The sequence below is a fragment of the Phoenix dactylifera genome, chromosome 18, assembly GCF_051530095.1.
Source record: "Phoenix dactylifera cultivar Ajwa chromosome 18, Ajwa_hap1_PhDact_Kaust_v1.1, whole genome shotgun sequence".
In the NCBI taxonomy this organism is placed as follows: Eukaryota; Viridiplantae; Streptophyta; class Magnoliopsida; order Arecales; family Arecaceae; genus Phoenix; species Phoenix dactylifera.
Window position 1 is genome coordinate 16,712,151 of NC_143207.1, and position 284,877 is coordinate 16,997,027.

The window sequence follows — 284,877 nt, forward strand, 5'->3', positions numbered from 1 at the left end:
TTAGTTCCACTAAATTTATTTTTCATTTTCTTGAGTTATATCTATGTTTTTTTATTTTTTTCTCATATTGATATTGATATAACTAATATGAAAGTCACGATCACGGGGCTAATAGGTGCCCGGAAAGGGGTAGGGATAGCGATCCATTTCAAGAGTGTTGTGGTGTATTTTTTTTCCACACATAATGAAAAGAATAAGGATGATTATGTTGCAATTACAGTTATTTTTACCCATCTATCATGTCTAAATATAATTGGAGAGGAACTTTATAGCTTGATAAAAAGAAAAACTTAATGATATAAACTGTAAGAATTTGCATGAGGTAAACATGTGCCACCTTAAAGAATGCAACTTAGACTTGCAAATAGACTCGCATAGACCCTAAACATAACTTGTGGTCGCGACGACCATTTGTCGTGTTTAACCATAAACAAAGAGGCCAATATAATTGTCTAAGTATGATATGTGAAGCCACTAAGTCACAATTAGTTGTTTATAGGCTATATTAATGCCCCCTATTGTTGGTAAGTAACCCACTTGTGTCTGTCCCCATCCAAAAATTGTCGTGTTACTAGAAAGAAGACTGAGAATTGTGGATCTTCTTTTTTTTTTTTCTCCCCTTTTTGCATTATTTTAACATCACCATGTTATTCTTGAGGGAAGACTATGTTAGTTCCAATTGACCATAATGGTTTAAATATCAGTTGAACTGCAGCATAATGCAAAGGATAGCAGTGTTTGTGTTGAAATTCTCTTCCTGGTTCTCAAAATATGATGCTTTAACTAATTTTATGAGCAAGCAATACCCAAAACATTTTATGTTTTATGTTAACATTACACCATTGCAAATATAATATTTGTATGAGATAATGAAATTTGCCTATTTTCAATAACGGAAGCGATTAGGCTAGACTTATCTTTCTGCAGAAAAGAATATGCCAACTTTTAAGTTGCAGATAGGAGAAACAAAATTATTTTTTACCAGAAGAAATCACAATGTTTGCAATTATTACTAACTTAATCATCTGCAACAATTAAAGTTTTGGCTAAATTGTATCTTTAAAGCCATCTGTTTATTCGGCATTCTTTTGCAAAATGCTTGACTAAAACATGTTCTGCTCTAGCTATATTGTCCCCTATTTTGGTTATGGATATGCTTAATGACATTATAATTGAAACAAATTCTTCTTTATTATCAATAAAAATCTCATTTGAATTAAAGTTCATAAAAACTAGCTAGAAACCATCAATGGCTGTTGTTAGCTATTAGTGGGATTAGTTTATAAATCACCAAATCTCTCTTCCCTGAGATTTCGTGAATCAGCTTGGTGCAACCTATGCTTATTATTTGCATATTTTAATATGTTCGAGCACCATCTCAGTTAAATCTAAATCATAGTTCTTAAGCAAACTCATCCTCACAGCTCTAATTGAGCAGACCATGATTTTAAAGCTCTTTGTTGAACCAAGCAACAGCTACTATGTCCAAGATCAATGTTTCATCAAGTCATTTTGTGCCATGATGTGGTCCATGAGATGGTTGATATTTATTTAATTTTTGAGAGTAGGGGTGGTTGGTTATTTAAAATATAGCGACAAGATATGGTTATCGATTCCTTTGGTTTAGGGCATAAGAGCCCAAATAACAACTTGTTTAGATAAAAAACGTAAACTAATCGAGATTTATATAATTTAGAACAAATAAACAATTTTTTCTTATGTAACCATGCAAGATAGACATGAGAAAAATTCATCTTCACAATTGATGTAGGGGTAATTCTACTTGATCATCGATCCCTCTCTCTCAAAGGATATGATATGCTGAGCAAGCAATTTATTATATAATACATAAAATTCAAGCTATCTGCATCACTTTGTCCATTAAACTTTTCACTAATTTACATTTTTTGAACGAAGAAAAGATTGCAGCATTTTATGTCTAACTTGCTTAGATTATTAAGTTTCTTCTTTTACACATCATGCATTAAGCTTTTCCTTTGTCAACCATACATGAGTAGTATGAGAACTTCATGTTGCACTTTAATTGCAGCACAGGAAAACGTTGAGTGGGGGTAGAAGAAGAGTGCCATCAAAATGTGAACTAGTTAGAATGGTAGAACTTAATATTGTCAAAAATGACTTCCCTTGAAGTCAATCTACATGCACTCTTGAACGATGTCTATGAACAACTACACGCCGATCACGCTTAAGTTGACTACGACGACATTACCGACTTGGAATTAATAAAAGAGAGATCCAGAGGGAGGGTAAAATAATCAGTTTGTAGTCACTGATCATCTTAGAGGTGAAAGAAAAATTTCAGACATTATGCAATGCATGCAAAGATTAAATTGCCCCGGTGCTCAAATGCACGAATTGTTTCCCTTAAATATATCTAGGAATTTCATGTAAAATTTCCCAATATCGAAGGAAATAATGAAATAAATGTTACATGCATGTGGAGCTTAAATTAATGTTTCCTGGTATGATCAACATAATTCTAAAATGTGTGGTTAGTCTTTTTTCTTTTTTCTTTTTCTCTTGTAAGTGTTCTCCTTTCTGTTTTAGGTCCTTCAGGATCTTCTTCATGATGTTGGAATTCATTCATTTTGTAAAACATCTGGTAAACTAATCAAATTGGCCAACTTTTTTTTGACATCATAGGAGAAAATTAGTTCATATTATTTGAATTCTGAATAACATCGTCTCGTAGCCCTCCAGCTTGATGAGCTCCAAATGATCGAGGAGGAGTTTAAATTCAAAACTCATACATTCATGCCACTAGTTTGGTGCAATTTCTTTGGCTGCGAATTATGTGTTTTCTTGCATGCTGCTAATAGATGGTGGTTAATCCCAGCATCTTAGTCCTAGTGTTCTGAAATTTTGTCAGAAACTCTTAGACCACTGTCATGTAAGAAGAGGAAGAAGAGGAAAAGAGTAAGGTATGGAAGTTCTAAAAATTGAAGGGCCAAGAGCTTAAACAAGATGGACCTTTTTCCATTGCCACCATACCTGCAAACATGTCTCCCAAACAAACAGCCATGGAAACATACACTAGATGCTGAATGGAAGCTCTGGCTCAAATTGTTCCTTTCTTTAATCGGCATCTGGAATTAGACAGAAAGGAAGATATAGCTCCTGCTGCTGCTCTCAATCAAGACTTCCTACTTGATAAATCTTCGAAGTCAGGACTTCAATTATTTGTGAATTGTGACACAGCTCCTTCCAAGGTCCATTAGGCTATTTGTTGGAACTCAATTAATGCGACATGTTTCCTCTCAGAATGGAGGTCGAAATTTATTACATAATATAATATAAAATTATTCTTAAATATAATATAATATAATATATAAAATTGATGCAGTTCACCGACCTAGGAAACTTTTCCAAGTCACGTTGGTACGTAAATATTTGAGACTTGGAGAACATACTAAATGGCTCTTCTTACCAGCTTTTCTATGAATCACGGAGCTACACTTTTTGCCAGTTCCACCAAGTTTTCAAACTGCAGAGATCAAATCATACTTTTCGAGCAAAAATGTGGTCAATAAAAAAATAAATAAATATTTTTTTGATTAGTTAGAATTTTCAAAAAAAAGAGATAAAAAATAATATTTTTTAAAAAATAAAATTTTTATATTTTATAGAAAAGAAAAATCTATGGAGGATATGGAAAAGCTTCTCTCCCATCGGTTAGAAATTGTGACCCCTTTTTTTCTAAGAGTACCCTTAAGTCATCAAAATTCATGGATAAGATTTTTTTCTTTATTAAGGTTATAATAAGTATTTCATACAACTTTTCCAAAAAAGTAGATACTCGACCAAACAGAAGCTACTCTGTAATATGTCACTTTCTCATGATCAACCAAATATGCTAAAAGTATTTTTCTAGGCATCATATTTCCGAAAATCATCTTCTCAGGAAAAACATTCCAATGAGGAAAAATTCTTTCCGCGAACCAAATGAGTCTCATTTGATTCGTGGAAGGAGGAGGACGGAAAGTATGGTCAACAAAAAATTAGAGAAATTCCTCATATTTGGTTATAGTTTTCAAAGAAGAAAGATGGAAAAGTAGCTTTTCTATAAGAATAAGATTTATATATTTCATAGGAAAGAAAAACTTATATGCGATATGAAAAAGTTCAATCCTCATAGGCTGAAAATTCGATAATTTTTTTTCAAAAATACCCTTAAGCTTTTAGATAGAATGAGGTAAGACCTTTCTCTTTATTAAAAGTATGACACGTATTTTACATAATTTTTCTAAGAAAGTAGACGCTCAACCAAACATAAGCCACTCTAAAATATGTCACTTTTTCATGGTCAACCAAACATGCAAAAACGACATTCCCAAGTGTCATATACCTCGGTACCAGCTTCTCAGAAAGAACATCCAATAAGAAAAAAAATTTCCTATAAAGTCCTAAGAGTTCTGTGCTGTCTAAATAATCTTGCAAAGCAAAAGCTCATTGATGCAGGAAAGCTTGGGCCAAGAGGGACACTCAAACCCCCAAACCAACATCAATGAATTTATTTTGGGGCCACAGAAACAAAGTTTTGCAGCTTGCCAGGGGGGTATATACTGTACCCAACTACTGATGAGAGCACAGCGAGTGGGAGTCATGGTAGGGTCATGGAGGAATAACTAGCAGGTGAAAATGGGGGCTTTCTAAGTATTAGCATAGCATACACTGTGAATTGGTTGCTCCTCACCATCTTTATACTTCTTTGCTTTGGTGCTAGAGATGTCCTATTGGCCTTAGTCTTCACACTCAATACTTCTTCCACCAGTTGTTTCTTAGCTCTCACCTTAAAGTTGGCTGAATGGGCTAATTTGGAGTCCAACTTATATTTTGCCCACAAGATAATTAAAGACTAGACCAAAAGGTCATCTAATCACCAGGTTGGCATTAAGGATTGCTTGATTTCGAAGTTAGGTTAAGGAGCTTTTTGGTTGCTTATAAATTCTTTTAAGATACATGATTATAAAATAATTATTTGTAAAAGGGCTTTTTGGAAAAAATTGGAGTCTCATTTTTTATGTATGTTTTACGAGGCCAGGCGAAAAAAAAAGTTTTAAGAAAAGCAACCAAATGTACATTTACATAAGATTAATTCATTTTGGATGTTGTATAAACACATGTTAGCACAATTCATCAATTAAACATAAGTATAGCTACATTATGTCAAATATGTCAGATAACTGTTGAATTTATATCAAGAACTGGATTTTGACCTTTAATTACCTATATTAAATCTTTATCAACTCATGAACATGGGCACCTATATTGCATCTTAGAATTAATTATCTTTTGAGGATAACCTAAGCCCTATGTCCAAAGAATCTCCACCCTATGTCTAAACTAAGCCTATGTCGAACAAGTTAAAGATGAATTATCTGAAATCAATAGGTAAATGTAGGCTGACTTGAATGAAGAGATTGTGAGTTTTTTTTTTCTTTTCTTTCTTTTTTTTTTTGATGACTAGAGAGATTGAGAGATAAGATCAGCAAGGCTTTAATTGTTTCTTAACCTGAGCGGCTAAGGATATGGTTGAATGAATATTATTATTTAACTGCATCAATTTAGAGAGCATCCTGGAGATAAGCCTTAGAACGGTTGGGCTGAGAGCCTTCTTTTTTAAAGACTAGTGTACAGATGTTCTTCTAAAAGAAGCATCAAAAACCAAGCCTTGACTTCTAACATTCACTAGTGCTTTGGTAACTCAGAAAATGTACCTTAAAAAACCTCTCAGATGGCGTGGTATATTCTTATTGCTCCCTTTGTATTTGCACTGTGAACTGTGCGTCATGATGAAACAACGTGAATGGTGGAAGAGAGCTGGGTGATTTTTCTGAGTGGTTTTTCTCAGTTGCCATAGCATTGCCCTTAAAACAGTAGGTTGATTAATTAGTCCTTACAAAGTTCTACAGAATTCTTAAGCAACCGGTTCGATGAATCGTTTCAATAATTTCTGGCATTGTATGACTACACCTGCCACAACGACGCATTTATCCCTAGATTAATCTGGCTAAGAGCCATCCCTCCTCCCGAGGCCTCGATCATTTGACCTAAGATTAGGCTATGCAATCTCCTATATCAAGCATAAGTGGATGATGGTCACCGAACATACCACACACGCCATCCTCGCACGTGTTCTATTGATTGCCATTGCTGTTAAGGGTATAATAGTTTACGCTTAAGCAAATTTAATGTAAGGTCAATGTTGATCTTGTTCTAAAATATGGATCCATGGGTTAGGTCTGGGTCTTAAGTCAGGTCAGACCAGATACGGGTTAGATCGAATTTAGGATTAGATTCAAAATTTATTGATCGAAATCTGACCATTTTATTAAACAGAAAATCTAGTTCAACCATCCAACTAATGACTCTTGGCCATCGAAACGATGGGTTTGGTCCATTTTTAGAATCGAAACTAGTCATGTGCTCCTCCTGGACCCAACATGCTCATTTGCTTCCCGAGTGCTATGACAAACCAAGCTTGCATTTTATAAATGGTGGCAGGGTCTTCAACCCAGCTGCCAAATTAAGACAAACTCCAACTCATGCCTCCTGTGAGCCTTCAAAAATTAATGTGGCATAGGTGTTCTTTTTTTTTTTTAATTTAGCTGGTTCATCATACAATACGTGTACGAATATACCTAATAAACTCAAAAAACACAAGCTCACGGATTACTCGTGGCAGCTCCCCCTCTTCTGACCATAGGATGCGCCCTGAGTGGTGAGCCGCATAGGTAGCCACCCAGTCAGCCATCTCGTTGGCCTCTCTAAATACATGCTTGGCCTGGAAGGCTACCCCATCCCTCGTCATCATCCCAATATTCCGGATCAAGGGGTGGTCTGGGATATTGGGATAGGTATTTGGTAGTGGATACCAAGTGGACTGGTGTTTCTGAGGGCTAGTCCTTTTATTCCACCAGCCAAGCCAATGTTTCCAGCAAATTTCAAGAGTTCTGGAATGGCACATGCAAGGCCTGCTTTGATGCTCAGCTTTTGTAAAAGGGATGAGAGCACTCCATCACAATTATTGGATTGACCTCAAACACCTTTTGTGAGACATGTTGCTGCGATTTATTGCAATAAAGAGTGTGGAGGATGATGGAGAGTGGCAGGTACGTAGGAAAGTTTTGATGAACTACAGGTGGGAGTGCATGCTATGCTCTCTCTCTCTCTCTCTCCCTCTCTTCTCAGCTTGGGTGACTTGACTTCAGGGTTGCTAAAGGGATCTAATTAGACTCTTAGTGGAGCTGAGCTGGATAAAGTGTACCATCTTAATGTTGATCCCCTTCTCAGAAAGATTTAGATCTTCTAAGACTGCCAGCATCATTGATCCCAAGGATAGGAATCACAACTCAAAGATCATAATATATACCATGCAGAGTCATCATCCAAGGACTTTGCAGACCAGTGTCAGACAAGCACATGAAGTCATGCTTGTGAAAGCTGCAACTTGTTTAACTTCATACTTTACATCCAAATTCTATTCATTTTTCTTTCAGAAAAGTATTCTAGACCACTGAATTGATGACTTCATATATACTCAACTAACCCGTTCTTGGCAACAACCAATGCGAGTTGCATCAATCCCCTCTTACTACATTGCGAAAAAATTGTTTGCGCGAATTTTCTATAAATTTTTCGTCGTATTTTTTGTAGCAACATCAGGTCTGCAAGTCATCTTTAGTCATCTTTACCACTCTGTTAAACTGGTTTCGACTTCCTTGATGATATAAACCACTGTATTTTTAAAAAAATTAAATGGTAGCTAGATATATAGAGAGAGATAGATACATACTAGGAATAAAGCGTTAGTTCTAGAAAATCTTGAATCATCTCTATCTATTGCACTCGCACATAAATATAATCAAAATTTTAGCACATTGATATCACCGTTCTACAACTTGCACGCTAGGCAATTTCTGATGGTTTTGGCCAAGAAGTTCATTCCAATTGTTATTTATAGTGCACACTACCAAAAAAAAAAGGGCGCTTTTTAGAGCCTGCACTGACACTTATAAGAGTCAGTAAATTAATTTGGCGCCGATACTTTTAAAAGCGTCGGATCGGTAGGAGTCGAAGCATCGGCAAAAACCGAAGCTACAAAGGGACAGAGTTGTAGTTCCAAGTGACCATATCAATATGTATATCAAGAGGAAGCAAGTGACCAAGGGTGTGTATTTTTCATGAAAAAAGGGACGGATTCACGTTATCATGAAAGTTCTACTAGTCTACAAATCTAGCTTATCCACAAAATAATATGCATGCAACGGGGGTGGTAGGCCCAGCATGTAATTCATTTGAAAACTGTGGGCAGATTCCTTGTCCTTTGAGATTATAAACCCAGCATGCCCATTCCCAGTGTTCACACACTCTAGCTTGGGCAAGTAAAGCAACCAAAACCAAGCAGCGACCATCATGGCCACCCTCCTCCCACACCACCACCTTCTCCTTCTCCTCTCTCTCGCCGTCGCCGCCTTCTCCGCCGCCACCCCTCCGTCCTCCCTCGTCATCTCCGCCTGCGCCCACGCCCGCTACCCCTCCCTCTGCGTCAGCACCCTCGTCCCCACCTCCCCCCGCTCCCCCACCGACCTCGCCCGCGCTGCCACCGCCGCCGCCCACTCCGCCTCCTGCAACGCCTCCTCCGCCGTCCGCAGCATCCCCCTCCCGGCCGCCACCCCCCGCGGCCGCGCCGCCCTCCGCGACTGCGCCTCCCTCCTCTCCAACGCCGCCGGCCAGCTGGCACGCGCGGAGGCCGAGCTCCGCCGCCTCCGCCCCGACACGCTCCGGGGGCAGCTGGACAACGCCCAGACCTGGGCCAGCGCCGCCATGACCTGCCAGGACACGTGTCTCGACTCCTTTCGTGGGATTGCGGGGCCCACCCGGGATGCCGTCGCCGGCCGGGTGGTCCAGCTCTCCCAGCTGACCAGCAACGCGCTCTACCTCATTGCTCGCCTCGCCTCCCCCCAGGGCCGGGGCCGTTGACCCTTAGTTTGACCGGCGTCCAGAATCTAGCTGCCGAGATGCTACGTACCGTGTCATGTTGTTAATTATGTAATGTGGAATCTTGTGGTGTATGCAGGGGAATAACTAGTAAGTGGGTTTTCTTTTCTTCCCATAAAAAGTTGTATGATACTGCTGTGTGTAACGTCTGAATCTTGGTAAAAGTAAAGCTTCAACGAGTGTTTCTGTACACTTGTTTTGCCCTTCATGTTATTTTTTTTCAGTTTTTATTTTGATAATTTTAAGATAGTTTAGAGATTGACAGACTTAGAGTACTAGTGTGGCAAATAGAATGGCAAGTTTTTGATTTGATTTTACAAATATGTGCAGATTTTTAAGCAACTGGCTGCCTAGTTTATTTGAGTTTTTTTTTTCTAAAATAGCTGGTTCAGATAATTCTAATACATATACATCCAAATAGATCAAAATACAGTATCTTTCGAAGCGATCTAGATAGCTTCCTCTGTCCAACCCATAAGACATCTCAAGAGTGATTGGCCATATACAAGGTCACTCAATCCGTAGTCCCGTTAGCCTCTCTGTATATATGTTTAGCCTGGACAACCACATCATCCCATACACACTGCCAATACATCTCTGGACCCAGCCAATTATAATAGCTGAGTCATCCTCAAATATAACTATTCTAACCTATGGAGGGTCATGCTGCATGAGCAAGTGGGGCATCATAATTTATTTATCAGAAAAATGATGGGGATAATGTCATCTGGTTTCAAAATCCAGAACTTCAAAAGTGGAGAGGGATGCGAGCCAATTAAGATTGGTTGGCAGTGTAGTGACATTAATTGACAATGCTTGGTTTGGAACATGTCAAATAATGCTAGTCATGTATAGCTACATGGAATGCTCTCAATGATGAAGAGGGGATGCCAACGATGGACCGTTGCCTCGTTGGCAATCTCAATGATCTACATTGCTTTGGTTGAAACTTGAAACAGCCAAGCAACACCTATCATTCTCACAATAAGTCACAACTCAGAGCTACCTTGTCATGCGGCCTTTGCAGGCTTAGGTTCGTATTATGTAACAAGATTGCGTACACATTGCTCACTAATTTCATACTTCATTTCGATAACAAATCTACAAGAAATTCTAGTTCGAAGCTTAGATGAGGGTACTCTATAATTCTAGTTCGAAGCTTAAAAGATATGTTCAGCTTATATTTTCTAAAATCTCAAGTAACGGGGAAATAGAAGCCATGCATGCATTTATGTTCTCTAAAAGAGTCAAAAGCTTCCCCCCCCCTATATCTTGTCCTTTTGATCCATGAATAGGAAAAATGTCTAAAGGTTAAGGTAATGCTGCCACATGTTGACACTTGAGCAGTAAAACTAATGGAACACACAAAGGTTTTGAGAAAGCTTGCTTGAAACATAGACTCATCATCTAAAACGATCATTATTACCATGTTAATTTTCTAGAGAGAAGGTTTACTCTTTCTAATCATGTTTCATGCTGCTGAAATAGAATGAGAATACTGCATACCGGAAGGCTACCATCGACGCTTATCAAATCAAAGCAGACATTATCAAATTGCAGTCTGCTGATAGCTCTCATTCACAACATTCTCTTACCAATTAAAAATCCCTGCATTTTATCAAACAAATTCAGAAACCACAGCCATGAGTACAGGTCCAAATTGTGCAAAAATACACGCTGGCATATCCAAAGAAAAAGCACAGCAGGTGATAACGTAGAACCAGGCAAATTTCTCTGCACAGTGGGTAATTTCTTCTGACCTTTGCATCATTCAGCTAGAAGTAAGACAACAGAGTTATGATATTGTTGCAAGGAGCATAAACTTACCAAAAACAAATGAGCCCTGCACAACAATCAGGGCCCTAGTTGCAAGCTAAGCAAAACTATGGCTTGGAATTTTTCAGATGATCTTGGAAACCAACAAAGAAGCTGGGCTTAATGCTATCCCTGCAACATCTGAAGTTCTTTCCATGACTATTTGTAAGGTGCAAACAAGATAGACGAGTTGTGGCCACCAAAACCGAATGAGTTTGATAGTGCCACCTTCACGTCCAACCTTTCCCTTCTTGAGCCCACCAGCACATTCATATCCTGAATGCATGTCTTGAAGTCAGATAAACTCCAGAAGGCTCAAACATAATAGTTTGAGAGGTCAAAAAGAAAAAGAGAGAAAAAAGCAAAGAAAACAAAGAGAATGCAAAGCTTAATAACTTGAATAAATAAATTGAAGACATTTTAGTGAAATTCTTGCAAGTTGCACAACCAGAAACAGTATATGAAGCGTTCTTGGATTCATAAATGTGTGAACATTGTTTTCCACAGCCATCATATCTTTAGATTGCATAGTTTGCAAACGAGACCCGAAACTAGAATGAGAATCTGTGGAATCATATGGAGTCATTGCAACATATGTATCAAAAATTGAGGAGAACATACCACACTTTTTTCTGGGTTTTCGAGATTGATATTTGGATGGACCCACCCTGTTCGAATTGCCTACATGGAAGATACTTGGCTCAGAAAATATTCAGAACGAGTAGCAATAACAGAAATCATATATTGCTCAGGAAGTGAACAAGGTCAAGAAGTCATGCTGCATGTAAATATACATAAAGTTCCGTTTTTGAGAAAGCCAGCAGTCTAGTTTCAAAATTATGCACAGCAAGGCAATACAGACATACAGAGTTACAGATGCTGCAGAAAAAGAACACACGAGCTTTCTAACTAGTAAGAGATTGAAATGGATATGTACTAAGATTTAACTCATCATAGTCAAAAAGTCAAAGTTTGAAACTTATACAGCAAATGCAAAATATTGTAATACAAGACATCATAAGAAAATGAAGAGTGAGTACATATTAGGATAAGTATTGATTTTATTCATAATCACCATGAAGCACAGATCTTCCACAACATAGAACTCTCTGCAAAAGCAAATTAGGCACTTTGAAGTTCTCCCGTTTGAGATTGAACTATTCCACAAAATACTAAGTTTCCATCAAGGCCCTAACTCTCTTCCTTTATCTCCTTGCAAGAATTGCTGCTCTTATTATCCACAAACCAAGTCAGACTTTTTAAATGGAAATGACGTATTTTACCAGTGATGCGATATGATGTTAGAAAATTTGGAAGAAATGTTTAGATAAAGAGAACCAAAATTTCTAAAACACTATTTGCTAGTGTACATTGCAAATCAACATAAAACAAGTCTACAAACTTTTTGCACTAATCCTTCCGTTTAAGGGGTAGGCAAAATACATCTATTGCTTGAAGAAGATTGCAAGGCACAAGAAAACAAGGAAGCAAAAGCCACTAGTCCTAACGACTTCATAGAAATACAAAGTATCTATTGAAGCTACCAAAAAAGACCAAATCGTAAGACCGGTTCATCACAGAAATTGTAGTTCTTTCCATATAAAAACTCTAGACTATTCATAAAGATGCTAGCAAATCATGCTTTCCAAAAGATATCCTTCTTGACTGATCAAACGAGAATCAAATAAAAAATTCACTTGCCATTGGACAACCTATCCTTGCAATCCTTCCAAAGAGCTCAACAAAGACATGGAGTTGCAAGTTTCTAGTGCAGCCATCCCTTCATCAAAACATAAAAGCCCAATAGCCCCCAAGAAATAGTGTAGCATGAACCACTCAAGAAACACCTAAGAATTCAAAGAATTAATTCTAAACTCCCCAAGCATGACAACAATTTAAGAAGATGGGCTGAACCATCTTCGTTCAAGTAAGGCAGAAAGGCCATCTATATTAGCATGCCCAATAACACAGATTTGCCTCTTTTCATTATCAAGCAGCTTTTCCCTAATACCAAGAAAAGTAAATCAAGAATATATGTTGGTAGCTAACCCCAAAGTTCCAGACAAATAAAATTTAATTATGCCACAAAATTTAGCTAACTCATCAGAAAAGTCAACATGACTCAATATTAAAGACCTGACCAATGTGCCTTATTCTATCTATACTCCTCCATCTGTTCCACTAGGAAAGCCCAAGCAAACCGGATGAACATGGTATATAGGAAAATGTTGAAATGGACACATCATAAAACTAAGGACAGAGTGAGAAACCATTATATTGAAGGAGCAATAGAAGTCGTGCCACTTCAGATCAAAATGATGGTAAGCTGATTGTGATGGCATGGGAATGTGCAACAAAAATTTTATGATGAGCTGATAATAAAGGGTGCTTAAATTTGTGGAGAATGTTCAGAAGAGAGGAAAAGAATACCGAATCTAACATGGATGGAAACTGTGTAAATGGATTTGAAAAGTTAGCAGGGACACTAGCAACGGACTTGCTAAGAGCTTGATCAAATTAGACTCTAAAAGTTGAACCCAAATACTATGAATAAGGTTTAATGATTGTAGACCAGCAATTATTGACATGAATATTAAAATAATAGTAAAACCAATTACAACATGGGAGATATTGCAGTATGAATCAAATGAATATTAATGAAAAAAACTGTCTTTAAAGCACATCGAAGAGAAGGAACAATGGTTTCTATCAGTAATAATTATAACAACGGGGTATTAGTTAAAAATTTCTCCAAAACTATATTATAAAAGCTAGAAAGTTTCACCTGAATTGCAGCAACAGCTTCCACCGCACCAGAAGCTCCTAGTAGGTGACCAATCATGGATTTCGTAGAGTTCACTCTCAGCTGTCATACAATTTTAGTTAGCGGTCAAATGACAGCAAAACCCACTTATATAATTTACTTCTCTTACCTCAGGATTCTGGCCAAAACAACGAACGATAGCTTGATACTCTTTTAGATCACCAACAGGTGTTGAAGTTGCATGAGCATTTACATAATTAACATCTTCTTTGGCTACCCCTGCTTGTACTAATGCATTCTCAATGCAAAGAGCAATGCCTGCCCCTTTTCCCAAGATATCAAGTAATAGAATTGTGATTCAACAATATCAACAAAAAAGATACGGAGGGAAGAAGGGAAGAATCACATATTAAATGAATAGCAATTTGATTCTTTACCCTCAGGATGTGGCTCAGTCATGTGGTAAGCATCACACGTGAAGCTTCCTCCAAGAAATTCAGCATAGATATTTGCTCCTCTTTGCTGTAAACAGAAGAAAATGAATAAGACAAGTACAAATTAACATAAAGACATATTCCTAAAACCTTTTTCATTATATTTATTCATGAAAAACTGCAAATTCTTAAACCTTAGCATGCTCTAATTCTTCCAGTAGAAGCACACCAGCCCCTTCACCCATCACAAATCCATCACGATCCTGTCACATGGTGTCAGCACAAAAGACAATAAACAGACCGAACTCATAATAAAAAATAAATCCACTAATGATGATCACTGCAGTCCATGTAAAAGAGAAACCTTCACTCTTAACTGCCAAAAAATGTCATCTTCTATCCTTAATCAAAATCGTATCAACATATCTAATAGAAAAGAACCTTTAGATTAGCTTACCAATTTGTTGGCATGTTGGCGCATTGCATAATTCTTTTGAACAAATTAAAATGTGCTTGGTCGCACCAGCAATCATGATATTGCTGTAATTTTGCATGGTCTAAAAATAGCACATTATGATAACACAGATATGTGTTTGTAACCGTTTGAGATGCATCAGTTGGCACAGTGTTAAAAATTACAATTCACAGTAGAATTCACATGTTGTTTCAAAATTATTTTCTTCCTCTCACCTTACAATTCTTCCTATTTGCAAACAAGCAACTAACATATCCAAATTTAAAATTTCACAATATACAAAACAACATGATAATTTAGGAGGCCAGAGGTTTCAAAACTCTCAGGAAACATGCAAGCCCAAAATACAAAGTCCAGCTAATTCACAATAAGACCAAAGCATCAGATTGTTCATCAAGAGCTTAAATCTAAAATGTGGAGACATAATTTTCTATGCTTACAACGTCCCAAGGCCGTGATGCTTTAGTCGGATCACTATTTCTCTGCGAAAGTGCTCTGCAAGCAACAAAACCTCCCAATCCTGCAGTATATCCAGATAGATACAACTGATCATCAACTCAAAAAAAAAAAAGAGTACAGGGCTTGTGCCAAACTAATAATGGATATATACCAATGGGTATAATTGCAGCATCTGATCCACCACAAAGCATCACATCCTGCAAGATCATATAAATTGAGTAAAAGAAAAGCATATTAGAGGTAGAAGTGTATAAAGACTTATGAACGCAGGTAGCCAAGGCATAGAAAGTAACTTACAGCTTCCCCTCTTATTATATGGTTTGCTGCATTCAGGATACAGAAATTGCTTGTAGCACAAGCAGTTGAAATAGAGTAATTTGGGCCCATCCAACCCTGCAATTAACAGAAAGAATGATACATATCACAAGTATTCCAGAAAATCTCACTAATAAGCTGTATTTCCTACAACAGGTGTATTGGCTTACCAGATCCATAGCAAGGATTGCAGAACCCATGTTTGTCGTTGCAAATGGAACACAAAATGGATTCATCTTCTTGTATGAGACCCTTAAAGCTTCGATGGCATCATTAAAAACCTGTTAAAAAAAATACCAGCAATTTTCATAAATATTGCTTAAGAAATTCAAATGAGGTAGATGTGACGACTTCCTCAAAGTACAACATGAACCGATAAACCCTTGACAGAAGCCATCTCACCATCCTAATGCAATGCTTTCAGTTTACCATTTTCTTTTACCCATTCATATCCAGCATTTAGATATCAAGGGTCCAATATCGAAACTATACCTTCATTCCACCCATTGCAGAGCCTATGAGCACTCCGCATTTTGCCTTGTCAAACTGACTCATAACCTCTTCTGTAACCGCACCATCGGCTAAAGCTTTCTTTCCAGCAATAAGTAAATAGAGCATGAATTTGTCCATTCGTTTAGATAATTTAGGTGCCACCAATCCATCTGTTGAGAAAGATTTAATTTCTCCTGCAATTCTCTACAGAAAATTGCCTGTATCAAGAACTTAAGAAAGGGTTTTGAAACTGAGATTTAATCTCCATAAGTCTATATTGCAAATGCTCCAGATATGATATAAATAATAATAGATATTGATTTAACTATTGCTTCAAACTATTAAAACATGCATGGGTTCTGAAGAAAACCTACTGTTGGATAGTTTGTACAGTCAAATGTTTCAATTTGACTTATACCACTGACACCCTCAAGAAGGTTATTGTAGAAGATATCAGGATTATCGCCCAGTGGAGTCACCACACCCATCCCTGTTACGACCACCCTCCTCTTCTTTGTATGGATTCTCTTCTTTTCTGCAATTTCCTTAGCAGGCTGCACAGCTACTGCCATTGCTTTGCCTGAAACCATGTAAACTGAATTAAAACCCGGCAAAAATTGATACATAATCAGAAGTTATACTTAGCCATTGTTCCACAGGTGTCAGCAAACAAAATGTTTAGCAGGTTTATCTACATAGAATGGCTAGTACCATGTAGGAGTATGTCTTCATGGCCTTGAATAAAGAGAGCAAATTATGAAAATCATGGTACTCTAACCCAGCAAGCTATGGGACCACATAAGTTGCAGTTCACAATTCATTTTATTACTTGGATCCAGCAAAAGTTTTTTACAACTAATCTCAGCATTCCTTTTAAGGTTCAATCAAAGTCAAATGTGAGAAACATTTCTAGCTGGGATCTCTTTTCAAGTTTTTGGTCGATCAAGAATGAAATACGAACAATCCAATATCATATAGCAAATTTTACAGATGATACATCCCATAAATCATTTCTCTACTAAATTAATAATATCCTTTACTACATTAAAAAAACTGCAAAAAAGATAAATACAAAAATTCTACTGACATAAGAAATAGGGATTTGGATACCCATAAAAAATAAAATCTGCCTTTCAGCAGAAGAGTAAATGTTATATTTTATTGTCTGGATGACTTCACTAAGTTATAAGTCTAATTTAATAGGACAACTGAAAGAGTTCTATTTGCTCACTCAAAAAACATGGTAAAAGGTAGCCGACATTCTAAAAGACTAAAAAGCTCCCCTACAAACAGTTTCATCGTTGATCAAAGAAAAGAAAATAATCCCAGGGGCATCAAGTTTGCTATGACCCAGGATTTTAAAACAGTAGGTTCAAAATATAAATATTTTCTTTATAAGTAAATTCAAGTTTATTCGCCGTAATTTTATTACATTGGCATATGATAAGAGTGAATATTTCTCGACCCAACATCACTCTCAGAATCCGTGACAGCAGCATATCACAATTAAAACTCAAAGGTTACAAAATATCAGCAAATTGTATCCTAAAAAACAAGATACCCATCTAATTTCAATATTCCAGCTGCGATCTCCTTAACAAAATGGACAGGCGAGATCCAAAGATATCAAATCTACTAATCTATTAGCTTTCACAAGATAATCTAAATTGTTGTACGAAACCACTTCTGCGACAAATGACAAATTATACCGAGGAAGATTAATTCAAAGTTATCGAACAAGAAAAAAGGCATCTTTTTTTTTCTTGAAAAAGGGAAAGAAACAAATTTTTTTTTCCTGAAACAAGTTAAAGAAAAAGTGAATCAATGGAGTACCTGAGACGCAAGAGGCGCGCCCGGCCCTTCGCTGCCTTCTCGTAGTCTCCGCCTTCCACGGCCCAAATAGGGAGAAGCCACCCTCTCCGAAGAACGACGACGCGCCCTTAGAGCCGTAGAACTCCGGGCAGGGCTCGAAGGCGAGGCAGGAGCTCATCAGCCCCTGGATCCCCGATCCACAAAGCGCCGACATCAGCCCCCTGGAGGAATCCCGGGCGTCGAGGCGGAGCGCCGCCGCCCTCCGCCTCCTCGCTGACCGGCTCCGCAGCCTCGCCTCCCCGGCCGCCGGCGCCGCCAAAGTCCCCTCCTTTCCGCGCGGCACCGTCACGCACGCCGCCACCAACCACGTGCATAGCGGCGCCGCCACCGAGTATCCCGCCATCGGAGGAGAATAGAAGGGTTTATAAGAGAGGGGAGCCGAGAGGGTTTAAGAGGTCAAGGATTTGGGGTTACAAGGACAGCATTTAGTGAAGGAATGAGAGACGGAGGGGGAACCGGCTATTTATATTCTTCTCCTCAGTGTAAAGGGGAGGACAGGTGCTGAATCTGATAAGGAACTAGCCATTGCCAAATGCTTTTAGAGACAGAGAAAGAGAGAGGGAGAGAGAGAGAGAGAGATGACAAAAAGATGTGGAAAAAAAAAAAAAAAGTAGATCAGAGATGGAAAGAAAAAAACAAGTGAATCCATGTCCATGCCCTTGGGGACGTGTCATTTTCTGATTTTTTTTTTTGGGTTGGATGCATTCATGTCACTGTAGTATGAAATGCTTGTCTAAGAGGTAAAAAAAAAAAAAAAATCAGTTAAATAAACCCAAAAACATGTACAGCTAATCATATTGGATTTACCTGATGGATGATTTTGACAAATATTCTTACTCAATCTTTAGATATTTTATTCTCTGATTCTCACAAATATATTTATTCTGGATTGATTTAATAAATAATAAATAATTATTACCATAGGTAACTAAGGGAAGAAATTTTTGGAGTAGGAAATATTATTGATACCAACTAGATATGACACACACATTTATCACTTAACTAGGGCTGCAAATCGGCTTTGTCTAAGTTTTTCTTGCAGATTAGTTTGGAGAACTAGATGATAAATAATCTAAACTTAAAACAATAATTAGCTAGTAAAAATAAATAAGTTCGGCCCTCGATTTCAAGAATCGCTAATTTAAAGTGGCGATCAAAATAAAATTATAAATTTTTGACATGTATAATTAAGTTGGCCTTGAGATTGAGTCTTACTTCAACTCTCTTTTTTTGTTATTATTATTTTTGGGTATAACTTAGCCAGGCATAATGGCCTAGATGTTTGCTAAATTTGATTCTTTCATGATTTTTTTTTTTTTTAATGACAATTCTACTAAACCCTAGGCAAGACCATGCTTCAAGATTTCTTCCAAGAGATCGCTTTTGTCAAAATCAAGTTATTTTTCGTTTAAGCTATAATGCTAGTTATGATAAATGACTTATCTTGCTCGATTTTGTCTTTTATTTTATGAGTCAAGGTGGTGACTTCTCATGGGCTTTTTCCAAAGCTTCAAAAGAATAAAAAAGAAAAATAAAAATAAAATAATTTAAAAGCCCAAGGTTCTTATTCTAATTTCAACCTGACCAGAAGAAATATAGGAATGCTGTTTTTAATCTTCTTGCAGTAAGAACAGATCGATGAACAGAAAAAAAAACAAAAAAAACAAAAAAAGTGTTAATACACCACCATCATAACCCTAATGCAGTTGAAATGCACCAACTACTGACAAAAACCAGTCCTTGTCTACTTATGTGAGAGAAACCCCACAATTTATTAATCTCTTCTACTCATGTGGAGCCCTCTTGTGGAGAACGACTGGAACTGCATTTACTGAGGCTCCAAAGGGGTTAGTATTATTATGAAACTGTCCTTTTGCAACCTATTTCAACCCATGTCCCTGTGAGAAATAATTGCATCTAAATGAAGGAGACTGTAGATTGAGACATGAGCAACAGCCTTTGATCATTTTTATATGCATTTATTATATCTCATTCTTCTTATAAAATGTCCATCCTATAGATCCTCCTTAGTGTCCATTTCACAGGTGCCAAGCTATGTGTTCCGCAAATCTGATCAAAAAATGGAATTGCCAAGAGAATCTATCATCCACCTAAGGAATGTACCCTGTTTGAGTTAAAAAGTTCTAAATTTTTTTTAGAAGGTGAAGGAGGCGAGATTACAAAGAGAATAATTTGATCTTTTCTGGCTCATAGAGAAAGGATAGCAGTGTCATTGGCTCGAGAGTGACTGCTTGAATCTTGATCACCAATGCTTTAGAAGATGATGGGCAAAAAACTTCAGAAGATCACCAATGCTTGAATCTTGATTAGCTGCAGCATGATTTAAAGATTATGGTCCTAACAAGTCTTGTGCACAGGTGGCCACTGCACCATGCCAACCAAAAGCTCATGCAGGTCGTAAACTTTAATGGAAATGAGCCAAGAACTGCCATGGAAATAGAAGGCAACAACCAGGGTGTAGAATAACGCAGCAGAGTTCACTTAATGGCATTGAAGGACAGTGGGTAGAAGTACACCAACCCTGACCCCATAGCCATTAAAACCCAACCGTAGACTAACCTGGCCGAAGGGCCAGGTGGTCAGGTGATTGGATTGCAAGTAAAAATATTTAAAATTAAAATGTAAGAAAAAAAAGTATAATTATTTATAATTTTTTTATTGTAAATACTAAACACATTGATTTGCTTTTTACAGCACATTTGTATTACAGCTAAATAGGAATAAAAAGGCATGAGTTATCTAAATCTTAAAATATAAGTAAAGTTATATAGAACATAGGAAAAAATGGGAATATTATTATTATTGGTAAATAGTAAAGTTTTAAACATATCCAAATATATAAATAAAGTAAATGTTTTTTTTATTTTGCAATGAAGAGAAATGAATTGATTATGTTATATTTTTGTATTGGTAAAATTAATTATGAAAAATTTGAGCAAATAACTTCCTTGGAACATTATAGGTTTAATCATTATTATTTTGAAAATTGATCAATACTCTTCATGGTGGTTGAGAGGTTTTCGACCAAAATAGTCGATCCGGTTTCTATGGAATTGAAAAGGTGGCACAATGATGATCCAAATGATATTGCTCCTTGTCCAAAATGCAAGGGACAAGGATATGATTCCAAATTAGAGTTAGCATTCAATCCATGAGAGAGCTATGGGATAGAAAAGGTGGGATTAGTCTTTGCTAATCTCAAAGAGGGATGAGAGAGAGAGGACAAGTTTGGTACCCAGAAACAAGTTGGCTCGAGACAAATATTAGGAGTTTTCCTGAAAAAAATAAGATAATTAAATAGCATGAAACAAAATCTTGCATATCTATATATTTATTAGGTGAAAAAAGAATGGAGAATACGAAATATCATCACAAAAACACCATGTAAATAACAACATTGACAACACAAACATATACCCTCCAAGTGTTTCTTTGACGAGTCACGAATAATTTGTGAATATATTACAAAATTCATGATCCATTAAGTGATTCTTAGATTACTCAATTGCTCGAGTTTCATCCAAATAAATATTCTTATCAATATAAAATCACAAAGAGCTCATTTCTTTTTTAATTCAAAACATTAAATCTATTGTATTGGGGGCACAGAAAGTGGGGAGAGAGAGAGAGAGAGACTCACATCATGGTTTTGAATCATTCGAAGGCATGGGAGCTCTAAAGAGTTGATGGAGTCTTTTGAGGTGCATTAAGAGGATTATGAGAATGTTAGAAATGTTCTCTAAAGGCCAAAGTTATAGGTATCTACAGCTCTCAACTTTGATGTTAGTTTAATGCCCCACTCAGTGATTAAGCACCACCAAACAGGTAATATTCCTAAGAGGAGCTTGGCATCTAATCCTCGGAGCTGGGAGGCGAGCCTCGACATTCTCGCTGCTTTAGATTCCAGTAATCTTATATATTAGATCCCAACACGCCACATAGCAACCCAGGCCTGATAAATTGGTGGATCAGCTGGGTGCCATCCCCAGAAGACAGCAAATCCCAGCAAATAAGAGGTCAACAAGTACCCTTCCCAAAGTTCCAAGTTTGATTCTGGCCGGAGGCTCTACCGGCCCAGTCCGCCGGCGTCCGCTTTTAAACTAATGAAGAAGTTGGCCATGAAGTCAACTTTTCAATAAATTATGTGGCTGCGATCTGCTCTGTTGAAAAATGAGAAGAAACTTTATGACTGGTCTACCAAAGCTCTGTCAATTGATGGGAGACTACTGAATCATATATTTGCTTTCAAATTTACCTATATTCCTACTTACTTTCTGTTCTTTCTTCTTTGGGTGCCAAATTGGGTTCAATCAAAAGAATGGATTGCATAAGAAAATATTTCTTGTTGAATTGCTCTATAAGAAGAGTAATGTTTGCAAGGACAGGTCTCAAAATGGTCTAAGCACAAAGGATTTAAGAAATTTGAATACTGCTTTGTTATGAGAATGGTGGTGGAGGTATTTGAACTCTCATGATCATGAATGGAAAAAAAAAGTGGTTCAGAATCTGAATCACAAAAGAAGTTATCAAGTTGCTGGCTGCTTTCCATATTCCTTTCAAGGAATGTCCTGTATTGCACCTCATTAGGATTTCTTAATGGGAATTCTTCTTTCCAGATTCATTGGCATGTTCAGTTTGGAGTATGCTAAACTTTGTGAAATTTTGAAGCGAAATCAATGAGTTCCTTAAATTATGGGGTAAGCTTCAGATATGCCCTTCAGTTATCTAAGAATTATAAATTTATGTATACCATCTGAAAGCCAAAGTTTAGACCTAGCTTGCTTTCAGAGAGCAGGATTTCGCTGCAGATAAATGATATTAATGGTCAGGAATCAGCTTCTCAACTTCTTTCTGGGATGCCCCTACTTTCGAAGAATTTTCGATTTGTCATGGCTAAGGTCAGCTGTTTTAATGAGCTATTTCTCTTGTATCATAGGGCTCTGTGGAGATCCAAAATAGCCAAGAATTGGAGCTGGTTGTTTTACGAGCTAATTCTCTTGTTCTAAGGATCGCATATTTAAGAAAAACAAAATGATCGAAATGTCGTATAGAGGGAAATTAGTCCACAGCATAATCATGACAGTTTTTAGTGAAACATGCATCTCAGAGATTAGAAGGTAACATGTTAAATGCAATACATTCAGCATCGAGGATTTGAAGGACCGATGACATAAATAAGGACGAGCTTAGAGATGCCGGTCTTCAGAATACATTCTCCACAGTGCACACATCTAACAAAAAGAACAAATAGGAATCACCACAAGAATATGTGCAAGCAGCTATCATCTACATCGAAGGTTAAGAGGTCTTGTCATTAATATTATCATGACCCTGACTTTTTAAAAGAAGAGCTATTCTTGATCAAATGAAACACCAGAGCCAATCTTGATTTTTTCAAATTCACAATGCAATTGTACATACATCCCTAGTAAAAATGGTAAGATTATAGGTGCCTAGTTATGTACCCCTTGAAGAGCCCACAGTTGCAGATCATCTAGGCTGTCTGTAAATATTTAGTTACCTACCTATCCCAGTTAATGTAGCAGATTAGGATGAATCTTTTGAAGAGTTAGTAGAAGACGATCATGCTGATTAAAATTTTCATATTCGCATCCAGGATAGCATCACAGCAAAGCAGCAAGTGAAGCAGCAGGTGAAGCAGCATGGCCATTTAGAAGTGATGGTATGGTTCAAGAGAACGTAATAAAAAATGAACCTCATTTAGGATATCCTCAGCAGGACTTTAGAGTATCTCGTCAAACTATAAAGCATATACCTGAACATAATAAAGGACAATTTAAGCAAAGGATAACAATAACAATAACAAGAAGTTGTTTGGTACCTTATGAAACCAGCCTGCATGTTATATAAAATTATGCCGTATTCAACTTATCATCCTCATTTAATCAAGAATCTAGGAATAAGTGTTTAGAAACAAACTTCTAAATCCTCATTTAATGATCTAGCTAAACCAAAGAAGTGTTTGTGGTTAAAACCTTTATGTAGAGTATAACTACTATAGCCAATGGCAAAGCTGGTGATTGCATTACATTATTCAGTATTCACTGTATTGATAAATATTAGATATTGAGTTTCTTGCTGCAAATGTAATCCTTTCACATATACTGAGCATTGACTGCATAAAAGTTTTACAAGCAACTTGCGCGATCTCAAGCCAACTAACCATGTCCAGCAACAATCATAAAAAAAGCCCAGGTTGCACAGAAACAAGCATGTATGTCAAGTGAATAGTCCAAGTTACACATGCTATGTTACCATCCATTTCCAACAGTAAAACATGAGGTATTACCATCTTTCACCAATCGGCATATCATTTAGTTTTGTACTGTTGTCAAGTGAAGAGATGAGAGAGTTTGACCTTTATCCATGCAGAACCTGATATTTTCAAGAATGAGTGCAATTCAAGCAATTCCCATCGGACTTACAAGTCCAATTCAAATTGTCCAACACATAGATGCCTCTTTGCAAATATCATAGAGTGCAGAATGGCATTACACTGCATGCCAGACCATGTTGCAGTCACGACTTATGTACCATATCGCTTTTATTTGAGCCTCATGAATGATGAAATGTTAAAGAGCAATCATGCTGTATAAAATGTGCATGTCAATCTCTTGCATATGCTAGTGTCATGCAAATGCACATTTAGAAACAAAACATTCGAGAGCGTTCTAAAATTTGAATTGGTTTGGAAGCATAGAGTTTGGAAAGATAAGAGATCAAATTGATGAGAGATAAATATTGAAGAGGTGGTTGAGCTTGAAAATCACTTTTTTAAATACTTCGTCATTGAAATAATTTTTTTTGAATAATGTTTTACTTTAAAAAACTAATGTCAGAAACAGTAGAAAAAATGGACAAGACCGATGGGATCAACTCGCAAAGAGGAGTAGGTTCAATAGAAAGTTAACTAAGACATTGTCTGTCACTGATTGCATGGGGAGGAAGGAGATAACAAGAACCAAGTTGGTGGTATCCGGGAAGGGGCTTCACATTCATGCCCATGAAAAGCAAGAGACCTCCAATAACCGGGAAGTCCAGCAGGAGGATGCTCCTGAGAGAGAGGTGGAACCTCCAGTTGAAGAAGAGCGTGCGGTAGTTCCTGAAACAGTCAGAAGAGTTACCCCTTCATGATACTGTATAGGACAGTGATTAAGAGGATGTCGACGAAGAAATACAAACGGAAGGAATAAATAAACAAAATGCTTGTTCTAAAATGGCTAGTCCTCAGTCTTCTTTCGGTTTTCGTATCACGGATCTTGGTTTGCGCTTTATGGCGAAAAATCCAATCCCATATAAAAATACGACCCATTTTCACACCATCTATCTATTCATTTCTTTCCTAACAGCTGTGTTGGTTCAATCGGGAAATCGCCGATCATGCTTGTTAGGGTTGAATGCGCCAGTTTCAGATTCAAGCAGCTCGTTGCTACACGATCAGTCAAGCTAAACGAAGAGAGAAAAGCGGCAGTCCTTCCAATCAAGCAAGCGACCAACCAATTCATATAGACAAATTGGTTACAGCCCCCACATATGATGCATCATATTCAATCCACCTGATTATGGTAATCAGAAATCTATGCTAACACATGAAGGTGCATATGCACAATTCTACAGTATGCTCAACATGTGCATTTAAATTGACATTACCTTGCATCAGAAATATATTAGTGAAAACTAAGAAACATGAATTGGTGTTTCGATAACACAAAATCAGGGGACCCCTCTTATGATTTTCACAAGTGAGGGTTTAAATTTCCCCAACCCTGCCTCCCCCCCACCACCCCCAACCCAAAACCATTACCATCACAATAATCATAATGTAATCAAGTGAGTGATGGAACAAACCGAGTGCATAATCATACTTTTACAAGGTAAGAGTGTGGCAATTAGTTTCTGCTATCACAACAAGGAGTCAAGGGCTCAATTGGGAAAGAGCATGACAGCTGGAATGCATGTTAATTTAAAAACCTGTACAGGGGTTTGGATTTAAAATAGTGTGCATGCATATAAATTCACCTAATTTGTTGAAATTACTCAGTTGTGTAACAATTCACAGGTAAAACTACAAAAGAAGCACTAACATTTTGACATATGGATTAAAACAGATTAGGTACACGCGCCAAAAAAATAACACAGATTCTTTATGCTCTAGATTAAGTTGTCCATATCTAATGGCTCAGTCAATTAACAAGTTTTAGGGAAAAGGAAGAAATAATTTGGATAAGAGAATACCTAACAGTGGAATTCTCTCTCCAGAAAGAAAAGATACTAGAAAGAATTGAAGAGATTGGAGAAGCTTTTTGGGTTGTCTTTCTTTCCCATCTTCTTACAATATTTTCCACACAAACCCATACTAACAGTAATGCAGTGGTGATCTTAACCAGAGCCAGAATAGTGTCAGTACAAGAAGCCACAGGAAAATTGTAATTAAAATGTTGCCAATATAAGAAGCAGAAAGAAGATAGTGACATTAAAACCCAGAGTCAATTCAGAAAAGCTCCAGAATTAGAATCGAGATTATATAGAAGAGCAATTAAATCTGCTAATGAGATACATACACCTAAAAGTTGGATGATAGCTAGGAATGAGCTCAGATTTGGCAACTACCCAAAATTGACATTGGATGGAGATTACCAAGTCTTCAAGTTTAACGTGCAGAAGGATTCATAGACTAGTCACTTTGATTGGATGGACTGGCACTGTTTCACAGTATGCTTAATACACCCACTTCAGGCAACAAGCGAAACTCATGACCTCTTACCAACAAGCCAACTCCACCCCTCCTGAGCACCACATGTCTGAGAGGGTGTGGCCCGTGTGGGTTTCAGTGTCAGCAGAAAGAGGGGCATCAAGCATTGCTCGGATCAGAGCTCAAAAACATAATTATATTTGTGAAGAAAAGATTTCCTCTTTTTTCCTTTGCAATTTTGTGGAAGCCATCAATGACTCTACCAGAAGGCAGAGAAAAAAGACCACTGCCCTTGAATCATGAAATACCTCAAAAGATGGTAGTGTTATGGAAATAAAAGTCTGCAAGACTATACAGGAATTATATGCCATAATGATACTCAAAACCAGGAAAACTTATCTCAACTACAGTTTGATACCGAGTCCGCCATCTGTTACTATAAAAGGCCATAGCCGCCATAATGAATGTTACATTCCATGTGCTGCCAAGAATAACACCTTATCAATCCGGGATGAGTCAAATTTGAACTACTATATGATGATACCATGAAGAAGCCATCAATCTATCCGAATTATTTTGTTTATATTCATTTATTCTCTTATTCACTGATAATTTCCTTATTATCCAATAAAACCCACAAAAATACAATTGAGAAATTACGGAAGAGGTATGGCCACTGCACATCACCTTGTTGTGACTGAAAAGTCGAAACCCAATATCAATTAACATTTTAAGCAATAGGAGGTAATAAGATAGAATGACAACTGAATGAGGCGAGAAAGAAGAACTGCATGTCTTATAGAAGACATTTATCTGCAAATCTCAATATTTAGTTTTCAAATTCCCCCTCCATGTAAATGAGAAACTTAAGCTTCTCTTAACATAAGGGAAAGAAAAAGATACCAGTAAAATAGGTATACATATCCAATAAACTTGCACCAAGTAAGGATTTATGCTAGGGACGAAAAGTAACAACTGTCTACATACAGAAAACTTCACAAAAAGCAGTCAGCTCAAAGTTCTAATAAATCAAAGATATATATATATATGTACATATATATACATATATATATATATGTATATATATATATGTATATATATATGTATATACACATGTCGCTACACTCCACAAGCAGTTCTTCCATATTAAATGCAGAAAGCATCTAAACAGTCAGCTGCCTCTTTTATGCTACAGTCAACTTTTTTCTGAGCTATAAGATTGGAATGTCACTTAAAAGACGATTGATGCTGGTCAGCAGTATAGCAGGGAGCCAATGTGGACCTACCAAGAGCTGCATTCCAAAAAGGCAACCAACAGTTATGAAAAATCCATTAGTAAAAGCCATATGGAAAAAAAAAAATCTTGTCCATTCAAAATCCTGAGATGAACAAGACCCTAAAATTCCAGATCTTATGACAAGCATTTCCATATGCTTGTATGAAAAGTTTTGTTGATTCACTGATTACATTCCTCAAAGCACCAGACACAAGCACTTGGGTAATTTTATCACAAAATTTCAAGCTAGATGTAAACCTAGAACAGAGAGCAGGAACAGAGAATCAGTCAACCAAAAAAATAATGAAAAATACCTATTCTCTGGTTACAACTGACTCAACCAAAAAAAAAAAAAATCCAAACAAAATATATAGCTTAGTATAATGTGATTTACCGAATATTTGGTTCCCTTTAAGCTAAAAGGTGCAGTACTTGCAGTGCAAGTAAAATAGTCAAAAATGACTGCAGCCGCAGGCAAGAAATTCAAATTGTACCTCAAGGTGACAGTTCTACAACATCATTCTTTCTCTTCTTCTTTTTCTTGGGACCGGGAAGTGCCACTGGGTTTTGAGTTTTCTGCATAACATCAATCATTACTATGAAATATGAATATGATGACTGTCAATTACTAGAATTAGATAAGAAAGGAACAGGGGGAAACAAAGGTCATGATGCTAACAGTAAAGTCTAAACAGAAATAAGGAGGACAATAAATAAATAAATAAATAACAAACCTCTAGTATTTGCTGAGAGCTCCATGGAATCCCTGAACTGTTGGTAAATCTTGGATCACCAAGTTGATCCTGTAACATGCCAATTGCGCAGCTAGAGATGTTAAATGTAATTTATTATATTTAATTAGGAATACAAGAGCACATGATAGTATAACATATATACCTTATTTAGGAAGAGACCAAACTGTGGGTGGTTCACTGGTGCCGCGGCATAGTAAATTAAGTTAGATGGCTGAACCTGGTTCATGTGCTGAAAGTTCCACTGTGCCCATGATGGATTGGCAAACGGATGTTGGAAGTTCAAATGTAGTGGAGGATGGAGAAAAACTGGTGCATTTGTCTGGTTAACTTGTTCCTTCATTTTCCACAATTAACCAAAAAAAGGAAAAGAATTATGAGAAAGATGGGCAAATTTTAGACATTAAGAGCACTTCAAAAATATGAACGAGAATTGTTAATTGATGCTTCCACATGTCTCAACTGGCTGACCAAATGAAGTGTTATTGGGCAATAAGAAGAATTGCATTTTATTATCAGATTCTGCAGCATTTACTGTGGCATAGCCATTCATAAAGTAAGAAAAAGAAGCTCTTCAGAATTAGTCGGCTCAAAATATATATTCATTTATCGTATACCTTTTCTTTGTTGCTGTTTAATGTCTCTGCAGATTCTTTCATCTTTTTCCGTCCCTTCTTTCTTGCTTCCTTAGGATCACGAATTTCCTCAATCTCTTTACCCATATCATCGTTGTCATTTATTGCAGAGCTATCAACAGTATTGCAATCTATTGTAGGTTCTGTCATCACAATCTTAACCTGCTTACCTTTGCAAGTGAAATTGTCCATGAGAAGCTTCTCCATTGCCTCATTTACTATTTTTAGCACAAACTGATATTTATCATCAGTTATGGTCCCTACCTCCGCAAGTTTGAGGCAATGCTTGTACAGATTTTCATAACGCTCCATTGGCCCATTGGCTACCATTTCATAAGGAGGACAAACCACAGGATGCACACCCTTAAAGTCCTTTTTCCAACGTTCAACAATGTACCGTGATGGGATCTCATCAATATCTTGGAAGTTAAACACAGATAACGCATGCCTACATACAATGCCTCTGTACTGAAATGAATGGCAAATGCATTGCGCCTCCTGGTCATTTGGATTAAACATAACTTCATAATTTTTTTGCTCCATCATTTTACCTTCTTTCCCTCTTATACGTTCTCTAACTTCAAAAATATACATCAAACCATCTTTCCTAATTAGTGAAGGGTGACAGTATACTAAGGCCTTCACCTCATCCTGAAACCTTACAAATATGTCAATTGTATAAATTTTTGAAAGCTGCTCCTCCATGTAGAATTGGGTGAACACTGGTGGGACCTTATGAAATGATTCAAAATCTGCTAGAGCTTCAGTTTCGTATTTACTCTCCATAGCCATCTCATACTCGTCAAGAAACTGCTTTAAAGAAGTATTTGACTCTAAGTGCCCCTCAAAGAAGAAATCCATATTCTCACCACGTTGGGTAGTGGACAGCCCCGCCCAAAATTTATCTTTCACAAAAATAGGAGCCCAATGATACCGATCCTGATATAACAACCTGAGCCATTCATTGTATACAAGATTATGTTTCTCAATCATTTTTCTCCATTCTTGTTCAAACTCATGAGCACTTAAAGAGTCATACACAGTTTTCTTAAATGCCTTCTTTATTTCTTTATATTCCACACATCCTTCCAATTTGTTGGGAATCCTTTTCATAATCTGCCACAGGCATTGACGATGAGGGCAACCTGGGAAAACCTGAGCAACTGCTTCTTGTATGGCTTTGCCCTGGTCAGTGATTATGGCATTTGGAGATTTCCCTGACATACATGATAGCCACGCCTGAAACAACCATATATAGGTTCTTGTGTTCTCATTTGAAAGCAAGCCACAACCCATTAGCAGTGGCTGACCATGATGGTTTATTCCAATGAATGTGGCTAAAGGCACATTATGCTTGCTTCTCAAGCAAGATGTGTCCAATAAGATCACATCACCAAAGTACCGATATGCTGCTCTCGATCTGCCGTCAGCCCAGAAAACATTTTTCAGATGGCCCTCCCCATCTATATCGATCAGATAGAAAAAGTTTGAATTGTTAGCCTGCTTGCGGCGGAAGAACTGATGGAGAGCTTCAGCATCCTCTTTCTCAAGCTTCAACCATTGTATCTCATCAACAGAGCTCATCCACTCCCTTTCAACCATAGCTAAGCTATCTTCCCTCACCGCAGCAACATGTGCTTCACGCTTCTTCACACCAGCCCCGACCATATTCTCATCCCTGTAAAAGTGCATTCGGAGTGGATTGAGTTCATGGTTGTGGTCAAGAACAACTTCTTTAAGGTGGTACATGCCGTCAAAGCGGCACAGACGCACTTTGAGCAATGCCGGGCAACTAGTATATAGAGTTGGTCTTGGTGCAAGCGCATCGGTCCTCCTTATATCCCTCTTGCGGCCCTTCCAACACATGATCTGTATATATGCACGATTCCTGCTTGACCCTTTAATCTTCGTGGCAAATCCGAGATGCTGGGCATACCGGTTATAGAATTCACAGAGCTCTTCTAAGGTTTTAAACTTCATTCCAGTCTTGGGAGCTATGATTTCTCTGCTGCTGCCTGGTTCATCCCCTGCCTACAGAGCATATTGAAATGCACAATGGAAGCAGATCACAGAAATAATCAGATGCTGCAGGATGCAGCAACTTAGAAACAAATATGAACATAAATATATATATATATATATATATATATGTATATGTATATATATATATATATATATATGTATATATATATATATATATATATATATATATATATGTATATATATATATATATATATATATATATATATATGTATATATATATATATATTTGAAGATCAAATACAAAAATAATTGCCTCAGCAACCCGATGGCTCAATGAAAACAATCATTGATGATGATTCAGGAATCAAAAGAAAAAATGCTACACATTTCTGATGAAAAAATTTAAAAATTCAGTTTTTACATTTTTTTAAAAAGAAAAAAAGGGAACTTGGGAATGCCTTACAATAATAAGAACATGACCACATCAGCAACCACATAGGTTAATGAAGCAAGTCAACAGCAACTACCTAATACATACACGTTTTGAATGGAAAAAAGTGGTGAAACCCCATTTTTCATTAAAAAAAGGGAATCTTGTGGATGCTTTTTTCCACAGCACTGATACAAAGAAAAAAAATATGGACCGAAAGCTTTTACATTCAGAAACTGATGAAACGCGAGTTTAATTAGTATTGGACATGCAAGAAAAACAAGGAAGGAAAAGAAAAAACACTTTAATAAGACCTTGGATTCAGCTTATATTTCTTTCAGAAACACTAAAAAAAATTCCTAAAATCTTGTAAATTCATATATTTCTTCACAGGGTTGTTGTAAAGAAGCCATGGATGCTCCAACACTTCGAAAATTCCTAAAGTCTTAGTTAACAGCAACTAAAAAGGGACGATTTTGACGTCGAAAAGACTATCTAATCATTCCAATTTAGGGGATTTATAGAGAATTACTGAGAGCCCCGAAACCCTAGAGGTTGAGGCGAGTTACCGGAGGAGGGTCGGGGATGGAGATGGCCTTCCTCCGGCTCTTCTTCTTGGTCTTCGGCCGCGTGTTGTCGACTTTTCCGTCAGGTTGCGCGGGGGCCGGCCGTCGTCTCATCGGGCCGGCGAGGGGAGAAACGACGCCCGGAGGCGGGCGTGACGACGACTAGTTTGTGAGGTTTCAAGCCTCACCAACGCCAGTATGGCACTCTGCTGCTGTTTGGTGCGGACACAACAGCAGTGGGACCCAGGTTTTCAAAGGTGACGTGTCAAGCTACGCTTGCACAGCTCAGTCCGCCGAAGATACACACCTTCTCATGGACCAACAATTGGACCCTCCAGCCTTAGGCCCATTTAGAACACGGCATTTTATTTTTTTTTATTTAGATAAAATTTAATGGGCAAGAATTTGACAGGAAAAGGGTACCTAAATGATGTGTCATTCTGTTACTTGTTATTCAGTGATAGGTTTTGGTTTGTCAGTGAATGGATCGCACTCTAAGATTTATGTTTGCCGTCACATTTTAAACATAGTTTCTAGCTTGTAGAAGGTCTAACCTTCTACATTTTAGATAAAATCTATGTCGTTGCTAGTATTGTCTGTTCGTCAATGCATGTGATATATGTTGTGTAAGCAGGAAAGAAGTGGTCTGTCCAAATTGGTTCGGTAGATTAGCTAGAGATTATTATTTTACTTGTTTGGTTTATATGAGTAAGCAAGGTCCACAATAGGTCATCTTCAAGGGCATGTTTGGTTGGAGGAGGGGGGGGAGAGGATTGGACTCTAGTGTGGAAATGGGAATGATTGACTCCCATGCCAACTATATGGTCGGAAAGAGTTTCATTCCCATTTTGATTTCAGAAAAGAACAGGAATGTCACCATCTCTCAAAATCAAATTCTTGCTCTTTCCTAGTATTCCAAAATCATTCCAATTCTAATTTTGATCTTGGTTATGAACCAGAAGCTCGGTCACGTAATGTCATCCATGCATGGATGCACCACTGTAGTTGTAAGGTCAATAACAAACACAACTAGGAGATGCATGGTGTACGTAGGTAACTAATAGACAATGGCGGGCTAGGTGTGATTGCAATAGCATTTTTCATAGAGTTACACCTGGCAATATATCCACAAGTACCAAAGTTTAGGGCTTCATGTTATCTATTTCAATTTATGCTGGCCATTTGTAATCAGCTATTAATTTGTTCAAAAGAACCTGTTGTACATACATCCATGAGCATTAGCTTGACCAAACATGCATTGCTTTCAGGTGTGCACCAGTCTCAACAGAAGATGGAGTTCACCGTTTACCTAACCCAAAAAAACAAAAAGAAGAAAAGTTTAGTCATCTGGTTGGATATGGCAGTTTACCCACACCTGACCTAGTTTGAGAATTAGGTTTAGATCCTTGGACCCAGATTAGACTCACAAATGCAGCGTCCAGATTCAGGTGGGCCACCTGAAACACCGATGCTCGTCCTTCTTTATATTTGAGAATAACGGTGGCACCGCTCCCATCAATCAAAAGAAATGAAATGGGAATTAAGAACCTGTGGAGACACTTGGGAAAGCAGTTGGGCTATAACCATTGATACTTGTGTCATCGCCAACAAATTATATTTCCACACATTAATCTCTGACAATTTATTTCTGAAGTAAAGAAGTTATTACCAGACCAACGGTGAAAACCCGTTAAATACATGGAAATAGCAAGCAACTGGTGGAGCGAATCAGCCGTGACGGCATTATTATAATTTGGGTCAGCAATCATATATATATTAACCATCACCATCGCATCTCATCTCCACAAGCTGAGGAAAGACCAATTCAAATGATATCTACCTTAACTTGGACAGGTGATGTAGTTTTCTCGCATGAATACTATCATAGAATGTATGTTGATATCATAGTCATGGTGGTAGGTAGTTAGGCATGGCTCTTCCTACCTCTCTAGCATAAACTACATTCATAAACCAAGACCAAGCAATACAAATTGGCATTTCACGATTGTTTTCTAGAGTATTTTAGTACACACAAGTTGGGTCGCGTCCATCCATCCTCATGCATGGGCTGCCGGTTGTTCTTGGGCTGCCTTCAGGTACATTCTAGGAAGCAAGGGTACCACCCACAAGAGCAGTAGATTAAAGTGGCAATGGCTCACTCGGATCGTGCCAATATAACCAAATTGACCATCTAGTCAGATCAATCTGGTGTCGAGCTGCTCTGGATTATTTCTATTCAGGTTTATTTATCCAGGTTGGGTCAAATTTACTCGCGTCAGATCTAGTTTTGCAACATCCAGTACTAGGTATGGACCAAACAGAGGCTAGGTTATAGCTGCAGATGATCACCATTCCTAACCCCGCTTTTAAGAAACTTGTATGCCTAGGGTTCATATAGAAATAGAAATAGATATATAGATATAAATATATGGTGTAGAACCAGGAATATTCCTGTATCACTCGTTTTAACTGAAATCGGCACTAGTTTTCCACTTGATGACATTAAATTAAGTTATAGCTTGATTCATCCTCCCTTTCAAGAGATTAGATAAGCATCACTCTCGAACCCTCTTAAATCATCAATAGGAATATAATCCAACTTTAATATCCCGTCAGTCCTGCAATCATGTGGAGATCGTAGTAGAATACTGTGTGGGAAGCCTGAGGGATTGGCAACTGGATAGCCACTCCACTGCAGGAAACCTTTACCTTCATGAGTGATCAGCAAGCAATCCCCACAGAAAATAGTGACAGAATCCTTAGCCCATAGTTATCTCATGAAACCAGAAACAACTTAACAAAAAGAAGACATCAAGGATAGCATGAATACTAAGAGATGGAATGATAACTAGAACCGGTGATAGTGCAAGAGAATGCATTTGATGCAAGTGATGAGAACATACAAGCACAATCTCAATCTTGGGGGGATCACCTATTTCTTAAGAAGATAAATGGAAAAAAGGTAGCACTGAAAAAATCCAAGTGCTCAGGTTTTTATGAAACAAATCTTCAGCATCTTCTTTTGACTGCTGACTCCCTAATTTTACTACTATTCAACAACACGCGACCTCACAGCTCCGGTTCCTAACCTAGTTTGAATAGAAAACTACTTTTCCATGTTCAATCATCAATTTAAATATTAAGAATCTGATAACTTGAACTATGTACAAAGAAAAGTTTAATCCAATCTTATTATCCCAAGAAAATCAAAGGAAAATGACTTGACCTTAAAGCTGCAATGATCTTCTTTTTTTCTCTTTAGAGATCAACATGGTTAACACACTCAAAATTCAGGAAATATGCAAAAAATTCTGTGCAAGATAGCTCGGCATTTTGGGAAAACTTTATGTGATTTGATGTTTGCATAATTAAAAATCGAGAACTGATGGATAGAAGCTTATGCTGAAAATAGAAGGCAATTATTTGAAAACATGAGCATATACTAATAAGCGAATTATTCAGGAAAAAAACTCATGAATTAATTGAAAATTTCTCAATAATTCAGAGAAACCGTTGACAGACGGGGATCATTTTCCAGTCAGTCCAAAAGCAAGAGCATCAATTAACAAAGCCATACTAACAAGGAGCACCACCCGATAAGAAGGCAGCTCAAAGCAAATAACTGCAATCTCCTAGATTAATTGTAATCTTCACGTATAAATCTGTCATAAGATGCAGATTTTTTTGCATGCATGATTGAGAAGTTGGAATCAAAACCAGCATCCCAAAATTGGATACAATATAGCGAGCATCAGTTATTGCGATGTCTTCATACCAAGGCTCAGCTTGAAGAAAAAAGGAAGTTAGAAGCAGAAACAGGATCCCACAAAAGGAGACAACATAGCGGGCATCAGTTATTGGTATATCTTCCTACCAAAGTTTAGCTCCAAGAAAAAAGGACTGGTACCAACAAGAAGCCATGCCATAGTGGCAACAAAATATTACTATCTTAAAAATGACTTTTGCTGGTAGGTGAAGCTACATATCACCACCTAAGAAAAGCACAAATATAATGGTGACTAGGTGGCAGAAAAGCCAGAGGCACAAAATAATCTTACTTAAATTATAAACTGAACCTCAATGCTGATGGAAATGACACTAGCTAAAAGACGCACAAAATTTCAAGGCACATCACAGGTGTTTTTGTCAGATGAGATTTGAGTTCAACAAAAACATATCGAAATCAACAAAAAAGATAAGTTGATTTGAAAATGATTTTCTCTGAAACCAAGTGAGGAAAGCAATCCATTACTTTTGTTCTTTTCTCTCTCTGTGTAAGTTACCAAATTTTAACTCAAGACAATTCGGTACTCTCATATACTGATATCATTGTTATCATGTGGAAAACATGCAAATTTAAACCTAGTTAAAGGTGTTAGTGTAAAATGAGGGCATGGCTCTCGGACATCCTAACTACAAAAGCATCTCAACACACTATTTTATAGATGTCAAAAAGGCATAAATGGTTATAATAGTTATATAAGATTATTATGCATGAGATGCAGATGGAATTCATATTCCATAAGATGCAAAGTAGTAAGAAACAAGAATATCAAAATTTTAGCCACAAATACTGCTAGTATGCTAGATTTCTGTTGCATGTCACTGAGAGAATTCAACGCAATGTTCAAATAGAATATATTCCACGTTTGCAATAATAGCATTTTCTTTTGGTAGAGTTGCAATCAGTCAATCATAGCTTTAGCTGATAAGCAATTCACCTAGCCGTGGCTTGACAAATTGTAAGTAGACATGCCATTTGATGATATCAAATGTCACGAGCAGAGTTGTTGATCCTTTCCCATTGCTCCTCAAGTTCTAACTATGGTTTAGAATAATGTTCAATATAATGTATTGACAAACATATAGCAATTTCAGAGGGTCTCCATCAACACTATTCAAATATTTTTCTTATATAAAAGAAAATTTTAGAATAATCCAAAATTCATTTGAACATAAAACAACTTAAAGGGGATAAGGGTTGTTTTGACCTACTTATTGTACTAAACATTGGCAAGAAGCGATCTAAATGGCACAATCCCAATGTGCATGAATCATGAAGCAAACACATTATGCATCGCTTTCTTTCAATGTAACCACATTTAAGTTTATGTAACGCTTATGTGTGGAGGTATCTAAAAGTCATTGTGTCCATGCAATTATCATATGTAAAAAATAAATGTCCCATTTTCTCGATCGAAGTGTAATGCATTTACCTATGTAAAAAATAAATGTCCCATTTTCTCGATCGAAGTGTAATGCATTTACCTGGTACACGATGTCTAACTATAAGTTGGAAGGTGCGCACCTTATATGAGACTCCTTGTCCGCTGCAAATGCTTAACTTTAAATAGCCTTGCCAATTCCACAAAAAGAAAAAGCCTTGCCAATGAATCTCAAGTTGTTCTTTAACAGCCTTCGCTTTAAGGCATTATGCATGATGAGCTTCAGGTGAGCCTTTCTAATAAAGGTCATGGTTATGAAATCAACTTTCTTTTTACCTATAAGCTTAATCATTACTTAGTGCTGTAGTTATCCCTATACATCCATCAAATAATTTTTTGTTCATGATCTTCAGCTAACAGCTTCACAAAAGCTATATGCACTCCCTTCCTACATGAACCTGTTTCACTAAGAGCTTGGTTTGATAAGCCAATTATCACTTTAATTAGGTGCAACTACAGTTCTCTTCAATTGCTTGGAACATCTTGGCCAATCCTTCCCATGTCTCACAAGGTCATAATTAATTTAGAGGGCACAATGCTTCAGTGAAATTTTCGAGTGTTAATAGAATTACCAAAATAAAGAAGTGTACTATGCAATACCAAATACACCAATGTTTTTTTTTCTAAAAAAAAAGAGCATTGCCAAACATGACCCAGTGTTGATATATGGCCCACTTGGTCTGCATGCCGTGTTTTGGGCATAGAGTGGTCCAAAGTGCAGAGCTGCAATCCAAGATTGAACCTAGGTTTCAGAACTGACAAAGGAAAGAACTGTGGTAGGTCCAGATGTTTCAAGTTTATAAGGCTCTTGTTTACTCAGCTTTGGCTTGTTATCGTGTATCCATTTCAGTTTATCGACAACTTTTGGAAAAGCCATTATTCTGCTAAGTTGTCTATATTTAAATTCCTAGACAAAATCACATAAACAAAAGCAACTGAATAAACCTTGACTTAAACCTAGAAAGGCAGTGCAATGAAGGTCCCAACCTTGATAAATCTAGAATGTGATAGACCAGAACAAAGAACTCAACATGAGTTGAGCTCAGGTGAGGTTGAGGTCCTTGCAAGCAGATAAGGACTCGGTCCAGCATGGTGCCGTATGTCTTTCTTTTTATTATTGGTAGGCAACTGCTTTAACCACTCAGATGCAAACAGCATGTACATGAGTCATCATAAGGCAGGTATCGTGCAGGAAAATTTCCAATTTACTAAATTTATATCATCAGCCTATGGCCTTCATTAACAAGCCAAATGGCTGGCAAGAATGAATCAGTGCACCTACAACAAAGAGAAGGGGGAAAAGCACAACATGCAATTACTTTCAACCGGCTCCCAGCATATAAAAATATATCAACAATGACCGTTTCGTAGCCTAAATTATGAAACACAAATGGGAAGCTTAAGGTTTCATGAGATTTAATGCACCAGGTTTTTGGTTAAGGAAATTCAGTCAGTAACAAGGCAAAAAGATGCTTCAGGTTGATTTAAAAAATCATACCCAAGTGATTGCAGTGTAAGAGAGATGATTTTATGTTAGAACCCCGTCTGAAATAAAAGTTTACAATTAAAGATCAATTGCCAAAAAGGAGTTCACAGAGCTCAATAAATGACTCGAAATGTTGGCCGATTATTATACAACAATGGAATGCCTGATTTTGATGATTTTGGATGTTAAAGATCAAAATTGTCTGTGCAGCACAAACTGCAAAACTGTGGTTTGAATGCAATCTTTACACTCAAAAAGTATGAAAACACATTCAGTGTGGTTTTGGTACAAACCCATCAACAGCGAAGTTTCGGGTAGCTGCTGGTAGAGCTAAGCGAATTCCATCAAGCTCAGGCTTTGCAATCACCTGGCAACCAAGGCGAGACCTGCAAAAGTAGTTTCACAACTTATTCCAAATAAAATATGGAGACTATTTAAGCTTTTCACAGGAAGATTCACATACGTTTCAGTAAGCCCAAATGCTAGATCCAACATGTCATTTTCTTCATCTACTGGATCTTCTAATTTGTTGTAGTATTCCATATCCTGATAGCAGCTTCCCAGTCAGAGAATGCATCAAAGTCCTATATATATATAGAGAGAGAGAGAGAGCTGAACTTGGCTCCACTCGAGTGGATCTCCACTCAGATCTGGTCAAGTCTCCATTGAACAATGAAGGTCTCGCATCAACAATCCGAACCATTGTATGTGATCTACTACTTTTAAACTGCTTACATATCAAAAAATTATGTGATTTGGAAACTCCTAGCCTATGCATCAAGTGATCAACAAAATATATAAATTTAGAGTTATTTAGACTGTCCATTTATGGACTACCTGATGCATAGACTAGAAGTCTCCAAATCACATGAGTTTTGGTAATGTAACCGATCTAGATGCAATAGATCACATCTAGTGGCTCGAATCATCGATATGGAACCCCCATTGTCCAATTTAGACTTGACCGAATCTGAGTGAAGATCCACTTGAGTGTAGCACAGTCTATACATACATACATACATATATACACACATGTATGTATATATGTGTGTATATATACATACATACATATGTATGTATGTATATGTGTATACATATATATATGTATATATATATAATCTAGAGTAACCAAGAACATACCATCACAATCACATGGCAGGTAGAACAAGCTAGTGAGCCCTCACATGCTCCTGAGGCCACATCAGAAATATAGGGTAACTGAAACTGAATAATGAACCCCAAATAAAGGTACACCATATTCAACAATTTCTCATCCAACCACTAGTAGATAAAAGGTTTATGATTCACATAAACCTTATCAAAATTCTATATGTAGCATTTGCTAATTGGATATGATCAAGTGAAAGTACATGACTATTCAGAGGTATTTCAATAAATCAATAACTGTTGACTGCAGGCCCAATAAATTCACCTTACATATAAAGCAAATCGTTATAAAAATCTTGTATAGTGTCTAGTGATCACAAGATAAAAACCTTCAAGTTCTATGTCATTTTCATGGGCAGCTTCTAACATTGACATTCCAATAGGAACTTGGATGACCTTTTCCTCACCATCTTTATCAACAAACGTCACAGTTATCCTGCACGGTTTACCAAAAACAATTATGATGAAAGGGCTTCTTGACTTTATAGCAGAAAGTCTGAGTACTCTAAAAGCATAGAAGTACAAAAAAAATCATTTTGTTTCAACATTAAAGCTTGGATAAATAAATAAAGAAGAAAAAAGAGACAGATTAGTGGATTTATGGCCAACAGAAATTGCTGATAGGAAAGCATGCATTTATCAAATATGAGACATTATTGGATGCTTGGCAAAGGTTTATGAGCTGCATCTAATGCAAGAGACATCATAGATATTTTTAATCCAAAAGCTTGAATGAAAAACAAACTCGATAGTGCATAGAAATTTCAGTCAAGAATGTGTGGATACTGAAAAGGGAGATGAAGGCAAACTATCTGCAAAAAACACACCAACATTCAACAATGAAGGTCGTGGTTGGAGATCCTTTACTTGCAAATCATGATTCAATAATTTATATTTCAAAATATTATAAACATGATTGATATCCTTTTGGAAGAGGAATGTGGTTGTTCAAAGGAAATGTTAAAACATAGAAACACAAGTAGATAAATCAGGAAAAGCATGAGTCAAAAACTCCACTGAGATTAGAAAGTTCCCACTCCATGGTTCTCAGAATTTTCTAAATCTCAAAATCAACCCCAAGGACCTACTTGTTGATAATTATATCCTTTTCCCTAAAAGAAAAAGGTATAATATCAGAACACGTTATGGATTTGGTACATCTAAATGCACCCACCCTAGATGCCTCCAAAAAGCTATAGTTTGCCCAATAATTGATGTCTTTGAAAACAGTAATATAATGTCTGAAATGGTATTTGCAGTATAAACAACACATTACCATCAAAAGGAATAAATAAACAAACATAACAGGAAGACAGCAACTTGATTTCAGCACTAATAAACATGAAAACATGAAAGTAAGCATAGGTCATATTTAATACATTTATAAAGAATTGATTATACAAATGTGCATAAGTAGAAGATGTCGACATGGATTCCATGTACATCATGAAATTTAACACCTCATAAAATAAGTGGGCTACGTCATAAGATCACTTAGTATAAAACTAAATGATCAGGAACTTACTTCTCTTTTTTTTCGCTGCTTTCCTCATGAGCAGTAGAAAAGGGAAGATTTTTCTGAAAAAGACATGTCAACAGTCATAAAACATCATGATTCATCTACTTTAAAAATAGGGACATCAAAAAACTCTCAACATATTATCCTGATAAATAAGCCGATCTTGTGAAAATCAATTATTACACGAAAATTCAATTATAATTTGATTCATATATATAAATATGCATACATACATACGCGTGTGTGTGTGTGTATAATATCATGGTACTCATAGCATATGTATATAAGTTTTTTTTTTGTTCAATAAGAATAAGAAGTCCTGGAAGATAAATCATTTCGCGTAATTATATCTAGAAAAACTAAACTAGGAAAAAATAAAATAAAATAGCAACCCAATGATGAGGTAGGGCGAAAATGACAAAACTGCAAACCTCAAGTTGTTACAGAAATCCACAATCTAACTATCTGGCAAAAGTTAAAAATATCTGCATCAGAATTTTTTCTGGATGCTGGTAAGTCCCACTTTAATTTTACTCTTAAAAACGATATTCCCCAAAAAACAACAATGGCAAGGATGTGGAGAAGGATTAAATCTGCATGCATTCTTGTCACCAACATCGTGACAGATTTGATTATATAACACATAATGCATATTAGTTTTAGAAAATAAAACTAACCATGGGGTATAAGTAATGACTGGAAGGCCCTTTTACACATCGTCTTCTAGTTACACAAAACTGACCTGCCAAACAGGAGCTAGCTAGTGTCAACCTAAACCAGTAATAAAACTGACTTCAGGAGGCAGCATGCATACTTGTAGTAAAGAAAACAGTTATTTAATTAATATCATGGAGTAAATAAATCTCATGCAGGAGGTTGACAAAAGGAAAAGAAAGCATATCAAGAATGTAGCCTCAAAAGGATACAGATTGAGGGCTTTTCAAAAGAGGAGTCGCAAATAAGATAAGCCTTCCTTTACAGCAATAAAATATTATCAAAAAACATAAACATCAGTTTGGTAAGTTTTCTGCAATAACCTAGAATGAAGTTGCAATCATGATCAATAAGCCAATCTTGCATTGGAAGCTTCTATTATGGACTATGTTTGAACCTTGTGAATATTTTGCATTATATGGATCAACTGCTGAATTGTCATCGTAAAATCGCTATTTAGAGATTATTATATTTGTAAATATTTCTCACCAAACTATCTTCATTGCTTGCTGGATCTTCATCTAATGAACTGCGGCGTCATATTTCTATCAGACAATTTTCATCATAAAAATTGACACATTGATAATCTTCAGAAATTTTTCAATCACTAGTTATTCTGCAATCAGATCCACAATGGTCATGTTCAACAATCTGGGAGCAATGTGACTTTTAGAAAAATAAGTCCAGAAAAGCATAGCATAATTGGGGACAATCTTGCCTTCTTAAATCAACATGGTCTTAGTGCTAATTAAATTTTTAAAGCTATCCCTTCCTAAAGAGCCCATGATTTTTATTCATTTGGCAGTCAACCACAAATAACATTGACACCATCTAATGAGGGCATCATCGCTAAAAACAAGACAAACTAAATTTAGTTTAAAACATGGTCAGTGGAACTGTCCCGAACCGAGCAGTTCATGGAGTATCAAGTGGTACCCGCGGCGGACCGGAACAGTTCTGGCAACCGAAACAAAAAACCATCAACATAGGGGGAGAAGGAGAAGGAAAGAGAGGAAAAGAGAGAGCGAGCAGGGAAGAAAGGGAGAGGGAGAGGGAGAGGAAGGAAGAGAGAGAGTCGCGGAGGCCGGCGAGCCGCAAGAAGGAGGTGGAAGAGGGGCTCTACCTCCGGGTCCCATGTTCCGTTCGAAACAGGGATCCCGGACGGGGCCCTTTTTTAATTTTGAGATTTTTAAGTGAAGTTGACAAGCTGTCTACTTTCGTCGACCCTTCGCCGGCCTCCGCCACCCTCCCCCTCTCCCCCTCTCTCTCTTTTTCTCTCTCTCTCTATCGTTCTTCCTCTCCCCTACCTCCTCTACTGTGTCGGGCCGGCACGAAACAGTACGGAGGCATACCGACCTGTGCCGCCGGACAACCGATCCGGGCACCGATTCTAGCACAACAAAACTTAGTTTAAAATGAAATAAGAGAAACAGGAGATTTAAGAGGAGAGATTGATCAAGAAGAAAACAAATGAGAAATAAGGGAAAAGAGAAGGAGATTTGATGAGAGACAAGATTTTATTTTCCATTTTAAATTCATGATAAATCATAGATCATGGAATGACAACTCCTAAACATTTAACTGCTATGTAAATTGAGACGCAATAGACATCAAGCAAACATGCAGCACTGAGCTGATCAAACAAGTCTTAAATTTTCTAAAGATAAACGTATTGTAAAATTTTACTGCATTGAGAACTTGTTTGGTTCACAGAAAAAGAAGTGATGAAAGTGTGGTCAACAAAAAATAAAAAAATGGCTCATGTTTGGTTGGAGCTTTTCCATGGAAATAACTTTCCCACATTTCATGAAAAAGAAAAACCCATGTAGGACATAGAAAAGCCAGTTTTCCAGGGGTTGGGATTGTGGTAATTTTTATTTTTTCATAAATGCCCTTAAGCCATCATACTAAAATGGGTCCAACTAAAGTCGATTAAACCCAGTCTCGTCAAACAACTTGGAATGTGTGCGGCCACCTCACATGACTAACTCTGCTTCAAACCCAGAATGCTCTAAAGATAAAGATATTGTAAAATTTTACTGCATTGAGGACTTGTTTGGTTCACAGAAAAAGAAGAGAGAAAAGTGTGGTCAACAGAAAAATAAAAAAATGGCTCATGTTTGGTTGGAGCTTTCCCATGGGAAAAACTTTCCCACATTTCATGGAAAAGAAAAACCATGTAGGACATAGGAAAGCCGATTTCCCACGAGTTGGGAATTGTGGTAATTTTTATTTTTTCATAAATGCCCTTAAGCCATCATACTAAAATGGATCATACTTAAAGTGGATTAAACCTGGTCTCTTCAAACAGTTTGGAATATGTGCAACCACCTCACATGGCTAACTCTGCTTCAAACCCAGAATTCTCTGTTGCCAATTATTATTCTAAAAATAATTATTATGATGTTACGAGAAGGAATGACTATGACGGCAATGACAACGATCTATCTCCTGATTGAAGCATTCTTAGTTTGCAAACTAGGTTGGGTAGTGAAGTTCCAGTCAGACATCCATGTCAACATTCTTCTATTGATACTGACGTTGTTGTTCCAAATATTGTAAGTGGGAGTATTGTATCTAATTCTAAGGGCATAATAAGTATTTTACACAACTTACAAAGGAAAATAGATGCTCAACCAAACATGTCACTATAAAAAGTATACTTCTTATGCCACTTTCCTATGGTCAACGAAACATGCAAAAACCACTTTTCTATGTATCATATACCCATACATTGGCTTCCCAGAAAATGCAATCCAGTGAGGTAAAATGCTTTCCACAAACCAAACGAATCCTGACTTCTATAAATGACCCCATGTTCAGACATATAGATGATTTTTGACACTTGTCCAAACTAATTAGAGCAATTCACAATCAGGAAGTTGTCAAAATAGAGTTTAGCATACTAATGAGTGGTCTTGCATCTTCATCAAATATAATTAACATCTAGATGGCTTAAAAGCCCATAAAACTATTTTAGCTTTCTGTCACATTCTAAGAGTTCCACAATGGCAAACAAAAAGGAAAAGAAAAAAGAAGATTGGGGTGATATTTAATTATTTGCGAGTCCTTTATAGCATATTATTGTCAAAATCAAAGAATCTAGTCATCATGAAAAGCTTATCCATTCAATTAGTTATTTGAAAACCCAACTCCACCTAAGAAGCTATTTATAGAGTAAGGCACTTGATGTTGTCACAATATTTTTTCAAATTGACTACTTTGATGCAATAATATGTCACAAAATATTTACTATAACTATTTTAACTTCCACAATAGTGCTCTAGTTAATGCAGTTAATAATAGTTTTCTTTGACAAGCTCTTCACTAAAGGAAATATGTTCATAAATTCTCTCAACCGACATTCAAAGTGTCAGTGATGACAAGCTAATATCGACATCCAAAACAAGTAGCATGGAACCTGTGGATTCTCTTCTTATAAGCCTTTCTAATAAAAAAGGTGTTGAGTAATTCTTTAATTTTTATATTGGCACATCACAACATGCTTGCCAGGCAGTGATTGACGCCATGGTATACGATACGGGATCAAATGTGGTCAGAACCATACTGATCACAAATCATGATTGTTCGTGGAATTGGTACGAAATGGGCCTGAAGGAGTGCGGACCAATCCTTACCTAGCCAAACTGCTCGAAACCAAGTCGTTCCGTGCACTTCGGTCTAATAAAGGCTTGGTTCACGCCCAATTAACCTTTCCCCTCGGCAATTGAGGGAGAAAAAAATACCATACCCTTTTCTCCCTTCATGTCACACATGAGCAACATAAAAGAGGAGAAGGAAAGGAGAGGAGAAAGAGAGGGAGAGAGCGGAAAGGTGAGCAAGGAGGGCAAATCCTCGATTCGCCGAGGTATTTTCCTACATTCCCTCTTCAATTTTTCTTTTTTTTAATCCCATAAAGCAACAAAGCTGAATATTAGAAAAGCATGCCAAAATTTCGTATTTTGGCATGATTTCATAATATGTCGTAGATCTTAGTCATACGCAATGATACAACTTTTTTTTAGTTTTTATTTTATTTTATATATTTGGATAAAAAATTAAAAAAATAAAGGGGAAATTAGATTCTTAGACACCATAAAGGACCCAGAGGGTTGCAGATGAAGTACTAATCTGGCTGATGAGGCAATGCATCGAGTAAGAATCCTAAACATATTAGGATCGTCGGACATTCAGGATCATCATCCTATACCAGATCATATTCTCTCATTTTGCGTGATGACCCATATGTATACACACTCTCTGAATTTCCATGTTCAAGTTAGTATCATTCCTCCCCAGCCTTCATCAAACCAAGGATCATACCATGATGTTTAAGGTTGTATTTTCCCTAGTTATCAAAACCCTTAAATAAGGAAAGAATCATCCACTCTTAGCCCCTTAAAAATAGTTCTTGGATCCATTGTCGTGGCTACCCCTACATATAGAGCCACTTGAATAAGTCCAAACCAACTAACTTGCTTGTAAAACATTTTTACCATCTCAGGTAACCTAACTAGGACTATGCATAGAAGTTCTAGCTAAAAAAACTACTTACATTTTTGTAATAAAATTACCCTTTTAACTAATACCTTGCTTTGGCTAATAGGTTTAAGTATATACTATGCTTAAACCATCACAATAGCCAACTAATATAAAATATGAACCAAAAGCTGTGGGACTTCAAAGCAACTATTTAGAATCCAAAACCATGGTTTGCCAAACCATGTTGAACCAACTGGTTTGGGGCACACCAAGCCAGACCAGTCGGCTACCAACATGATTTGACATATAAATTTGGTTCACCCCAATTATAGTGGTTCAATTGCAACTTCACCCCTTCCCCATACTTGAAACCCTAATCTTCCATCCTCGGTGCTCGACAACAACACCGAACGATGCCACCGCTGCTACCGATGAGCTCCAAAAGCCCTATGTACGTCTATCACTCTCTCTCTCAACGATGGCCCCTTCCTCTCTCTCTCTCTCAACGAGAGCCCCTCCCTCTCTTTATCAACCCCTCTCACTCCCCCCCCCCTCAATGATGACGACCTCTTGGCCCTCTCCCTCTCCATCGGCCTCTCTCTCCCTTCCTCCTCCCTTCCTCCCTCTCTTTTTCCCTCTCCTCCCTCTCCAACTCTCCCTATTTTAGTATATCCCGAAATGGCATGGTACAAACCCATTGCATGCTAAACTGATCACTCGTTGGTACATCCTATAGTACCAGTTCGGCAAACCATGCCTAAAACCATACAATTATACATCAACTTCTGCTTCTGAAATGGCAACTAAATAGTTAATGTTAAGAATTGAATTCCAAACTACATTATTAGCCCTAAAAGATCTTTTAATGCAAGAAAACATTATAAATAAAACAACTCCATGAATTAAAATAAATTTAACAAAGAAAAATTAAACCTTATATTTTTTTTGGAATCACATCAAGTTGTTCCCCTTGCAATATCCTCCTCGTGAGATAATGAAATTGGGGAACTAACACATGACCTCAAGATTACCCAAAAAAAGTAGGGAAACATTTCTTTGCTTTTTACCTTATTTCAGCCTCTTTCATGATGTAATTCTAAATAAAAAATTTAAGTGCCAACACGTGTCGGTCCATATTGTAAAGCATATACCATGTCGGTCCATATTGTAAATCACATTCCATGCTAGTGTGATGCCAGCATGTAGCATGATTTGTGCCCCGCCAAAAGCTGGGCATCAACATGGCCTCGTACCAACAGAAACCAAACAAAAAGACATAATTTATCTTCTACAATTATGTGACATGTGAGGGAGATGGTTTGTTCCTAAAATCAAAGAGCATCAAACCACCATGAATATGATATAACTAATATTAAGCTATAGTATGACTATAAGTTGTATAATAGCTATGTTATAACTATGATACGAGTATATTGTAATTATAGTATGGTTGTAATATAACTATAGTACGATTACCATATAAGCTATTAGATATGTTATAGATGTAATATAAATGCGGTATAGCAATAATATAACTTTACTATAACTATGGTATAATTATAGTTTACCACGTTATAACTAGAGTATAATTATATTAAAATTGCAGAACATTGTAACCATAGAATAATACAAGCATTTTGTAGATATAACATATACAATATTATATAGAGCCACTATAGCTTTAGTGTAAAAACCAAATCACATTTATATCGCGATTACAGCATCATTGCAGCACATCTATAGTATAATTGTAATCTCATTATATTAAACTAAAGTAACTATGGTCTAATTGTGGTATACCTATACAAAACTATAATATGGATAGTATAACTAGAATCGAGCCATACAGCTAAAGAAAAGCTTCTCATTATATTACGTCTTTTCGTAATAACTATTGCTCATTTGATGCATTTTCTGATGCTTATATGTCACTAGGGTGTCATGCTATGTTATAATTCTAAACAATACATGGCACAATAATCAGCACATGTGCATCTATTAATTTTTGATTCATCAACTGCCCCATTCCTTTGGCAGTCTGGCAATATCTCTCTAGCATGTTACCACAAGGTCATCTTTGAGTGTAGGATACCATTTCAGCCTCCAAATATCCGTATCTCACCATGCCTATGAAACTGGTTTATGCCCACAGCACACCAATCAACATGACATCTAGCAGAAACCATGCAAGTTCAGCAATAGACCAGAACAAATCACTCAAATCATTGTTCTAACAAACCCCACAATGAGACTACCACTAAATACCATTCTCAGTTCATATTTTGGAATACTAAAAGGTGAAAATCCAACACTAATGATACATAAAATAAAGACAAATACATTAAGAAAAAAATAAAATAAAGATACCTATTCCAGACTCTTTCAAGAATCGGGCCCCAAGCTGTGAGAGCCGAGAGAGGACCATAATCGGACCTGATGCATTAATATAAGTTAGCAACACAAATCCAGGAAGCACAAGCAAATTCTTCGGATAAGTGGAAAGCTAAACCCTAGATAGAGCTTGAAGGAATATAATCTATCAATAAAGATCACATTCGCTAAATCCCGTACACAATTGTACTTTAAACAAATAAGCATGTGCATGGTTCAGGTTGGATCGGTTAAGGGGTATTTTTGAAACCAAACCAACTTAAATCGGTTTCTAAAACTGAAACTGAACCGACCATACATGAAAACCGGTTCAAACAGACCCAAAAAAATCAGTTCGGTCCAGTTTATCAGATCAAATGAGCTAAATGGGCTTCCTACAGATAGGCAGTATAAGATAATCGTTGGGCTAAGTGGGCTTCCAGCAAGTTGCAGTGCACTTTCCTTTTTAAAAAAATCCAATCATAAACGTAAGCACCGCCTCAAAAAAATAAAAATTAAATAAAAATTAATCAACCTGATTAAGCCCCCAAAATAACATTTTCTTGGGAAACAAATTCATCCTAAGAATCTATAGATGTAGAGCGTTCTTGATGTAACTTTCCAAACCAAGAAATCAAATTACAATAGGAAACTAAGAAAACTATCGAGAAATTAAACAATATCAGATATCTGAACCGTTTCATCTCGGCGAAAGAAACACAAAAAAAAGAAAGAAAAGAGAAATCATTAGCAGAAAAAAGAAATCAAAGAAATCGTTTCAAGCAAAGCCGGTAAAGCAACATCATTCCGGCACTTGGAGATCACGTCGGTGGCGGAGGATTTGGAGGATTCGCTGAATCCAGCGTAGGCGCCGGCGGTGTAGAACCACTCGAGAGACGCGGGGCCGGAGCTCGCCCTCGCCATCGCCATCCCACCGACAAGGAGACCGAGAGCCGGCGGCAAGATCTCGTACGACGACAAGAAGCCAAGAATGAAAAAAAACAAAACCGAGAAGCGAAAAAAAAAACGAAGTTGAGAACAAGTATTTATAGAGCTAGGCGCCAGAAGAAGGCTTCTCCACTCTCTCGCTCTCTCCCTCTCCTCTCTGGCGAAGGGGCGCGAAAGAAGAAAGCCATGACTCGATCTCTCGAAGGGATCTCACCTCAACCGCAGAGCGAGAGGTTGGAGGAGGACGGCGGCGAGGGAGAGTGGCGGACCTGGCTCTGCACCGGCGAGGAAAGCGGCACACGGGCTGAGTCGGAGGACACTCAGCGGAGGCGAGAGCGTGAAAGGATTGGGCGCGGCTAGGGTTGCTGAAATGGATGAACGGAGCTCACCGCCTTGGCGCCTTCTATTTATTTGCCCGACCGGTTCAGACCGTTGGGACTAAGACCTCGGACCGCATCGAGCCGGTGTTTGATTTCCTTGTGAAACCCGGTCGGTAAATCAAACGGATGAACCAAGCGGAATCGAAATTTGGGCTGCCCGGGCTTTCAAGACAAATCATGCCGGCTCTTGAATTTGCCAAGTCGAACTAAATGTAAGAAATTCGCAAGGTGATTGTTTTTTTTTTTCTCTTGTTTTGAGGAAGATAATTGTTTGAATTGAAAGTGATTTGTTTTTAGTTTAGGCTAATTCTAAGAAATGGATTATGTATGACTTTTTTAACCGGAAGAGAAACAAAATTTTAAAAAATTGATGTATTGACTTGTGACTTGGTCATGTCAAGTTATTTTTTTGAGTCAAGGTTTAGTACTTTTAAAGGAAAATTTTTATGACCTTCATAAATCTAATTACATTTTTATGACCATATGGCTAGTAAGAGGAATCATAATTTACCCTTCCTTTTGTGCATGCTTTGGGTCGAGTGTACCTCACGGTAAGCAGCTCATTGAGATGTAATGGTTGCTGCATGGCCGACCAGACTAATGTCCCAAGATAGGCTGGCTGTTTTGAGCCCTCCTTTAAACCCCTCTTCATCAAACTATCTCCATCTATTGTGCGTTGTTCCACTAGCTTGTTCTCGTACTTATTTCATTATTTTTCTTTTTTTTGTGCTACACCAGGCGACTCATATTAGTTTAATATGAATACATCCAAAAAAGTCAAAATACAATAAGTCACAAAGTGTTTGTGGCAACTCCTTCTCGCCAGTCCAAAGAACTCCCCCAAAGTGATTGCAACAAAGGAGGCCACCCAATCCAAGCGTTGTTGGCCTTCCTTAAAAAAAATGATCTACCCTAAAGATAATGTCACCACTAACCATGCCCCAGATGTCCCAAAGTAGGAGGTGGTGTCCCTTAGCTACACCAAGATATTTTCAGATCTGGCCGATCATAATGGCCAAGTCACCTTCGAGCAAGATGGCACTGGCCCGTAGAGCATGCCGAGCATGACACAAGCCAACCCAAGATGCTCTCACCTCTGCCCCAGGACCGATATGTCGAAGATCGAGCTCCCTCTAGTTGCCACCACTCTAGAGTCTGGGCCTCTGATCACGAAGCCTGCACCACCCCTCTTGCCGCCATTTAAAACACATCCATCGAAGTTGACCTTGAGAAAGCATTGGGGGTGGGGGCTCTGAAGTGATGTACACCATCTAAGATGCTGCATGAGCAAAATAAGAGTCCCGGGTATCCCAAGCTATCAACGACTAGTACGACGGATCAGCATGGGTAATCTCCACAGCCTGCACTTAGGCCCTCTCCATGACGAGCCTAGGTGTCGAACTACTCTTCCTGAATATCTAAGCATTCATAGCCAACTAAATGTGACAAGCAACATAAGTCGCCCTAATGGCCACATACTGAGTCTGAGACATACCAGACCACCTCCTAAGTGCTTAGGTAAAGAAACTAGTCTGGCATAGTGCCTTTGGCGGGATATCAGACAGCCTCCACACCCTCACAACTCAATCACACCAGAATAATATATGATCCACGGACTTCTCTGCCTCACACCCAGGGCAGATCAGCAAAATACTCAGGACGACCCTAGTTGGTGAACGTCCCCAAGCCCCCTTTCACAAGAATAATGCAACTCTTGGATGAAAACCAAACCTCCAAATCTAGACACAGTCCAATCTCTGACTCTGCTCACTTTAGAATAGGTCGTAGATTTCCCTGACACTGATCCTCGGACTACAAATAGCACTCCGGACTTGCACATCCAGAAATCGCCAGTGAATGCACTCTTTATAAGGTGCTCTCTAAATAGATGACCAGACTGGTTAGAGCCAACCAGTCTTATATGGGTGGAGGAGATCACAAACTTGCAAACCACCCACGACCTCAATGTTGACCATGGTCGGCCAGAGTCTCACCAAGAGGGTGTCCATCCAGGGGTCCTCCACTAGATCCATATTGTGCTAGTCTTCGATCAACCATCTGATATGGCCAAAACCATAAGAACATGTCTACAAATCTTTCTCCAAATGAAGGAGCACCTTCGACCCCTCTAGAAAACCCCATCGGCGGTCCCAAGGTCGTATCGGGTTGTCATCATCTGACTCCATAGGCTATGTAGCTCAAAGAATATTCTTGCGGCATGTCTGGCGACCAATGCCTCTCTCTTGAGCAAAGATTGAACACCTAGCCCATCCTCCTGAGTCGACTAGCAAATGACACCCCAAGCAAGTAGGTGAATCCCGTGTGTGCCATCATACGAGCCCCACAAGAAGCTTCGGAGCATCTACTCAATCCTCAGCAGCATCGACTTCGGAACAATCGTATTAGGTATGAGATAGATCGGTATGGAGCTGGGGACTCATCTCACAACAATCAGCTTGCCCATTATGGATAACGAAATAGCTTTCCAACTCTCCAGCTGCTGCTTCTAGATGCGCTATTCCATCAGTCGGTTAGCTCCCTCTCTAGCCATTTGGTCCTTCCGGGGTGAATGCCAGTGCGCTACCTTCGCCGACTTTTACCGACCATCTGAGTCCCACAGCGATCTAGTGGAGTTCGAGTGGTTAAAGGGGTGAACTCAGTGACGACCCCTTCACTACCCTCGGCAACCGGATCTTTTTTTTTTCTTTTTTTTTTTTTTTTTTGCTAAAACAGGTGATTCATATTAGTCGGGTACGAATACACCCAGAAGCGTCTGCAAACAAAATGTCCCGGAAAGCACCGGGTAAATCATCCTCACCAACCCATAGGGTATCTCCCGAGTGGTGAGCCACATATGCCGCCACCCAGTCCGCGGCCCCGTTGGCCTCCCGATATATATGCATAGCCCGAAAGGTGATCCCCTCCCCTACTATCGACCCTATATCACGAAGCAGAGGATGCACCCCTCCTCCGTCCCTGTGAGGGCCCTGCTGGGCCCATCTGATCACCGTGGACGAGTCGCCCTCCAGAAGGATAGCGCTCGCCCGAAGCACACGCCGCGCATGTCGCAATCCCAGCCAAGCCGCTCGCAGCTCTGCCCCTGGGACCGAGGTATCAAAGATCTGACACCCCCTGCTGCCACCATGGTAGAGCTCGGTCCTCTGATAACATAACCTGCCCCTCCTCTCTTGCCTCCATCCAGGACCGAACCGTCAAAGTTGACCTTGAGGAAACTCGGGGGTGGGGGCTCCCAGGTGAAAAACACCGTGTGAGAAGCTGCCGTAGCAGTATGGGGGCCCCAGATGTCCCGAGCTATCAAAGGTCTATCATCCAACCCTGCAGAGAGAAGCTCTGCTGCCTGTGTCCGAGCCCGCTCCATCACGAATCGTGGGGACGGGCGGAGCTCGCCAAATACTCGAGCGTTCCTGGACAGCCAGATCTGGTACGCTGTGCAGGACGCTCGAATAGCCACAAGGCACATCTGAGGGGAGCTAGACCACTGCCGAACCTCCTCCAAAAAACAATCCCTCCGGCTCCAGGCACTCTCCGGGATCTCGGACAGCCTCCAAGTCTGCCTCGCCCAAACGCACTGGAATGGAGCATGATCCACTGACTCGTCCACCTCACAAGATAGGCACACAGGTGGAATGCTGACCCCACGTCGGCTCAAAATCCAGCTCGTCGGCAGACGATCCCAGGCCACCTTCCAGAGAAAAAGTGCAACTCTCTGGTGTAGCCCAAATCTCCAGACCCAGCCACAGTCCCTGCCCAGCTCTGATCTCTGCTGAAGGACCCGAGCAACATCGCCCACCCTGACTCTGACACTGCCGGTGGTGCTCCATACCCTGACATCTGGCCCTGCTGATCCCGGAACAGGAAGGGCCTGTACTCGCTCGGCTAGGTGCTCCCCAAATAACTGGCCCAGCCTGTCCACATCCCACTCTGCCTCCCCCGGCATCATAAGGTCGCAGACCCGTAGTCCCTCCGCCCCCTCACCGCTGATCATCGTCGGCCACAAACTCAACGGAAGTGCATCCACCCATGGCTCCTCCATCACGTCAATGCTCCGACCGTCACCAATCAACCATCTAGTGTGCGCCAGGGCCATAGGCAGGTACCTCCCAACCTCCCGCCACATAACAGAGGTCCTACGTCTCCCCACCGCCGGGCCAGCAGGGCCTGCCCGGCCATATCTCGCTATCATAACCTGACTCCACAGTCCCTGGGGCTCCAAAACAATCTGCACTGCCCGCCGCGCCAGGAGCGCCTCCCGCCTCACCAGCAGTGACTGCACCCCCAAGCCACCCTCGCCCAGAGGCGAACAAACTCTCCCCCAGGCCACCAAATGTACCCCGTGGCCTCTCCCCAAGGAGCCCCACAGGAAGCCATGCATAAGCCGCTCTATCCCCATCAAAATCGTCTTCGGCACAACAGTATGGGCCATAAGGTAAATAGGCATGGAAGAGAGAACAGACCTGACCAGCGTCAGCCTACCCATCATAGAAAGTGATGAGGCCCTCCAGCCCTCAAGTCTGCTCTGCATCCTCTGCACCAAAGTAGAGCACTCCGCCACTCGCAATCTCCTCCCAGTGATGGGAACCCCAAGGTAGTCCAGAGCTCCCTCCTGCTCCTGCATCCCCAATATCACCCTGATCTCTCGGCGCACCCTCCGCTCCGTGCGTGGGCTGAAATGTATAGATGACTTCCGGAGATTGATCCTCTGTCCGGAAGCCCCACAGTACTCAGTCAACACTCTCTGGAGAGCTCGTGCATCCCTCACCCTCGCCCTGGCAAGTAGCAGGCAATCATCTGCAAAAAGCAAGTGAGAAATGGGGCGAGCAGCCGGGGCTGGACTATAGGCATCCAACTCCCGGTTCTCGCAAGCTACACGTAGTGCACGGGAAAGGGCATCAGAGCATAGGATAAAAAGATATGGGGACAAAGGGCATCCCTGGCGGAGCCCCATAGTGGCTCGAAAAAAAGGCGAAGGCGTACCATTGACCAATATGGAGAAACTAGGTCCCTGCACAACGCCAGAAACCCAGTCAATCCAGGTCGGGTGGAAGCCAAAACTCTCCAGTGCCCATCTAAGGAAGGCCCAGCGGATCCGGTCATAGGCACGCTCCATGTCCACTTTCACTGCCATCAAACCCCTCCTCCTCGGGGCTCTCTGTAGGTCACCCATCATCTCCTGCGCTAACAAGATGTTATCTGATATGCTTCTCCCTCCCACAAACGCTCCCTGCTCCTGACTAATAATGCTAGGCAGCACAGTCTTCATTCTCCCAACCATAAGCCTCGTCACTATCTTATACAAAGTGGTGCACAAGCTAATGGGCCTGTAGTGGCCCGGTTCCGATGCATCCTGACGCTTCGGTATCAGAGTGATAAAAGTCGCCTGCCAGTCATCTGTCATCACCGCCGACTGAAAAATAGCTGCACTGCCTCTGCCACCGACCTCCGTATAATACTCCAATATCTCCGAAAAAAGAAGGGTGGAAACCCGTCCGGACCTGGGGCCTTGTCCTCTGCTAGAGCCCATACCACCTCTTGTACTTCTTTATCAGACACAGGTCGAATCAATGCTTCATTTTCTGCCTCCTCAACTCTGACCGCCGGCCTGGGAAGCCGGCCAAGCTCCAAGGGCTCCTCTACCTCCGTCCATCTAGTCCTGAAGAAATCAAACAACAACCGTCTCACTGCAGAATCCTCCTCCACCCGCTGTCCCACTCCCACTCTCAGTGATCGTATCATATTCCTTTGCCTCCTGATGACCGTCGATCGGTGGAAAAAGCTGGTGTTTCGATCTCCCTCCTTGACCCACTGAACTCTCGATTTCTGCCTCCAAAAAATCTCCTGCTGATGCAACAATGAGTGATGGGAGGACAGATGTCGTCGTAAGTCTGCCATCTCCTCCTCCTCCAGCTCCCCCTCACGGTCCTCCCTTCCTTGGAGATTCACAATCAACCCCTCCACCTCCTCCAATCTCCGGAACACATTACCCACAACATCCCGATTCCATCTGCGAAGGCGACGCTTAGTAAGCTCCAGACTACGCGACACCCTCTGCATAGCATTTTCCTGTACTGGCACTCCCCAAGCCCCCCTGACCACTTCCCAAGATTGTGGGTATGACAACCACAGCTTCTCAAAGCAGAAAGGGCTATAATGACTGGAGGTCGAAGCTGTAGAAATCAAAAGAGGGCAGTGATCTGAGGCAATACGAGCAAGATGACTAACCTGGTAAGATGGGAAACGCTGAATCCAATCCGGGGATGCAATAACTCTGTCAAGCCGCTCCCACACTCTCCCTCCTCCAGACTGATTGTTGCACCAAGTGAACCGCGATCCGGTGAAGCCGAGGTCCACCAATCCATTTACATCCAGAAACTCCCGAAACTCCCTCCTATCCACTGAGTCAGAGTAGGTCCTCCCACCTCGTTTCTCATTAGGGCCTAGTACACAGTTAAAATCACCCACTACCATTGTCGGCACCCCCTGAGTCAGTAAACATGACAACTCACCCCAAAGGACTCTCCTAGTCCGGTAATCAGTGCTGGCATAGACCCCACACAAGACCCACGGGGGTTCATTTGGTTCCGAAATGACCATCACCACCTGCTGAGTACAATGGCGGAAAACATCGATAGAGGCAACACCTCGCTTCCACAACATCAAAATTCCTCCAAACAAGCCCTGGGATTCAACTTCAAATGAATCCCAATCAGCTGCTAAACGTCGCTGCACCCGACGTAGACCATCTCCGGACACCCGTGTCTCACATAGGAAACAAATATCGGGGCAATGAAGCTGAGCTAGTCTTTTGAAGGACGGCAAAAAAGAAGGCTTGGCCGCCCCCCTGCAATTCCATGCTATTATCTTCATTTAACACTATCAGTTAAAGGCCCAGGCATCGTGGGCTGCTCGCTAGCCACTGCCCCTAGCTTCTCCACCCCTTCCTGAATCACAGCCCGCAACAGACTCACAACCTGCCCATGATCCTGAATAGGGGAATTAGGACCCTGTCCCGAGCCCCCATGAACTCCTCTCATCACCATAGGGGAGTTTCTGGTAGTCGCTGGCAGGGAACCTCCCCCCATTTCCGATTTCCCCAACCTTCTCAGGCCTGATAAGGGGTCCTCCACATGTGCCAAAGCCACCTCCCGCGGTTGAGAGGTAGCCGTCTGCGCCTCCTTCGGTCCCTTTCCCTTGGCCAGAGCCGGCTCGCCGCCAGTGGCCACGGCCACCCCCGACCGCTGGGTCACGCCCTCCGTCACCAGCCTGCACGGCCTGTCTGCACCGCCCTCAGCAAGCGGAACCCCGGCCGTCCGGTCAGCAACATGAGCACGGCCTGCCCCGAGCCGAGTGGGGGCTCTCGCCGGGGCTCTCGCCGGCGGCAAGGAGGCACTTCGGAAGTGCCGTCGTCCCTCCTCTCGCCGGCGTAGGTGCGAATCCTCGAGTGAAGCCGACGACGCCGAACAGGGGAGCTGAGTCGGCTCAGTCACCCCCGAGCCCCGTCTCGCCTTGGCCGGGCTTCTGGCCCTCTTCATCGGGCTAGATCCCAGTCCGTGGGCCGGCCCCTTGGCCCCAGTCAGGCCCGTTCCCTCTTGGCCCGGCCCTCCTTGGGATATAAGGTTCGGGCTTGGGCCCGGATCCATTCCCACCGTCTTGGCCCGCCCTGGCACGGCCCGACCCAGCTGGCCCACCTGCGCTGTCTGGCCCATTCCCTCAGCAGACACCGAGTCCGACCCGGCGTCTGCTCCGAGTTGAGCCTTCCCGACGTTCACCGCCGTTGAAGCTTGCTCCGGTGACCGCCTCCTTGCCAACTTGGTTGGCTTCTGCCATCCATCCGTGTCTGACGGCGACACGGAAGGATTCGGTGAAGCCTTGGGGGATCGCGGCCCCGACCCGCCAGGCTCCCGCACCGGTGTGTGATCCGCCTTCAGCTCGACCGGCTTCTTCACCGGTTTGTTGACCTTGGGAGGCCGAAGCTTGGTAGTCGACAGCCATGGACCAAAAGGGAGTCGGCACCCCGACTCATTCCCCTCCTCCGACTCAGAGATCGGTGCCTGGGAAGACGCATCCCCTTCGGTCCGCTGGACTTCGGGCATCGCCGGAGTCGTGGGATAGGGACAGGTCCCCTCCCCGTGCCCCAGCCGAGCACATTTGAAGCAAAACCCAGGTAGGTTTTCGTAGCGGAATATTTGCCAGTGGAGTTCAGAACTTACTTGGATGAAGGTCCCAGGTCTGATCGGGCTGCCGACATCCAGCTCCACCTTGACGCGAGCAAATCCCAGCTTCCGGCCCTGGTCGGTGACCCTGTCCAGAGCCAGAGGTCGTCCGGCTTTTGCTGCTATCTCCCAAATTAGTTCCTTTGTCCAGTATTCCGTCGGAAGATTGGGCAGCCTTAACCACACAACAGCTCGGCGTAGTTGGTTAGTCCCCGGAACAAAATTCGGCCGCTAGCGCTCCATGGCTAGGAGCTGGCCAGCCACCAGCAATGGACCAGCCTCCATTACAGCCTCCCGATCCCTCTCACTCTGGAATCGAAACACAACCGTCTCCTCTGCCATCAGGAAATCCTCAGCATCGTATTCAAGTTTCCCAGCCACCCGCAGCTCCTTCTTGATCCAGTCCACCGGCACGCGGCGGCCCAAACTACGCATGATAACTGCCGTATCTCGCCACGCCGCCCTGGCCACTTCCATCTTCTCCGGCGAGAACTCCACCACGTCCGTGAACCGCCGCTTCAGGGCATCGAGCTCCGCCGCCGAGATCTGGTGATTTGTCCAGGACGGCACCCTCGACGGGCCCTTTGCCACATCCGCCCATGTCCGGACCTTCTCGGCCACCTTCAGGTGAGGTTGCATCCCTTTCTCCCCCATCCCCGCCTCCGTCTTCTCCGATTTAGCAGGGCCCCGTGCCGCCATACTCCACTGTCACCAAGGTTAACCAGTAACAAAACCTCCCTCCTCACCACCCCAGGTGTTTGGGGAAAAAGCCCCACCCACCGCACGAGATTTGGCGCACCTAGGCAAATTTTCTCCTTCCCGAGACGGTCTCCGGGCCATCCAAGGCCGAAAACCGGTCTCCGGGCCAACTCATCCGAGTTGGAGTCAAGCTCACCACCGACCCCCGGGTCTCCGATTGCCTCCACCACCATGGGAGTCGAAGATCTCGCCTGCTCCTGCGGACCTCCACCGCCGGCACCGACACCGGAAACTTGCACTCATCGCCTGCATGCCTGATCCGCTCGCAGTGGAAGCAGAAGTCAGGGATATTCTCGAATACGAATGGCTACCACAAAATCCTATTTCTTCCTTTGATTTGAATGCCTGACGTCAACGGCTTAGTGGCATCGATGGCCACCTTGACCCTCACGAAGCCCATCTTCCTCTGCTGGTCGGTGATATCGTCCACGGCTAACAGGCAACCAGCAGTTCTCCTAATATTCTACCGGAAGCTTTGGCATCTGAAGCCAAACCACCGCCAAGCTAACGACGTCAAGGGTCGGGACGAAATCGAGAGCCCAAAGCTCCATCGCTAGCAGCTGCTCCACCACTACCTAGGGGCCGCTGGAGAGGGCATTGTCTTGATCGGCCTCCAATTTGTACCTCACCGCCATGTGATCATCAACAAGAGAGAAAACCTCCACCTTGTATTGAAGCTTTCCGTGCATCGCCACCTCCCAAGCCACCCATTTCGCCGAAACCTGACGGCCTAAGCTCCAAATAACGGCTGCCACATTCTTCCACGATCGTCAAGAAGCCTCGATTCTATCCTCCAACAGTTCAAGGACTGCCTTGAAGTGCTGCCGGGGATTCTCCATCTTCTCCTCCAAGATTCAGTGGGACATCCACCCCCGGCTCTCTCCAGGGGAGGGGCCCTTCTTCTTGCTCTGTCTATCTGCAGTTACCGCACGCCCAAGGTGTTCGCCGAAAAGTCCTATGAAGATTAAAGCAAGCGCTCTCCAAGGTTTTTGGCATGGTAGGTACTTATACATAAATAATATATAAGCTCACCATACAAAAAACAAAAAGCCCGGTCGGGCGACCGCAAATACCCGGTCACAGATGGCTTCCACCGACCGAGCCGGTGGCGGACCCCGGCATCTAAAAAACCCAATAGGGGGCTGTCATTGGAGCGGAAGTAGTCGAGGGTTAGGGTTTTTCGTCCCGCCGATACGGTACGCTTCCTCTCTCTTGTCGAATCCCTTCTTGTTTCAGGGTTTTGGAAGTTTCGCCGTTCGTTCCTTTCTCTGGGGCTTCTCCAGATCCAGGGCTTTTGCTAGGGTTAGGTTCTTGCGCCGTTGATGAACAGGGATGGGATTTTGCCTTCACTAGTTTCGGGCATGGAATATCGCCGGAGAAATAATGGGATCAATTTTTGTTCTTTTGCGATCCCCTATATCTCTGTATATTTGGATCCCTTCGTCGCATTCCCATTTGTTTTCCTGATTTTGTGATATGATCTATATGCTGTTCGTACCAAATCAATTGCTATCAACTGTTATGGGTGATATAGTTTAGTTAGAGACGCATTCTTTGGTTCTTACCTTGTTTGTGTTCTGTATGTTCATCTATTACTACGCATTAGTTTGTTGCTGTCTTGTCTGCTTCCGAGAAAATCTGTTATTATGGTCGCAACAGTTTGTATTTGTGATTATCTTCTTCTCAGTTCTCTGATATGTTTCGGATTTTTTTTAGTTGATTCTTGTTATGAGCTTCTGTTACATGTTTATTGATTCTTCTCTCCATTGTTATAGCCCTTGTCGGTAGTATCTAATTGGATGTGGTTTTAGTTATTTTATTATTTTTTATCCATCTGATAATAATGGAAAATTTGCTAGTGTTATAGCAGAGAAGTAAATGGATTTCGGCATGTGCAATGCTCATGATTGTTGAAATGAATGTCTACTGCCAAATATGACCTGAGCAACACGCAGAGGATTTCAAGTTATAACAAAGATGAAAAGTCTTGGGGGGCACTCGATTGAGCATAGGGTCATGCATGGCATATTGAAAACAGAAGTGGAAAAATAAAACAAACAACACACTCACATTCTCTAAAATGAGGGGATCAGAAATCTGAGACCCAACTTTTGTCTTTAAAGGGTTATGGGAAGAGCAGCTGTAATTCCATAGATCGTAATCATTTGTAGTAAATTTGATAATGCAAACCTTAATTTTATTTATATATTTCTTTCTCTTTCTGGGACATTTATTAGAGAGTAAAAATGGAGAGGATTGTTTACTGAAAAAATTATATTTATACAAGGAAAACAAGAGGCACGGGCAGTACAAATTATCCATCTCATTATCCCTTTCTCTTGTCGCATTCCAAAGCTAGCAGTAAGGGAGTCAGGAAAAAATTTCTGCCGTTAAACGGTGAGCTGGTGGGCCCTGTGATGTTATAAATAGGAGTTAAAGGAAGTCTTCATTGCGGCTTCATGTTTCCAGACAGAAAAGCATTATATACATCAAGGGAAGAACTAATGTCAACATGGTTAATTACACAATTTCATTTCACGTCGAATAGTTTTGGCCACCGAGTTGGTTATCATTTCTCAAACGTCTCAAAAGCAATTAAAGACATGCTGGAAGACTTCAATTTGAAATTGCAATTGGGTTAAAGCACAGAAGTGCAGCTGCCATATATTTTATATACTTCATTTTTCTGTTTTCAAATTTTCAAATTTTACCTTGCCATGGTCCATGTCCATCAGGCAGGTAGCATGCCTTTAGTTCTGATTGGTGCCCAATGAACTATGTTGTGGAAGTAATTCAACGAGTTCCTGCTACATCTGTGAAATTTACTGTAGGCAGCTCAATCTATAAAATTTACTGTTGGCAGCTCAATCTATAAAATTACTCTAGGCAGCTAAATCTCTAAAATTTATTGTAGGCTATAATCTGTTAGTGTCTTTTCTTTGATCTTCTTATAGAACTGTCTGCCAGTTTAATGTAGGATTTAATGCTCATTCTCAGTTTCAGTTTGCTGGTTTTATGATGTTATTTAGGTGGTTGTCTCATGCAGGACCGCTTTATGTATGCCAAATACATTGATGAAGTATCTTCATGGTGCTTGTATTGCATTTTTTAGTATGTATCTTATTGGTCTACCAATGTGATGTTTTCTCAGCTGTAACAGGTTCATATCTTTAACTGAATCATGGTGGAGACTGGGAAACGATCGCGCCAGCAGAGGGATGATGACAATGATGGGAAACAGTGGAACAAGCGACCAGGTAACATGGAGCGATCTGGTGATGGTGAATTGGTTGTCTATCGCATACTTTGTCCTGCTGGTGTTATTGGGAGTGTCATTGGTAAGAGTGGTAAAGTCATAAATTCCATAAGACAAGAGACATATGCTAAAATTAAGGTTGTCGATCCTTTTCCTGGTGCGGACATGAGGGTTATTACCATATATTGCTATGTTAAAGACAAGGATCCTATGGATGCTGATGAGGACAGCATGGAACCTCTTTGCCCTGCTCAGGATGCTCTGCTTAAGGTGCATGATGCAATTGTCAATGCCCTGGCTAATGCTAGTGATTCTGATAAGAGGAACAAGGAGGAAGCCCAGATACTTGTGCCCGCTAGTCAAGCTGCAAATATAATTGGCAAATCTGGGGCCACCATAAAGAGATTGAGATCAAAGACCAGGGCAAACATAAAAGTAAACCCAAAGGATGCCAACAATGCTACTCATTCCTGTGCAATGAGCTATGATAACTTTGTTCAGGTAAATGCTCTTAGTGCTTTACTTAATCCTAAATTAGGATCCTAGGAGCTACTATAAGTTGAATTATGGGACTAGATCTCGTGGCAATATATTATGTAGAAATCTACGTGCTTTACTCGTTATATGATGATCTATCAGAAGTTATTTATCATGGGTTCGGCAAGTCTAAGATAATTTTATCCAAATTAGTGTTTTTGGTTTTTATAAGTAGGATTTGCCAATAATCTTCCTGCCTACAGTTTTTTTTTACAAGCATGTCGGTAATCTTTTTGTCTGCTTCATTTGATCAGTCAGATGTTCATCGTAATAAGGTTCAGTGGTCAACCTGCTCTCGTTCCCTGCAATATCTATGATATAATAGAAAAACCCTGGCCGGGAGCCTGCTACCTGTGAGCTCAGGTGATATTGCATGGTGTTAAGTTAAGGAGTGCATGGATAAATGCTCTTCTTATTTTTATAGATTTAACCCCCATGGGCTTGCTTTATCTTAAAGTGGTTAGAGATAGATGCAAGAAAGCCTCTATTAAAAAAAGTTATATTTGGATCCCCTTAATGGAAATTTTCAAAGTTACCTTTTTTTCGCTAAGATTTACCACTTAAAAAACCATGCTTTGGATCCTTTCTTTGGAAAGTGGTTTACAATTTCTTGTTACCATTTAAGTTTTATCAACTAGTCGGTGTTCTTTTGAAGCTCTCTAGATGTGGTTCAAGCTATGTGGCTAATGCATATATTGTAGTCTGTCCTCTTGTTTTTTCTATGGATCGTCCGAGGATCATGTCTTAATATGCTTTCCTTCTGTAAAGTCGCAGCCTACAGCCTAAGCGGAATTACGGCTCATCAAAAATAGCTGAACCAGCTTCCCCTATTTAGCCAACTAGTTTAAGCGAGGAAGTGACTTTTATTCCACGTGCTTTTAAAATTTTTGATGCTTATTGGATTTCTGTATTTGATTATGGCATCGATTTTGCCAAACTTAATTTGGACAAGTCCTAGATATTTACCTTATCTGGAACAGATTTCATGTGACTTTTGCAAGTCTAGATATTTACCTCGTGGAACAAAATTTCATGCAACTCATCTCTATGGTTGTACTCTATTTGCTGTTGTTTATCTTACTGCCAGCTGTATTAATTTTTCTTATATGCTTATACAGATAACCGGTGATGCTGAAGCAGTTAAGAAAGCATTATTTGCGGTTTCTTGTATTATGTACAAGTTTTCACCAAAAGAAGAGATCTCCCTTGATACTTCTGTTCCAGAGCTTCCACCAATTATCATTCCTTCAGATGTTACTGTCTATTCAGCTGGTAGCTTCTTTCCTGCTGCAAATGCTATTGTTTCCCCTTCTCGATCTGTGCCATCAGTCATAGGCGCAACACCGCATGTACCAGAGCTTCATGGATATACTGATACAACTAGTGCATGGCCAGTTTATCCATCTGCTCTTCCTGTTGTTTCTGGATATGGTGGTCCATCACGCTCAGAGGATTTAGTAGTACGAGTCTTGTGTCCATCTGACAAGATTGGACGTGTTATTGGTAAGGGAGGGAGTACCATAAAGAGTATAAGGCAAAACAGTGGTGCTCGCATTGATGTTGATGATACGAAGGACGAGACTGAAGAATGTCTTATTACTGTCACATCTACAGAGGTTAGATTTATTCATGTGTTTTGCATTTTTTCCTGGTTATCAAATTTTGGCTAATGGTATGATGCATGATCTGCGCGTGCAGTCCACAGATGATATTAGATCTGCTGCAATTGAAGCTATTTTGCTGCTTCAAGGAAAGATCAATGATGAGGATGCTGAGAAAGTGAATATCCGTCTTCTTGTTCCCTCAAAGGTGATTGGCTGTCTCATTGGCAAGAGTGGCTCGATTATAAGCGACATGCGCAAAAAGACAAAGGCTGAAATTCGGATCTCAAAAGGTGAAAAGCCTAAACGTGCTGCTTCCAATGATGAGCTTGTGCAGGTTTGCCTATTTCCTTGAATCCTGATTTCCTTCTGTTGTCCCTGGACAGGTTCTAATATGTATTTTCCTTTCACTTTTGATCTGGATCCAGGTGACTGGAGAGGTAGGTAATTTGCGTGATGCGCTTGTTCAGATTATTTTGAGGCTTAGGGAAGATGCTTTGAGAGATAGGAATGGCAGCCAGAATGCTCATAAGGATGGTAGTCAGAGCGCTCCTCCAGTTGATCCTCTTTACACGAGTAGTCTGTCTGTCCCTCCAGTATTACCTAGCATTCCATCAGTTGCACCTTTGAGCTATGACCAGAGAGTAGAAACTGAAAGGGGTTTTGGAGTATTTCCTGGAAGCAGTTTATATGGATACAGCTCTCTGCAGGTATATTGCCTGCTCCAAATTATTTGCTGTTTGGAATTTTTGGAAAATTCATAGAAGCTTTTGATTAACATTGCTATTTTTCTCTTTGTCGAGGCTGGGGAGAATGGCTATGGTTCCCTTTCCCAGTATTCATCAAAGTCATATGGAGGGTATGTTTTTTCCTATGCACTATTTATATTGACTTAGATGTTGTTCCTGTGGTCCAAGTGAAATAATAGTCCAAACTGCTGCTTTCCTTGGATCTCCTTGTGCCCTCTATGAAACATTTAGACCATGTATTTTCACAAGGATGCAATTGATAATTTATTTTCTCGTCATCATATTCACAAGACCTTGTCAATGTTTTAAGAAGCCTTTTTTAAATTGAGACTAGATACTCTATTATGCATTAGAAGTCATTATAATGATCTAACTATGTTTTGGTTTTCTGTTGCTCTAACTTTGGGCAGATTGCCCCCATATATTGAGATGGTGATTCCTGCAAATGCTTTAGCTAAAGTTATGGGAAAAGGTGGCACAAACATGGAAAATATAAGAAAGGTGGGTGTCCAAAATGGGGTGACATTTATCCTCATAATATATTTGCTTTTTTCTCATATGCTTTACATGTTTGTAACAAATGCATGTATACTTATTTAGACTGGAATTAGGTTTTTGCATTTTATAGCATGCCCTAAGTGCATCTAGTTTTAAATATGAGTGGTCTAGAATTCAGACATGGTTTAGTTTGGACATGATTTAGTATTTTGGCGGTGGTTTTTCCTCTTGTTTGCATGTTTTTTTTATTTTTTTGAACTTCAGCTTCAAAATCTGGATTCCTATTTGCCATATATACAGAATCACCCAAATCTAGCGCACCATACTGATAACATGGAACTGTCTCTGGTTTCAATGGTCTAGTTTCTTGCTATCCACAAGGGAAAACTGAAAATTTCCCTCACCTGACCTTTAGCCATATATCTGACTTTTGCAATTGATTCTCGTTAAAGGGTGCTGCTGAAGATCTCCTGTCAAAAGGAGAACGCAAAATCCATGTCTCAATTTTAGAGCAACCATGACCTATAAACTTATCTAATTTCACTTTTTTTCTGTAGACCCAAAGATTATTAGTATGGGTTTGAAAATATGAAACATTCTGAACAATGTATAACAACATAGTGACCAGACAGTTGAGCTGTTCATTGATCCTAAGAATTGAGATTGATGAAATTCAGTGCCCTGGAAAATTGAATTATGTGTTACAAATGCAAAGAGTTTCAATCAGAAGATCACTAAAACCACTCCAGAATATTTTGAACTTCAGATATTCAGGTAATGGACATACTGAAAATCATGTCATAGACGGGCTATGGAATATTAGATACACATTCAACCATATGTCGTACACCAGTGACCTTCCTTAGCATTACCGACCAAAATCCAGGCTTCTTGCCCTGCTATTTTTCCAGTTCTTCATCTAGTTAGCCTTCTAATTAAATTTTATTTGGTTTAGTTTAACTAGTTTCTTATCTGTTTTATGCTGTTGCAGATATCTGGAGCTCATATTGAAATTGTTGATTCAAAATCATCCCGTTATGAGCGAATTGCTCAGATATCTGGAACCCCTGAACAGAAGCGTGCTGCAGAGAACCTAATTCAGGCTTTTATGATGTCAACTTAAGGTGATGGATATGCTTTCAAGCTTTAATAGGCGATGTTTCGTTCTGTTGTTGCGGTGCACTTCCTTTTGGTTTTCCATAGTTCCCTTAGGTTTCTATTCCGGAAAGGAAATGCATATCTCCTAAAATCCTTCTGGTGTTTTCTGCCTCCTCAGAATCAATTCATGTTCCCGAAGAATCTGCTGCTATGTTGTTGAGGAAAATGTTCTCTATGTCAGTGAAACTGTCTTATCTGATTACCCAAGAAATCTTAGGTCCTTGTTTTCCTCTTTGATGTTATTTCTTGTGCATCTTTGATGTTATTCCTTAACAGTACCTACCCATATATCCTGGTTTTAGCAACTCTTGAACGAATGATTCACTGCTCGATATATTGATGTTTAATTATCCTGTCTTGACCATCACTTCCTCAGCTGCATGGATAGGATCTATCCTTAAACAGGGTGGACTCTGACTGCTGAACTGAGTTGTGTATGTGATCGTTATTGAAGCTAAAAATTGTGTATGGAAATGAAATCATCGAGCCCTAGAACTCCATTCTTCTTTCCTCATGCTTGTATATATTGAAGTTTGATTTTGTTCTCAGGCCTTGATCTGAGTCAATGACTGCATGTTGTGTAGTGCTTGTACTTTTTGTTTCTTCCGTTGAATTGTATCATGAGTTTATTTGCTCCCAAGTTTCTCTTACGACGTGTTTCGATTTTAACTCTGTTTGCTGTTGATTTTCCTGGACATCCATATTCCTGCGTCGTGTATGTTTATGTTTCCCTTGTTGTTTTTCTCATTGCATTCATCTAAGGTCAATTCAATTTTTGCTCAATCATTGGCCCCTCAAATTCACTGTTTTAAAACGTTGCTCCGTCTCTTGGTCATCTATATTGGATTTTGAGCATTGAATAATTTTGCTTGCTCATCCTTTTCTGCCACGCCCAAAACAAAAGAATTTTGTAGGAAAAAGTGTATATTCTTATTTTCTGCTCCACAAAAGCTACCAACTTCTGACCCACTAAGAGACTGATGCTCAGAATGAGCAATATTCTTTTGCGACTTAGTAGCACCTTTCCATTCTGCATGCTTCAGAGAAGGGTTAGCTGTAGGTTTCAATGTACAGGAGGTGCATACAGCAGGTACAGGTGTGCTTTTGTCAACTCTGCAAGATTTCAGTGTTACCAACACAGACCACGTAAATTGTGTACATATGTGCTGATGAGCTTTTATAAGTGGTCGCATTGTGTGTGGCTTGCTGTTTTTATTTTTCAGCCCACTGAAAGTAGTTTTGCATTTTGACAATACTGAAGTATTGATAGTATTGATCATAAAATTATTTTTTTGAGTCATGTCTCTCGATTCGTTTGTTGGGAAGGAAAATAGTCTCGAGTGCTGATTATTTCTGCGATGCATGCTTGATTATCCTATGGATTCAGACCTGTAGATGTAGCTCAAAGTTTTGAAAATAGCCTGCAGCGATTCGCATCTCTACGAATGTTGCTTGCTTGGATGATTGTCCATTTAGGGTGATCAAGTACCTGAAAAGGTAATAGATTTCAGTAAGAATCCTTTGCTTTGATCTATAGTGGTGGTGGCTGCAGCTCCTTGCATTGCGTTGTAGCAGCTGAAGGAACCGTGCAGCAGTGCCCCGGGTGGACTTTCAGAAATAACATCTAGTATTTGTGATCATTTTTGGGCAAGGCGGATGGGAAGAAAAACAAATGTGTGGGTTGATGCATGGGAAGTGAGAGCCAATGAGCTAGTCTCTCATGAATTTTGCACTTAAAAATTATTTTATCCGACTAATATTTGTCGAGTCATAACATTACATGGGATAAAATTGTTTACTGACATGATGATCATTCTAGTGGAGGCTGTATGTGTTGCTGCTGTAGCTTAAATGGGTAGCATAAGGGCACCATAAATTGCATAGAGGATTGCCTGATCTGAGTGTGTTCCTAATGAAGTAAACAAGAACTCCCCCAGGTAATTCTTTTAGACCGGCAATGTTAAGGTTCTGTTTGGAGGAATTGTTGGCAGTAAAGTAAGTTTTTTTTGAAGTAGAGCTTTTATAAAAAGTTGTTTGCTTTTTGGTAACTACATTTTTAAAGTGCTGTAACGTTTTAATATGTGTTGGTAAACAAAATGAGAAAGTACTTTTGGTATGACAAAATGATCATAAAGAACATTATATAGTATTATACAATAGAGCATAATAAAATATAATATGTATTAATTTATAAATATATGATATAGTAAAATATTTTTGTAATGTAATATAATATCATTATAATATAGTAATATAATATTGTATACTATAGCATAATAATTTAATATAATATTAAATTATTTAATATAACATATCAGTGTATTATGATATAATGTAATATAATATAATATTTATAGTATAATAAAATAAGAAATATATAAAATATAATAATTATTAGCGTAAATTAATTTTTTATAATATAACATAATATTAAATTATTTAACATAACATGTTAATGTATTAAGATATAATGTAATATAATATTATATTTATAGTATAATTATTAGTATAAATTAATTTTTCACCTTTCTGATGGCAATTTATCTTTGTAACAAATTTTCTAACATATTTTTAGGATTTTAAAGAGACATTTTGTGTAATTGTTATATTTTATCATAAATTTTTTGGTCAAAAAATAGCTTTCTGACTAGGCCAGAAAGTGCTTTTCTGGAAAGCTCCAAAATGAAGTTTGTTTCAAAAAGCTGTTTTTAACTTTTAGAAAAGCTAAAACAACTTTTCAAAATTTTTATTAAATATTTTTATTTCAACTAAAAGTATTTTTGGAGAACCAGAAAGTATTTTTTGATCCTCTAAAAGTTCTTCCATATGGAGCTAAGTCATCTTACAAATTATAGGCATGCAGAGCGCATGCGAGTGCGAGAGCGAGAGAGAGAGAGAGAGAGAGAGAGAGAGAGAGAGAGAGATATGATGATGATGATGTAACATCCATACTTGTCAACGGTGGCACGAGGACGTGCAACAAAGTTTACCATTTTTTTTTTTTTAGGGTTGGGCTTACAAATTATAATATCATGACTTCTGAATAAAAGAAATGCATGTCTTCTTAAAGACAAGGAAGCGGAGGCCTATCGGTACCGGTGGTGAATATTTGATGGCGATGGATTTGAGTTACCTGTTCTCATTACCCATGGAATAAATTCTGACCACCTGATCTCTTCCACCGCCTGATGCCATCTGGCCTACTTCACGTTTGACTTTTGTGTTGTTAAGCCCGCTCGTGGCCCATTTCTTAGTTAGAAACGGGCCAGAGTTTATCTATTGGGCTTCTTGTAAGTATGGACTTTGTTGTTTGGGCTCTCAAGTTTGCCTGATCCCTACCTTTCTTTTTTTTTTTTTTTTGTTTTTTCTTCTCTCTTTTCTGTTTTTTTTTCTCTCCTCCTTTTGTCCTTATTTCATTTATAATTAATTGTGTGGTGGCCTTTCCCACCATTTTCTTTAAAAAAACCACTAAAGTCCATCTTTATTTTTTCTTTTTTATTTTAGCATGTAAGGGAATGGTAATTTAGGTAGTTAACTAAGTTTCAATTAAATGAAAACTTGGCTAAAATTGTACGTTGACTTACCATTTACCAATTCCAATCTTTTGGAGACTTGCTTCTATTTCCTGTTGACTCTTTTAATTGGTCAATCTTCTTTTACAAATAGCAATTGTACTATTCTTGATAGTAGACAATCTATATAATCTGGGTACGTGGCAGGTTGTAGTTGAGATGAAACATAACTAGCTATGAATATATAACCACGTTTTCCATACAATTTCCATCAACTTAAAGCCCTTATTTTGCACGCTCTTGTTAAATAACCATAGCTAGACTTGAGATGCAGAGGATCGAATCATGCAGGCTCATCAAAATATTCTCCTATGCTTTCTTTTATTTATCTTCATAAATTTTCCCACACTAATATGTCTATGATTTTTGGAAAAAGATGCTTCTTATCCGAATTCTTTAAGCAAGACAAACAATTTCATTACACCATATTATTTCCATGAAAGGCCATAGCAATAATGCTCAGATCAAACAGCATGAATGCGCCAACCTATTGATTACATCCATTGTATTGAGCCAAGAGCCATATATTAAACTATATAGGGCAATACAACTTATATAAAGATGAAGCCATTGATGTCGGCCTTGAAACTAGCTTGATTACCATTACAAGAAGATCTTGATTTTCCAAACCCAACTCTGGAAGACCTCACACGTACTCTTGGATGAGTTGAAAAGTAAATCCATAAGGTAACGTTTTATAACATACCTCACCCATGAAAGTTAGTATTAGAATCGATTACAGAGATTAATAAAATGAACATTCAGTTATATAGAATTTAATTTTATCGCAACCGCCACAAACATATCTTATCACCATATCAAAGGTCGTACAGATCAAACAACTAAAATAGATTCCGATGTATGTTAGTGTAAGCTACATCTGGCTGGGCTCATTCGGATAAATTCCACAACCATATTCAATTTACATGGCAAAACACCAAGCGGGGGCAAGAGAAACACTCCTGCTTCACAAAACTTTCTTATGCCTATCCTACCACAAATATATACAGACTTTATAAACACCAGCTTCCACCGCACTGAAGTGGACTGTAATCCTTTTTCCTTCTGTTTAACTCAGTATCATCTATCCAGAGAACTTATCAACACCCTGCAACCAAGTCAAACAAAAAACATGAAAAATTAACAAAATTAAAAAAGGCTTCTTTTCTTTTGCTTTTTTCTTTTTATTTGGTGAGAAACAAAAAGAATCTCCTATTTTAAGTTGACCAAAAAATCATCATCTCAATCCATCTTTGATAGACTTTGGTAATTATCATGTAGGTTTTTTTTACCTTTCAACAAGCAATTCTTGCGCATAAAGCCCTAGGAACTAGGCAAAGGACAGGCAAAAAACGAAAAAGATAACACATAGTAATAAATCTCACTCGTGAGCTTTTTATTTATTTATTTTTTTTTTAGGTGCAGTACTCGTGTCCTTGAGCTTTTGCTGACAAAGAACATTCTCAAGAGATTTAAGATACTTTGGCCTTTCATTTTTGTACAAGAAAAACCAAAATGACATAAATGCTTTATGTTCATCATGTAAAGATAGTTGATAGACGTTGTTTAATATATTAATACATTCATATACTTCATCATAACATATCATGATAATTCAGCAAAAATTCTATCTACGGTTCCAATAGAATAATATGTTTATGCTGAAAAAATACTTGTATATTCCCATAAAAAAAATCATTCTGGTTCATCCCAAATAAGCTGAATCTCGCACAGACTATTGGCAAAAAAAAAAACGTTCCTCTTGTGAATCAATATGATTTTTCTTAACAAATTTTCTCATCCGATCTCACAAAACTCTAATTTGTTACTATAAAAAAAGCACGAGTCATGAAGCTGAAACAAAGCAAACAAACCCACGAAAGCAGGTGGCTTTGGTGTATTACAACTATATTTATCACAAGAAGTTATACTACACGGTCGAGGAGTTTATTTATAATTATAGGTGCTCTTCTGGGCTAAATTGAAAGAAATGGAAAAAAAAAAGAACTAACCAGTCGTAAACGTCCGGGTTCCGGGGTTCGGCGGTCTCCATACCCTCCGCCGCTGGCGTCGGCTTCTTCCTAAGCCTCCACCATTCTCCTCTCGGCCCCGTAGCTACAAATAAAAATAACCCGAAAAACAAAAGGAGATTAAACTTCTAGAACGTTCTAGAAGCTTCTGGAAGGGGATACGGGAACGGACTCACGTGTGAGGGGCGAGTCGGGGACGCTGGCCGGCGAGGAGGGGGACGAGGAGGCGGAGTCGAGGGCGCTGCGGGGGAAGGAGGTGGTGCGGAGGATGGTGATGCTCCGGGTGACGAGGGAGCTTCCGGGCGCCGTGGCGGCGGAGGCGGCGGAGGAGGCGGAGGAGGAGGAGGAGGAGGTGGAGGAGAAGGAGGAGTACTTGCGGAGCTTGCCGAGGCCGGAGTCCGGCCGGGGACCGGCCACCGTCTCGTCCCACAGATGATCGAGAAGGCCCATTATCTCCTCTTTTTCTTGTAATCTCTCCAACTCTTGTAAGCTTTTCTAGGTGGAGGGGGTGGGGTTTTGCAGGGAGAAAGAGAGAGAGAGAGAGGAGAAGAGGAGGGGAAGGAGGATCTCAGGGGATTCTTATGGATGAGGTCATCTTTAACCCACGGCTGGCTTGAATTGGCTTGGCTCTGGCTTGGTGGTACTTGGGCCTCTAGAGCCCATCCCTGTTGTTTTCAGACCATATTCACAAGTTTGGTAATCAGGAATAATTCAACTAGATGTAATGATTTCGGATTTGATCCGAAAAAATTATCAAAAGTTTGGAAAGAATTGGGATAACACAAAATTAGGAAAAATAATAAAACTAAAAAGGTTTTCTAAAATGTTTTATTTATTTAAAAATGCATAAGCGACATCGTCACTGGCAACAATATATGGCATCATTTAATTTGTAATTATAAAAATTTATTAAATTAGTCATATATAATTCATGGATAAATCATATTTTAATGATCTGGAGAATAATGTAACTATGGTTTGTATTATCCTTTGGCTTAGTTTGAGATTTGGGTTTAAGAGGCTAGTTGCATCATTTAGTTACTCTTTACTGCACTTGATTATCCTTGTTTCAGTTTTATTTAATGATTTATGAAGTAAGCAATCGGAGGCTGATATGAATACATCATAATCGTATATAACCCACTTCCCCTTCTTATTGTATGATGCAGCCCTTAATGTAAATCAATGATTAGTACTTGAGAGAAAATGTGAGGGCAAAAAGAATTGACAAGAAAATGACTACAAAGTTTGTTTTTTATATATAATGTGGATAAACTTGCTCAAGAATATTTGTAACTATTAATTTTCATGTTTTCTTGCGCGCGCGCGCGCACATATATATATCCAAATATTTTAGCAATTATTTTATACCTTTTCAGATATTTCTTGTATGCATGTTTGAATAAGCATTTTCTTTTTAAAATATAGATAAGTAAAATATTCATGGACGAAATCTACTGCCAATCTTGCATGTTGTTTCTTTATTTTTGGATGCAAAACTTATATGCATGTTTTTTATTTATTTTTTCTTTATTTTTGTCTGCAAAACTAAGTAGAAATGACCGGTGAAACTCTCTTAGCTTACAAATCTATGACCAAAAATATTAAACATCCATAGATGAAAACCATGCTAGGATGTTGCAATTATTGAATAATCTTCTATGTAGAGTAAGTGCTAGAAAAATAAAATAGAATAACTTCTCGAGATATAATCCACTCAAATGATAAAAGAAAGTAATTATCTTCACATAATCCATTTGGAAAACTGATGAGACTAATTCATAGATGTATGCATGAATAGAGAAGCCTATATGTTGTGAGAAAGTTCGATCTTATATTAATTAAATGGTGAATCAACATTTACTCTTTAGTCGTATGCTGCTTTCACTAATTTTCTCACTTCAGTAATAACTCTATTACTAGTACATATAAACAATAGACCAAACTTAGCTCCATCGAATACAATCCCTCTCTCTATTCTACAATCAATTATCCATGTTATATATATCATAAAAGTTTGAAGGTAACAATACATACCCTCAAATAACCACCAAAGTCTGAACTGTAATCGATTTGCCTAAAAAGAGTAGAAATTATGTCATCCAAGATAAGGATGTCTTGCAATTGCTTATAGACTCACGCAGCTGATATCTATATCTTTCCATATCACATGATTAAAAAGTAAAAACCGACGAGTCGAATTGAATTCTATTTTTTCTCTATCTACGCTCCTACCAATTATCAATAGTATGCATACCTTCAAATAACCATTGAAGTCTGAAGTGTAATCCATTAGAGAATAGAAATGTTGCCATCAAAGATTAGGATATCTTGCAATTGCTCATGGACACAAGCAACTGGTATCTCTAATATTTCCACATCACATGATTAAAAAGTCAACGAGGTTGGAGTGGGTTGGGCTTTTCTGAAGCCCAATTAAAGTCTCCCGGAAAGCTGAGCCGGCTCGAGCCGCGTCAGCTTTGACAGAGCCGAAGCTTGCAAGAGGAGGGCGCCGGGAAGGCCGGAGGGCCGTTGACTGGGCAACCCATGGGGGTGGGCCCCGCCATTCCCATTTCCACGTAATGGATAAGATCGGTATCTAAGCCTTGTGACTCGGCGTCAATGTGGCAAGGGTTTAAGATTTAGATACCGTTCATATTATTACCCAAATATGAAGTACCTTGTAAATATATATATATATATATATATATATATATATATATATATATAGTAAAGAAACCAAGAAGGATTGGATTGGCTATTCCTTCTATTGATGTCTGGTGTCAAAAATTACCAAAACAATACACAACGTATGATGGGCATGGAGAGGCTACCAAGTTAGAATTTATCATTTTAGTAAACAAGAAACTAACTAAAACGGTATTAAGATGAAAACCTTTGCTTTTGGCAAATAAATGTTCTATTACGAGAAAGAAAAAGCTAATAAGTGAATAATCTCAGAAAAGCTAATAGGGCTGCGGATTGGATGATCTCATATGTGGCTGATCATTCTAAAAGTACTCTGTGGGTCGGAGAAAGAAAGTTGTCTAGTGCACATTGTGATGCATTATTTTTTAATTTTTTTGAATATATTCGTATCGGATATAGATGAGCAGATAAAAAAATATATATAACAGTTTTTGGTCTTCTGTTCAATTATATATATATTTATATATATTAGCTTACTGGAAAGTTTGTTCCTTTTTTTTTGGGTGGTGGATGTGACTGTGAGAATCTTGCTCCTGTTCAGTTAGAATATAAAGCTAAGATTACCATCTTGTAAATAACTGGGTTTAGGGTCCTTCAGGCAATCAATGGCAGTCCACATCACTTGGACGCTGGCAAAAGACTTCCAATGGGCATGGCATGCACATCACTGTCTCTTTAGCCAGCAGTCCATTTTCTGCGCCACTTGTCCAAGAGAGTATTAGTTTTCTATTGCTATCATTATTGGTGATAAGGTATAAGAAAGCTACAGTATGGTTGGAGTCATTATAAGGCCAGCTGTGGTTGATAGTAATGTTGCAAGGGGATGGGAAAAATAGGACAGAATGCAAAACAACTTATTAGGTGAATTGGTGTTTGCCACATACTCCAAATGCAAATCTTAATGTAATGTAGAAAATACTCTACAAAATAAGTTGATGCTAGGCCAAAGCCCAAATGGGTATATTTTATTCTGATTCATTGCCCAGACTTGGTGCAATCTAATTCAACCCTATATTATAATTAGAACCATAGGTGGGTTGGGTCGACCCACATCTTCGTATTACTTACTATTATTTTATTGCTGATATGTTTATAGTATAATTAAATAATCTATTTATGTGTAGTTCTGATTTGTGTTTGGGTTATCTTGGCCCCAATTTCATTGGAAAAATTTGAAGGATTGGTAAGATTAGTATTACATCGGATGCAATACCCAAGTTGAAAGAATTAGATCGGGCTTGGGATTAATTTTGTGATGAGATTTAAATATGAAGTTGAGTTGGACCGCACCGGTCTTTCTTCGGATTCGACTCACTCACACTTATGGTAATAACATCCTAAACCTGAAAATAATTGAGTTGAATTATTTTGAGTTCCGAGTGGGAAGAAAGTTTCAAATAATTAATATTTATGAAGAGGATAGTCTTCTTGTCATTATGTGTACCGCAATAAAAAACCAATATTAATATGGGCCATTTCGAATACTGAAATATATTTACATAATTTAATAAATAATTTTAATTAATTATACATATATTAAAAATATATTTCTTATTATAAATAAATTTTATTATATTTTTAATATATTAATAAATATTAATATTAATAATCCCATGCTAGATTTATTAGAAATTAACAAATATTTATCAATTATTTGTCAGTAATCAATATTTATTAATTAACATACTATTATCAATATAAAATTATAAGTATAAATAATTAATATAAATATAAAATTATAATATATAAAGTATATATACATATATTATCAATATAATATATTAACAAATAATATATTTAATTATAAATATGAATATAATATATATTTATTATATTATTTTATATAACATAATTAATATAATATTAACATGATATAAGTGGTTTTTTTTTGGCCAAGTAATGATAATTTTGGATTATTTTCACTCGATAATCTGGTGTGAAAAAAAACCAATTATTGGATTATTTCCATATCAAATATGGAAATTATTTTTTCATGCGAGCTTATCTTAAAGCCCTAAAAGTTAATTGAGTCACACCAAAGAAAACAATCTCAAACCATCCGATCAACTACTGGTTTCCCCATTGTACGGCTAAGATGCGCCTGACGAGAAAATCAACTCCCGGCCACCAAATGTAGCCGTTGGCCCGGGGTGATCGGGTCAATTTCCTCGGCGGTAATTTTGTGCGGACTTCTTTCGACATGACACGTGTCCCTATTGACCCGCCCCCATTCTTCTTCTCCACCCTCCCTGGTCTCCCACTTCCCAATTTGCCCTCGTTCTCGATAGGGGATAGAAAAGGAATGACACGAAATCATAGGGGTAAATTAGTAAATTGGATTGCAACGTTTAAATCTTCGCCTGCTCCTCCCTTCCCCTCTCCCCCTCCGCCTCCTCTCCTAATGGCAGCCTCTGCTCTCCCTTTTAGATAACGAAGTCATATCCTTGTTCCTAATTCTCTTTATTTTTTGATGCATTTTTCATTTGTATATCTATCTATTTATATGTCATATTAGATTGATGGATCTGGATTTGTATCCTTTTCATTCCTGGTGATGGTAGATCTCACAGAATCTGTGGTTATTTTTTTTACCTTCCTACTTATCTCGCAACGCTGTTTTCAGATTATAATAATATCTTTTTGGTGTCAGTTGCAAGCAAAATATTCCTTGGTGCATATGGTTATGGCTTTGATTTATATGACAATCCTTTTTTTTAAGAAAAAAATATTGTCAGTAACAACGAGACTTATTTTTCCATTGATTTTTAATATTTTTTATGATATGATTCTGATGTTATTATAAAGTGAAATAATGAATTATGACATGAGTGCATGCGAGGAATGTACAAACTCGTGGAGATCCTAAAAAAGAAAAAGCCAAATCACCCTCTAGCTATGTAATTAGAGATTAAATTAAGTTATCTCAAATCACTTCTATTGGTTGCTTTTTAAAAGAATGCGTTGGAGAGTGATCTCCACCTCCATCTTTAGGACACTTAGGACCAAGAAATGTTAATTCTGAAACCAATGTTATAGAGAGGTTTGCTGCATTGATGCAAGTGTTAATGCCCCCCCCCTGTTTACATTTAATTTGACACCAATAGCTAGGTTACGATCGATTTATCTTCCATGAGGATATCAGTAATGCCAAGAAGAATGCTTCTACCATTGTTGAATCCAAAGGTGCTCTTGCTAATGAACATATTATCACTTGGTTTACATAATTCTTAGTGTTTGATGGAAAGATATCAACACATCCTCAAAAATTTTGATTTGCTTGCAATTTCTGTATCCATGCAATAGAACTAGGTGAAATTGTTCTTCTGACCTTCAGATGTTACAACATCACACATTTATATATTAATCCACTGTCTCGAACCATGCAATCGATTATCCAAGAGGCCATCAATTCCTAACAAACATCATCCTGAAAATTCTTTCAGATTTTTTATTTCTGCGGCTTTAGATCCCCTCAACTGATTCATTCGGGCTACCAAGTTGAATACTATATTGTCTTAATTAATAAGGTTCATCATTGGCAGGTCCCATTTGAATCTCTTTTTATTTGTGCACTGAGGCAAAAGATGAGCAATTAGAATTCTACATCATTAGGCAAAAGATGATCCTACCTCATACGATGCATCACGAATTGTTAAACACATTATGTTGGGACTCTCATTGAAACTAAAATCTCATGTTATTCTTCTGAAATTCTATAAATTCTATTCTGCACATATCATGCACTGCCATGCTAGGACAATCATCTTATTGCCAGATGTTCCTGGTAATAGATCTCAGCTCTTTAAATCTTAATCATTTTTAGGAGATTCCATGATCTTAATTATTGATTTATTTTGAAAACTAAACAATCCTCCATTAATATAATTTTCTTTCATCTGCTGCGATCGAGTCCTTAGCTTGTAGTTTTAGTGATTAAATTACATTCTATTAGCAAATATTGGTTGTTGAGTGTGTCTGCAATTCAATCTCGTCTCCTAAGAATCTCTGCAGTGCATCATGATATATCATACTTGGATTGTCTGTAAAAGTATATAGGAGCTTTACCATGACTGAATTCTTCATCTTGAAGCTCCAAAAGCCATACCAACTCTACTGGAATAGAACTTTAGCATGTTTCAAACTTTGAGAATATGTGAAAGAATTTGATTAAAGTTACAAACTTATTTATTTTTCTTAAACTAATGCTGCATGCAGTCGAGACTATGAGTGCACAGAGATCATTGAGATCTGATGATCCTACCTCGCCGGAATTCTAACACCAAATCTGGTCATCACCATTAAGTCCTCCAGCCATGGGCGAGGAAGGTGGGAAGGTGACCGGAATCCGGCAGATAGTCCGATTTAGAGAGATGCTCCAGAAATGGCATTCAATTGCCCTTGGGCCAAAGGAAAATGAATCCAAGGCTTCCGGCATCCCCCCTGCCGTGGACAAGCGCTTGAGGAATGCATGCATCTCATGCGATTCAGATGAGGAGGGCTGCCGCAGCCCGGAGCCCCCACCGGATGTCCCGAAGGGGTGCATTCCGATCTACGTAGGACCCGAGCATCGGAGGTTCGTCGTGCCGACAAGTTATCTGAGCCACCCAGCATTCAAGCTACTGCTGGAAAAGGCTGAAGAGGAGTTTGGATTTGAGCATGGAGGTGCAATCACAATCCCTTGCGAGATTGAGACGTTCAAGTATATCCTGCAGTGCATGAAACAACACCAGAGGGGCCTCATCAATGGCGTAAGTCCATGGCTTCTCTATTATACCTTCATTCTCCATAAAGATTTGATTTGGTTTTCTTGCCGCTCTAAGGAACAAAAATGCCAATCATCAATGCCTGAAAAATTCTCATTCTCTCTTTTGGGAGTTATTCTTTTCTTGTTTCTGTTTTCATTTACCAGGAGCATTTTTGAATTTGTTTCGCTATGCTTTACAAATTGCTTGAGTCTCTACAAATTTTGACGAATACTCTCTGATGTCATGCAAAAATTCTTTCAGATTTTTACAGAAATGCATCTTTGCTCGTTTAAAACTTTCTTCAAGTTGCTGCTATATTAATCATTCATTAATGTTAATCTAAGTGGTTGTAAATCTTGGAACGTTTTAACCAACAGCAAGGTTCTTTATGGATCTCAGGATTTTCTAGAGGCTTGCCTGATGCTTCTCTTCATCTCTCTGCTTTTGTGGTTTTGCAGAAGGAAATCCTACAGGGCTAGAGCAATGACCACACATGAACTTGTTTGTTTTCAGCTACAGCATTTAAAGTTTTGGTAAGATTACAAATTGCCAAATGGTTGCTTGGCGATCAAAGTGCTAGGATCTACTTTTGTGGCATCTGATGTACTCGAGGTTTCAGGCTCATTCAGTGGGTATAAACTCTTTCTTGCCTCCATTTTTCAGGCTGCAGGGGATCTGCTGAAGTTCATCTGACCCACATTCCCTGTTCTTCTGGATCATGTAAATGATTCTGTTAAACATGTGATGTTTGATGGAGAAATGTCGTTCTGATCGTCTTCTGTCGCCCATTTCATGGCTTATGCATCATCGATTTCTTTCATTAGTTTACTCTTCGGTTATGAGGATTCTATATCATCTCTGGATACTGTGATTAGGAGATGATTAGTTCATTGTTAATGAAATTTAATGGTAAGTACATCTATCTTAAAAAAAGACATCACAAGCAACAGCCATGTGAGCATCTTCTCAGACCGAGAGGTGAGGACTGTGTGGGTCTTTCCTGGTATTGCAGAGGCTTGCGATCATGGAAGCCGATCGGTAATTGGCTTTTGATGGCAGTGAAGGGTGAGTGGGTGGTGATGTTAATTGGATGGCTTTGGGGTCCTACACACACTCATTTCAAACTGTTGCTCTTCTGTTGATACCTTTTAAGAGATGGTAGTCCAACTCACTGTAGAACTGTATGCATTGTAGTAATCTTGGTGCCTGAAGTGGTATTGATATAACGCAGGTAGGGCATTAACTATATCTCTCCATAGATTAGAACACCTTTTACTTGGCCTCTAATTCATAAATAGCTTCACCATTTTATGACAAGTAAAATGCACCTGACTTCTCCAAATGCCTGAATTATTTGTAAGATATCTCCCCTCCCATTTGGCAAGTAAAGTAAATTTGATTAAGTTGATTAATGTCCTTGACACCTAAACCAACCTCTTCCTTTCCAAGACAAACAATGCTCCAATTTACTTTGCATGAGGCTCCTTTACCATTCTTATCACCACTCCATAGGAAGGATCTTCTATATCGTCGATTCTTTTGACAACCCAAACCAGTAATTTAAAGATGAACATGAAATAGGGGGGAAGTGAGAATTAATCTTCTCCTAAAGAAGAGGCATTTACCCTTCCATGTCACTAATCTAGCTTCAGTTCGCTGCAGAACTAACAACCAATCTCTCTTCGCAGGCTTGCCGCCATATGGTAGTAAACCAAGATACTAAAGTGAAAGGTGGAATAGTGAAGCCATTGAGCACAATCATATGCCATGTTATAGTCCAGACCAATAGGATACATCATCTTATTGCTGATGAATAGTTCTAAAATTTTTCAGACAAAAACTTATAATGGATATCTAATTTTTTGACTGGCTTATTCATTAACATATTGACATACTCTACAGTGCTAGAAAACAGACTAGCGATACCTTTTTGGTGAGATTTCTGTACTATTTTTGCATCACTCAGCTCATCAACAATATGTGATAAAATAGATGGTAGAGTCTGATTTTTGTTCCTGCTCTTTCTTCTTCCATTACTCACTGTTGATTAGTAAGCCAACCTTAATGGACTGGAATTAATGCAGTGACTGCATAATCATCCTTTGCTTAACACAAGGGCCATATCTAATATCCAAAGTGAAAGTCCAACTTTTTTTAAAAAAATCTACCAACAGGGGAGAAGTATTAATTGAATGAGAAGAAACAATCACTCCCCCTTATTCTCCATTCCTCCAAGGTCACTCCTTACCTCATTTCCCTCTCTCATCTCCCTTCAAAGTATCAGTGACTGCATGCATGGTCTGAGTCTCTCTCTCTCTCTCTCACACACACACACACACTTATTCTTTGGGACAACAAAGATAAGATTCGAATATTTGATGCACCCCACGAGGGGGTTTCTTGTTAAATCAACTCTCATAAGGACAAAGCTGCCATGAGACATGGCATGTGGTTCTTGTAGCCCCACAGCCACCATCAAACCATGTGCTCTCTCTTTTTCTTGGATGGTTAATACTCATAGACTTGCCCATGCTTGGAGCCACCCTTGCCAAGTAGGTGGCAACTATGAGGTGTCTTGCCTTCTAAACATTTGCTATCATCTCATGATAAATCCAACCATAATTTTTAGCTACAAGATGGCTGGCTCTGTCTTCCAATGCATCAAACAAACAAACAAACAAGTGCTTTTAATCGTAATTACTAAGTATTGTATGCCATTAGAGCTATCGTCGGCTATATATTTACGAGATAATGTAGTTTCATAATGGGAGTTGAGAATAAACGAATAAGAGTAGAGAATTATATTTCTGTCTGTATTTCATAATATACAGGAGCAACCTTTATATAGACTAGGAGGCTGATGAAGTTTAAAAGGCCTACTAAGTTTGGCGCAATATCCTACAATGATTCTAACAATGGGGATTCCTAAGCTTTAAGAATATCAGTACATCTTGTAGAATTTTGCCGAAATGTAATCAAATAACTATGATCTTTTTCTATATCTAAGCCATCGCACCATGTAACCAAAGTTTATGAGAAACAACACTTCTTAATTTTTCATCCAAATGCCAGAAGACTGGCCAATTGCTGTGCATGCTACATAGAGTATCCAGTGGAGAAAGCCATGGCATTGTTCTGTATCTGATTAATTTCTTTCTTATAATGTTTCTATGTGCATTCTTTTCATATGGTTAATTAGTATTGGAGAGAGATTTATATGAGAACCAACAATATTTAGTTAATGTATTCATTTATATGATGAATTCTTTATCAAAATTAGCCATAAGTAACTGGTAGGGAATATGTGGCTGGAGCAACATTAGGCTAAAGAGATTGGTGATAGATGAGAAAACATGTAGGAAAAAGAAAACTTCATCTTATTAGCAATGAAATTAAGTTCGACATTTTACAACACAATCGCTGGACTTATACAACTGACATGAAGCTCAAAGAGCATATACAAAATTGCATTCTTCTCTACGACAAAAAATAGAGTGAAAAAATCAAAAAAAAACATAGCCCGTGGTATTTGAATGTGAGTGGGTAGGTCAGAGGCAATGGCGCTACATATAAGTTTGCCAGTAGTTAAGTAATGATTTAACTTTCCCCATGTAAGTAATATGCAACAAAAGTCCAAATCAAACAATAAAGGACATAAATCGTGACAATTACAACCTATTTCCACCAAAAGATACTGATTTGGCGCAACGTCAATGATAAATAAATGCCGACAAGAATATCCACAAGCAGGTGTGCTTGCTTGTTTGCAATGTCGCAATCCAACAACTCTTTCGCTCATCTAATTAAATAAAAATCATCATGTGTAACACCAAATCTAGCCAACTATCAAAGGAGACAACAAATATAACACAATCGTTCAAATTAAAATTTACATAATTATTTTCATAAAAATATTCGAGCAAGCAGGATTACATCAACAATATAAAATATTTACCACAAGATTTAAAAACGGAACATCATGAGATTAATCTCCAATCATATCCTCCTCCGAGATTGGAAACGGGTTAATGAGTCCTCCTCACTTCATTATTCCTTTTAAGTCCTCATCATTAGGAAAATTTTACAGCACCTACCCCTACAACAGAACAAGCTACTTAGAACTGGCGAGTCCGGTACTCCGCCGAATCATTGCTCCGCCGCCTCAGCAGGCATAGAACTCGACGAGCTCGTCGAGGGACTCGGGCTGGGGGTCCGCGTTCTCCAGCATCCAGAGGAGGTGCTCGAAGAGCACCACCTCGCAGCCCACCACGGTGGCGTCGGCGTCGGCGGCGGCGGCGCCGGACTTCTCGACGAGCACACGGAAGAGGGGGTGGTTGACGAGGTCGGAGCTGACGAGGTACCGTCGGCGAGACTTGCCGACGTACACCGGGTGGAGCCCGGCTGGGACATCGTCGCAGTGGAACGACGCGGACTGCCACGCGTCCTCGTCCTGCGACCTCGACGAAGCTGAGCCCCGGCCTCCGCTGCCGCCCCCCACGGCGATCCTGCTCGACGAGTGCCACCGCTTTATCATGCATTTAAGCTTGCTCAGCTTCCCCTTCCCGCTCTTCGCCATCTCCTCTTGCCGCTGGCTGCCGGCGACGGGACTCCCGAATAGAGAGAAAGAGAGGCGACGGGAAGGAAGGGGAGAAAGCTTCCGGTATATAAAGGTCTTGGGGAGTGGAGCTCACCGGAGTGGGACGACAGCGGAGAGGACGGGAGGCATGGGAATGGGGCCCCGGTGTCGCGGATAATAACAAGGGTGCCACTGGCCGTTTGTCTTGTTATTTCTGTGGGCTGGCAGCCCTAGGAATTTTGATTGATTAGGTGTGACCATGCTGGCACAGCAAATGATCAGTGTACTTTGTGCACGTAAAAAAAAAAAAGAATGCTATAAATTAGATGAGTGTTGCTTGCTATGCACCATGCACGTAAATACTTTATTTAGGGCTCTAATACCTTTTTTTTTTTTAATTTTACTCTTAACTAGGTACTTTATTGTATAATAATGTTATCTTTGTTTGTTTAATTTTTCTAAGTATAGACTTGAACTTATGCTTAGAAATACTTGTTAGCTTAGCTGGTTGGTATCTATCTCTTTTTTTAAATGAGCGATCTTAGATTCAAATGAAAATGCTAGTGAATTATCATTATAATCTTTAGAAATTAAAAAAAATAAATGCGCTAACAAGCGAACTATATATATATATATATATATTCCAACAAAATTTGTTTATTTTTGAGATAAATCTTATGTCATCGTTAGTTAAAGACTGAGTTTTCATACTAAAAGGTAAATATAATTTTGTCGAGCGCACATTCCTCCAAATGAGGGGGAAGGCCTAGATTCAATTTAGCCGATGGAAAGAATTAAACTTTTTATCGTGTCGGTGGAGCTTATAAATTAGTTAGGGTGGTGAGGAAAAATAATGTTTGAGGTCTAAATGTTCTTGGAGGAAAGTATGAGGTCTGGTTTTAGTAGAAACCTACTCTTTGTTATATTTGTCTGACTTCTGGTATTTTCCTCCAAATCCAAGCAATCAGCCTGCAGGAATCAAGGGTGCCCACCTGCAAAAATGGCTAAACAAATGAAGGTACATAGCTTTTTTTTCAGCCTGGGCTGCTTCAACTATTTACTAACATCAGAAAGCAGCCAGTGGAGCCCTCAAGATTCCTCTCAACCTTGCAATCCAACATTTATTTTGGAATATACACATTAATTTATTGGAAAAGGGAAGTTGAAGCTGAGTTTGTCAAAATCAAATAGATGATCTCCTTTGTCAGGTAGTGGTATTTGATTCTCTGAGAGACATGCATCAACTTCGCCAATCATAGAAGAATAAGTAGTGCTTAATTAACATGAAGATAGAGGACTGTTTGCAAAGAAATATAAGATGTTTATGTTGTAAGAGAGCTGGCGCCGAAAGTTCTAAGAAAGAGCTTTTTATTGAGAACAACAGTATATGAAATGATGTGGTAAATCTAGATTGAAGTACAAAGTTGGTGGAGATAAAGGCATAACTCTAGGTGGAGGATTATATTAGCAATAAGAGGATATGTTAATTATTGTTTAACATGGTTCATCCTCATCTAAATAATAATTAATTATACATAGCCTTTTCTCTTTTGCCCTTTTTTTTTGTGGGGTGGGGGGCAGGAAATTAATGTAAAGGAGACAATGTTGGATTAGAGGATTTAGAAAAGAAATTGATAGCAACATCATATATTTTTAGCTAAATTTAAGATACAAAAACTCATTCAGTAAAATGTTTGAAATGCTTGAAGATATCCTACCCTAACCCCCTGCCAAAAAAAAGGCATTTGAAATGCTTGAAGGTAATATTATCTTGCCAAAATTTTAGATACTTTGCCACTAATAACCGGTTCATAGGAGATATATCCAGTAACTAAGTGGATTCTATGACAAATTTAACCATTACCTTCTAAAGATAGAGAAGAACAAGAAATATCATAGCAGTTGTTAAATTATCACATTGTCAAACATTTGAGTTAGCACACAAAATATCTGACTACTAGAAAGAACTATAATAAAACTTCGTTTGTCATCACTTTTTTATTTATTTTAAAATAAAAAATTATTTCTAAATTTTAAAAGTATAAATATATTTGATATGATTAATTATTTTTAAAAATATAAATATAATAATGATGGTTGAGATGGTGATAGTGAAGGCAGAGACAACGGCTGAGAGCACCAATACTGTGGTAACGGCGATGGTGGTGGTGCGACAAAGACTATATGATAGGAGTGGTGTGGCGGAGATGGTAAAGGTGGCTGCAGCAATGGTTGTGGTAGAGACGACATCAATGGCCATGGTCGTAGTTGAAATGACAATGATGCCGATGGTGGGAGCATCAATAATATGATCCTAGTGGTGATGATGGTGGCAGTGGAAACGGTAGCGATAGCAGTAGCGGATATAATGACAATGAAGATAGTAGTGGCGACAGTATAGTGGCAATAATGGTAATAATGGAGATGATGATGGTGGTGGAAATGATAGCAGCAGCTGTAATAGCAATAGTGGTGGTGGTGATAGTGACAACGATGACGATGGTGGTGATGAAAATGATAGCAGCAACTATAACAGCAATGGTGGTAGTGGAGACAGTATGGTAATGATAGTAGCGCTGGCGACGATGTAGAGGTGGTGTAGATGATGGTAAAAGACAATTTTTTTAATTTTTGAAAATAATAAAAATAATTTTTTACTCATATTTTCTCAAAAAAATATTATTTTTAAATATAATATAATATAATATAATACGTTTTAATCCAAATTTTACAATTATGTTTTTTTTAAAAATAAAAATGAAAAAGAAGAGCAGCGCCAAGCAGGTACTATGGTCATCATTTCATGCACCAGTAATAGCTGTTGCTAAAGATTAGGCCCGCCTTGGCATTATGGTATGTACGAGTGTGCATAATAGGAGTAATCTTAAGAGTCCTTCCTCAAGGCTATGGAGTTGTAAAGGTTGGCCGAGGGAGCGTGAATCCAAGCTTTTGTTTGGTTGTTTTCTAGGAATCCCCGGAATGCAGAAAGGTTCTTGCCCTAGAAGGGTCACCTGCAAGCGATACAAAATCGCGGGCAGAAGAATCTTCACGCTCGGAAGAGTTCTGAACTGATGAAACAACCGTTCGTTATCGAGCCAAAACAGTCAGATGGCGTCAGTGCGATGGCATCGATGAACATTATTGCAGTGTACTTCTACTGAGGGTTAGACCTATTAATGGGTTTTCATTTTGTTTTGTTTTTTTTTGAGATAAGGAATGGAGCCTATACCCAATTCAATATCAGGGAATTAAACAATGAGGGTAGCCTGGGCTAACTAGAAAAATTGGCTCTTATTTTTATATTTCTTTTGTAATGAATTAATGGTGCATTTGACTTCGTTTAGAGTCGGAATTAGGTTGGGAAGGATTGGAAAATTTCTATTTTTTTTCTGAAATTCACATAGGATTAATTTCTTTTTTTTGCCCAATCAGCTGGAATGAAAATTACTCATTTTTATTTTTATTTTTATTTTAAAGTCTAATTCTTTTAGATCAAATATGCTACTAAAAAAATTTGTTTCATGGTAGTTTCGGAGAAATTGACGAGAACACCGAGAAGCTAAAGATAGCCCTATCAGCAACACGGTTATGCCAACTTCGGAGGTTCAAACCTCTAAATTCGTTTATCCCGGCGCACGCCCTGTGGGCGACCAGGAACAGAACCAACCTCCATGGGATCCACAGTATGAAGCTACCACACTCCATAAATTTACTAAATTTATTGTGTGAGCATTATGAATGCTCACATAATAAATTTAAAATGTCAAAAGAAGAATTATAAAAACAAAGATTAGGATTGTTTTGGACCGTCCATTCAAGGAGACAGCACAGCGCATATCTCTCTCACGTTCCTCTCCGCCATTTTAGTACTAACTTCCCAACCCCCTTGCCCATTCCTTCGAATCAGAAGACCAATTCTTGGAAAGCTATCTCGGGAGTTCCGTGATATTCTGCTTTCTAATTTTAATTTTATTGGATGCATCCATACACGTGTTGTATGAACCACCCAGTCTAGCAAAACAAAAAAAAAGAAGAAAGAAAGAAGGCGACCAAATCTTCCATCTCTCTCACATTCCTCTCCATCAGTTTAGTACTAACTTTCCAACCCCCTCACTGATTCCTTCGAATCAGAAGACCAATTCTTCCTGTTCTTGTTGTTGTTGGATTGAGAGAGATCGAATCCGGTGGGTGAATTCAGAGAAAGATAAATTCCCCCCCTTTTTTTTTTCTTTTAAAGTTCTCCCTTCTTGTCTTCTAATTACTCGTTTCCATCCTTTCTAGACGGTGACTTGTGCCAATACAGCTTGCTTCCTGCTTAAGAGCATGGTATAGACTCGTCGGCAGAATATATCATCCTGCTTTACATGGGAACATAGCTTGTTTGTAATTCTTAAAAAGATATATATATATATACACACACACACACACAAAAAAAAAAAAAAATCAAAAGACGGTCAACGCCGCCATAAATATTTTCTTTCAAATACATTGTTTGTACATCAAGTTTCCTCTTTCCACTGAACTTGTAAAAGGCCTTCTTCCATTTGCACAATTTTGTTGGTCCACTGGACATACCATAATCTAAAGAGTACAACACAACGAGGGAACTGTACACTCTTCAAGGCATTTGTTGAGCATCTTATTTATTTAACCTATTTTACAAAATATAACACAGTCCATTGCTGTACAATGCATAACTTTACAATTGATAAGTCTCAAACCTACCAAAACTGCATTCATAATGATTATCCATGTTTTGAAGACCAAGGCAGAACTCAATCATGGTGATGCCTCTTTATGGTAAGATGCAAACTGATGGTCCATTCTCCTTCACCTCAATGTTTCTCTTGTGCCAAAATACTATCAATATTCCTCCAGCACGGCTATCTGCTTACCACCGTTGTATTTTGAATCTACAAAAATTTGTGAAGTGCCTTTACATTGCGGGAGCAGCATCATTATGCTGAATCTACTCTTCCTCACTTCTAGCTAAATGTTTGATAGAGCAATGTCCCATGTACTCGCATTCTACTCTGAAACAACTCTTGTGATTTCCCCCTTCAGAGGTTGCTGGGGAAAGAAAAGGATGGCCAGAATTCCGCAAACAGCTAAACCAACAGCTCCATCAAATGGATGCATGGGATGCACACTTGCTAGCCATAAAGGAGTACTAGGCCGGTATTTTATGAAGCCACCAGATTGCAAGGTGAAATTGGTAGCCATTATCCCCACGCGCAATCCAATTGCGACACAGAGCTTGCCATGAGCTCTTTGTTTTATTCCAAATAGCGCCAAAGATAGCAGCAAGAGACCTGGTACTGAAGCCAAGGACCTGCAGATTTATTAACAATAAGGATTGATATTTTGCGACCAACAAAAACAAAAAAACACTATGAAGTCGATAAACCATGACTAATATATCATAGGGGCTGTGTGAACAGAAACATGCGTATGAAGGAGTGTTTTACTATCCAAGAGTAGTGATTTCCATTAGTAGGTGATGACTAGCAACTCCGAGGCCATAAGCCAAAACATTTAGATTTCTGAATTATAGTTTCACATTTTCTTGGATCAGTATTATATCCATTCACAGAAAATCAAATGAACCCAAAACTTCTTTTCTTTTCCTTTTAATATGTAATAATGAATCAAGACCATGCTGAAGCTGCATCATGTAATGAACAAAAAACATTAGTTGAAAAGACCACCGAGCCAGCCAATGGTTTAAAAAAATAAAAATCAAATTCCAGATTGGAATTAAAATGTAAATCCAAGAAATTCATCTGCAGTAAGCTGCACTAAAATTTTCAAAAAAAAGTCATCTGTAAGTAAAACATACCCATGAATCATAGAAAATGCAACTCCAGATATCATGATGGCATGGTAATATCCAAGGTCAACAGCAATTTCCTCCTGTAACCATGATCTGAATAACAATTCTTCCACTAGAGCAATGCCAGTTGCAGTCACAATACCTCGAACAGCATGTGCTAGCATCCTCCCATATGCTTTGAGCAATACAACAGGACCTGCTGAAATTGATGGCAGACCTAATGACCAAGAAACACTTGCAAATCCCAGTAATCCACTCATTGAATGTATGCACAAGACTATCATCATTCCTCCAAGCAAACCCTTGAGGAAATCATGGACCTGCAGGCAAAATAGTTGATTCCAGAAGCTGTTACAGCCTACAGAAAAAATTACTAAACTTTGTTTTTTACAACCAAACCATACTACTAAGTATAAAAGGAAACCTTAACCATAACCATCCAGCCCTGCACCAACTATTGTGTTTGGCTTTATGGATCCTCAGTGGTCAAGCATTCCTATCTAGGATCCCCATTTGCCAAGAATTCCTATTTGGGACCACCTCAAAAGAAAAAAAAAGGGAATCGTGGTAAATAATTAGAATGCCCTCATAAAGGCCTGCTCTGGAACCACAAAATGATAATAAGTGTAATTTTGTACAATTGGGTGCTACAGCTATTCAAACCCCACAACCAAAGACCCAAGCTCAACCCAGTTGGCCAATATCACACAGCTAGAGCCCATGCCAGAATGGACCAGCTCTAAGATCGAAGCTAGGCCAACTTGTCCTGCTGAGATCCCCTCAGAATTGAGAGAATTATGAAGAGTTCCTTTTTTTAGACAAACTAAAACACCTGTTATACAATATCAAGCATTTGATGCAGCAAAGGAAATGTAAAGTTTATACCCTGGATGCCGATGTCAGATCCAGCCCATATTGTTCAAGAGGGTTGTCATATCTCCGAATTCTTTTACCCCATAACACAACAAGAATTGTGATAGAGACATAGAGACCTATAATGCAAGCATATTCAGCAATCCTGTTTGAAGTCTTTGTTGTCCAACTCTGAACAAGTGTTGGGAACAGGGGGATCACCACAGGTGACCATAGAACAAGCACCATGAAAGCAAACCCAAGTATCCTAGAGACAAAATAAAGCCAACATAAAAATCTTCACTAATTTTTTACTATGATAGGAGCAAATTGGAAGAAAATGACAAGAAATATATAAAAACCAATACTATCTATCAAATTTCATTAAAAAAGTTCGTCGAAAATTTGACCATAACTTTTTATGAATCTAAAATATCGACGCTACTGAGCTGAAGTAAAATAAAAGCACGTTTAACCAAGAGCAGACAACATGGAACATAACAAAGCAACATAAGTTAACTAAATAAAAACCACCAGGAAAACATATACCATAAAGGCACATGAGCAACACCTGCATTTGCATGAGGATGATCTCACATTATTACAAATCAAATGCCTTTTATCATGGACACTAATGTACAGGGAAGAAGAAGGTTAATGATCTCATAAACTAGTCTATTTGAAAAGATCATTCATTTAATTAAAAAAGGGTAGCCTAGTGCATGAGGCTCCAACCATTGCAGGGTCAAGGGAGGGTCAATTGTATACAACCTTTCACCCGTGTGTGTAGAAAGGCTGTTTCTGTGTTTCAAACCAATGACCTCCAGATTACTATGGAACAACCTTAACGTTGAACCAAGGCTCACCCTCTACTGATCATTTATTTATATTACTTTTGTAAATTTGTTAACTGTGACTAGAAAGATATCAAAATTGAGATGTTCACAATAGTATCTTTTTCCAACCAAAAAAATATCTTAAAAAGAACTTCCAATATTGCAGCAAATAACAAAAGGATTAGTAAGCAGGTTCTACAATTCCATATCTATGGCATGAATACAAAACATCTGCACTGTTTTACAGCTGCATTATCAGAGAATAGAAACATGGTGATTAGGTATGTGAAGATGGTGACTAGCATAAGAAAACACACTAGTAAGACGAGAAACATCATATATCATGACTCAAGTAGTAAATAATATAAGATACAGTCATAATAAATTCATTCTACACTGATCTATCATGATGCTACATCAAACAATATTTTTTTGGAACTTAGGATGGGAAGAAACCCAGCTGAAATTGGGATGAAGGTGGGACTCAAACCCGGGTCATTGGTATCCAAACAATAATGACTTTACTAACTGCACTAGTTGGCACCCTTTATCATTCTATTTATATTAAGAGAACTATATATCTTAAAACTACTCTTGCTTAAAAATATTTGATTTCATTATGTAAGTTGCATCCAGAGTTGCAAAGCAGCTTCATAAATAGATTAGCATCCACATTGGAAGCAAGAGAGAAGAAAAGGAAATCAAGTTCTTCACTTGCTAATTTCCTTGATGTTTCAGTTGCACCTGCAGTGGTTAGGCTATACTTGTTATCACAGCTTTAATTAGTTCAAGAGCTCTGGATAGTTGTTTACTTCATTTCTTCGTTACTCATCAAGTCTGTAAAGCACCATCGAGAACTAGAAATCCAGCATGAACTAAATTGTTTGTCCTTGTTGCTCATTTATCTGAATATTGTCGTTTAGTATCCATTGATTCTTGTCTACCATAATATGCTCTACCTAGTGCTTTGTCTCTCATTTATCTGAAGGGGTCAGAGTCAGAGCTTGCTTCTTGGATCACGTGCAAGGTGTGACAATCATTAACTCAACGATTTTGATATTGAAACAACATCACTCAATATTAAATGCAGACTCGGGAAACTAAAATTAGTCATTGCAATGTTCTACTAAGAATGCCATGATAACATGAAACATCAAAAAAATTCTTAAAATAGTTAGATGCAGCAGAAAGCTAGTAAAACGAACCTAAAACTAGACAGGTTTTATAAGCTTCATTTTCCTAGGCAAGGGAAAGATGCCCTAAAATTTCTAAATTAGCTGGGGGGGAAGAGGAGAGGGAGGGGGGGGGGGGGGGGGGGAATTAAAAGCAAAACGAACCTCTGAAATAAAGGACGTTCAGCAATCCGCAGGAATGAGATAAGCCTGTCTGTCAAGCTCATAGCACCACGTATGCCACCCCAGAGTAAAGCAATTTTGCCAACTAATCGCAGCATTCCACCCTTTTGTCCCAATTCTGCCAGAATGGCAACCAGTCTTCTCGTACATGTTGAACAAAGCCAAGGTAATCTCAGAAAATAAGGGACATAGGGAATTAAAAAAAGAAGATATGAAAAGCGACAAGAATCAAAAGAATCTGACCTTTCCTGATCCACTTCCCCATCAGTCTTAGTAGGTACTACAGGACCAGCAACAGACATTGCTTTCTCAGCAAGGTTGATCACTAAATTATCCTGATTTTTTTCTCGCATTGCTTCCTCAAGCTCAGCATGCTCCGCATGGGGAAGCCCCTTCTCATCGGATAAGGCAGAAGGATTTTCCATGGTCTCATCATATTTGTAGCCCTTGTTATGCTGAAGGCACAAAGAGAATTCATGAACCGATAAGCAAGAGACATAACATACACATCTCATTAAAATAAGTGCCATTTCCATGATTAGTGAAACCCTGAGAAAATAAGAAATATATCACAGAACCTCAGCAGTTTTGGATGCCAAGATGGCAGGACAAAAGCCCACTCAAATAAGATAAACCCTGCTGGATCAATTTCACTAAAAACGATATTTCAATCACCATTCTGTCAGCAAATTTTTAATATATAGGTATATTAAACTAGGAAGCATAGACATAGATACAGGATACTGATATGACACGATATGAATACACTGATACAACAAATCTTGAAAAGTAGGATATGATGCAGCTAGGAAACAGCATCAAATATATATGTACTTTTTGCATGTGCATAAAAACACCCGTACAACTAGCAGGCCATCAATTCACTCAAATCCATAGATGACAATTCACACTCCATGTTCTTATTATCAATTTCATAAACTTCAAATTTAATGATTCCTCATTAGAAAGTTAAGATCATAAAACGAGAAAGAAAGGAAAAAAGCCCCCCTCATCCTTGGAGGTATCCTAGATGTATCTCAAGTATATCTGGAAAGTAGTTGGAGCATTTTGTTTAATTTTTAAAAATAGGATAACTAACATAAGTATCGGATGCGTATCCTAGAAGTATCTAACAAGTATCAATCCAATACATATCCATTGGCGATGCTCCCTAGGTGTTAAAATTCAGGAAAAAAGATAAAATTACTGAACAAAACACAACATTGCACTAACAATGTATGCTCTACATTGAACTCAAATAAATGTATGATCTACGTTATGGAGGCCATGATTAGAAATACAGAATCTTATAATTTACGAGAAAGTACAATCCCAATACTGATAAGAATACCATGTTGTGAATTGTGTAAAGAATAGACTGCAAGGTAAATATAGAGTATGGAGACATTTATATCTACAAGACATCCCTATCAATCTCCCAGGTAATTATTACATAAAAAGTTCAAAAAATGATGAAGTACTTCACAACGCCACCTTTTTAATAAAGTCACAAAGGTCATAGCCACGTGAGCTGGGAGGGAGCTTCGCTAATATAGAAATGGCGAATGAATTACAATCTTTCTATGTGCTATAAGCGCGATATACAAAATAGCTAATAATACAAATTTAGAAATTAGGAGCATAAGTGAAAAAAGGATACAAGACCAAAAGTCTAAGAAATGAGACATTTCTGTTGTTCCGAGATAATTGTAAAAAATGGAATGGAATGGAACGTCTACTTCTCCACTTGTAAAATGGAGGCCAACATCTGTAAAAGGCAAAAGCTAACCACAAATGAACTGTCAACCATGTCTTGGCAAAACACAAGAAGATCCTCAGAGGAAGAAAGACCCAAAATATTCTACAACCAAATATACTGGTCACCAATGAATTATGGCCACAAAACAGTTAACATTCAATATTCGTTTGAACTTTGAAGTATATTAACATGTCCAAAGCACAACCCAAACCAGAGTCTATGGTATTAAAGGAGGAAGATGTTGAGCCCAAAGAGGATGCAACAGCAGAGAAGGGAGATTTGTATTTCATATGAGACCCAAAGACTACAAATTAGACCCAATCATTTTTCCTTTATGATCATTATGCTTTGTACCAAAGTTGGCAATCTTAGTACCAGGTATCGCACCAGTACATCATCAGTTGGGTACCATACGATCATATGGTATGGCACGCACCCCATACCACGACAGCTCCGAATCCCTTTTTTCTCGCTTTTTATTATGGTACTTCCTGAAATTGGATGGTATGGATCGGTAAAGCACGATACAAATCTGGTTTTAGATGGTACCAGGCGGTTACACTTGGTTCGAACCGCAATGGACCGATTCAACTCATATGCCGAGTTGAAACTCTACCATACTGCTACCTTATTGGTATGGTACGGTACGGTCAGTACAGGCTGATATGGTAGAACTTTCCCTGTACCATAAGGACCAACACATTAACAAACCCAAAAATAGTGGGTTTTTCTTTAAATGTGCTTTGTACTATGATGATTATGCTTTGTACCATTATGCTCTATTTATATTATATTAGTAATTGATAGTTGCATTATAAAATATTTCTCTAAATAAGATTGAGTGGTCTATAATGACTTCATCTTTTTCTTTGCTTCATTCTCCCTTTGTCTTCATAGTACCAATGCGTACAGCCTCATAACTGACATACTATACCTACCAGCACCGAACTAATACTTAGTATAGAGGATGTACAGAGTGTTGATACACCGAAATGACCCTATACCAAGCACACTGACGTTGTGCCAACATAGTACCAGTAGGGGATCTGGTACAAAGATTGTAAACCTCGATACCAACTATAGTCTCAAAAAGTGTGAACATGAAGGGTATAGAAAATTAAAAAATGAGCATTGATGACAGAGAAGGGCATACAAGTTTTTGATGTGAAAACAAAAGGTTAAGAAATATCAATACCGCAAATTTGTGGGGAACAAGCTAATAAAGAAGAATAAATGCAGATGCATTATAAGTCATATAATTAGCAGCATCTAAATCAAGAATCAAAGCATGGCCAAGTATTCAAGAAGAAGCCAACAATAATGGGGTAAAAGCTCAAGTAACATTAGGCAGCACATGAGGTGAATGCAGGCAATGTGCTAGGGACACAAACAAAGAAGACGCACTTGAAATATTTTGCTTCATTCAATCACAACACCCACAAAACAAATGCTAAAAGAGCCTCATTGAAAGAACCAAGAAAACAATTACAGCATATGTAGTAAACATAAAGTGGTGAGGTGATTCAACAGAACAAGCCATAAACGCATCAACGAAAACGGTAATAGCTGACCGCCATTACTGTAGGTTTGAAATGTATTTTATGAATATGTGCAAACAGGAGATTCACAAGCCAAAAAGTAGCATATATTCCAGTTAGAGGTTCATGGGCCAAACAATAGCAACAGAAGAGTTCTATGTTGCTAACGGGATAAAGTGGTGCTCAGCATCACTGCTGCAGTAACCAACTATTAATAGAGTCAAACTAAGTCTCAGAAAGCAAGAAAGTGGCAGGACCATAGAAGCCACTACAAACTCTCATGACAGTGCAAGCAAGGAGATGGTAAGAAAATAACAAGGTGAGTTGCACAAAGTATTAGAGCTCTAGTTAAGGGTCTCAAAGGGAAGTATTTCAGGCCAGCAAGATGTAGTTTGGTCTTCTTGAGTCAATGCAATTCAAAATCAACTTGGAGGAGGAAAGAGCTGATTGACATATCCGAACATTTAAAAGTCAGTATTAGAACCCCAAAACAGTATAAAATATCTCAGTATTTTTTAAAAAAAAACACTGAAAAGCAATGACACGCATGAAATGGGTAGGGGGAGTTGGTAAATCAACAAGTAGGATATAAAAAGAAATTTGGCTAAAGAAGCCTAAGGTACTTAAAAGCTGACTCAAGTAGCTCAGGTTTGAGATAAATAGTACAGGCAAAACTAGAAAGAAGCAAAAAAAGAAGTAAAGGCAAAACTCCAACTCCTAAAACATATGCCCAATAAATTCAACACAAGCAAAAAATGATAAGAACATGGGAAAAATCCTTCAATGGTCATTTCGCTTATAAACAAGGAAACAGATATCATCCAGAGATAAAAGAGTTATATTGAACTCCTGACTTGAATTCGTCGCCTCACTGAAGTAGGACATAATCCAGAGGGTGAAATTTTGAGAGATAGATGCTTCAAAGAGCCCATAATGACTCAAGAACAGTTCATCTTTACTGCAAAGGAAAACAGGCAGAAGAATTGATTCTCGATATGATATGGGAATCCAAATCTATCACGGGACTTGCTTTAGTTCATGGTTCAGGAATCAGGACCATTAATCTTGTTACACGCCGGCAAATTCTATCAGATGTTGATGCTTATATCTTGCTGATAACCCGAGAGGATTTCAGTGATGCTCCAGCATCCAGTGATAACCCGAGAGAAATATAGATTCTCTAATATCTTGCTGATGTCCAGCAAAAATGCTAGTGGCATGAAAGAAAGGTTCAGGATAAGTTGCAACACCAAGTTACTAGAAAAGGTGAACGAGTGATTGGTAAAGGAACGAATCTTATCAGTCCAGGGATGATATTTTACATGAACACAATGGAAGACAAGGTAGTCACTGTAGTGGAAATTATACTTCACTATAATACAAAGGAAATGGGGAGGGCATATATAATGTTGTGCATCTCATTTACATAGATAATAGGGTAATTTACAGACTGTAAAAAAAATTGATTCAGAAAGAAATGGCCATCCAAAAGGAAAGATTGGAATCTAAGAGAGCAAATAAGAAAAGGAACTTTTGCTTATCTTTTCCAATTTTTAGATAAAAATCATAAGACAGTACATGTCATACAAAACTGAAATGAAAAGCAATCTAAAAACAGCAGGAGGACAATGGTAAAAAAGAAAAAAAAAAGTTGTTGCAATAATCTTTGAAACAAAAAGTGTGTTGTTCTTAAAAAATGACCTGATGAAATGTAGAGAAATCATTTTTTCCTAGAAAACTATGCAGTATAGAAAGCATATATAAGGTTCTGGGTTGTTTTGATATAATACCTGGTGCTGTGCCAATAAAGCAGATGCACCCAAGGCAGCTGTAACAGCTCCAACCATGATGCCCTTATTGTTTGAACTGTCTATCTCACGTGTTTCATTCTCACTATTTAATGAGCTATCTGTATCAGCATGTTGATCCCCAGTCCCAATGTGTCTTTCTTGATCAAAAATCTTTTGCCCCATATTTCCTGATTGATGGTTGGCTTTGCTTTGGGCATCACCATGCAGAGAAGCAACCTGAAAGTACTTTCTTAAAGATGCCAAGCTTGAACCAACAATTACACCAACTGGAAGAACTTTTCTCAAATGGTTGGCATCCTGGACTGCAGAATAAATGGCTTGTATTATGTGCTCTCCCTCAACTGCACTAAACTTCACCAAACTAGGATCATCACTTTCTAAAAATGAGTTCGAATAAATCTCATGGTCAGACACAACAGCTCTGGATACTGCATCACTGACTTGTTCCAGATCATAGACCAGACTACTCTCCATTTTCTTCAAGTCAGGCACACCTAATCTGCGAGCAACTTCAACCTTCAAAGTTTCCAGCAAAGCCTTCCTAATTAAGCTAATCAACTCCTCTTTTTTAGCATCAGCTTGTTTGATAGAATCATCTATTTCATTAAACTCTTCGGACTGTTGCTTTTCAAACCTTGACAATTCAGTATCTAATATTATGTAGGATGGTTCGACCACTTTCTCCACATCACCTTGTTCTGATGAGGAATAGATAATATGACTAATTCCATTGATGCTCTGGTTTTCTCCACTTGCACCTACAGTATTGTTAGTATTTCCTTCTTGATCTAGCATTTTCCACCGACCTTCTTGTGGGTCAAGAAATAGATCAGTTGTTGAATTTAGATCTGATGATTTCATTATTGGTGACTGTGCAGAAAGATATCTATGGAGATATGTTGAATATGGTGGGCCCCAATAAGAGTTCATAACTACATTTAATGGAAACTTTTGGACCCAACCAACCATATTAAGGTCCTTGCTATCTACATAATTGCCTCCTGAATTACATTCTTGAGACTGACTTATACTGTTCTCTCCAGGCAATGCAAATAGCTTATCCTCGCCCCACTTATCTTCAAGTAAATTGTTCTCGAGTTGATTACATGGTTGACTTACATTTGATACTTCACCTGGTCTATTGTCACTGTCCTCTATGCTATCAGACTGGGTTCCATTGATGGGAGGGAAGTCATGTGATGCAATTCGAGATTCCTGATCCTCAATTTTATTTACTTCATCACCAATCTGGGATTCTTGATCCTCAATTTTATCTATTTCATCGTCATTCCTCTGGTTGCTCGTTTTCTCTAATTGATCGATCATATTTTCTATAACTCCAAAAACACTATTAACAGCCATTTGTGTAGAGTCATCAAACCCAGTTAAGGCTTCTAATGCCTGAGTGACATTTATTGAGGAAGACTTAGAAGACGGATGTGACAACGGTTCTTCTGATTTAGTGGAAGAGCTTTGTATATTTTGATCTACCATATCCTGAGTATCTTCATTCTTTGCAATTTCATTCCCTGCTTTTTCTGTCACCTGCTGCTCAGAAGCGGATGAGCCACCTGAAGATGCTTCTTCGGTGTTGGTAGATGAAATTGGCTTATTTTGATTTACTGCAGGATCCACTTTTTTTGCTTCATTGTTATGGGCATCATTTGCATCGTTTGCAGCCACTTGATCATATGCAGAGTGCTTCTCAGCTATTTCATGGCTTTGATTGATCTTCTGCTGCTCGCCCATAGTCTCATCTATCCTAGCAATTCCTTTCTCAAATTTGTTAGGCTGGTTTAACTTACCTGCTACTTCTGACCCAGCTTCAATATGTCCAGAAGCTTGGGCAGACTTTTCCTGAGAAGACTCAATGCTCTCCTGAGTGTTGTCAGTTCCTGAAGCCGAATCATCTTCTGTTCTTTCCTCACTGTCGGTACCCCTTTTACTCTGCCCCGATGAGTGAATCTCATTGTGCCCAATTTCACTGATTGAAACTCCCCCGAACTTACCTTGGATCCTTGATTTCAGCTCTGATGTTAAATTAGGAAGCCATCCAATCTTTTTGAGCCCATCAATATTTAAGTTCGTACCCTGAGTTTGCAGAATCTCAGTAACAGCAGATGCAAGCTTTCCACGTACATCTTCAGGCACAGCTCCTTCCAGAGCTTTCATAAGTGTTTCTCCTTGCTCCATGGCAGTAAGAACCTGGAGGAAAAAACAAAAATAATTAAAAAATGCTAGCCAGCACCAAAATTAGCAGAGACAGACATTGTAGAATATAAAAATCTGGTCTACAGAAAGGCAGTAAAATAGCATGGTCGCCCAAAATTTCTCAGGCAACACTAAACAATGCAGTAATAACACCACCATTCTTCTCATAATCACAAAACATGGTAGTACAAATCTTTGGCTTTACTCTCATGAATTGAGAACGACTATTTACTTATGCACCTACATAATGAATAAAGCATGCTTCCTCAGCTCCAGTGAACACAAATGATAAGTATCAACTCCTAGAACAATTAAAAGAATCTAACGCATGGTCTGCCGTACTGATCGATACCGGTTGGTATGGGCCGGTACGTACCGATACCGGACGGAACCGGTACGGTACAGCTATATTTTTCGGTTTCGACTATTAGCAATCCGTACCGGTCGGTACCGGCCAGTACCAATCCGTACCGGTCGGTACCGGCCAGTACCAATCCGTACCGAACCGGTACGGACCGTACCGAACCGGCTTGTACCGACCTCAAATTTTTTTTGACTTTTGGCCCGAACCAGCCGAACCGGTACAGTACCGGTTCGGTTCAGTATGGTACCAGTACCGTACCGGTACCGGTGCCCACCGGTATGTCAATATGGTCGGTACAATGGACCTTAGAGGCTTAGATATACTGAGATGACATATATTGCAAGATTCAACATGCCCTTTTCACATTTTGCACAACTGGGCATAAAATATTCAATTCAATACGAAAGTCATTGTCTTCCAAATAAAAGGGGCATAATAACATTTAAGGTCTATTTGGATATTCCTACATGATTAGGCCGAAAATCCTAAAGGAATCGGTGCTGTTGGCCCATCTAGCTTGCATTTTCTAAAAGCCTATGTAAACCTAGCTCAGATCCTAGGCTTTGGGCAGCAGGAAGGAAAAAAAGACCTATGGAGGTCTTTTTTTTCTTCCCACAGGATTTGGGCAGAATGGTGTTTAGTTGATAGAGGACCTGTCCTCTTCGCTTCCCAATCCACGAATCCTACAGGATTTTCAGCCCAATCCTGTAAGAATAACCAAACAGGACTTTAGTTTCAAACTATTTCCTTGGTGCAAGTTGTTTTCTTCCTTCCTTTGCATAAGTAAATCTATAAGTGGACATTCAGCATATTTCTCAATCTAACTAAATTTTAGAATCATGAATTTGCAAACAATTAGATTATTATTCTGAAACGACAGTGCATGATGATTATGCTCATGTCAGAAAGAGACACTGCAATTATAGCCATACCTTTTTCTTTTGTTCATCATCTAGTGTACCAGACATAGTAACATCAAGCATATTCATGATGGCAGCAGCAGTTTGTAATACTTGGCTATTTTCACTATCCATAAGACCATCTCCTTGTTTGTCCAAACTGGCATTAACCGCACCATTGGGCTGCAACGCTTCAACATTTTTGTCCATACCTGTTCCTGCATCATCATTTTTCAGGATTCCATGCAACTCATTTCTTGATTTCGAGTGACTGTCACTCTTACGGCCTAAAAACAAAGGGGATGGATCACAGCTCTCATGGAAACTATTTCCATCTGAAATACTTCTCTTTGATGCTATGCCATCAACAAATGCTAAGCCTTTTGAAGGATTGATGGTAATATCGACATCTTTTAGAAGAGGATGGCGACCTTTCAAAAGTGCAAGTTCCACTGCTGAAAGCCACTGCACGAGTAACAAGCATAAACATAAGATATTACTAGAATTTTATGCTACAAGTTTCAGAAAGCATGTATGATGTAATCAGGAAACCAGGTATGACAAGGTGAAAGCAGGCAATCATGGTAAGTAACATCACTTGTTCTCAAAATGGGGGATGTAATCTGTGGCAATTTTGAAGTAAGTGACAGCTGCCATTCCATGATAGCTTCCTATAACTGGACATATCAATTGTATTTCCAGCTGAAATTTTATTGAATTTATCAGCACCCTTTGTTTGCGGTTGGCTCGGACGGGAAGAAAGGACCAAGCGAGTAATAGCTAAATAAATAAATCAATCGGTAAACTTTTCATCCTCTCGATTCATTATTACAGAATAAGAGAAGGTCGATTTGGTGGATGATGAGAAAGAAGCAACTACTGCATGGGTAGATTTACATTGTTAAGGACATTTACGAAAAATGACAAGTTTATAAACTTTATAAAGAGAGAACACAGAGATCTCCATGATAGCAGGCCTCCATAGAGTTAGCCTTAACCTTCTGCCTTTTTACACTTTGAGACACCCAAGGAATGATCTGGTCTTAATTTTAGATCAACAAGAGTGCCAAATTGCCATCCTACAAATGGAGGGATTCATTGGTATATATTTTGTATGATTGGAAAAGGGATAATGAAGTAAAGAAAATTATGAAATCATTATAGACCACTTAGCCTTATTTAGAGAAATTTTATAAGGCCATCATCAATCAATAGTATGATATGAACTGGAATGACGGAGATCAACAAGCACAAAGTGATAATAATAGAGAGGACAAGATGCATGTTTAGTAAAACTAGGAGGCTGATAACTGAATCAAGTACAACAGAAGAAGGTTATGAATGAACCCACTGGCCAATAAGGAGCTGAAAGTATTTGACGTACTTTAAATATGTACCCATAGTTATAGATGTCTCAAGTGAAGAAGGGGCCGTAAGTACAGGTCTGAAAGACTGGAAGCAGTACTACTGTTTTCTGATTTTATTGGCTGCATTCACACCCATTGTGTGTGAGCTGCCGTTGTACCAAAACAAAAAAGAAGAAAAGACTGGAAGCAGTTGGGAATGACTACAAAGTCTTGAATGGAAGTAGTGAGGAATGATAGGAAGAAGCATACCATTTTAGAAAAAATAGCCTTGAATTGAAATCAAGGAAGAACTAAGGACAGTATAGTTGATCCCAATTAACAAGTTTGCTATGCTTCTAATGTTTAGCTGCTTAGAACTTTCATGCTTCATGAAGAACCACCTTAATCAACAAAGACCTTCCACGTAATTAAGCAATTTGAGATGATAAAACACCAACAAAGCAAATAGGAAACTAACATCTTGCAAACAATTTTTTTGGGAGTAAAGAGGACGAATTTTTAAGACAACTTGAAATAAAAAACTGGCTAGAAAGCACTTGCATTTGGAAAAATTGGTCAAAGTTTAATACTTGTAACCTGCTACTCAGAGTCTCAAACACAGATTCTCCATGAATCTCTGAAATCATACTTGCAGAACATACAGTCATTTGACAATGAACAAGATGCAGCTGATATTGCAGAGCAGATCTGGAGACTAGATTGAATAAAGCTGACTCTTGATGAAGAGAACTAATATAATAATCAACACTCTTCATTTTTCTCAGTGTCTTCAAAGGATTCTCCTTTTCGTGTATATGTAATATCATATAAACACCTATGCATATAATTTCCATTTTTTCAGAGTGCAAAGCCTTCTCCAACATGAAGAAACCAGGGCATGCGGATTCCAAATTTGAAACATAAAAAATGAACATAATCATTTACCTCAATGGCTAGATTTTGGCACCAAAGAATAGCAGATCTCCCAGTTGTGACAATAGTGGAAGGCAAACAAGAACAAAGAAGAAGGCTTGTAAATGGATTTTCTGCTATTGAACTGCGTGGAACAGAGAAAAGTGGTACAGTCCCATCATCAGTCTGCACAGTAGCAAATTCAATAATTATAAAAAGAAAAAAAGAAATCTGGGCAATACGATATACACATCTTAATTCTTCAGAATTAAGATAAATAACTGATTCAATTATATGAATAACTAATATATGAAAATACACATAATAGAATCAGAAATTTAAACCAATTTTGAGATGAAAAGATGCCCATCATTGTAACAGCCTTACTTTGGAGTTTGGAGAAGCTGAAAATTAACCCGAAGAGAGAGAGAGGAGAGAGAGAGGAGAGAGAGAGAGCCGCTTTGGTAGACGTGCGGTCTCTCGGGAATTTCCTCAAACGGTTGTGGGTGACTCAATGGCTGCTGCTAGTGCTCATGAGAGGGGGACTAGGAAGGAAGGAAGATCCGTTGGGCTGGGGCATCATCCTCTCCGGGCGGAGGCGAAGGTTGCGTCTTGGGCGGGGGTAGCTAGGGGCCCGACGAATCAGGGGAGATGGACTCGTCACCGGATCTCGGAGCAGGAGCGGGGAGCGTTACAGAGCCGCTTCACGGAGGTCCTGGAGGTCCCGGAGGAGACTTTGGAGAGGACTAGGAAGGAGTGGCGGAGCACCTCGGTGTTCATGCAGAGCTTGGGGCGGAAGGTGCCGGCGGAGTGGGTTGGACGGGAGCTGCGACGGATGGGGAACTTGGACTACGCTGTTGAAGTTGTATCCATGGCGGATGAGGTATTGGTGGCGCGCTTTGCTTGCGAGAAGGATCGGGAGGATATGTTGATGAGAGGACCGTGCTTAGTGGCCGGTCAGCTCTTCACAATGGAGCGCTGGAGGCCGAGCTACATCACCGGCAATGGAGGTGCGGGACGGGTGGTAGCGTGGCTGCGCCTCCCTCGTTTGCCTTTGGACTTCTGGGCAAAGGAGACTCTACTCCAAATAGCCGCGACGGCCGGAAAACCTCTGGCGTTGGATGCGGCCACTGATCAAGGGAGGAAGAGGGGCTTTGCAAGGGTTAAAGTGGAGATCGATATCAATGTTCCTCTGAAACCGGGAATTTTTATGAAGGGAGCTAAGGAGGGACTTGAACGGAAGGTCTGGCAGGAGTTCGTGTTTGAAAACTTACCGGAATATTGCTATAGATGTGGTCGCATTGGTCATGGGGAGGCGATCTGTATGTTCGCTTCGCCGGTGACGTCCGAAGTGGAGGTGGGAGAGGGCTGTAGTGCCCGGAATCCAGACAAAGGGAAGGCACCAAAGGAATCGGTGGAGCCTCTGATCTACGGACCTTGGCTCTCCATGAACTGGACTAATGGCTCCGAGGCTCCCGGGGGGGGGAGTGGGAAGATGAAACCGACCGGGACGAGCACCAGCACAGGCTCGGCGCCGGCGGCTGCTTCCGTGGAACCTGGCGATGGAGAGGCAGGGTCGCGGTTGTCAGTGTCCCCAATGGACCTGGAAGGTTGGCAAAAGCCAACCAAGGTTGCTAGGCGGAAGTCGCCGGAGAAGACGGTCGTGGGTGGCTCGACCGTGGAGGTGGACGGTGGGATGAGTCAACCAGCCGAGCAGCCCGAGTCAAATAGTGAATCGGTGAGGGGGCTCGGAGGGGGGAATCGGTTCTCCGCGCTGGGCCAGGGGGATCTGGGTTCGACTGGGCCGGGCCTAAGTCCTCTAAAAAGGGCCCGTAGTCCACCCAAGTCTCATCGGGCCCCGCCAGCGTTTGGGCCGAATAAGGGAGCCGGGCCATCGACTGCCAACGGCCCGCCTGCGACACCGAAGTCGGGTCTCCCTCCCCGGGGAGATGGGTTCCGGCTGGTCGGAGGTGCCCGCAGACGCAGCAAAAGCTCGCCGCCGCCCCTTGCGACGGCGGACACGTCCATGCTGGAGCAGGAGGAGGTTGGAGGTGGCCGGCAGCTCGGGGCAGTTTCCACATCTCGGCGGGGGCTGGCAAGAGCAGCGTCGGTCGCGGCGGAGCTGTTGGCGACGGTGATGGGCGAGCCGGCGGCAGGCGGAGCTGGGCCGATGGCGTCGGCGGAAGCAAAGGTAATCGGCGAACAGAAGGAGGTGAGCCGAGCCGATGAGGGAAGTACCACCATCACGGTGTGCTCAGGGGAAGAAGATGGTGACAAGGCGTGCCGGTTGGCACGCCAAAACAGTAATCCATCCTGTGTTGGGGGCGTTCTCTCATCGAATTCACTTCTAATGGGGAGCGTGGCTGATGGCCCAGGTCGTGATGAGACTGTGCTCTGTGGTGATGGCCATGAGGAGGGTTCCCAGCTTAATCAAGCAGTGAATTCAGAGGAGCCAGTGTGCCATTTGGCACAGTCACAGAGTGGGTCACACAAGGAGGCTTTACAACGGCTCTTGGCTTCGGCTAAGGGGGCGAAGCACAGTGGGTTGGAGAAGGGAGGAGAATTGGGGTGCGGTGAGGAACCGGAACTGGTAGCAAGTAGTGAGAGCGGCCCGAAGGTTGCGGGTTGTGCCGACGCCCCAGGTGCATCATGAGAGCCCTCCTTTGGAACTGCCGGGGTGCAGGGAAGCCTTCCTTTGCCCCGGCTTTTCGTAGGTTGGTGCACTTGCACAAACCTGAGATATGTGTCTTGTTTGAGACCCGGCTATCCGGGCGGAGCCTTCAGAAGGCTAGAGCTGCAGTTCCGAGGTCTTGGGGATTCCATGCAGTGGAATCTCAAGGATTATCTGGTGGTATTATTGTGACTTGGGCACAAGGGGACTATGAACTTGATGTTTTCAATGTATGCAAACAAGAGGTTATCTTAGTGATATCGGAAGCTAATCGGAGCCCATGGGTACTAGCAGCGGTGTATGCCAGTACAGATTATAGAGAGCGAAGGCGGTTGTGGGCGGAGGCGACTCAGCTCATAAATCAGGGATATCCTATGATAGTGGCAGGTGATTTCAATTGTATTGTTGATCCTCAAGAGAAGAGGGGGGGTAGGGCCTTTACTTATAAAAGAGAAATCAGGGAGTTCCAGGAATTCATTATGTCAAATGGACTGATAGATTTGGGGTTCTCCGGCCCACAATTCACTTGGTGCAACAATCAGCAGGGGCAGGCCCGGGTTTGGGAGAGATTGGACAGAGTCTTTGCCACACCCGGGTGGGTTCAGTGCTTCTCTGACTATCAGGTCCGTCATTTGCCGAGGATTGCATCCGATCACTGTCCCTTACTGGTTAGTACTGATGCAGTTGTCTCTTTTCGCTCCCCCTTTAGATTTGAGAAATTTTGGACATGTTATCCACGGTCTTGGGAGATTGTCAGGCCGGCATGGGGCGCACCGGTGAGAGGTGATGCTATGTATCGCGTGTCTCGCCTATTGGAGCTGACGAAGAGAAGGTTGAGGAGGTGGAACCGTGAGGAGGTAGGGAATATTTTCAGGAGGGTTGAGGAGGCTGAGGAGGCCATTGCCAAGCTACAGGCTCAGGAGGCCGGGGAGGGAGGTTTGGCAGAGGAGGAGTTGGGGGAGCTTAGGTCTCTTCTAGCCCTTCATGACTCCCTTTTGAGACAGCAGGAGATCTTGTGGAGACAGAAATCGAGGGTACAGTGGATCCAGGAGGGGGACCGGAATACTAGATTTTTCCACCAGGCGGCAGTGATTAGGAGGCATCGGAACAGGATCAGGGCGATCAGGGATGAGGATGGGCAGCTAGTGGAGGACCCAGATATGATTCGTAGGGTGTTGGAGGGTTTTTTCAGAGCCAGATGGTCTGAGCAGACGGGCCCCGCGGCTTCAGAGGGCCTTGTGCCACCACTGATACGGGTGACGGAGGAGGATACAGCAGCACTGATTAGGCCGGTATCGGCGAGGGAGATTCAGGAGGTGATGTGGTCCCTTGAGGGGGACAAGGCACCCGGCCCGGACGGCTTTCCACCATTTTTCTTTCGGAGGTACTGGATGATTGTGGGACAGACTGTGACAGCGGCCATATAGCAGTATTTCAGTACAGCCGTGATGTCTACAGATTGGCAGAGGACCCTAGTCACCCTCATACCGAAGCGACAGGACGCTGCTGAGCCGAGTCACTTTCGTCCGATCAGTCTGTGTACTACCTTGTACAAGGTGACGGCGAAGCTACTAGCTCTGAGATTGAGAGATATTCTACCGAGACTGATTAGCCCGGAGCAGGGGGCTTTTGTGGGAGGGCGGAGTATTACAGACAATGTCCTTATTGCTCAGGAATTTATGTTTGATCTTGGTAGGGCCTCAAGTAGGAGGAGTTTGATGGGGATCAAGCTTGATATGGAGAGAGCATATGATATGATGAGATGGGATTTTGTGCAGCAGTCCTTGCAGGGATTTGGTTTTCCTGAGGCATGGATCAGATGGGTTATGGGGTGCATCAGAGCCCCCTCTTTTGCTATCTTGGTAAATGGTTCGCCTTCACGGTATTTTGAGTCTTCTGGGGGATTGCGTCAGGGGTGCCCCCTCTCTCCATTGTTGTTTATTATATGCGCAGATGCACTTTCCCGGGCCCTTCGGCATGCAGTGAGTACCCAGGAGATGGAGGTTTATAGGCCGGTGGCGGAGGCCACACCGATTTCGCACCTGCTCTTTGCCGATGATTGCCTCTTGTTAGCTCGGGCGACTAGGCAGGCTGCACTGATTATTTGGAGGATTTTCCGAGATTACTGTTCTATGTCTGGTCAACGGGTTAATTTATCTAAGTCAGCAATCATCTTCAGCCCGAAGACCAAACTGAGTGTGAAGACCTCCATTGTGGAGATTCTGGGAGTGGGTGAGCAGGTGGGCACGATGAGGTATTTGGGAGTACCGATCTCCGGTCAGCGCCTACGCAGCGGCGAGTGCACTTCCCTCGAGCTCAGTATCAAACACAGATTGGAGGGCTGGCAGATACACTCACTATCCATGATGGGCAGGATTACTCTGGTACGGTCAGTTCTTTCCTCTATCCCGGTCTACCTGCTATCTAACTCCCTTATTCCAGTAGCGACAGTGAGGAAAATTGAGCAGATCTATAGGAACTTTATTTGGGGGAGGAACAGTGGAAGGGGGGGTATCCCTCTTATGGCATGGGAGGTTGTATGTCAGCCAACGAGATATGGTGGTTTGGGGGTGCAGTCCTTAGTGGCGAGACGGGAGGTCCTAGCGGCACGGCATGCTGCTAGATTTGTGCTGGAGCCCAGTGGCATGTGGTCTTCACTGATGAGGGCCAAGTATGGCGTCCTAGCGCCTGGGACCCATGCTGGGCGTCGCCATTCACCGGTTTGGAGAGAGATTTGTGCTAGGGCAGGGTTGGTGCTTCCCGCGATTAGATGGGCCATTGGAGATGGACGGTCCATTGATGTGTTGGAGGATTGCTGGGTGACGGAGCAGCCTATTAGCAGATTACCAGTTATGGTGGATACGTCGAGGTTAGCCGGTCTCAGGGTCAGAGATCTGATGGAGCCAGGGGGTGATTGCTGGAGGATGGAGTTGATCAGAGAGACTTTTGGGGAGCAGTTGGCAGAGATGATCCTGGCCCTACATATCCCTGCCCGAGAGGAGTTGGACAGACTAGTATGGATGCCGTCGGGGCGATCTCAGGTGAGGGCCAGGGATATTCACTCTTTTCTGAGCCGAGAGCCAGCCCGGCAGATAGAGGGAGGATGGATCTGGAGGATGCGGGTTCATCCGCGGGTGGCGCTCTTCATCTGGAAGGTGGCATGGGGCTGCCTACCGACCAGGAGCTTGCTAGTGAGGCGGGGCATGAGGATTACTCAGTGTTGTGAGGAGTGCACGGAGACCGAGGAGACGATTGATCACGCTCTTTTGCAGTGTCCCAGAGCTAGGGAGATTTGGCGTCTATCACCATCCGTTTTACCCCACTCAGTCGAGTCGACACAGGACCTGATTCATTGGCTGAGGGTTTCCATGAGGAGGCCTAGCACTGTTGAGGCCGGCATCTGCTGGGTATATCTGGTTTATTCTATTTGGTTGGACAGGAATGCTGGCATCTTTGAGGGTAGGCGATTACCCCCACGGAGGGTGGTGGACAGAGCCATGCTTTATGCCAGGGAGATTACTACAGCTGCCATTAGCTTCACTTCTGAGATAGCCAGGGACATCTGGGGTACTTTTTCAGCTGTCACAGCGCCCAGGTTTGCCCTAGTTTCTTGGGTACCCCCACCCCTTGGTTATCTAAAAGTGAATTTTGATGGTAGTATGTCGGTGGACGGGGTGTCGGGAGGAGCTGGCTTTGTCATTAGAGACTATCTGGGTAGGCTCATTGCTGCTGGTGGGTGCCGTACGCCGGGATTCACCGTAGTTGGGGCAGAGTTGCGGGCAGCCTGGGAGGGCATAGCATATGCGAGGCGGGTACTTCATGCTGAGCATATATGTCTTGAGGGGGATTCCTCTGTGGTGATCGACTGGATACGAGGAGTGGATAGATATGGTGATGGTCATCCCCTCATTCGTGAGACTCGGCGATTGACTCAGGAGATGAGCGATTTTCAGGCATCACATGTCTTTCGGGAGGCGAACAGTGTGGCAGACTGGGTTGCCTCTTTTGTTGCCCGGCACTCTGGGGAGGTCATATGGGCATCTGTAGGAGATATTCCTCCCACCCTTTACCCTTTGCTTTCTTTTGATTTGGCTGGATGTACTCAAGTTAGAGTTATATGAAATGCCGTTTCTACCAAAAAAAAAAAAAAAAAAAAAAAAGAAGCTGAAAATTACATTGTGGCATAAATAATCTCGGTATGCTATAATTAACTGTCAGTTTTACATCACAAATCATGACTTTCTTTTATTTCCATTAACAATATAGTTTAAGCATGTAAAAATGATGATCTGCTAAGGTATATATATAGCTGAAATCAAGCAAAGAGAGAACTGCATATCAACACACATGCCACCAATCATGATCTATACTATATATTAAAAATGACAGTTCAAACATCAGGGATATTCCTTCTTGATTCTGTCCGTCCTTTTTATACAAGAATATCCATCATATTTATCTTAAAAATATGTTAATTACGCCCACTAACTTTCTCTACTCTCTCTCCTCCTTTCCCAATCAAACTGGACACCTTTCATAAAACTCCCAAACAGAGCGTACTCTATTAGTCCCTCTAATTCAACTCGCAAATAGATCGGACTTTTAGATTCGAGTTCTAAGCTATCATTTGCTCTCTCTTATTTCTCCCCTCAAATGTGCAAATGTGCATTGCATGTGCCCTTGTTGATAATATCAATTGAATAGGCTGTTGAGATCAAGCTAAGAGGGCAGGAATAAACACATATGATCCCCATCCATCTAATGATCTTATCAAATGCAAGGACAAACTTGATCAAAATGTAAAGAGAGAGCTTTCACATCTATCTAGACGAGTGTAAGAGTTCTCATTTTAAGTCAGCTAATATTCTTTTTTTTTCTTCCAATTGACAGCAAACTAATGAAGACTAATGCAATCTTGTTACATAATTGATAACTAACATGAGTGCAAACTCTTATCACATCATAGAGATCCATGACAAAATCTATGCCCAGTTGTTTACACTACATTCAAATCGATTGTGATCTAAAGGCTTATACACCAAAAGTGCAGGCCAAATGAATACGGTGTAAACACAAAGGAGTAAAAGTTATCAGCCTATAATGAGGCCTTAGAGGGGCAGAGTCCAAGGATAGGTGGCCAGCAGCTACCACTACCCATATGTGGGAGGAGTGGGAAGTTACACCTATCTTACCACTACCCAGAACATAGTAGAAATGAGGTAGTTATACCCATCTTGCCACTACCAAAACAGGAGAGAAGTGGTGAGCTACTTAGAATATAGGAGTAGCGGGGGAAAGATAGCTACCATGCATGCCAACGGTGGTATGCGTCACGCAAACCAGTAAGAATAAGTATCCAAAATAAGTAGTGGCACCTATCTTACCAGTTAGGACGAGCCACTTATAAATATCAATTGTAATATGAACAGAAGACTTTTGACCCTACCAAAGAAATCAATTTACCCTTATCTTTAGATTATATTTACTTTATCTTTAAATTCCTTACTCTTAGTTTATCTGTAGGACTCTAATTTACCCCCAAGAGTGCAGTAGAATACTTTGATCGTAGCTCTGGCTACATCCTATCCTATCCTTCTTCTTTCACATGAACAATATGATAGTAGTAAAAATCCTTGAAAGTCAAGGCACCTGGACCTACACTACTTTCATCATCATCCTTTGATCATCCTATTTTCTACTAATTCAACACCAGTGGCACACTCACGCATCCACCACAACCTAGCCACCAGACTTGCCACCCCTATCCATCAACCAACGAGTTTCCAGGCATGTTTGTCTCCCTCAGACAATTGAAACGAGAGCCGACATCAACAAGTTTCTTTGGCATGCTCCATGGAACTTGTTGGTCAATATCGGTCTTTTGAACATACAGCCAGTTGTAAATTGTGACTAGCGATTACAATGGCCGATAGCTAGTCACTCGACCTGAGCCCAAACCAAACTCTTGGATTTGGGTCTAGAAAATGGGGCCACTAATTTATAGGGTTGGATTTGGGTTCCAAATTTAAACACAACATTATTGGATAGGGTTTTAATTTAGGATAATACATGCCACAAAAACCCACCAACATATGTATCTATAGGGTACATTTATAATACAAACAAGGTGTAAAACCTGTAAAGAAAACAATTTACGCCCAATGCAAGTTTCAATGAGCCGAGTTGCATTTTCTAAGGTCAATCCCAATCTAGGCCCAGGTCCATGTTGTATGGTACGGACTGAAACAACAATTAACAACAAGAACAAGGGAAAAAAAAAGCAAAATTGAATGAAAAAAATTGGACAAGACATCCCAAATGTCACGATGCAACCGTCTTGGTCTGTCCCAAACAAGATGGACCAAGACCTAGTCTAGAGAGACCTGGGGTCCCGATAATCTCTTAGAACCCGATCTCCATCAGGTCTAGTTTGGTCCCACTATGCCAGATTGGGTCCTTAATCCTACCATGTATAAAAAATCATATGTTTTGGAAATCTCTTCACCATGCATCAAGTCCTCCCAAAAGTACAATTCTAATGTCAGCCAAGAGTTGAGGGGAAAAATCTAGAAAGCGGAATCATTAACCATTGAACCATCTTCCTCCCCTATGTGATGCTTGCTATTTAATATTTCAGGTGCATTTAGAAACTTGGAAAAAACATGATTATGGACTGATACCCAATAATATTTGGGTCAACTATTGGGTATTGCTATAGGGTTGCAGACTGGGAATGGGTTTGGATTTGAGTCATCACATGTACGTTGGATTCGGGTGTGGATATGACCAAATTAGAGATGAATCCAAGTTGTTGCCAACATCTAATTGTAAGGGGAACAGTATTGAATATGTATATGGAGAAAAGTATTTGTCTCGTTTTCTCCAGATGCAAAGAAAAGACTGCATCCCGTGTAAACTTATAACCATAAAATTAAGCTAGACTGACTCAAGTGATCTAGTATGCAGCCAATACTAAGTTCTGCACCTAGCTGATCTAAAGATGACAAAATCCTTATGCAAGTAATGGCCTCAGCTTACTAGGTGGCTCTTTCAAGATTGTTCAATGAGAAAATGAATTAAGCCACAAAACCTAGCTAACAAATCAGCCAAGCACAAACAGGAGTTTATCATCAGCTCGCAATAATAAGAATAGACATGAACATGGCATGAGAATCAGCTCATTTGTATAGTTCATGAGCCACCTGAATATATGTAGCTGAGGTTGGCCCAAGCTTGAGCTAAACTTCTACACACCCTAGACATGACCAAGCCGAACTCAAAAAACCAAAAGCTCAGTTTAGCTTGTTAGCAGCCCTACAAAAACCAGAACCACCAGTCAACAGCATCAGGCCATACACAGATTTCACAGCATATCCACATTCATTTGGTTTCAGTATAATACAGCCACTCAGGAAGAGCCATAAGGTCTGATTAATCTTATCACCCTGTACTTAATCTATGAAAGATCACAATTGTCTGGCAAATAATTTGCTTATGAAAACACAGCACTCGAACCCATGATATCCAGTCACATGCATGCTAAACAACGCATCAGAGGCTTAAGAGTTCAAATACCCACAATAAAATATTACCATTAGGAAATGAGCTTGCAACACAACCTAAGCATATGCATGAGAATCTTAAATGTAAACAGCAAATTCTATCCCTTCCAATTGGATCCTGATCCATCCAGGATTATCTGAGGAAAGATCAGTAATTGTTCATGATGGCACACAGCTCATTTTAACTCTCCTTGAAATAAAAGCGAACAATGCTAGCCAGGAGAAGGATCTCCACTCAGCAAGCTGATGATTCATCTCATTCAATAATGTATGAGTTTAAGAAACATGCCTGTATAAATAGGACAGGGATTTTCAAGCTGCTGACAGCCTGCCTTGTACTGATCTTTGAATAGAAATCCTCAATGGCATGACACCCATAAGAAATCATTGATACGGCTTCATCAAAATCACGAATAGATGTGGCTGATAAAGCTTTTCCAACATCAAAACCTTTAGCTTTTCCTTGGAAGAGCTCCTGAAAATACGGAAGTATCACTTGTATGTGATTGATACCACATTAAAGGTGTTGTACAAATGAATATATTTTCATAAATGTGCTTCAATTACTTCTACTTCATGGAAAGAAATTCCTTTTCCAAATTATAAAAAGGATTTCCTTCATTAGAGTACAATTGACAACATAAATAAAGTCAGTATCTTTATATTTGAAGCAATTAGCAACCTTATTAGCTCGAAGAATATCTATCAATCCACTTGTGAGCTTTTGGTCCAAAGCAATATGATGAGGGAATGACCTTGTGGCTTCTGCTAAGTCAAAAGGATTGTCTATGCAAACAGCAGCTGTAAGAGGAGTTGTCTCTCCCACTTCAGCAAGATACTTTGTCAGCATATTTGCACCATAACCCCAGGCGACACCCATCAATGTTGTCCAGGGCCTTAATCTGTTAACGAATCTGATAGCTGTGCAGATATCATCGCTGTCAGCAGCTGTAAATAACCTACATAAAGCAAGTAGTAGAGAGGTCCTACAATTAGAAAAGCCTAACTCCTACAAACAAGATTATACAGTTAACAAAACAATCGGTTACTTAGCAAGTCGTGGTCACAAGACTGGATGGGGAATTTAACAATCTATGGAATCTGGTAAGTCAAAACACAAAAAACAGACATAAAAGGGGGTGAAGAAAAAGAAACACCATATTGACTACTATTTTACCAAGATATGTAAGTGTAATTGTACAGACAATATATCAGGGAAACGCTAGAAAAGAATTTCTGAAATTTAAGAATGTTCTGAAGCAACAAATGTCAGTGTTAAGTCCAGCACAATGTCTTCTTCATTTGTTAGAAAAGAGATTATGAAATTTTAAGAAAATTCCAAAGTAACAAAATATAGTACTAAGCTGAGAGCATGAAACTGTACAAGGACACCGTTCCAAGAATACCTAAATAGCCCCAAAGAAATGTTTCCTGATCCTAACAGGATTTTCAGCTTATCTATAACAACCCTAGGACTCTTTCAATAGAATTGAATTCAAAGGGCTTTTAAACAACCTAATATGCCATAACATGCAAAACTGCAGTTTACTAAATAGATATGCCTTCAAACTCCTATTAGGGCTCCCTAAAATTTGTCCTATGATAAGATCCAAAAGCACAATAATTTAAAAAATTATTTCAGTAGCTTTTCTCATACCAACAAGCTTGACAAATAAATGCAAGAAGAGAAAAGGTAGCCCACAAAGCCCATATTCTCTTTGCAGTGGGAAAAAAATACTACAGAGTTTTTTGACATCAAGATTTACTTAAATGTTAAATGGGGCTTTTTTATAACTGTCTAGCTAAGGAAGGCTGAACCACTCGATTTCAGTTCAGGCTGTACCAAATGAAACCAGTCACGAACCAAAACTATTCAGTCAATCAGGTCGGTCCATCCCCTTTAAAGCCTTCCAAGCCCTCCCAGCCATCCGAAGTCCTCTCTCTTCCAATCTCTTTCTTCCCTCCTCATTCTGCCATGATCAGAGCTTTGAAGTTCCATCACTCGCATCACTCGCTTGATCACTCTTGCTCGTTCCACTAGCTTGATCACTCATCCCGTTTGCTTGGTCGCTCATTGGGCTCCGCTTTGACGCCGATCAACGCTAATTGATGCCTAGATAAGCCCCTCCGCCTCTCTCCCTCTCTCTCCTCTCCACCCTCTCTCCCTCCCACCCTCCTTGTTCCTCCCCCTCTTTCTCTTCCTCCTTCTGCTTCTCGTACTCCCCCTCCCTCCTCCTGTTTCGGTGGGCTCCAACATAGTACAGTACAGATCCATACTATACTGAATCGATCACTAGCCAATACGACCTTTGATACCAGATCTAACCTTTTCCAACTATTTGGAATCAACTTTGTGAATCTTCATTCACCAAGTATTCTAATCATGGTTCATCGTACCGCCGTGTTACCGTACCAGCCTGAACAGGGTGGTATGGCAGGGTGGTACGGGGTGGTACGGGCATACCGTACCTAACCGGTTCGGTAACGGTACATGGTACGGAAGATGTACCAATACTCGGTATGCCGAAAAAATCTCATACCATATCGATATAGTACTAATGTGATACTAGTAGGAGGTCCGATATCGAAACAACGAACATTGATTCCAATGGTTGCTTTAACATTCTTCATTTGAGTTTTCCTCAGTTATGTTTTTTACTTTACTTTAAATTTAATTGCATTTCTAGTCAAATTAAATTTAATTGCAATAATAAGTAAATTTTCCACAATATCATCCATTGCAACTTATTAACACCCCAAATTGCCGGCACTTCATGGTTATTTAAACTATATATAATGTAAACATGTAGCACGAGGACCAGTGCAACTGAAATACAGCCTGAAATAAAGAAAGAAATTAAAGAAGAGATTGAGAAGCTATTGAAGGTTGGTTTCATAAAGACCATACAACACCCCATTTGGTTGACATAGTCCTTGTCAACAGGAATGGGCAAATCTGCTGCTGAGTTGATTTTTTAGACCTAACTTGGGGCATATGCCCTTTGGCCCAAATGAACATCTCGTCATCTTGGTTACTAATCCCACTTTTGAAATTGGTGGTATCAACATCTGGAAGACCACTAGGAGGCAATATTCCGCAAGCAGTCAAGATAGAAAAGCTCATACGAGTTTGAGATCGACAGCTACATAGTAACCATGGCCCTATTAAATGCAAAACAGTAAACCATCTGAATTTTCTTATTCTTTTAACAACTAGAACATTGCGATATCATCTCTAGCATATCCGCTCTTTTGTGAAAAATCTTCAGCATTTCTCAGAGAAGCTACAGATATCTTCTCAAACTCATTTATTTTAACTTCGAATATTTCAAGGACCAGAACAATGCTAAATTTCTCTGTTCAATTTCTGATAAAATAAAATGTTTTATCAGTGTTACCTACACTCTCAGATCCACTGCAAGGAATCCATGACAAATACATACCAGCAAGCCAGATATGTGTCATACTCTCCAACTTTTAGAGATATGTGGAAAGCTGGTCTTTCAAATAATGAGTCCAGCCCAGCATAATGGCATCAGAAATGAACTTTTATTGTTTCTAGAGCTTGGTTAAGGATGTATGCATAAATTACTTTGCGAAATGTCATGTTTCTTGTATTCTTGAGATAGATAGATTTGGCATTCGGATTAATTAAAACACATCAACAAAGAATAACTTTAAATTTTCTATTATACAATATTTAAAAGCATTGAAGATGCATAGTTTAGTTAGCATATTATTTTCCTATTCATCCCTATATCTCCTCTTTTCCTTTTGCCATCTCAGCCACTTGGATGCATGTCTAAATCCAACCCTCAGGTCTGTCTCCATGCAACGCTAGTATTTTATTGTTAATGAGCTTCCTTTTGAAACTTCTCTTGAATAAGGTATCATTGGATATCATGTTTCTCTGGTGAGAGAATGGCACATTGACCTTTTAAGGATCCACTATTATAAGTCGACAAATACCCAAACACATTTTGAGGTGCAACTCTGCTGACTGCAAGTAGATCAGCTTCTCTTCCTCCAGCAAGTAATACAACAGAAATCACAATACCTGACAGCAACAGCTTCACACAGCTGATAAGCAGCCAAACAACGACATATTATACTGTTTGACTCACATTTCATGGAGGAGCCAACAATAAACCTATTGCTTGCACACGTCTTTTTCTTTTGAGACAGCAAGAAAATATATGTTGAACCTCTGAGTAGGAAGCAATAAATGCAAAAAAAAAATATTTCGTTTTTCTTTCTTTTATTTTGAGGATAGAACAAATGAAGTTACTATAGCTGCCCAAATATTCTCAACCTTTGAAGACATTAGTCCTTTATTGGTGAAAAGTTCTATTTGCTTATGACTTCAGACTTCCATTGAGAAGGCAGATGGGTGATGCCCGTATGGTCTTCGATTATCATATAAAAGCATGTTCTAGTCTATATGACTTGGGTTGATTTTCCATAGCATTACCAAGCTTTCATATATTCTCTTCAATGTATATCTAATAGGAAAGTACAGGATTTCAGTGGTTTTCACTTCATATAATGGATATCATGCCTCAATTAAATCAAAAATTTAGCCAAATCGTTACCTTGCTGTGGTCAATGGGGAACTAGCGCATCCTCTGGGGTTCATAACAATGGGGAAATATCCATGCTTGAGGGCATCAATAACAAACATTCTCACATTTCTATCCATGCTTCCTTCGGTCATCCCCGGCACGATGACCATCGTCGTGTCCAGCCCATGCTCCCTCGTGATGTCCAAATTGTCCGGCCAGTCCAACGAGATCACTCCTCCATCCTCGGTCCCTACGCAGACCCTCTGGTACGAGACCTCCTCCTCCTCGGTCTTTCCATCTTTCCCCAACCTCGCCGCCGGGATCCTCCCCCGGCTAAGATTCACGTAATGCCGCTCCTCCCTCACCAGCCTATCGTTCACGCCCTCCAGCAGCTCGCCGCCGTCCTCGAACGACACCGAGGGACACCGGAGAAGGACGCACCGGTTGAACGGCGTCGGGCTCGTGAACAAAATCCAATCCCCAACAACGGAGTCGGCGACCCCGCCTCCGCCACCATGGCGGTGGCGGGAGGCGAGGTATAAGGCGGTGCCAGAGGCGAAGCCGAGGGCAGGGACGAGCAGGTCGAGGAAGGTGGGGGAGGGGAAGGCGGCGACGAGGTTGTGGAAGAGGTCCTCAAGCTCAGAATGCACCCGGAGCCTCGGCCGCCGTCGGCGGAGCCGAGGGCTCCAGCGGAGAAGGGGCGGGTTCTTGAGAGGGAGGAAAGGGGGTCGCAAATCGGGAGGTGTTGAGATCGATCGGAGGATCATGGGAAGAGAGGTTTGGATAGAGCTAGGGTTTCAAGAAAGCTCCAAGAAACCCGAGAGAGAGATAGGGTGGAGGATGGACGTGGGAGGCTGGGGAAAGAAGAGGGCAGGTCGAGAAGACGAAGGAAGAAATGTGTAAGCCTCGCGGGTGCCAGCGTTCGCAGGTACCTTTATTGGTGCCACGTGTACGGACGAGGTGAACCTAGGTCGCACGCGAGGCGATGCTCCGTCATCCACGATCGGATGGCGCTAAACGCCTCCAGGTGTGAATTGAGGCTCTGTGCGAGCGCAGGATAGCGCGAGGAAGCAGAAGTCGAAGCCAATGAGGCGGGCTAGGCGGCACGTGGAGGAGATGGTGTAAGCAGGCATAAATTAAAAAAATAACAAAAATGCTGCTGGCGTTGACGTGTCATTTTGTTTGACGATATTGCCCTTAACCATTTGTGATATGCTATCGATATCCCTAACAGTTTTCGTAACGGTAAATTGATTTGGAAGCCGGAGGCTGCTTGCCCGGGTCTTCACCCTTGATCTCTAGGTTGGACCACTCGGTCTCATTACTAAAGTTCCATGGCAGGTAATCTAAGTATATACCAGTGATATCATGAGAATAAATTAAGACTGCTTATCTAAAATTAAATGGATGAAGTTCTCTTGATGGGATGACGAAATAAATGTGTATGAAATGTTTACAGACATATATATTAGTAAAATAAAGCTAGATTTGGCAAGGTAAGAATAGGGCTTCATTTGGGGTTGAGTATAGTCATCGGTGGATTTGTTGCGTCAAAAATTGAAGGACCTAAATTTAAAATTCACTTTACTAAATTTTATCATGGTGGTTCTAAATTCTAGATTTCACAAATTTCTATAATGTAAATGCTCACATTTATCCAAGGTGATGTAGTGAAAAAAAGTTCCAATTTAACCTATGGGAGAGTCATGGCAGTTGAGTTGAATTTATTGAATCATTTGGTTGAGTTGAGTAGATTGGACCGCAAGGATAGCATATTTAGGTTAACAATAATCAAAGCGATAAAAATAATAATAATTACTATTTTTCATCACATATAGTAAAGAAGAGAATATTTACACATACACTCCTAGAAATAGGTGGTATTTCATATTTATCCTTCAAAAACTACTCTCTTCTATATATCCCTCGGTCCATCTTATTTTTGCAACGATAGAGCTAACTCTCACTAGATTTTTGGATAACAGTTTTGACAAACATCCATTTTAAATGTAAAATAATTCTATCACCATTTTGCATTAATATTTTTAAAATTTATGCTTAAATAACTCTTTACAATATATATATATATATATTTTTAAAGACAATAATGGAAAAAAAAAGTCTTAGAGTTCTTTTCCACTCATAGAGAGATACCATTGTAAAGATAGAATAAACTAATATATATATATATATATATATATATATATAGAGAGAGAGAGAGAGAGAGAGAGAGAGAGAGAGAGAGAGTAGAGCCTTTGCCAGTGACGCCAAATTCACAGCTTGATAATTTATTGGCAGCAATACTTTTTCAACTTTTAAAATAATTTATTTTATTATTTCAATCTTCTTTTTTCAAGTTTCTTTGAATAAAACAAAATTCTCCGTTTGCACCTTCCAATTTTGTATATTAATTATAAATCCTTTTACCGCACCAATCACACAAGTTTTGATCTTTAATAAGGTACAATTTATATTTAAAATAAAGTTTTTTTATGTATACCGGATTTAGGTCTTTTACTAGTTAGCCCTGGTAAAGTCCCCATACAGCGTATTTTTTTGAAACGAGGTCCTCGATAACGAGACATAAAGACTCTTCTAAATATATGAAATTGCATAAATACCCTCATCAAATTACTATTTGTATATATATATATATTTCTTCTTTTTTATATTTGTACACGTACCATCTAATGCCATTAAAAAATAATCGGCTTAAACTAAAATAACCGAAATACCCTTATGGGTGGATATGCAAAAAAAAAAAAGATATAAGGATATACACATAAATAGCAACTTTATAGGGTATTCATGCACTTTTTCATATTTAGAAGAGTATAGATTTAAACAATTTATTTAAAAAAATCAATTTTTGGCTGAAACTTGTTAAGTCTTTTATGATTCAGTTGATCGATAAGTCAAAAAAAAAGATTAAGCCATATTATCAATTTTTTTTTTAAGATCATGACTCGATCAAGTTGGAATATTACATAATTATTTTGGTAATACTATTCTCCCTTTAATTTTGATATAACTATCATTATTGAATCTATGACATCTATATATTCTTGATTATTTTTAAAAGATTAAAGCATTTCAAATTTAAATTAATTATAGTTGCTTAGACCAGTAAAATATTTTTTAGTGATTTGTAAATATTGAGTTGTTGTTTATTTTTAAGGCGAGATTTTCGTAAAAGTAACATGATTCATTCTATAATAGTTGATATTAACATGAGATCATGTAATATGATACTATTAATCTTTTTTTGTCACCTTTTTTTATTAAGAATACTTGAATTATCTTTACTAAATTTTCATCATTTTAATTAGATTTTTTTAAGTATATACCCTTCTAAATATGCATAATTGCATAAATATCTTTGCTAAGTTGCTATTTATATGTGTATCCTTATAAAATTTTTCTTTTGCACGTCTATCTTAAGGGTGTTTCAGTCATTTTAAATTTAAATCATTTATTTTTTAACGATGTTAGATGGTATGCGTGCGCGCGTGTGTGTATATATATATATATAAGTATTTTATAAGGATATACATGTAAATAATAATTTTATGAAAATATTCATACAATTTTATATATGTTAAAGGGTATACTTGCAACAAAAAAATCTTAAAATAATTATCTTGCATGCACCACCATCTCAATTTTTTTAATTTTTTCAATATGCACCATGGTCTTAGTGCGCATCGTCAAGACTAATAATTTGCACATGAATCATTCCCATTGTTTAATGAGCTTATGTGTCTCTAGTGATTGTAGATCAAGTATGTCCATTTCAACAAGTATAATGACAAGGAAGACTTTTCAATATGAATGGTATTATTAGTGAAAGACTCATTTCTAATTCACATTGCAACTAAAAAAAGTTAAAAAAAATCACTATTTTACAATCAAGTCCATATGGGAGGCAATTATGGAATTTGATATTCTGGGATGGGTTTGGTTGAGCTAAAACCAGAATAACTCGAACTCAGCCCGGTGCAATGTTCCTGAAAAAGAATCGCAGCGCGCGAACTGTAAAAAAAGCCCTCTCCCGGACCTTCCACAGATGACAAAAACCTGTTTTGCCTCCATTTTTTTATACTTTTAAACAAATATTGTATTCTTTTTTTTTAATAAGAATTCACGAGTGTTAAAATGGAAAGGGAAAAAAAGGTGTTTTTTTTTACTCCTCTCTCCTCTAATTCGTTGGGCTTTTGTGGATTGAGGCGTCGCCCACCCTGTGGTTTTCCTTCGCTCTCACGATCACACCCCCCCTTCCCACGATTCTCTCTCTCTCGAAAAAGAAAGGAAAAAAAAAAGGGAGATACCGAGAGAAAACCAAAACAAAACTCGATTTCTCACCTCCTGTTCCTATCTTTTTTTGGATTTCGATCCGGGAGTTCGTCTCCAGAGCTTCTCCTCAGAAGATCGCTAGCTTTTTCGATTCCATTTGGCCTCCATTTTGATGTAAAAATCATTTTTTTTGGGCTGTGAATGGAAGAAAAGGTACTGGGGAGGAGACGGTGAGCACGGCGGAGAGGCGAGAGGAGGAAGAAGGATGCTATATTTGAAGCAGCCGAGGGGGAATCTGGGGGTCTGGCGGCCGGCGACGGCGTCGTGATCTCGGGGGGATTTGGATGTGCGAGTGATCTGGCCCGAGCCTACGGCTCGGGATCCGGACGGGATGGCAGACGGGGAACGGGCTCGGATTGCCGACAAGCCCGATGCCGGGAGCTGCTATCTCCAGAAATTTAGGCTCTACGAGACTCGATCGGTGAGGACTTTTCCTAAAATGGTCCTCTTTTCCTTCTGTCGTACCTCCACTCTGGTTGCTTTTGATTTTTCCGGCCGTTCAATGTCCTAAAGATGCGGACTCTTTTTTTCCCCTTGCTGCTTGAATGCCCTTCTTTTTTTTTTCCAGAAATATTTTAACTCTGTATTCGTCATTGATATGTACATAATCTAGAAAATCTTTTTTTTTTGAAAATTTTGATTTTTGGGGAAAAATTGAGTTTTGTAAATGTCCGGCACATCTGAGTCTGAGTACAATTGAATTTTTATACGAGAGAAATATTGCTAGTATGCTTTTCAAAATCGTTGCAATAAATGTATGATCAGTACCTTATACTTTTAAGGAGAGGTATATATACACCCTACTATCATGCTATTATTTTGTCGTGTCAACAAAATTTTAAAAAAGTGCTTCATATATATCAAAGTAGATGTCCGAGATTCTCCGATTTAGTTTCACAAAAAACGGATTTTTAAACAAATCTTTTAAAATACTAAAGGTTTGCTATGAGTTTCTTTAGCGAATTATGAAATGACTTACAAGTCTTATGTTCGGAGTTGTTTATGATAATTATTTGCTGCACTTGAGATTTATGTATATTGCCTTTTGACAGTTGCAGTGTCATTGAAATAATTTCAGAAGTTTGTCATATCGGTAGTCATTTTGTTGTTTATATGTTTATTTGGGAGAAGATTGGTCAGACATGCACTTGTTTGAAAAAAATAGTTTTTTCAAACGAGTGTTCAAAATAGTATAGTTTACTATTAATTGTCATAAATTTTGTTACTGAATCATGAAATGCCCTGAATCATAAATTTTTGATAATTAATTGCTGCCATAGAGATTTACATATATTGCTTTTTGGTGGTCATGGTGCCATTGAGATTTAGTTTTGGAAGTTTGTTATGTGAGTGCTCATTTTGTCATTTATATGTTTACTTCGGAGAAGATTAGACAGACATGCACTTGTTTGAAAAAAAATAGATTTTCCAAATAAGTATTCTAAAATAGTGTGGGTTTACTATTAATTTCATAAATTTCATTACTGCATTTATGAAATGCCTTAAAAACCCTATTTTGGAGGTCCCTTTGATAATTATTTGCTGCATATATGCTTTTTGGTCGTTGCAATGCGGTTGAAATAGTTTCAGGAATCCGTTATGTTAGTAGTTGTTTTGTCTTTTTTGTGTTTTTGTTTAGGAGAGGATTAGTCTGACATGTAAGCTATATCTCTACTAACAATGTATCCATCAGATTAAGCTGGACTTGAGATTCTACTGCTATGCTACACTATTGCATTTTGGTTGCTTTAATTAAAGTAGTTCACAAGAAAATTTAATATTTCTTGAGCTGCAACAAATTTCATTTATTATTGTCATTTGTATATACTCGTGAACTAAGGTACGCCGTCTCGGTACCGGGCCCCGTACCAGTGCCACCTTATTACTATGTCAAAATGCTTGGTACAGAAGCCGGTTTGGCGTACTGAGTGTTGGTATGCCCTCCATACCGCATACCGGTACTAAACTGATACGGTACGGTACGTCTTATACTGTCTAGTTCGGTATAGTGGCTTACCTTGTTATGAACCTTAAGACATATACGTTGTCTAGCAACAAAATTTTTGATGCTAGAGTTATAAAGATAAAGAAGATTTCTAGGAGGTGATTATTCTTTTTGCATTCCCATATTTATTTTGTCGATATCGTATGCTAATTGTTAACCATGTTATATTTGCTTTAAAAAGATTGACTTTATCATTGCTCTCTTATGTCATAGAAATTTTACATGATCGGAAGAGACAAAAGTAGAACATTGTGGAAAGTGTTGAAGATCGATAGATTGGAGTCTTCAGAGCTGAACATCCGTGAGGACTCCACCACATACTCGGAAAGTGAATGTCAGGACCTATTGAGGCGAGTACATGAAGGAAACAGAGCCACTGGTGGACTAAGATTTGTCACCAATTGCTATGGCATTGTTGGTTAGTTCCTTATATTTTATCCCTTTACAATGCATGCATGTGTATCTGTGTGTTGTATCTCTTATGATTTTTTTTTGATGAAGCACTTTTTCCTTTTCAGGTTTTATTAAATTCCTAGGGCCATATTACATGTTGCTTATTACCAAAAGAAGGCCAATTGGTGTCATATGTGGCCATACAGTGTATGCTGTCACCAAGAGTGAAATGATTGCACTTCCAAATTCTACTGTACGACCCGATATGGATAATTCTAAGATTGAGAACAGGTCATTTTATCTGTTCTGCATTTATTTCAATGAACAATGTGCTCGATACTTTCTGTGGAGAGTGATCATTCCATTTTTATACTAAAGCTTGTTGTTTTTCTGTATTTAAAAAGAATAATGTGTTGGTAATTTTATTGGTTGATGTTTTTGGTACTAATATAGACTCCAGGAACTTGTTTCTTATTTACTAAGAAATAAGAGACTCCAACCTTTTACTTTCCATTTTAAAACCCTACGTTTATTAATCATCCTTGAGTTATACCCTTCTCTAAATGAGTCAACATTCTTCAAATTTGGCTTGTGTTGTAATAGTGTCCCTTATTGCAATTAAGAATCTGCTGTTGTTATTATGGAAACTTTTCAATGAAATGGTTTATAACAGTTAACATTTCTCCTTCTATCTACATGTTGTTAAAGTAACTTGGGCCTAAAATGCTGGATTGCTCATGGCCATGTATTGAGGCAAGATGTTGGATTAACATGTTTATTTGATACAGGATATCAAAGTTATGAAATTCAGGCTTTCTTCTAATTCTTATTGTTGTAGAACCATCATTTTTTCCATTGCAGCTGCTTTCCTGTCGTTCTTTTGATTAAATTTTCTTTGTTGACAATCATATTTGTTTTTGTTGATGATGCAGATACAAGAAGCTCCTATCTGCAGTGGATCTCACAAAAGATTTCTTTTTCAGCTACTCATACCATATTATGTGTAGCCTTCAAAAGAACTTATATGATAGTCAGACAGGGCAGATATTATATGAAACAATGTTTGTTTGGAATGAGTTTTTGACACGCGGAATACGATGCCTTCTCAAAAATACTCGTTGGACAGTTGCGCTGGTCTATGGGTTCTTTAAGCAAGTAAGATTTGGTGAAATGATTTTACTATGCTTAGAGGAAATATTGAATAACTGATTATTTTCTTTTTGTAAAAGAAAACCTCTTGATGTATCTTATAATGTTCTTCATCAGAACAGGGTAGATGTATAATATGTGTGAACAAAGTCGGTCACAGTAGTAACAGATCATGGAATCATTATAATTTTTGAGTCATGCTGAATATATGAAATGATAATATATCGTGCAAAACCATGTTTAGTCACATGAAAATTGAGGAAGCACAAGTTTTTCTATTAATTAACCATGTCAGATGAATGCCGAGCGGTGCCGTTGTTGTGTAGTTAAATAGCTGAAAATAAATACCTGGATTCGAATGGGGCATAAATGCTCTGTTTTACAAATCAAATTAATTTAGGTCAATATATGTGACATATTGATAGTACTATATGTCAACAAATAAATACACATCCAATGTACTGTATTATTCTTGGAGATAAGATGTATGTGAAATTTACATATTACATAAATTTTGACGTTGAAGTGGTAGAAAATACTAGGCAGGGACTTTGAGTTACCTCCAAAACTTCGTAGAGACTGCATGACCTATGAAATGTTCTTGGGAGTTGTGGATTATCGAGAAAAAGAAAAGAAGTGGGGAAACAAATTGAAAAAAGCCTCAAAACAGTGTCAAATAGAAGTTGATTGCTAGCCTTTTCCCTTGTCATTGTCCAGATAAAAATCAACTCAAATTTCCTACGAAAGATTAAAATAACATGCGTAGTTCTTATGCTTGTCAATGGTTGATATAATGTCATGCATGTTGAGTATTGCCATGCACCCACACTAAAAGGCATGATATTGCTAAAAGATACCAACAAAGTCTTCTCCAGATATATTAAGGAAATCCTTTTTGTGTTGTAGCTACTTTTTTTATTATGTTAAACTGTCAAGTAGATCCATGTTCAATATTCAACAGGATTTTTGTTTCTTCAATGCAAAACTTGATTAGTCTGTGTTATTTGGGCAATGCATGTTGATGCTGATGGACATCTTTATTGTTCTATATTAAAGATATTTAACTCTCCAGCTAATGTGACCTAGAAATAATTAGATTAAACAAATAAGGGGATATTATATTAAACAAATAAGAGGAAAAGATGCTGAAATCTTAATATGATTGGATGTAAAACCGGGGAACAGGGTCTATCCACAGCCGTTAATCACCTAAAACAACATATAATGTATATATAGCAAGCTTAATTCAAGAACACAGGGATTTGTGTCCTCAACTTATATTGAATGATGAGGGTTGTAGATATCATTAAATGGTGCTGGTTCCACGTGTTAGGCATCATGGACATAACAATGAAATTGTCCGCAATGCATTTTCTGACGCTCTTTCTCGCTTTACTGCTAAAGGTTATCATATGCTCCGAGGCTTTGTGATTTATATTGATAACAACAGGTACCAAAATAACCATTTGAGATTGTGGATTTTACAATCCTTCTCACCAGTTTGAAATATGAAATTGAATTATCATGTTCTAAGGTTATTCTGCCTCCAAATGCATCATTCAAACCCGTATTCTATGGAGATTGGTGTTTAAGAAGATCTGAGGGAGAGAGGGCAAAATAGCTCTTCTCCAATGAAAACATGGATTTTACTAAGTTCAATTGTTACACGCGCGCGCACACACACTGCTAATTGACTAGCCATAAAAAAATGACTAACTAATTGACTATCTGTAAGAAATTGACTAGCTATAAAAAATTAGAAGAAGTTTTCTGTGTTGACTGATGTTTAGTCTTTTAATCCTTTTATAAGAACTGGAAATTGAAACTGTTAGAAAATTAGAGCAACTGGAAGTACTAAAGAAGCATGAGCAAACTACTATTATACTTGATGGGTCTTCTTAAAGATCGTCAATGTTTGATTTTCTAAGTAATTGATATCTAGGCTCCTAGAGGGAAATAGGATGGATTCATGATAGTAATTCCTGTAATATGAGAGTAAGCGAGCTCGGAAGGCTCTAGAAGCTGTTGTTTTGACCAAGTAGAAACATCTTGCAGTTAAGGTACTCATGGTCATTTGCATGGATGTAGGAAGCATGTGGGAAAAGCAGATCTTGTATTTTGACGTGACTCAGGGAAAGGATTTGAACTGCTCGACCTTTGTTCTTTGCATGGATTCTTAAAGGAGTTGAAGTAGTTTTCTATAGGATATTATGTCTTTTGGTTATAGTCTTGGGCATTTGACACCAAGTTACTTATGGTCAACCTGCAACTTACAAGGGATATGTTCGTAATTTTAAGTATTTTTTGGTTGCACGGTATGCCGAACTGGCCCGCACCGGACCGATCCAGTGGCTTACTGGTACGGTTCCGCTATGAAAACTGGTTCGCGCCGGAGTTGGGGAAGAAAAGGAGAAACAGCGAGCGAGCGGGGGGACAGAGGGAGCAACAGCCGTCGCGGACATGCGGGGGGCGGCGGAGGCCGCGGCTGCAGAAAAAAATTTGAAAATTTTTAAGTGAAGTCGGCAAATTACTTGCCGATTGTACTTAAAAAATTTTAAATTTTTAAAATTTGAAATTTTTAAATGAAGTCGGCAAATGTTTTGCCGACTTTTATTAAAAAATTTCAAATTTTTTTCCGCGGCTGTGGCCTCGTCTCCGCCGCACCCCTGCGGCCTCCGCCACGCCTCCGCAGCTCTCCGCGGGAGTCTGCGGCCTCTCTTTCTCCCTCCCTCCCCCGCTTGCTTGTTGTTTCTCTTCTCTTTCTTCGGCTTCGACTAGGCTCTCTCGGTACGGGCCCGGTACCGAGATGGTACCAAACATGCTAAACCGGTTTGGTCGCCGACCGGTATGGCTTCCGGTATCGGTTCAGCATATCTTGCCTGGTTGCCTTACTATTTTATGTCAGTCTACTTATTTTGCTTCTATTGTGTTTCTTTAACATAGTTCACAACCTTAGAAGTTTATAAATAAGAGCTCACACATTTTGATTTTTAATTTTCTTTTAATTATTTCCCTGAGGTTCCACTTTTTTACTTTATGCTTATGGGTTCTGCATTGAGCTGACTCATGAGGTATATTCAGCCATTCAGGCCCATTGGAAATTGCTTGGCAGTAGTTCTGCATCAGTAATTCATTTCCTAACCTCTATTCATGAACTCAAGTCTCCTTGTTGAGGTGATGGTCAAAAGATGTTAATAACACCAAGATATTGCATTTTCATGTGTCCATGCGGAATGTGTTTATAAATATGTGTCACTATATCCATATTCCTTATATTACAGAGTTAAATTTTTGAGGCTTTTGCTTTAGTTCTTGGTCAACTTGTTATGTTTTACTATTAGATCTTATTTTGCTAGAGAATATTGACAGCTTTGTCTTGTAAATTCAGGCCAAACTCTCAATATCTGGAAAGAATTTCAGGTTGACACTCATTGCTAGGCGTTCACGACATTATGCTGGCACCAGGTTATTATCTGCTATGTGTTCAGATTAGTTTTGTCATTTGTTCAATTTCTGACATGGGCCTGGTTAAGTTGACTCAAGTGTTTATATGAGGCCGGTTTATTATCACATACTCTAAGTACTATTTTCATTGTTATCCATAGATCCACAGTCTTTGTTAACCATCTAACATTTATGTTCCATTTGACCAGGTACCTCAAGCGTGGTGTTAATGAGAAAGGTAGAGTGGCAAATGATGTTGAGACAGAACAAATAGTGTTTGAAGACACTCCTGGAGGAATTCCAACAGAAATCTGTTCTGTTGTCCAGAATAGGGGTTCCATACCCCTTTTTTGGTCCCAGGAAACCTCGCGACTGAACCTTAAGCCTGATATTATCTGTAAGTTTTGAATATGCTGCAGTAAGGTGTCCAAGATAAGATTATGATATCCTATCTGATTTGTTCTTACCTTTTTTTAGTGCACAAAAAGGACAAAAATTATGAAGCTACTCGGCTTCATTTCGAGAATTTGGTAAAACGATATGGAAACCCAATCATTATTTTGAACCTGATCAAGGTAGGCCTCAAGCTAAATGTTTGTAATAATTTCTTACTTTGTAAGATACATGCATTTCAATATGGACCTAATTGTCAAACCCTTATGCCCCCCCGCACCCCCACCCCCACCTGGCAACAAAAAAGAAGAAACTCAATGGTTCTTTCTTTTTTCTTTCGTCACAGTCATGCGAGAAGAGACCTCGAGAATCTATACTTCGAGCAGAATTTGCTAATGCAATTGATGCTATAAATAAAGATCTTGCAGAGGAAAATCGTTTGAGATTCTTACATTGGGATCTTCATAAACATTCTCGGAGGTATCTGTCATCTTCCATTTATCATTTTGTTTAAGATTATAACATAGAACTGGATTCGTTTAAAGAAAATGACTATTTTAAAGATATTGTTTTAACCTAGATTTTTTTTTTTTAGCAGCAAAGCTACAAATGTGCTTGTGTTGTTGGGAAAAGTGGCAGCTTATGCCTTGAATTTAACAGGCTTCTTTTGCTGTCAAGTGACACCAGCTTTAAGGCTTGAGGGTGCTCTAAAATTGCCTATACCTTTGTGAGTATTTTATTCTTATATGTTTTCTCTTTTTCCATGATACCTTCTGTCATGCACTATATATATATATATATATATATATATATATATATATATAACATCTTTCTTTTCAATGAAATTCCGATAATGACTTTGGTTCTTGTTACGTAAAAAGTAGATATGTTATCTATGGTTTAAATTTTTCAATTGAATTTATTCTAATAATAAGCCCTAAATCACACATTGTCCATATTTGAAGAAAAAGAATATCTGTGGACCATAAAGTTTCTCCTTAGATCCCTTAAAACCCTACTTCTCCAGTTTCATCACCAAAATCAAGGCCAAATTTTGAAATTGCAATCATTTTTCTGGATCCACACTCATTCTCTAATGCCACATTTGGATGTTGGAATAAAGGCTGGGTGGAAAACAAATTCTGTCTTTGGCCCCAATCCTGCATTTGGTTTGTGCATCAAGTAATGGAATTACATGTCGAAATCGCCATTTAGTTACATAAATGAGATGTAATTACACTCTTAGATTGGAAGAATATTCATCTCCATTCCTATATTGTTCATGAAATTTTTGGTATGAATTAGTTAGCAGCATCTGTGGTACAAGTTGGGAATCACAGATATCTTGGGTTTGAATTGATTAGCAACAATTATGGTAAAAACTTGAAAGAACAATTTGATTAAGATTTGGATTTAAGAAAAGATATTAAATTTTGATTCCATTCCTTGGTCATTATAAAATACATCTGGCCAAATCAGATATTAGAATGGAATGACTGTTCTTTTCCTGTGGTTTCTCCTTCATTTTGTGCCCAGATAATGGAATAGGAATGCCAATTCCAATTCCTCATTTTCCATGCCAATTCCATTTTGATTAACTAATGATAGGACTCTGACACAACTAACAGGCATCTTCAATTCCTAATAGGCATCTTCTGAAAACGGATCGGATACGGATCGGATATTGATGTATCATATTTGTGTCCATATTTTTCAATAAATATGGATACGGATTTTGATATTAAATGGATATCAAAATTAATATCTATTTTTGTTCTAAACGGATACGGATACGAATCCGATGTTAAACATATGCATAGTTGTTATAAATGGATATGGATACGAATCGGATAGTAAACATATCCATATATTTTATCCGAATATGGATATAAATCGGATACTTTGTCGGATATTAATTAGATTTGAGCAAAATTCAATGATGAAAACTAGCGATGAAGACATGGTCATAAAAGAAAGATTCAATAAAAAAATAATTTTGGTAAACATTTATCCATAATAAAAACTAACAATTTCTTAAAAGATATACCCTCCAAAGTTGTTCGTCACCGAAGTAGACATGATCTATGGTGCCTCCAAAGCGTCTCACGATTGTCGCTGTTTTGCAATCGTTGGGTGAAAACTAGAAAGTAGATGGGATCTTCAAGACCCAAGTTGCTTGAAGACGACGAAGAGGAAAGAGGGGACGAAACGGATGAATGAGAGGTTTGAGCCTTTCAGGCATGTGGGGTGATTTGAAGGATTTTATTCGAATCGAGTATTCTATATTTGGATTACTATCTTAAGTGACGGTTATTCAATATATGAGTTTTTTTTAGTTTAGGTTTGGTTAACTACTTAATTGGTTTCCTGATTTAACTTAACTTAAACTTCTTCTTTCACTTACTCTTGTTATATGGATATCCAAATTCGAAAAAAAATTAGGTGTATTCGCGTCCGTATCTGTATTCGAGAGATTTTTGAATTGGCTATCCGGATCTGTATCCGAATTCGATCGGACCAAAAATACGGCATCCGAATCCGACCCGAGTCGGATACGGAAACGGATACGGTCGGATATAATCCGATCCACTTTCAGCCCTAATTCCTATCACATACATTGCTCTGATTGTCCACATGGTTACTTTCAACTTCAACAAAATGTGCAACCCCTTTTCCCAACCAAAGTCAACTTGGACAACAATTCTGCACCAATTTAGAGGGTTAATGTCAAGTTTAAAGCTGGTCGTGAAATCTTTCTAAACATTGTGAATTATTATTTGATTCGTAAAACCAACTTCATAAGATAAGATAGGGCTTGTTAATTAGGGATAAGTTTTAGCCAGCTCACTAATGAAGAGAATTTTTTCTCCATTTGTGATACACTTTTAGATGTTCTTCCCTTAAAATTATTTTGGTGTCGTATACATAAAGACATGCTGGCATGCTCTTATGGATATTGATCGATAATTTGAACTTAGTAGTCAATGTGGACATGCATCACTTCGAAAAATTATAAACAGTGCAGGGTGTATCTTTCGTACATGTTTAATTGTTTGATCATTTGTTATTTTTTATGGTCAATTCTCATGTTTTACAGGAAGGATGATATTGGTCACTGCTCATGTAATAACCACGATAGCAGCAGCAACAACAACAACAAAAACCATAACAGCAATGGTGCTGGTATCTCGGGAGGTGTATCCCAGGAAATTAATGCCTGTTGCTTTGATACCTCGGGACATTCAACAGCAGAGGATAGAGTTGGAAGTAGTGAAAACTGCTTGGTTAAGCGACCTATGTTTCAAAAAGGTGTCCTACGAACAAATTGCATAGACTGCTTGGATCGCACTAATGTTGCACAATATGCCTGTGGTTTAGCTGCTCTCGGGCATCAACTTCATGCCTTGGGCTTTATAGATGTTCCCAAAATTGATCTAGATGCTCCTCTGGCTGATGATTTAATGAACTTTTATGAGACAATGGGAGACACACTTGCTCTACAATATGGTGGTTCTGCTGCTCACCACAAGGTATAGTTGTAGAATGTTATTTATGGTTGCTTATTCTGTTACTCCTTCAAAAAGCTGTTCATGTCATTGGTTCCAGCTGGATGGTGGATACATGATAGTCTCAAAGGGAATGTTTCTAACCATATATTACATAGACATATATACATATATGTGTTGCATGTTCTCTCCCCTCTTTCTTTTTCTTTGGAGATTTAAGTTACGAATTTTATTCAGAGGTTTGAGGGGAAGATATGACCTTGGATTTCTAGGTCACCAGTGCAATGATTTAGTGCTTTAGTGCTGGGATACGGAGATCTTTTTCCTTATTTTCAAATCTAACTGTATAAGAATATTAAGTTATATTCATTAAACCTGTTCAGGATTTATTTCTTGAGAAGTTGAGTGCATATCGTTTGGAAATGTGAAGATATTTAGATTCCCCATTTTTCAGTATGGGGAGTGATTATGAAAATTATGCAGAAATGAATCTTTGCTAGTTGATATTTGTCAGATGTTTACTCTGAATGATTTAGATTCTGGGCATACAAAAGATATATTGAACAAATCTATATTTTGTAATTTTCGTATTGCATAAGAGGGTCACAATTTTGATTTGAGTTTGAAAGATTTTGGAATCATAGCTTGGTTGAGCCAGAGTGCCAGACAATGTTTTTAATGCAAGCAAAAGATCATTTATCTATGCTTCAAATAATCTGTCTGGCACAACTTTTTTCATCATTTTTATTTTCATCTTTTAATCACTCAAAGTTTCGAACTGTTAGCAATTGTACCTCATGTCATATGGTTGATGTCGGGCTTATGTTTTACCTATAGAAGCCAAAATTGTTGCGGAAATGGAGATTTACTTGAAAAGCAACTATTGATCGTCTGGAAATTTTTTGTGTGACCAAATGTATTAGCAAAACAATTAATACCTGAAAATGGAGCTTCTGTGAAGGTTGCTCCAGATGTCCTTTACATTGTGTTACAACACAGAATAATGCTTTATTGTTAAACTGAACAAAACACTTGAGTCTCTTCTAGCACACTAAATAGACGAGCAATCTTGTCTTGGAAGTGCTTGGGACTGGCTGCTTATGTATTATTTTTATTTTCCACAAGACTTTTTATATATGGATTTTATTCTGTTTGAAGAATTTTATTGATGTTTTGTTACCCAAATATATATATTGAAATAGCAATCTTACTTGTGCGACATTTAACTTATTTTTGACGGAAACACTAGTCCCAGATGCTGGAACAGGCCATTAGTGCCTTGACAGGATATCATGGTTCCAAGTTGAGCCTCCTTTTGGTTGCAACAATGCTAGAAATTGCATAGACTGCAGTATAACCTGATATTTTTTTTAAATATTGCAGTTTCTCAGAAAAAAAAATAATGTTGCTTCTGTTGTTGTGGTTTTCTTCGCATGACTCACTAAACTGGCCATATGCCAACAGGCTGAAAAATGTTGACTGGAGTGGTGTGTACCTTCTATAAGTTACTGAGAAAAAAATGATGTTGCCTTTATTGATGTGGTGTTCTTTGCATGACTCACTAAACCAGCCATATGCCAAAAGACTGAAAAATGTTGACAGGCAAGCGCTGTGTAGCTCCTATAAGTTCTCATCTTTGTCATAGGATTGTTGAAGTGGATCATTGGACCTGATGTTTAGATTAATGATTGGTCTTTGATGCCCTTCCAGATCTCAAAAGGTGTAAAAAGAACCAATTACTGCAGCTGTTGGAAAGTAGCTGGTGCTTTAATTTCTTGATTGTTTAGGAACATAATCAAACCGTTTCAGCTTGGTCCTTAAAAGACCTGTTATTGCTGTTTGTGCTTTTTACCATTAATAAAATCAAAGTTGACTATGTTTTGCCTTAGGTATACTGGTCCCTTTGCTTGTGATGCACTTTATCTCTTATTCTTTTGACAGGTAAGTCCTTAAAAAAGAAAATGCACCACCATTCAATTGCCCTCTACTGATTGCATTTGGTAATGCTTTCTAGATATTCTCTGAGAGAAGAGGTCAATGGAAGGCAGCAACTCAGTCTCAAGAGTTCTTTAGAACACTTCAAAGATATTACAGCAATGCCTATATGGATGCTGAAAAACAAGATGCAATAAACTTGTAGGTTCATGACAAAACTTTGTGCATTTGCCTTAATCTCATGGCTTTTTATTGCTTCGGCAATGAAATTTCGTTTCTCTGTGGACTGCAGTACATATAGTTGATTTGCTATCTAATGATGCAGATTCTTGGGCCACTTCCAACCTCAACAGGGTAAACCAGCACTGTGGGAGCTGGACTCTGATCAGCATTGCAATGTAGGGAAACATAGTTATGCTTTTGCTGAGGAAAATGGAAGGTACTGTTAATAATACAATTCTCATGATTTGGTGCATGATACAGAAATTATCTTGTTGCTTCTGTCAATTTACTATGAGAAAAAAAATCTTCCTTCTCTTTTTTTTTGTTTTGCTTTTTAATGGTGGCATCCAAAGGTTACAGAGTTATTAGTTAACTCCAGTGAGTGTTTTTTCTCTTCTAATTTTGATTTTTTTTGATGTGCTAGCATCTTCATAAGTCCAGAAATTCAATTAGATATTTTTCTTGCCTTTAAAGGCATACATTTGACAATCATCCTGTGGTCAGAATGATGTTAACTTTGCTATAGTCATGGTCGGCGGAATCGTTCCGAACCGGACGGTTCCGTCCGTTTCGAGCCGTACCGGTGGCTCACCGGTACGGTTCGGACTGTAAAAATGGCACGCTGCTGGTGCGGGAGAAAGAGAAGAGAGAGAGAGAGCGGGGGTGGGAAGGAGAAGGAGAGGCGGCATACGCTGGGGGAGGTGCAGCGGAGGCCGTGACAGTTGAGGCTATGATCAGACCTTTATTTTGTTCGAAACAGGGAAACCGGCCTCGGCTGCTGCGACCTCCACTGGCGTCCGCCGCCTCTCCTTCTCCCTCCCTCCCCCGCTCGCTCTCTCTCTCTCTCTGGCTCCGGCAGCATGCTCTCTCTCTCGGTATGGGCTCGGCACGGCTCGTACCGAGTTGTCCCGCCGGAGAACCAGTACAGTGCTCGGTACCGGTTCCTCCGACCTTGGCTATAGTATAAAAATATTCATCTGATGGACTGGGATGCAATAAACATGGGCTTTGAGATTGATGAGGCTGTTTGATATACAATCTAAGAAACATCTGAAATAATCCTTCGTAATCAAGCTTCTTCATAACTTAGTTAATTGACAATAGTGTTTTGTTGTCTTGAGTCATGAGTTGTAATCAAGCTTATCTATCAAAGTTGTGACACCAACACAACATAATTTTTATCTGCTACCTATATGCCTTGTGTCTTCAAAGTTTGAACCTTCTTGATGATTTTCTACTTTGTTGATAACATTTGCATATTGGATTAGAACTTCTATACTTCCATTGAATGCCAATTGCTCCCTGCAGCTACAGTTGTTTTTTTGAGAATATGGTGGTTATGCAGTTACAGTTTTTCCAGTATGAAAAAACCAATCTCAGGCTTGTATGTTCTTTTAGCTGATGTTTTGCATAGTGCTTGGTCTCTTTCATTCATGTTTATAGCTGACCTTTATATCTCTATTGAATTCATTTTTGAGGTAAGAAATTGCATATATTTTCTTAGCTGACATTCATATTTTCTTCCATAGGTCATTTTTCAAACGATCCCTATCAGATGGCAACATTCTGCATGAAAGCAATGCACCCCTCAGCTGTAATGTAGGTAGGAACAAGCTCCCTAACTCAGCTTTGTCTGACAGAAACCATCGACTAGGAGATGCCAAGGATCTGTCTGATTCAACACCAGAAATTTCAACCTCTGAAAGCGATGTATCATATTCCAGGTCAGCTGCCATAGTTTTTGATATTTATTACATTGAGAAGCTCTTGCATTTCATTTAATTTTTGATGTCAGGGGCATATTTTAACCAAACATGGTAGCAAATAAAACAGATGACATTTTGAGATCCTTTTTATTTCAAAAAAGAGAAAATATGAACAAGGACAACCTGTACAACTACTGTTATTGACACTAAACACATTAAAAATCGAGTTGATGCATATCTAAATATATAAGTGATTTATCCTTGTGTTGCTTTTCATTGCTAAAAGAAACTACTCATCTCTAGAATGCCTAAATTTATTACACTGGTCTATGGCCTATGGATAAGGATAGATGTTATCCTTTTCTTTTCTTTTTCTTTTTTCGCGTCATTGTATGACTTCATCTCCAACATCATTGGGTGTATATATTGATAGTTTGTTCATTTATAGTTGGCAGACTAAATATTCTTCCCTATTTGCTGCAGGCACACTCCTACAATGTCTCGCAGACAGCTTTTTGCAGATAGTGAGCATAGTTATTTCTATGAAAATGGGGATTCAAATTTCCTGGACCTTGATTGGCTTTCATCTTCTGGGAATTCATGCGAGGAAGAAATTTATGAAAGGTGATCTTCTAGCTAGAATTTATCAAGTATGTGGTTGTAATTTCAATTTAGATATTATCTCTTGCAAACTTGTTGGGGGTATATCTGAGCTTCTTATAAATTTACTTTGTGCAAAAGCATGGATTGTTTGCTGCGCTTTTGTGGTACAGTATGAAGTAGAAGAGTTTATACAAACTATATATGTAATTTTTGATTTATGAACTCCTTCGTTTTAATTGATACTGTTTTATATTCTTTTGTAGGATTTTATGCTTGCTTAACTGCCGTTAAATATGTATTTTGTCTCTAGGTCTTCATTGTTTCATTCATTCCCCCAGCTTCCCAGATGTGTATTGTATATATGAGACAAGTTAAATTTCTCTTCATCCAACATATGCGTTCTTATGAGCTGTTTGTCCTATTGAACCTTTTTTCTTGTTACAGAAACTTCTGAAATTTGTTAACAGTGCTTTTATGTCCTTACAGGTCCACAGTGATGAACTTTTCAACTGAAAATCTTTCCACTGAAAATGTCATCAATGGCATAGCTTCTGAGACAACACTGCCTTTAAGTGAGTATGGGTCGGGCATAAAGGTCAGTGGTCCTATCCCACAGTTCTTCAATTTCATTTGTTCGCCTTCTGAACAAATGCACTTTGAGGCTTGCATGACTTAACCCAATGATCGAAGGCAAAAATAAATGATTACCGATAGAACTAACTACAGGTCCTGTTTGGATGGCCTTACACTTCATCCTCTGGATGCAGCCTACATGGAGTTTTAAGATGAGAAGGGGCAAGGCATGGGTAGATAGATAGATAGAGAGAGAGAGAGAGAGAACAGTGTTTGATCAGAAGCCTCTGGAGCTCACGATCCCAGTAAAATCAGGATGATATGTTTCTTCCAATAGGTGATTTAGGAAATCCATTTTTTTCGGGTGGGGGGATTATGCTCTCTGATGAATTACCATACTCTAGGTTCTTCTGTTGTTGCTTCCTTCTCACCACAAAACCAATGCATTCTTTATCCGACAACAAAAATTGGACTGGCCAAAGCAAGGTCCGCCGTACCGGTACCGGTCGGCGTACCGGTGGCCGGCCGGACCGGTACGGTACCGGTCCGGTCCGGTCCGTACCGGCCGGTACCGGTGGTTTCAAAAACCACAGCGCGCGGCGCTGTGGTTCTATAAAAAAAAAAAAAAATCGTACCGATGCGAACCGGCCGGTTCGCACCGGTACGAGGCCCGTACCGGCCGGTACGGGCTCCGAACCGGCCGGTACGGGCTCCGAACCGGCCGGTACGGGCTCCGAACCGGCCGGTACGGGCTCCGAACCGGCCGGTACGGGCTCCGAACCGGCCGGTACGGGCCCGAACCGGCCGGTACGCACCCGTACCGGCCGGTTCGGATAAAAAACCGGGAAATACCGGTTTTTTATCCGTTCCGGTACCGGTCTAGGACCGGACCGGTACGGGCCGGTACGGCATTCCATGGGCCAAAGTATCTTCCTATTTTTGTGTGTGTGTGTGTGTGTTTGGGGGGGGGGGGGGGGGGGGTGAGAGAAGCCCGTCACAACAGCGCAAATCCATGACAACCGGTATCAGCATGGACCAGTGAAATTACATGTCATGAAGGTGTCTTTTAAGGTACCAAAATAAGTCAATTGTTACTACTTGTAGACCGCCTTTCACTTGTTCAGATGGTTGGCAGCCACTGGGCAGATAATATTGTGCATGGGGCCCTGCAACGATTTTCTTTTTCCTTCTTGGAAGTTGTGATTACATAAACCACGAGCCGGTGAGATTGGAGTGGCCATAATTTATATAGATCACAATTTCAGTGAATTAATTAGTCTACAACCAATGTGATGAATCTTAAGCATGAAAGTTTTTCTGACATTTGTTTATGTGAATATAAATATATGATTATTTCAAGCATGGCACAAGTTCTCAAGCATAAATAGTTTGATATTTGAAACTTCTGAATTAGATGATTTCCGTGTTATTTGAAATTTGGGAACTTTTAGGAACTCTTGTGCAGTATCATCATAAATTCCTTTAGAATATGCATATTCTTTTTTTTCAAACAGAAGCAGATTTTTTTTCTTAAAAAAGAAGAAGCAGATTCAAGATTTCATTTAATTGTTTTTGTAGGATATTTAATTTTTATTAAAAAAATATGTAATTCGTTTCTGTAAGATATGGCAATTCAGCTAATTCTGGTATGATCATTTGCTTTTTTTGCAGCGAAAGCAGACAACCGAGATGCAAATGGCGTATGAAGCTGGCCAAAATTCTGATATTCTCAGTGAGTTTTCTGAGAGCTTCGTGCAGTGGGTTATTAATGGAGAGGCTCTATGTCATTGATGCAGAAAATTTTAGATAATTCATCGATGCCCCATCTGACCTCAGGTCCAGAGATGTCTGTCCCCCCAAAATTTAACATCATTGAGAAAGAGGAGAAAAATTGCATAATGGTGGGGACAGACATTCATTTGTAACATACCCCCTTCCCTAATACACCCCCCCCCTTCTGCGCCTTGTACAATTGTGTTGATTTGGTTAAAGTGCTATCCTCGGTCATAGTCTGGTAGAAGTATGAGTAGTACATAGATATAATTCTTTTGAATCTCTGTTTCATTTGTTTTAACCTTAAGTTGCCATCATGTAAATATTCACTTACATTTGGCTCCCTTGAGCTCAACATTTACAGCAGCAATTTTTTCCTGTTCTCAATTTTTGTGTTGGTTGATGATTAGTGCAAAGTCCCCTCTATTATACATAATAGCAGGTTTGATGCAAAAATAATGTTCTACTGGCGTGCTTTCCCCCTTCTGAAACCCAAGTCAATTACATTTTCCAACAATTGAGAGAATGAACTGAAGGCAGAGTCTGGAGTTCTAGGTTTCATGATTATGATGTAATGTTTACGTTTTGCTCTCATATCTGAGTGGAGATTAATTCACAATCCCTCCCCCCTCCAAAAAAAATAAAAATAAATCTGGACATGGGTCATCAAAATTGGGTCTATTCGCTCAACACAAAAAAACAATGTTCAACTCATTTAACCCGTTTATTTACGTAATGCCTCTTACCATGGCACCTAGCGTTTAATTTGATGTTCACACTTGATACCAGTCGACTCAGCACTTTAGCAAGGAAAAAGAATAATTATAGAGCCTTTAGATCCCATCCGCCTTTAAATTTGAAGAAGCCATGGGAATGCTGAAACGTTCATCGCTGGAAACATTATTTCCCATGCCAACCATTTGCCTATGCTGCTAAACCATGTTAAAAAGCAAGCTTCTTGCTTCCCAATCTGCATTAGAAATGCATCGATTGAAGATAACCGTTGAAATAGACAAGCATCATTTTTTCTTGATTGTAAGCAAAATAATAACACAATAAAACCTAACTTCTTTCTAAACCTTCGACGACATTTAATTCCAAAGAACAGTTTAACATAAAAGAAAAAATTAAGCCCCAGTCATAATGCCCATGAAGAACTCTTAGTCCACAGTCTGCAATAGAACTCATAGCAGCAACTCAAAATTAAACAAAAAAAAAAGTCATGATCAATAATTTCTCTCTTCTTTTCCTGAGAAAAGATATGTATTCCATTTGAATCCTAGCTCTCCCATCCCGAGGGAGCAGCAGGAGGCTGGCCATCCCAACCAGTAGGGGCAGAAACAGGAGGAACATCCACATCAGGAGGAACATCCACAGTCGGAGGAGCAGCAGCAGCATCCCATCCATCACCAGCTACAGCACCTAAGCATAACAAGAGAACTTCATCAATACATATACACACTCGAACCATCACAAGAAGAATATAGCATTACCACCATCAAATATGTAACAAGAACAAAAGTTTTGAACCAAAATCTCCCTCCTTTGGTCTGTGGGAGGATTGTTAGTGGTACAAATAAATAGGAGAGCCTTTGATGAAAAGAAGGGTATCTGGTAAATAGTAATAATAAGTAGGGTGTTGTGGGAGGGGTCAGGTCCACTTAATGTCATGCCTCAAAGGTGTTTCCCCTGTTAGATATATGCAAGGGTGGACTTGACATACCAGTGCAATAAATTTAATCAATAACAATGGACCAACAAGTTTAACCTATCTCGCTAAAAGTATGATTGGGGATAAAATTTTCAGTTAAAATCATAAAAGCCAGGTTGATGTTCATGATCATTAGTGTTAATCCATCTAATCTTGATAGCACAGTCAGAAATAAAAGCTGGTGGATCGACAGCTAACAATGCTGGAAAGTAGATTCGCTATTTCACAGGAAAAGCAAACAACTAAAACAGGATAAAGAACACTCTAATGAAACTGTCATCCAAAAATTAACTGATAAACCTTAAAAGAGTTAAGAAAAGGAACTAGATTCTGACCTTGAGTAGCAGTCCATTCAACTCCAGGCACTGGAGGAACAACAAGAGGTACAGCTCCTGTATCAGGAACCCACTGTTCAGTAGGCCATTGGTCACTTGGTACCATACCTGTATACTCAGCAACTGCACCATATTCAGGAGCCACAGGAGCCTCCTCTTCCTGCTCCTTGGCCTCCTCAGGATCCCTGTAGAAAAACAGGTCTACCTGCAAGCGTCATGGCATAGAATGTTACTTAATGGAGGCACATAATTGATAGAAGTACTAAGATGACTCTTCATTAGTTCACCAAAGACTGAATGAGAATAGCATCTATAATACAGAGAAAAATAAGGTCTTTCATAAAACCATGGAGCCAAAATGGCTAATGTTGGTCAAGGACTCAAGGAAGAGAGCTAAGTAAACAGGCAAACAATAATTAGTACAATACAGAACAAGAAGTGGGGTTAAGATAAAATTCACTGTATCCTACCATTACTTCCCATTTGTGCCCAGGAGCAATAGTACCACGCATTTGCAGAACCATCCTAGCCAGCAACCAGTAGAGGCAACCGATACTGAGCTTCCCCTTGTTATTAGCCGGAATTCCAATGTCAACATATCGCATCGGTGAATCCGTGTCACAGAAAGCAATAGTAGGAATGTTTCCGAGAGCAGATTCCTTAATTGGCTGCAAATTTTTTTTTCAAAGCACAGATATATAAGAACAAATAACATTCACCCTTTTTTAGCTCACCTATGCTAATGATTGATTCACCTGGTGATCAGTTCTAGGATCAGTGAGAATGAGGAGACGTGGTTCGCTAAAGGATGTTTGAAGCTGATTGGTGAAAGTTCCAGGTGTGTGCCTTCCAGCAATAGCATGAGCACCAGTGTATTGTGCAAATTTCAGGACAGCTCTCTGTCCATAAGGTCTAGCAGATTGAACAATGATGTCTTGGGGGTTTTCAATGGCAACAATAACCCTAGCTGCTAGCTGAAGCTTTTCCCAAGTTTTACCAAGGTTGATGATGAAGATACCTGAACAACAAATGTAAATATAGGAAAAAAGACAAAGTTAGATAGCTTATGTTTTCCATGTATTGCTTATAGTATTAGAGAAAATTTTCTGCATTGTTAGTCATGAGGGGCAAAGTAAAAGTCCACCAACATATAAATACCAAGTACAAAGGAAAAAAAGAGAGAGAAAAAAGGGAAATCATTAATTAGGAGGAATACCACCGCCATGCTATACAGGCACATTGTGCCAATAGCGGCAATCTGTAAAAAGTCATTATGGGTATCCCTGTTCACAAACAGGTTTACCCCAAAGTCAGCTTTAAGTGTCCAGAGATATCTACTAATTGTTTCAATTTCTATAATATTTAGTTGATTATTTGAAAGGATAATACTTTTCTTTTATTTTGCAAGCTAACCCATTCAACAGACCAGGACACATTTAATCAAAAGCTTGCAGGCTATGATCATGATGCCCATCTTGTCAGCGTGGGTCAAAATTGTCAGATCTTAGACTAATATATAGTATATAGGATGAAAGGAAGGTACTGATATCTAGTGGTGTAACCACCAATTATGATTATATTCTTAATAATTTTTGTGAAATAAGCCAATAACATTTGTATTATATATGCTTGGCTTCTATCAAGTTTTGACAATACAAATCCTTCCACAAACAGGTTGCAATGTTCATACTCATCATCGTAGTTTATCCTGAGCTTCTTTTGATCGCACCCAGTTGGAACCTAAGGCTTCATCTCTAGGCGTACAAATAGCATTATTCATCCTTTCATAGCTTTTCATTACAAAATTCCAATTTCTTAAGATTGTATATCTTGAAGCCAGAAATTTAGGCAACAAATAGGGGCAGTGGCTGTGATAAATGTAGTTTGTAAATTGATTATATACATGTGCTGGAATAGAACAGACACTAAGAAGTTGAGGCAGCCTGATAATAATATATTCAAAAAATGATAAATACAAAGAGAACCTTAAAGAATAGTTATAACCTACCAAGTGCATCATTATAAGTCAAATAAAATGCAACAGTCAATGAGAGTATCAACTAGCCAACAAGATGCTAAACCATAAATCAGTCTCATTCTCCATATTAGGTATGACAAACTGAAAAGGAGAGTGCCCATCTTTTAAAACATGGAGACTAGTGGAATAGATCTGCACAACTTTTTCCAAACATTAACTCCTTATCAACAGAATTGAACATCCTTGATCAGCAGGCTATGGGGAATCAAAATCTCATGAAAGCAGGATAGCTCAACCTGCAGATTGACCATGTTCTACAGCAGTCACCTAAACTATCAATTTTCGCTTACAGATCAACATGTATATAGAAACAAGAGTTCCATCCCTTAAAGGGTATCAGAAGCATGTGCAAGTGTTGTAAATGCAACACACCGTTCAAAGCATTATTAATTGGAAAATTTATATAAGACAACATGTTGATGATGGTCACCATTACATAACTTTGAACTTGCGGTGAAATTATTATTTCATCGAAAATGGATACACAGACCGCATCTCATGCATCTACTTTTTTTCACCTAATTGAATGCGGCAGCCTGATGATCGACAAAAAGTGGGTAGCGATCACCATACATCCACATGCAACTATTTTGGATATGAATACCATTCGTTATGGACTAGCATGCTTCAATGTGTAATTGGAGCATATATGAAGATGCTACATTTATTTTTTTTTCATGATGGGATCAGAGGACACTTTAAAGGAGCAGCGTAGGTTATTAATGAAATTACGAGAAACCATGCGACAGCATATGCACACATTCAACAGTCATTATCATCAAACCGGCGAAGTTTTCGAATCCGGAAAAAGATAATTCCAAAGTTTCATAAAGATTACAACCAAGGACTTGATTTACAATTCATGGATCATCTAAATAAAGGCCCAACAATTCGCACTGTTGTTTTGTGAGGTTTTACCAACGCATGCGCGATAACCAAAAAAGAGAAACAACCTCATCAAAAATCTTTCCTTTTACATAATCAACTTATCAAAATCATTACTTTCTACAAATTTAAGGCGATTCAAACCGACTGCTATCCCAAAAAATCATAAAAAAATTTAAAACTGCAAAAGAAAATTACGTAGATGACTGCTTGTTTCTTCGAATTAACAGTAAGATCCACAGATCTAATGCAACACTAGATGAAGAGAAAAAGCAAAGCAATCTCGGTCAGGTGGAGGGCTCCGTTACCGTCAGATCTTCTCTTAAAGACGTAACGCTCCATTTGGAAATCGCAGTTCTTGGTGCCGAGGTGCACGTCGGCAGCGAGCAACATCTGGATGTCCTGCTCCTTCTGCGAGAGAGCCCTCGTCGCCATGGCTTCAACTCCAGTGGCCTTGAGATCTAGGGGCTAGGGTTTCGGTTTGAGGAGGGGCCGAGAGGAAGCCGGGGTTGGGGTTTTTGTACTGCCGTGCCGCAAAACCCTAACGCCTATTTGGTGTAAAATGACCAAAAAGGATCCGGTCCACCCGGATCCGAACTCGATCTCCGTTTTGTTTGTTTTTTTTTAATTTTTATTTACAGGCATACCCTACAAAATATACAAAATTATATAAATTTTTTTAAAATTATTATTTGTATATATACCTTCATAAAATATTATATATATATATATTTATATATGTACCTACATCATCTAATACTGTTAATAAATAAATAATTTTAAATTTAAGATAACAGAAATATTCTTACGGGTAGAAGCGTGAATATAGATTCGATAAAAAAAATAATGAAAAATAGCAACTTTGCAAGAGTATTTGTGCAATTATGCATATTTAGGAGGGTATATACTTAAAAATAATAAAAAATAATCAAAATTTAGTAAAGATAATTTAGTTGTTCTTAATAAAAGTAAGATGACGAAAAAAGATTAATAATATCATGTAATATAATCTCATATTAATATTAACTTTTATAGAATAAATTATGTTGCTTTTACAAAACTTTGGTCTAAAAAAAAGACAACAACTCAACATTTACAATTTACTAAAAAATATTTTACTAATATAAGCATCTATAATTAATTTAAATTCAATATGCTTTAATCTTTTAAAAATAATGAAGAATATATTGATGTCAAAGATTGAATAATAATAATTATATCAAAATCAAATGAAAAATAGTATTACCAAAATGGTTAGTTAATATTTCGACTTGACCGAGTTAAGATCCTGAAAAAAAAATGACAATGTGGCTCGATCTTTTTTTTTTACTCGTCAATCCAACTGAATCATAAAATACGCAGCAAGTTTCAGCTGAGTTTTGATTTATTTTAAGAGAATTTGTTTGAATACATACTTTTCTAAATATTAAAAATTGTATGAATATCCTCGTAAAGTTGTTATTGCATATCTACTCATAAGGATATTTTAGTCATTTAAATTTTAAGTCGTTTAATTTTTAATGACATTATATGTATACAGGTACATATAAAAAAATAAAAAAGGGGTACATGCAAACCATAATTTTACAAAGATATTCATATAATTTTGTATATGTAGAGAGGTATACATGCAAAAAAAAAAAATTCTTTTTTTCTTTTTTTTCTATATCAGATCAGGACATAGGCAGTTGGTTCAAACTACTTCCAATGTAAATGGCCAAGTTTGGTCCAATTATGGTGGGCTCAATCAAGCTCGAATTGGAAGTCAATTAGGTCTAGCTTGCAAGTTGAAACTAAAAATGCTTGCTAGGTGGTCTATGGCTCATGTTCGTGGCATCGGCTTCGACTAAGTATATCCAAGATAGATGAAGTTAAATTTTTGTATAAAAAAAAAGAGTAGATTCTTAAACAAGCTATGTAGTAAGAGGTAGCCCTCCTCCAAATAAAAAATAAATGGGGCATTCCGAGAATTGAACTCGGGACCTCTCGCACCCTAAGCGAGAATCATACCACTAGACCAAATGCCCGCGGCTGCAACGGCAGTCTCCTTATTCTAATATCATCTTTTCGACCTTAGTACCACTAGACCAAATTCCAGTAGTCTCCTTATTCTGGTATCTCCTTGACATGGACCACCTTTGCATGTGAATCATATTTTCATTAGAGCTTTCCAACTTCGAAGAAACCTGGCTTCTGCCCGGGCAAGCCTCTCTAGGCGAGCTCAAGCTTCTGCTTAGTTTTTGTGAGGATCCGTGCGGACGTGTGTTTAGTCCCACATCCGTTATTCGCTGGGTAGATCTTGGATACTTATACAGAATCAAGGACCCAAATAATACCTTCTGGCTAGCCATTTTGGATGAGGTCCTAGGTTGTTACAAATGGTATCAGAGCGGACCCAGCCCATAACCTATGTGGACTAGGGGACACTGCAGCATGGATCTATTGGGGATGACCACGGGCCAATTATGGTGTTTGTGATTAGATTTGAATAGATATGAATCCTTAGCCTGACGAGGACGTCAGGGCTTGAACGGAGGGAGTATGTGAGAATCCGTGCGGGCGTGTGTTTAGTCCCACATCGGTTATTCGCTGGGAAGATCTTGGGTACTTATACAGGATCAAGGAACCCAAATAATTTCTTCTGGCTAGCCAATTTGGGTGAGATCCTGAGTTGCTACAGTTTACAAGCTAGAGTGCTTGGGCTTGGCCAGTTTCTGAGTTGAGCATTAAAATGGGGCTTGAGCTTAGCTTGTTTCCCAATCAGATGAGCTCAAAGAAGCCTGTTGTTAAGCTGAGACTAAGGCCCTGTTTGGGGGAGCTGTTGGCAGTAGAGCTGTTAGAAGTAGAGCTGTTGGAATTAGAGCTGTCTGAAGTAGAGCTGTTATAAAAAGCTGTTTGCTGTTTGGTAACTACATTCGTAAAGTGCTGTGGTACTTTGTTTTGTGTTTGGTAAACAAACTGAGAAAGTACTTTTGTATGACAAAATTACCATAAAGGACATTGCATAGTATTATATAACAAAACATAATAAAACATAACATAAATTAATACAAAAATATATGATATAGTATAATATTATTGTAATATAAAATAATATTATGTTGATATAGCATAATAGTGATATAATTATTAGAGTAAATTAATATTTGGTAATATAACATAATATTAAATTATTTAACATAACATATTAATGTATTATGATATAATGTAATATATATTATATTTATAGTATAATACAATAACAAAAGTATAAACTATTATAATTATTAGTATAAATTAATTTCTCATAATATAACATAATATTAAATTATTTAAAATAACATATTAATGTATTATAATGTAATGCAATATAATACATTAATATGTTATTTTAATATGGACATTTTTGTTAAAAATATAGCTTTTCGAAAAAGCTGAAACAACTTCCTCCCAAAAGCTCCAAATTGGAGTTTCCTCCCAAAAGCTGTTTTCAGCTTTCCGCAAAAGCTGAAACAGCTTTTTGAAAAATTTATCAAACACAGTTTTTCATCTAAAAGTACTTTTGGAGGGCCAGAAAGTGCTTTCTGGCCCTCTAAAAGCTCCCCCAAACAAGGCCTAAGCTGTTTGTGAAGGGCTTGGTTCACTTACGGCCCTATTAATCCTCAAGATAACATATAGAGTGCACGATTTTAATAGCTTCAAGGTTTGAAGGAGAAGAGAATGAGTTTTGAAAGATTGGTGGTCTACTTGCATCTTTTGGACTGTTTCTCCTTTCCTATCTCATTGCCAAGGCAGGGATCACCTAAGATCATTGGGATAGAAGAAAGGAGGAGGGATCTGATAAATTTAAAACGTAAGATAGCTATGGCAGTGGTTAAATTCATTTAACATTTATTCACCTTCACTGGTCATAGCATAACAAGATACCAAGGTTATAAAAGCTTCTCTGCAAAGTCCTAAATCGTTGTGTCTAATGGTCCCTCACTTATGGCTAACCCAAAACTTTCTTTTCTTTTTTGGATTGAAAGGGAGGAGCTCAAACATCTATTTGACACCGAGATCATCCTCTAAATGTTGGAAATATCATCAAGTATAAATGATTTAAAATTAGTTTCAGAAACATATCATAAAACATGTTTTATTTGAGGAGAGGAAAGATGACATTTTGACATAACGGGGGGATTGGATTTGAAAAATGCCAGTGCTTCTCTTGAGTTGAATCCGGTTCAATCCATATGAATTTCTTCACCTCTTTAAGCTTTAATGGAAAACAACATTCTTTTTTAAAAGACTTGTAGGATGTAACTTCTTTTTTGCCCTTTTTTTGGGCTAAATTTCCAGCTAACAACTACTAACAGAAACAAAATAATCAGATAAAGAAATAAAACTAGAAGTCCAGGAGATGAAGAAATGGAGGGATTCTACTTTCTATTTAGTTCCCTCTGTTAAAATATTTGCAGAAGAGAAAAAAAAAGAAAAAAATTTATTTCTCTGTTCTAGTATATTTAGTTACAGAATCTATATAAGAAAAATAATATAGGCCGATTTAGAATAATGCTAATAAATAAAAATAGTTGTGATATTTAAAATTGCTCTAATAAAATAATACTAACAAAAAAAAAACTGGCCGATCATGCTAACAGAAAAAATATTATGGTTTGATATACATTGTTATATGATTTCTAAAATTATTCCAACATCCACTAATGGTTGCATCAAGCTATCACTAGTCTTTTTATTGTCGACTCTTTTACCAGCATTAGCCTTCAAAAACACCAAAATCGCACCCCGGAGGAGAGAATTCCTACGATTGGATGAATAAAAATTCCTCCCCGCTCCAGCATCGAACACATATAAAACAAGAAATTTGGATTCAAATCCATCACATTCCTTCAATTATTCCCAAATATATATATATATATAGAGAGAGAGACTTACCCGGCGGCGGAGCGCGGAAAAGTCGGGCGGGTTCGTTTTCGGATCGAGTCGAAATTAGAGAATCGGGTCCGGTGAGCGTAACAACGGGTTTCTCTTAAACCTACCAGATCCGATGTAGAGGTCTATCTGGAATTCTTGTTTGCCGTGTCTTTTTGGGGTTCCTTCCCTCCGTCGATAAGAACCAAAAACCTCTCCTTTTCTCTCCATCCGTCCCTTGGACCTTCATCCAATATTGAATCTTTTGGAATTCGTTGATCATTTTTGGGCTTCCGAAGCATAAAAAAGGTTAGATTTTCGTAAAAATTCTTCCTTTCCTTTTTCTTTTTCTTTTTTTTCAAATGTAGTGTTGTCTCGATTATATATCTCTCTTTATCAAGGATCCCCCTCTAGTGTTTTAGGGGTTTCATGAATCCTAGGGCCATGTAGAGCTTGAATTTATATGTTATATATTGATACTCTTCATGTTTGGTTAGAGATCGTAAAAAACGAACAAGAAATTATGAAAGCTTGGAGCCTTTTTTGTGTTTTAGATTAGGGTCCTTTCCTCTGATAAAGGGGGGAAGCTGTTAGATGTAGTAAAATTGCGTACTTTGTTGCAATTTTGATGTTTGGCTAGTTCTGCCTTATCTACGGGCTATTCTTATTATTTGGATTAATAGTTTTAATCCTCAGAAAACTGAGGATTGGGAAGATTTGGCATAGATGAAATATGTTATTTTGATGGGGGGTGGATGGGAAATGATTGTTGATGGAACTGAAATATGTTAGGAGAGAGAGAACCATGTAATTTAAATGTGTGACGATCCATGGTTAGCAGAGTTGACCATATACTTGAACTCCGGACATCATGATCTTGAAGTCACTTCTTTTCTGCCACAAGCATGTTCATATCGGACTAAAATAAATAACATTAAAATGACAAGTAATTATTTTATTTTAAGCTCAAATCTTTTTAGATAATATTTAGGAATAACTTAGTGCAGCGGTATAATATTACAAAGGCAAAATAAGTGAAAGAACTATGGGGAAATAATATTTCTTAAAAAATAAAAATGATACGTAAAAATAAAATTTAGTTATTATAATTTTTTTAAAAATCTCTTTTCTAGGTGATGATTAAGTGATTCCAAGCCTCTTAATAATATAGAAGACATCTGTGGTGCATTGATGCAGCTCTCTGTGCCTCATATCTAAGGTTTTTGATAGCAGCCAAGATCTCTCTGGTACTGTATGTAAAATATATCAGTCCTTTTCATCTTGGCCGATATAAACCAACATACCTCAAGAAATCAAGATATACAACATCAATATATCCACTCAGGCTTTCCCATTTTTTTACAGCATTAAAATATTTAAATATTAAAATTAAATCCAATGCCTTAAAATAGTAATCAATTTCGTTTTAAAATATCAACTGATATTCTGATATGTCACTTCTCATGCCTCAGTGAGATCTCGGAATATAAGGGAGCATCGATGGGTTTAATTCTGTAAGAAAATTATCAGCTTTAGGGAAAAAAGAAGGGAGAGAAGCAGTATTCAGGGGTTTGGAAGAGTGGAGGCATGAGTGTTACAATTCAGAAAAGGAGAGGTGGGATTGGAACCTTTTTTCTTTTTTTTTTCGGGAGGGGAGGGGGGGGGAGGGGGGTGCGCGCGGTGGGGGGAGATGGTAAAAGATAATCAGGAGTGGGTTACATACTACAGAGGTAGTACCCCAAAATTCTGCTATCTCTTGACTTAGCACCAACTAAATATGTGGTGGCTTCAAGTTGACACCTGTCTGCTAAAATTTACAAAAATATGATACCAGGCAACCTATAATTTGAGGGGCATCTGTTATCTACTGGAGCCTTCTCACTCCAAAATGAATGCAGTTCATGGGGGGCTAGCATCATGATGGTGCTACCTTGGTATCATGTAAACCTTACCCAATATAATCATGGGATTAGATGATATTTCCATATTCAGCAGATGTTATTTTTTCTTATTGGTGGCCATAATAGGGTACCTTGGGACCAAAAATTGATAGAAGGAATATTCCTAAAGTCCAAACGTTTTTTTTAAAAGTATAAGTTTAACTTCACTTTTCTCTTTTTTCAGCATTTTATTATGATTTTGACTGTGGACACTTAAAATTGCACATTGTTGAGTTGGATGCGACGGTTACATATCTCAGTATTGAAATAAAAATACTTCCATTTTCTTGGGTAAAAGTCACTGAATCTTGTATTGTTTTCCTATTATTTTATCACAAGAAAGTTTTGGTGATAGATTCTTGCGTATTTTTTCAAACCTTGAATTACCTATGCACTTCTTTCTACTTATTCTATTGAATTATCATAATTTGGTTGAAGAATCTTCATCTTAACTGAATCTGTACTCCAGTAATTCTTTTGATTTCTCATTCTCGACTTCTGGAAGCATATTATGTCAGTATGTTGCAGCATAACTGTTTCTGGTGCTTAATATGTTTGGTGCTGCTTAGAAGTTTGTGAATTTTTTTACATTCACTGGCTGCTTTAAGTTTTTTCCTTCCTTGTAATGGCATTTATTCTTTCAGTCCATATAGGTGTTCATTTTAATTATTTGATAAAAATGAATTGTTTTCTGTGAAGGATCAAAAGTGATAGATACACCAATAAGGACATTTATTCTGGCCGGGGTTTTGTTGTTTAAAACTTGTGCAGTATCATGTCATATTGTCATTCTTCACTGAGCTTAGACCAAATAAGGGGACTCTTGAGTCCTAGTCTATCTTCGCATACTTGCATTAATGAATAAATATTATGGTATAACCTGTAGGAGGAGATCAGTCTGTTGAAACTTGAAAGCCTTAAAGTATCAAATAGATGGATGGCAGCATCTAAAGAAATAGTTTCATATCCTTCATTCGCTAAGCTTGATAAAAAAAGCCATTATGAGGAAGACTTCCAATCTGATTTCTGGAGTGCCCCCGAGAAAAAGGCTTGCTCATCAGGGCAAAGATCCTTAAGACAAGGAGCTCGTTATCAGTTAAGGGATGAGAATGACTTTCTTGATGGATATGAGTCAGGTGAAGAGTCTTGCATTTCTCCACTGCCCAAAGCACACCCTGAAGTGAACTTGAAAAATGTCTTGAGTGGGATAGTTGCAATTATCACTGGCAGGATCAAAGGACATGGCATTGTTCAACCACATCAAATTTCTAGTCCAACATTTTTGGGATCTGAAAGCAATGGAGACAGTTTCTTACATCCGTCAGTGTACATACCGAGTGCACCACCATTGCTTGAGGCAGAAGCCATCAACTATAGTGCTTATAGGGAGGTACTAGAAGCAGAACCTCCAGAGTGGCTTCCAGATAGTTATACTACAGTGTGCATGCAGTGCACTTCTCCTTTCACTGCCCTTACCCGTGGAAGGCATCACTGCCGATTTTGTGGGGGTGTTTTCTGTAGAGCATGCACGAAAGGGAGATGTTTGTTACCTGTCAAGTTCCGAGAGCGAGATCCTCAGAGAGTGTGTGATGCCTGTTATGATAGGTTGGATCCCTTGCAAGGAATATTGATTAACTCTAATAGTAATGCCATGCAATCAGCAAAACACGATGTTATGGATTGGACATCCACGAGAGGGTGGTTAAATTTGCCTGTGGGTTTATCAATGGAACATGAGATATATAAAGCAGCAAACACTTTGAGGAGTTATAGCCAGGTACATTTTTCTGCTTCCATTCTTTCTTTTATCATTTTATTTAGGTTTACAAAGGGAACTGATCTTTGGTTAAATCTCAATCTGGATATCATCATTTTGATATCTGCCTGACGGAATTTTGAAGTACAGGTTGCCAGATTGAATCCTGAGAAGTCTATTCCTCTGGCTGTCCTAAAAGGAGCAAAAGGACTTGCTATACTGACAGTTGCCAAGGCTGGTGCGCTTCTTACTTACAAATTAGGTACAGGTCTAGTAGTTGCTCGAAGGTCTGATGGGTCATGGTCTGCACCATCTGCCATACTCTCTGTTGGTCTAGGATGGGGTGCGCAGGTAGGCATGGGATAAGATATACTTGTTATCTTTCTTCCACTTCTCTTTTCCAGTATATTATTCTTAATGGTGTTTATGATCTGCTTCCATATCAATGCATATTGCTGATAAGGTTGTCACAAGATAAAATAGTGGTTAATTTTTTTTAATTAATAAAGCTTCATTTTAGGAAGTTCTGAAAGAAGCAAGAGTGTAAAATTTGATTGGAATCTAAATGAGCAAACAAACAGATGAAAGAAGCTGTGTCTTTATACATAAATCAAGCATATTGCTCCCTTACCTAACCAAACATGTAGCTACCTCATAGTCTTCTACATAAGGTTCTATAGTAGATTGACACATTACATATACATGCTTGAAAGACCTTATTATGTGCTACAAACACTTTCAAAAGTTAATTGACATGTTAAACATAATTGCTTTGCATTATAGCTTCTATATCTGATTTCATATAGACAGATGTGAGAGTTGGAGCATTATCCATGAAAGGTAAAATATTAGAAAACTTTTATAAAGCTAACTTCTGCACTAGGAAACTTTCATGCCTTGAGGCCTTCTACCATCTATATGGGATTGGCATTATTAATGAAACCACTCTCAATGGTTTGTGAGTTGGAATTGATTTGATGGCCACGTCGGCCAAGAGAGTGCCCTGCTACGAAACCTAGATGACTAGTTGGTGGAAAAGGAAATATAAATTACTGATTTTTCTGTTTTATGCTTATGGAACTGAAAGCAAGCCCTGTGGTTAAATTTTTTTGGAAAAAAAAAATATCAATGCAGAATTTGGCTAGCAAGTTTTGATGTTGAGAATTGCTTTCATGTTTGAGGGACAATTTAAATACAATACCAAATGTTTAACAAGTACAGACCCTCTCTAGACCCTGCAATGACAGGATCCTCGTGCACCGGGCTGCCTTTTTTTTTCAGCTCATATATAGTTCTCTTCCTTTATGTATATTTAAGGCAAGAGATGTAAACAGTTTGATCTACGGAGAGTCAAAGTTGCTCGTGAAGTTCCAAATTCATTAGCATGATAGAAGACCTTAGCTTTTTAACATCTATTAAAAGCATGCAAATTGTAAGTTGTTAAGCATATCAGATGACAAGTTTGATTTTGTGGGTGACTGTAAAAAGAACACTACTTGAAGTAATTAATATGATGAAGACGACACTTGGGTCCTTGATGATGGCAATATTTCAGGTTTCTGTGCTTGGAACTTGGCTATCCAAGAGGGAAATCTGAATTCAAGTTTTTGGACTGTTGCTGTGGCTTTAAGATCATACATCTTTTTTTTTTTTTTTTGGTCTAATCTGTTTTACTGTACAGATTGGGGGAGAACTCGTGGACTTCATCATTGTTCTACATGGTTCTAAAGCTGTCAAGACATTTACTAGCCGCATGCATTTTTCCCTTGGAGGAGGTTTGAGTGCAGCAGCAGGACCAGTTGGGAGAGTCTTTGAAGCAGATCTCCGAGCTGGAGACAAAGGATCTGGAATGTGTTACACTTATAGTTGTAGCAAAGGTATTATTTTCAGAAAAAACCTACAGATGTCTGGATGTTCAGTAAGCCAGTGCATTTTCTTCTATATTTACCCAAACATGTGGTGCACCAACATTTTTCCTTCCGATGATCAGTTCACTCTACGCTCCTCTAACCCATCATGTACTTTTATACTCATCATTGACAACTGCTCCCTTTGCTCCTCAAGGATCGCGAAGTCTTTGTATGAAGATCCAACTGCCATGGTCTATACCTTGTGCACTTGCTACTCCATAGTCATGCTTCCCAAGAGATTACTTTATAAGCAACATTCTTCATAACATGACATGATTTCCATTTACTTCTGTTTCTTGCTTCTTCTGACTCATTTTTGTGATAAGTACACATTAAAGAACCTGAGAACATCACCCATGTTTAGATCATCCAACATGCACCAAGTGGGTGTCAATCGGGTTGGGTTAGATATGGATTAGGTTGGATGTTGGTTGGCTCAAATATATATTAATGCGAGCCCAACCCCTTTATAAATGGTTAAAAATCCAAACCAGAACACAACTTTTTTATTAAACTGCAGCCTAACCTAATTTGCATAACCCATTTAATAAATGGGCCAAATGAGGTAAAATGGGTCATAAGCAGGTTAAACATGTCTTAATCGAGTCAGGTCATGACCTAACCCAACTCTTAAATGAGTCAAAATGGGTTAGTGGTTTAGGACAATAAACCTGAACTTGACCCATTTAATAAACAAGTAGGTCGAGTTGAACCCATATATGACCTTGACCCGTTCATGCCAAATCTGAGCATGCTTAAAGCAGGTCGGTTACAGGTCAGGTTAATGAGTCAGGTTGTAAATTGCCACCTTGCATCCAAAAGATTTTGATATGCTTTCTCGTGGAAGATGATTTTAGAAGCGGATGCATGACCTTGATATTGTGCTATGGGATTTACTGGAGTTGGATTTTTGCACGGAAATTGCACCTATGCTTATATATATAATATATATTTGGATTTTGTGGCTACCTGTAAGTTGTATTTTATAACTTGGTTGGCATATGCCGGAGGCTGACTTGAAAGTAGGACTTGTTTTAAACAAAAGAAACTTGAGTCTAGTGCTAGGCTGATTCTGTGACTTTTGAAAAAAAGTATTTAGTTGTTGAATCAAAGGGTTTGACTTCATCTGCAAATGAGGAAATTGTTGTAAAAATTAAGATACTTGGCTTTTCTTGAAATAACCTTCAATTTTCTTGTTTTAATGGTCATGTGGAATTATTTGCTGATGAGGAAAAGAAACAATTTAATACATTTACTCTCTTTTCTTTTCTTACATGACGTGGCTCTTGATCTTTTCTTATTGTTCCTGTTGGAGTTGTTAGTATATAATCTTTGCCAAAATCCCATGGTTCATAGGGCTACAGATGAACCAAGCTATTGACCAGCTGCTTGAGCTCAGCTTGATAAATGGCATGTTTGACTTCGTTTGATGAGGAAACAAGCCAAGGAGGCTCCACGTGAGGCTCACTCATAAATGAAGCAAGACCAAAATAACTGGAAGCTTGGGCTTAGCTCCATAAGAGGCTGCTTCAATCTTGCTTATTAGGCTATTGACCAAGTTTGAACATTTGTAGTTAAGCTTGCATTGAACTAGCTGCAATATCAAATACCCTTTTCATTTAACAAAGGCAAAACCTGAGCAGCCCAAATGCGATATTACAGTTTAACGTAGTTAACATGTTTATATTGTTTTTAACATTTAGTAAATGTGCATGTAGCTGATTGGTACTAGAGTTTCAGTGAATTTTGTCCTTAGATTAGAGAATATCTATAACTTTGCTTTTCCATGTTTAAAGTACTTGTGTAACGAAATGCTTGTAATCTTATTGTTAGTTCAGATTGTAGGAGCACTTTTCTGGCCAAGGTATGTTTAACACCACTTAGTAATATGTGATACATATTTGCCCTTTGAAGTTTGAAATGCTTTGGTTGACTGTTGCAGCTAGAATCAATAAATTGGACAGTTCCTGTTGACCAGGTGATTGTTCTGTTGTGCTTGACATGTTTTCTTATCCACGCATATGTATACACGAGTATGACAAGCAGTTTGGAAGATCATAAAAGAATTCATTTTGGTGTTGAAAGTTTGAAAATGGAAGTTGCTTATATATTTAAAAATTATAATAAGAGTTGCTGGCTCCTGCAGTATTCCACTCCTCGCTACGTCTCCATTTCAAGTATCAGTTGTAAGACATATTCATGCCTTCTGCATATTACGACAGTAAGTATGATGTCTATGTTTCTATTTGATATGATATCAGGTGCTTTTGTTGGAGTCTCACTGGAAGGTAACCTTGTTGCGACGCGGATGGATGCTAATCTGCGCTTCTATGGTGATCCTTATCTGACAACAACTGACATTCTTCTGGGAACAGTAGAGAGACCTAAAGCTGCTGTGCCATTATATTCTGCTCTGAATGAACTCTACTGGAGGCTGATATGTTAAACTTTCAATATGAGGTCTCTTGTAAATATTTCCCAGGGTTTCCATTGTCAATGCTCTGCTTTTTTAGCCATCATAGAGGCCAATTAAAACAACAAAATGATGGTTTCAATCACGAGCCTGGAAAACAGAAGATGGCATGGGCGATCACCGAGCTTGAAAAATATCATAAATATGCAGTCCTTGTTCTGCATTTTTACATTATTGGAATTCCCAAAGACCCTGTATATTTATATCAGAAGATTTGATGCAAATACGCTTGAACATTCTTCAATTATTTTTGGTTATGTTGGTGTCTTTTGTGGGCATCAATTGTATACTATCATTATACTGGAGGCCTTGCTGTGTTTAAGCTTGAAAATTCCTGTTCTATTTGGAAGACTCCATTAATCTTTATATTACTTTGTTCCTCCAAATTCAGAAGGCAAGTTTTTCTTGATGATAAATAATGAACAACTAATATGCAATATATACTTTCATTGAGGAAGAAGAAAGCAAAAGAAGTAAAAAGAAATTAAAGAGGACATGCTTGCTTAAAATTTCAGAGTTCTCATCAAGCAACTCAGGTTGGTATTTTCAGACTATTTCTTGGTTATATACAAAGAACCAAGGAACACTTCTGAGAGAGGTGAGGGAAGTCGGAATGGACGAGAGCCTGCAAGACATCAGGTAGCTCAACTTCAAGAGATTATTGTCATAGCCAATGTTCTTTGTATGGGGAATAGCGCAGGGGTGGTTTTTCCAACCCCATTTTGCAATCGATGCATTGTTAAACTCAAAACTTTTTTTTATTGCAAGTCCTTCCTTCCTCTTAAAGCCTTGCAAACGTTATCCTACTTAAGGAAGCCCTTGTGATCCAACCAATAGATTTGATAACCTATAGCCCATGTTTAGTTGACAGGAATTTTAAGGTTTGGATGGGTATCAGTTTCACATCCAGCAGGAGAGGTGATTTTTATGGAGATTTAAGTTCATTAGATTTTATGGTAAGATTAGAATAAAATATAGTATAATGCAATTAAAATTGTTTATTTTGACACTTGATGATTTCTTTTTTTTGTTTTTTCTTTTTATAGTGTGGAGCATGTTAAACGGTTTGGATCTTGAATTTAGATAGTTTATCATGGACTTTGAATAGTTAACTTCTTTTCTGTAAGAGTTAATCCAGAAAAGATTATCAGACTGACAAAATATTGGCCCAAACCAAACCTAATTCTAAGTTGAGCTAGATTTATAATCAAGCTCATCCAATTCATAAATATATTAGCCCAATCCACTTGTTGTGTGGCCTTTGGTTGGCCTAAGCTCAATGTACATTCCCTAAATAGAAAGAGCAAGTAGTAATGGGTCAGTAGAAACCATTATCTATTCAATTATATATTTCTCTTCTACATGGCAGTTTTTACATTTTTACAACTCTTCCCATCAAGCATTTATTTCTCTTTTCATCTCTATCTCTATTTTTTTTTAATATCTTTTCATCTCTATCTCTCCACGTTATTTAACCTCTCGAATTGTAATTTCACCCTTAAAACCACTCTAGTCTTCTTCTCTTTTTTTTTTTACGTACTTAGTTGTATAAATTTTTAGAGATACATCATCTAAGACTTTGAATCAGAATTCTCAACTATTTCATGTTTCTTTTCTTCTGTTCTTCTTTTTTTTTTCATTTTGTAATAGCAATTTTTCTTTTGTTTTCATTAGATGCATTCTACCCTGGATAAAACGTTCATATGTCACAAGCAATGGAAATTCAAGATTTTAGTGCAAATAACTAGAACTCCATCTTTCTTCGACCTTACTCCAATGCCTCTTGCTTTTCTTATATTAGTAACCAAGATTTTCAAATGCTTGTTCCTCAAGCAACAACTAGAACCCGTGCAAGCAACATCATACAAAACTTGAATATTTGAGAATGAACAACGCCATTTTCATGCTTCCATCTTACAACTTGCTCACCTAGAGCACATACCACAGCCTAATTACTAATAAAATGAAGAAGCTAACTATGATGTTTCAATTAATTTTATCTAAAAAGTTTTAATAAGAAAACTATTTTCCTATAAAATTTACCAATCCATCTTACTTAAGATAAAAGCAAAGTTCATGAAAACATATCTATTCATTCCACCTATTTCCGTAACTCCCCTTCTTACTGCATAAATGTATAAATATTTTTCTTTAAAACAAAAAAATTGATGTCCTGGACACTAATTTTTTACATATTTTATTTATTAAAATGTAGTTTTTTAATGAAAAATCCAGCTCAGCAAAACGGCTAGTTTCTTTTCCCCGGCAACCACGCACCCACGCGCCCATAGGTTGGGCAAAAGCTTAGGCAGGAAGATGCGGTGGTTGCGTAAGCCACCCAATAACGACGACACACGTGTACAGCACTTCAAGTTTTATTGTGATCCTCGACCTCATCGTACGCTGTTAGGTACCTCTCGGCGTCAAGCTGGGTCACAAATTGCCCTAGATACCCATCTTTATTTACGACAGTACCTTCATGGGATCACTCAACTGCCATTTAACTCACCACGTTGCCGCATTTAACACAAATTGCCCTTCGCCTTTCTTTCAGAAAAAAATTATAATTAATCCTAGTTTTTAGAGATAGCAAATATTTCTATAACATGATTTATCTTATTCCTAAAAGTTAGAAATAAGTTGCTTCTCTAATCGCATAATTTTTAGTCTAACCAGATCCATAATTGGTAGACTAGCATGGCTGTTGCTTTCTTTTTTCCGTGCATATTGCTTTGCGGTTGGACTGATGGTAGATCTGATCCGAATAAGAACCACTTCCTTCAATCATTCTTATTTTTTTACCATATTTTTAAAAGAAATATCCTGCCGGAAAATTTTATTGGAACCGTAAAATCTTCCACCATTTAATCGCACCTTTAATCAATGTATGTATAACATGAGAATTGCAGGATGACTAAAAAAACTATATTCATAATCTAATGGCATGGAAATATAAAATCGAAAATTGTTGAGTAATCTTGTAACACTAATTGATCAGAAAAATAATCTCGAGATATTTCTATTGAGACATTGATATGCAAACACATGTATATGTTGTTCTATGTGATGGAGGAGCTGGACTTGTTGGAGCTGGAGGGCAGCAGGAGTGGTAGCTCCTTGCTTACATAATATGCAAGGACTTACTTTTTGATGAAATAAATTTGACCTAGTCATCATCATCTTCATAGAATTTGTTAATTCTCAAAATTTGAACATTAGAATTACCAAGTTGGGGGTCATGGGTTATTGCGTTTTCTAAGTAATTCTCCTCGGCTAATGTTGATGGGTTAGGTCTAAGGTTTGACCAAGCGAACCTTATGCTAGAAAGATAGATGAATAGAGCATCTAGTGGAAGGTGCCACCCTTTTGCATTCCACCTTCCCTTTTATCAAAAAGTAGAAGGTGCCAAGTCAAGCTAGTGGTTCAAATCTAATGGCAAAATCTTTTGACGGTTTTATTAGATATTTAACATTGCATCCCATCTTACAATAAAAAAGTTTTGATATAAAAATTATGTAAAATGCTTGTTATGTTTTTAATAAAGAAAAAGATCTTATCCTATTCCATCTAAAGCTTAAGAGTATTTTTGAAAAAAAAAATCTTAATTTTCAGCTGGTGCAAATTGGACTTTAGTGTGTTCTATATGGAATCTTCCTTCTCTCTCTTCCCACAAACCAAACGAATCCACAGTCTAATAAACAACTTGTATAGAATACTTGGATCACCATGGGCACACTCCACCAACCAAGAAAAATGAAATCCAAAGCAAGCAGTAGTGTCACCATGGGCACACTCCACCAACCAAGAAAAATGAAATCCAAGGCAAGCAGTAGTGTATATAATAAACAAGTTGTACAGAAAACTTGGATCACCATCACTCCACCAACCAAGAAAAATGAAATCCAATGCAAGCAGCAGTGTATGCAATAAACAAAGTTCGGTAGCTTGACCTCAGATTGAGATAAGGATGGAAGGCCAAGTTGGTCGTAAAAATGTGACATGAATCACAGTAAACACCATTGATGGCTCCTCGATAACCTCCAAATGAAGTGGGTACACTGCATCTGGAATCGCCAAGTCTCATGGTCACAACAAACCAATAGTCACGGGCTCATTTGGAATCACAGTAAAAGATAGATTGATCCCCTCACCATAGCTTGAGGGAACTGCTTCAGTATTACGTTCACCAGTTTTTTTTTTTATTATTCCCCAGCTTCCTTTCTTTCTTTCTTTCAAGAGGGAGGATAACCCTTTCACTTTTGAAGAAATAGATCAATTTCATCGACTAGGTATACAGAAAAAATTTATAAAAGCACAACTGGGGAAGATAGGATGATTCTATCATCAACACCAAAATATCCTCGCACTCTATTTTAAATTTTATAGTATATAAGGACAAAAATGATAATTAATACAAATGAAAGAAAAACACCTATTCCGTAGTATAAATCTATTCCACCAAACTTGTGCTTTGGCCATAAGCCCCCAATTCTTTGGTGTTCAGCAAGAATTTACAGGGATATTCCCCACTCGTTCCACAACCAAACACCATCTAAACACATGATCCTGCCATGAATAAGTGCCCAGAATATCCAACCTTAGATATGGTCACAGATTCCATCTTTTATCATTCATTCCACAAACTAGGTAAACAACCTAGCCAACTCATCCTAAATTGACTCATCGATTTGGAACATAGATTATCATCAATCATTAAATTTTCAAAACAATGGTACAGTGCTGACAACCGGTCAAATAGCCAATTCCTTTGATATATTAACCTTCTATATGAGAACCAGTCTTAGTCAAGCTGGTTGTCATCCCTTGCTGCTTCAGAGAGATTCAGGGTTCAAACCCTAGCGGCGATACTTCTACTATATTTGTTAAAAAGCCTTCAACAAAAACTACAAACAACAAAAATATTAAAAATGCATATAAAGATGCGATATTGCAACCAGAAGAAGAAAATATTTCTAGCTATCAGCTACTTTACAATCTCAAACTAACAACAGTTTAGAAAACCCTAGAACAGTGTTTCATATGTTTAAGTTCTTGTGTTGGTGGTTTATTCTAAAACAGAATGCCAACTGATAAAGGTTTTACATAAATCAAATTATGATATTTGAATGGTGGATCATGAGATTCCAATGATTCCACGACCAAGTATTTCCAGAATTCTTTTGGAATAGCTGAAGACTATTTATCAAAAAGGCAAACAAAAAAATCATGATAGGATTCAAGCAAAAGAAGAGAAACACTATGCTCGCACCAAATCCATCACCTTTGATCTGACATAGGTTCGGAATGCCAATATACCTAATAAGATTGCAGCTAATTAGCTCTTCATAATAAACCAGCATAAGGAAATAACCAACGAGAGGAACCAAGCAGACAAAGGTGTTTTCTCCAGTAAAAACATGTCCACAAGCATCTTCCGCAGCAACAACAGACATACAGACATACAATCAGAGCAGAAATTTGATAGGTCTCAACATTATCCCTCATGTCATCAACACAAAAGATCCAAGTCCAGTACTCAAACAGAAACAGTTCGCACGACAACAGAATTAAAACCATCAATTAAGTACCTACAGAGGATAGCATAAACCAAAGTTCCATTAACATTCATCAGCCGACATGTCTGGTTCATCATGTCCTCCATCATGATTGATTCCTGAAACAACAATAAAGGAAGAAGGGAGAGCTCCTTTTTCAAGAAGAGAAAAATGAGAAACATGCTAATGAACATAACAAACCCATCAGTGCGGATGCTTACACTTATTTCTTTATTTACAAAACGCCAGTTGCCAGAACCCGAGATCCCTCAGTAAACGCTGCCTTCCACAGCTGGAAGGTCATCAAAGCTCCAGAGGTCCACATCACTCATATCCTGAGTCATGTCGCTGCTCAGCAGGCAGTCGATCGACTCATCCGAGCTATCCTCGAGGTAAGGTACCTGCAGAAACTGCAGGAACGAATCAAAAGCAGACAGATCTTCAGAGAGTTTCACCGCAGCATCCTCCTCCAAAGGCGGCACCGCCTCGCCAGCATTGTTCTTCAGTTTCTTCTGTGGGCCACCATCTTCCAGGAATGCAGATTGCTCACCTTCAATGATGGAGGGAATGGGAGCAAGAACTGACGTGATCTCAGGAGTCTTTGCCTCATGTTCCCAACCAAAGTCTGAGCAACCAAAAGAGTTACTTCCCTGATCAGAGTATAAATTCATCCCGGGTCCCTCAGCAGGAGGAGCAGGGTTTCTTGCAGGGAATGCAGGGAAAGCACTGAGGTTCTCAGCTTGCTTGATGGGCTGCTTCTCCTCAATGAAGTCGAAGCTGGAGTATAAATCTTGATGTGGTTCATCCAGGTAACTTAAGGGCTGGTTGAACTTAAGAATCCCAGGTTGGTTTGGTTCGGGTGCTTTTGGAGCAGCTGCTTTCTGGCTGCGCTTTTGAGCGCTGGGGCGTACCTCATCAGGGAAGTTCACCTTGGCTTTCTTGCCACGGATCTTACGGGCTTCTGCATCGTAGGCCCTTGCAGCTTCTTCAGCAGTATTAAACGTTCCAAGCCAAACACGAACCCCTTTACGAGGATCTCTGATTTCAGCTGCCCACTTACCCCAAGGACGTTGACGGATTCCCCTGTACTGATTCTTTCTCTTTCTTTTAGCTGACTTAGCCACAGGTCCATCATACTCCTCATGCTTCAGAATAGTTGATCCATCTGCATTCCAAATAGAATAAATGTAGCACATGAACAAGAGACTTGGAGGAAGAAACAAATTACCTTCTAGTACCCGAATATCTTCTTTACCGCGGTAAAAATTAAGAGAAGAAGCCTTCAAAACCTCATTGAGTGCAATAATATGAAATTAAAAAAAAATTCAGCAATAGTCATACAACTCACCCATTGTACAATTTTCTGTATTAGAAAATGAGAATCAAAATATCTGACCCCAGAGAACAAAAATCTCTCTTTTTTATCAGCACAATTATGTCGTGACAGCTCTCCTGTTTAACAATTAATTAAAAAGTCGAAAAGGCAGAACTACATGGTGATGGAGCAAAAATGTCCGCATTTATAGAGGATGGTTGTTTTCCTTCTTATCTTACCAAAAAATGTTTAAATTTTTTTAAAAATAGAGAAAGAAGCACCCTAATGCTACTACTACCAAAAAATAAATTAAACAAAGAAACACCATTGTAAACTTTTCTTTCACTAAAACATCATCTTCATCATCTTGGGCCTTGTCCCATCGAAACAAGATCAGCTGTGAAGCACAAATCTGAATTGAAAGAGCTACATGGAAGAACTGAGCAATGTTTAACAACCAGCTGTCAGTGAGACATTATTTTTTGGTAAGAAACAGTTGCAAAAAGTCTACTTAAAATGGAACCATGGACTGACTCTCTGAGGTTACCCTGCAGTTGAAAAAAGTCTACTTAAAATGGAAGATTTGACATTGAGAACTGCACATATTGTTAAGTTAGAAGTTATGAAACAATTATTGACACTAAGAAACAGTTGCCCACACCTTTACTGTCACCATAACAGCGAAAAGGATATTGGACTAAATTCATCAATGTTAATCGATGCATATCTCTTTTAAGTTTGTTCTCCTCATCACTAAGAATTCATTGGCTACACATTCAGTCTAAAAGTCTAAATAGATCAAAGAAAAAAAAAAGATGACCATCAATCTACAATAAGAATTGCACTTCTTCTCCATTAACACTTGCCATTTTTTAATGTGGACAACTTGCAAATCTCGAAAATTTTTTCTGAATACCATTTCTATGGTCTTAAGATCAACAATATATGGATTGTTTGCATTGATTTATTCTATTGATTCAGCATCATCAACAAATTGGTAGGAGTCCTAAGGTCTTCACAGAACCCTATAACCCATACACTAGACCATCTCACAGTGGACCTAAATTTCCATCTCATGACTCTTCCAAATTTACATTGTCCAAATCTAAGACAATAATTTATGAACAGAAACTGCAACATCATAATGTTGAAAAGGAAAATGGCTTACAAGAACCTACACAATAACAAAAAGCTCAAGGAAACAAAAATTTGTCTAGAAGATGCATCGGATTAGGGCTAAACTTGGATCGGATACTAGAATATCCATATCCATATTTATTTTGTTTCACGAATATAGATATAGATACGGATGTTAGTTGAATATAAAAATTCATATCTATATTTGTTTTAAATGGATACGGATACAAATCGAATACCAAAAGTATGGATATAATTATAGATATAAATCGGATAATTAAACTTTATGACTATAGAATCAAAGATATTACTAAGTGGATGATAAATTAAATTAATAGCATGTCAATGTGGTCATTTATTTTTCTTAAAAGTTCATGAATGCCATATAAAATTAAATAGGATTACAAATAGAATCGGATATTCGGATACAGATTAGATAGTTGTCTATCTATATCCATATTCATTTTTCTTTGACGGATATAGATACGAATACGGATATTAGTCGGATGCTCAAATTTCTATCCATATCCGGATATATTCGGATACAAAAATGAATCCGAACAGATATTATCCGATCCACTTTCACCCCTAAATGCATCATCAGATTTGAGATAATGATCATCAAAATGGAGCACTCAAGAGGTAGGATCTTAAGCCACATCTAAGAAGGAGAAAGGTGAAGAAAAGAACAATGGGAAATTGTAGAACCAGACAATTGTATGTCTGAGAACAATAAAACATAACTAATACAAATGCATCACAGAAAGTTAACATGGTAAATTAAATATTGTTCAGATTTGAAAAGAACAATATCTCAATAATGGAGCAATTGCAAATTCCAGCTATAGCCTAAAAAAATCACTTAATGGAAAAGGAAGAATCATGAAAGCCCTTTGAATATTGTGGAAGATCTGAGAAGAACAAAGTCTAATTATGGCCCTAAATGTTAATTTATTAAATAAATTCTTAAAAGAAATAGCGTGTCACAGAATAAAAATCCTATGTTTATTGAGAGAAGGGGGCAAAACATTTCCCTGCAATTCTTGATGAAGTGTCAAGGGAGAAAGAGTTCCAGAAATCATTTATACGATTGCAAATAAACATGAAAAAAAACAGATGTTTCTAGATCTCTATGAAGAAAATCCATCCGAGGGACTTTTATGGGCAAGTTTCCCCACATGACAGATGAAGGAGTGAGGAAATTTGAGAGGGAATTACAGGAAAAGATGCAGCAAAATAGAGGTAACTATTTAATTAAAAAGCAAAAAGGGATGGAAAAAAACTAATTACAGAGAGAGCAGAACACGACACTTTTTTCTTTTCTTCTTTTTGGCTTTGAAATGAGACCAGAAGAAAATCCTATTAGTAGAATTCACATTTCGCCAATCATGTGGTGTAGAGAAGAAGATGATGATGAAACATAAGAAAATGACTCGAATTCTAAACAGATACCATCTTCTTCTCTAATTTTCATCTTTAATATTTAGAATCCGTGAAAAAGATGGCATCTTTTTTGGAAAAGAAAAATAAAAAACCTATCTTTTTCATCCGGATGCCTCCGGTGGAAGAGAATTAGCTAATCTTTTTTATTCCAATCAACCTCGGCAATAACTCGCACCCAATAACAAAGCCCAAATGGAAGATCTCGCATCACCGACCAAGTAAAACAGCAGAAAGTTAGACAGAATAGACGAATCCAAACCGAAGAAAAATAAACTGGTCATTTGCATTATAAAAATTTTCAGGACTCAATCTCTTAAAATCTCGGGAAAAAAAATCACACTTTCGAAGAAAGGAATAGTAAAAATCCGATATTTTTCGTGTAGGTGCCTCGGGTGGAAGAGATTATTTGATCTGTTCCTTCTGATTAACGCAAGAAATACCCCATCCCAAATAACAAAACCTGATCAGTAGAAATCGCATTCATCAACCAAATAAAGCAGAACAGATTAAATCAAAAGAAAACAAACGATTCAAACGCTACGAAAATAAGCCGATCACCTCCATCTTCGAAACTTCAAGCACTCAATGTGTCAAAATCCAGGAAAAAAATCACAGCTTTCGGAGAAAGCAATGGTAAAAGTCCGATCTTTTTGATCTGGATACCTCGGGAGAAGGGGGTTTTAGGTGGGCAGGCGAAAGGCTTGACGTCGACGAGCTCCGGCTCATCGTCCCCCTCGGACTCCGATGACTCGTCGTGGAACTCCTGGAAGTCAGCTTCGAAGTCGTCGTCCTGGAACTCCTGACGCTTCCCCTTGCTCTTCTTTGCCGCACCGCCCTTCTTCAGATCCGGCCAGAGGTAGTCGGCGGTCACCCGCTGGGACCTCGCCGTCGGTATGTAGTCGGAGATGATCGCTCCTCCACACATCGCCAAGCGCTCGCAATAATCCTCTCTGGAAACGGTATGAGAAAAATGGAGAGCAGACTCAGTTTACAGAGTTTTTAGTAGCCGAGGCTTTTGACAAAGAGAAGGGACAAGGGAAGGGCAGGTGGGGTTTTATAATGATGGGTTTTAGGATTAGGGGATGGGGTGGGGACTTGCTTTTAATGGATATTTGGTGCAAACCTCATGAAATAAATGAGCCTAAATATAGGCGTATCTTGTGGAGATATAGGTAAAAAATTTTGGTGAAAAGTCATTTGGTGCTAGGGTTAGGTCATGGTTGAAAGTTCGGATCCTTGTTTCTAGCTATCATATCATCCATCTTCGAGATTGGTAACTCTCATTCGTTCTTGAAATACAGTAAGGCATCGTTAATGTTATATATGGTGCATCGTGGTGACGAAGGAGATCCATCTATCTCCAAAATAAATAACGTGATGGCTATCTATGATGATACTGTATTCTGTAGTGCAAAAGTAGCATTGCAGAGAATCTTGTTTCTAGAGTTAAGATTTACAGACCCGACCATATATTACTCTTTTAATATTTTGTTTTTTTATGTAAATTATCGTATCTTAGAAACTACGACTATCGAGAATCATAATATTGGCGGATGCTATGATTTGGGGATCCTACAATTGTTGTTGGGTCTAATCAATTGGTCATGTGGAGAGAAAATGGCTATACAAGGTGCAAATGGTGGGACAACCTCCATGACTAGAACTTGGGATGATGGGACTAGGTGTTGAAGGTTAGGTCTAAGTGAGGACTTTCATGTTTTAGATTGTATTGTCATCAACACCTGCTGCCACATAGCCTTTGATCTTTAGAATTATCTCACCTAACTCAATTGACCATCAGGTAGGCTTTGTCTATAACACCCTTTAGGCTACAGAAATTTCAGGTTCATAATATTTTCAAAGTTGATGCATAGATTCTCATGAAGTGCCAAAGAAGTTATGGTGTTAAAATACTATCACTTTAAACATGATTGCTGAGGTATATTTCCAAATACTAAATGACATACGTGAACTAATCGATGTAAAAGTGGTATAGTACTCTCGATGCATGATGCATGATTTATAGCATCATACGTGTGTGCATTTCAGAATTTTTTCTTTCATGTTTCTTCCTTTGTACAACTAGAATTAATTAAAGATTGATCATTATTTTCACATAAAAAAATAATATTTACAATGCTAATCAACTCATCGAGATTTGTACATCTCCCTATCAATTATGTCATGGTCGGAGTCCCACTCACAGTGATTTGGTCGAATTGGGAGAAACCGTAAGTATTATTGCGGACAATCAATTGAGGAACCAGAGACTCAACTTTATACTTCCAACCATACTATGACACTTGGGGTGGCAACCAATAGTGCATACCATAAAGAAGAACTAGCTAGAGCAACACTTGTCACAAACGACCATTTCTCCATTGTTTTTCATTTGTTCTTTGCAATTCGTCCCATCAAAACGCTGCATTATAGATCTTAATATATCTTTTATTCAATCATGTATGACAATAAAATATCCTACACTTGTGTTGGAAAAGAGACTCAATGTTTTCATTAGAGAAGCAATTATGAGATGGAATCTCTTGCAACTTGCAGAGACCACTTTATATTTCAAATCTTCCACCACAATCATTGACATAACATATGGTTAATCTACATCTAAAAGAAAGATGGAGGTAACTCTTGGATGCCGAGATTTATCTTAGATAGCTTAAGAATTCGTTTGGTTCATGAGAATTTTTTTTATTAATTTTTTTTAAAAAAATTAATATCTAAGTATATGATGTTTGAAAAAAAAAATATATTTAATTAATTATGCGAGAGAAAAAAAAAGGAAGAGTGAGGGAAAAAAAATAGGAGTTGCAGGTAAAAAGGAGGTTCATGCATCTAAAAAAGGAGGAGGAGAGCAAGGAGACAAAGGGACTGGGCCCTCCATCAGTTGTCGACAGGTAAGCCAACTTGCTTCCGTGCCCCAAAACTATAGCTTTGCAAAGATCGATGGGCGGCACGAATATCCTGCAATTGGTGACGTGCCATTGGCTAAATATTTAGTTTAATATTCAGTGAATGAAGTTACAATAATACCACTATTTAAATTCGTGTATTACCAACTTTGCCGTTATAATGATATTGTGGAGTGATATCAATGAACCAAATCCGGTCTGATTCACCCGCTAACCAGACCCAAACACATTTGAGCTCAAACTCATTGGTTAGGCTTGGGCTGAAGAAGATGAAACTTGAACCGTTTTGGGTAGGGCCGAGTTTAAAATTCACAATAAATACAACAAAGGTTAATTTTGTGAGCGGTATGTTTTTGTAACTAGTTTTAGTTTGGATTCGATTTAGGGTTTTGATGCATGTCGGCGTGGACTTGAACTAGGCTCGAGTAGGACATTGGCCTCGATTTTGTGATCATTCACTTCAAGCATACGAGAGCATATGAGATGGGTGGCCACATTCAAGATAAGATTGGTTGAAATGGTGACATGGGGGCATGTAATTGTGAGGATCGATGTATGACAAATTTTCGCATCTAAGGTACAATCAAATGCTATTTTATTTTGATATGTGCCGAACACGCTTCTTATTTATTGATATAACCGTTGTTTCTATCTAAACCACTACCAAGGGACTATAGAAGTCCAAAAAAATCAGCAACATTGTAAAGCTAGTTGCTTCTAGAGACAAAAAGATGGCAATTGGTCTCTTTCCATTATTATGTAATCGGAGGGAAGAGCATTATAGGGTAGGATCAACTCCATTGGAACTTGAGTATGTGGATGGATTAGATACTTAGATTAGATTAATCAGCTTGGATAAAATTCTATAGGTAGTTTAAGACTAAAAACTTTTTAGGTTAGCATTTGGATTTATCGGAATATTATCTAGGTGCCTTCAGACAACTCTAAAACTTAATAGGATTGTATAAGAATTTCATGTGAATCATAAATAAATGTTTATTTGTTCAGCAGTTCGAATTATATCGGATCAAGTTTAGACTCGATTTGAATTTATTATCAAGTTGGGTGATACTACCGGAGGAAATCGTTCGGCGGTGTGATATTATTACCATGGTCCATATGAAAAATTTAGGGAGCACATTGTCAGTGTTGAAGTCAATTTTCTGTACATATTGATAGCTCATGCTAACTTCTAATCTCCAACACTTGTATGTACTTGGAGACGAAAAGTTCAAGTTAGACCCTTGACCTAACATACCTATTTTGCTTTCTAAAAAATCTTTGTTGTGATCATTGGACAAAATTCTCAGATGAAAGGGGGTGAAGTTGGTCTTCTAAGACTCCCATCCGTCTTTATCTCAACTTAGGAGCCAACATTTGTGAAAGGGGAAGGAGTGATCCACAAGTTATGGAATAGTCTTGTAGTCAACAAAATGGTAGATTCCGGGAAATGCAAGAGCTCAAGAACTTTTTGTCATGGTCAGGGTTATGGCGTGCTGCCAAGGAGACTTCTTTCTGCATTCAACGCACATGACATCACCCTTTAGAAAGATTATATTCATGAGAAACACAGATTCTAGAGATCGTGGATGAACCGGCATACTAGATCGATCAGGTCGATCAATGAAACGTAAATGATCGACTAAATAGAATCGATACCTGCGAATGATAAAGGATGGAAAATACAATGATGCAAAAAGAAAAAAAAAAGTAAGATTAACTTAAAAATAATTAAAAATATGGGGTCAATTATCTTGAACGGTTGGTGCGGACACTAGTGCTAGGTCAGCCATCACTCGAGTCGATGGTCGCTACAGATTTCAGCCAGTTTAGCCAGTCCAACCAGTTTGATTTTATTTTGTATTGATTTTATGTTATTTTATTTTATGTCGATTGAGGTTATTTGCATATTGTCATTTTTAGAGCTTTTTTGGGATTATTTTATTTGTAGGGGTCTTTTTATTATTTTGTGATCCCATATGTATATGGTCCGTATATTGTTTAGGGTTATATTATGATGAATGAAAATTGATTCTCTTCTTTGAGCTTTGGCGTGTGAAACTCTGAGCGGGGCTAGGTGTGAAGTCTAGTCTTCTTCCTCCTCCTCCCTCTTCGCTCCTTCTTTCCTATTTCTTCTCTCTCCCTTTTCTCTCCTCCTTTTCTCCCTGCTGTCCTGCATTAACGGTGCATGATGTCAATCCATGGAACCACTTGATCATTGTTTTGAATCGTTTTGAACTGATACAAACTGCTCTTAGGATATCATTGTAAAGAACCATTTTTAACTACTTCACCAAATCGATACCATACTTACTTAGTCAAATTGCCATGTCACAGTTGATATGGAAGAAAATTAATTTTTGAGGTAAATATAAAGAACTCAAAAGAAAAAGGAAAAAAAGTTGAGTATCCCAGTGGACCTATGTAGCTAGTATGATCACCAATAAGCATAGTAAAAGATGGATATATTGCTCAATTATGCCTGGGGTCTGCTGTTTGGGAGGGCTATCCATGTCGAGTAACCTATGTTAGCCGGAGCAAATGATAACATTAAAGAAAAAAAAGATGAGAGAGCTTCACAAAATTTAACCGGAGTGACTGATCTAGTGTTGAAATCTACACCTTTCCATTGAAGGCACTGCATCTTGCCTTCATTTCTATAAGCTATTGCCTAGGTGTACATAAACATCCTAAAAATGAATTCTAGTCTTTAGTATAATTAGGGTTACAAATCGGTGGGTCTAAGTGGGGTATGCTTGATCCTAAACCAATCTGATTTCATATTCAGATCAGCCCGATACCCAATCCATTAGTTGATCAGGTCGATTCGGGTCAGATCTATGGAAAGAATTATAGATCTAGGATCAAATATGACCAGAGCCTAAGCCGAAATATTTGGTTTTCAGTTCGGGACCAGCTCGGATCAGGTTTGCATTTCAAATCAAACATCTAGCTATTCTTTTATAGTTAAAACACAAAACCTGATTTGGGAATGAATAAATATAAAATCATTAAAAATTTAAATGAAATCAAAAAAGGGCCGCATTCAACTTTGAATTTCATTCAAAAACTTTTAATTTCAATCATAAACCTTGAGGCAAGATATATTAAGTTTTCGGTTGGAAACAAAGAAAATTATGCTACACAATATTATGTTACACTAAATTACCCTTGTCCAAGTGATGAATTTTAAGCGCCTAATATCTCGGGCAGCTGATACTTTGCTGCACTCACCAAGGAGGTGCAATTAATTTTCTCAGAACATGCAGATAATGTCCTGATTAATTTCTATGTGCTCTGCGGTGCTGCCAACGATCTCTGCTACCTGACATCGTATATGGATCCACATCTCAGACATGATAAAATGAATCATTGATGCTTTCAGTCATCCCTTTGTTTCTTGAAAAAATCTGGATTGATGTGGTTGTTGATGGTAAAAATTTTCATGATGCATGGATATTTCTTCAATCTATTGCCGCCGCAGTTATTGAATTCTGGTGACATAGTTCAGCTATTGTCTGCTAACGTATGCATCTGAGATAGAGTGCAAAGCATGCAGAAACCATGCAAATTAAATGCATGGTAAATTTGAGCATAGAATGTGCTAATTAATCAAGACGTAGATTTCATTTTCTCCTATTAGTGGAATCTACCTTACAAAGAAAAACGACACTAAGAGAGAGAGAGAAAGAGAGAGAGAGAGAGAGTGAATTAATGAGGCACCCATTGGTGGGAGCAGTGTATACTTCATACATGACCTTTGATCATGCAAATATTTAACTGATTGACCAGTAAACTCTTTCACTTTTGTTTAGGTATCACTTCTTCGAGGAATGTTTCTGTCTGGATTCTTGTCATCTTTTGGTCCTTCAGCCACAATGATTTCCAAATGGTGATGCAATGCTTCAGTTTGCTATCTGGAGGTTGTCATCAGCCATTTAAACACTCTCCATTACGTAGTAGTGGTTATAAATATAAAATAGGCTTAGCAAAGGGATTTTTTTCCATCAGCCGGCATCTTGCTCTTTTCTCAACTTTTTTAGTTTAGCATGTTACAGCAGTCTCTAACTTAAAATTAACTGCTTGTTTTTGTCTACACCACTTTACAGCTTAAACATAGATGTTCTAATCACATAGTTCAGAAGGTTGCAGACTCATTACATGATGGATCTGTCTGTCCTTTCACATCTGTCATTAGGTATTACTTCAGATATTTCATTTTAACATTTGAGCTCAGCTTATGTCATTACTTAGCTTGAATTGCTTATATTTTTTTAATCTGTATATCTAACAGGAAAGAATAATCCCACATCTGGAAATGCAATGGTTAGTCTACTTTACAAACTTTCATCTTTAACCTGTGAAACATCTAAGTTTGTTATCAAAATTTTTAAAATGGCTGTCCACCTGATAATTCCTGAATGTTTCGCAAATGGGAACGCATGAACAAAATTTTTGCTCGTAGATTTTCAGAACAAAGCCTGACTGGTGTAAGAATAAAAGAAGACCATGCTTGCTAGCCTTAATTTGCCAACTTGTTCAATCCTCAAGTCTGTCAGGACTGTTTCTTGGGCAAATATATATGCGAACTGTGAGCGAACTTTCTTTGCATAGCCTGCGATCTCTGAGATTACTATTTACCTTTAAGAATCAAACTGATTTACCTATTTATATGAACTTACATATTGCATGTATTGCAGGATGGGGCTGTAAGGTTAACTGAGGCATTATCCGGTGGGCGTCAAGAGTTGGTGAAGTTAGGCCTAACGTATTGCAGGATGACATCTCATGGTTTTGCAAAATTATGTGCAAATTTTGCTGTATTTGGTGGTATACCTGAACCAAACCTTCGAAGAAATTTCACCGGGCAACGGGTTCATCATTCTATCCTTTCTTGAAAAGTAACATGAGAATATGTAACAGATACTTGTTACAACCTTGCTCTTGCATGGATGGCTATGTATAACATGAGAATATTTCATCCAAGAGTTTTGAGAAAATGATCAGTTGGTTATTCGATGTGCAATTTGGTTCTCACTGCTTGAGCCGATTAGTGTTTTGGCCTGCCTTAATTGTTGATGATTACAGGGTCGAATGAAAATTTTGGCCTCAGCCGCATTAATCCGTTTGATATTTTGCTGCTTTGCGAAGACATTTATAAGCTTGACAAAAACTAACTAGATCAATCCAGTGGCAGATCTTTTGCTAATGTTGATATTTCACAACCAAAAAAAAAGAGGAAACTTTCAATATTTGAATTTCCTCTGCAGTAAGACTCATTAGGTTTAGTCATGTTGGAATGAACTCCACTAGCATAGTGTTATGAGTTCAAAACCATGGTTGCAGATATCTCTGAACACTGATGACATATTGCATACTTTCGACATGTTAAACTATGGAGTACTTAATTCTGAGCTTGCAGTTTCTTGTTAGGGTAACTATATGGCTGATGCTCCATTTTTTTAAGTGGATATCCAATCCGAAATCTCATGATATGATGAACAAGGCTTATATAGCATTAGCTTGCCATCTTAGACCAATCTAGTACAATCACTGATGCGAGAGAATATGGATTTATTAATTTTTGTAATTGAAGTTTTGATTATTTCTCCTTTCACCCTATTCATGGAAGCAGGGCTGTGATGCTCTGGGATCAATTCTTGTGGATCCAGCGTGCAGCCTTAAAAGTCCTGTTCCAGAGAAGTGCCATCCTGGGTTGGCAGGAATTATTCAAATAATCCAGGCACTAGCAGGTTATGAAACCTCTGAACCTGTTCCTTCTGAAGCACCAATTATCATCGATTTCCTCGCATTATTTTGTTAACTTGGCTGAGAATTCTGAGGTTGACAGGGAAAGAACCTGGAAGTATGATTCATTGATGTAAAGGAGCTCAACTCCTGCATGCCGAAAGACCAACATTGCTGAAATAGCCAATGCAGTAGGTGCTGTGAGTGTTGGGTGCAAGGAGCTCAAAGTTGCTGATGGCGAAGATGAAATGGTCAAGGAGGAGCTTCAGAAGGAACCTGTATGGTGGTTGTCAGCTGATTCAAGAGCTATCCGAGGTTATTGCTTGGGCAAGGCAATTGCTGCTGCTCAATCTCTCAGTCAAAATGGATTCTCAGAAGCAGCTACAGAGTCATTATTTGCTTCATGGTCAAGTTCTAGATGTGGCTATGGCTTTCAAGCATGTTAGTAAAGTGTTGATCCCCACTTTTTTTTTTAAATTTCCTCTTGATTCTTCCATTATGGATGGGTGAGTGGGAGCTATGTAAATTTAAGCATATGTATTTAGCATTCTTGCAACAACTAAAGCAGAAAATAAAAATAAAATCATCTTATTACAGCATTTTCAGTAATTTCCATCCTGGTGCTTTAGGTGAACTATTTCATCTAGAAAATAATTATATGATTTGTTAATTTGCTATCAAAGTTCTGCATTGATGTTAAAGAACCAGTTTGCAGGAAGACTCAGTTTTCCATGGAGGTCTATTAAAATTAATTTTAACATAGCATCATGTCTCAGGCTCCTCATCTAGGGCTGTTAGCAGGTTAAGTTGGACCCGAGCTAAATTTGGGTTGACCACCTAGATTGTTACACCCAGTTCCAGGCCTTTGTCAAAATCCTAAGTCTGACCCTCTCTGAAACTTACTTGAGCTTCAACTTTGTCCTCCTTTTTTTGACCTGGGTCTGGATATCAATGTCTGCATATCTATTCCTTCTTTTTCGTTCCAAGTCTCCCATAAACTCAAGGATTCATCTGAATCCCCCGCCTATTAACATTAATTTTATCAGAATTCTTCGTAAAAGAGATTTAAACTTTAGAACGGTGTGAATAAAAGACTCATGAAATTGAAAGATACACCACCTCAATGTGCCGGAGGTGGGGGTGAAATCGAAATAAATTATATGAAAATTCGAACGGTCATACTCTCCGATGCATTTGGTTCGCGACTAAAATCAGAATCAGAAATAACATAAAATTTGAGTACTAGATAAAATTCCTCCGAATTAAAGTTTGGAATATTAGGGCATCTCATTCCCGACTGAAATCGAAATGGGAATAACACTTTCCCCAACTAAAGAACAAGAACAAGAGCGGCTAATTCTCATCCTCATTTCAGAACCCAACTCCTCCCGACCAAACATATCCCAAAATAATCCTACCAATTCAAGTAGCAGACACAACCAGCCTGTAGCATGTGGTAGCGGCCAAAATCATCACTCAAATTTTCAGCCCCAGGCTCTCTCTCCACATCAAAACAAGCAACCAAACACAATCCTTTGCAGTCACCAGCCACATGGCTCTAGCTCTGTCAAATGCATCCAAAGCAAGATAAAATACAAAGACACTGTGATAAATAAAACAAATACATGGCACCAAGAAACATAACACCCCACAACCCATCCTCTTTCCCTCTGTCTCTTCTCAAACGCTTGCTTGCTGCATCATTCCCTTCCCAGTTTAAACATCCACAGTGCTCTCATGCTCTCTTCCAAGCCAGAAGCCACAGCTCTCAATATTATTAGTACATATACATACTAAATAACCTTTTTAAAGCCCTACATCTCAACCTCAGCACCAAGGGCATAGGAGGAGGAAGGAACAAAAAAACCTCTAGTTCTTAGAACTTTTCTAAATCCCTGAGCTAGGGGTTTCAACAAAGTTGTGTGCTGCTCTTTGCTTCCGGTGCCATCACATAGGTGCCTGCATTGTGATCACAATTGGGCTCCTAACGACGTGCCTCCCGTCGCTCCACGTCAGCACGCCGGTCCTCACACTTGAGCTCCCCGGCGGCAGCCTCTCCATCGCCGCTGCCTTCACCCTCAGCACGAAGCTGAGCTTCTGCCCTGTCCTCCGAAAAGCGAGCTCCTCCGGCTCCACCGCCACCGTGCTCCCCTCCGGCCCCCTCACCGATGCCCGATACACCGCCCTGCCATTCCCGACGTTCGTCAGCGTTCTTATGAAGTGCGTCGACCTCCTCTTCCCACTCCCGTCATCGACGAACACCGCCGCGAATGATGGGTAGTTCAAATTCCCGGGATGCCCGGTCTTCCTTGCGCGGCTGCAGTCCGCCGCCCGCCTCGTGACCGCCCTGATGTTCTGTCGGGTATAATTCAAGTTACAGAGGAAATTCACGTAATCCATTGTGGAGATGTCGTAGACTAGCCCCGGGTCCAGTGCTCGCTGGGGGTCGACATGGCCGGAACCGAAGTCGAACACATCGGATGAATTCCCGGTGGACTCGTCCAGCATTGTCATCTTCTTGTTATCCTTGGTGTAGGCAGTGGTCATCAACGCTGATTTGATCGCCGCCGGGCTCCACTCCGGGTGCGCCGCCTTGAGCAGCGCGGCGAGACCGGACACGTGGGGGCACGCCATGGACGTACCGGACAGGATGTTGAACTCCGTCCGGCGACGGTCCGATGGGATCCCCGCGGGGCCCACGCTGTCCGGCCACGCTGCCAGGATGTTGAGCCCCGGGGCTATGAGGTCCGGCTTCAGGATCTCGGGCGACTGGGGGTTGGGCCCGCGGGCAGAGAAGGAAGCCACCACCGGCGCCGGCCGGACACCGAGGCGGGTCCCGCGGAAGAGGATGGTCGCGGTGGGCGGCGAGTGGGGGGTAGCGGCGGCGATGTACTTGCGGATCTCGTCGCCGGAGGCGGCGCCGACGGCCGTGGCGGGGAGGACGTGGCAGTCGGCGACGAGGCCCTCGCCATCGAAGACGCCATTGGCGAGGATCATTCCGACGCCGCCGGCCTTGCGGACGACCTCGCCTTTGGCGGCGCGGGAGTTGATGCCACGGTCGCAGACGACCATCTTGCCGCGGACGGCGTTGGGGTCGAGCGAGCCCTCGAGGCAGAGGGAGGAGGAGTACCCGTCTCCGGCTCCCCCTCCGGCGCTGCCGAGAGCGGCGGATGCGTAGATCAGCGGGTAGAGGCGGCCGGGGGCAAGGGCGGGGCCGCCGTAGACGCTGACGCCGGGGAGGATCCGGCCGTTGCCGAGCTTGACGTCGGCGGGGAAGTCGCGGTCCATGGAACCGGCGCCGACGGTGGTGACCCAAGGGGCGACATTGGTGACAGTGAGCCCCCCGGGGCCGCCGTTGCCGGCGGAGGCGGATACGAAGATCCCGGCCTCGGCGGCTGCGAAGGCACCGACGGCGATGGCGTCGAGGTAGTAGGGCACAACCACGCCTCCGACGGAGAGGGACACGACGTCGACGCCGTCGGCGACGGCGGCGTCGAAGGCGGCGAGGATGTCGGAGTCGAAGCAGCCGGCGGCCCAGCAGACCTTGTAGGCGGCGAGTCGGGCCTTGGGCGCCATGCCGGCTGCGACGCCGCGGGCGTAGCCGAGGGTGGAGGCCGGGAAGACGTAGCGGCCGGCGGCGATGGAGGCGGTGTGGGTGCCGTGGCCGTCGGTGTCGCGCGGGGAGCGGAGCTCGGCGGACTCATTCATGTGGCCACTGGTGGCCTCATAGCCGCCGGAGAAGTAGCGCGCACCGACAAGCTTGCGGTTGCAGGCAGTGGCAGGGAAGGCGGCGCCGGCGACGCAGGCGCCCTTCCACTTGGGGGGGACGGGGCCGAGGCCGTGGTCGGAGAAGCTCCGACGCTCGGGCCAGATGCCCGTATCTATCACGCCGACGACGAGGTCGGAGCCGAAGTCGGTCTCGGCGAGGAGGCCGGAGCGGTCTGAGGAGAGGAGGCCAAGGAAGCGAGGGGAGCGGGTGGTGAGGGGGCGGCGGACTTGTTCCGGAAGTACGGCGACGACGCCGCGGATGGAGGAGAGGGAGGTGGCGGCGGCAGGGGAGAGGCGGGCGGAGAAGCCGTGGAAAACGGAGGAGTAGGTGTGGATGATAGGGCCGCCGGGGGTCCAGTCGGCAGCGGCGCCGTCTGCGGAGGCGGAGACGGCGTCGACGGTGGTCTCATACCAGTGGGCGTGGGTGGGGAAGATGGACGGCTTGGCGTCGCGGTCCACGCGGACGATGTACGTCCGCTTGCCGCCGTTGCTGTCGTTGAAATCGACGGCCGAGATGGAAGGAAGGAGGAGACAGAGGAGGAGGGGAAGGAATGGAGATTGGAGCTTTATTTCCATTTTGTTTTGGGTCCTCCACTCGGAAATCTTACAAAGAGGAAGGTAGACGTAAAGGAAGGAGAAGGAAGAAGGAGAGTGGAGTTGGGGTGGGAGAGTACGAGCGAGCCCGTGGGTTTATACGTGGAAAGCAGTGCCGTGTCTCGGTGGGACCGAGCTGGTGTCCTTAGTTCGGTTAGTTTATTATTGTTTTAGCCACTGAATTCGAGAAATACTCATGTATCTCAGGTCCCACAAATAAGGCAACGTGCAACCTTAAGCAGGCTCAAGTGCATATTGCCCTTGAGAAACCCAAGTTTAACACTGCTATAAACATCTACATTCTAATCTTAAAAATTAGATGAGAGTACTAGATCAGGATCTTCTCCCCTTTGGAATTGGATTAGAGAGTCTTCCAACCTTTCAATGGTGGTGGTGGTAGGAGATTAAAGTCGAAAGATTAGTAGTGGCATTCGAATCTTTTGATGGTGATGGAATATAAGAAGTGTTGCTGGAAATTGGACCCGGGGGCGGCTGCGAACTGAGAGGGGAGGAGCTCCGCCGCCGGGACAGTGGGTGGCGGCGCGTCGGCTGGTGGTGTCCTCCTGGAGAATCCTGCAAGAAAGCCGGTGGCCGGATTCTCCGGCGCCGGCCCTCCCTTCTCTCCCCCAGGTTCTCTTTTATAGAAAGATATTATGTTACCTGGGAGGTGACAGGGCAAATTGTCTTTTTCGTGATAATTGGGCACGATCATGCTCATTAATGGCGTTGTGGAGAATAAGACCGGATCAGACCGGAGTCAGCGAACTGTCATGGTTGATCGGACCTGTTGGAGTGGTTGAACCGCCGGCCGTGGTGGGCCTGGGGTTCGTAGATGGCAAGTGCATTGATTGCTGAGTGAACCGGTGATCAGGGAGAGTCATACGCTTTGATGGTCCAGTGATCCGGAGATCATCTTGAGCCGTGTTCATTTAATGGTTGAGTGCATCGGAGGCCCGCAGGGGTCACACGCATTAATGATAGGGCGTGCCGAAGGCCTGCGGAGGTCACGTGCCTTAATGGCTTAAGGATGGTAACAGAGTACGGTGGAGTCGTGTATTTGGTTGTCAGATCCTCTAGAGGATTAGGCGGAGGTTGGATATTTGGCTAAGGCACGGGCTCGGCACGGGTGCCGAGCCGAGCCGGTTGCTTAGCGGAGTGTCTTGTTGTGAGGTCGGGCGCTTCTTGGTCGAGCGCCTTTCTGGTCGGCGCTCCTTGGTCGGGCGCCTTTTGGTCGAGCGCCTTTGGTCGGCGCTCTTTGGTCGAGCGCCTTTTTGGTCGGCGCTCCTTGGTCGAGCGCCTCTCTGGTCGGCGCTCTTTGGTCGGCGTTCTTTGGTCGAGCGCCTCTCTGGTCGGCGCTCTTTGGTCGAGCGCCTCCAAGCTGGCATGACTTGGGTTTTCCTCCAACAAGAAGCTTAGAGCATGCATTTTTGCATCAAATGAGACCAGTTTAAGTTGATTATAGTTTGGAGTTTCGACTTAGACGTCATTCAGCATTTGCATATTTGTTTCCAAGGCATACGAAATCCTGTAAGAGTTTAACCAAGTCTAATTTGGAAATCAATTATGCGTTTTGAATCAACTATGAAATGCGATTTTGATTTTTGCCAATGTTAGAATAAATTAAATCAACACTAGATTTTCAAGACTCATCTATACTATTTTATATAGATATATACATGCATACACACGCACATATAAAAACCTTTTTTTTCGAGATGAAAAATGAACTCTGCTGCCTGCTATCACTAAGAAAGGATTCTATCAGCAAGGAAAGCTGGGACCATCTCTAACTGCTTTGTTTAACTCTAAATATAAATGCTAGACATTTTCATGAGCAAATTCTGTTGAGCTCAACTTATCTTTTGTTTTTTTCTTTCTTCAAATCTTAATTGAAACAATAATAGTCTACAATGTGGCTGACTGAGTGGCCTCATTTACTGCTCACAATTCTGGATGCTTCATATATGGTGATTATGTGTTGGTGTTTCATTCTCTATATTATTTTTTTTTAATTTTATTGGTTGCATCCATATACAGTGGGTCTGTAGTGTTGTTAAAATAAAATAATAATAATAATAATAATAATAATAATAATAATAATAATAATAATAATAATAATAATAAAAAGCAAGTCCTCCCCAAGACCATCCTCCACTATGGAATGGTTGTCGATCAACTTTCCTGCCCGGTAGGAGAGTACTGGAGAGTACAAGAACAGCTTGCACTCGTGATTTCAGAGATCAGGTGCATCGCATTAACGGATGGTCTAAGATGCATCCAGATGTGTTGCATGTCCGGCGGGGATCACGCGTTTGCTTCCTGGGTCGGGAGTTTGGAACGACAAAAGTAGCAGTAGCCTTCCGCGTGGTCCCCCCACGTGCGCCTCGCCCGTGACTCCCGTCGACGCGTTCCGTTTCTGTGCATGCCAGCCGTCCGTTCCCCATCATTTGATTTCCAGATTTTGATTGGATATGCAATAGATCAGGACCGTTTACAGGTGGGCTCGTCAATGGTGATTCGGTTTGGTCTCATTTAAATCAGGATCCTGGAAGGCCGTGCCAAAAATTCCATGGAACCGTGTCCAAAAGTTGTCTTTATTGGGTTCTCTGCTCTTTTGACCGTACAAACTTTTGGATGATGTCCTATAGCAATGGCCATGATTGATGTTTTTTTTTTTTGTTTTGTTTTAATTTTTTCACGAAATAAAAGTACTTAAGAAGCGTTTAAGTTTTACTATAAACAAGATTTCTGTGTAAAACAACCATTTTTCAAATAAATCATTTTTAAGATTTATGATTTGTTAGTTTTCTCAACAAAAAAAAAAAACTTTATAAGAAACAACCAAGCAAATGCTTATTAAGAACTTGTTATTTTGTGCAAACATGTTTCAGTTAAATTTAACGGCTTGAAAAATATTGTAATTTTAAGCTTTCTGTATATTGAGCATTTTTTGCAATCTAATTCTCGAAAATAAAAATTACGAAAGCATCGTGCTAGTAAATTACATGCAAGGAGTTTTTTTTTAATATATATATTTGGTTAACATCAGACAAGCTATTAGATAGCTCGACTTCAATGATACTTTTCTATAAAGCAAACAACAAACATTATGATGGCTGTTGGATTTTGAAATGGTGACACGAAGAGTAAACCTAATAAAGAAGAGGAGGGAAAACTATTTGAAAATAAGATCTACAAGAAATCTAATTTTCTTAATGTCTCGCTATCTAGAGGAAGAAAAAGCTAGGAATGATCTATATTAAGATGGAAGGATTTAATTCTCCATTCCTTCTCTTGTTTGCACTGATGGTGCCGACACCTATTAATGATGTTAATCCTATATTGTTCCACTCATTATAATAGGCTTTGAAATGAGAGAGATATAGGAGCATCGATGGCTAAGAATTGCCCTTGTTATGTTAATTTGTGCATATGTTCACCCTAAATTATGCATGGCTAAGTTGGCTGTTGCAACGTGGAGTATGTTATCGTCCTAGTTCAGTTATGGTTGATATTTTCTTATTAGTCTTAATACATTTGATATATTTTCCTTATTAGCCATATTGTTAGGCTCTATATTGATGTACATATTGCTCTAATGGTGAATATAATATACAGAGATTTCAGCTTTTTCCCTTGTTTTAATATAGCGTATGCAACATGATACATAAAGAAGATGCACATATGCTAAGATGCAAGAAGTTGAGAGGTGTCTCATGGTTCGACCGAATTTGCCATTAATCAGCATTTGAAGGGATGCAGCATCTATGGACAAAAGATGACAATGGATATCTATCTATCTGGTTTTCTATGACATCTCAATCCCTTTATAGGCACCATAGAGATGCAAACTGTTTTCTTAGTTTAGGTATCTCTTAAGGGTCAATATTTTGTCATGCTTCTAGGATTTAGCTTAGATGAGCTCTCAATAAGTTTGTAACAAAGATACTGCAGCCCTCAACCACTCGAGTTTTGCCAATGGAGTGTGTGGAGTTTGTGTCGACCAATTTTGCTAGTTCACAAGTGTCTTGATTTTGATCAAAAGATTGTGTCCATCACCAATTTGCATGCATTCTTCGGCTCGAAAAAGCTATATATCTCTTACGTGTTTCTTTTTTTTGCTTTTCTATTATGTCCCCTTTAAATTGCTTCCTTTGTGCTTTCACCTAAATTGCAAAGTCTTCTTCTTTAAAGCATCAAATCCATGTCACTTAAGCATGATCTACCTACAAGTTACTCTATTGACTTCCACAGACTTTACAGCTTAATAGATAAAATAAAAATTATTCAAATAAATCTTCCTATATCACTTTTTTTTCTTTTAGGGACCTTAGCAAGCCCAAGAGATATCAGGCTTCTTTCTAGGAGGGACCACTGTACATCTGCCAAATTATAGAGCCCACTTGCATCATTCTTTATGAGCATGTTCAAAGCCATATTAATTAAACTTTATATACAAGCAATTTCAATTGCATGACCATGCATTAGGTTCAACCCTGGAGAGACTTTTTTGACTCCTCACTTGTTCTATTCTGAAAGGTGTCCAAGTAGAAGGATACTAAAGAGAAGATGCCCAAGGTGTGGACAAGATAGGTTTTCCAAAAAAAAAGAAGAACAAGAGAGAGGAAAAGCAGAGCACAGGCATGGGTGATGGGCCAGTACTTTACTTCGGGAGAGATGAAACATAGAGAGTGAGGGGTAGGTGTATGCTGCATGCAATTATTAGAACTCCCTTTAATAGCAGGGATGAGTCATAGCTGTGCAAAAGGTTTCATGTTGAAGAATCCACTTAGTTTCCTGTCTGTTCTCCCTATTGCACTCTAACCATGGTCACAAATCATATTCCCAGCATTGACCATGGAATCTTTCAAGAGATTGCAGAAACTTTGGTTTTCATTGTGATTTCAGTGAATTCTCAAATCAGAACTGTATTTTAAGAACTTACCATTGGTTTTTGTGTACTGCAACATGGTACTTTTTTTTTTTCAAAAAAAGTGGTTTGAGTCCATTAAGTTTTTATTTCACAATGAACAAGATATTTTTTAATATCATGAAAAAATTTAAAAAAAATGTAGTGACTCATTACCATGATTGACATGTATGCACTTTGGTACATGAACATTAAAAAAAAAAAAAAAAGAAGCAGACCCTCTGCTTTTCTAGTGAGAGGCAGTGAAGCAAATGGGCAGGGAGAAGATTAGGGGATTCAAATGAAGTGGCGGATGGTAGCTATTAGAAAGTTAAATACATGACTTAAGTTAACAGATCAGGTGGAAAAGGACTGAAGGTGAATTTTTGAAAGTAAAACCTTTTCCTTCTGGTTGTTGTTCATCAACAACTAGCTTTGTCAGACAAACAAACAAACGCTACAATTTGCACCTGTGTGAAGACAAAAGGAGCATTCAGAACCTACTGACTATAAAGCCTAAAAAGTGTCACTCTATGTGATGGGAAGAGGTAATGGGAAAAATAAAAGAAGTCACACTCATGAGTCATCTCTTCTGTAATATATTGGCATCAAGTTGTGAGCCACTTTTTCAGTTAAAACTTTCTTTGATTGTCTGGTTGAACCTATCTCAAGAATGAATTGTGCATACATTCTTCACTATGGATATAAGAACCTTATCGCGCGCGCGCAAATCACTTAGAATCATGACTAGTCAAGCAACAAATGACCGGTTGTTTATGTGCATTAGCATGCGTAGAACGGATAAGAATGCAAATGAGCCCAGCAGCTCGCAAGCTACTTAAAGCTCTGAGTTAAGTCCAAACTCGACTCGATTAGATTATTATTGAGTTCGAGTCGAGTTCAAATAAGTAAAATAGTTTTTCAAAGTTGAGCTCGAGTAACAAAATACTCGACTCGAAGGCTCCAAATCTAATCCAGTATATATTGTTAATTTAATATTGTAAAATATAGTATTTAACTTTTTTTTAAAATCTGACTTAACTTTGAATTTTTTAACTATATTTTTTTAGTTATGACAGAGGCTCAAATTTGAGCTTGTGTACGGTTTGGTCGATATTTAAGTCGGGTCAAGCTGATTTCAAACTTGGATATTAATGCGCGATCAATTTTGAGTTGGGTTTCAAGTTCGAATATTTTGAATCAAATCGAGCTCCAACATTTACCTGCTGGAGGAGCTAGGAATGAATGAAACCGAGGTAAGAGGCCCCACGTTGCCCTTTAAGAGGACTGCTTCTTCCCACTCCCAATTAATAATAATTTCTCTGCCAGGCAGTGTGTGTCCCCTACCTCATTTTTCTCTCAAAATAACAAATCTAGGCTGCTTTCAGAGCCCTGACAATAGTAATAGTGTCCACCTATCTTCACATTTAAGCAGACCCATATGCCCATACTCAAGCAGACTGGTACATGGAGTTGGTGACAGAGCATGGTGTCATCTTTGAATACCATATTAGACACATTCCTTTTCTTGTTTAATTCCCTCTGAGAACACTCCTTTGAGACATCTTTCTTTAGAATACATGGTGATCTCTGTGCTGATAAAGTTGAAAACAAACCCACAGTACTGCAACTCAATCATCATTGGATTCTTTAAGTGAGCAAGAACATTATGAATAATGTTTTGACAGCTAGGTTTCTCATAGAATAACTCCACTTTAATCTAGAGCCCTTTAGGAAGCTTCTCCCTGTGGGGCTTGAAACATTCATAGAAGGGAATGCAATGTTTTCTGGGTCATCACTAAAAGCATCACAAATGCTTTTGTAATTGGATAGGAAACTCATGATTAAGGGATTAGTCATGGCCTCATGGGAAACAACCAACCTATTTGATTATCACTTAGAAATGCTTTATGAAAACAAGTTCATGATTGAGAATATTCTCAAATTATGTAGTTAAAGAGTCCACTTAAAAACTTTATGTTGACCTCGGGCAGACCATCTGTGCAAGCCCTTCTCCAAATTGAGGCTTTATTCCCTTAGTACACCCAACATCCCCTAACAATTATTCTTCTATGGTAGTGGAACCCAAAGCTAGACACAAGTCACACAACCATCCCTCGCCGACCTTTTACAACATCACAAATAACCACTTCCTTTTAGAACAAGAACAAATCTCCATGCCATCTAAGAATTTGATGCAACCAAAGAAAAAGTAATCATTACTAAAAAGAGCAAGTCCCACATTTAAACTTTATGTCATCAAAGAAGCACAACTCACATCCAGTGTGATAAATAAAAGCCAATTCAGTCATGCAACTCATGACAATTTGCATTCCATCAAAAAGGGTCTCTAGCCCTGGCTGCAGTGTCAAAGGCAATGGAGTTGAATAATGACAGCACTTGACCTGTTGGAGAAGAAAGTAACAGTACAAGCATCAGCTTGGATTATCAAAGAAAGTTTTGACTGTTCAGTGCAAAAGAAGGTCTACTAATTATATCTTTTGATCAAATAGTTACTCAAAGCAGAGGAAGCCATGACACATTTTAGTGAATGATATTTGTAGGCTGAACATTCCAAGTTTATGATATTTATCTTGCAAATTAGCCAAAAGAAAATGTCGGTGAGTGCAAACACAAGCAAGATGAGATGATCAGTGCAAGTAAATCTGAGAAATATGGAATAAGGTTTCTCCTGGGACTTTCTCCAATGGGGAAAAAGAATCCCAACATGCTGAGCTGATATCAGAGTAGTTTGTGGGAGAGAAGACAATGGAAGCGTTAATACCAATTCTTTTACAGGCGATTGATGACAGCTTCGACCTCAGAAGGAGAATAGAGGTGATAAGTCGGAGCCACCTTTGCAATGTCAACATTGTTTGGTGTTACCTGAATAAAGAGCAAAATCCTATATCAGCATTATTTTGATGGTCCAGAAAACGAAATGAAACAAGCTAACAAGATAAATGGTCCTGCCTTTTCTTCCACCACTTGTTTCAGGATCGAGAGTGCTATCGTTTCAGCTTCCTGAAGGGATATATCCTGTACAAAAACTTTGAAACATCACCCAGTATATTTCTGAGGCTAACATCATTCAAGAGTGTGTTTTGATGGCTTTGAATATTTGAAAGAATCCCAGAGGTAGATGACTAGCTCGAAATAAATAATAACAAATATAAGACCGTATAATTGACCAAGCAAAAGCATACGCAGTTATACTGCTCTTGTAAGGAGCTGTCAGCTCCTTCTGAACCAGATCCTATTGCTTTTGCATCGCACTGCCAAAATGTGCCAGATGGGTCTGTGTGGTATCTGCATATTGCATGTGAGAAAAGTAAATAAACTGCAGAAGGAAACTATATTTATGTAAGCATGTGCAAAAAGCTATTCAACTTGTATGTGTAAAAGGCAATGGAGTTTATTCCTGTAAATGATAAAACAAAAATGAAAATGAACTATTCAATTTACTTGGATTTCTGTCATCCTGCCAAAAAGATTATGGATCATTGTAGATCATCAGTCCTAGCAATGGGTATGTAGAGTTTCTGAATAGGTTTAATGTACAGGAGCAACCTTTTCAGTGTACAGACCAATGGATGACTCTCGAGCTTATTTTCATTGATTTAAGGATATAGTTTTTTTCACATGGTTTGGCCTCCTCCAACAGAACTTGTATAAGTTTTTTTATCATGAATGCAATAATCAGTCCGTACTTAATTTCGTAATTTTGCATCTGTAGATTTCATTAAGTTGTAATATTTATTATAAGCATGCTGATAATTTATATTCATGGTCTTTCAGCTGATTGGTGAACATGGGTGCCATTACAGGCACTGCAAAACATTCTGATGAATTTCGTACGACAAATGGCATCCTCTGGTAAATGTGAGGACAGGTAGCTGAAGACTTTTTTTTTTATACCCATCCATCACCAAATTTGATAACTAATTCACCTGTGAAGGGACTTAGACTTTTGCTTTGCGCCATAACGATATAAGGTTGAGAGCCAGGAGACATTAGAACTTTGGGAACTGGAGATTAAAGGGTAACGGTACATCTCTTTATGGTATACTGAACCAAAAATGACCAACTTGCTGAGTGGGTGTAAAAAGAAGCTGGCATACTTGGTTTTGACAAAGAATACTAGTTGGATAATATTAAAAACAGCAATGGTGGATCTTTATAGTTGAGACCGAGGGAGCAAAATAGGTTTCAACTGATCAACCTCTGATCAGGATGAAAAGCACAAGTTAGTGATTTGACTAGCATTCTAGACCATAAAGGCAATAAAGAGGATGATGAGAACGACAAGATTGATGGTGGTGATGCTAATGTTGCTCCTGATTACTGCAGCCTAGTATTGCTTGCACTCTTATAACATGAACAAATTCTTACACTGTAAACACTACCTGCTGCCTAGTTGATATCCATAACAGTGAGATGCTTCATTTTGCATGTAAACTTAAAAGAGTTAGGTATATGGAACATCATGGTTATGGCTGCAGCTGCAAACATTCACACACATCATACAGGGGAAGCTCATATTCTTTTGGTGCTTGACACTTAATTGCTGTGGCAGCTGCTCTAAGGCATGCACTGGTGAGGATGATTGATCAGCACCTATAGGTAAAGGACCCCCAGACTACTTACCTTACCTCCCTTGCAAATGAATTCATATCCATCTATATCTTAAGATACACAAATGTAGCACACTTCCATCCACATCTTTATGCAACTCAAATGATGCAGCAAATGTTACAAGTATGGAAACTTTCAAATGGGTGTGTTTGAGATGTAGCCAAGAACTTCTTCTGTCATCAATTATAAGTTCAAACCATCTCCATAGCTGATATTTTTTACTAAGTTGCATATTATGTTGCAACCTGAATTCTTCATATGAAAACAAAAGCCTTTGTTTTAATGTACAATCACCATCACACCTGTCTTCAACAGACAAACAAAAAAAATACATTGATAATGTGACAGTCAAATGTGCCGCACTTTTCTAAATTTTTTGGGTAAATGTCGATCTGAAGTAAACTATAGATTTTTTTTTAAAAAAATCTTTCTTTCAAAGTTTCCATGGCCTAATGGGTGTCAACTGGTCAAGTTGGTAAAGTCTCTTGTATTGATACAAAGACCTGAGTTTGATCCCGCCTCACTCCGACTTTTGGCTGGCCCTCCATGCATCCAAGCTATCAAAAAAAAAAATCATGGCAGACATTTTCCTCCCATACCATTTCCTCCCGCACTATATGATACATTTATAATTGGTGCTAGTAGATTAGATGAAAGAAAATTCGCTAATAAGTATTAATTCATATCTCCGAATAGATTGTAAAGTTTAAATCCACTAGATATGTACTATATGCCTGAAGTGTATTCCTAAACCTAATCCCAATTGATCCTTCACCCCAGTACAATAATAATGAAAAAAATACAGTATACCTCCTTTTCCTCTTCCAATATATAATAGATCTCTTATAACGAGAAATTAGTTTGACATATGCAAATGAACTTGTTTCATATATGAAAATGGACTCATATTGTACGAAACAGCAATTTGGTAAAATTTTTGGATGTTAACAACCTTGATGAGCATGTTTCAGAAACATGTCTTTAACCTTTAGTACATGATTCGAGAACCCTTAGTACACATTTTCAAAGGTAACAGTACTTGCTGCTACTAGATATAACTTTACTCCAAGGAATCAGTATGTTAGGCAAACACATAGATTTCCAAGAAGCTGCTCAATGCCATTCATACACAAGTGAAGAAATTTGGCTGTATTGGAAGGAGAATCATTAAAATATCTCATTTCATATTATCATATCATATTTAAGTCTTTCCACATTATGTCTAGTAATTTTTGATACTTCTAGTATTAGAGTTGAGGTTTACATTGTTATAACTAGTTACCAGGCAATTGTTTTGTATGGAATTACAGCTTATCGCTTCATTACGAAGTCGTAATTTTATGCAATTAAATGGTGTCCTGGATACACACCATCTTTCTTACTAAACATCTAATGCATTCAAAACAAAAGGATGACTGAAGCTGTACTACTAGAATACAAAGAGATCAACTCGAGTATATCAAACAGATGAATACATAGAAAGAATACTACCAATACCAAACATACGAAATTGTAAAGCATCAAAACTTTGAAAATCAAGATATCAAGACACTAGGTACTTACAAGCTAGGCCCATTCTCATCATGTCCAGCAATTAGGAGAGACACCCCAAAAGGACGTGACTGTATAAACGAACATTATATCATATAAGAAAAATACTGTATTATGACTGCAATTAAGATCTATTTTTTTCATGACATTATTTTTCTAAAAGGAGAAAATATTTTTATAAAGAAAGAAAAACGAGCAAACATCAGAATAGGTAAAAAAAATTGTATTTTCCTTTTAAACTTGAGTTGAAGATTCAATGGCACCATATCTTGGGTTAATGCCTCAGACGCTTCATCATTTTCTTCAAGACAATGAAAGCAAGGATCACATAGAATAGTAACAAAGATAGGACAAAAAGTCTTAAACAATGTGATGGCACAAAGTGAGAAAGGCAAAGTGTTTCAAAGAGACACCAATTAACCGGGACTAAATTTCCTTGAGAAGGAAAAGGAATTAAGAATCTGGAGTTCTGAACTATGTTTTTGTCAAACATGTCTGGCATGCTATGGGTCCCATCAGCTGCAAAAATACTGACAGGCAGAGGAAATGCATCATCTAATATATCTTGGCCCCACAACCCGTATCTTATTCAGGTACAATCTGAATCAACATACTTATTCCAGATGTGCAGATATATTATAGTCAGGTTCAAAATAATTAGCACCAGTTACCATAGATTCTTCATCGCCTTCACCAAATCTAAGGGCCAGATCGCAGAGAGCTTGTGTAGTAGACTCGACTGACATTGGCTCACCATATGAGAAGCTGTGATTCTGACAACCAGGCAATATATTAAGTTACTTATAAATACTATAGCACCTACGCCACTTTGGAGTGCAATTCAAGATGAAACAACACCTGGGTTTCAACTCGTGCATGTTCAACAAGAGTGCGTGCATCAGCAATTAATCCACTCATAGCACAACCTATGTGTTCATCAATCTCCATGATCTTTTCTACACTGCTTGGCTCCTGAAATATATTTTTTTCATTACATGTGAGCTTTAGACCTAATAAAAAGATGTGTACAACCTGTGAATGTAAATAAAAATATGAATTCTAAAAAAAATTTATAAGTAAATGCAGATTTCTAACAATTTCAGAGAAGACAGACAAAAAAGGATTTAGAATATATAATACCACAAAAGAAAGGGTTGCTAACTCATTCTCTCTCTGACCTTTTCCTTCTGATAGAAATGGAACTCTTAGATTGTTCGGGGGTCAAAAAATAGGAGTTATAACGTGGAGGCAGGGAATGAGAACAAGCTCCAATCATGATGAAATGAAATGATCAAGCAGCTTACATATCAAGGATGCTTTTACAATAAGCTTGTGAAATCCAACTATAGACCTAGCATATTATTATTGGTAGTTCATCTCATGCTTACTCGTAACACATGATATATTACGTCATATAACAATTTTCAGTCCATCGCATGCTTACTATAAAACATGATATATCATGTCATATAACAATTTTTGCACAAATGTATCAAAATTGATTAGAGTGGCTTGCATATAATTTTTGTATTTGGATCTGGATAATTAAAGTGCAGGTGAATCGCCCTCCCTCTCTTGCTCAAAAAAAAAAAAAAAAAACACACACACACACACACGCACAAAATTATGTTGGTAAGCTAACAATTACCGAACTTTTTGTGCATAAAAAAATGTATGAATGTGGTTGGTGGATCTGGATAATTAAAGTGCAGGTGAGTCTCCCTCCCTCTCTTTCTCAAAAAAAAAAGGGGGGGGGTAAAATCATGTAGCACAGTGAATGCAGTAAAAATATGTTGGTTAGCTAACTATTACTGAACTTTTTGTGCATAAAAAATTGCATGAATGTGGTTGGTTCTAAGTGGGCTTTCAAATTTAATGGTCAGATGGACCTATTAAATTATACCAAGCGAGGCTTTTGTCATGCTTGCATCAGAAAGTAGGGCTCAGTTATGATGAAAGTTCTATTCTTATCACCAAGGTTAACCATGCAAAATCCTTCTCAGTTTGTTATTTTCATAGCAGGCAAACAAACCATCCTGACATGAAAATTTTTCATAAAATGATGATAGTTTGAATGAATGGAAATATTTTTCATGCCATCCATCTCTTCTGATTTTCTTAGCTCTTAAAAGCCAAATCTTGGTTTCTATCTTTACAGGAAACCCTTCTACATAAACATTTCCAAAACCAATTCTCTTCTTTAAAAAAGAACCTTCTATTTAAAATTTTAGGCAGAATTTTTCAATAGCAAACATGCCCCAATATCATTACAGACTCTCTGATCTCAGCATTTACTTACAACCTAAAGATCTAATAATTTAAACAGATATAAATAAAATAGCATCATCTGAACTAACGGTTCTGGAAGCTAAAGGCTTAAAACCATCAAAAGTTAACTGAAAAGGCACAGGAAGTAGTAAAATAAATTCTCCTGAATGGACTTGCCACTGATAACCAAAAACCACCATACCCAGCTAAGCATTCAAAAATTCCACCTCACTGTCTCTAAGCTGGCTGAGACCAAAGGCAAGCTTACTTGTACCCTAAACTTCCATTATCAAGCAATACTAATTCAAGGAGACTTTCACCAGGTAACATAACATATTCTCTTTTCTACTCATTTCCTTTTCTATTGCGTATCAGATAAGTAACTCCTTAGCAACGTATAAGAGGCCAAGATCATAAGACTATTTCCTAATACTCCCGACCAAAATATTTAAATTAACTAAACTCAAAACTGACTTGAAATTTGAGCATTATGGGAATATAATCCATAGATCACATAACTATCCACTATAAGGAAACACCAGCAACAATAGTATCTAAAGAGAAACCCTTCACAACCCCAATTCAGCTTAACAAATTAGAAGCTTAAATGATCACAAAGCAGCGCGAAGAGCAAGCTTATATGCCAAAAATTGCGATAAAAATGGTACCTTGATCGCCTCGATTGCGTATTCGACCTGAAACAGCCTTCCCTCCGGCGAGAAAGTGTTGACCCCTCGGTCATACTCCGTCCTTCAAATCCAACCCAAATCCCACGGAAGTCAGCGAACGACTGAACCAGTAAAACCAAAAAAAAACCCTAGTTTCGAGATCGATAAGGACTCACCTCGTGAGAAACATCTCGTAGATCGCCCTGAACCCTAGAATCCCGCAATGCGGCGCGCCGAAACCCTGGAATTTGCGTTCAAAGAGGAGTTCGGAGGGAAGAGAAATATCAAAGAAAGAAGAACAGTAGTCGGCGAATGTGCCTCGATTGACTGGGCTACCGAAACGTTCTCGAGTGGAGGTGAAAGATTTCTCTTACCTAGGCGGTGACGGGATCCGTACCTCCAAAGCTTGGGCTTTAATGGGCCTCACCAGACCCGAGTTCGAAGACTTCGCCAATGGACCAAGGCTTTGAGGGCTCTGGCTTGGGCCAAAATTCTTTTAGGCCCGAGTTCGAAGACGTCGCCAATGGACCATGGCTTTGAGGGCTCAGGCTTGGATTCTTTGAGGCCGATAGTTAGTTCATAGGAAAATATTGTTAGATGGGGGGTTTCCAACTAAGTGGGAATAAGTCTTGGCGTTTGGATTAGAAAAATAATAAATTTTCAAGCAAGGAAAGTCTCCTCCTAAAGTTTAAGACTCAAAAATTAAATTTTATCAAAACATTAGAATTTAAATTTTGAATTAAATGTAGAGGACTAATTAAATTATAGCAAATATAGTAAAATAATTATACCTTTAAAAATTGGTTGAAAAATGGAGTCTCCTTTTCCAAACTCAAACCCTATCTTAACCCCAAGTTAAAAGAAAAGGGACAATTTAGGCTTATAAGTGATAATAAATGAGTTGGGTTGAACCCATCTCCGTGGCATGCATGTTAATTTGTAAGGGTCTTGTTAAGAAGATGAAATCACTCATGTCCTTAAACCATCAAAATGATTTGAACCGAGCGTGCATCATATACACAAAAGTAGTAGAATGTATAAAAATTTTAGTTGTTTAACTTTTAATTTAAGCTAAGATCGTTCTCCTAGGATATCGGAGTTGCTTGATGACCCAATCCAAAAAAAATGTGGAAATAGATAGAGAAGTTGATTTGGATACCTATTTCCACAAAAAAAAAATTATGAAATTAATTTTGATGAAATTATCAGAGTCCTGATTATGATTTCCATGTTCAAGACCTAACTCAATGGAACCACATCCTCTTGCATTGGCATGCAGACCAACCCAAATCCTGATAACACATTAACACTTCTCCTTCCACTGCCATTCTCCTATTGGCCACTGATATATGCATTCTACTAGGTTTAAATTTTGAACTCTTTTTTTTTTTGTAAACCGAAAGGAGGGAGGGGGGCGGGGGGAATTAATCCCAGCCACGTAGCAGCCCCCACTGGGCCCCCCTTCCATCAGAAAATGTTCGATGCAGGTAGAAAGTTCTGTATGAGTATGTCACCCCAAGAGCCCCCACTAAACTCTTTAAGGTTGCTGCATATTATAACTGCACTTGGTATAAAATTTTGGCAGCTGATTTATGCATTCTACTAGGTTTAAAATTTTGAACTCTTTAAGGTGTCAGCTCAAGTATCCGTTATTACATATTATAACTATATTGTGTATTAAAGTTGGTTCCCAAGACTTGAGATTTCCTCTATATTTGGCAGGGTATGAGCAGCACTGGGCCTAATCTTGGTGTCTCGTTGTTTCCACCTTGGATTGCGGTGGGTTCGGTCATTGACTACTTCCATCAAGCACCTAGCCTCATATTTGATGCGAACAACAGCTGTTTTAAACTTGATAGAATAGCTCGTGTCCTGTTTGGATGGTAAATAACTCAGGATTCTGAATCAATTGATTTTGCTTACATGCTTCTAAAGATAAAGAGCTGACTGATTGCGACGGAAGGCCGGCGGATCTTCGACACGTCTGTGGTCTGTGCTGAGCTCAAAGCTGCATGAGAGGGAGTCATATATGCAAGACGGGTGCTGGGAGCGAACCATATTATACTTGAGGGGAACTCGGCCACGGTGATAGAGTAGATCTGGGGCCAGGGTTTCGACACGAGTTCGAATTTGCTACTACGTGATGTTCGCAGTTTTTTAGACGAGAATGGCCTCTCGTGGGCCACATATGTCTACAAGGAGGCGAATAGCGCAGCCGATTGGGTGGCCTCATTTACGGCCCACCACTCAGGAGGATTCATCTGGAATGACCATGCATCTGTGCCGCAGTCTCTGATTTTGTTGATTGTACCCATATCTGCGTGTGTGAGTTGCCGTTGTACCAAAGAAAGAAAAAAAAAAGCTGAAAGACCAATCTCCTGCCTTTTAGCTTTTCTCTTTTAGCCATATTGTCGGCAGTCTTCTATGGACTTGATGATGATGCAGCTAAATGGCTGGATTGTGGAGTGTTAAATTAATCAACAGTTCTTAGTTGTTAAAATACTGAATTAGTCAGACATTTTCATTGTCTAAACGAGCAATCAATTTCTTTTTGACTTGTTGGAGATTAATAACTTTTAGAGTAAATTATAAAAACCCTCTTGAGATTTTTGTTTATTACACCTACCTCCAATAGCTTTTAAAATCTATACTTATGCTCAGTTAAATTAACAGTATTAGTGAATTCGTTTACCTTATATGAAAAAGTCAAAGTTGTACTCGAGTAAACTACACAAAAACTTTTAAAATTGGACGTAAATTATACTTCCATCCAATACTTTTCTATAGCCTCTCCCATCCTCGTGTTTACCTGAATACATACATACATACATACATGTATATATAGGTATTAATTATTCTAATCCCTCGGTTTAAAAATCCTTTTCCTCACCTTCAATTCACCTTGGATTTTTGCAGTGATAGCGATTGGTGATTATTGAACTCTATTCATAACCCTACATAAATTGTTCCAAACCCCAAATTTTGTTCCCTGGTTCTTCGAGAAATGTTGCTGCACTCAACATGGTAACACAACTTCAGACTTATCCTAGATCAATGAACTCTGGATGCTATACTGCACCTATCATTTGGTGACGGATCAATCCAACTACGAAGCAACATGCATAAAGTCATAAAAAAAGAAGTGACCACAATATGAATGTATTTGTGCATGATCCAACCAGTAGTAGATCTAATTAGGGGTGACAAAATATGACCCGACCCGCTAACCCAACCCATGTTTGACCCGCCATAAATAGGTTTGGATTTGGCCTAAACAGGTTCGGGTCGTAAATAGGTCGACCCGTTTAACCTGTTTATTATTGGGTCGGATACAAGTTTTAGATGTCTGACCCGTTTAAACCGTTTAACCCGTTTAACTGTTGGGCAGGTTAAACAGGTCGAAATAAGTTAAATGGGTTAAACAGGTTAAACAGGTTTAAACAGGTTAAACGGGTCTAAACAGGTCTAAACAGGTCGGGTTGGGCAGGTTAAACAGGTTGGTTTGGACAGGTTAAACAGGTCTAAACAGGTTAAACGGGTCAGATTGGGCAAACAGGTTAAACAGGTCGGATCGGGTTGGATAAACAGGTTACCTGTTTATTAAACAGGTTAAACGGGTCGGGTCGGGTTACCTGTTTAATAAACAGGTCAGGTTCAGGTTGTAATTTCTGACCTGTTTAATAAACAGCTCGGGTTCAGATTTATGATTTTCTGATCCGACCTGCATGTGACCCGACCCGTTTATGACCCGATCCGATCCGATTGCCATCCCTAGATCTAATCCAACTAGTAATTTTTTCTTCATTTAGCTTATTATTATGTGGTTTTTTTAAAAAAAAATTGCTAAGTATTATGTTGGAGATTAATGAGCGTACGGCCTTGTCCAAATTAAGTTGACATCCCAAACTCCGAGGATATCTCCGAAATTCCAGCAGAAGTCAGCATCATCCACCCATTGGCCTTCACATGCGTTCTATTTGCTGAACTTCCCGCACTACACCATTTCTTCTCGTCTTTCCTGCTATCATCATTTGGGGTCTGTGAGCTTGCTTTTTTTTCTCTTTTTTTTTTCCTTTTTTTTTATCAACAACTTACATGTGGATATAGTCCATAATTATGAGCCTCTTTTTTTTTTTTTTTTTTTGTTGGTACATAAAGCATCTTCTTCTTCTTCTTCTTTTTTTTAAATTAGCGACTTACACATAATATATGTGGATACAGTCCATAAAGATGGGGAGTGCATTTATTTATTTAAATCGCAGCTGCTAGTGCTACATCATAAGATGATTATAGCCATCTATACCATTGCATTGCATGGGCTCTAAAGAACCTTTTCTCTCAAGTATGTATCCTCTGCGTGCATCTTTTGCGTTGTAGGGAATTGACTTCCATCTCAAAGACGTAAAGCTCTCGCAATCTCCGAAACAAAAAGCATTCTATCAAGATACTCTATATATCCAAATCTGCTAAATTTCAAGCTAGGCTCGACGGGCCGGATAGTCCAACTTAATCTTTGATAAGCAGAAACTATCCAGTAATCCTCCAATGAAGCATTACCCTTAAAAGCATTCTCTCTTTCTTTTTTTTTTTTTTTTTTTTCTCGTGTGTGGTTCATTAGTCCATGCATTGATCGGTGACATGCGATTAACAAGTATAAAAGAAGGTTGATCGAAATAGACCCCTTCATTTTTTTTTTTTTTTTTTTTTGAGGCCAAAGAAATTCTCGGTCCAATTTTCTCCGCATGGACGCGCATCATGCGGGCCCCACCACTGGTCCCCCCAATCTCGAAACCACCCCGCCCAATCCGGGCTTAACAAAACCACCCGTACGATATTTACCATCGTACCCCTCTCCCGATCATACGGCCAGGAACCTTCAACGCGCAAATTACAAACGGGTCCCGACGCCGCGAAAACCCCCGCGGATACCGGCGAAACAGCTCCACGTAATCCTGGGCGCCAAATTTACCAAATCGCCCCATGATTTAAGGCTTAACTGAATTCAGGGGTAGTTTAGTCATTTGGTGAGGCCGCGACGCGGTCCGCTTTGAAAAGGCCGAGGGAGTTTCCTCGGAGACCACTTTAAAAGCCGCGTGGAAGGCCGTTGCAATCGAGCAAAAACCGTACCTTGCAGCCAATGAAAGAAAGCCACGCGTCGGAAACGAAATCTTTTTCGGGAAATCAAACTCCGGCGAGAAGGAATAAACAAATGAAGTAGTAAATTGTGGGTCGCGTGGTCAATTACGTGTGAGTCTTGCACAGCGTTGGAACAATTTTATATGAACTCTACCAATCAAATCATGAGCTAATCCTTGAATTAAAGAACCTAAACCTTGGCCACCATGGTGAGCTTACCTCCTTCCTCTGCCAAACTTTTGCTGATATCTTTTATTTCATATTTATCTTGTTATATATATAATTAATTCCAATTTTACATAATTTAATTTAATAATTATTTTAGTCTAAGATTCTAGTCTCTCTTCCAAGCATTTTTTTGTTTATTATATGCTGCTCATTCTCTCTTCAATTTAATAAATAAATATTATATATATAACTTTCCATTATTTATTTATTAATCATTGTCCATCTTTTTTTGTTATTAAGTAATTGTTGCGGGAACGGCCTTTGGCCGAAGCCTCACACAATAGCATAGCCCACATTAAGCTAGTAGAGAAAGAGGACTGCATTTCTCCCGAGGTATTGTCCGCTTTGGACGCTTCGGCTCGCACGTCCAGCGCAGACGGGGGAGACCACTACCCTCACGATTTTGTCCTTCAAAAGGCGTCTCGAGAGGAAAGGATTTTCATCCTCCATTTAAGGCACAGAACCTTTCCACTACTAGCCGATGTGGGACTAAATTCAAGGCCCCCTCCCCCTGCAACAATAATTATTTCATATTACACCAAACAAAAAGATTTAAACATAAGGAAATATTATCTATCATAAATCACACCAAACAAAACCATATAATAAATTATTAACCTCATGGTCTACATTATTTAAAATTATACTAGAATTGAAAGTATAAATATTTAGGCACAGACAAGTAACTATATCAAATTTTAACGTATAGCAAATTCTTATTGATTTTAATCTAAAAGCAAAGTAAACTATAGTATATCTCCATGATATTGCCGAACAAAAATGAAATCCAAGTTATGTCCACTCGATGATAGCATCTTAAAATTGGTACTTGTCCCATGTCTCCGAGAGAAAAGAAGCTAACATTTATTTTCACCATGGGTGATCAGACCGCAAACAAAGTTTCCAAGTCCAGCAGAGTAGGGCCTCTAAGTTTTTACTAAATCGGATGCGCTCATACAAAGTCATTCCAAGACGTACAAGACTCACACCGTGACCCCCCTGCTCTTCCCCATTCACACTTAAAAAACCCCCAGTTCTCGGCGAGGAAAGCTGGAACTGCTTTTCTTCTACTCTCTCCTCCCGTTTCTCCAAATCCTGTGTCTTTTGCTCCCAAGTAGCTCTATTGGCTTTCCCTCGGTCTTTAAGTACACACCCCGCGCCCACTTCCAATCCCGGTACTTCGACCAAGTTAGGGTGAGGGATCGAAGATTATCTCGATGGAATCAGATAATTAGCGATTGCTCTGCTTTGATTCCCCGGCTGTTTGTGCTTGCGTGTGAGTCTTTGATCCCTAGTCTTCTAATCGTGAATTTATTAGCCTCCCGCTTTTGTTTTTTTTGGATTGAGTTGTTTTTTTTTGCGTCTTGTGCTGTTTTGATTGCTCTGGTTGGTGTCAGTTTGTGATTTTTCTGAGGATATGTCGGCACATTTTACGGTTACAGTTGGTGAGTTGTTGTTTCAGGGTTAAAGATGTGTTTTTCGCCTATTTTTGGACATCTTTTGGTTATTTTTTTTCGAGTTGTTCGATCAGTCTGTGTTTGTGCAAGATATGATCTTGAGATGCTTGTATTTTAGTTTGTAGATTTTTTTAATCCCATTCAAACAATTATTAGGCAAATCATAAAGTTTTGTGCTTTCTTTTGATGGGAAATTTGTGCTTAATGGAAAATTATATAGTATGAATAATGGAGCTGGACTTGGCTACGGAATTACACTCAGATCCGGTCTGATTTATGTAGGACAATGAGGGTCCCAAATCGATGATCCGAGCTGTTGGATGTAATTTATTGTCTCTAATTTGCTAATAGCTTAAAAATTATGTGATTTGGAGACCCCTGGTCTTCGTATCAAATGATTAAAGAACAGATATAATTTAATTTTATTTAGACCGTCCATTTTTTTTGACTACTTGATGCATAGGTTAGGATTCTTCAAATTATATGATTTTTGGTATGTAAGCAGTTTAGTTTGGGACCTCCAATGTAGACATGATCGGATCTAAGTGGAGATTTACTCGAGTGTAGCCAAACCTAGCTTATGAATAATGAAAACATGTGAAATAAAATGTTTCTAGGTTCAATTATACAAAATTCCAATCCGTTCCATTTAAGTTTATTACTAGGTTTTAAGATTTTGGTGAAGAGAATTGGATAAACTCTTTTTCACTTTATAGTTACACAATTTTGGTTCAATTCTAGCATTGATTTATGCATTATTTGATAATTGATGTTGAGCTGAATTGAAGAAACTTTAGATTCATCATTTTCTATTTAAAAAACAAAATGAAAATTGTAAAGTAAACTGTCAACTCAGCTTTCAATATTGTTGTTACTTTATTTCCTATTAATTCTATCTGTATGTGTTGTGAAGGGCATGTGAGGCATAATGGGGTTGTTCTGAGCTTGTTGGAATGAACACAGTGGTTTCTGTACGTGTGATTACACTCTGCATACAGTCTGTCTGACTTAATTGATTCTGTTCCAGGTTGATATAATCCAGTAAATTTATTATCACACAATTGCAAGATGTATGAGAAGTTAGTTGAGTTGATATTGTTTTATTGTGAAAATGGCTTATTTATGAGACATGACATGACTTTCCTACCAACCTGGGCATGGCCCAAGCAGTGGGTACCTTATCTCTTTGAAAATGGTCCTAGGTTCAAATCCCTCAAAGGTGCTCAAAGATTTCCAAGCATTTATACGTGTGGTGATGTTGTGAGTGTTTGTGACATGACATGCATGGTGTGGAGGCTTATGTTGTGCCTAGGTAGGCTGATGTGATTTTGCATATTTCCTTAAGTTCAATGACCAAACATAAAAATGAATTTACGTTGTTACTAATTTAAATTTCATGCAAATAGCTAGATCTTTTAGTTACCTAGTTGCTTGACTAAACTAATTCCAAACTATCTGATGGGAGAATTTATTGTGTCACAGTGGACACAAAAAAGGTAGTAGTAAGTATGTGGGTATATGAATAAGATAAGTGGCATAAGTAATGTACTCTAGCAACTTCCTCTAGTCTTATACCTGCTATCTGACGACAAAAGAATATAAAATCTCTTAAGATTTAGACATTACAATTGTCAAATATGACTGATAAATGTGGAGGTTTCAGTGGGTTGAGGATGATGATCACTGTGAAGTATTAACTAGTAATGAGCATCAGTGCGAGTTACCATGATTAGGCTGAATCATGATGGATATTTGCTTGACATGCCAGGTCTAGTTGGATTGGGTGTTTGATAGCACATGGATGTCTATATATTTCAAAGGCCCTTGTGGGTCTCATGGGTTTGAGATTAGGGCATTCGCTCTTGCTCTTATGACTGACTTGATATTGAATTTGAAAGGGTATGCAGAAAGAAGGAGATCCTCATGCTACATGAAAAAAGCAAGGAGGACAACTTTCTTGGTCGTTGCTTAGTTGCACATGCTGATTGTTTTGATATTTCTGATCATGAATTCGTTTGGTCTAATCACATTCCTCAGCTGATGAGGACTATTCTTGCCAAGTGCCTGCCCTAGACAGTGGCATGTTATAGGGAGTTTCATGCTGGATGGTGTAGAATAGTGTTGTGCTGTGGACTGCTTTGAATTATTATGCTGTGTAATCTTTTTATCTTTCCTGTTCCATTTAGACTCAATTTTGTTTAATTCTGAGGCCAATTTTTTTATATTTTGTATAGTGCTATTACTTGAGAGTTTTCTCGTGAAATGACAACTGCTGCAACTGATGCTTCTAATTATATGGCTATAATAAGTTAACAGTTATTCTTTGTCACTTTAGGTAGGAGTCAAGAGAATAGGCGAAGAAGCTAGTTCACTTGCATTTCTCACTATTCCTGATTATGGGGTGTTCTGGAAATAGGTGAATGAAAAGATTTGGTATCTATTATTTATTATCCTGTCCATACAATCACTTCTATCAAGCTGGATGCTCTTATATAAGATTAGGGAGATGGTGGCTTCTGTTTAGTAATGAGATTTCTGGGTGAAACAATTATACCTGAAGGAATTTATTGTCTTCCACACAAGAATCCGTATTCTCACTCTTCTCAAACCGAGGCAGTGGAGTTTTTCCAAGAAACTGAAATGGATGATTTCACTGATCCCTTCCTTTCATCACAAACATGGCCAGATACAAATACATCTGCAAGGTCCTCTTGGGCTGGCACTGCTGTATCTCAGACGACTAGCTTACTTGCTGGTTTGTCGGAAGCATATGGAGATGCAAAGAACCCGCGCATATGTGCGATACCTTCGAGTCATATTATTGGGAATGCATGCACAGAAGAATTAAATCTTCATAGCCATGATAGCACCTCTTCCATCTTCATTCATGAAAATATCAAATATGATATTGATAAGAACATGTTTCCTGGTGAGAAATTATCTCTGCATAACCTACATAGACAAAACTCGCAACCATCTCTCCAGGATAATGTGACACAGGAAAGTAGTTTCTCACTACTGGGGGTTATTGAGAGTAATTCAACAGCAGGAACATTTGGCTCAGATGTGAATCCATCGTGCTCCGTAGCATTTCCTCATAGCTCACTGACCATGTCTGCTTCAATTGAGAGCAACGGCGGTGAATTATCTGCCTTCACACAGTCACTTGGAGATGCTCATTCAATTTCTTCATTTCCAGCAATGTGGCCTTCATCATACCCAGGTGTTTCTTCTTTAATGGGACAGGGGAGACTACAAACATTTGGTTTCCAAGGGTTGGAAAGTGACAATGTTATATTGAGGAAAACATGTGTTGAGAATGGCAAGTTTGCACAGCTGGAAGATTTGCCTGCAGCATCTCTCCATGTAAAAGTTACATATGCATATTTTGGAAATATACTTGTCTCCTCTCATGGATGATTACTCTTCTAACCCTTTTTATATTCTAATGTCACTTGCAGGAACATAATGAGCTTCACAACCCTATTTTTCCTTCTTTCAGTGGTGGACAACAGAATAAATTGGCTGGTGGTGATTTGCAACAACAAGTACTACATAGTTATTTAACTCCTCTTTTTGGCTATGCTGATATGTCATTCAAACTTAACGTGCCCATATTTGCAGGAGCGAAATGGGTTACACAACCTTTGTTTGCCCTCTTTGGCTTCTCAGCCGCAAATGTCATCAACTAAAACAGCAGGAATACAGATGTGTCAACAGGTTTTATACTTGGTTATCTATATGCTTATTCTATGGCTATAGTAGTAGTTTTGCCTTTTCATTTGATAAGACTGCTCCTTTTGTGCCATATATAGTTGCCACCATCTACTGAAGGAAATACTTGCAAGCATCACATGAATCATTCTTCTAGTACTCAATCACAATCAACTCCATCTACTGCTGGTGGTTGCAATGAAGCTGTCAAGCCACGTGTGAGGGCACGCCGTGGTCAGGCCACGGATCCGCATAGTATCGCAGAGCGGGTTAGTTTATGATTCTCTAATCATGTCTTATGACAAGCCTGGCTACATGGTTGGCCTTATGAAGTTTGTTTTAAGAGGGTTTCCTTGCTTGAATTGTTTTTGTTGGTTACCTGAATATTAATTGTTACTTTGTTAGTTGTTTTATAGTTTCTTGATTAAAAAAATACATTTTAATGTGGAAGTTAACCATTAAATGCAGCTTCGGAGAGAAAAAATTGCAGAAAGAATGAAGAATCTGCAGGAGCTTGTGCCGAATTCAAATAAGGTATACTTTACCATTCAATTTTTTTCATTTGTGGAGGGATATTTTCTTTGATCCTTCCGAAATAATGACTCATATGGTTGATTTGGTGATGTCTTTGTTCGGAAGCGGTCAAAATTTAAAGATGGAGTATCTATATAGTATGTAAACGGACATGATAGACCACTTTCAATTAAAGGGACATTTTGGCAACTTGAATATAATAGGAGCCACATGTCTCATCAGCATCGCAGTGTAATGTTCTAGTGACTTTAAATGCCTGGATGATCATCTGTTTGAGAATCCATTATATGGAACTATAGTGGTGTGGACTATGTTAAGCACTTAGCATAAGATGAAAGGTAAATTAGATTTGTACGGAAATTGTTCATACTTAGAAAACATCTATGGAGGTGCAATCACATGTAGTTGAGTCCTGTGTCAAGGCAAGCAAGTTTTTGATCATGACAAATCTGTTCTAAGCTTGTCTGCAAGTATGCTTTTGGAGATCAATATACTGCTGACTATCAGGAAATATCATGGTTTGTGTTATTTTTAGTTAATATAGTGCTTAATTGATTAAATGATATTAGGTTGACGGCTAAAGACTTACTCATGGAATAAGTTTCCTTTGCCTGTAACTGCTAATAGAGGGTGTATACAGTCAAAAGTGTTATTAGGATTTCATGTAATAATCTTTCCTTTGTGTCTTCAGGGTTGACATAATAATATCTGTACAGCTGTAGTGATTACATAACGTATATAACATGAACGTGACAGATATATGAATGCAATTTGCTAAAACTAAGGAACACTGAATTGAGATACGTACAATTGAGGAAGCCTACTGATGGAAGAAGGTTTATGGGGAAGGATCATCCAAACTGATGGTGCTCAAGGTTATGCAGAATGGAAATCATGGTTTTCTGGAAGTTATCTTTTACAACTGATGCTACTGTGTTAAATTGTGCCTGATCCAAGGCTTAAGAGGCTAGACCTTTTATCAAAGTTCTTGAAGCTTTTATGATAAGGAAATAGAAATCGAGTTCTGCTGAAATTTGACAGCAACATTGAAATTTGATTAAAAACTATGAAGAAGTAAATGGATGTGAAGTTGGGGATTGTTAAGTAGAACAAGTGATTTAGATATGGAAGGTTAATTGAAGACTTGAAAGTTCAAACCGTGAGAATGAAAAACCAGACTTATAGATGTGGTATACATATTATATGTTATAATATAATGTTAATTGAAGACTTATATATTATATGATACAATATAGATGCGATATACACATGGAATGCCGTACCGGCCCATACCGGTCCGGCCATGGACCGGTACCGGAACGGATAAAAAACCGGTATTTTCCGGTTTTTTATCCGAACCGGCCGGTACGGGCCCGTACCGGCCGGTACCGGCCTCCGGTTCGCACCGGTACGATTTTTTTTTTTTTTTTTAGAACCACAGCGCCGTGCGCTGTGGTTTTTGAAACCACCGTGTACCGGCCGGTACGGGACCGGTACCAGCCGGTACGTACCGGACCGGACCGGTACCGTACCGGTCCGGCCGGCCACCGGTACGCTGACTGGTACCGGTACGGCGGACCTTGGGTATATATATGTACGTATATTATAACATTATATACATATATTATGGTATCAGGTTGGTCATGCCTTGGTGCACCAGACTTGAGCCATTTTTAAGGCTAAAAGACACAAAAGAGAGGAAAGACAGGGTTAAGTCATCTAAGGAGAATTCTTTCTTCTCCCTCTTATCCTATAGTTCAACCAAAGAGCTTCTTATACTTACCCTAGTCAATCCCAGTTTGAAAATGTGAGCGACCAAATAGGAAAACAACTTGTTACCAGGATAAAACTAGATGGGGATAGCAATCCCTATATCTGGAATAATAATCCTGCAATATCAAAATGGCTCCGAGGATTTAGTTCTCATGGCTTGTATGTGTAGGGGAAGAGTGACTCTCAACAGGTTGAGATGAATCAGTGAGATGATTTCTTCCTCCATTCTTCTCTCTTTTCTTCCTTTGCATAGATTTTCCATTAATAGAGGCTTGTCTAGTCTCCTCCAGGCATAAATCTGCAAATATTGCACATCTCTACTTGTAGATAGATCATCTGATCTTTGCCAGATCAACAATCCTAATTTCTCTTTCATAAATATATAGTTCTCAAGTATAAATTGTCTTGTAGTTGCTCAGATGCAGGGTGGAGTTTGTGGCTGTAGCTAAACAACTTCTAGGGACCAATAACTTTCTTGCTCTTTTCCTCTGTGCACACTGATCTTCTGGAAGCATAATATAGACAGCTGTTTTCTCTGGGTCAATAGTGCAATGTCCACGCTTCTGTGTGTCATCATAAGTCAAGGGTAGCTTTGCTTAAATTTATATAGATTTATCATAGTTGTTTATTTATCATTTCACTGCATAGCTTGTGGTTTTGTTCTGCCATTTCAGTTATGCACTTTTTCTGTTACATTTTATATGAAATGGTGATCTCTGCATGTTTCTTCACTTTCATAATTGGTTATGCAGCTATAGAATCTTTAAGCTTGATTTCATAATTGGTCCTCTATAGTTTCAACCAAATGTTCTATTCCCTAGTTCCAGGAGAATAATAGAGACCTTGCCAACAGCTGCTCATGACTGAATTTTCCACTTTTATTTGCAGACAGATAAGGCATCAATGCTTGATGAAATCATTGACTATGTCAAGTTCCTTCAGCTGCAAGTCAAAGTTTGCTTCCAAACCATGCTTCAAAACCATTATGGATAACTTTATTCTTCTCTATATATGATATTCTTTTGATGTTTGAACTGAAGGTTTTAAGCATGAGTCGGTTGGGTGCTGCTGGAGCAGTGGTCCCCCTACTTACAGATTCTCAAACTGAGGTACCATATCCTTTCTCTTGCATTTCAGTTGTCTCTTTACTTTTCCTACAGCATCACGGGCTAGTTTCTTGTCCTTACTTGGTTTGATGTTGCTATTTGGTTTGGGCGAATTGGGCAATTTTCATAAACGTAGTGGAGTAACACATCATTATGTTAGCCAGCTTTTGGTTTCTGATTAGTGAAACAAAACTATCATTCTATTATATTATGTCTCAAAAATTATTGTCTTATGCAATATGAACTGGCTTTGATACATCTTTTCTCCAATTTAAATTTTCTGTTACATTAGTTTTTTGTGCGCATGGCTTCACCCTTCATTTTGGACTTTAGTTTAGGAAGTGGAGATGGAAAAAGAAAGGTAATTTTGAGGGTAAATACATTGACATCTCCAACCCAGATTGACTAGATATGTATGATTATATCTTGCTCACAATTCTTCCTACTGAAGTTGACACTGCTCTGTTTTTTATTTGTATGCTATATATAGTAACTATCCTTTGTTACTGAAAAAAAAGAAGAAACATAGTCTTGTGCTATGTTTCTTCTCTGTTTTTATAATTTCCTGCCAAACACAAGGAGCATCGGCTTCTGTGAGAGCCCTTGGAAGCATAGATACGTCACCTGAGAGACAAAGGGTTTTTTGGATGCTTGCTTGAATCATACATCGAATATTCCCTCTATAGCTGAGGGTGAGAAGACGTAACAGAGCGGGGGGTAGTATTTTTCGGATAGGGAAAGTTCAGGACTCCCATAGCCCTGTATTTAGGGGATAATGAAAGCCACTTTTCAGTGGAATTTCATTATTTCGAAAATTCAGGGATTACCAGCAATTGGCAGCCCCTCTCAACCAGTCCTCCATCTGTTCTTTTCTTCACCTTCTTGAGACAATGACAACCGCCGATCATAAGTTATCAATGGATGGGGAAAAAAATTCAGGCAAACAGGCCCTAATCAGGTTGGTGAAACTGTAGTAAGAGTTGAACAATGTTCTGACCGAAAGGGAGTGTGCTTGAACCTTCTTGTTACGGCAATTTGTTACCTTTGCTCCTTTTCTTTAGTTTGATGATGAACTTTTCTTTATAATGTTTGACAAAAGTCATTCCAACCACTGAACATTTTGTACCAGCACATTCTTTATTTAGAAAAACTCTAATCCTCGATGGAAAAAATGTTATGCTCATTTAAACTGTTATTTTCAATTCAGGGCTGTGGTAATCTGCTCCTATCATCACCATCAGTCAGGCTGGGAGCAGATCTATCTGAGTCGCAGGATAGCTTAGCCTTCGAGCAAGAAGTTGTTGAGCTGATGGAGGCCAGTGTCACCATGGCAATGCAATACCTTCAGAGCAAAGGCCTCTGTCTCATGCCAATTGCTCTTGCCACTGCAATATCTAATCAGAAAGGCTCCTCCTCCAGTGCCATTCCATCGGACAGAAGGAAACCTGATGTGATCCATGGGGTGATCTGCCCAAGCAACCAGTGCATCATGGACAACGGGCCTACTGTTAAACAAGAAGAGGCTCAGAAACCGAAAGGCAATGCAAGGGAGTTGAAACCCAAGGCATGAAAGCTAACTTCGAGTTTCCGGTATCATCTCTAATTTGATTGCTTTTGGGACTTTAGTTTTGATCAGCAGGCTGATAGGCTTATTCAGCATACATGCAGATGTCCAGATAGATATTTTGTGTACCATACATGTACATGTATGTCGATGCATGTATTTATATATGAAGTAAATAAATAGATTTATTGGTATAGATTTAATGAATCTGTGAGATAAATGAAGTGTACCGTGTGGTTTTAAAATGTGTTGACGGTTTAAGACAGCCCAAGCTATATGATCTCTTCCTCGGGTTAAGTTGTAGATGTAGGAACCTTTGTTAGCGAACAATCAAAAACTAAACCTTTTTCCTATGAAAAAAAGAAACTATTTAGCAGCTTAGAAATCTGATTCAATAAAGTCACTTGCCTGTTGTGGAGGAGGAAAGTGTTTATATTGGCTAAGTGAATCTTTTAGAAGTCACAAATTGAACCTTGTTGATGATATGACGGGGAACGCAAGATTTTTTTTTTTTCCGAATCAGTCCAGGTTGGATCTATTAAAAAGAGTAAAATAGAAAATAAAAAATGGCAAAAACAGGATTTTTAATTTTTTTACTTTTATTAATTCAATAATATAATTGAATAAAATATCTATATTTATACTGGTTAGATGCGACTTTATAAAATATAGGTCGGATATCTCTACTAATTTGGAGAGATTATAACTTTTCGAATAGCTATGACCTGTGAATCTAATTACAAAAAAGTTAAAAAAAAATTTAGAAATGGATCTCGACTCCCACATCAATTTTGTTTTTAGTTGCTTCATGTAATTTTTTTCAAATTAAGAGCTATCATATTTAAAGTTTTTTTCGAAAAGAAAACTTTTATCTTGAATAATTTGTTTGGAGGCTAAAATATTGTCATATATCTCTAACCACAATGTGTGTCAAATCTTTTAGAAGTTGACACACCTTTTGTAGAACTTGTCAAGAGATTCTTTTTAGCACACGACACACATCAAAAATGGATGTTAGATAAGAAAGTAAAAACCTTTGAAAATTGAGGTTCATGATTGAGTCTATGTCTACCTGAAGTAGTTAAAGCAATCCATGGTGGGTTTGATGATCCTTCCAAATCAGAACTTTTTTTGTTTGAGGAATTTAACTCCTAGTAAAACAAAATTGGAGGTGGAGAAACTTGTGCTTCTCTGTTTTGTGACTGAACCACTCGGCCTTGCAAGAAAGTTGACCCTTCCAGCCAATTTGAAAAGACGCAATCATCTAGTGTTTGATTGCTGCTCCACTTATAATCCATCTACAGCTAGTCACACTGGTTCTTAGCCTTAATCTTTATTTAGCATGGAAGGCTTCTCAGAATTGATTACCGAGTACATTTCCATCAGAAGACATTCTTCCACTAGGTGTATCTAAAATTTTTGGTCTTCACATTGATAATCTACGCACCTGGAGCATGACTATTATTAGGTAAATATTTAATGACAATAGAGCGAAGCTCATATGTAACATTGTTTACCTTTATATCCATTTGCTAAAACTTCCAATTATTTGCTTCGATCTAAAGGAATTCTTGCAAAAGATCTCTATCCAAGCCAATCCTACTTGGATGGATCATGTTCAGATTACATTACAGTCCACAATCTCCCATTGGATCCAAGTCTATGCATGTTTGGAGGTGTTACAAATTGTATCTTCCATGCGAAAGAATGATTAATCTTCTTTCTGCAACATCGACCTCAGATTGCACCTTGCACAAATATCAACTACATAAATCTCAAAGTGGTCATTGCACAATCCAATGGTTGACGTACGAATCACTCTTTTGCACGAAAGATACATCCCGAACCCTTTAGGAGGCACCCAAACCTAATATAACCTGATAGCACCTCTAAGAATATGGTGTGGCACTATAGATTAAAGCTTCAATAAACATACCCGTAATAACAGAGCGCTTGACCAACTTGCCCCAGCTACGAGAATATGGGATCGAAAGAGCAGGTAAACCGACTCCGTCAGAATCTGAGGCAAACGAACAACTAGGATTATTGTTTATTTTTTTTTCGTTTTTTCAATCTATTTTGTTTCTGTGCCATACAACTCAAAGGGAGCGGGGAACCAGGCCTAAATATAGCCAAGTTTCTTGCTTCATTCCTCCTGTGCTTCAGCGCAATATGGGTATTTTGAAGAGAAAGAAGACATGGTCAAGTTCGTTGGGAGACTGATCATATCGAAAGCGGGGAGTTGATGCATGCACGGTTGGGACAAAGCTGCATGAGTTGCGAAAAGCTTTGATGCGTTGGCTCGGCAGCAAAGTCGTAGTCCTTTTGTTACCAAAGCATGACCTAAAAATAGTAACGTGGACCAACTCATTCAAATTCCCAAGCTTTCGAGTTCCAGTTTCTCGAAATTCCTCAGCTGTTCTGTTCTGGTCTTTTTACCATAAATAGTCTCTCTTGTTCTTAATATATCTTCTTCGTCCCCTCCCTTCCCTCCCCTGTGCTGCTTCTTCTTCTTCTTCTTCTTCTTGTGCTCCCTTGAAGAGATCGAGAAAAGCCGGAGGAGGCTCGCTATATCGTGCACGATGGACCAAAACCTTTGGTACTGCTTCTGGCCAGAATCCATCAGAACACCATCATCTTGGAAGTCGGCAACGATACTGACGGACTTCATGTTGCCTGCCTTCCTCGCGCAGCTCGTTGTGGTAGTCGTCACCATTCAGACCCTGGAGTTCCTGCTTAAGCCCTTACGGCAGCCGAGAATTGTGGCCGAAATCCTCGTAAGGCTCTCCTCGCTGCGCTCTCGACTCCTCTTCGATCTTACTCCTTAGAATCTCTGTTTCTTAGATTGTGTTATATATTTGCAGAGCGGTGTTTTGTTGGGGCCGTCGGTTCTGGGGTTCTTCTTCCCGAATATATACGAGCTGCCTCCGGACCAGAACTACGTTATTGTGGGCACGGCGGCGAGCTTCGCGCTCCTCTATTTCGTCTTCATGGTGGGCCTGGAGTTGGACGTGAAGGCGATCCGGGCGCTGGGGAAGAAGGTGCTGACCCTCGCGGTGGTGGGCATGGCAGTCCCCTTCGCCGTCAGCTCCGCGGGAATCTACTTGCTGGGCCTCCAGTCCAGCCTCTCCAGGAAGATGGTCAAGCCGCTCGTCTTTCACATCTTCGTCGGCGTCACCGTCTCCATCAGCGGCTTCCCCGTCCTCGCCCGCATGATCACCGAGCTCAAGCTCCTCAACACCGGGGTCGGCCCCGTCGCCATGGCCTCCTCCATCATCAACAGCATGCTTTCCTTCACCCTGCTCGGCGTCGCCATGGCCTCCGGCGTGCGCTACGGGGAGGAGGCATCGATGGCGGCGGCGGTGTATGTGATGCTCTCGGGCGCCGCCTTCGTCGCCGGGTGCTTCTTCGTGGTCCGACCGGCCGTCAAGTGGATGGTGCGGCGCAAGCCAGAGGTGGGCGAGCGGGTGAGCGACGTCGAGATCAGCATCATCCTCGGGGGCGCGGCCGCCGCCGGCTTCATCTCGGACGTGATCGGGATGAACTGGGTCTTCGGCGCCTTCGTGTACGGGCTGGCGATACCCAACGGCCCGCTCGCCACGGCGCTGATCCAGCGGATGGAGCTCTTCATGGTGCACATGATGCTGCCCCTCTTCTTCTTCTACGGCGGCTTGCGCGCCGACCTGCACACGCTCGTATCGCCCACGGCCTCCGCCCAGCTCGCCGGTGTCTTCATCCTCACCGTCGCCGCCAAGGTGGCCGGCACCATGCTCGCCGCCCACCGCTACTCCATCCCTCTCAACGAAAGCCTCACGCTTGGCTTCCTCGCCACCGCCAAGGGCCCCCTCGAAATGATCATCCTCAAAGTCGGAATGGACGAGAAAGTATATACGTCGCCCTTCCCTTGCCTTGCCTTATAATTCCTTAATTCTTAAATTAATCAGCTATTATTGATTAATTAACTAATTAATTATCCAGGTCGTTACTAGTGATTTCTTCACGGTGATGACCATAGCTTCGGCCCTGTCTACGGCGGTGGTGGCGCCGGTGGTGACGTTGACGTACAAGCCGTCGCGGCCGCTGATAGGGCACAGGCGCCGGCAGCTCGAGCGGTCGAGGCCGGACGCCGAGCTCCGGATGCTGGCCTGCGTCCACAACACCCGCAACGTGCACTCCATCACCAGGCTGCTGGACTTCTCCAACCCCACCAAGCGCTCCCCCATCTTCGTCTGCGCCCTCCACCTCGTCGAGCTCACCGGCCGCGCCTCCGCCATGCTCATCATGCACAACACCAGCGGCGACTCCTCCAATAACAGCGGCCAAAATCGGGGCAACAAGAACCTCCCCTACGGCCAGGCCCAGTCCGAGAGCATCATCGCCGCTTTCGAGAGCTACGAGCAGCACGCAGCCGGCGTCTCCATCCAGCCCCTCACCGCCTTCTCCTCGCCCAACACCATGCACGAGGACGTGTGCACCCTCGCCGAGGAGCGCCACTCCTCCCTCATCGTCCTCCCCTTCCACAGGCACCAGACGGCCGACGGCGAGCTGGCGGAAGGCAACACCAACATCCGCACCGTCAATCTCAACGTCCTGGTCAACCCCCCCTGCTCCGTCGCCGTCTTCGTCGACCGCCTGCCCGGCGGCGGCAAGCGGTTCCGCGCGCACCACAGCGTCGTCGTCCTCTTCTTCGGCGGACCCGACGACCGCGAGGCCCTCGCGTACTCTGCCCGAATGGCGGAGCATCGGGCCGTCAGCCTCACCGTGGTGCGCTTCGTCGAGGTTGCCAGGTCCGTTCCGGACACCCCGCTGCATGGCTCTTCCGAAGCGCAGGAGTCGGCCGATCGGGACCTGCATAGGATTAGGGACGAGGAGGTGCTCAACGAGTTCCGGCTCAGATTCGTGAGCGACGAGACGGTGCTGTACACGGAGAAGGTGGCGAGCAACAGCGAGGAGACAGTGGCGGCGCTCCGGTCGATGGAGAGCGTCTACGACCTGTACGTGGTGGGGAGGGGGCACCGGGAGGCGTCGCGGCTCACGGCGGGGCTGGAGGAGTGGGCCGAGTGCCCGGAGCTGGGGCCTATCGGCGACCTGCTGGTCTCGCCGGACTTCGGGACGAGGGTCTCGGTGCTGGTGGTGCAGCAGTACGCCGGGAAAGGGACCGCCGGTGACGCCGCCGGGGCCGCGCCGGGGGTGTTTTGAAGTCCTTAGCAGCATGTGTGCAGATGGTGCATGGATGCTCGATCATTTGCCGAACCCGATTGCTGTCCATCGGATCGCTTGCTTCTTTGTGCTGCAGCTGTATCGCTCGATTTCGAGTGGAAAAATCTGAAACATTGCTGAAACTCGAGCATCATTGTCATCAATGGAAAGTCTTGAGAATCTTATAGATCAAATTCTAAAATTTGTAAAAAATTTTGTCCTTTGGTCAAGGGATAAGCTCCATCTATATTTTTTCGCAAAGTGGACTACAGATACATTTGCCACATATAATGCATTCGTAAAGAGAAGGGCAAAGGTATCCCAAAATACTCAAAATTGCACCATTTATGCAAATAGAGCAAAATAAATTACCAGAGTCGAGGGCCCTCTTGGGCCAACATAATCAGCCTGACAAACATGTCGACATCATTTTTATCTGAGAAATGTAAATTTTAGCAGTATTTTTGATGTTGTTAAATGAGATTTAGTTTTCTTTTCTTTGTTTTTCTTTTCTTTTTCTTGATGTATAGGGAGATTTGGATTCATTCCTGCAGCCATGGAGAGAAGGAGCATGTATTCTGTGAGCTCATTAAATTTGGTTCTTCTATTTCTTCTGAACAAACTGATTTAGACATTGGGAAGAGGATGGATTTGGAAATAGTTCATGGGAAAGTTTGAATGATTTCAACATACTTCTGCATGCTTTCGATATCCATGCATGGGTGCATGCATGCACTCCTGTGTCTGAAACTTCAATATAGTCCCCATAAAAGATCAAGGTCCCACATCCCCTTGGCGTGCACCCAAATCCCCATATTGCCCAACGCTGGCAGGCTATGAGTATCACTTGCGAGGGAATTACTATTGACTAGCCTCATGTAAGCTAAATGAGGCTGCCCTCATGGATACTGCCAACCAGTCTAGCCAGACTCTCCAAACCAAATTGCAACAAAGATCCAAACTGACAAAAAATGAACAAAATTTCGCTTCGAATGCAATGTGCATCTAAGTATGCTGCCAGTGCTTACCAATGATAACATCAGTATACTGAAATCTTCTTCACAGATTCTAAATAAACAATTTCAGGCAGTCTGAAAGTTTAATATTCCTTTCGTTCTTACAAATAAACAATCTACCCCTTTCCATGACTGCTCCGTTAATCAAGCATCACTGCTGCGAAAAATTATGCTGTCTACTCAAAATAAACACTTCAATACCAGCATGCATTTCACATGCCTGAAGGTGCTGTTGAGCAAACGGCTCACCATCTGCAATGGTGCGAATAAAAGAGTGAATCTGCGCACAACTACATCAGCTTAATTTTTCTTGAAGCTGTAACCAAGGTATGCAGATTGGAGACTTGCGTCTCAGCGGCGAAACCTCATGGCAGAGTACTCCTCAATTGTTGATTTAGTCAGCGAGGGTCTCAGTGAATTTCTCGCAGTCTGGAAATGACGATTATGTACAGAAGCAGCTGATAAATCTTCCCTAAGAGCTACCATGCCCGCCTCCCTGCATAGGCCTTCTAGATCTGCCCCGGTGAATAGATCAGTACATTGTGCGATCTGTCTAAGATCAACATCTTCTCCCAACTTCATCTGCCTTGTATGAATTTTAAGTATCTCGTAACGGCCTTCTTCGTCTGGGGGAGGTACATACAACACCTGATGCATAAGATAAATTGTGAAGGTAGGAACAATATGACATTTAAGTGCCCGAAAAAGTGATTAGGGATTCTCTGACCAAAGGTACAAGTGAAACCTTTTTTAAAAAAATCACATGAACAGTAAGATACCTAAGTTTAAAGCTATCAGTATCAAGAGCTGGAATTAAACACGCAATCAGTCTTTTAAGTTTAAAAGCGCGCACAGAAACAAAGATGGAGCACAAATGCAAGCAATTTAAGGCAAACGAACTATCAGACCTCATTTAGTACTTACTGTGATTCCATGCGATGAAGCAATAAGTTTGAGTCGTCGGCCATAATCTTATCCATTTATGTCTGTTGATACTTGTAATACATGATTCAGAACCAAGAGGAAAATATCCTGACCTTATTGACACCTGCAGCACCCCCACCCACCCACACACACACAAAAAAAAAAGGAAAAAAACATCCCCTTTTTTTCTTCTTTTTTCTTTTTTTTTTGGTGTCAGGGGAGGGGGCAACGGGCTGCTGGGCATACAACCTTTAAAAATGAATTTTCGGATATGTTTCATGCCACTATCCAAGATCTAGCATATATCCAAATAAAAATAGCTTTCAAAGCATGTCATACAATCTTCCTTTTTGTCTATTTGGTATTCACCCAAGTATAAATCCAAGACTCATCTTCACTTTGCCCACTTATAGATTGAAGGCACTGGAAATATATTTTTGCAAATCTATGCATTGTTAATTTTATGTACATTCTCAGTTCCTCCTATATTGCTTTCTTTTCCGGAACAAATTTCTAAACAATTTCCCTGTAGAAATTCCTTTAATAAAATGCCATCAGATTTTTGATGACTCCATCTCATTAAGCAATACTACATCATCAGCACATCTAAAAGAAAATTGATGTATACTATAAATAGCATTCTTCTTTTGCTTTTTATGTCAGACCCATCCTTTAAGATCTAGCAATTAGATTGACTGACTGTTAATATGTGAAAATTTGAAATTTATCAAAAGTCTAGCCATCAATGACGGAATGCTGACACCTAAAGTTACATGCTATATGCAAAGACAGTAAAGGGGACGAATATGAGCATTTGTCCCCAGTGAAAGGATTAAGAAAGACTCCGAGATGAACAAGTTTGAAATTCTTGATATGTAGAAGAATGAGGATCGCAAAAAAAAATTGAAAAGATCTCCCTAAAAGAATAAAAACAAGAAAAGAAAGGGATAAGGAAAAGGCAAAGCTTTCTGATATAATGTGCATATTTAGAATCTATAGTAAAGAGAACATTGCTACCTGCACATAAAACAAAAATGTAAAAGTATATCATCCGGGAATCCTTTATTGACAACATAATTAAATCAAGGGCCACCAATAAAAACATGTAATCAATACGTACCAAATCAAAGCGACCTGGACGTATAAGAGCTGCATCAATTGCATGGGGACGATTTGTGGCAGCCAAAACAATAATTCCCTATAAATGAAAGAAGAATTGTAAACAAACCCAACAATGAGCTATAGAAAGAGACAGCCGCCTTTTTCTTGTATACAAGGGCTTTATAAAAACATGAAATAAGGGTTTACTGTGGCTAGTTCTAAACCGTCCATTTCAGTCAATAATGTAGACAGGAGTCTTTCTCCAACAGTGATGTTGCCACTTGAGTTCCCGGCATGGCCGCTACTGAAAAACAGCAACAAGTTTAACATGGTTAGGTTGGAACAATTTTAAGACGTGCAGTTCCAATCAAATGGAAATGTCAAGAATATTACTTGCAGCAAACAAAATTTTAGTTAATTAGCCACAGAATTATGACATCTAGAATAGTTGGTGGGAATTTCAGACCATGTATTCAGTAATTTTAGGAATCACAGGTACATGTTTACAGTATAATAAGAAGCATGTTTAGGAAATTTCCCATACATATTTCAACTGAAATAAGACATAATCGTGTTAACACCCTCTTATAAATTTGAAGAGTTCGTACCACTAGTGTCATTAATGAAGTCTTTGGGCTATTGGCGAGCATAAATAACTTTTAATGCTTACCGTTTGGGAGCAATTGCATCTGCCTCATCAAAAAATATCACACTTGGTGCTGCAAGACGTGCCTTTTGAAATGTTCTTCGTAACAAGGCTTCTCCTTCACCAACATACTTTGAATATAGTTCTGCACCACTGAACAATTTTACAAGATATCAAAAGACTTCACCGTGATTACCCAAAGAAAAACATGAGTACAACCAAAAGCATTGAAGATAGAACCATCAACCACAACAAAAACTTGATTTTAAGATATTTTCCCAAAATTAGCAGAATAAAACATATCCCTACTTTATTCATGGAACCACAGCTCTAACAAGAAGATGATTTCTAATGTAACAGAAAATCAAAAAGCTCAGGATGTAAACACAATTGACATAACTAACACAGGCTCATTATCTATTTACTTTATGCCAGCCAAAAATTCAACCGAATCCTCCGAGACAATAATAAGAATGTCTGCTTGAATTAGTGTGTGCTATGCTACCAGCAGACCAGAAAAGTTTTTCTGATACAACTAAAAAACATGTCTTGAGTACAAAGATAACAGGTTGTTCATGTTTCTTGCGGTCACTTGGATTCTGCATTACTAACCAACTTTCATTATTGATTCTTCAGAACTCCAATCCAAAATAACCAAAATTACTGATCAGCTAATATTGTCCAATGACATATATCAATAGCACTTGGGTAAAAACAATGGTAATAATTAGGATATGGCTTCAAGAAGATGTGGATTTCAATTTATTAAATATGTCCCATTGAAGAAATGTTGAAGGGTGCAAAGTTACATGTGCAATCCCTCAAGCTCAATGATATATAAAGAGAACTACATAACTATCAAATCCACAACATAAAACAAAGTATGGCAACTCATAAACCTCATCTCCCAGATCATCAAACTTTCTGTAAGGACCATCAACTAATGAACCTTCGGGCTCCATCAATATTTCTCTCGCAGGTACCTGTATCATTTTGTTAAAAAACAGTAGATCCTATACATTTCACATTGATGTGAAGTCATCATCCTCGTAACATACTCCATTGCATACATGTGTTTTTCTTCTTCTGGAATATATCATAGTAATAATGCTGACATATCTGAATAATCTTTCACCATAGTACCAATTCAGAATAATCTGATCATGAGGATCATATTTGCACTTGAGGTAACACGTGGAAGATGCCAGTTGCATGGGAAAGGAATACAACTGGCCAAGATGGAGACATTTGTAAGTACGGTAGGGATGACTGGTGCTTCTACAGAACCATATTCAAACATAGAATGAAAGAAATGATACATCCTTAAGCCAAGAATGTGTGGAAGAATTAATGACTTTCAGTTTTATAAATTGGATTGGGCTTCTTTACTGTAGGTTTGCAGGAGATAATGGTCGGTTTTCCTAGTCACTAGTGTCAACAGCATGTTCAGCTAACTAATGGATCATGAAGTCCACACAAACACATAATTAACCTCAGTCAAACATTGTATCAATGTACAGATGCATGTAGCCCCCTACCTCGTTCTTTGGCAGTGGGGACTGTTCAGCATCTGTTTGCTATAGGACACCAGGATACAGCATAAATACAACTCATTATATGCAAGCTTCCTGTATGTCCCTTTTTCTAAACTAAAGTTGCAGTCATATGCCGGACCTTTATTGGCATGACAACCTTTCTTGTGTTTGATATGTATAAGCAAAAAAATGACTTACCAAAGGAACTGGACTAGCATAAACATGAAGAGAAAAACCAAATGATCCAGAAGTGAATATTTTCCACCAGAGATTATAGATCATGCATAAAATTTTGTTGTTTTCTCAAGAAAAGCTACACTATCATGAACTCTTCAAGTCACCATATAATCATTCACTAACCCTATACAGTCTCCTAGTATAATAGATATGTATATACAGGCTTTACAATATGTTGGAACAATTTTCTTTTTAAGATAGTTGAGCCCCTAGGCTAGTAACAATGATTGTCCAACCCTCATTTCCTCGACCTCAAAGGGCCAAGAAGTTGGTAGAACCGGCGAGGAACCCAAAACAGGCCCTCAAACTCGGCCAACTTAAAATTTGACCAAACACATGTTCCTCGGCCACATAGTTCACCTCATCCAAACCCACATAGAAAAACCAGCCCAAGAGAACAAAGAGCACCATCTTCCATTGGGATATCAACATCCTGCAGACTTCTTTGGAAGATGTGCATCACTCCACCACACTATTTCCAGCATGGCCAATAATCTCCATCAGGTTGGAACAACCAAGCAAGAACCTCATCCAAAAGCAAGCCCAAGATTTCTAGTATACCAGTACTCTGGCCACTTTGGCAATCTTGTTGTAGATTCAACTAGGCTGACCAAACTCATAGTTGGTATTATCTAAATTAAATTTTGAATATGCCTTGTAAAAAATACTGAAAATAAAATTCGGATAAATCTCCTTCAAGCATCCTTAAACCCTAGCAAATAATTTCCCATTACCTTGTCTAGAATCAAGTAGACCTTTATTGTTCTCCAATTACCACAACAAAATGCAAATGGATTTTCTTTTCTAAAAGAAAAAGCAAATGGTTCTTATGTGATCTCATCACACCACTCTCAAACCAGAACTTGCACCAAAAACTGTACTTAAATTCAATACCTAGGCTAGGGCTGAAACTTATATGCCCCTCCTTACTTATTACATACGTCTAGAAACAAGTCCCCAGGCACCGTTCTAACAACACAAACTGATTCCAGGAAGAAGTAAATTGAACACATGGCCTGAATTTTTTTTTAAAAAAAAATCGCTATTCTTTCTCCTCATCACGACCATGTTTGATGGCACATAGGTGCCAATTTCATGCAAATCAATTGTCATTCAAATGGCATTAGTAGAAGGGACATCATAATAGCGACGATTCGATTGATGATAGTGGAAAAATTGGAGATGAAAATGAAAATGCAAGGGAGGATGGTGGTCAAGGTGCTTGTTATGCTTTTTTCATCAGGACCAAGTGTATGATTAAACATTTTGCAACATGTAATGGATTCAGGCTTCCAGATGTACAAAAGGTAGTTTGCAAGTTGATCTTGGGCACCTCAGAACTATTCCTTTTTTTCCCCTGGCGAATCAGTTCATTGAATTTTAAATTGTCAAAGTTCATATAGGTTACCCTCAAAGAGTATTAAAAGTCCAATTCCAGATATCAGGATAAAATTATATCGAGTTTCAATTGCCCTCGTGAAAAGTTTGAGGATCTTCAAAAGATTTTTTTTTTTTTTTTGGTTTGCCTCTTGTTACCATGCATTTGATAATAACAGATGATTTCACTGATTGAAAGGGGGGAAAAATAAGTGGGTGCTTTATTTATTTAAGCAATATCTGCATCCAGTCCACTCGCTAATTACTGTGATCCTTAGTCTCTTGCAAGAGTAAAAATCTTGATACCAGGTCCTGTCTCGTTTGCTTTTGGGACAATACAGTACCGGGATGAGATGATATGGTTGGGACAGACCGAAACAGCCAGTCACAACAATCATTAAAAGGAAAAACTAAAAAATTACATCCCAGTTGTCTCAATGCATCCCAAGTGTCAGGATGAAATGGGAATGGTCGGGATGGATCGGTTCAAGAAAGACCAGTGTCCCAAGTACGAGATCCCAGTTTCCTATAGGAACAATATGGTACTGTCTTGTTCCAGCAGGACCTAAATCCTTGGTCTCCTGAGACCAGAATTGCAACAAAATCAAATTAATAAAGTGCAAAGACAACTCTACCCATGTACAAAGCAATCAGATGCAAACACATATAGCCAACTTGGAATGCATATGAAACCTGCAAGTTAAGGCAGTTTGAATGTATTCGTACAGAGACTCTAAAACATGGTTCTGAAAGTAAGACAATTATCTTTCAATCAGTATGTTAGCTAGGTAGCTCTTCTAAAATTTCGCAGAAATGATCTTCTGTCCTTTATTCCCTTTCTACTTCATCATTACTGAGTTCAAAATGGAATATAATGGAACAGAATCATTGCATCTGTTTTCTTTTTGTTCAATCATTAGAAAGCAAGAGCTATTTCTCTACACAGTTGAGAAATAACCTCAAGGAAAAGAAAGAAGCTTGGGCAGCATTAGCTGCAGCTTTAGCGAGGGTAGTCTTTGAGCACCCTGGTGGCCCATGTAAAAGAACACCCCGTACTGGTGATATTCCTAGTCTTGCAAATGCATCAGCATGCTTAATTGGCCACTCAACAGCCTGCTGGAGCTTTTTCTGTTAGAGATGTTACAAGTGAGTTAGAGAAGAAGGGCTAAAGAGAATGTGTGAATATTCAAAACAAAAGCGCAATCTGACCTTTAAATCTTTTAAGCCTCCAATATCATCCCATGATACCTTTGAAATTTCTTTAGTGACACCTCTCGTCATACTTGGACCAACCTCAGCTCTTGCACATTCCCAATCTTCCATCCTTAAAACAAGTGAATCACCATCTCCAGCACAACTTAACATCCTACGGTGTGCAAACCTAGCAGCCTCCCGACATAGAGCTTCTAAATCAGCACCTACATATCCATTGCAGGATGCAGCAATAGATTGTAGATCAACATTTCCATCCAAATGAAGGTTCTTCGTGTGGAGCTAAACCAAAGTAAGGAGGACATAATTTCATTAAAATCGATGTGGAGATAGCCATTAAAATGGACGTCATTTTACTGTTGAATAGGAAACAAAATAACGTCCTCTTTTATATGTGTACAATTCAATTACTGAGCTTTCTATTTATTAATTAAATTAAAGCAATATTGACATCTATCATGATATTAATCACAGAATAAAGTATGCATAAAAGAAGAAAAGTTGATAATCATTAAAACCTCAAGAATTTGCAAGCGTTCATCCACAGTAGGAACTGTGACTTCAATTTCAGAATCAAAACGCCCCGGCCTTCGTAACGCTGGATCAACCCCTTCCACCCTAATATGACACATACAAGCAACAACTCTCTCTTAACAGAGAACTTCAGGATATGAATACAAATAATTGGTATGCAAAAAATGCTAGAAGGGTGCAGATTGTAGAAAGCTGAACCTAATTATGAAAACTAATACTGTAATAAATGGTTTCATCATATACTTCATGATGTCTAACCTGTTAGTCGATGCCACCACAACAATGCGTGGAAGCTTCCTTGCTGAAGTATTGATTCCATCCATCAAGGTTAGAAGCTGACCAACTATGCGGGATTCCTGTTCTCTCCTGGGCAATAGATAATTCTTAGAATCCATGGCAAAATATCAAATCTACAAAGTTATCACAAATTCCAAATTTTACCTGGTGTCACGGCGGGGGCAAATGGCATCAATTTCATCAATAAAAATAACAGAAGGCTTCCCTAATGATGCATGGGAATATGCTTGAGAAAATGCTTCCCTTAGATATTTCTCACTTTCTCCAGCATGTGCTCTATGAACAGAATATGGACTGAAGATGCATACACAAACATATATCAAAATAAATCACATTGATAAGTATAAGAAAAAACGTATAACAAAATTATAACAAGAAATAAAAGGTTCATAGAATCATCATTAGCATAATAATTAGGCAACATAAGTGGCATCTCTCAATAGTCCAGATTGAGTACTTGATCATAGTTAGATGTGCATCACTCTCTCGAACAACAGCTTGAACCAGGCTAGTCTGACACACAACGAACAAAGAAATATTGGCAAAACATATTTCAGTAAGACTACATCATTTCTAACTAATAAGAATGAAAGAATTTCTTAAAAAAAAAAAAGATTTTTGTGCATCCATATGCGACATATATAAATGGTGCGGCATTCTCGAGCCACGTCATTCAGGCTCTCAGTCTGAAAATAAACATGCTAGAATTAACAGCCAGACGGAATTTTTTTCCTCTTCAATGTTTCACTTACATACTCATTTTTAACTTCCTCCACAAAATTGCATAACTATTAAACATCATATATACAACTCAGGTAGTATAGCTCAAAATGACGTTTATAATCTAACTCAGGAATCAATGGTGTTCATAAAAATGATACCTTTCCGGTGCCTGGAGGCCCGAAAAGAAGCAATCCTTTGGGCCACTGTTGAAGAAGACCACCAAACAAAGGGGAAACCATCCAATAAATTAGAATCGGGGTTATCTTCCGTAAATTAGCAGCAAAGAAAAAAATATTGTTAAATTAAAATAATAAATCTTTACCTTGAGGCCGAGCTTCCGAGATTCATTGGAGTAGAGGAAAGGGTAGATGATGAGCTCCCTCAGGACTTCCAGAGCTCTGCTATTGCCTGCGATGGCCTCCTCGGCTCTCCATTTTCCATCCCTCCCGCTGTCGCTTCCCATCTTGATGGAACTCCTCCCGAATTGGATTTAGGTTTTTGATCGACCGGGAAGTGCAAAAGGCGTGAAAGGAAAGGAGCAGAGAAGGGGACGATGCGAAAACCCTAAACCCCCTGCGACGGGTGTAGCGGGGCGGCGCAAATGAAGCGGTTCGGGAAGGCGAACTTCGAGCCAAACCGGACCCGAGCTAGTCCAACGACTCCCGGTCCGTTAATGAACCCTAGCCGAACCACTCCAAGCCGAGTCCTTGACAAATAAATAAAATTCTAAAAAGAAACTCTGACATCGGCACTGATGTCGGCAAGGAAATAACTTTTCGTTCCGAAGTTAAAAGTACTTCAAAAAAAAAAAAAGCGCCTAACCCTAACCCTAACCCTAACCCTAACCAAGGAGAAATTATATCCTACACCACCAATGGCCCTCTCTCATTCTAAGGTGCCCTATTCATCAAGCCCTAGAAAAAAATCATGAGTTAATTGGCATGAGGTATGGTCATAATGGTGCATGCGGTGTAAGATATAATTTGTCCTAACCAAAAAATTGGATCGGCATAATCTAAGAACCGATGTTATATGAAAATAGCAATAAATTAGAGTGTACACAGGATCGAAAGTAGAGTATTTGAGATATGGCGACAGAGGCGTGACGTGGCAGGGCGTTGGAGGAGACTAGAGAGACAAGAATCAAGGCACTTTTCTTTTCTTTCTCTTAGCTGTAAAGTGCGAGGTGGAGGATATGTTGACTGGTTTCTTTGTTTCATATTATCGAACGAAGATGATTTTCAAGTTTAACTATTTCTTGTAAGAACTTTGATGCATCCGAGCCTACTAAACTGATACCAACACATGGACAACGACCCTTCTAGATCCTTTTACTGTGTTAACAAGGAGAAGAAAAAAATCGTGATGCATAGATAGACCCGATTGAATTAAACCGTTCCAAAATTATTAGAAGGGCATGGTCTCTTTCCAATCATTATAACAATATATTATATTTGTTACGGGGGAACTTAGCCGCCACGCCCCACGTGACCGGCACGCGCACCCAGGAAGACTACGGCAGTCCCTTGATCCAGTAATCCGACCCCGAGTCGGATATCTTCGGCTCCGCAGCCTGACCCCGAGTCGGCTGCCCCTTGATCCAGCTGTCCGACCCCAAGTCGGATATCTTCGGCTTCGCAGCCCGACCCCGAGTCGGCTGCCCCTAGATCCAGCTGTCCGACCCCGAGTCGGATATCTTCGGCTTCGCAGCCCGACCCCGAGTCGGCTGCCCCTAGATCCAGCTGTCCGACCCCGAGTCGGATATCTTCGGCTTCGCAGCCCGACCCCGAGTCGGCTGCCCCTTGATCCAGCAGTCCGACCCCGAGTCGGATATCTTCGGCTTCGCAGCCCGACCCCGAGTCGGCTGCCCCTTGATCCAGCAGTCCGACCCCGAGTCGGTAATCTCTCGACAACGACAGGCTGTTCCCCTGAAGCACGCCGCGGCCCTCTGCTCCACTACTCTCTGCAACGGTCGTATCCGGCGCTGCTCCACGATCCCCTGTAACAGCCGTACAAAGCGGAGCTCCACTACGCCCTGTCATGGCCGTACCCAGCGCTGCCCCACGACGTCCTGTAACGGCCATGTCAGTGGCAGCTCCATCGTGCTACACGATGACCAACCCCCCAGAAGGACCCCCCAGCCTGGTATATATGCGGCTGGGGGGAGAAGGGGGGAGGTAAGAAAAAGTTTTCCAGAGCATTCTCTTACCTGCTACTGCTATCTCTCCTTCTCCTTCAATCCTCTCTGACTTGATCGTCGGAGGGCCCCCACTACCCCAGTGGTGGTGCGAGGCTTGCTTGCAGGTTTCCCGGTGGAAGGTGGAGCGCAACCAACCCAACTCCAAGGGAACCCCGTTCACACCGCAGTGCCAATCGTTCTCGGTTTGGACCACCAGCAACAGTTGGCGCTAGAAGGAGGGACCGGATCTCAGAGCGATCGTAATGGCACGGCGAGGTGGTCGTGGAGCTTCCAACGCTTCCGGTCGCGGGGCCTCTCGCGCCTCCGGCCGGGAGGCCGCTGCATCTCCAACGCGCTCTCAGCAACACTCCACCGCCCCACCGCCTATTCAGACGGTCGAAGCCGCTCAGTTCGACCAGCTAGCCCAGCAGGTTCGCACCCTCGCGGAGGCGGTGCAGAATCTGCAGGGTGTGATGTCCCGGGCGCCGCAGCGGGCTCAGGAGCCGCTGCTGCCTGAGCGTTCGCCTGCTCTCCTCAACCCGCGCTCCTTCCTCTTCCATGGGGAGGAGCGCCGGCGCGAGGAGGATTCTCGAGCGCGTTCCATTCTGCCGGGACCTTCTCATCGGAGCTGCGCGGGGTACGAGAGGCGGACCCGGGCGCATTCCCAGACCCCCCAGTCCTCGAGGAACCCGCGCTCCAGTCGGTCTCCCTCCTGCCGCTCCTTGTCTCCCGCCCACCGGTCGCGCTCCCTGGACCGGCAGGTGGACGATCTCCACCGACAACTCCAGGTCCTGAAGGGCCATTCCAAAGATCCCTTCGCCGACTTGGAGATCTCCTCCCAGCCGGCGCTAGCCTCGAGGATCCTGCGGACCCCGAATCCGCCGGGGTTCAAGATGCCGGCGATCGAGCCCTATGACGGGGCAGCGGACCCGCGGGATCACGTCGAGAGTTTCAGGACCCTTATGCTCCTCCACGGAGCATCAGATCCTCTTCTCTGCAAGGCTTTCCCAGCAACCCTCCGTGGCCCGGCAAGGGCGTGGTTCGCCGGCCTGGAGGCTAACTCAATCCAGTCCTTCGACCAGTTCACTCGCCTCTTCATCACTCATTTCGCCGTCAGTAGCCGGCGGCGACTGGTCTCCGACTCCCTCTTTGATGTTCGGTAAAACGAGGGAGAAAGCCTGCGGGATTATCTCACCCGCTTCAACAAGGCTACGCTGGAGGTCCGGAACCTGAGCCAGGAGGTAGCTCTTTCAGCCCTGAAGTGCGGCTTCCGGAAGGGCAGACTCACCTTCTTCCTGGACAAACGCCTGCCGAGGAGCTTCCCGGAGCTGTTGTCCCGGGCGAACCAGTATGCGGACGCCGAGGAGGCGGCCGCCCACCGGAGCAAGGAGGCCGCCGAGATCCCTCCAAAGCTTGGGAAGAAAAGGCGAAAAGAGGCACGCCAGAGGAGGAGCCCGACGCCCCAGCGTCGGCGCAGAAGCCCGTCGCCGGCGAGGAACCACGGCCCCCCACGCCCTCGTTCCCCGCCCCGACGTTTCAACCGGTACACCCCTCTCCTGACTCCCCGGGCCCAGATCCTTATGGAGATCAAGGGGCGGGAGGACCTCCCGGCCCCGAGACAGATGCGGAAGATCCCTGGGAGGAGGCCTTCCCGGGCGTACTGTGAGTACCACCGGGACCACGGCCACGACACCGAAGACTGCTTCCAGCTTCGGGACGAGATCGAGGCTCTCATCCGCCGGGGGCGTCTCGGACGATATGTGAACGACCGACGTCCCCCCGCGGACCCGCGTCCAGCCGACCCGGCTCCTCCGGAGCCTCGGGAGCAGAATCGACCCGTTGCGGGCGTGATCCACACTATCACTGGGGGCTACTCACGGCCCGTGAGGAACGCAGGGGGCTCGGCGGAAGCGTCAGGGACGGCCATCGTAAAGAGGCAGAGGGTCGGTAATGTAATCACCTTTTCTGATGAGGATGTAAAGGGGGTTCAGACTCCCCACGATGACGCCATGGTGATCTCCCTCACTATGGCAAACTATGATGTAAGGCGTGTTCTTGTTGATAGTGGAAGCTCAGCTGATATTTTGTTTTACGAGGCCTTCCAAAAAATGAGCTTGACTAGACAATTGTTGCACAAAACATCCACCCCCCTCATCGGATTCACTGGTGACGCTGTCCCGGCCGAAGGAGTCGTTGAGCTGCCTGTGACTGCGGGCGTTGCACCCGCAGAAGCCACGGTGCGACTCGGGTTCTTGGTCGTCCGTGTTCCCTCGGCCTACAACGCTATCCTCGGACGACCTGGACTGAACGCCCTTCGTGCGGTGGTCTCTACGTACCACTTGCTCATGCGGTTCCCCACGGCGGCTGGGATCGGAGAGGTCCGAGGTGACCAACCGACCGCACGGCAATGTTTCCTAGCGACTCTCAAAGGGAAGAAGCCCGTGGAAGCCCTAAGCGTCGAGTCCCTTGATGCCAGAGACGAGGTGGCCTTGCGGCAGGGGGAGCCAGCCGAGGGTGTGGTCGAAGTTCCCCTCGAGGAAGGCCGCCCAGACCGGACGGTCCAGGTCGGCGCCAATCTCGACTCGGGAGCTCGGGCCCGGTTGGTGGAATTCCTCCGAGCCAATGCCGATGTATTTGCCTGGTCGGCGGCCGATGTACTCGGGATCGACCCGAAGGTCATTTCTCACGCCCTCAACGTCGACCCGACCCACCGACCAGTAAAGCAAAAGAAGAGACACTGTGCCCCGGATCGGATCCGGGTGGTCGACCAGGAGGTAGACAAGCTCTTGGAGGCAGGATTCATAAGGGAGGTGAGTTACCCCGAGTGGCTGGCAAATGTCGTACTTGTCCGGAAGGCGAGCGGGAAGTGGAGGATGTGCGTCGACTACACCGACCTGAACAAGGCATGCCCCAAGGATAGCTTTCCGCTTCCGCGGATAGACCAACTGGTCGACGCGACTTCCGGATATCAGCTGCTGTCTTTCATGGACGCCTTCTCCGGCTACAACCAGATAATGATGGCCCCACAGGACGAGGAGAAAACTGCTTTTATAACAGACCGGGGGCTGTACTGCTACAAGGTGATGCCTTTCGGTCTAAAGAATGCTGGCGCCACTTACCAGCGCCTCGTCAACAAAATCTTTAAAGAGCAAATCGGCCGAAACATGGAGGTGTACGTGGACGATATGCTGGTGAAGAGCCGCCATGCAGATCAGCACATCGCGGACCTGGAGGAGACTTTCACCACCTTGCGGAAGTTTCGCATGAAGCTGAACCCAGCGAAGTGCGCCTTCGGCGCTTCGGCCGGGAGGTTCCTTGGTTTCATTGTCAACCAGTGGGGTATCGAAGCAAACCCGGACAAAATCAAGGCTATCCAAGGTATGTCCCCCCTGACCAAAGTGAAGGAGGTTCAGGAGCTCGCTGGAAGGGTTGCCGCGCTCGGACGATTTGTGGCAAAATCGGCCGAACGCTGCCAACCATTCTTCAAGGTGTTGAAACGCCCGAAAGACTTCCTCTGGACGGCCGAATGTCAAGCAGCGTTCGACCAACTCAAGGAATATCTGGCGTCTCCTCCCCAGCTGTCCAAGCCGCAAGAAGGGGAGATGCTCTACCTCTATCTGGCGGTCTCCCCAACCGTGGTCAGTGCGGTGCTGGTTCGAGAAGAGGCAAAGCTCCAGAAGCCCGTGTACTACATCAGCCGGGTCCTACGGGATGCCGAGACGCGGTACACGAAGGTTGAAAAGATCGCCTTCGCGCTGCTGACCGCGACCAGGAGGCTTCGCCCCTATTTCCAGGCCCATTCGGTCACTCTCTTAACCGACCAACCATTACGACAGATCCTCAGCAACCCCGAGAATGCGGGACGGCTGGTGAAGTGGGCAGTAGAACTCGGTGAGTTCGACATCCGCTACCAGCCTCGACCCGCCATCAAGGCCCAGGTGCTTGCGGACTTCCTCGCTGAGTGCACGGTGCAGGAGGTGGAACCTAGACCGCCGGAAACGCCCAGCCTCGACCTCCCGATCTGGACGCTTCACATCGATGGGTCGTCGAACCCCGAAGGAGGAGGGGCCGGGCTGGTCCTTACCAGTCCTGATGGAGTGATAGCCGAGTATGCCTTGAGGTTTGGATTTCCAGTGACCAACAACGAGGCGGAGTACGAGGCCCTAGTCGCGGGACTCAAACTCACCAAGGAGCTCGGCATCCGGCGTCTGAAGGTCTTCACCGACTCCCAGCTGGTGGTCGGGCAGGTCCGTGGGGAGTTCGAGGCCCGGAGCCCGACCATGCAGAACTACGTCCGGAAGGTGCAAGCGCTCATTCTCGACCTCGGTAGCGTCGACTTCCAGCAGGTCCCCAGAAGCGAAAACGCCAGGGCCGATAGGTTGTCCCGCTTGGTGGGCGCAGAGGCGCACAACTTGTCGAGGGCGATCTACCTAAAGACCCTGGATGCGCCGAGCATCGGCGAGGCTGGAGCGGTGATGGCGATTGATCCGGAGCCGTCTTGGATGGATCCGCTCGTCGCCTACCTCGCCGAAGGGATCCTCCCTGAAGACGAAGAGCAAGCTCGGCGACTTGTCAAGAAGTCCGCCCACTACGTACTCTATGAAGGGAGGCTGTATCGGACCTCGTTCACCGCCCCCCTTTTAAGATGCCTCCGCCCCTCGGAGGCGGTCTACGTCCTCGGCGAAGTCCACGAGGGCATCTGCGGATCGCACTTGGGGGCTAGGTCCTTAGCGCACAAGATCATGAGGCAAGGCTATTATTGGCCTACCTTGTTGGAGGACTCGAAGGATCACGTGCGGAAATGCGACGCCTGCCAGCGCCACGCCAACGTCCAGAGAGTCCCTTCTGTCCCCTTGGCCCCGATCACCGCACCCTGGCCCTTCGCACAGTGGGGAATGGATATCCTCGGACCATTCCCCGTCGCTTCAGCCCAGCGGAAATTTTTGATTGTTGCAATCGACTACTTCACCAAGTGGGTAGAAGCAGAGCCGCTGGCCACTATCACGGAGGCGCAAGTCCGGAAGTTCGTGAAGAAGAACATCATTGTCCGATTTGGGGTACCTCGGGTCCTCATCTCGGATAATGGTCGACAGTTCGACAACAAGCATTTCCGTGACTTCTGCGAGGAGTTCGGGATCGAGCATCGGTTCACATCTGTGTCGCATCCCCAAACCAACGGTGAGGCCGAGGTCACAAATCGGACGATCCTCCAAGAAATTAAGGCGCGAATCGGTCGGACAGGGCAAGCTTGGGTCGAAGAACTCGAGAATGTCCTTTGGGCATATCGGACCACGCATCGGACCCCTACCGGGGAGACGCCATTCAGCCTAACCTATGGCACGGAAGCGGTCGTCCCCGTGGAGCTCGGACTCCCCTCACCTCGGGTGGCCGCGCACCGACCCGAGGTCAATTCGGAGCAGCTCCGAGGGAACCTGGACCTCTTGGAAGAAGCAAGGGAAATGGCGCAGGTTCGGATGGCGATGTATCAGCGGAGGGTGGCCCGATATTATAACTCCAAGGTCCGACCAAAACTTTTCAGAATCGGAGATCTGGTGCTAAGGCGAGCCAAAGCATCTCAACCCGCGGAAGGTGGGAAGCTGGCGCCGAATTGGGAAGGCCCGTATAGGGTTCGCTGGGTAAACCGACCTGGCTCCTACCAGTTGGAGGCCCTAGATGGTCGAGAAATTCCAAGGAGCTGGAATTCCGCTAACCTGCGGGTGTATTACCAGTAGAACGACAAAACCAGGAAGACAGTTCGAAGAATGTACAACTCTTTTCATTTCAATAATTCTTAGTTACAACGGTGTGTTCGTGTGATTACAAAGAATTCCCAGGGGGGAATTAGGGAGTAAAGAAAGCAAGGAAGAGGTGGAGACTCCGTGGAGCTGAAGATCTGGGATCCCGAACCCTCCATCCGAAGCAGCTGCAATCCCGCCGGGCGTGGGTGCTTCTCCCCGGAGGCGCCATGGACGCCTCACGCAAAAAGACGAAGAGCCAGCGCGGACGAAGAAGAAGTGGACGAAGAAGAAGTTTCCGCTGCCTCCAGAGGAACGCCACCTCCAAGGGATATCCCGGTCCTCCCCAGGTTAGGGGAGAGAAGGAATACAAGGAAAGAAGAGCGCGAGGAGGCGCGATCCCGGATGGAGCGTCTGGCGCAGAGCTCAATCGGGAGGGGGGACTGAAAGGAGGGGGGATGTGATCCCGGATGAAACGCCTAGAGCGGAGTTCCGCCGGGGAGAACCTCCTTGTTGATCCCAGATGAAACGGCTAGTTGGCGGAAGTCGCGAGGGGCGCGCCTCCCATTCCTCCAGCAGGGGTTTCCCAGCCACACGCCGGAGAGGAGGTCCACGATCCATGGCAACCTGAATACCTTCGGCTTGGCAGACTCCACCGCACCTGCACTTATATTTATAGCCAAACTGAGGCCCCCCGGTCGTTCCGATGCGGGTGGCTCCAATAAAGGCGGGCGCACCGAATCCGGAGCCGTTCCGGCTCTCGAGGCGTATCCTCCCACGATCTCCTAAGCGTCGTTCTCCTTAATTGCATTCTTTGTGCAGGACACTCCGGGCGGCATGTATCCCTCGGTCCACGTATCTCCGCTCGCGCCCAGGCCGCATCCGCCTCGAAGAACGCGCGTATCGCGGCCGCTTAACTGACACTCCTTACAAGCAGCAACTGGCGGTCCGATTTCCCAGGTAACGCTTCAATTAGCATTTAATGCCCTTCTGGTGTTCCCCAGGCGACGCTTGGAGAGGAGGAGAAACACGATCGTAGCTGGACACGGAGAAATCCCGTCGAGTGGCAAGCGACAGGCGCGTGGCCAACGAGCGGAATTTCCCGAGGCTCGGCCCTCGGATGCCAGGCTAACCCGATGACCATCCCGGGAGCAGACTAGCCTGAAGCCCCGACCGGTCGCCTCGGCTTGCGCCAGCCTTGGCCGACCAACGAGCGGAATTTCCCTGAGGCCTAACAACCCTCAGATGCCAGGCTAACCCGATGACCATCCCGGGAGCAGACTAGCCTGAAGCCCCGACCGGTCGCCTCGGCTAGCGCCAGCCTTGGCCGACCAACGAGCGGAATTTCTCGAGGCTCGGCCCTCGGATGCCAGGCTAATCCGATGATCATCCCGGGAGCAGACTAGCCTGAAGCCCCGACCGGTCGCCTCGGCTTGCGCCAGCCTTGGCCGACCAACGAGCGGAATTTCCCGAGGCTCGGCCCTCGGATGCCAGGCTAACCCGATGATCATCCCGGGAGCAGACTAGCCTGAAGCCCCGACCGGTCGCCTCGGCTTGCGCCAGCCTTGGCCGACCAACGAGCGGAATTTCCCTGAGGCCTAACAACCCTCAGATGCCAGGCTAACCCGATGACCATCCCGGGAGCAGACTAGCCTGAAGCCCCGACCGGTCGCCTCGGCTAGCGCCAGCCTTGGCCGACCAACGAGCGGAATTTTCCGAGGCTCGGCCCTCGGATGCCAGGCTAACCCGATGATCATCCCGGGAGCAGACTAGCCTGAAGCCCCGACCGGTCGCCTCGGCTTGCGCCAGCCTTGGCCGACCAACGAGCGGAATTTCCCGAGGCTCGGCCCTCGGATGCCAGGCTAACCCGATGATCATCCCGGGAGCAGACTAGCCTGAAGCTCCGACCGGTCGCCTCGGCTAGCGCCAGCCTTGGCCGACCAACGAGCGGAATTTTTCGAGGCTCGGCCCTCGGATGCCAGGCTAACCCGATGATCATCCCGGGAGCAGACTAGCCTGAAGCCCCGACCGGTCGCCTCGGCTTGCGCCAGCCTTGGCCGACCAACGAGCGGAATTTTCCGAGGCTCGGCCCTCGGATGCCAGGCTAACCCGATGATCATCCCGGGAGCAGACTAGCCTGAAGCCCCGACCGGTCGCCTCGGCTTGCGCCAGCCTTGGCCGACCAACGAGCGGAATTTTCCTGAGGCCTAACAACCCTCAGATGCCAGGCTAACCCGATGACCATCCCGGGAGCAGACTAGCCTGAAGCCCCGACCGGTCGCCTCGGCTAGCGCCAGCCTTGGCCGACCAACGAGCGGAATTTTCCGAGGCTCGGCCCTCGGATGCCAGGCTAACCCGATGATCATCCCGGGAGCAGACTAGCCTGAAGCCCCGACCGGTCGCCTCGGCTTGCGCCAGCCTTGGCCGACCAACGAGCGGAATTTTCCGAGGCTCGGCCCTCGGATGCCAGGCTAACCCGATGATCATCCCGGGAGCAGACTAGCCTGAAGCCCCGACCGGTCGCCTCGGCTAGCGCCAGCCTTGGCCGACCAACGAGCGGAATTTTCCGAGGCTCGGTCCTCGGATGCCAGGCTAACCCGATGATCATCCCGGGAGCAGACTAGCCTGAAGCCCCGACCGGTCGCCTCGGCTTGCGCCAGCCTTGGCCGACCAACGAGCAGAATTTCCCGAGGCTCGGCCCTCGGATGCCAGGCTAACCCGATGATCATCCCGGGAGCAGACTAGCCTGAAGCCCCGACCGGTTGTCTCGGCTTGCGCCAGCCTTGGCCGACCAACGAGCGGAATTTCCCGAGGCTCGGCCCTCGGATGCCAGGCTAACCCGATGATCATCCCGGGAGCAGACTAGCCTGAAGCCCCGACCGGTCGCCTCGGCTTGCGCCAGCCTTGGCCGACCAACGAGCGGAATTTCCCGAGGCTCGGCCCTCGGATGCCAGGCTAACCCGATGATCATCCCGGGAGCAGACTAGCCTGAAGCCCCGACCGGTCGCCTCGGCTTGCGCCAGCCTTGGCCGACCAACGAGCGGAATTTCCTGAGGCCTAACCCTCGGATGCCTGGCTTAGCGTCGGAAGAATTTCCTGAGGCCTAACCCTCGGATGCCTGGCTTAGCGCCGGAAGAATTTCCTGAGGCCTAACCCTCAGATGCCTGGCTTAGCGCCGGAAGAATTTCCTGAGGCCTAACCCTCGGATGCCTGGCCTAGCGCCGGACGAATTTCCTGAGGCCTAACCCTCGGATGCCTGGCTTAGCGCCGGAAGAATTTCCTGAGGCCTAACCCTCGGATGCCTGGCTTAGCGCCGGAAGAATTTCCTGAGGCCTAACCCTCGGATGCCTGGCCTAGCGCCGGACGAATTTCCTGAGGCCTAACCCTCGGATGCCTGGCTTAGCGCCGGAAGAATTTCCTGAGGCCTAACCCTCGGATGCCTGGCCTAGCGCCGGACGAATTTCCTGAGGCCTAACCCTCGGATGCCTGGCTTAGCGCCGGAAGAATTTCCTGAGGCCTAACCCTCGGATGCCTGGCTTAGCGCCGGAAGAATTTCCTGAGGCCTAACCCTCGGATGCTGGCTTAGCGCCGGAAGAATCTCCTGGGGCCTAACCCTCGGATGCCTGGCTTAGCGCTGAAAGAATTTCCTGAGGCCTAACCCTCGGATGCCTGGCCTAGCGCCGGAAGAACTTCGAGAGTCAGGAGCCGGCGAGACGCTACCAAGAGTTAAAAAGAGGAAGAACGAAAGTGAAATGAAGAAACACTCTGTTTGTATTAACTTTCATTGCTTCAGGGTCGAGACCCATACAACATGGCAAAACGCCCACATACAAAGAAAAGATCAAAGAAAAGTACAGAGGGTCAGCTTGGAGGAGCCCCTGGGTCGGGAACGTCGGGCACGTCCGCAAGGGGTAGGGAGGCGGCAGGAGAATCAGCAGGCAATGGCGCCGGAGGGGAGTCGAGGAGGGAGACCCCACTCAGGTCAATCCCGGGGTATTTAGCCGACACCCTTGCCAAGCCTTCATCGAAGCCTAAGACAAAGGAGTCGGACCCCGCGTCCGACATGTCACGGACGAACTCGTCGGACTGACGATAAGCCTGTACCGCCTCCGACATGTCACGGGTGAATTCGGCGGACTGACGATAGGCCTGTACCGCCAGACGCCCGATTTCCGCGCTCTTCTCGGCCAGTGCTGCCTCTGCTCGCTCCGTAATCTGAGCCTTTGCCTCCATGACCTTCGCCACAATCCGGTCGTCCGCCTCGGAGGAGACCCTCAGCAGATCAGCCCGAGCCTCCTTGTGCTTCGCCTCGGCAGCAATGCGAGCAGCCTCAGCCTCTTCCAGGTGCGAACGAAGCTCCTGGTCGCTCGCGCGGGACCCCTCCAAGGCCGACTCCAATTCGCCCAGCTTGGCTTCAAGAGACCGGGTTCAGTTGCGGGCGTTGTCGGCTGACTGCTGGGCCTTCTCCCACCTCTCCCGGAAGTCGGCAGCCTTCCGGGACTGCTTTTTGGCCCGCTCCTCCACCTTCCTGATCTCGCCCTCGAGACTCGAGGCGACCTTGAGTTGCTCTTGAGTCTCCAACAGTTGCCTCTCGAGGGCAGCGAAGCCGAGTACCCGCTCTTCAGCCACTTGGAGCCTCGTCTCGAGGTCCCCGGTCGTCCTCCCCGCCGTAGCTTGGCCTCCCTCCTCTACAGCCTTCAGTTGGCTCTCGGCCCTCGCCAGAAGCCTCGCCTGTTCCTCGTGGCTCTCCTCCAGACGGATCATGTACTGGGCGAGCTAAGAAACAGAAAAAATGAGGGCGTCAGGCGGGGATCATCAATAGAGCCTATAAATGACGAAAGCGACCAAAAGGACACTCACCGACATGAGACAGACGCAGCTGGCAGCTCCGACGTCAGGGATCCCCATCTGCCGGACCCGCCTACGGTCGCTCTCCAGCAGCACCGTCTCGATGAGGTTTCGGGCGCCGGCGAAAGTGAAGGCTGACCCAGACTTCGCCCCGGAGCCGGACGGTGGTTCTGCAGCCTTACCCTTACCCATCGCTTGGGGAAGAGCCATGCTGACCGTGCTCGGGGCGGGGGCCGCTCCAGGAATCGACAGGGTCCCGCTCGGCCGGGGCCTCGGCGCGCCCCTCCTTCTCGTATCGTCCGAAGCCGACCGAGTCGAAGGCCGGGCTGGGGACCGATCGCGTCCGACCCGGCCGTCTCGGGCGCGCCCGGGTGACACCTCCGGAGAAGCAGTAGTCTCATCACCAGAGGGCTGATGCGGTGTCAATTGTCGTTCTGAGCCCGCAGCGTCCCCCTGATCGTTGGGCCCTGAGCCGTCTGTCGGCATCGGAGTCGCCTGCTGGCGGGACTTCTTCGCCGGGGGGACCCCGCTCGGAGGAGTCCGTTTCTTCTTCCGGACCGCTTCCAGTAGGGACACCCTACTGACAGCCTTTGCCTTGTCCGACCGCATGACGTCGTCGATTTCTGCAAAAAGGACGGGGTGGTTAGAAACTGAGAAACTGATGGAAGGAAGAAACGGAAGAGGAGAAAAGAGCTGAAAAAGAAGAAGCGGTGGCAGGCTCACGGTCGACGGGCACCGAGCTCAGACCGACGTTCACCAAAGTATCCTCGGAAATAAGGCGAGCCACCGGGGGGAGCCGGCCCTCGGCGACCAACCCCTTCAAGACGGCGACGCCATTGGATTCCTCCCTCGACAACCTCGATAGGCCAATCGGGGACTTCATCGGCGTCTCCCAGGTTGCCCCGATTCCCCAAGAGGGATCTACGTCGATGAAGAAGAAACGCTCCTTCCAGCCATGAATGGAGGAAGGAGCCTCCTTGACGAGGCCGCACCCTCGCCGCGCCGCAAAGCACCGCCACCCTCTGTCCTGGGGGTGGCCGTTCAGGCCGTAGCATTCCCAAAAGACATTCAGGGTGGCGGGGACCTCGTGCATGCGGCAGAGAACCTGGAAGGCCGTCAGGGCGTGCCATGAGTTCGGCACCAGTTGCGTCGGCGCCACTCTTAAACCCCGAAGCACCTGCACGACTAAGTCCGAGGGGGGAAAGCGGAACCCGACCTGGAGGATGCCCTCATTGATGGCGACCTTCCCTGGAGGAGGATGGGACATCCTCTCCTCAGGCCCCGGGAGCGTAACGTTGCAGGCTTCGGGAAGGTGGTACCGAGCCACGAACCTATCTAAGTCTTCGGAGGCCAGCTCCGACTGAATGCGGTCCGCTCTCACTTCGTCCATACCTAATGGCCAGTGAATCTACGGTCAGGACGGGGTCAAGAAGGGGGAAAGGACCGGAACGACTGGAGTACACTAATACGGAAGGAGAAAGTATGGAGAGCCCTAAATTGAAGAATGGGGCAACTCACCGGAAGGGAAGGAAGAACGGCTCCGAGAGCGTCAAAGGAGGAGCGAGCGAACAGTCCGACGGCAACGACAGCAGCACAAGGGAGAAACTCGAAGATGCCTGTGAAGAGAAGAGCGGACGGGGGAGGGCCCCCGGTTAAATAGGTGGAAAGGCGGGTGACGCCTCGGTGACGCCAGAGGACGCCTGGCTGCCGAAGGATCGCTCGCGCCCCAAAGGCGAATCGACGCCATTAAGGAAGGATGTCCGCCGAAATCCGCAGACTGCCAGATCAGCGACAACCGCTATACGCCATAAAGGAGGCGGGGAGCTCGAAGCGCGCGCGCCTTTCCGAGGGATGGCGGCAATCTCGAAGCATCACTCCCTTCACCCGTTCCCCTCCTGGTTCCAGGCTCGGAAGTGGGGGGCTACTGTTACGGGGGAACTTAGCCGCCACGCCCCACGTGACCGGCACGCGCACCCAGGAAGACTACGGCAGTCCCTTGATCCAGTAATCCGACCCCGAGTCGGATATCTTCGGCTCCGCAGCCTGACCCCGAGTCGGCTGCCCCTTGATCCAGCTGTCCGACCCCAAGTCGGATATCTTCGGCTTCGCAGCCCGACCCCGAGTCGGCTGCCCCTAGATCCAGCTGTCCGACCCCGAGTCGGATATCTTCGGCTTCGCAGCCCGACCCCGAGTCGGCTGCCCCTAGATCCAGCTGTCCGACCCCGAGTCGGATATCTTCGGCTTTGCAGCCCGACCCCGAGTCGGCTGCCCCTTGATCCAGCAGTCCAACCCCGAGTCGGATATCTTCGGCTTCGCAGCCCGACCCCGAGTCGGCTGCCCCTAGATCCAGCTGTCCGACCCCGAGTCGGATATCTTCGGCTTCGCAGCCCGACCCCGAGTCGGCTGCCCCTAGATCCAGCTGTCCGACCCCGAGTCGGATATCTTCGGCTTTGCAGCCCGACCCCGAGTCGGCTGCCCCTTGATCCAGCAGTCCGACCCCGAGTCGGATATCTTCGGCTTCGCAGCCCGACCCCGAGTCGGCTGCCCCTTGATCCAGCAGTCCGACCCCGAGTCGGATATCTTCGGCTTCGCAGCCCGACCCCGAGTCGGCTGCCCCTTGATCCAGTAGTCCGACCCCGAGTCGGTAATCTCTCGACAACGACAGGCTGTTCCCCTGAAGCACGCCGCGGCCCTCTGCTCCACTACTCTCTGCAACGGTCGTATCCGGCGCTGCTCCACGATCTCCTGTAACAGCCGTACAAAGCGGAGCTCCACTACGCCCTGTCATGGCCGTACCCAGCGCTGCCCCACGACGCCCTGTAACGGCCATGTCAGTGGCAGCTCCATCGTGCTACACGATGACCAACCCCCCAGAAGGACCTCCCAGCCTGGTATATATGCGGCTGGGGGGAGAAGGGGGGAGGTAAGAAAAAGTTTTCCAGAGCATTCTCTTACCTGCTACTGCTATCTCTCCTTCTCCTTCAATCCTCTCTGACTTGATCGTCGGAGGGCCCCCACTACCCCAGTGGTGGTGCGAGGCTTGCTTGCAGGTTTCCCGGTGGAAGGTGGAGCGCAACCAACCCAACTCCAAGGGAACCCCGTTCACACCGCAGTGCCATGAGTTCTCGGTTTGGACCACCAGCAACAATATTATAATAAATAAAAAATTTAATAGCTAAATTTTAATAATATATTATTGATGAATTTTTTTCATCATCAGTGCTGGCATATACATGGTAAATGGAGGAGAATTCCATACAAATTGAATTAGCCTCGTTCCCACTTTTTTCCCTAATTATTTTTAAATATAATATGATAATTTCGTAAATTATAATAAATAGAAGATCTTGATAGTCATTTTTTATATTAAATAATAAATTTTAATGATGACCAAAATCGAGGCTACTGATATCTTTTGTCGATATCATTAATATTAAAATTCCTAAAGTATCATTAATTTCAACATCATTGATCTTTCTTATATTAATTGTTCTTTATATTTTTTCAGCCTTGTGGAACAAACAATGCAACCATGGGATTATGAAAACCATGTAATCCGATTTTTTTATGAGAGGGAAGAGCTGTCACTGGGCTCGTCGTTCCCTACCTCATCTCATACTCTTACATGTCCCTCGCATGCTCCGACATCCATGAGGACCATGACACACATGTGCGCTGCGTGGTTCTATTTCTCAGACAATCGTCATTTAGCACTTCCAACTGTGAGCTGACGGCCAAACGTGTTACTTGCATCTCACCCAGCGTCCATGACAGAGCTGCACACGACGGACACTAGGTGTAGGCCGGACCATTTTCAAGGATGATTCAACCATAGTGATTGATTGGATCAAAAGTCGGAGATGTACAGATAAGGGCAGGCTGCTGCTATTTGACATTCGCAGACTACTACAGGAATGTAGTGCCCATCAGACTGCACACGTCTAAAGGAAAGCAAATTGTGCAGCTAACTGGGTTGCCGGATCACCATTCTGGAGGTTTTATTTGAAGGAAGCATGACATAGCGCTGGATTCTTTTTCTACTTTATTATTTTCGGATTTTATTGGCCGCATCCGTATCTGTAGCTGCCGTTGTACCTAAAAAAATAATAAAAGGAAGAAAGAAGAAGAAGAAGAGCAGCAGCTAGGGGTGCAAATGGGTCGAGTCGGGTTGGGTCCTGGGTGACCCCGATCCGATCCGGTTTTTTGTTCGCGTCCTAATTTTGGACCCAGACCCGACCCAGTTGAAGATCGGGTCGGGTTTCAACCGGGTTGGATCGGGTCCGGGTTCGAGTCGGGTCGGGTTCGGATCCGAACCGGGTCCCATTTTTTTATGCTTTTGGGAAAGAATTTGGGCAAATCTAATTTGGTCATATCATAATTATGAGGTGCTGGGTGACCCATGACTTGAAAGACTTGCAATTGACCTCCAGTCAGAACAGATGACCCCTGACTTACTAAGTAAGTCGGTCTACAAGCCAAATTTCATATCACACTATTTTTTGTCCGTATGACTGATTGGACGGAACTTGGTGTCCCCCAGCTCCCCTCTCACGAGGACAAAAAAAATTCCAGACCTTCCAAAATCCAATTCCATTGCAGAAAACTGGCACATGACCCATATTCAGTTCAGCGTTCCCTCACTTTAAAAAAAACAGAAACCAAAAAATAGAAGGAAAAAAAAAAAAAAAAAGCCAGCTACCGAGACACCAGAGGTATCAACAGTGTAATAGATTGAGAGGGAATCTTGACGACCAATAGTGCCACGACCCGTACAAAGAAAAAAAAAAAACTCTCTTTTGCTTTTTTTTTTTTTTTTTCCTCTCTCTTTCACTCTTCGGGTCCATTCGGATCGGACCGGATCCGTTCGGTAAATCCAGACCCGACCCAAAAAATGATTTGGGTCCAATTTTAGGATCCGACTCGGACCCATGATCCTAAAATTCGGATCGGGTCGGGTCTACGCGGATCCGGTCTCGGGTCGACCCGACCCATTTGCAGCCTTAGCAGTAGCTGCACACGTGCTGACGCATGGGATCAAACGTGCTTTCGTGTGAAAATGCCACATCCGTGCGATACCAGCCGTCCGCTGAATAGGACAATTCCATCAATCTTGTTCCTCCACATGACGGATCTGTATATGTATGTCTGTTGTTGTCTTCTATCAGGTATACTTTGGTATCGTACCACCTGTCAACTCTGAAAAATTAGATAAAAAATATCAAATCTTAAATAGATTCGGTTCAACTAAAAATGAATATTATTCAAATCTAGGGTCCGGCTAATGATCATCTTAAGAGAATTCTAACAATTCTAAAAAAAATCTAACATGGAAGCAAAGACGAATTACTAATCGTATTCATACTGAGATTAGTTTTGTTATCTTGCTGGTCCTCGATGTAACAAATGTGAAAATCTTCTACAAAAAGAGAGGGATGCCATATTTAGACCAATATTTTACTTGCATGATTCTATTAATGGGTCGGATCTAGTTTCTATTGGATAAGCTCTTTATTGAATGGATTATGGGAGAATTCATGTAACTAGAAACAGTATAATTCCTGCGAGTGACATGGAAAAAATCCATAAATCTTGAAAGTATCCTAAATTCATTGCTTGAGACACTGACAAATAAAGTGTATTAGTAGGTAGTAAAGAACCCAATAATATACCGCTGCAGTTCTATTGGAAGGATGCTAACATCTTTGAGAGACCGTTTTACTCCTAATCTTATTTCGCCAAGTTCAACACAATGACATGCACAAACATCTGTGAATTAAAGTTATACACAATAGGTTAGATCTTTCCCCTCTCAAAGATAGTTTAGACCTTTGAGAATTTTCAGTAAATATCAGGGAAAAAACACAAGAGGGTCATTGAAGATGTAAGGATATTTTGAAGGTTTATATGCGAGAAGCTTTCTTTCTTGCTTTCTTTTTCCCTTTGAGCCAAAGTAGTTTTCAATCTCAAGAACTCCTCCAAGAGTCATTCAAAGAACAAGATGATACAGCCTCTTTTATTTTACACCTCCAAGATGTATTATATAATGCACTTGCTGAACGTAAAGCCTTTTTTCCAAATAAAAGCAAGGAAAAAGGAACAAAAAATACATGATATTATGGTTAGGGCTTCTCCATTATGATTATATAAGGTTGTCTACGCTGCGGCTGAGATCCGCCGGCGGCGATTAGAGCTGGCACGATGATAACGAGGCACCCCAACCTGCTCTTTTGTAGATGTTTCAAACTCTCTTTTTTCATCTATCAAAATTTGCTGGCCACGACATTCCACGCTACAAAATCCTTGGTCACCCCTGCATTAACATCACAAATTGTAACAATCCAAAGCCTCATCCAAAAAAAAACTAGTCGGAAAGTATTACTTGAGTTTTTTGATTATAAATAAGTATCCAAGATCTACCCAGCAAATAACTAATGCGGGACTAAAGACACACCCACACATGTCCTCGCATAAATACAACAAGCAAATTGCACCACCAGCAAGATATGAATATTCTTGCCATATCCTACGAGATCTTAAACTTATGGAATAATGAACATTAGATTTTCTGAAAAAGTTTACTTACTAATACAATTTTGGCATGATGGAAAACATGTAAATTCAAAAACAAAATAATAGCTGATGCGGGATTTGCACCCCGTCACCAGCACAGCCCGCACACCAGCCGAGCAGGGAAAGCGACTGCGTCCTCACCGAGGTATTGTCCGCTTTGGGGATCGGGGATCGTGACCGCTCCCGGGGGTCCGCGCTCTGACGGCGCCCCGGGTGGAACCACCCATTCCACCCCTCACGGGTTTGCCCTTCAAAAGGCGCCTCGGTGAGAAGAGGTTATTGAGCCCCCCATTTAAGGCACAGACCTTTCCGCTGATTAGCCGATGTGGGACTAAATTCGGGGAACCCCCCGTAACAATAGCAATTCTGAAAAAGAAAAATATTTGATAGTTTTAAAATTAAAAAAAAATAAAATGAAAAATGAATACATAAAGAAATCCTGGGAGAGATCAAGCAAGAAATTAACATCAGCCATCATGTTTTTGAAAACTTAATGAACATCATGAAAAAATTTTAAAGTTTTTTCAATATTGAGAATACTAACAAATCAGTCGATCTAACCTTCGACCCTTTTCCCCACTTTTGAGGAAACTAGTTCTAGGTAACTAAAACACGTATCTCATACATTTATACCAGATTTTAATCTATTACAACCTAAAACGGAGGAAACTATGTTAATCTATGAGGAAGCTACTTCTTTCCTTCAATCATGTAGAGATAGAGGAGATTGGAACTGGCGAGATACCTATACATGTAAACATCCTTCTCAGGGCTTAGTTCCCTCTTGCACAGGAAGCATGCCTTAAGGAAGCCTAACTGCTGAAAATTCATGGGACTTTGGGGAGCCCTAGCAGTTGGCCTGCATGACTTCAACGTAGACTTGATAACAATGTTCTCTCCTTGCCCGGTTTGCTGTATCAGAATCCGGAGACCTACGAGGCCTTCGGGTGCTTGTGCCAAGTTCTTGAGCCCTCCATTAATGCCTACTCCAGTATTGGCAGCCTCACCACCTTCCTCCAATGGATGGAAGATGCTCTTTGTTCTTGGGAGCATCTTGAGGAGAAGAAGAGAAGGTAAGGGAGGAGGGTGGAAGGAAAGAAGAGAAAGGAGTTGGGGGGGCCTCTTTAGCAATGGGATGAGGGTTGTGGGGTGGAATTAGGAAGCCATGGATATGTAGAGCCCCTTGATGTCCACAGGGATCCATCACTTCTTTCACATGGCATAATGCTCGATCTTTGAACGGGGCTAAAACTAGTTAAGTTAATGGTGTTATAATTAACATGTGGGTTTAAGTTAGGCCAAACCATGTGGAGAGTACGGCTTATGTAGATTAATTTAATGTTAGGCGTGCATTTTAATGCGATTCTAGTGCTGTTAATGAGTGGTTTTCACTGTGTCCTTTTGACTGCAGACCAGTATTCTATGACTAAAGAAATTGCCACCGGTGAAACAAAGACTCATAATATAATATTTGCTAAACTACGAGAACAAGAGAAATGGGCACGAAAATCATTGCACCAGTGGCCACAATAAAATCATATCACAACAGTAATTTCGATCTTTTTCAAAGCAAAAGTCAGACCATATTATGATACAGCCGTTCGTATGACTTCGTTGATATACTTGTTAATTTTAATATTTATTTTGTTGGAGAAATATTAAAAATTTTAAAAAAATGAAAAATGTGATTTTTTTATTAAATAAATATCTTGGTCGATGTATTGACATCATATTAATTGATATTGTAGGACATGCATGTTTCCTTATAAATTCGAGGAAGGGCTAAGTTTTTTAGACAGCCAAACTTATCCCTCGGAAATATTTCTCCTGCATGTATACAAAGAGGTTTGGGACAAGAGATATTTTAGACAGCCACATATAAAAGATCTACTAAAACTATGTTTAGAAGCAGAATAAGAGGAGGTGCAAGTCTTCAGCTACATATTCAATGAAGTACTTGGATTAAGACACTTCTTAGGAAGAGCAAATAGGCACCTGGTATATAATTTTTTATGTTTTAAACGTACTTATTTCACTTAATTCAGAAATAAATTATACCATGATGTAGAATAAAGTAATTTATTTCGCAATAAAAAAGGAGTTGGAGTAAATTAAACTTATTTTGTCTGGATTAACTTATCATATTTTTAGATGTAACTTAAGATGAAAGAGTCGTAGCCGAGTGAAGCCTAGCACTTTGCCAACTCGACCATGTGGTTTGAGTCCTTTCTTTTGCTTTGGCCCTTTTCCTCTACACATCTTTTAAGGAAGCCTTATACCACTTTTGAGTTCAGAAGGGAACAAATGAAGAGACCAATGTCCACTTGCTGCTAATTTTCTTACACCATTCTTAAGGCATGGAACACGTTCTGTGTGGGACGACGAGAAGGGCAACTCCACTTTACTTACAGGAAAATTAATATGGACCATTCCTCGATCGATTCGTTACTCACTTTTGGAACGTTTTACCACTGTAAAAAAAAATTAATTTTCCCCTCTACAGTTGCATATGAAAGTACCATAGGCCTGGGGCGGAGCTGAGGGCAGCCTGGGCAGATTTGAGATATGTGCGTCATGCATTACAGGCTAGAGATATTCTTCTGAAGGGCGACTCCACGACGATCATTGGATGGCTATCATTGGCTTCAGGCAGGATAGGCGATTACCACCCATTGGTGAGAGATATTCGAGCCATGGGGTGTGATGGGATGGTTGTTCAGGTGAGGCATGTGTTTAGGGAGGCGAATGAGGCGGCGGACTAGGTCGCCTCCTTTGTTGCCAACCACTCAGGAAACCATCTTTGGGTGGGAGAGGCGAAGTTGCCCAGGGTCTTCCGTGATGTTTTGCTTTTTGATTTTCTTGACTATATCCGTACACGTTATGTATGATACTTTCGTTTTTAGCCAAAAAAAAAAAAAAAGTACCATGGTCGACCTGCCTTCATCATGTTTTTTTTTGTGTGGTAAAAATAGATGTTAGCATCTCATCTGCAAGCTTCTTGCTGTCTTGTTACATTTCTTGTGAATAATGAAAAGTTTTTCCTTTTTCCTACTTGCCAGAGTGTTTTCAAGAAATTAACCATAAGTTGTGTTTGGACTCCATAAACGTCAAGGTGAATCTGCATCATCCCAATATTTTTGGGAAATCGCCCCGACAGAAAGGTAGTTATCTTTGGCAAAAAAAATAAATAAGGAGAGGACCAACAAGTAGCTCTTGTAGGCTTTTCTTTTTGACTTAGATGAAAGTAAGGATTCAGATAATATTATAATGTTTGTTATAATGTAAATAATATTTTAGTTTGAATTACAAAGTTTCAAACTAATTTGTGCTGGTCCTCGAGACAACCCGATGAAAATAATATTTTTGTTAAATGAACAATAATTTTAAAAATAATGCCATGTGTTTAATGTCTTTCGAAGAATGTTTGTTATTCGTTCATTCCACTACCTGTCACTAAGGATGGACCAAAAAAAAAAAACTTTAAATACTCGAGCCTAATTGCAAAAGACAATTATTGTTTTGTCAAAACATCATTATAATAACTGTTATAATAATTATTATTCAAGTGCTAAAAATTTTTATTTTATATATTGTCGGCAAATAAGACCATTATCACAGGTTCAAATATTGCTGGCAACACATTGTGACAAATAATAGGTATCGGTTTTGAAAATAACATTGTTATTAAAACCGAAATCTTATGGGCGGATGAAGCTATCTTTTAAAATCAGGTTACAATATTCTTACAGTGTGACCTCCAAATATATTTAAAAATTAACCATTAATTTTTTTGAGGTACATGCTCTTCCAAAGTCTATGATCATTCAAAAATTCTAACATAAGTATACTTTCATGCCAAGGTGTAGTAAGTGGGTCCATATTGCCACGTGGCGCAACTTGAGGAGCGTCGACCATGAAGAATGAGATCAGATCCATGCATGGATGCAGGGGTGCGGCCTTGATTGCGATATTTGATGCTCTTTTTGGACCCTACCATTTGGCTTCCTCGCGCCGGCAAGCTTGGTAGGGTCCTGCGCTGAAAGCGCCGGCTAACCAAATGGTGAGGCCTCTTGAATTCAGATCTTTGCAATCTTGCGTTGATGAGATTTGGATGGAATATTAGAGATACTTTGGAGAAAACACCTCTGTTGTTGTTGACTATTTTCTATGAAGTTCTTTAGAAAATAAAAGAAAAATTAAATTAAATTAAAAGAAGGAGGAGGAGGAGAAAAGTAAATTGAGTAAGGTTACAAATGGGTCGGGTTGGCCCATGACCCGATCTGACCCGACTCGTTTTGGAGGACTCGTGGAGCTAGGTCAGGTCCTAAAATTGGACCCGTTCTATTTTTCAGATCAGGTCTAGGTTTACTGAATTCAGAACTGACCTAACCCATTTGAAATTTGGGTAATTTTGGATTTTCAATCCTACGCCTTGACTCCGAATCTGTAAAATTATTTGAGCTCACGAGCTGCAGCCCACGAGGGTGCAAACACAAGTTCTGAAGCCATGGATAGATTGACCTGAACCAGACCTGACCTAAATCCGGACCCAAACCTGGATCCGAACTGGATCCGACCCGAACCTGAATCAGATCGAATTTTTTTGGTTGGGTCCAGGTTATACATGGACCCGACCCGAATGACCCGTTGGGTCAAAAATTGTTGCAGCGAACCCAACCTGATCCTATTCGATAAAATTATGAGCCGCACTAACCTAGGCTTGGCTGACTCTAATTCTGTTCATTTACACCCTTAAACCATGTTCGGGTTGTTGTTTGCCATCTAAGATTTACGCAAACATGTTTGACGTGGAAACTAATTAAAGGATATCTCATTCATGCCTAGAGGTGCAAATGGGTCGATCGGGCCAACCTAGTTTCTTGTTTGGATTCTAATTTTGGACCAGACCCGACCTTGGATAACATTTTAGCTCTAGACTCTATTTTGTTATTCCACTATTTTTAACAAACTATCAATTTGCAAATTTAGGCCCGTTCTGCTTCAACTTGAGAATACTACACGATCTATAATTTGGACATATGATTGGACTAGTGCTTGTGTGAGATGGATCAGCCACAATTTCCCATGGACCAGGGCTTATTCTGGTGCAAGCTTAATGAATGACAAGAGAGCCAATCCATGAAGGACATAATGAACCCTGACCCATCTGCAAAGAGTGCTGGGTGACGAATTTATCCAACGAACGGAACTTTCGATAGAAATCTCGTTTGAAATCTGTTATTTAGAATCTGTTGAATTTTGCAATTAAAATGAACAGAACTCTCAATAGAGATCTCGTTTGAAATCCAACGATAACGAATTAATCGACATAATATGATACAAACTAGAATGGTTTTCCATTAAAGGCATCAATCCTCAAGGTTAAAAGAGCACTTAGTCAAGATCCAATAATTCATTCATCATACCAGAGAATTATGGGGTGACGATCTTGGATCTTGAACTACCTGTAGCCACTTCCAGAAAATTATATTCCAGAAGTAATGGATTATTCCACTTGTCAAGCGTTGTCATGGATGCGATTGGATTAAATGGATGATACGTGCAAGCAACATAAGAGGAGATACCGCACAAGATATAAGATATGCGAAAAAAAGGCAGAAAACGACCTAAACTTTGGCAAAGAGTGCTGGGTGACGCAGATTCCTTTTAAACCCATATTTTAGGTAAACAACCTAACTCTTAGGTAACATAAATATATTTTCGAAACTTTTGCCTCTAACGGGGTTGGATGAACTAACTACATGTCCCTCCACCTCTACTTGCAACTGAAAATATTTTAGATATCCTATAAGAGTTTTAAGTGCATGCAGAAAGTTTGTTAATTAGGTCAAATATTAATCTCGATCAACTTAGCAAAATAATACTTATCTGCCTAGGAAAATCACTTTCTATACTATTTGCATCATACGACCCTACATGCCATCAATCACAGTGTCTCATTTTTATAAGCTTCATTCATCCAGTATATATCTTGGCGTACTGCAACAAAAACGTGTGGCTGTAATTGGCAGTATGCACGACCACTATGGTTTGGCAGCAACTCTCCCAATTCACACCACATAGCATTTCTTGTAAGCAAGGCTCACTGTTGTGAAAATTAGTATATATATGGAAATTTGAATTAGGTCAGGCGACCCCAATTACGTACTTTCCAGCCTCACCATCTTATTAACCTCACGACCTGATGACATGGCATGCAACAAAATCTCTCTCTTCTACGCTATAAAGCCACCACCCATCCTCCTCCTTAAATCTAACCTGAACCCTCACCATCCCACCTCTCTTTCTCTCTCTCTCTCTCTCTCTCTCTCTCTTTCTCTATCTCAATGTTTCGGTTTCGGGTTCTTACTATCACCATCCTCCGTCCATGGTTAGCTCTTATTTCCACGTCCCGGTGACCACACACCAACCGTTCGACTCCGAGTCTTTGCATGCTCTCCTCGTCTCTAACTTGTTCTTCTTTCTTGCCTTGGCAGCCGGCGGTGTTATGCTGTGGCTTCGGCGGCGGCTGAGACCCCACGAGTCCTGCCGGCGGCAGCGGGGACGGAGAAGTCAGGCGCCAGAGCTGCGAAGGAGAAGGAGGCCTTTTGGATGAGGGATCCCAAGACGGGGAACTGGATCCCCGAGAACCGGTTCGCCGACATCGACGCGGCCGAGCTCCGAGCCCGGCTCCTTCCCAAGAAATAATGTAAACCAAAATAATAATAATATTAAGCAACCAAAACCTGGTCCGAGTCAATCCGACCGGGTCCCATTTCCTGAACTCGTTGTCCGGTCCGGCTTGTGCATGCTCTCATAATCTTATTTTCAAGAATTTCTTATTATTGTTGCACATTTGTTCCCAAAAAAGATCAAGATAAAATAGAGTGATCTCGATCGTGATGAAAACCTTATATATCTAGTGGTTTGTTCTTCTCTTCTAACTGTAAAGTCTTTGTCTTAGCTCCCATCGACTGCCATAGTGTCACCTTTTGAGGTTATAGGCCTGAAGTTATGAGAACACTTCGACGCCAAATCCTAGTACCAATAAGAGCAACGTTATGCTTACGTACGTGGAGTCACTTGGACGAATGGCCTTGCATGATGACAATGGCCGTGCAATAGTTGCCGGTGGGAAAAAAAGCTACTAAGGGCGTGACAAGGTTAAACAAGTGTTTTGCTATCCTCCTTGGCCCTTCTCTACTCTGAAAAGAGATGTTATGTCCATACAATCTAAATGAAAAATTTGGTCTTCCTCTTATTTCAGCAACGCCATGTGCCTCAGCACTTGACCAACAAAAGCATTCAGAAGATATACATTCTATTACAAGCTGAAGTAGAATTTTTATTGGCAAAAATATTAAATGAAGACAAAACCAAGACACTCATAAATTTTGAAATCATATTGTTCCATTATTGGATACAGGCAATATTGGGATATGCATTCATAAGCTAATTAGAAGGAGCAATGTCTTCGCCTCCCTCGGAAGGCAACCGACGCTGCTGAAGCAGCTAACATAGCTCCTGATGTATCCTATGCACAGCGCCTTCTCGGTGCAACTGGAATTCTTGTCGTTCTGGATCGAGCTTTCTACAGACTACAGGTTAGCAGGCTAAAAACTTTAAGTCAGGACTGCTTTATGACATTGGATGTGGTTACTAGGGAAATGAGACGTATATTTGCAGCATGGCAGTACATGATATTTGTAGTTGTTCTTAGTTGGATGGTGATTTACACTGCTGTGTGGAAGTTCCCTGGGACATGGCATATATTGGATGCTGGATCCTCATTCAGGAAGGTAATTAGATCCCATCCATCATTTCCCGGCTGAAGAATTTCCATGAAGCTGTTCATGGACACGTACTCTCTTCTAAGTTAAAACTTTGGGATGGAAAACTATAGCTAGAGAGCCATGCCCCAGAGTTCCCATGCTAGTTTTCCATGCCTTGGACGGACGGGTTACTGCCAGCTTGTAATCATGGTTGCAAGGCAGAACCATCTCCATGGTTTGTCGTATTAAAGAAAAGATTAATGCTTTAGAATCACTTAGCTAGAGTGATCTTTTTTGAGCGAGATTCTTGAGTCACCGTAGCATTGCTCCAAGGAAAAATTAAATGCTCTGTTCAATACCATGCAAATTCAGCTGCAGGCCCATAAAAATAGCAAGCATTTCTATATGCTTGCTATTTTTATCTGCCGCAGGAGAGAGAGGAGATAAAAAAAAAAAAGATAAGCTTAAGCTGATCATATGGGTTTGCCGTTTGCATGATACAGTTTTTTTTTTTTTTTTTTTTTTGCTAAAATCGGAAGTATTATACCAAACGTATACGAATACAGTCAAATGAATTAAAATGCAAAACATCATGGAGAGCACTAGGCAACTTCGCCTCGCCCACCCATACGTGTCTCTCCGAGTGGTCTGCAAGAAGCCACCTAATCGACCAGCCCATTGACCTGCCAGTAGATATACTTTATCTAAATGACTAGCCTATCCTGAATCATGATTCGGATATCTCTCAGTATCAGGTGGTAATCGCCGATATTTCTGAGTTATACGAGCCAGTCCCAAGTTACGCGTGGGGAGGGCAGCATGAGTTAAACTTATAGATTTAAATAGGTTAGTGTTAAGTCATTCAACCAATACGGATCCGTGGCGCAATGGTAGCGCGTCTGACTCCAGATCAGAAGGTTGCGTGTTCGATTCACGTCGGGTTCAAAACCCCGATCCCATCAACGGATCTTTCTTTTTTCTTTTTTATTGTTTTTTGGTTTTTTTCCTCGAGTGCTGAGTTTTTTTATTCTTTTCTTTTCTTTTCTTTTTTTGCTGTTTGTTCACCAAAACATCAGAAAAATTAAAAATTTTAAACCATCGTAAGCTGTCAACTTTCTGTGCCTTGCTCTTGGTTAGCCATCCCATCCAATCCTGCGTGCCGCAACCTCAAGAAAAAGATACCACCTTACACGAGTGAATGCAATGAGTTTGATGGACAACACGATAGCAATCCATAGGAAATGATGTGCATGTAGTGCTTTCACAATACAGCCCACCAAAACTCCTTAGTTGCCATATGTTTTCAGACTTCAAATCCTGAAAAAAAATAAATCTCATAAGCCAGTGGAGACAAACTGTTTCCACTGAATAGGATGGACAAAAAAAAACAGTTTGTGATGGCCTGGTGGGTCACTTATAGTAATTAGGCAGCACACATCACCTCAGAGTGAATGCAATGAGTTTGATGGACAACACGATAGCAATCCATAGGAAATGATGTGCATGTGTTGCTTTTCACAATACAGCCAACCACCAATACTCCTTAGTTGCCATATGTTTTCAGAGTTCAGAGTCCTGAAAAAAAAAAAATTCATAAGCCAGTGTAGCCAAAGTGTTTCCACTGAACAGGATGGGAAAAAAAAAGTTTTTGATGGGCTGGTGGGTCACTTATAGTAATTAGGCAGCACACATCACCTCAGATTTAATACCATGCCCAACACTTTCAGGTATCAAATAAATTATTCACTTAAGGAAGCCATCAGATCCCACATAAAGTCGCTTAGAATTCATAGAGTTCTGATCAACACAATGTTTGCTGGATTGGCTCATACTAGAAGGCAAGAACTACTTTAGGGAAAATTCATTTGAAGAGGAAGCATATTTTAATTTGGCACTGGCGTACTTGAACCAATTTGAGGATTTCATAAGCTTTAGAAGAGAGGCTTGATAAGTGTCCCTAGATTTCATGTCTAATAAAGCCAATTAAAACAGGTTCAGAATGGGTCATATCATCAACAATAATGCTCTTGTTTCCAACGACTTTTCCTAAATATAATCGTGAGGACAGAGAAGCTAGTGATGGTGGTCGTAGCATGATGCCAATTAGAAAAAGCAGCCAACAAGAAGAAAAGCTTATTTTATCAATACAGGGCCGACCATGGAGCTCCAAAAAAAATGCCACACCAAGACATTAACTTAAAGTAAAATCTTAGATTAAAGTATAATGTTCTTGGCAACCAAACATTAGCTTAGAGTATAATATTCTTGGCAACTAAAAAGATCAAAAAATGATGGAGAATTAAAATCATATGTAGTTTGTCGAACCAAAAATTCTGATTTCTTTCCTTTTCTCTCTCTCTTTTGAAAACCAACAACTCTCATTTCTTAATTTAAAGAAAACGAAAGGTTCTGAAAGCTAAACGCATGTATAATGGTGATGTCAAATTATAATTATCAGCAAGAGCAGATAAGGATAAAGACAAGTAGAAATTTTATAGTACACAAAGATAATGTTATCTATGAGATTAGTTTTTTCAACTAAAAAGCTGAGGTGAGAAAATGGACCTCCTCACCAATCAGGCCTTGACATATTAAACAATGACAAAAACAACTAAATAACAACTGCAATATTGTATTATCTTTGTTGGGGCCAACGTCACTTCTATGATGAGGCTACTCATTAATTCAAGCAATGCATCACTTGCTGTAATGGCTGAAAACCAAGTACCAAATACAACCTCCTCCTCCTCCATCTCTCCTCACACACACATAGAGACACAATAGCTGGGACAATCGATGGCAATAAGATGTTCTTACCCTGGTGTCATCCTTCCAAGAGGCCAGACCAAGAAGGCCATGCCAAGAGCTTCCATGCTGCACAACAGCCACATACAACACAGCAGAGCAGCAGCAACTTCTTCATGCAAACCTTTCGCAGCCAACAAGGTCTGATTCCTGACCGCAACCCAAATCCAGAGATGATGATGTTTCTTTAGAATCAGTAGATGACTTCCATGACTTGTTCTGAGTTCCATCTATCAGGTTGTTTTTGAAGACCAAGCAATGGGAATAGTCTGTTACATAGATGGACAGGGAGAAGTAATATGCGAGGGGTATGATGAAGGCCCGCGATTTAGTCGATGGTCATCGAATGGCGCAGATCACCAAAGGTATATGCCAAACAAGACAGAACTTAATCAGTTTCAGACAAATAGTTTTCCACTCACTTTTTCTTTGCACTTGCGCAGGCGCAGAGACCATCAGATTCCTGATTTCCAACAAAGAATGAAGCTTCAAATTGCCAAGGATGATGACTTTTACCGAATCATTCGCAAACAAAACTAACATTTGGAAATGAAGACAGATTCGGGTATCATACGAGCATGGACAATAAGTAGATGGGTATGCTAGCATGGATCTTCATATTGTAAAGATGGATGATTTGCTAATGAAAAGCTGGTTTTTGATTACAAAGTTTATGTATGTTTCTGTCACAATATCAACATAATGGAAGCCTAATTAGTAAATTTGAATCCTATATGTTTACATTCATTTAATTCCTTCATTTACACTCACAAATTTTATACCTACTCTTGGTAATAGTGTGGAAAACCATTGATAAAGAAAGATGAATCTCTGCGTGAGAGATGGGAGGTTCTGTTGATGCAAGCTATACATACTATTAGATGGTATGCCTGTTTCATTTCAAACAATATCACCTAAAAATTCTCGATTAATTCTATCGGCAATCTGACAAGCTTAACTTTGGATGGGATTAAAATAACCTTTTGATATTTTTGCATATCATTTTGTTTCACAAATTTCGAATTGTCATTCCTAAAACAAAAAACAATAATGTTACTACCCACTGCCTTGCTAGTATCACTCCTCAGGCTCTCAATTCATGGAGTAACACAGCACATCAACTGGAAAATTTTTGGAGATTTCTAAGCTAGACAACTTCCCCCCATCATGAACAAGGTGTCTTATCTCCTCATCAATATGATGACCAAGATGAGCCAAGGCCTTAATAATGTTAGAAGTATAGCTATTGTTGATCATCCCACTCGATTGAGTTAGAATGGGTGCTTGCTTTTGATGCCATGAGAGAGGGCACTATAAATCCCATTGGAGGCATAAATCGGTCTTCTCCAGTGGTAGGTTGGGATGTAGCCAGTGTCAAAGGTCTGAGCCAGAATAGAAATGTGTTTGGGTTGTAAAGGTGTTGCTTGTCTGCATATTCCTATAAGATTTTCTAAGAGAATCGGACTTGTTGATCTATCGAATCCAGCCCAAATTCTACGAACAAAAAAAAATTATAAAGATCTTTTTTCTTTCCATAAGATTCGGGCTGGGTGGAGTTTGGTTAATATAAAGTAATGCTTAAATGGATAGCCCAATTCACAAATACTACAGAATTTTCAACCTAACTTATAAGAATAGCCAAACATGCAAGATTTTTTTTTTTTTCAGAGTCAAATGGCATGCCTAGATCGACTACTTGGCTGATAAGAGACCTCTAAAAAAAGAGGTAATGTTTCCTATGAGTTCATTCACTGCCTGCTAACCCAACAAAAATTTAGCAAGAAATTTCGTTGTTTTTGCCAACCTTGTTCTTTTTGCTTACACCTGTCTCACTGTCTGTTATTTTAGTTCTCTACTGTCTTAGATCAGATGAAATATATGTCTGAAGATCCATCAAAAACAAAAAAGAAATATATGTCTGAAGAACACTTAATTGTTTAAGGCAGCAAGAACAAAGGATGTGAAAGCAAAGCAACCAAGATTTCCTTCCTGTCTTCCAGGATGGCTTAAGGATGCAAAAAAATAGCAGATAAGAGCAGAGTAGGTGACCCAAAGAGAAGAATTCATATGCAATCAAAGTCTGTTTGCATGCCAAACTGCAGTTTGGTAGTTCCATCAATGATGTCTCGCTAGCACATCTTTTAAAGCACACTATCAGTCACATATCAAAACAACACTGGTTATCGAGTACTTGCAAGAAAGATAAAACTGGGGGTAAGCAAATTCAACCATGGTAATATCTTTTTCAAGAATATATTTGCGAAGGCTTCACTCACGATCCCATGTAAAACTCTTCAAAACCATTTATTCCAATTAAACAAAAGGAGGAAAGAGGAGGAAAGACCTGTTGTGAATTTCTACTCTTGAGGGTCCAGTTTCAGACATCTGAAACCAATCAAGAAGGAGGTGAGCACCATCAATGTGCCAGATTTAAATGCCTATTCGAAATCTCAGAGCATCTAAGAATCTTGTTCTCCTTCTTTAATAATTAATTCACAAATGTAAGCAAGACTACAAATAAGACTGTCATCTACGAATCTATATAGAGGAAAAAAAGAAGAAAGAACATGGAGAAGAAACCCAAAAAATATGGGCCACCCCATCATACATCTCAACAAGATAAGCACCTTAGGATTCTTGAGGGGCCCCTTGCATATTGTCCTGGTTAACATCAGACTGCCCAGGTAGTGACTTGATGTGGAAGCACAAGAAAAGAAGCAGACACTGCTTTTCTGAAACGTTTTTTTCGTATTGCCTGAGTGAAATCACAATTGGAGATGCATTTTTTTAGCCCACCCAAAAGGCTTGAAACAAGATCCGTAGAACCGGAACTGGCATCCATGCTGGTAGACTGGCAATACGATATGGTACAATATCATACCGTATCATTCTAATGTGGATCGACAAAAGAAAAACCCGGTGAGGGAGGGACGGAAATAGAGCGGCGGTGGTGGACGGCGAAAGAGGGTCCGCCGCACCTCGACCAATCTCGCGGGTCTGGGTCTGGGTCTGAACCTCCTGGGGTATAAGCTTTCGACCGAGTTGGGCTTAGCCAGGTTGGCCCTAATTAGACTTTTGATCAGGCTTGGTGTCGGCTTGGAAACAACCGGTTATAAAAAAAAAAAAAAATTCCAGTCCCAATCCTCTTTATTTTAAAAGAACTTGGATCCGATCGGGCCAAGTTCCAAACCTATTCATGATGATGGCTAACAAGAACAGAACTTCCAAGGCCTAAATGTAGTGTTGGCGAGCAATGGCGGATAAATAGTGGTGATAATGGCATTTTGTGGCGATTCGACAGGGATAAAATATTTTGAATTTAGAAAAACTAAAAGGATTCAAAAAAAAATACAGGTCACATAATAAATATAAAAATTCCAAAAATAACAGAAATAAAAGCCATTAAAACCAGGTTAGCATGTCATGACAACAGGTGGTTGATGAAGTAATAGTATTCTGACAACTGCTCAGCCCCAAAGCAAATCAAAACACCTTCCTTTCAGTCTTTGCAACTGTGAATATGCTGCAATCTTTTTAATGAAAGAGAAGCTTGTCACTAATGATACACCTCTAATCCTTCCTTAGCACGTTCAACGACATTCCAACTTGAATTTGTTTTGGTGCTTGCACTCATCTTTTATATGAATTAAACCACTTTTCTAAGGGTGGAATGAGTGAAGAATTGGCACATCATAAATACTTCACCTTTGCTCCTAGTGAATAATTCATCATACTTAATCCCGGAATAACTTACTCCTATGATAACCTTCTTTTTCTCTCAAAGTTGCTCATTTATTTAACCCAATTACTCCAAATTTCCTTTTCCGCTTCCAAGGGCCTTTGTAAAGGAAAGAAATTTTGGTTCTTAGAAAAACTATGACAAGATCACCATTATTTCATTAAAATTATAAATCAACAAAAATTTAAGAGAGTAAGCAGAGGGAAGCAGATATTTGATCCCAAAGAAAAAGATGGAGACCAACATTCCGAAACAGCCTACCCACTGAAGAGCTCTTACCATCCAGATCGCTAAGGAGAATATCATCTGCCAACAAAATTCAAACTTGCAGTGCCAACCATTGAGTATAACAGGCATAGGTTTGAAAGAACAGCCAACATGAAGACCTGCACTTTTCAATCTTGCCACAGAGATCAACAAAACATCTTCTATCACTACAAAATCCGTAATGTTTTGATCAAGAAAACCCTTCTATCACTACAGAGATCAAGATACTTGATCGATAACCACAGGGCCTCAACAAAAAGATACTGGAAAAAGATGTGCTAAACCGTCTCCAAGCTAGTGCAACTTTCACAGCCATTTTCTGAGCAGGGCCTGTTTAGACTTAAAAAATCTCACAAGAAAACCTTCTGTGTAATCCAACTCACTTGAGCCAGAAAAGAAAAAGGCATAACATCTAGGGAGCAGAAGTATGTGTAATAACTCAGGACCTCACCCAAAATTGTTAGCCGAAAGATATTTTTTGGATTTCTTAGTCCTGTATAAGTACCTAAGATCTCCTCGGCGAAAAACCGATGTGGAACTAAACACACGCCTACACGAGTCCTCATATATTAGCTCGGTTTAAGTCCTGACGTCCTCGTCAGGCTAAGAGTTCAAATCTATTCAAATTTAATCACAAGCACCACAATCGATCCATGGTCAGCCTCTATGAATTTGTGCTACAGTGTTTCCTAGTCCACATAGGCTACGAGCCGAGTTCGCTTTGATATAATTTGTCACAACCCAGGAGCTCCCCCAAAATTGCTAGCCGGAAGGTATTTTTTGGATTTCTTAGTCCTGTATAAGTATCCAAAATCTTCTTGGCAAATAACTGATGTGGAACTAAACACACGCATACACTAGTCCTCACAATATGTGCCATGGAAAACAACATCAACCAGTCACAATAGAATAGAAATTTTTCTCTTGATCAACTTTATAACCTCCAATCGACCTTCCAGTTTGACAATGGCAAACCAAGGTATCAAATGGGGGTAGCTGGCAGTACAACCAAGTAGACAAGCGGATTGTTGTGCCACAGTCCATCCCTCACCTAACAAGACCAACAGTCTAATAATAGAATTGATGGATGGGCCAAACAAATCCTCAAAACAACACAGAAGAGATTCCGAAAACTGAATCTAATGCTGTTAAGAATTGCAAAATAATCTTATATTGTTAGTGTGATAAAAAAAAAATTAATGAAAGGATCTTACCTGAGTCATTGAATCCATAGAGTCTGCTGCACTTCAAGATCTGCAAAATTTTCTTCCAACAAGAACAATTGTCTCTGATAGGATCAGAGATTGGCAGAAGTTTTTTCGAAGAAAGAGCTTTGTATGCGTGTATTTAGAGAAGAGATCCCCACAAGCTATTTAAAGCTTTCTCCAAGGACCAACTGCCTCAGGTTGTTACACCCATGAAAGGTCACCTGCCCCCCATCAAGATAACTCTTCACCATTGAGAAATTACGTCTATGCCCTCGTTGTGATTATTAAAATTTAATTATAAAATTCAAGAAACACTTGTCAATGTAGGCCACAACTTAACGAGATCCAACATTCTTTCACTTGGACCATATTGACGCCACTTGTTAATGTGGACCACAACTTGATGAGATCCCAATATAGTGTACATGCAAAATACTTCTTTAAATTGGACTAGAAACAATTCAGTTGGTGTATTTTTGACTAATCGCCCTGAAAATCTGATAAAGAACATCTGCAGCTAACACAAAGAGGAGTGAAGAGTAGTATACCATAGGTGTGTATTTTCTGTGGTCCAATGTATCTCACTTCTCATAAGCACTCAAAAGTAAAGTGTTCATATCTGACATTTCTTTTACCATTTTTTGGAGAGCATGCACTTTTTTGATGCATATTTCCAGGTTCAGCCATTCTGATTTGAAAAAATATTGCATTCTAACTCTTGCACTTCTTTTACTTTTTGGGACCCTGCTACGGTATAATCGGATGATGAATACAGATGCAGGAGTGTCCTTGATTGACCCAACACTAACTTTGTTCGACAAATGCCCACATCCAAAGACCTTTTTTATTGGCATTGGCTAAACCTGAATTGAATGAGGCTTCAGGTTGGACCGCAGTTGACCCTACCAAATTCAGGACTTGGGGTGCTGGTGAGGGGTTCTACCAAACCTTGGCCGATTCGGAGCTGGGTAGGAAGGAAACAAGATCATTAAAACTTTAAGCACTTTCGTGATAATTAATTTCTTATGAATTCTACTAATACTTCAGGGCAAAACCTTAGCATTTAAAGATAATTACTGTTATATATGATATTTGCATACCAGATTTGGCAAGGGATCAGAATGTAGCTTGCAGATGATGTGCTTGCACATATTTGGATCAACTTAATTCCATTCAGCCGATATTGGTGCACTTCTAGATCAGTTTTCTATAGTTTTATTTGTTCTCTCTTGAAGGTCCTGTTTTGTTGCAGATTAATGGCTTCATCTATTTGGTTCTGGACCAATGAGCAGTTCAGATCAGACAGGCATATCTCTACAGAACAAAGAGATATGGAGTCCATTGGTGCTATTGGTGGAACCCAGTCAGCATGAGCAAGATTGGAAGCTATGCTGCCATATGTGCTCTAGTTTTTTTTTAGCATATGTTCTTGTTTTTGGTGGAGAGCATCTGGTTTTCGCTGGTGGCGTATGATGAAACATGGAATCTTCAGAGACCAAGAATTAGAATACTAGGACTCCAATCAGAGTATGATATTGCTACATTCATTCGATCGATAACCTTAGAGGAAAAGGTATGATTCCATCACCCAAGTTAAACATATGGTCCCAGTGGTTTCTTTCTTTTATTCTTTTTTCCTGTTACTTGGAAAGGAGTAGCTCAGCTTCCTTGGTTATATATTCTGAATTATCCTTATCCACCTGACTAGCAAGTTAATAAGCTAAATTTTAAAAAAACTGAAAACTGTACAGATGATGACTGAATCATAATTCATCTAATGCAACAAAGCATATCCCGATCCGTGACGCTCTCAGAAATGACTGTGATGCTTTCTGCACCGGCATACTTGGAATTGCATGGGAGACTGATGACTGCCACAATAAATGGTTCATCTTGATTTCAAACCATGCAAAACCTTCCTATAGATTTACTTTTATCTTTCCAAGTCCAAGTTATAACCTCTCCAGGGCTGGCATCCGGGATCAAATTAGTTTTAGAAGATCAAGCTTCATTAACGATCATCAAGTAATTTTTAAAATTCACAGATCTTAAGCATTCATGCAGACCTAAAAAAAAAAAGCAAATTAACGATGTGATTGAGGCTATTCAGCAGTTCTTCAGTACAGCTACGATGAGTCCGGAGTGGCAGAGGACTTTCATTTCTTTGATCCCCAAGCGTCAGGATGCTACTGAGCCGGGCCACTTTGGGCCGATTAGCCTATGCACTACCTTGTACAAGGTCACGGCAAAGATCCTGGCTATTAGACTGAGAGACATCTTATCCAGGATTATCAGTCCAGAGCAGGGTGCATTTATTGGGGGTAGGAGTATATCAGATAATGTCCTTATTGCCCAGAAGTTTATGTTCGATCTTGAGGGGGCCCCTTTGAAACGGAGTCTCATGGGGGTCAAGCTTGATATGGAGAGGGCATATGACAGGATCTGTTGGGAGTTTCTTCGGATTTCTTTGCAGAGCTTTGGCTTCCATGAGTTATGGATCAGTTGGGTCATGGGCTGCGTGAGGGGTCCCTCCTTCTCCATTCTGGTTAATGTTACACCCTCTCCTTTCTTTGATTCATCGGTTGGACTTCGCCAGGGTTGCCCTTTGTCCTCTTTGCTCTTTATCATTTGTGCAGATGCGTTGTCCAGAGCTCTTCGCCAGGCAGTGAGTTCACAGACTCTAGTGGTGAGTTCCCACCTGCTATTCGCCGATGATTGCTTGTTGTTGACCAGGGCGACTAGGCAGGCTGCCCATGTGATCAGGAGGATTTTCCATGTCTACTGTTCTGCTTCTGGCCAACGGATCAATTTAGCCAAATCGACAATTCACTTCAGCCCAAAGACCAAACCTCAGACAAGGGCCGCTATCATGGAGATTTTGGCAGTAGGCGAGCAGGTGAGTGCATTGACATATCTAGGGGTGCCGATACTTGGACGACGACTGAGGCAAGGAGATTTGTCTTCCCTTGAGCTTAGTATTAGACGCCGGATTGAGGGGTGGCAGATGCACACACTGTCCATGATGGGCAGAGTCACATTGGCACGATCAGTACTTTGCTCTATTCTGACATATCTTGTGTCCAACACTGTTATCCCTTTATCCTCCTTGAGGTCAGTAGAGCAGCTCATCAGGGATTTCATCTAGAGGAGGAGTGGGATCCACCTAGTGGCATGAGAGGTGGTTTGTCAGCCGATTCGGCACGGTGGCTTGGGGGTGCCTTTGTTGGTGGCGAGACAGGAGGCGTCTATTATGCGGCTGGCAGCTAGTCTCATGTTGAAGTCCGAGAGCTTATGGTCCTCCTTGATGAGGGCAAAGTATGGTGCATTGACGGTTGGTGTTAGAGCAGGGCGGCTCCATTCTCCTATCTGGAAGGAGATTTGTGCTAGAGCTCCATTGGTGCTTCCGGCGATCCGGTGGGCCATAGGGGACGGGCTGTCGGTGGATGTCCTCGAGGATAGCTGGGCGACTGATCTACCGATTAGCAAACTACCGACCATGGTGGATTCGGGCAGACTGTCGGGGCACAAGGTTTGTGACTTGATTATCCTAGGTGAGGGGAGATAGGATGTTGATCTGATACAGGAGACCTTTGGGGAGCAGTTGGTGGAGAGGATTTTGGCCTTACCGATACCGACCCGGAAGGAGCCAGACAGATTGGTATGGTTGCTGACAGGTCGGACGAGGGTACGGGCCAGAGATATTCATGCTTGGATCAGTAGGGAGCCCGATAGGCGGATTGACAGTGGTTGGATATGGAGGACGAGGGTGCATCCCAGGGTGGCGCTCTTTCTTTGGAAGGTGGCCTGGGGCAGCCTTCCGACCAAGAGTGTGTTAGCTAGGCGGGGGATGAGGATGGATCTGCTTTGCGAGGGGTGCCTATGCTGAGGAGACTATTAGCCATGCACTCCTTCGATGCCCTATTGTTGTGCAGTGTTGGAGACGTGCATCTGCGCTGCTCCCTCCGCTATGGGAGTCGCTGGAGGATATGCTCCGGTACCTGCGTGAGTCTATTCGGAGGCCGAGTACTGCTGAGATAGGTACTATAGTGGCTTACTTAGCCTATCATATTTGGCTGGACAGGAACGATCGCGTGTTTGAGAGCGGGCGATCGTTCCTTCGAGTTGTGATTGAGAGAGCCCTACGACAGGCGGTGGAGGTATCTATGTTAGCCTCATCGATTCCATCCGAGAGGGCCAGAGATATCTGGGGTACCTGTACTGCTGTTTCAGCGTCCAGGTTTAGCTACTTTTCTTGGGTACCCCCACCTCCTGGTTATCTTAAAGTGAATTTCGATGGTGGCATGGCAGAGGATGGCGCATCTGGGGGCGTGGGCTTTGTGATTAGGGATCATGTAGGCAGTCTTGTGGCTGCTGGAGGACGGAGCACACCTGGCATGACTGCCGTGGGAGCGGAGTTGCGGGCAGCCTGGGAGGGCATTTTGTATGCGAGACGGGTGTTGGGGGCCGATTGCCTCTGCCTCGAGGGTGACTCTTCTACGGTGATTGATTGGATACGAGGTGTCGATACATATGGGAATGGTCATCCCCTGATACGGGACATGCGTAGATTGGTGCGGGAGCTGACTTTCTGTCAGATATCTCATGTATATCGGGAGGCGAATAGTGCAGCAGACTGGGTCGCCTCTTATGTTACCCGGCACTCTAGGGAGGTTTTCTGGACTAGCTTAGAGTGCATCCTACACTCCTTATTTTGTTTAGTTTCTTTTGATATGTCAGGTTGTATTCACGTTAGAGGTATTTGAAATGTAATACCGTTTTGACCAAAAAGAAAAAAAGAAAAAGAAAAAAAAGAAAAAAAAGCAATAACTCTTCTTTTTTAATCCCTTTTTTGCTGATTTCATGACCGTTCAGATACTAGCAATCATATTTTTTTATAGGTTCATGTAATCATATTGTGGTACAAACCTCTAAGAAGAATATACAAAAACACCAACTTCCTGAAGTAATCTATCAAGCTCTATCATGCAAAATAGAGAGGTGAAAACCACCTTAGTTTACAGAAAATCATGTAATCTTACCGACCGACGAAGCAATCCTTTCGCTTTCAGGCAAAAATGATGATGGCCGGCCGCGGTTGCTTGGCATATAAATCTAGCATGAATAATTGCTAGGGGTCCCCAAAGCCTGAAAGATTCCATATTATAGCTCTCTTTCAAGCATCTGTCTTTCTTGCGGATAGCTGAAGCAACTTGGACCCCTGGTGTCTATAATTGGTTGCAGGCTGGGAGACGCAAAGTATGGCATTGTCCATTTACATTACAACATAAGGAATACTCCTGCCCCACCTCATCTAAAGGAGGCAAGCAAAACATATATCAAACATGAATACCATGCGAGTTTAAAAGGATAACACTTAGTAGCAAACAAGTTCACATTTATTGTTATAGCGTGATGATTTAATCTACGCTTGCAGAGTTGCAGATAGCAGTACATAAATAAAAACCAACATGCATATCTTACACTTGTTCAAACTGGGCCACAGTAGTGATAATTTATGCATATAGTCACGCCGGCGGGATAGCATATCAGAGTCCGGCGTTGTAGCTGACGCCGGTGCCCGGCAACCATGAGTCACCAAAGATGAATTCAGAAACAGTAAATTTGGATGCCTCGGAGGCGGAGAGCGACGAGTGGACGCCGGACCAACCGACCCGACCGGATGTGGAGGCCCCTGGGCCAGTGTTGGCGTACTCCCCATAGTAGAGCGTGGAAAGCGCGAAGCTGCCCGACCATGGCTCCCACCCTGCCGGGTCGATGGAGTCATCCATGTAAGTCTCCATCACCACCGTCCTCGAGTACTTCTTCCATGGCCTACCAAGGTAGGTCGGAGTCCCGCCCAAGTCCGACGCTCCGACGATCCTGCATTTGTGGATCGATATGCCGGTGTTTTGGTTCGGGTCCTCCCGGCCTTGCGCCGTGATGACGTTCTTCTGGCCCCCGCCGGCCTTCCGAGGTTGGATGTAGCAGTTCTGGAAGACCACTGCCGAGTTGCCGAAGATGAAGTCGACGGTGCCGTAGATGTCGTCCTGTGAATAGAATTGCCGGTTGGAGAGGGTGTAGAGGGTGTCCTGGTATCCCTGTATGGAGCACTGGTAGATCACGGACTTATCCCCGCCGACAAGCAAGGCCACGCCCTGCTGCTTCGATGCCCCGGAGTTGTTGATGATGGTGACGCCCTTGGCGATGAAGCCTGCACCCATGGCAGCTGAAGAATACAAAAAAAACTATTAACCTTTTTCGCAAAGTTTTCGAGCGACGTCAAAGCTGTTTAGATATTGAAGAAAAAATAATGGGGGATGAGACATCAAATACAGCTGGAAGGAACATATATCTATCTTTAGATTCTTTAGAATTTTACAACCGAATTGACTTCATTCGTGGCATTCTCTAAGTGGCCCATGCTGTTCTTCGTGTGCCACTAACCCAGCTAGAATTCGGTCCTCAATTTGATCATATTTATCGTGCAGGAATCTGGGATTTTTTCATTTATATTTTGAGGGAGAAGATTGGTGAGTATTTTTTTCATTTATGTACGGATTCTTATCTTGTCCGGGCTTTAACTAACATTTGATATGGACGTAAGCCGGTGCAGTACGGTATACACTTACCACATTGAGGCTAGCGTTAAAATGGACGTAACACTAATTGAGCCCATCCCTTCAAAACATTATTTGAGAGGGGCCACTAAGTGAGACGACCATTAATGCAACTAATCTGCCCCCCCATGATGGCTACATCCAAGTTCAAATTTCACAAGCGAAATGGTCCACAGCACAATGGAACCTTGGCTCTCATTTGAGCCGACGTTGCTAGTAGCTGCTTTTGGACCTGTCACGTAAGAATTACCACGACCAAGAATTTTGGCATTTCTCGGGGTAAAACCGGAATGGTAAGAGTTAGAGAGAGTGAGAGAGCTCATTCTCACCGACGGTCGCGGAACCGTAGGTCGTATACCCGTTTTCAACGTTCTTGCTGCCCACAATGACGGATTTGCCCTTCCCGTCTCCCATCAGCATGACGTTCTTCTGCTTGGTTGGGATCTTGATGTACTCATTATAGGTCCCGGATTTCACGTGTATCACGCTCCTGCCACCGCCGCCGGAGGCCAGCGACACGTAGGCGATGGCCTCGTTGATCGTCTTGTGGGTGCCGCTGCCATCCTTCGCCACCACCGCATCCGGCCGGACGTCCTCCGGGGGAGCTTCCAGGAGCTTTCGGTCCGCGGCGGACAGCCATGCCGGAAATCCGTCGGATAGTAGCTTCCGGCCGCCGGCATCCCTTCCAGTACCGTTGAGCTTCATGTGGAGGGCGAGCGAGTTGCTGATGAACTGCGTCAAGCTCTCCACCTGGCGGCTCATGGCATCCTTCCCGTCGGAGGCCTCGACGATCTGGAGGCTATCCTTGCACGTCGCCTGGTTCGTGAGGGCCGCGCTGAGCCAGGTCTTGATGTCGTGAGGACTCGAGCTCTTCTTCGGGTCGAGGACGTCGTTGAGTTGATCCAGGGTGATGTCGAGGAGCTCGAGGCAGTCGTCCATGCCGGTGGGGCGGCCGGACCCGAGCTTCTGGTGATTGAGGGTTAGGTTGTAGGCCATGGCGCGGACCGAGTGGGCGCGGCCCATGGCAAATTGGACGGACACGTCGAAGACCTCTTTTGCTGACTTTGTCGGTGCTCCGGCAAGGGAGGCGAGGGCGGACTCGCATGCATTTGGGTAGTGGGTGGCCTCGCAGGCAGAGGTGATGGCGCTAGAGATCTTGGTGGTGGTGGTGGTGGTGGTGGCGGCGGCGGCAGCCCTAGAGACTGCACTGAAGGAATGGTAAGAGGAAGCTAGACCCTTGGGTTTAGCTCCTGCTTGCTTTGTGGTTGTCAGGGATAGCGCAGTTGATAGAATAATCACTAAGGAGATGGCACATGCCCACAAGATGAACTTTTTCTTTTTCTCCCTATCCTTGGAGCTCACTCTCTCATACATGCTCATGCTCGAGCTCATGCTGCCGAAGGGGAACATGACACTAAGAGAGAGACACAGAGAGAGAGAGAGATGGGGTGTTTGATGAGCATTGGTTAAGGTTCCACAAGCTTTTATAGGGAGAGTTTCAGGGAAGAGGGAAGCTACCTTTTACTAGAGGAGTCAAACTCATGGGTCCTATTGAACGTATTGATGGTCCATACATCATATCAAGCTGAGCGGAAGAGGTCAAAGAAGGCATCTCCTTATCTCTGTTTCAACAAGTCGGTCAATGGAAGCCCTTTAACAGATTATCAAAGAACTGATATAAGCTCTTTGCTTATATCAGATTACTAGCAGAAAAGAAAAAAAAAAAGGCAGATTAGCAAAGAACAAGGTGAAAAACAATTCTCAATCTCTGTGGCCTACTGATTTGATAATGATCACTTCCCACAAATAAATCCTAGTTTAATTAGTAAAGTGCCTTGAAAGTATCTCCATCAAAGTCATACTCTAGTTACCAAAATATTAATTGTTTTAACAAATGATAAAAAAAAGATGGTAATCCTACGTCCCAAAGAGAAAAAGAAAAAGAAAGAACTAAAGAGATGGTTTAATTTATTGTTGTTGCCGTTCGATCTCTATCCCTTGAACTTGGTTTAATTTCTAATAAATTAAGAATTTGGTATAAGATTTGACAATTTAATCCAAGAGGTAGTGATCATATGTTTTAGTAGGTCCTCTCCATATGAATTTTCCGTTGCAATGTTTTTTATGCCATTATTTAACTGTGATTGTAGTGATGCTAATTGCTGATTATTATTGATGGACTGAACAATTGAGAGTCTCAGATAAACAACTTCATAGCACAAAGGGTGTAGGTACGATGTCAATACGTTGTGGTCCATTTTAACAATGAGCTTGCTTCCTTTTCATCAGTTAACCACGTTACATTAATCAAAATTCGAAAGTATAATGAACAGACCAATAAATATGGCTTACACGAGGATGCATGAAAAGGCTCTAAAACTACTAAAATGGTACTATCAATTGGTTGTAGCTGTCTTCGTACATCAAATCTTCATCTAATATCACTCTCACATACATACGGACTGATGTATATGAGGGAGAGAGAGAGAGAGAGAGAGTACTCTGAATCATCCCTCAAAATGAGCCGTGGAGGGTCATAATTCACTTTGAGGTTATGATGTAAGGATTCTTGTATACGTACACAGACACACACATACACCAAACTTGTTATCTCATCCTTTTCATGGAATCATGCATGCTAATCTTCTCCGTATCATGTTGATGACCTACATATTCTCAATTAGTTTCTTTTGCTTAATTGAATTAAGAGATGATTGGAGCACACTCCCATGCAAGACAATATGCTAATCACTTAATTCATGATTTGATACTATCACTTAATTTTGATACTGGGCACGGGTCGCCTCCTCCTCGAGAGGAATTTGACCACGTACAGTGATTGGGTGGATACGGAAACAGGGGTACTCAGTCGAGAATCGGCCGTTACTCCACGATATTCGTAGGACACTGGGGGAGCCCGAGTCTTATCAGGTCACACACGTATATCGGAAGGCGAACGATACTGCAGATTGAGTTGCTTTCTTCGCGGCTTATCATTCTGAAGATTTCGACTAGCTAGACCACGGGGCTGTGCCTATGCCTTTGCGCAGCATTTTTTTTTCTAATTTCGTTGGTTGTATCCACACCCATCTGGTTTGAGCAGCCGATGTACCAACAAAAAAAAAAAAAAGTCATACTTTTCCACTGCCATCTAAGTAATTCCACATTTTAGCCATCTATATCACACTTAATTTTCATGTCATCAACTGAAAGGAAAAGCCTATGCATGGTGAGCAAGATTTGGCATAGCTGTCGAATATCTGTCTTTCTCGTACATCTTAACATAGAAAATAATATATTAGAAGTCAGAGAAATTAGTGAAGTGATTGGAGAAGTCTTTATATTGTCCTTCACGTGGCAGACCTTCTCTCTTTATTCCCTAAACCTTTAACAACAGCAGATTATTGCTTCAAAAGATAAAAAGGCACAGCATCCCATTCTTCGAATATTATTGATTGATCCCTAGGTTTTTCTTTTCAGGTTGGATTTAATTTTTTCTAGCTTAGTGCATATTCTCAGCACCTAATGACCACAAGGCCTGTTCTTTCTTAACTCAATATATTGTTCCATTACCTTTGTTGTGAGGGTTATTGTAAATAACCAGGTGATTGCACCCCCCACACTCCATTTATGGAAGGTTTCAGCTTCCAATCCTGAGAGGTGTTTCCCCAAATGTTCGACATTAAAAATTTTTTATTTTTATTTTGATATTTATTTATTTTTTGGGGTTGTGGAACTTTAACCCTAGGGTAATGTTATGGTAAAGAGTATTGTGGATTAGGTCCAATTCTAATAGAAAAAAAATATGGGCAGCAGTAGATTTTGCTAACGACAAATTAATTAATGGACAAAATCATCTTCGACTCAAGTCGAAGCATCATATAAAAGGAGGCAAATTACTTATGTAATAGTTCTTATAAAATTTGCATCCCCCACTTGATTTAGATATATAGCTAATGAACTTTCACTTTGCCGAAGGAATATGTGTCTCCTTGTAAATGGGTTGCTATTCAAAACATTGCTTAATTTTGATATTAAAGAAGTAACTCTAAAATCATAAAGTTAGGAATTTTATGTTGACTAAAGGGATGGAGACTTATCCTGAAATAATTATTCAGGTCCAAACCCTTAATATGCACCATCCAATATTTGAAGATGAAATCTCAACTTTGTGAGCAAGGTGCTACCACTAAGGAGGGCTGCAATTTGCCTTAAAGATATCATAAGATGTTACTTAGATTTGAATAACAAAGAAGGTTGAATAGAATTAAGTATTTCTTCATAGATATAAAGGTCAAAGTTGACTGGTGACCTGTCGCACCTCGAACCCAACAACCGGGTCTGGGCACATAACAAGGCTGTATACTTTCTAGGGCAAAACCCTAGAGAATATATAAGGTCTGAAAATTTATTACAATCTCAATATTATTGAACAATAACAATCTCAATTCATAACAAATAACAAAGTTGGTCTAATTATAAAATTAAATCATCTAACTAGTATTAGTAATGTTCTATCTATTCATTCCTTCTATCTATGATCTCAAATATAGTCCAGTGCCATGCAACCTGCAACTCTGAAAGAAAAAGAGGAACATGTTGTAAGCTTTACAGTCTAGTAAGAATCCTGAACCGCTACACCATAAGTAATAAGAAAATAATCAATTAGCAATATCAGATAAATTAATATCGTATCAATACTTGAACAGCTCAAACAAATAGCATGCATACACTACAAAAGAAAGAATATATCCTGGCACTTTGTTTGGTCTTTACCGACGCTTTTAAGCATCGGTAAATTTCCTGCCAACGTCCCCCAAAGCGTGGGTAAGACGTCGGGCAGGTAGGGGTGGGCTCAGTTTAGGCCGACGCTTCCAGAAAGCGTCGGTCAAAAACGAAATGTATGCCGTCGACGCTTTTAAGCGTCGTTCATCTGCGAATTTATATTTATATATATAAATTCTCATTATCATCTTTTCAAAGAAGTGTGTGTATATATCTATATATATATATATATTAAATGTAACCAATTGTTTAACAACAGTTTCTTATGTCATGTCATCCATTTCTCATTAACTTGATTTTTATGTTTCTAATTGATTAACTTCTGTCTTTAGACTAACCAAGATCATGCCTCAGTCCAAGACTGACAAAATTCCACGCGTAATCTCATAGAGGCTATCCCCATGCATTAGCCCACGCACGCTATTCCTCGCTTAAGCCCATGGGCGCTATCATATGACGAGGTTAGTCTCAATAATATATTTGTCTGTCTGATTTATATATTACTTTTGTCAAATCAGTTACCATTTGTACAATGAATTTCTCTCAAATTCAAGATATCTTTATTTATATAGTTATGTTCTCAATATATGATACGTATAATAACCATACGAATATATTGATATTGAAAATAATATAAAATATATCATCATATGCCAAACTAAATTTATTGATATAAATCTCATGATGCAAATCCAGCAATACAAATCCAATAGAAAATAATTAATAATCACCCACTCAAATAAGGAAAAAAAATACTCCAACCACGTCCATTAAAATACAAAGGTACACATGCCGACCTCTATTTACCATTCTAAATAAACTTTTTATATATAATTGAAAACATAGAGTTTTAATTTAGCATGGTACGAGAAACTACAACGTACATAGGATTCATAAAGGGTCTTCATCATCCTCCATGCAACGACAATACTTTCAGGAGGAAGATCTTCTTCGTACCTTAATCTTTTTCCATTGTTACTTTCAAGCATCGTGCTTCCTCTGGCGTCTGGGACGGAAGTTAGCATGAGGTATTAATTAGCAGATAACTACAGAAACAGTACCGCCATTGGAGGATGCATGTGATGTAGATACACCACCTAATAAAGGCAGGTTGGCTGTTTTGCCTCCCTCTTCAATGTCTACATAATAAAAAGAAGACGCATCCAACAGAAGGTTTTTTACTTCCTTGGCGAGGCTGAAAGAGCGCCGTGGTATATATATATGCAGCACATATTGGCTGCTAATATTTAGACTTTTAGAGCAACAGATGGGAACTTTCCTACAGTAACATGCAAACAAACAGCTCCTTCTGATCATGTCCCCATCTCAACGCTCTTGCACTACACCTAACACAGTAACACTTAGCTAGCCACTCATCTCCACTAAGCCTCCTTTCCCTTATCCATCTCTGTGGTGATCCAAAAGTGCAAGCAAATGTTTGTGCAGAATCTCGCGCACTTCAATATGTTACTTGTTTTCACCCACAGAGGAAACTCTAGTTGACGGAAGCATCCATGTGGAATCCAGCCAAGTCGGGAGTAGGACATGAAGTAGTGCAAGAATGATACGGATGGATGTATCATCAACATATTGGGGATTTCTCTTGAGTGCAAGGAAAGAAAATATCCATGCACCGAGAAGAAGGGTCCCCACGCTGAGGATTACATGCGTAGAATAGTCTTCCGATGGTTCCACCGATCATCAGGTCCAAAAATCTAATTAGAATGGAGTTTATGGGGTACCGGTTTTTAGCTTCTCTTACTGGTTTTCAGTACTAACCTCATCCTTCTCTTCAATCGCTATAGTACAAGTGGAATTTATATATTATATTGAATGTCGACATTCATATGGATGAGGTATAGATTGCTTGTACAAGCTGCTTATGGGTTTTCTTAGGAATAGATTGCTTCATATAAGCTAAGACCGGAATATATTTAATTTCATTTGTATTGGCCTTTTTTCTCAAGGAAGAAAGTATGGTTTACAAAGACCTGCGACATTTATTAATAAAAGAACCAATCTTAATGCCTAAAGAAAAGAGTACTGCTTGTTTACCGAGAAAGCTACATCCTCTTGTTTAAGATTACACAATATAGAAGAATCAGGCTATGCTAAATGCCTATGAGAGTGGACGAGAGTGTGCGTACAAGGGGAATGCCAGGTGCATGAGATTGAGATAAAGTGTTGGGGTTGAAAAAAGAAAAAAAATTGGGACACATTTGGTTTGCAGAAAAAAGAAAAAGAAAAAGTGCAGTCAATGGAAAAGCAAAAAAATACTTCTTGTTTGCTTCAAATTTTTAAAGAAGAAAGATAAAAAGTAGCAATTTTATGGAAATAAAATTTTTATAATCTTTTTTTATTAATAATATAATAGATGTTTTATATAATTTTTTCAGAAAATTAGATGTTCAACCGAATATAAGTCACTCTGATGTATCGCTTTTTCATGACCAATCAAAAATGCTAAAATAATTTTTTCAAGTATCATATTCCTAAAAATCATCTTTCCACAAAAAAAAAAAGTTAGAAATAATTTTTTTCACGAACCAAAGGAATCCTTAGATTCCTTTACTAATCAAATAAGACCTGATTTTTTCCCGACCACTATATGATTAAAATAATAGTTTGTTATTATCTCATTGCATAACGGCATTCTTAGATGAAGCATATAATTCTCGCTTTGGCCAGTTCCAACAAGTTGGTACCACTTTTAATTGATATATATGGTGATAATAGGGACTTTGAATACCTTGATGATGTGCATTGCACTAAATAAATGGACGTCGTTGTTTAAATTATTTTTGTATCTTATGATTTGTAAAATAAACACTCGCTAAATCTACATGCACATATCGACAAAAATGGAAAACACGTACGTGATACAGATGGCTCACCTCATTGTATAGGTCCTTGGGGGACGTCCCATGTATAGTAACAGTAATTTGTGGGATCCACATATAAAACTTTATAGTCCTGTGATGCAGCAGGATGCATGCATGCCGAGGTTCTACATCTCTCCACAAATTAGTTCCAGTTTGTTGGTCCTCAGCTGGAATCTCTTGGCTCAAACCCTAGGTGACCACAAAGTTGGCAGGCAGAAAAGGCCCGAAGGAGAGCAGAATCTTTTCATGGTAACTTACAAACTAGATATATAGCTGATCAGAAACTAACTTAGCAGTATAGGTAGGATGGTAATCAGGTCAGATTAGATATAGGATAGATCAAAAATTTGTTAATCCAAATCTAACTTATTTAATGAACGGATTTAAAATTCCTATCTAAGTCTGACCATTTTATTAAATAAGTAATCTAATCCGATCTACAATGGTTGAAATAAGTTAAATGGTTTAAGCATTGCCAGGCTCTAATCTCATAGATTGGAGGGAGTGGTTGAGGGAGAAAGATTAGTAGCTAGGATCCAAACTTTGATGTTTGAATGCTTATCTCTTCCTTTGTTATAATCTATGTCTGTTTCCTATCCTCCATTGCCTCATGTCTAGGGCATCTCTTTTGTATTTTTGTTACTTCCTCTCAATGAAATCCACGTGGGAGGTGTTCTTTCCGTTTGAATTTTCAAACATGAATCAACATTTTGTTTCCTTCCATCCCGATTCCAACTCTCAAGCTAAATTACATGCAAACTGATATTTATGTGCCCGACTAGCTACCAGCATACGTTCGTCAGTCAATATACCTAACTTTTCTTTTCTATGTCTCCTTAAGAGTCGAGAAAAAGAGAGTTTTGTTTTTAAAGAAACATCAATACTTAGCATATACGCATGAAGCATACATATATCCATACAAATGTATTAGGTTCTTAATTTTTCCAACTCCGACCCATTTGAAATGGTAGGGGTCACTGGATACTTCCAGACTGGGATAGAAGTTGTATCTTTAGCACAAAAGAAGGATTCACCTTCCTTGCTGTAAATCCACCGTTGGATTGCGCAATGGCCATTTTGAGACCTGTGCAGACCGATGAATAAAAATAATGATAATGTATGGAAATAGGTTACCAGCATGCAAAAACTAAAGCCTAATTATGTACAGAGATTAAGCATAAGGTATCCCACTCTTTTAACTAGGATTGTTGATAAACCAAAATGTTTAACCAGGCTTATCTCTAAATATGGCTGGTTTGATTCAATTTCATTTTACTAAACCCAACCCCCACTTGACCATGTGAGACTTAGTCTGAGTTTCATAATTAGGTTTGACCAGATTGAGCTAATTAAGTCTTCTTCTAGCTTTTAGATAGAAGAAACCAGGTTTCTAGCTCTTCTACCATTATCTATGCTCCACTTTTCATCTAACACCAAAACGAGGTGGTCTCACCTCCAACCTTTAAAAACTAGAGTGGTTGTCAAGTCAATATGCCGTTGCCCTAAACCTCATGCCTATCTGGCCAACTTGCCATACTTAGCCAAGAGATGTCACAATAGCTGGTTTGACATCTCGTCTCTAAATCCTTTGTCTTTTGGCACGGTGGCTCAAGGTTGGCTTGGTGGTCTGTCGTAATTGGCTTAAAAAAAAAGTAGATGTAAACAAAGACGGTCCGTTCGCCAGTCGCAATACTCGCACGCTGAGGAGTTCTTGAGGTCCTGTCGCCAGGTTGTGTGAGAAAGTAAAAAGGAAATGCTCCATTGCCACGTGTCATGCAGGCATTGGTAGTCCACATGCCAACGGACACCTGGATTGGACCAATGTCGTCATGCCACACGGCTGGGTTCCATGGTTCGACGCATGAGGGATTTTTTTATTATTATTATTTTGAACAATATGATGATGCAGTAGAAAAAGGAAAAAATAGATATAAAGGAAAAGAAAATAGAAACTAATATTTCAATATAAGCTACTTCTTTTTCTTGCGGGTAGTTTTTATTTTTGTCCCTTTCATGATTCTTGCGAGTAGTTTTTCTTGCGGGTTTATATAGACCCTTCGACGGCCCAGATCGACAGCGCCAGACCTGGCTTTTCATCAAGATCGCGCCACGTGTCAACCCTGAAAATCGGAACGGCGTATCACCCTGGATGGGCGCTTTAAAAGCAGAATCGAGTCGGCGTCGCGTCGGATCCCGGGGCCTCATCATGAGCCCACGGCCCAAAACTCCCTCGAAAAAAAAGGGCATCGCCTCATGCCCACAAGCCTTCATTAAAGACGTCTCAAAGCGCGCGGAACGGTGGAGCGATTTAAAGCTACCTGGTCCTACCAGCATAATAAAGACAATTACTCCTTTCGCCCAAGCTCGCGAGCGGCTCAGACTCGGAAGTCGGAGAATAGTGTTGGAGAAAAAATGGATTGCCCCGAAGCACGTGGATGCATCGCAGGCACGTGGTGATGGATGCCATGGCAGCAACCCTCAGGGCACCCGATCTCAAAGGCTCCCGACCCTAAGGCGCCCGACCTCAAGGCGCCCGAGCTCAGCGGCGCCCGACCCCGAGGCGCCAGACCCCGAGGCGCCCGACCTCAGAGCTCACAACCGTACAACCTTGATCGGCCTTAAGTCGGAAGAAGGTCCAGTCAAAGAATGAAGCGGACCTCTCCACTCTACTAAGGATCAAGTTCCTCTCCCATTCTCCTTGGATCTAATCCCGTGATCTCCGCCCGAATGACTGTCAACAATTAAATGCGCACGATCTCCAGGGATCTCCAGCTTACTCAAAATCTCAGGCCATTCACGGCAACTAGTTGACTCACTTAGCTCCATCCAGTCACCCACGGCAACTCATTAATTCACACGATTACGCCCAATCATGACGATAACTCATTAATTCGCCCAGTCACATCATAGATAACCCTGTATCCCCCCTATAAAAGGGGAACTTCTTCCTCTTGAAGGGGATTCTGATTTTTTAGACTCCGGCACATAGACTCTTTCTCTTTTTCTCCACTAAAGCCCCTTCTGACTTAAGCATCGGAGGGCCGGCGCTGGAAACTCCGGCCACCGGTTTTTTGCAGGTCCCCGGAGGACACAGCCTGCCGACGTACCGCCCGCATTGGAGCTCCCCCTTCTCAGCCAGTGGTCACCCCTGGGTCCAATTTCCAGCAACAGTTTTAAATCCCATAATTTCTTAATTCTCATATTTTTTTAGATCGCAACGAGTCACCAAAGGCTAGCAATATTGATCATTTTCACAAGTTTTGGCCCATTATCACGGCCTGATATCAAAGTTGATTTTTTTTTAATACAACGAACGACTCACATAACTCTAATATAAATACATCAAAAAAAATCAGAAAAAAGCAAATCTTAAAACGCACGAGGCAGCTCCGCCTCACCAGTTCACTGGACCTCACCTGAGTGATCCGCCACAAAGGAAGCCATCCCAATCTACGACTCCATTCGTCTTCTTGTAAACATGCTGGAGAGCATCCTACCAGACTTGGTTGTAGGCTCTCTCCATGTCAAGCTTCACCACTATGAGGCTTTGTCGATATGGTGCATGCTGCAAATCAAACATCATCTCTTCGGTGATCGAAACATTATGTGTAATGTTTTGACCCCCCACAAAGAGACTCTGCTCCAGGCTAATGTGACATGCAATAACAGCTTCATCCTGCCAACCATGATCTTCGCCATTGCCTTGTAGAGAGTGGTGCACGGGCTGATCGGTCGAAAGTGGCTAGGCTCTAATGCATTCTAGCGCTTCGGGATCAGAGTGATGTAGGTCTGCTTCCAAACATCCGGCGAAGCGGTTGTACTGAAGAAAAGTTGGACTGCCTCCATGACCTGCCTCTGGATAATGCTCCAGTATCTCCTAAAGAAGAACGGGAGAATGCCATCCGGCCTCGAGGCTTTATCCTCCACCATGGCCCAAAAGGCCCCCCAAACCTCGATCTCCGAGATAGGCTCAATAAGGCCATCATTCTCCTTCATCCTGACCCTTGCATTTGGGAGAGGAAAATCAAAAGCAACCTTCCAATATCGACTCTTAGTCCATTTGGATCTGAAGAAATTGAACATCACCCATCTGATCTCGCCTTCCTCCTCCACTCTCCCCCCAGTCTCATTTCTCAAGGATCGGACCAAGTTCCTCTATCTCTTGATGATGGTAGACTAATGAAAGAATCTAATATTTCTGTTTCCCTCCCTGATCTACTGGATTGTGGACTTTTGCCGCCAGAAGACCTTCTATTGACGTAGAAGAGAATGGTGCATTGCCAGCTTCCCCCGAAGTTCGGTTAGCTCATTTGCCGACACACTTCCACTTCTATCCTTCCTTCCCTAAAGGTCAGCAATAGACCCTTCTACCTCATCCAGACGCCTATAGATATCACCCATGACCTTCTGGTTCCATCGCAGCTGCCTCCGCTTAGTGAGCTCCAACTTGCAGGTTACCGTATGCATGGCATCCCCCGCATTGGGACCTCTCAAGCTCGATGGACAATATTCCATGATTGTGAGTAAGATAGCCATAACTTTTTGAAGCGAAAAGTGTTGTGGTGACTAGTACTGGTGACAGTGCTAATCAACATCGGGCAATGATCCGAAGCAATACGAAGAAGGTGACGAACCTGATAGGCGAAAAAACATTGGATCCATTTCACTATGGCTAGGATCTTATCGATCCTCTCCTATACTCTGGCACTACATATTCAGTTGTTGCACTAAGTAAAATCTCAGCCCGGAGAAGCCAAAGTCCACCAACTCATTGGCTCCAATGAATTCTCGAAACTCCCTTCTCTCAAATTTGTCGTAGTAGGCTTTGCCACCTCTCTTCTCTAAGAGCTCCTATATATAGTTAAAATCACCAGCAACTAAGGTCGGGATCCCCTGACCAATAAGGTTAGTCACCTAGCTCCAAACGGTCCTCCTCAATCTATAGTTAGTGCTAGCATACCCACCCAACAAGATCCAAGGATATCCATTAGGCTCAGAAATCAACATTACAACTTATTGATGGCATTTGTAGAAGACATCTACTGAAGCCACCTCCACTTCCATACTACAATAATACCCCCCCTCCGGATCCGTAAGAGGCTACCTCCAAAAAGATGCATCTCATAAAGAAAGTAGATATCTGGGTCATGTGCTTGAATCAGTCTTCTAAATGAAAAGATAAAAATAGGGCTTGCTGCCCCTTTTACAGTTTCAAACTAGAATTTTCATTCCTCACCGAGCTCCTCTGTACGTACAATGGGCCACCATTTCTTGTTCCCCGTCGGCCACCGTCTCACCCCCCACCCTCGGGGAACTCAAATTGAAGCCGTTGCCGTCCACTTTTTTTGCAAGCCAATCGGTAGCAGACTTCTTATCAATCCGATACTGAAGCTTTTTATAAAAAATCATCTGTTTTGCCAACCAGACTTGTTATCAAGTCACTCATATGTAAACTAACCATCCGGGCCAAAAGTTTCATTTTCTATACAATTGGGTTTTATGCTAAGATTGATAAGTAGCAGGGGGCAAAATCGTTTTCATGATAGAATGGTCGATAAAAAGGCACATATTTAGCTGTAAAAAGATGCAATGATCGGTCTTCATTGAGGTTAGCCAAATACCAAATTATCGTACATTTCGTACCCTGTGGTAAAAGGTCATTCGCAAGCGTGCTAGCTAAAGACCACGTTTCTACATAACATTACCATCTTTCAAGTATTCAGATCGACATGACAAGTGACCCCCAGGAGTGGAGGAGTTCCATGGGATCATCATCACAATTAAATATAGGATGGACACTGTTACCGTGTTTGTGCCGTAACATGAGCCGAAGAGACCTTTTTGTTGTCATTTTAAATCAAATGTACCCATCTAATGTTTAAAACCTATACCTGAAAGGTACCAAGCTATAGTGAGCGATTGGACATAAAAAATAGATCGATATAGAGATAGCCACCCATTAATTCATGAGATCAACCTATGTATATCGGAAGGCGAATAGAACAGCAGAGTGGATTTGTGCCATTAAGCTTCCTTCTTCATTATTTTATTTTATTTTATTTTGACTTGGCCGACTGTACCTATATAAGAGCTTAATAAAATATTATTTTTTACTAAAAAAAATACCAAGTCATACGAAAGCTTGTTGCTTTTTAGGTCAATAAAGAAATTTTGGCGTCGGTAGGCTAGAGCTTGATCCTTGGGTCTATTATGTAAATTCCAAGCGAGACTCAGCCTATATTTGATTTGCTGTAAGAACAGAGATTCATCTAATTGAAAACGTTAAAAATTATACAAGCGTCGAACCATTTGCTTGTGCGTGCAAGTTTTCTGCATACTTGGGCTGGACCAGTTGTGAGATTCATCTAATTGAAAACGTTAAAAATTATACAAGGGTCGAACCATTTGCTTGTGCGTGCAAGTTTTCTGCATACTTGGGCTGGACCAGTTGTGAGATAGATAAATGATTGCCGTTGCCACTGAGAATCGATATGACCGAGGCACCGAGCAGAAGAGAACGTTGGAGGGATTGACGATCAATTGCTCTAGCTGTGCAAATTGGTGATGTGCCTGAAATAGTGTCGGGAGGCTGGGGTTGTGCCCGAGGGACCCTCCAGCATCTTGGTCATAATGATTCTCGGTAAGAAGGGCTCTCACAATCTCCTCTATTTTCTAAGAGTTGCTCTGACTTAGGCATCAAAAGATTCTAGACACTCTGATAAGAGAACTTTTTCTTTTTTGTTGTTGCAGGCTGAACCCAACGTTAGTCCAAAGCACCGAGCACGATCCTGGCCTCCCGACACTGGTTCAAGCATGTTGCCAAGTCATGCAGCGATCCCTCTCGCTCGGTGCCCCGATCGATTCTCAACGGCAACAATTGCCTCTATAAGAAGTGTCAACTTTTGTGTTTTGAGCATTCCTCATCGGCAATTGTATTAGTAAAACTACTGTTTATCTTCTTCCTTCGCCCTTCTCTCCGGAAAATTTTTGGGTTTCATCTATCTATGGCCAAGTTTTTAATATATCATTAAGGAAGGAGCCATCCTTAGAGTAGAGAGGTGGTGTTCCGTCCCGTCCAATTCCCAATTCGTTTCATAGTAGTCGGACCGTGAGATTGGGCTACCAGTATTTAAGCCCTCTTTATGGCCCATTGCTTCCACGTTCTTTCAGATTGGGCTTATAGTATTTGGGCTCCTATTATCGTTAAGCTTGGAGCAAACCGTGCAAATGTCGACCCACACAAAACTATGATTGCATGTCCATGGAATGCCTAAACAATTCTTAAACCACAATTTTTTATCTAACAAAATTAGAATTAAAATAATAAAATGTTTCTTTCTTCTTTGATGGTGAAATGGAGGAAGCTACATACTTCCCCCACTCTATTTATAAGTGTGAATATATACAAGAGAGGTAGGAAGTCAGTACAAGATACGTGGCATCAATTCATTTGCACAAGGGGAGCAAGGTAACTCTCCAGTGCTTGATCTTCTCTCATCACATAAGTTCCACCAATGTTGGAATGTTTGCAGGATCTTGTGAAGGGTTGCATTAATGGAACATTTCTCTTCTAGAAAAATTTCTGCATTTCTGTCCAACCATATATGCAAATACATTGTAATAATGATCTGATCTCATGCTCTTCTTAAGAAAGATTTTATCTTTCAATGGTGCGACATCGTCCAAAGGTCTAGAAGGTTTGTCGGCCAACATTTTAGTTTAAGGTGTAGCTTCCAAGCAAACCAAACACTTCTCGCAAATGGACATCTAATATAAGTGTGCAATGATTTCGAAGTTTGCATCGCATGCCGGAAAACCCGAGCTAACACCTTACCTATGTGAAGTTTGTTCTTCAATGGAAGTCAATGAAAAATTTTTAGCTTCCCCCCCTCTATTTAAAAAATAAAATATTATATTATATATATATATATATATATATATATATATATATATATATATATATATATATATATATGCATATAAGTTTGTTTCAAGATTGTAAATAGTAATGTTATAATTATTATAATGGCCTTTATAACACATAATTTAGCATAGAATTATCCATTTAAAGATAAACAATGCATGTTATTTTCACTTGTTCCTTGTTCTAAATAAAATACTAGTTTTTCAAAGTTTAGTTTTTTAAAATTAAATTTCTCCAATGGTCAAAAAAAAACTTATTTTTATTCCATAAAAGTGAATGGAATGATATAGCTATTATTTTTCCTCATTATCCGTTATTTTCTATTATAATGCTGTTATAATAATTATTCTTTTCCTATAAAAAGTTTGAAACACTATTGAGGTAAATAACAGCTGTTTTAACCATTATAAAAATCAATAATGGCTTTAACCGGGTTGACATTACATAATATTAAATGCACATTTAGACCTCATTATGTATGTATTTATGTACATATATATCGTTTTGTTAGGAATATTGACTGGGGTCACGATTGGCCAATGTTCTTTATCAGGCCTAACATTCAAAATCAGGCTGATGGAGTTCAGTTTTGAGACATGAATCTAATTTGGTAAAAGCTATCTTTTTTGGAAGAATGTGCTAAAAAGTCTTGTGAAATTGAAAAATGAGAGACAACTACTTGCAGCTTAGTGGTGGGGTCTAGCGTCGGTCACTCGTCAACCACACCAATATGTTCCTCTTTGCTCCTTTGGCGTCGGTCCTTTGATGTTGTGCCTTGACCGAATTAAGGTAACGCCGGCTGATTTGGAATGATGACACTTGTGACTCTTTCTAATTCCAAGTTCTACTTGGCTAAAAATGGAGGATGAATTCTTCCTTAGAACCTTAGGCAATCTCTGCAATCGAAGACAACTCAATGAAGTGAAGAAGACAACAATTGGTTGCTTTTGATTCCACTAATAAAAACAAATTATAAATAATCTAAGGAGGGAGTGGTATCCCAACCTTAACCTAATCTAAGGAGAGTTGATTTACCCAACCTTAGCCTAAGTCCGTTAGGACCGAATTAGGCACTATGCCTACCCAGGCCTATGCGGCCGAGCACATTTAAAGTGGCTAATATAATGGATGATAAAAGACCTCTAAACTCTCCTCACTTAGGCCTTTATATAGGCCTTTACATTGCATGAGAGAATGCCATGCGTTGCTGTAATTTTATCTTCTTCAGGGCTGGATAACTTGTTGGCAACCGATGCAAACCTTGCTCTTCGGATGGCTGTTGAGATGGCATGGTTGCCATTAAGTTGCTATTTGGTTTGGCTGGTGGTTCTTGGAGTTGCCTTAGCTGTGGCTGTGGCCTGCGGATTGGCTGTGGCATTGGTCGGCAGTTTCCTGCTGTTGGTTGGCACTGGAAACTTGGGCGTTGGCGTCTGGGCGTTAGACACCTGGGCATTGGGTGCTTGGGCGCTGGGCGG

At 40.6% G+C, this 284,877-nt stretch overlaps 19 protein-coding genes, 2 long non-coding RNA genes, 2 other non-coding genes and 2 pseudogenes across 54 annotated transcripts; 10 read left to right on the forward strand and 15 right to left on the reverse strand.

The window, feature by feature from the left end:
• Positions 1–8,390: 8,390 nt before the first annotated feature.
• Positions 8,391–9,229, forward strand: LOC103703412 (pectinesterase inhibitor 3-like). The gene has a single exon (XM_017841850.5). The coding sequence runs from the start codon at positions 8,437–8,439 to the stop codon at positions 9,001–9,003; it is 567 nt and encodes a 188-aa protein (XP_017697339.1). The 5' UTR covers positions 8,391–8,436; the 3' UTR covers positions 9,004–9,229.
• A 1,378-nt stretch (positions 9,230–10,607) lies between these two features.
• On the reverse strand, positions 10,608–18,264 carry LOC103703313 (3-oxoacyl-[acyl-carrier-protein] synthase II, chloroplastic-like). Of its 2 annotated transcripts, none has more exons than XM_008786128.6 (13): positions 17,609–18,264; positions 16,150–16,355; positions 15,776–15,979; positions 15,454–15,564; positions 15,266–15,361; positions 15,120–15,165; positions 14,950–15,029; positions 14,229–14,297; positions 14,038–14,122; positions 13,770–13,924; positions 13,622–13,702; positions 11,458–11,517; positions 10,608–11,112 (listed from the first exon to the last, which is right to left on the reverse strand). In XM_008786128.6, exons 1-13 carry the CDS (start codon positions 17,988–17,990, stop codon positions 10,996–10,998), a joined length of 1,692 nt encoding a protein of 563 aa, XP_008784350.4. In that variant the 5' UTR covers positions 17,991–18,264; the 3' UTR covers positions 10,608–10,995. The 2 variants fall into 2 exon arrangements, with proteins under 2 accessions (XP_008784350.4, XP_038987461.3); XM_039131533.3 differs by having other exon boundaries at positions 13,770–13,918; positions 17,609–18,135.
• Positions 18,265–26,138: 7,874 nt separating this feature from the next.
• LOC103703314 (protein FAR1-RELATED SEQUENCE 6-like) lies at positions 26,139–32,327 on the reverse strand. 5 transcript variants are annotated; one of them, XM_088714487.2, is made up of 7 exons: positions 32,028–32,250; positions 29,215–31,075; positions 29,027–29,121; positions 28,555–28,746; positions 28,392–28,460; positions 28,152–28,233; positions 26,139–26,862 (listed from the first exon to the last, which is right to left on the reverse strand). In XM_088714487.2, the coding sequence occupies exons 1-6, from the start codon at positions 32,136–32,138 to the stop codon at positions 28,153–28,155; spliced, it is 2,409 nt and encodes an 802-aa protein (XP_088570613.2). In that variant the 5' UTR covers positions 32,139–32,250; the 3' UTR covers positions 26,139–26,862; position 28,152. The 5 variants fall into 5 exon arrangements, with proteins under 5 accessions (XP_088570613.2, XP_017697331.3, XP_088570612.2 ...); XM_088714486.2 differs by lacking the exon at positions 26,139–26,862 and adding an exon at positions 27,176–27,673; XM_017841842.5 differs by having other exon boundaries at positions 29,027–31,075; positions 32,028–32,327.
• A 6,468-nt stretch (positions 32,328–38,795) lies between these two features.
• On the reverse strand, positions 38,796–50,315 carry LOC103703315 (uncharacterized). 3 transcript variants are annotated; one of them, XM_039131534.3, is made up of 8 exons: positions 50,150–50,315; positions 48,985–49,050; positions 42,099–42,163; positions 41,428–41,480; positions 40,232–40,338; positions 39,876–39,925; positions 39,199–39,281; positions 38,796–39,121 (listed from the first exon to the last, which is right to left on the reverse strand). In XM_039131534.3, the coding sequence occupies exons 2-8, from the start codon at positions 49,040–49,042 to the stop codon at positions 39,007–39,009; spliced, it is 531 nt and encodes a 176-aa protein (XP_038987462.2). In that variant the 5' UTR covers positions 49,043–49,050; positions 50,150–50,315; the 3' UTR covers positions 38,796–39,006. The 3 variants fall into 3 exon arrangements, with proteins under 3 accessions (XP_038987462.2, XP_038987464.2, XP_038987463.2); XM_039131536.3 differs by having other exon boundaries at positions 50,205–50,305; XM_039131535.2 differs by lacking the exon at positions 50,150–50,315 and adding an exon at positions 49,813–49,945.
• Positions 50,316–52,277: 1,962 nt separating this feature from the next.
• LOC149750964 (uncharacterized) lies at positions 52,278–55,731 on the reverse strand. The gene is made up of 2 exons (XM_089928415.1): positions 53,581–55,731; positions 52,278–52,373 (listed from the first exon to the last, which is right to left on the reverse strand). The coding sequence occupies exons 1-2, from the start codon at positions 55,729–55,731 to the stop codon at positions 52,278–52,280; spliced, it is 2,247 nt and encodes a 748-aa protein (XP_089784541.1).
• Positions 55,732–60,364: 4,633 nt separating this feature from the next.
• LOC103703316 (KH domain-containing protein At4g18375-like) lies at positions 60,365–67,670 on the forward strand. Of its 7 annotated transcripts, none has more exons than XM_088714492.2 (9): positions 60,365–60,501; positions 62,466–63,062; positions 64,217–64,714; positions 64,797–65,036; positions 65,128–65,409; positions 65,503–65,558; positions 65,859–65,949; positions 66,938–67,070; positions 67,223–67,670. In XM_088714492.2, exons 2-8 carry the CDS (start codon positions 62,487–62,489, stop codon positions 67,067–67,069), a joined length of 1,875 nt encoding a protein of 624 aa, XP_088570618.1. In that variant the 5' UTR covers positions 60,365–60,501; positions 62,466–62,486; the 3' UTR covers position 67,070; positions 67,223–67,670. The 7 variants fall into 7 exon arrangements, with proteins under 7 accessions (XP_088570618.1, XP_088570615.1, XP_088570619.1 ...); XM_088714493.2 differs by having other exon boundaries at positions 60,406–60,501; positions 62,457–63,062; XM_088714494.2 differs by lacking the exon at positions 60,365–60,501 and adding an exon at positions 60,520–60,729.
• Positions 67,671–71,504: 3,834 nt separating this feature from the next.
• Positions 71,505–73,261, reverse strand: LOC103703317 (dormancy-associated protein homolog 3-like). The gene is made up of 3 exons (XM_039131537.3): positions 72,883–73,261; positions 72,689–72,791; positions 71,505–71,784 (listed from the first exon to the last, which is right to left on the reverse strand). The coding sequence occupies exons 1-3, from the start codon at positions 73,154–73,156 to the stop codon at positions 71,757–71,759; spliced, it is 405 nt and encodes a 134-aa protein (XP_038987465.3). The 5' UTR covers positions 73,157–73,261; the 3' UTR covers positions 71,505–71,756.
• Positions 73,262–77,805: 4,544 nt separating this feature from the next.
• On the forward strand, positions 77,806–80,948 carry LOC103703318 (protein SMALL AUXIN UP-REGULATED RNA 16-like). 2 transcript variants are annotated; one of them, XR_015974743.2, is made up of 4 exons: positions 77,806–77,850; positions 79,631–80,163; positions 80,619–80,693; positions 80,824–80,948. XR_015974743.2 is itself a non-coding variant. In XM_008786135.5 (3 exons), the coding sequence occupies exons 2-3, from the start codon at positions 79,729–79,731 to the stop codon at positions 80,637–80,639; spliced, it is 456 nt and encodes a 151-aa protein (XP_008784357.4). In that variant the 5' UTR covers positions 77,806–77,850; positions 79,631–79,728; the 3' UTR covers positions 80,640–80,776. The 2 variants fall into 2 exon arrangements, 1 of the variants encoding a protein (XP_008784357.4); XM_008786135.5 differs by lacking the exon at positions 80,824–80,948 and having other exon boundaries at positions 80,619–80,776.
• Positions 80,949–84,172: 3,224 nt separating this feature from the next.
• Positions 84,173–84,789, reverse strand: LOC103703319 (auxin-responsive protein SAUR76 pseudogene; annotated as a pseudogene).
• Positions 84,790–89,177: 4,388 nt separating this feature from the next.
• On the reverse strand, positions 89,178–120,155 carry LOC103703320 (alpha/beta-Hydrolases superfamily protein). 3 transcript variants are annotated; one of them, XM_039131538.3, is made up of 11 exons: positions 119,278–120,155; positions 115,368–115,644; positions 114,975–115,160; positions 104,486–104,638; positions 102,228–102,659; positions 98,700–100,925; positions 93,856–94,067; positions 93,595–93,750; positions 91,455–91,689; positions 90,576–90,889; positions 89,178–90,068 (listed from the first exon to the last, which is right to left on the reverse strand). In XM_039131538.3, the coding sequence occupies exons 1-11, from the start codon at positions 120,012–120,014 to the stop codon at positions 89,765–89,767; spliced, it is 5,232 nt and encodes a 1,743-aa protein (XP_038987466.3). In that variant the 5' UTR covers positions 120,015–120,155; the 3' UTR covers positions 89,178–89,764. The 3 variants fall into 3 exon arrangements, 2 of the variants coding, with proteins under 2 accessions (XP_038987466.3, XP_038987467.3); XM_039131539.3 differs by having other exon boundaries at positions 115,368–115,606; positions 119,278–120,057; XR_005513870.3 differs by lacking the exon at positions 91,455–91,689 and having other exon boundaries at positions 119,278–120,140.
• Positions 120,156–123,382: 3,227 nt separating this feature from the next.
• On the forward strand, positions 123,383–141,689 carry LOC103703322 (phosphoinositide phosphatase SAC2-like). 5 transcript variants are annotated; one of them, XM_008786137.6, is made up of 16 exons: positions 123,383–124,021; positions 125,819–126,023; positions 126,124–126,289; positions 126,931–127,153; positions 130,536–130,612; positions 130,801–130,988; positions 131,069–131,166; positions 131,331–131,464; positions 131,580–131,711; positions 134,082–134,514; positions 136,505–136,626; positions 136,751–136,864; positions 138,177–138,371; positions 138,837–138,977; positions 139,443–139,551; positions 141,201–141,689. In XM_008786137.6, exons 1-16 carry the CDS (start codon positions 123,932–123,934, stop codon positions 141,318–141,320), a joined length of 2,547 nt encoding a protein of 848 aa, XP_008784359.4. In that variant the 5' UTR covers positions 123,383–123,931; the 3' UTR covers positions 141,321–141,689. The 5 variants fall into 5 exon arrangements, 4 of the variants coding, with proteins under 4 accessions (XP_008784359.4, XP_017697351.4, XP_088570560.2 ...); XM_017841862.5 differs by having other exon boundaries at positions 123,410–124,021; positions 131,583–131,711; XR_016399032.1 differs by having other exon boundaries at positions 123,456–124,021; positions 131,583–131,711; positions 139,443–140,010; positions 140,456–141,689.
• Positions 141,690–142,350: 661 nt separating this feature from the next.
• Positions 142,351–146,855, reverse strand: LOC103703323 (small ribosomal subunit protein uS2-like). Its single transcript, XM_008786138.5, has 5 exons — positions 146,580–146,855; positions 144,104–144,366; positions 143,819–144,016; positions 143,349–143,553; positions 142,351–142,724 (listed from the first exon to the last, which is right to left on the reverse strand). Exons 1-5 carry the CDS (start codon positions 146,704–146,706, stop codon positions 142,582–142,584), a joined length of 936 nt encoding a protein of 311 aa, XP_008784360.3. The 5' UTR covers positions 146,707–146,855; the 3' UTR covers positions 142,351–142,581.
• A 1,371-nt stretch (positions 146,856–148,226) lies between these two features.
• On the reverse strand, positions 148,227–148,298 carry TRNAP-AGG (transfer RNA proline (anticodon AGG)). Its single transcript has one exon. It is a non-coding gene; the product is annotated as a tRNA-Pro (tRNA).
• Positions 148,299–151,291: 2,993 nt separating this feature from the next.
• Positions 151,292–159,609, forward strand: LOC103703324 (uncharacterized). 5 transcript variants are annotated; one of them, XM_088714412.2, is made up of 6 exons: positions 151,292–151,473; positions 153,991–154,881; positions 155,011–155,211; positions 156,542–156,737; positions 158,735–158,947; positions 159,032–159,609. In XM_088714412.2, exons 2-6 carry the CDS (start codon positions 154,042–154,044, stop codon positions 159,214–159,216), a joined length of 1,635 nt encoding a protein of 544 aa, XP_088570538.2. In that variant the 5' UTR covers positions 151,292–151,473; positions 153,991–154,041; the 3' UTR covers positions 159,217–159,609. The 5 variants fall into 5 exon arrangements, 4 of the variants coding, with proteins under 4 accessions (XP_088570538.2, XP_088570539.2, XP_088570540.2 ...); XR_015974720.2 differs by having other exon boundaries at positions 151,293–151,473; positions 158,749–158,947; positions 159,032–159,254; XM_088714413.2 differs by lacking the exon at positions 158,735–158,947 and having other exon boundaries at positions 151,293–151,473; positions 153,804–154,881.
• Positions 159,610–164,711: 5,102 nt separating this feature from the next.
• LOC103703325 (ethylene-responsive transcription factor 1-like) lies at positions 164,712–169,978 on the reverse strand. Of its 2 annotated transcripts, XM_008786141.6 has the most exons (3): positions 169,357–169,978; positions 165,020–165,963; positions 164,712–164,917 (listed from the first exon to the last, which is right to left on the reverse strand). In XM_008786141.6, the coding sequence occupies exons 1-2, from the start codon at positions 169,616–169,618 to the stop codon at positions 165,068–165,070; spliced, it is 1,158 nt and encodes a 385-aa protein (XP_008784363.3). In that variant the 5' UTR covers positions 169,619–169,978; the 3' UTR covers positions 164,712–164,917; positions 165,020–165,067. The 2 variants fall into 2 exon arrangements, with proteins under 2 accessions (XP_008784363.3, XP_088570541.2); XM_088714415.2 differs by lacking the exon at positions 164,712–164,917 and having other exon boundaries at positions 164,952–165,963; positions 169,357–169,807.
• Positions 169,979–178,899: 8,921 nt separating this feature from the next.
• LOC103703326 (subtilisin-like protease SBT1.5) lies at positions 178,900–181,812 on the reverse strand. The gene has a single exon (XM_008786142.5). The coding sequence runs from the start codon at positions 181,707–181,709 to the stop codon at positions 179,313–179,315; it is 2,397 nt and encodes a 798-aa protein (XP_008784364.4). The 5' UTR covers positions 181,710–181,812; the 3' UTR covers positions 178,900–179,312.
• A 7,015-nt stretch (positions 181,813–188,827) lies between these two features.
• On the reverse strand, positions 188,828–196,098 carry LOC103703413 (proteasome subunit alpha type-5-like). Its single transcript, XM_039131541.3, has 9 exons — positions 195,935–196,098; positions 195,759–195,840; positions 193,681–193,794; positions 193,494–193,595; positions 192,835–192,893; positions 189,843–189,945; positions 189,610–189,675; positions 189,422–189,522; positions 188,828–189,041 (listed from the first exon to the last, which is right to left on the reverse strand). The coding sequence occupies exons 1-8, from the start codon at positions 195,946–195,948 to the stop codon at positions 189,430–189,432; spliced, it is 633 nt and encodes a 210-aa protein (XP_038987469.2). The 5' UTR covers positions 195,949–196,098; the 3' UTR covers positions 188,828–189,041; positions 189,422–189,429.
• Positions 196,099–202,091: 5,993 nt separating this feature from the next.
• LOC103703328 (uncharacterized) lies at positions 202,092–211,473 on the forward strand. 4 transcript variants are annotated; one of them, XM_088714620.2, is made up of 10 exons: positions 202,175–202,398; positions 203,493–203,891; positions 204,915–205,945; positions 206,041–206,127; positions 206,204–206,299; positions 206,395–206,562; positions 206,762–206,827; positions 209,489–209,554; positions 209,641–209,709; positions 210,914–211,473. In XM_088714620.2, the coding sequence occupies exons 3-10, from the start codon at positions 205,106–205,108 to the stop codon at positions 211,274–211,276; spliced, it is 1,755 nt and encodes a 584-aa protein (XP_088570746.2). In that variant the 5' UTR covers positions 202,175–202,398; positions 203,493–203,891; positions 204,915–205,105; the 3' UTR covers positions 211,277–211,473. The 4 variants fall into 4 exon arrangements, with proteins under 4 accessions (XP_008784365.4, XP_088570747.2, XP_088570746.2 ...); XM_008786144.6 differs by having other exon boundaries at positions 203,493–203,606; XM_008786143.6 differs by lacking the exon at positions 203,493–203,891 and having other exon boundaries at positions 202,092–202,398.
• Positions 211,474–213,701: 2,228 nt separating this feature from the next.
• On the forward strand, positions 213,702–216,607 carry LOC103703414 (cation/H(+) antiporter 15 pseudogene; annotated as a pseudogene). The gene is made up of 3 exons (XR_015974603.2): positions 213,702–214,047; positions 214,135–215,154; positions 215,249–216,607. The product of XR_015974603.2 is annotated as a cation/H(+) antiporter 15 pseudogene (transcript).
• Positions 216,608–217,514: 907 nt separating this feature from the next.
• On the reverse strand, positions 217,515–226,715 carry CDC48B (cell division cycle 48B). 3 transcript variants are annotated; one of them, XM_008786145.6, is made up of 12 exons: positions 226,394–226,715; positions 226,230–226,274; positions 225,806–225,861; positions 225,493–225,642; positions 225,310–225,417; positions 225,036–225,135; positions 224,515–224,799; positions 224,264–224,433; positions 220,181–220,309; positions 219,718–219,814; positions 219,530–219,607; positions 217,515–218,133 (listed from the first exon to the last, which is right to left on the reverse strand). In XM_008786145.6, the coding sequence occupies exons 1-12, from the start codon at positions 226,532–226,534 to the stop codon at positions 217,837–217,839; spliced, it is 1,656 nt and encodes a 551-aa protein (XP_008784367.2). In that variant the 5' UTR covers positions 226,535–226,715; the 3' UTR covers positions 217,515–217,836. The 3 variants fall into 3 exon arrangements, with proteins under 3 accessions (XP_008784367.2, XP_026658876.2, XP_008784368.2); XM_026803075.4 differs by having other exon boundaries at positions 219,718–219,811; positions 226,394–226,667; XM_008786146.6 differs by lacking the exon at positions 225,806–225,861.
• A 17,789-nt stretch (positions 226,716–244,504) lies between these two features.
• LOC120112586 (FCS-Like Zinc finger 17-like) lies at positions 244,505–246,600 on the reverse strand. The gene is made up of 2 exons (XM_039132170.3): positions 246,149–246,600; positions 244,505–245,143 (listed from the first exon to the last, which is right to left on the reverse strand). The coding sequence occupies exons 1-2, from the start codon at positions 246,454–246,456 to the stop codon at positions 244,987–244,989; spliced, it is 465 nt and encodes a 154-aa protein (XP_038988098.3). The 5' UTR covers positions 246,457–246,600; the 3' UTR covers positions 244,505–244,986.
• A 7,448-nt stretch (positions 246,601–254,048) lies between these two features.
• Positions 254,049–254,120, forward strand: TRNAW-CCA (transfer RNA tryptophan (anticodon CCA)). Its single transcript has one exon. It is a non-coding gene; the product is annotated as a tRNA-Trp (tRNA).
• A 1,763-nt stretch (positions 254,121–255,883) lies between these two features.
• LOC103723293 (uncharacterized) lies at positions 255,884–256,702 on the forward strand. Its single transcript, XR_015974740.2, has 3 exons — positions 255,884–256,121; positions 256,218–256,345; positions 256,424–256,702. It is a non-coding gene; the product is annotated as an uncharacterized LOC103723293 (long non-coding RNA).
• A 9,866-nt stretch (positions 256,703–266,568) lies between these two features.
• Positions 266,569–269,321, reverse strand: LOC120109227 (putative pectinesterase/pectinesterase inhibitor 35). The gene is made up of 2 exons (XM_039122971.3): positions 268,141–269,321; positions 266,569–267,420 (listed from the first exon to the last, which is right to left on the reverse strand). Exons 1-2 carry the CDS (start codon positions 269,219–269,221, stop codon positions 266,741–266,743), a joined length of 1,761 nt encoding a protein of 586 aa, XP_038978899.3. The 5' UTR covers positions 269,222–269,321; the 3' UTR covers positions 266,569–266,740.
• Positions 269,322–281,969: 12,648 nt separating this feature from the next.
• LOC108511875 (uncharacterized) lies at positions 281,970–282,443 on the forward strand. The gene is made up of 2 exons (XR_001880337.4): positions 281,970–282,118; positions 282,229–282,443. It is a non-coding gene; the product is annotated as an uncharacterized LOC108511875 (long non-coding RNA).
• The last annotated feature ends 2,434 nt before the right edge of the window (positions 282,444–284,877 follow it).

Excerpts from the sequence above, each read along its gene's own strand:
- LOC103703412 (XM_017841850.5), top strand. The coding sequence starts at position 8,437 with ATGGCCACCCTCCTCCCACACCACCACCTTCTCCTTCTCCTCTCTCTC.
- LOC103703313 (XM_008786128.6), bottom strand. The coding sequence starts at position 17,990 with ATGGCGGGATACTCGGTGGCGGCGCCGCTATGCACGTGGTTGGTGGCG. Across the intron at positions 16,356-17,608 it reads GCGCGCCTCTTGCGTCTCAG|GCAAAGCAATGGCAGTAGCT; the intron begins GTACTCCATTGA and ends ACATGGTTTCAG. Across the intron at positions 15,166-15,265 it reads ATATAATAAGAGGGGAAGCT|GATGTGATGCTTTGTGGTGG; the intron begins GTAAGTTACTTT and ends ATGATCTTGCAG.
- LOC103703314 (XM_017841842.5), bottom strand. The coding sequence starts at position 32,138 with ATGAGACGACGGCCGGCCCCCGCGCAACCTGACGGAAAAGTCGACAAC. Across the intron at positions 28,747-29,026 it reads TAAACAGCAACAAAGAAAAG|GAACAAGTTAACCAGACAAA; the intron begins GTATACGATAAA and ends TGGAAAATGAAG. Across the intron at positions 28,234-28,391 it reads GCTCTCAGCAAATACTAGAG|AAAACTCAAAACCCAGTGGC; the intron begins GTTTGTTATTTA and ends GATGTTATGCAG.
- LOC103703315 (XM_039131534.3), bottom strand. The coding sequence starts at position 49,042 with ATGGTCCTCTCTCGGCTCTCACAGCTTGGGGCCCGATTCTTGAAAGAG. Across the intron at positions 39,282-39,875 it reads CCTGCCATGTGATTGTGATG|GATATGGAATACTACAACAA; the intron begins GTATGTTCTTGG and ends AGCTGCTATCAG. Across the intron at positions 39,122-39,198 it reads GCATTTGGGCTTACTGAAAC|GTCTCGCCTTGGTTGCCAGG; the intron begins GTATGTGAATCT and ends CTACTTTTGCAG.
- LOC149750964 (XM_089928415.1), bottom strand. The coding sequence starts at position 55,731 with ATGACAGATGACTGGCAGGCGACTTTTATCACTCTGATACCGAAGCGT. Across the intron at positions 52,374-53,580 it reads CTACGGCAGCTTCTCACACG|ATGGTTGATCGAAGACTAGC; the intron begins GTGTTTTTCACC and ends TGGCCATATCAG.
- LOC103703316 (XM_088714489.2), top strand. The coding sequence starts at position 62,487 with ATGGTGGAGACTGGGAAACGATCGCGCCAGCAGAGGGATGATGACAAT. Across the intron at positions 65,037-65,127 it reads CCAATGATGAGCTTGTGCAG|GTGACTGGAGAGGTAGGTAA; the intron begins GTTTGCCTATTT and ends ATCTGGATCCAG. Across the intron at positions 65,559-65,858 it reads TCATCAAAGTCATATGGAGG|ATTGCCCCCATATATTGAGA; the intron begins GTATGTTTTTTC and ends AACTTTGGGCAG.
- LOC103703317 (XM_039131537.3), bottom strand. The coding sequence starts at position 73,156 with ATGGGCCTTCTCGATCATCTGTGGGACGAGACGGTGGCCGGTCCCCGG. Across the intron at positions 72,792-72,882 it reads CCCCGACTCGCCCCTCACAC|CTACGGGGCCGAGAGGAGAA; the intron begins GTGAGTCCGTTC and ends TTTTATTTGTAG. Across the intron at positions 71,785-72,688 it reads AACCCGGACGTTTACGACTG|GGTGTTGATAAGTTCTCTGG; the intron begins GTTAGTTCTTTT and ends ACTTGGTTGCAG.
- LOC103703318 (XM_008786135.5), top strand. The coding sequence starts at position 79,729 with ATGGGCGAGGAAGGTGGGAAGGTGACCGGAATCCGGCAGATAGTCCGA. Across the intron at positions 80,164-80,618 it reads AGAGGGGCCTCATCAATGGC|AAGGAAATCCTACAGGGCTA; the intron begins GTAAGTCCATGG and ends GTGGTTTTGCAG.
- LOC103703320 (XM_039131538.3), bottom strand. The coding sequence starts at position 120,014 with ATGATCCTCCGATCGATCTCAACACCTCCCGATTTGCGACCCCCTTTC. Across the intron at positions 102,660-104,485 it reads GCCAAAATCTAGCCATTGAG|TGGCTTTCAGCAGTGGAACT; the intron begins GTAAATGATTAT and ends TTACTCGTGCAG. Across the intron at positions 100,926-102,227 it reads ATGATGAACAAAAGAAAAAG|GTTCTTACTGCCATGGAGCA; the intron begins GTATGGCTATAA and ends TTTTTCCTCCAG.
- LOC103703322 (XM_008786137.6), top strand. The coding sequence starts at position 123,932 with ATGGCAGACGGGGAACGGGCTCGGATTGCCGACAAGCCCGATGCCGGG. Across the intron at positions 126,290-126,930 it reads AATTCTAAGATTGAGAACAG|ATACAAGAAGCTCCTATCTG; the intron begins GTCATTTTATCT and ends TTGATGATGCAG. Across the intron at positions 131,465-131,579 it reads CTTCATAAACATTCTCGGAG|CAGCAAAGCTACAAATGTGC; the intron begins GTATCTGTCATC and ends TTTTTTTTTTAG.
- LOC103703323 (XM_008786138.5), bottom strand. The coding sequence starts at position 146,706 with ATGGCGACGAGGGCTCTCTCGCAGAAGGAGCAGGACATCCAGATGTTG. Across the intron at positions 143,554-143,818 it reads GGCACAAATGGGAAGTAATG|GTAGACCTGTTTTTCTACAG; the intron begins GTAGGATACAGT and ends TGACGCTTGCAG. Across the intron at positions 142,725-143,348 it reads TGAATGGACTGCTACTCAAG|GTGCTGTAGCTGGTGATGGA; the intron begins GTCAGAATCTAG and ends TGTTATGCTTAG.
- LOC103703324 (XM_088714412.2), top strand. The coding sequence starts at position 154,042 with ATGGCAGCATCTAAAGAAATAGTTTCATATCCTTCATTCGCTAAGCTT. Across the intron at positions 155,212-156,541 it reads GTCTAGGATGGGGTGCGCAG|ATTGGGGGAGAACTCGTGGA; the intron begins GTAGGCATGGGA and ends TTTACTGTACAG. Across the intron at positions 158,948-159,031 it reads TCGCTACGTCTCCATTTCAA|GTGCTTTTGTTGGAGTCTCA; the intron begins GTATCAGTTGTA and ends ATATGATATCAG.
- LOC103703325 (XM_008786141.6), bottom strand. The coding sequence starts at position 169,618 with ATGTGTGGAGGAGCGATCATCTCCGACTACATACCGACGGCGAGGTCC. Across the intron at positions 165,964-169,356 it reads TAAAACCCCCTTCTCCCGAG|ATGGATCAACTATTCTGAAG; the intron begins GTATCCAGATCA and ends TTTGGAATGCAG.
- LOC103703326 (XM_008786142.5), bottom strand. The coding sequence starts at position 181,709 with ATGGAAATAAAGCTCCAATCTCCATTCCTTCCCCTCCTCCTCTGTCTC.
- LOC103703413 (XM_039131541.3), bottom strand. Across the intron at positions 193,795-195,758 it reads ACGCAATCGAGGCGATCAAG|GAGCCAAGCAGTGTAGAAAA; the intron begins GTACCATTTTTA and ends AATATATTTCAG. Across the intron at positions 189,946-192,834 it reads GATGAGAATGGGCCTAGCTT|ATACCACACAGACCCATCTG; the intron begins GTAAGTACCTAG and ends TGCAATATGCAG.
- LOC103703328 (XM_008786143.6), top strand. The coding sequence starts at position 205,106 with ATGAGATTTCTGGGTGAAACAATTATACCTGAAGGAATTTATTGTCTT. Across the intron at positions 206,128-206,203 it reads GTGGTGATTTGCAACAACAA|GAGCGAAATGGGTTACACAA; the intron begins GTACTACATAGT and ends CCATATTTGCAG. Across the intron at positions 206,828-209,488 it reads TTGTGCCGAATTCAAATAAG|ACAGATAAGGCATCAATGCT; the intron begins GTATACTTTACC and ends TTTTATTTGCAG.
- CDC48B (XM_008786145.6), bottom strand. The coding sequence starts at position 226,534 with ATGGGAAGCGACAGCGGGAGGGATGGAAAATGGAGAGCCGAGGAGGCC. Across the intron at positions 226,275-226,393 it reads CTCGGAAGCTCGGCCTCAAG|TGGCCCAAAGGATTGCTTCT; the intron begins GTAAAGATTTAT and ends CTTCTTCAACAG. Across the intron at positions 225,643-225,805 it reads GCACATCTAACTATGATCAA|TCCATATTCTGTTCATAGAG; the intron begins GTACTCAATCTG and ends ATGCATCTTCAG.
- LOC120112586 (XM_039132170.3), bottom strand. The coding sequence starts at position 246,456 with ATGCTCCCAAGAACAAAGAGCATCTTCCATCCATTGGAGGAAGGTGGT. Across the intron at positions 245,144-246,148 it reads AAGGATGTTTACATGTATAG|GGGTGACCAAGGATTTTGTA; the intron begins GTATCTCGCCAG and ends ATGTTAATGCAG.
- LOC120109227 (XM_039122971.3), bottom strand. The coding sequence starts at position 269,221 with ATGTTCCCCTTCGGCAGCATGAGCTCGAGCATGAGCATGTATGAGAGA. Across the intron at positions 267,421-268,140 it reads CTACGGTTCCGCGACCGTCG|CTGCCATGGGTGCAGGCTTC; the intron begins GTGAGAATGAGC and ends TGTATTCTTCAG.